Source organism: Heloderma suspectum, chromosome 5 (assembly GCF_057233095.1).
Source record: "Heloderma suspectum isolate Gila_16-S chromosome 5, 16-S_ref, whole genome shotgun sequence".
Classification (NCBI taxonomy): domain Eukaryota; kingdom Metazoa; phylum Chordata; class Lepidosauria; order Squamata; family Helodermatidae; genus Heloderma; species Heloderma suspectum.
The window spans coordinates 65,910,300-66,198,657 of record NC_139462.1 but is presented as its reverse complement, the minus strand read 5'-3'; the positions used below and the strand labels follow the sequence as shown (position 1 = coordinate 66,198,657).

General features: G+C 41.7%; 2 protein-coding genes across 7 annotated transcripts; both read left to right on the top strand.

Moving 5' to 3' along the window:
* The first annotated feature begins 4,835 nt into the window (after positions 1-4,835).
* TMEM154 (transmembrane protein 154) lies at positions 4,836-46,893 on the top strand. 2 transcript variants are annotated; one of them, XM_084856271.1, is made up of 6 exons: positions 4,836-5,034; positions 25,146-25,466; positions 37,077-37,104; positions 38,519-38,604; positions 42,316-42,373; positions 46,150-46,893. In XM_084856271.1, the coding sequence occupies exons 1-6, from the start codon at positions 4,971-4,973 to the stop codon at positions 46,163-46,165; spliced, it is 573 nt and encodes a 190-aa protein (XP_084712397.1). In that variant the 5' UTR covers positions 4,836-4,970; the 3' UTR covers positions 46,166-46,893. The 2 variants fall into 2 exon arrangements, with proteins under 2 accessions (XP_084712397.1, XP_084712399.1); XM_084856273.1 differs by lacking the exon at positions 4,836-5,034 and adding an exon at positions 5,175-5,249.
* A 29,921-nt stretch (positions 46,894-76,814) lies between these two features.
* On the top strand, positions 76,815-277,264 carry FBXW7 (F-box and WD repeat domain containing 7). Of its 5 annotated transcripts, none has more exons than XM_084856268.1 (13): positions 76,815-77,578; positions 140,693-140,850; positions 141,772-142,344; positions 210,824-210,906; positions 213,910-214,051; positions 222,267-222,401; positions 242,589-242,712; positions 245,193-245,329; positions 247,681-247,794; positions 251,328-251,509; positions 252,627-252,852; positions 265,077-265,287; positions 269,884-277,262. In XM_084856268.1, exons 3-13 carry the CDS (start codon positions 141,841-141,843, stop codon positions 270,150-270,152), a joined length of 2,127 nt encoding a protein of 708 aa, XP_084712394.1. In that variant the 5' UTR covers positions 76,815-77,578; positions 140,693-140,850; positions 141,772-141,840; the 3' UTR covers positions 270,153-277,262. The 5 variants fall into 5 exon arrangements, with proteins under 5 accessions (XP_084712394.1, XP_084712392.1, XP_084712393.1 ...); XM_084856266.1 differs by lacking the exon at positions 140,693-140,850 and adding an exon at positions 109,141-111,000; XM_084856267.1 differs by lacking the exon at positions 140,693-140,850.
* The last annotated feature ends 11,094 nt before the right edge of the window (positions 277,265-288,358 follow it).

The window sequence follows — 288,358 nt, the reverse complement described above, 5'->3', positions numbered from 1 at the left end:
AGAGATTGGGTGAGGGGATCAGGGTGGTGGTGAACGCCTCCCTTGAGGAGGGAGTGATGCCATCAGCCCTCAAGGAAGCAGTGATAAGACCACTCTTAAAGAAGCCCTCCTTGGATCCCCAAGTTCTTATCAACTTTCGCCCAGTCTCGAATCTGCCATTTTGGGGCAAAGTGATTGAGCGGGTGGTGGTGATGCAGTTGAAGGCACACTTGGAAGAAGCTGATTATCTAGACCCATTTCAGTCGGGCTTCAGGCCTGGGTATGGGACAGAAACAGCCTTGGTCGCCTTGGTGGATGATATGAGGAGGGCTCTGGATAAGGGTGAATGCTCCTTCCTTGTTCTCCTCGACCTCTCAGCAGCTTTTGATACTGTTGACCACGGTATCCTCCTGGACTGCCTGGAGGGGTTGGGCATTGGAGACACCGTATTGCGGTGGTTCCGGTCCTTCCTTTCCGGCAGGTACCAGAGGGTAGCACTGGGAGAGGAGGTTTCGGACCCATGACCGCTCACTTGTGGAGTGCCACAGGGTGTCAGGGGGCCCTAGCCGGCCTCTTTCAGTCTACTCCAGTAGCCAACTCCAGACACAGACAAAGGATTCTTTTCAAGGCTTTATTCCTTTTACAGCTTAATAACTCTATCACCAGCGACTAAGCTATGAACAGCAGAGTAACCTATGCCCCGGGTTGGAAACAGTTGGTCCCTGTTTGAACGAGAATCACTTGCAGACCCTGAACTTATGGGCTAGGGAGAGTCCCTCCCCTTTTCCCTTGGGTCCTCTGGACACGACCGTTGCTTGCACGCCAAATGGGCGCTACGCCTCCTTTACGCACCCTCCAGAGCTCATCACTCTTTGCGTCTGCGTCGAGCATCCAGCCAGCCCTCCTCTCACACTCTTTCACTCCCAGGACCGCTATCTATGTCTGGAATGCCGGCAGGAGGAGTCTCTGCCAGCTGCAGAGCCTGGGAGGGATGCGCACGCTCCTCTCCCATAGACGGCTGTTCCTCCTCAGAATCAGAACTGCTCTGAGGTTCTATGGGCTCAGTGTCCACCCTGAACAAGGGTTCCATCCTCTCCCCGATGCTATTTAACATCTATGTGAAGCCGCTGGGGGCTATCATCAGGAGGTTTGGGGTGCAGTGTCATCAATATATGGATGACACGCAGCTCTACCTCTCGTTCAAATCTTCACCAAGGTTGGCCGTAGAATCCCTGTCCAAATGTCTGAAGACGGTGAGTGGCTGTATGGGGACGAATAAGCTGAAGCTGAACCCTGAAAAGACCGAGGTACTTTTGGTAGGAAACAAGAGGAGGCTGGGGGATGGTGACCTGGTGTTGAATGGGATACGGCTACCCTTGAAAGACCAGGTCCGCAGCCTAGGGGTCATTTTGGACTCCCAGCTGTCCATGGAGGCTCAGGTGTCAGCTGTGAGCCGGACAGTGCTGTATCAACTCCATCTATATGGTGGCTGTGCCCCTACCTTCCCGACCATCTGCTCCCATCGGTAGTACATGCCCTGGTCTCCTCTCGTCTAGACTACTGTAAGGAGCTCTATGTGGGGTTACCCTTGAAGATGGTTCGGAAGCTGCAGCTGATACAGAACACTGCGGCTCGCCTGATTAAAGGCAGCCGCTGGCGAGATCACATCACTCCAGTGCTGAAGGAGTTGCACTGGTTACCAGTTGTTTTCTGGGCCAAATTCAAGGTGTTGGTTTTTACCTTTAAAACCCTATATGGTTCCGGCCCAGCCTATCTTAAGGAGCGCCTCCAGCAGCACCAGACAGGCCGCTTAACAAGATCAGCCTCGGATGGCCTTCTCTCTGTCCCATCAGCCAGGACAGCTAGACTGGTGGGGATGAGGGAGACAGCCTTTTCTGTGGTGGCCCTCACTCTGTGGAACTCCCTCCCTAGGGAACTCCTCCATGCCCCCTTTTTAATGAGCTTCCGTCGTGCATTAAAAACGTGGTTATTCAGGCAGGCATTTGGGGTGGGTTAGGGTATTTTAGAAAATGTTTTTACTGTAGAATGTTATTGCTTTAAACTGTTTTATTATATACTTTGTCCAGTGCCCAGAGTGGCTGGGTGACCAGCCAGAGGGGTGATTACTAAATATATAAATAAATACATACATACATACATACAAGAAAAGCGTCCCATCTAGGGGGAAATGGCTAGTTATGACATCCTGAGAAATATATATATATATATTTAAATGGCTGTGTGAATGGCTGTGTGTGTGTGTGTGTGTGTGTGTGACGGGGGGGGAGAGAGAGAGAGCATCTAGTAATGCAGATTATCATATAAAAGATGAGAATATGATTATCATTCTCACACATTTCAACATGCCAAATACTTTTTTTATAGGTGACCCTCTGAACGGTGTCATCTGCAGGTAAATGTATGAAAAAACAGGGGGGGGAAATCATAGTGACATTCCTTGTTAAAGTTTTCTGCTACTGGTGGTAGTCATTCATCATTAGAATTGTCTTCATTTCACTCTAGGTATTTCTGAGAAAGCAACTTGTTATATGCCAGGTGGTACCGAGCATCCTGGCCATTCTCTTGTTTTCCTCCCCTAACAGGACAGGCCTTACAATGAAGGTCTCCCTTTGCAACTGCTTCCAAGGCAGCAGTCGCATTTCTCTATCACTCTCCTCCCTCTTTTAAAAAAAACACAGTAAGCAAGGTGTGAAAATGACTGAGGGTGGCACGGGTTGTTAAATCAGTATGTATCACCACACAATTGCTCCGAAGCAGTCCCCTGGATATTATGCTGCCCTAAAGAATCACTTTTCATCACTTCTGTTTTGCTGTAGGACAACAAGTCTTCTGTTTGGCCGTATGACAAGCGTGCGGGATGTGCTAAAAACAACCCTGCCTTTTGGCACTGTGTGAAATGTCTGAAACCCTGGAAATGATGCACTTTTGTGTGTGGGCATTCTTCAAGCTTATGCACACTTAGTCCGTTCCACAAGGGTATTGGTCTGCTTTTGTAAATCCAGGCCTTACAAGACCGAGTTGGGAAGCTGCCTCGGAAAAAGGACAATAGGAAGCTGCCTTATACAGAGTCAGTGCGTTAGGGCGCAGTCCTGTCAGGATTCCCATCGGCCTCCGAACTTGGAGGCTGATGGGGTTCCTATGCAGAATGGGAGGAGCACAGAGGCCATCTATATGAGGTGCTTCACCAGTCTAGCTGAGGAGTCAGGGAAGGAGAGGGGAGGAGGCTGGGGATAACTCACATCCCCACTTCCCCAGTCCCCTCCCCTCCCCGCCCACTGGCACACCCCTTTTCTGCCTCTCCAAGGTCACCCGCATGGTTGTCTCTGCACCGACTGCGAGGGGGTGAGGGAGGGGACAGGAAGCTCAAAGTCCTGGGCCCAAGGTTGGAGCGCTGCCTCTGACCTTGGATCCAGGAATCTGAAGTATCGGATAGCCCCCCCCCCCCAACTCTGTCTAGGGGCCATAGGATTGCTCTCTTAGTCTATTTAGCTCAGCATTGCTGACACTGACTGGCAGCAGCTCTCCAGGGTTTTGGGCAGGATTCTTTCCCAGCCCTACCTGGAGATGCTGAGGACTGTGACCTTTGGCATGCAAAGCACATGCTGTACCACTGAGCAATGGCACTTTCCCACTAGTTGCGATAGACAAGTCTCACATCTGTCACAGGTTCATTGTGTTGCCTTGGACAAAACAGTAATCTGTTGGTAATCTAAAACCCTAAGGATTAGTCATGTAATAGGAATCTACTCTCAGATTAGTTATCTACTAGCAGTTGCACTATTCTCAGAAACTCATCCTTAACAGGACTAATACTGGCCTACCTCATTGGATTGTTTTGAGGGCAAATGCAATACAAATAGTAAAACATTTTGCAATTTATAAAAAAGGCCCATTTAAATGGTAAACTGGTCTGAATCTCACCTCTGCCATTTATACACCCAGTGGCCTTAAGCAAGCCACTATCACTCAGCCTCCCCCCTCCCCACGCTACTTGCAATATGGGGGAAATAATCCTGATGGTGGTTATAAGGATTCACTGAGTATGTGAAGTGCTTTGAACACTCTAATATGTTATATAAATTCTTAGTAACATTAAACTTAGTTGAAAGTAGCTGAAGTGACAGAATTTACTGATTTATGTATTTATTTAAGGAATTTATATACCACCTTTCAGGGCAAAGCCCTTTCAAGGCAGCTTACAAAAACTGGCTGAAACAACAGCAAGATATAAACAAAGAAATACACGGACTGGGAACCAATGGGGATGTACCCTCTGATGAGCTTTTCTTAGAGAAGGGGAGGGGCTTCCCAAGGTACCGCCCGCCCATGTGCTCAAGCAGCTGGAAAGGAAAATCAGCAACACACACACACACACACACACACACACACACATGGAAGGATGTTCTGCTTGTGAATGGGGCCTCTTGGATCTCTGCTTTAGTGTATTACAACCTTCCCCAACCTGGCGCCCTGCAGATGTGTTGGACTACAGCTTTCATCATCCCTATCCACTGAGCCCTCACTGGCTGGGGATGATGGAACATGTGAAGGGCACGAGGTTGGGGAAAGCTGGTGGATTATATCTGAAGTGATCCATAACTTATCTGCCACACTAAGAAACATGTGTGTGTGTGTGTGTGTGTGTGCATTAGAGGAAGATATTTGCGATATTATAATCTGGTTGAGAAAGCATTGGGTCTGAAGTCCAGGGGGGATTGCAAGATTCTCACAGGCGGCTTTGACTGGTGTTTTTCAGCTGAATCAGTGCTTTGAAAGCAACCTTTTGCAATCATTGCTCTCTTGACAGGCCCAAACAGAATTACATCACTTCCTAAAAACAATCAAATGTAGCGCATCTCCTTTAGGCATCTTACACATTTACTGCAAAGGCAGGAAACAGGAAATGTACATATTCTGTAAAGCTGAGGAAGAATGAAAGCAGTATCACACCTGGCCACAGAGACAGTAACATGCGGAAACCCAGTGTTATGTTGTCCTTATTTCTGTTGCTGAGCGAAAGGCCTGCCTGCTCTGGTAAGTAGTAACATGCCCTTGCATTGTTAGGAAGAACTATACAGACAGACACACTTTATGCTTGAGGCTATAGAACTGTTTTGAAGTGTCACGCCCAGAAAATCTGGTTCCTGTAAAGGCACTTTGTACAAACTTGCACTGTTGCTTTCAGCTTTGCTTCCCAACCGTTTGCTGGCTTTTCTTTTCATGGATCCAGTTTGAGCTACAAACTTGAGGTGTGTTAAGACGCATATGCAGCTTTTGTTTCTGACCCATTGTACTATGATTTTAAATCATTTGTTTTCTTTCTTTTTTTAAGACCTGTATTTCTAAGGTTGTAATCCTATACATCCTTACCTGGAATAAGCCCCATTGAACTCAGTGGGTCTTGTCTCTAAGTAAACATGCATAGGACTGAGTTGTAATATTAGTATTTCATGGGCAAGTGAAACAGCAGTCTAATTATCTGTTAACGTGATAGCTCGACATATCAGATGACCATAATGAACCATCGATTAAGCTCCTAGAAATATCTGACCTGTAACCTCGCCGTTGAAGATGATGTAATCCAAACAGTTTTTCTTTTCTTTTTTTCCAGAGAGGCACAGCAGAAATTGTGTTCGGGTGTCTACTTCCCATATTAAAATAATGGGGAAAATTATTATTGTAGCTTTATTTTCATGCATGTAAGACTATGTGTCTAAACATATGCATTTTATATGAGAGAGGCAGAGAGGGTGGTCATTACTTGTTTTTGCTTTAAAATATAAAACAGTTGCCTGTAAAAGTATTCTCTAAATATTCTGTAGCTAAATCCAGCAACTCCCCCCCGCAAGTGGGAGGGATATTTGGTTTCCTAATATTTACACATTGATATCTGGTTGTTATGGATATGAAATAATTTCCCACAAAGGCTTTGGTTTCCACAAAGCGCTAAAACTGGACTACTGGTTCTGTCTGTCTTCATCATATTTAGCATGGCTTTAAATGTCAAATGAGCTTACCTGGTGAGTTTGTTTCTGCTTGTATTTTACAATCCTGTAAAAAGAGTTTGTCCCTCCTCTCCTTTCAAATTTACAGCACAATCTTATGCATGTTTACTCAAAAGTAAGTCCTCTTGTATTGTGTGTGTGTGTGTGGGGGGCTTACTCCCTAGTGAGTATGTTTGGATTGCAGCCTTCAGCCGTGTGAGCTACTTTACAAGTCATTGAGTGAGTTTGCACATCAAGATAAGCCACAGTGAGAATAAGGGGATTTCTACACCAGCCTAAAATCCTGCATTTAAAACGGGGCTTTCTGCTTCCATTTTAAATGCAGGATCACTGATTCCCTTTACACGTGCTTCCTTCTCTGTAGATGGCTATTCCCATAGCATTATGTTTCCATGAAGAGGCATTACACACGCTCCTGGTTCAGCAATACTTGCTCCTCGGTTCCTGCCCCTTTCCCTCCCCTTGCACATTACTGGTGGATGGGGACTGACATGCGGACACCCCTCCACCGATCTCCCCGGGCCCCGTCTCCCTCTTCCAGGCTTTTGGCCAGTCCCTGCTGCTCAGCCCCTCTGCTGCTCCTCTGCTCTGCCGCCCCCCCCCTTGCTGCTGCTCTGCTGTTCTGCTGCTCTGCCGCTCTGTTTTGAACAGGCAGGCTGAAAATGGCGAGGAGCCAAAATGGCGCAGGAGCGGGAAGGCTGAACGCCCATCAGACCTTCGTCACCACCTTCAACATCATGACCACGCCCCCCAACAACCGCACTCAGCGGTTCATTACCGCTAGGGGAGAAATACACGGGGAGGACATGGCACTCCATTTGCGCATATCTGGAAAAATACCCATTTTTTTTCCATTTGGAAAAACACAGGATAGGTGGGAGGAAATAGTGGAATAATGACTGGACAACGACAATGTCATGTAATGGACCCGCACAATTCAGTGAACGAGCAACCATGAATGCGCAATAAACGTGAGGGGTAGAGATCCCCTAAGCCACCATGGGTTGGTTGTTCACTCACTAGGCCATGTTACTCCCAACAGACGATCAGGCGCTCTGTGGCTTGCCATGCCTTCTTTTCCCTTTAGTTCTCTTACCTGATCCCAGTATGAATCCCAGAGGCCTTTCTAGTACATCTCCTTGTTTTGTGGCTTCCACCTCTCTAGTGAAACTTTTCACTGCCCCACATTCAATAAGCATCCCCCATCCTATATTCCCCTCTCCTTATCCTGCAATTTGAAATGACACTTGAGAATTATCTCCTCCACTTTGGCGCTTCTCCTGGCAGCAACCTCCTTTTAAAATTATTATTCTTTTCTCTCAAAACATTTGCACAACTCTGCAAGTTCAAATGACCGCTTCAGTGGATATTGTCTTTTTTATGTACATGCTTGCTTAGAACAGTTGTTTTGTAAAGTGCCCCAGCAGAAATTGGCTTCACAGACTCCCACAGTAATTACACCCATCCCAAAAGCTCCCTCAGCCTCCCCTTAAAGCTCCTCCACCACCACGCCCCGCTGCTTATCAAACAGGCGGGGGGGGGGGGAGCCAAAAGCACCTGCTGAATGAGAAGGAGCTTTGGGGCTTAAATAAGCCATGGTGGCTTTTTTAAATCTCCAGTGCATGCTAGGATGCCATCTCCCTAATTATCAGACTGGGTGTGGCTTGTCATGTTGTCAGACCCAGATGGCATAGCTTGTTTGAGGGGGAAACAACCCTGAAATAACCCATTGCCTGCTGCTGAGTTATTTAAGGGTTGTTTTGTCCTCAAACAGCCATGCCGCCCAGGTTCAGACAACATGACAAGCTGTGCCCAGGTTGCTAATTAGGGAAATGGTTTCTGGCAGCTCTGGGGATTGAAAAAGCCACCATGGCTTGTTTAAGCCACAGTGGCTTGTTTGATCGTGCAAACTGATGCATTGTGGAAATTCTATGATGAGTCTGATCTAAATCTTGGTAAACCCCTGGACTGGTCTCCAGACTGAAAGAATTTAGGCACAGGGAAATTTCCCAATAAAAAATGAGATTGGTAGTGAAGGGGGGAAAGTCTGCAAACACCAAGGAGGGGTTTGTTGCTACAGGAGAATCATATTTGAACCATCAGCCATCACATAAAGGGGGATCTGGGATGAGAGAGATTTCAGTAATGGCTTAGAATCATAGAATCATAGAATAGTAGGGTTGGAAGGGGCCTACAAGGCCATCGAGTCCAACCCCCTGCTCAATGCAGGAATCCAAGTCAGAGCATCCCTGACAAATGGCTGTCCAGCCTCGTCTTGAAGGCCTCCAGTGTGGGAGAGCCCACCACCTCCCCAGGTAATTGGTTCCATTGCCGTATTGCTCTGACACTCAGGAAGTTTTTCCTGATGTTCAGTCGGAATCTGGCTTCCTGTAACTTGAGCCCATTATTCCGTGTCCTGCACTCTGGGATGATCAAGAAGAGATCCTGGCCTTCTTCTCTGTGACAACCTTTCAAGTACTTGAAGAGCGCTATCATATCTCCCCTCAGTCTTCTCTTCTCAAGGCTAAACATGCCCAGTTCTTTCAGTCTCTCTTCATAGGGCTTTGTTTCCAGTCCCCTGATCATCTTTGTTCTAATCTTAGTGGCTTTGCCACTAACAGATCATTACCTGGTAAGGCTACTGACCTCTGTAGTATTGGAGGACAAACTAGGTCGATCTACCTCTAATGTGCCTGATGGAGCTGGTTGGCTTCAGATGGCCTTTGTGGAATTTCCTGCTAACATAGTTGATGTTCCTATCAATGGCCTAGTCCAGTCTTCCCCAACATGATGCCCTCCGGATGTTTTAGACTACATCTCCCATCATCCCTGGCCAGCATGGCCATTGTTGGGGATGGTGAGAGCTGTAGTCCAAAATGTCTGGAGGGCACCATATTGGGAAAGGCTGCCCTAGTCAACCTCTGGAATTTGGAGCTGACACAGACAATTGACAGGACTATTGCAAAGCTTTTCTCCCATCAACTACGGGCTTTCTGAGTTTTCTGGGCAGCTTGGGGTTATGAATTAGTAGTGTGGATGGCTGGAATGCAAGTAGAGAAAAAGTCTGAATAAGTGTAACTGAACTCTAGCTAGAATACATTTGAAGATCTGCTCAAAAGCGATAATTTCAGCAAAGGGCCTATTTTTCTGCTAACATTGTACCTATGCAGCACTGTGCAGTAGAGCTGTTCCTCGTAGTGAGGGCGCTTCTTCACCTTGGTGAAGATTTGGCGGAGTCCCTGGTAGCCTGCTGTGACTCTTTTGCTTTGCACTGTGCAGATAAAATTGCTTACATCTGTTCCAACATAGACTCCAGCTTAGACACAGAATGCTGCTAAAGCAATGTCAGGTCAGGGTTATAAGGATGGAATGCATCCTAGTCCAAGAATGTGGACTGTGTGCTTGGAGGGATTCGGCCTACCTCTTGTCTACTGGCTCCTTGCCCATCTTGGCTGCTGATGTTGAGCTGAGAGAAAATGGCGAGGTGGATCTGGACGGTGGCTAATGCTATTTTGAAGGAGGGGATTGTCCTAGCCACCCTGAGAGAAGCAGCTGTGAGGCTCCTCCTTCCCAGGAGGACCTCATGGATTTCCTCAATGTCTGGCTGGGGAGGAGCCTCCCTTTCTTGGGAAAGGTTCAAGTGAAAGTAGTGACTATTCAGTTCCAGCCATTGCTGGATGATTCTGATTTTCTGAACCAGCTTCAGTCTGGTTTCCTGCCCAGTTTTGGGATGGGAAATGGTATGGTCACCCAGATGGATGGTCTACTCCTGGAAAGTAGCAGGGAGAGTCCATCTTTGTTGATTCTCCTGGATGTTTCAATGGCTTTCAGTGCCATTGACCATGGTGTCTTTTTGGATTGGCTGCCCAGGCTGGGGTTGGGGGCCCTGTGCTCCAGTATTTCTGCTCCTAAATGGCCAGTTCCAGAAGGTGGTGCTGAAGGATGGTACTTTAGCACCATGGAATAGGGACAGATCAAGTATCCCCACCCCACACTGTGTGCGCTCCCAGGAGTCCACGCATACACCTGTGCTATCAGACAGAGCAAATTGTGCCAGTATTAAAAGAACTTCACTGGCAACTAGGTTATTTCTAGACTCAGCTCAAAGTGCTGGTCTTAATTTGTTAAAAGGCCTCAACAACCTGGGACTTGGATATTTAAAGGATCTCATACATAAATCTATCCACCAAATGGGATCTAGTTCAGAAGACTTTTTCTGGGTGCTCCTGCAGATGGCTACTGGAAAGAGGGTCTTTTCAGTGGTGGCACCCAACGTGCGGAACTCCCTCGATAGACATGTGCACCTGTCACCCTGGAAGGTAATAAAAACTATCCTTTCTACACCAGGCAAGTTCGTCCTGTCCTCCTCTGCCTTTCATTGCTTTTTGATGCCTATTCCTGCCTATGTTATACTTGGGTTTGTTTGTTTTTTACTGTCTAATTTTATTATTTTATCTGCTACTTTTGCGTTTTTTATTGTTACTATTCACTATGGGTACTATCACACAAGAATTTCTCTCTCCTATAAGCACATTGCAATTGCAAAGTAGTCCATAGAAGATGTCATCTGTAAAGAACTATGGAGCTATAAATGTTTGTGCCGGCTCCCACCACATTCTTGCAAAAGTCGTGTTTAGCTTCTAAACTTTTAAAACTCTCCAAGGAAGTTCTTGTGAAAGAGACGTTCTAAAGCAGAACAAATGTATACAAAGGATTCTTGCTCAAACAAGTTCCAAAGAAGATAAACGTGAACATTTAAAGCATAATAACTTTGAAATATAAATTAAATTAGAGTCCATGCAAGCTTAGCCTTCTGCCCAAAATATATTAGCCTTTTAGACAGAAATAGTTTTGGGGAATTGAAAGCAGGTTTCTCATTCTGAAATAGCCAAGTGCTGGACATCCTGACAAATTGATCCCCAAGCTGGTCTGTTTACTACAATTTTGGAAAACATTCCTGATTTTTGGCAGTATTGCTTGGCTGAATCTGTATCAAATTGCCATTTATTTATTTATTTATTCATTCATTCATTCATGTTCTTTCATGTATGAGTTGCCTGATAGCCGAGGTTTCAGGACAACATATGTAATAAATGCAAATGCAATAAAAAGCAATGATAAAACCAATTATAAAATACATTAAGAGCACAATCATCTGGGATCTGCCCTGGCTACTTGTAAGCCTCCAAACTGGGAAGCTTACATGTATCTAATGCCTTGCGCCTCCTGGTCTGCAGTTCAGCTACACGGGCAATTTCACCCATCTAGCGGAGACTTCAGGGAGGGGAAGGAAAGGAGGCTGGGGCGGCCATAGGATATCTCATATGGCTGCCACCCTGGTTTCTTCCCCTCCCCCAGGAATGCCCCCTTCTCCCTGTTTCCACGCTCCATTTTCTGTGTGCGGAGGGGTAGCCGGCATGGGGGGAGGGAAGCGCAGTTTTCTGGCTCGGAGCCCTGGCTCGGAGCTTGGAGCCAGGAAACCGAAGAATCCTATGTCCCTCAGATGCTGTCTATGGGCATAGGATTGCTCCCTAAAATAATTGTTTGAAAAGCAGGAGCAATTATTAGAAGAACACTTTTGTTTGGGTCATCTCCAAGGGCTCCTTCACACTGGGCTTTTATCCTGCGATTGAGATTGCTCCTTCACGGAAGTTTGTGGGCTCTTTACATGACACTGTGACCCTGCTGTGACCCTCCTGCACTAAATGCCCTTTGTTCCGTTTTTAAATAGATCACAGCTATCAAATTACCCCGTTGTGTTCCACTTCAGTTTCCTCTGTGAAAAGAGTAAAAGCGGCAAGAAGAGGAGCGAGATCAATGAAAGATAATGGAAGACTCAGATACGGGGAGAAGGAGGGGGGAAGGGGAGAGGGGAAAGGGAGCGCGTGTAAAGGGAGTCAGTTCTGATCCTGCATTTAAAATGGAAGCAGAAAGCCCCATTTTAAATGCAGGATTTTAAATGTCCCAAGTGCCTGATCATGATGAAAGATTGAAGACACAAGACACTGCATACCTTAGAACTCTTTGAAATACCTAAGGATCAAACCAAAAGCCTATTTAGTCTTTTACCCTTTTTCATGGAAACTGCAACATGGGGTGATTTTTTTTTTTACCCCAGAATTGTTATGGTGTATTACAAAAGAACCTTATGAATGTTCAGTTCATATTTCACATAAAGTTAGCATGGTTCCCAATACACTCAAAGACCTTGTCCAAGGAAAAACACACACATCCAAATGAGATAAGTCTATGCCCTGTGCAGTATATTTGACCCCATCACACCAGAAATGCATAAAAAGTAAATACTTGCACATGAATTTTTAAGTCAACTATAACCTTTAGTAAAATATATTAGAACTTTAGTCAATTAAAACTTGAGTTGCTAGCTAAGAAAAATAAACATTTAAAACTCAACACTAATGAGGATCCAAATCTCAGCATTTCTGTTCTCAGCATTTCAATGGAACTGAATACAACGTGATGGACCTAAAGGCAAGAATCACAGGTCTAATAGCTGATGAGCGCCATTTTACAATGAGCTTCTCACAATTGTCACTTTTTTTTTTTTGGTAATCTTTCCTTGGAAAAAGGAAACAACACCCAGTTTGGGGTGCCGTGCTACATTCTGCAGTGCATGTAGGATGCTAGCCGAGGACATTCCACGCTGTTTTTCTGTGCTTGTTGATGTTCTGGACATCTGGCATTCTTTTTCTTACATTGGCATCTGTGAGTTGTTCCCCAAGACTGGAAAGGAACAAGCTTCTCCCCAACTTTGGGGACTGCTGCTTCCATTCTGCATTGTTGGACAATCCAGAGTATGAAACTGACGATGGCAGCAACATCTATCATGCTGGAAAACATTGCCAGTGGTCACATGTTGCTCTTCCATCTGCAGCTGTAAATTCTCACATGGTGGTCTAGATCAGGGGTACAAGAAGTATGGCCCACAAGCCACAGGCAGCTCCCCAAGTCCTGTCTGGTGGCTCCAGACCCTCAGCATCTGGAGATACATAAAAAAAAATGGTGGGGGGGGGGAGAGAAAAACACTTAAGGAAAAGGTTCTATGGTTCCCACTCTTTCCTAGACTGTCTCAGGAAGCAGCAGTTGAAGGATCCTGCGTACTTCCCGGGATGCTCTAGGGATGAGATTCCTGCTCTATGCCTTTTCCTAGAGCATTTTATTTTTTTTAAAGATCTTGTTATGGTGGCTTGTGTGTCTATGTGTCAATGTGCAGCCCCTGCCACCCCAGCAGTCACCTGATGCAGCCCTTGAGACCGAAAAGTTTGTGCACCCCTGGTCTAGAGAGTCAACTTCACTCTTTGTTACATAGTAATGAAATGTGTGTTTCCACCTCAACTGACTTGCATTGGCCAGGATGGAAATTACCCCAGTGCAAACATCAGTGCATTTAGGGGGAGTTTTCGACCACCAAAAGCATATTTATTCATGGAAAAACATCCCCCAAATGGCAAATCCCCTTCATGGATCACTGCCTTGTTGTGGTGAAGGGGCTTGCATAACTCAGTGAAGCCATAAGCTATGCCATGCAGGGCAACCCAAGATGGACAGGTCATGGTGGAGAGTTCTGACAAAATGTGGTCCACTGGAGAAGGAAATGGCAACCCACTCCAGGATTCTTGCCAAGAAAACCCCATGGAATGTATCACAAGGCTAAAAGATATGACGCCAGAAGATGAGCCCCTCAGGTCGGAAGGTGTCCAATATACTACTGGGGAAGAGCAGAGGGAATTTCCAAGTAGCGCCAGAAAGAGTGAAGCAGCTGGGCCAAAGCCAAAAGGACACTCAGCTGTGGATGTGTCTGGTGGTGAAAAGAAAGTCCGATGCTGTAAAGAACAATAGTGTTTAGGAACTTGGAATGTAAGACCAGTGAATCAAGGTAAGGTGGAGGTGGTCAAATATGAGATGGCAAGACTGAACATCGACATCTTGGGAATCAGCGAACTGAAATGGACAGGCATGGGCGAATTTAATTCAGGTGACCATTATATCTACTACTGTGGGCAAAAATACCTTAGAAGAAATGGAGTAGCACTCATAGTCAACAAAAAGGTGGGAAAAGCAGTACTGGGGTACAATCTCAAAAACGATAGAATGATCTCAGTATGATTCCAAGGGAAACCATTCAACATCACAGTAATTCAAGTCTATGCCCCAACCACTGAGGCCGAAGAAGCTGAGGTTGATCGGTTCTATGAAGACCTACAACACCTTCTAGAACTAACACCACAAAAAGATGTCCTCTTCATCATAGGGGATTGGAATGCTAAAGTAGGAAGTCAAGAAATCACTGGGATAACAGGCAAGCAAGGCCTTGGTGTACAAAATGAAGCAGGACAAAGGCTAATAGAGTTTTGCCAAGAGAACACGCTGATCATAGAAAACACTCTTTTCCAACAGCACAAGAGACGACACTACACATGGACATCACCAGATGGTCAATATCGAAATCAGATTGATTCTGTCCTTTGCAGCCAAAGATGGAGAAGCTCTATACAGTCAGTCAAAACAAGACCTGGAGCTGACTGTGGCTCAGATCATGAGCTTCTTGTTGCAAAATTTCGGCTTAAATTGAAGAATGTAGGGAAAACCACTAAACCATTCAGGTATGACCTAAATCATATCCCGTATGAATATACAGTGGAGGTGAGGAATAGATTTAAGGGATTAGACCTGATAGACAGAGTGCCTGAGGAACTATGGACGGAGGTCCGTAACATTGTTCAGGAGGCAGCAACTCAATCCATCCCAAAGAAAAAGAAATGCAAGAAAGCCAAGTGGCTGTCTGATGAGGCTTTACAAGTAGCTGAGGAAAGAAGGGAAGCGAAAAGCAAGGGAGAAAGGGGAAGATTTATCCACCTGAATGCAGAGTTCCAGAGAATAGCAAGGAGAGACAAGAAGGCCTTCTTAAATGAACAATGCAAAGAAATCGAGGAAAACAACAGAATGGGAAAGACTAGAGATCTCTTCAAGAAAATTGGAGATATCAAGGGAACGTTTTGTGCAAAGACGGTCATGATAAAGGACAAAGAAGGCAGGGACCTAACAGATGCAGATGAGATGAAGAAGAGGTGGAAAGAATACACAGAAGAACTATACAGGAAAGATCTGAATGTCCCTGATAGCCATGATAGTGTGGTCACTGAACTTGAGCTGGACATCCTAGAGAGTGAAGTCAAGTGGGCCTTAGGAAGCATTCCTAACAACAAAGCTAGCGGAGATGACAGTATTCCAGCTGAGCTATTTAAGATCCTAAAAGATGATGCTGTTAAAGTGCTACACTCAATATGCCAACAAATTTGGAACGCTCAACAATGGCCACAAGACTGAAAAAGGTCAGTTTACATTCCAATTCCAAAGAAGGGCAATGCCAAAGAGTATTCAAACTACCGCACAATTGCGCTCATTTCACATGCCAGCAAGGTGATGCTCAAAATCCTACAAGCTAGGCTTCAGCAGCATGTGAACCGAGAACTACCGGAAATAAAAGCTGGGTTTCGAAGAGGCAGAGGAACTAGAGATCAAATCACCAACATTCGCTGGATCATGGAGAAAGCAAGAGAATTCCAGAAAAACGTCTATTTCTGCTTCATTGACTGCGCTAAAGCCTTTGATTGTGTGGATCACAACAAACTGTGGCAAATTCTTAAAAAGATGGGAGTACCAGACCACCTTACCTGTCCCCTGAGAAACCTGTATGAGGGTCAAGAAGCAACAGTAAGAACCAGACATGGAACAACCAATTGATTCCAAATTGGGAAAGGAGTATGACAAGGCTGTATGTTGTCGCCCTACTTATTTAATTTATATGCAGAGTACATCATGAGAAATGCCGGGTTGGATGAATCACAGGTCAGAATTAAGATTGCCGGGAGAATTATCAACAACCTCACATACGCAGACGATACCGCCCTAATGGCAGAAAGCGAAGAGGATCTAAAGAACCTCTTGTTGAGGGTGAAAGTGGAGAGTGCAAAAGCTGGTTTGAAACTCACCATTAAAAAAACGAAGATCATGGCATCTGGCCCCATCACTTCCTGGCATATGGAAGGGGAAGAAATGGAAGCAGTGACAAATTTTATTTTCTTGGGCTCCAAGATCACCGCAGACGGTGACTGTAGCCATGAAATTAAAAGATGCTTGCTCCTTGGGAGGAAAGCTATGGCAAACCTAGACAGCATAGTAAGAAGCAGAGACATCACCTTGCCGACAAAGGTCCACATAATCAAAGCTATGGTTTTCCCAGTAGCAACGTATGGCTGTGAGAGCTGGACTATAAGGAAGGCTGAGCATCAAAGAATTGATGCTTTTGAATTTGGTGCTGGAGAAGACTCTTACGAGTCCCCTGGACTGCAAGGAGGTCAAATCAGTCAATCCTACAGGAAATCAACCCTGAGTGCTCCTTGGAAGGACAGATACTGAAGCTGAAGCTCCAATATTTTGGCCACCTAATGCGAAGAGAAAACCCACTGGAAAAGACCCTGATGCTGGGAAAGATTGAAGGCAAAAGGAAAAGGGGACGGCAGAGGATGAGATGGCTAAATAGCATCACCGATGCAATGAATATGGACTTGAGCACGCTCCAGGAGAGAGCGCAGGACAGGAAGGCCTGGCGTACTATGGTCCATGGGGTCACGAAGAGTCGGACACGACTGAACGACTGAACAACAAATGGCAAATGGCTATACTTTTGGATACATTGTGTACTTAGTATAGGTGACCATGTATTGGAAGGGCAAAGCTAGGAACGCAGTAATTTGTGTGGGATGGCTAACATTGTGCGGCCGGGGGAAGAATTATCCCCAAAGGCAGGCTAGCCTGGCAACTGGTTTCCCTTAATGGCAAACCAAATGCCTATGGGAAGCCCACAAGCAACCCGAGGGCAAGAGCATCTCCCATTTTTGTTCCTCAGCAACTGGGATTCAGAAACATGCTGCCTCTGATCCTAGCTCCTTAAAAAGACATTGTAGCCCAATCCCGTGAATGCTTGCTTCAGGGACAGTCCCATGAATTTAAATGGTCCTTATCTCCAGACGCGGGGGCCGCGGTGGCTTAGTGGTTAAGACGCTGAACTGCAGACTGGAAGGTCGGCAGGTGAGCAGTTCGAGACCCGAGTGCTGCATGACGGAGTGAGCTCCCGTCTTCAGTCCCAGCTCCTGCCAACCTAGCAGTTCGAAAGCAAGAAATTGCAAGTAGATAAATAGGTACCGCCTCGGTGGGAAAGGTAACAGCATTCCGTGCACCTCGGTGTTCAGTCATGCCGGCCACATGACCACGGAAGCGTCTTCGGACAGCGCTGGCTCTTCGGCTTAGAAACAGGGATGAGCACTGCACCCTAGAGTCGGACACGACTGGTTGGGGACACCTTTACCTTTTACCTTTATCTCCAGACGCATAGATTATGGATTCTAGCCCAAGATAACCTTCTAACTGGGGCTGCTTCATATGAACAGTTGCACCTCTCTCTAGAGTTTTCACACTCAAAATGTGGCAAAATAAATGTGACCATCTTCTTTGAACACAGAAGCTTGCATCCTACTTTTCCTCCTATTGATCAGGGCTGGCCCAACCACCAGGCAGAGTGCAGCAGCTGCCTTAGGCGGTTCATTTTGGGTGTCATGAAAAAGCAGCAATTTTTAAATTATTGAATGTATTAATGTTGTATTTTACTGCCAAGGAGAGGGTAATGGGGTATGAAGTGATGCATACATTTTAAATTTAATAATAATGAAAGAATCTTGATCCATTTATTCTGTGTTCAAAATCATTGTACCTCTTAGGGATGACATTTCTGGCTCCATTGATTTGGGGCTGTTTAGGCTGCAGAGTCAAATGTCAGTAGCATGTCCTAACCTGCTCTGTGGAAATAGCTGGAGTGACAATACTTCCAAGGCTGACAAAAGTCAGTCAGAAGAAAGTGGAACGTACTGAATCTACAACGGGGGAGTCGAAATGAACCTACATAAGGTGACAAAAAGAGTGGTTTACGGTGCTAGCACTTGGGAGTGGAAAGAGAGCAGAACCAACTAGAAGCAAGCAGGAAGGAAATGGGTATGGACAAAATTAGATCAGAGATATGTCTATAAAACTGCAAATAGAGTCAAGGCTTCATCTCATCCCTCCTGTTTCCTGTAGCTGCTCTATTGCAGGCATAGGTTTCTGCCATAACAGCTGCTGTTCTGTTCTTTATGGGAGTTTGGGAGTGGTTCTGCAGGCCTCATGATGGCTCTCAAGTGGCAGGCAGTGGCCCTAGCCTGCTCCACATCTCCTCCCTCCCCCTGAACACAAGCCCTCCTGCCGCATATGGGCGTCTCCCCTGTTCTGGCGTAGCAGCCCCATTGCATGGGTGTTGAGAACCTCCAAGTCCAAACCTATGTTATGTTGGCGATGCACAGCACATGGCTCAGACCCTTAGGCACATCAGACAAGGAGGCATGGTTTCAAGTTTTAGAAAATAAATGAAATAGATACGCTTAAGCCTGATTGGTTTAGTTCAAGATATAGGCAAATCTCCAGGATTAAGGCTGCAAGCCTAAATGCACTTTCCCAGGAGTAAGCCTTATTGAACACAGTGGGGCTTGCTTCTGAGTAAAAAATAACACTACGGGGGATTGCACTGTAAGTGTGTTAACAGCTAGGATCAGAGATCCATTCTTGAACACGTATATGTGATGCTTTTCCTTTAACAAAGAGGTGGACTGTTTTTCTTATCATCATAGACATTTACACATTTTCCGATCCCTGTGTTACTTTAGAAAAGGGGAGGAGGAATACTCCTCCAGGGTCCTCTTAAGACCCATGCCAATAAAAAGTAATATCGGAAGAGGCCACAAGTCTTTCTTTACTTGGGAACACTTTTATAGAGGTTTCTTTAAAAATGGAAGAACAATTCTTCTCTTTCTTAAAAGGTTATTTCTGGCATAGATACAAAGAAGGATTTGTGTGCCATTTCCTTTTAGAAGTGACTTGAATTATACATAGATTATTGCAGAGCATTCCATAGCACTACAGTTATGTCCTTTTTTGGACAACCAAAAAGGCTGAGTATTGTTTTACAAGCAACTTGGAAAAAAGAGAGACGTGTTTGCCCACCTGCCAGTAGTCAAGACTGTCATGTGGTACAGCCCTTCCTGCCTGGCTTTTACTACTGCAGGCGGGGACTTTCAGACTGGAATGGTTCCCCATGTAAATACCTCCCTGCACATAGTCTCAAAGCTCTTGTGCCAGAGGAAAGTTGTTGTTTTCTATCCATCTATCCATCCATCTATCTACAATATGATATTTATCTCATCACCATAGTCTCAAGGCCTAGACCAGGAGTGGACAACTTGTGGCCCTCCAGATGTTTCAGCCTACCACTCCCATGATCCTTCACCATTGCCTATGCTGGCTAGGTCTCATGGGAATTGTAGGCCAAAACATCTGGGGAGCCACAAGTCACCCACCCCTTGCCTAGACCCTTCCCCCAAGATGTTAGTTTTACATCTTCTCCCCAGATAGCACTTGATGTAAGTTTTTACATATATTCTCTTGTTTGTATTTAACTTTGTGAAACAATTGATTAATTAATTGGTTGCAGTTCCTCCAGGGACTTCAAGCTGGCATTCATATAGCTGGATTTTATGGACTCCTCCTCGGACAAATCCTCAAGCAAAGTGGCTATGGTGCAGTTGTGGTGAAATTACTTTTTTTCACCCATCCTAGTGACCCCGTTTGACACAATGACATCATTGGCAAACAAAGATGGAGAAAGGTACCAGTCTAGGCATGTAGATAGCAGACTTCTGAGATCTTTCACCATAACATTGGTATGCTGCAGATGCCAACTGTTGCTTATTTTTATCTCTCATCCCCATCCCTCCCTTGGAGTCTGGCAACACAACTGGGGGAGTGAAACAGCTTAGACTGAAGTTATTTTGGGAGCAATTAATTTATCAAGTGTCTGAAGTATGTGCTGCTCTTGAAGGCAGGAACAAATATTTACATCTCGCCAACCATAACATCAAGCTTTCGGAATGCCTTTCGAATTTGATACTTGGGAGAGAATGATCTATTATTGCTGCTTTTCATTGGCCAATACATGTGAACATATACAAAACGCAGAATGCAGGTGGTGTAAGGCTCAATGTGAGGCTGACCAAATACGTGTTAGAGTGCATAATCATGCCTGCTGTGTGGCACTGAGGGATGCGATGGCTTACTTCGCTGCCTCAGTTGCATCCTTGAGTAGCCATCTAGCAGAGCTTTTCCCGGTGGTACGGGGATTATTAACATCTACACTGACAACTGTGATGCTGCAGCCATCGGAGGCCTGCTGTGACAATTTTGCAAGGCATTCTGAGGACAAAATTGCTCACCTTCATAATTATGCTGCTATTGTAACAGGGCCTTCCTGTCCTGCACTCTCTCCCGGAGTGTGCTCAAGTTCATATTCATTGCATCGGTGATGCAATCTAGCCATCTCATCCACTGCCATCCCCTTCTCCTTTTGCCTTCAATCTTTCCCAGCATCAGGGTCTTTTCCAGGGAGTTTTCTCTTCGCATTAGGTGGCCAAAATATTTGAGCTTCAGCTTCAGTATCTGTCCTTCCAAGGAGCACTCAGGGTTGATTTCCTTTAGGATGGACTGATTTGACCTCCTTGCAGTCCAGGGCACTCGTAAGAGTCTTCTCCAGCACCACAGTTCGAAAGCAGCAATTCTTCGGCACTCAGCCTTCCTTATAGTCCAGCTCTCACAGCCATACATTACTACTGGGAAAACCATAGCTTGATTAGACGGAGCTTTGTCAGCAAGGTGATGTCTCTGCTTCTTACTATGCTGTCTACGTGTGCCACAGCTTTCCTCCCAAGGAGCAAGCATCTTTTAATTTCATGGCTACAGTCACCATCTGCAGTGGTCTTGGAGCCCAAGAAAGTAAAATCTGTCACTGCTTCCATTTCCTCCCCTTCCATATGCCAGGAAGTGATGGGGCCAGATGCCATGATCTTCGTTTTTTTAATGGTGAGTTTCAAACCAGCTTCTGCACTCTCCACTTTCACCCTCAACAAGAGGCTCTTTAGATCCTCTTCGCTTTCTGCCATTAGGGCGGTATCATCTGCGTATGTGAGGTTGTTGATAATTCTCCCAGCAATCTTAATTCTGACCTGTGATTCATCCAACGCGGCATTTCTCATGATGTACTCTGCATATAAATTAAATAAGCAGGGCAACAATATACAGCCTTGTCATACTCCTTTCCCAATTTTGAACCAATCGGTTGTTCCATGTCCGGTTCTTACTGTTGCTTCTTGACCCTCGTACAGGTTTCTCAGGGGACAGGTAAGGTGGTCTGGTACTCCCATCTTTTTAAGAATTTGCCACAGTTTGTTGTGATCCACACAATCAAAGGCTTTAGCGTAGTCAATGAAGCAGAAATAGACGTTTTTCTGGAATTCTCTTGCTTTCTCCATGATCCAGCGAATGTTGGTGATTTGATCTCTAGTTCCTCTGTCTCTTCGAAACCCACCTTGTACTTCCGGTAGTTCTCGGTTCACATGCTGCTGAAGCCTAGCTTGTAGGATTTTGAGCATCACCTTGCTGGCATGTGAAATGAGCGCAATTGTGTGGTAGTTTGAACACTCTTTGGCATTGCCCTTCTTTGGAATTGGAATGTAAACTGACCTTTTCCAGTCTTGTGGCCACTGTTGAGTGTTCCAAATTTGTTGGCATATTGAGTGCAGCACTCTAACAGCATAATCTTTTAGGATTTTAAATAGCTCAGCTGGAATACTGTCATCTCCGCTAGCTTTGTTGTTACTAATGCTTCCTAAGGCCCACTTGACTTCACTCTCTAGGATGTCCGGCTCAAGTTCAGTGACAGCACTATCATGGCTATCAGGGACATTCAGATCTTTCCTGTATAGTTCTTCTGTGTATTCTTGCCACCTCTTCTTAATCTCATCTGCTTCTGTGAGGTCCCTGCCTTCTTTGTTCTTTATCATGCCCGTCTTTGCACAAAACGTTCCCTTGATATCTCCAATTTTCTTGAAAAGATCTCTGGTCTTTCCCATTCTATTGTTTTCCTTGATTTCTTTGCATTGTTCATTTAAGAAGGCCTTCTTGTCTCTCCTTGCTGTTCTCTGGAACTCTGCATTCAGTTGGATATATCTCCCCTTTCTCCCTTGCTTTTCACTTCCCTTCTTTCCTCAGCTACTTGTAAAGCCTCATCAGACAAAAACTTTGCTTTCTTGCATTTCTTTTTCTTTGGGATGGATTGAGTTGCTGCCTCCTGAACAATGTTATGGACCTCTGTCCATAGTTCCTCAGGCACTCTGTCTATCAGGTCTAATCCCTTAAATCCATTCCTCATCTCCACTGTATATTCATAAGGGATATGATTTAGGTCATACCTGAATGGTATAGTGGTTTTCCCTACGTTCTTCAATTTAAGCCGAAATTTTGCAAGAAGCAGCTCATGATCTGAGCCACAGTCAGCTTCAGGTCTTGTTTTGACTGACTGTATAGAGCTTCTCCATCTTTGGCTGCAAAGTATATTATCAATCTAATTTCGATATTGACCATCTGGTGATGTCCATGTGTAGAGTCGCCTCTTGTGCTGTTGGAAAAGAGTGTTTGCTATGATCAGCGTGTTCTCTTGGCAAAACTCGATTAGCCTTTGTCCTGCTTCATTTTGTACACAAATGCCATGCTTGCCTGTTATCCCGGTGATTTCTTGACTTCCTACTTTAGCATTCCAATCCCCTTTGATGAAGAGGACATCTTTTTGTGGTGTTAGTTCTAGAAAGTGTTGTAGGTCTTCATAGAACCAATCAACCTCAGCGTCTTCGGCCTCAGTGGTTGGGGCATAGACTTGAATTACTGTGATGTTGAATGGTTTGCCTTGGATTCGTACTGAGATCATTCTATCGTTTTTGAGATTGTACCCCAGTACTATTTTTCCCACCCTTTTGTTGACTATGAGTCCTACTGCATTTCTTCTAAGGGATTCTTGCCCACAGTAGTAGATATAATGGTCACCTGAATTAAATTCGCCCATGCCTGTCCATTTTAGTTCTCTGATTCCCAAGTTGTCGATATTCAATCTTGTCATCTCATTTTTGACCACCTCCAGCTTACCTTGATTCATTGATCTTACATTCTAGGTTCCTAAACAATATTGTTCTTTACAGCATCGGACTTTCTTTTCACCACCAGACACATCCACAGCTGAGTGTCCTTTTGGCTTTGGCCCAGCCGCTTCACTCTTTCTGGCGCTACTTGGAAATTCCCTCTGCTCTTCCCCAGTAGTATTTTGGACACCTTCCAACCTGAGGGGCTCATCTTCCGGCGTCATCTCTTTTAGCCTTGTGATACGTTCCATGGTGTTTTCTTGGTAAGAATCCTGGAGTGGGTTGCCATTTCCTTCTCCAGTGGACCACATTTTGTCAGAACTCTCCACCATGACCTGTCCATCTTGGGTGTCCCTGCATGGCATAGCTTATGGCTTCACTGAGTTGTGCAAGCCCTTTCTCCACAACAAGGCAGTGATCCATGAAGGGGCTCTCCTGCATAGTTACAGCTAATTCAGAAGAGAGAGAGAGAGATTGCATTATAGTTCGCAATAGAGGTGTGCATTTGTTCATTCTTTATTGTAGGAATCAATGAATGGGAATAATAAGAATATGAATAACAATGAGAATATGTTCATTTCTATAAAGCAGGGACCCTTTGTCCACTTGGTCTGACATTTGGCAGGTCTAATGCCCTGGGGTGTGGGTTGTTGTCGCTGGAAGTAGAATCAGGGGTCTTGGCTTCCTAGCCGTGTGTGTGTGTGTGTGTGTGTGTGTGTGGTTGCCAGTCCCCATCCCTGTATTCTCTGGCATGCACAGAGGGCTTGGGAGAGAAGCTGGGTCTTCTCTATTTTGTGCAGGATATGGAGAAGGTAAGAAACAGTGGGAGTCTTTCCCACTACTCAAAAGAGAATCCTGCTGTTACTTACCTGCTTTTAAAAAAAATATTATGGGAATGAGACCTATGGAGAAGGGATCTGTGTGGTGCTGTGTGCCCTGCTTGCCAGAGGGCAGGAGCTACTTGCCTCTGGTGAGCTGGCAAGTGGATCTTTGGATGCCTGAGGAGAATGTAAGCAAATGTCATGCCATTTGAATGGAAAAATATGGCTGTTAAAGTCAGCAGAAGACCATCAATGGGAAAACAAATGATCTAATGAACAGTTGCAATTCGAATGAATGGAGAATTAGATGAATGGAATGTGAAAAACAACAAATGAAACAAGAAATGAGTATTTGCACACCTCCTTCTTAATGTGTGCTACCTTGTACTTATTTAACTGAGAATCCCCCAGCCATTCTCCTGCTAGTTGCCCAGGTATAGCTGCCTTACTGTGTTCTGGAGCTCTGTACAGTTTGCTTTGGACTTGTTAAACTGGACACTCCACTAAAGACCCCTGTTTCTAGATTATTTGCATGGAAGCTCACAACTCACTGGCCTTAAAAAAAATCTTTGTGGAAGGGGGAAGCCTGAATCTTCATATAATCAAGAGAAGGGAGATGCAAGGGAGCACCAAGAGTGGGATTTGATGTGCAACAACAGTTCTAGGAAAGACAAGTGGTTAAGGAGGGGTGGGAAAGGAAGCCAGTTTTTAAATGACATGTGTTAAAACTTAGAGCATTTCTATACCACCCTAAAATCCCACATTTAAAACAGGGCTTTCTTCCGTTTTAAATGCAGGATCACGACAGACTCCCTTTACACGCACTTCCTTTCCCCCCTTTCCCCCTTATCTGTTTCTTCTATATGTTTCATTACACAGCCGCTAGATGGCGCTGTGGTCTAGCTCCTCTTATTGCGGCTTTTCCTCTTTTCACAAGAGAACTCCACCAGAACTCAAACACTGTAATTTGATAGCTCATTATCTCTGATCTTTTAAAAAAATGGAATAAAGGTCTTTTAGTGTGGGAAATGCTCTGGAGGTTGATGACATCATCTAAAGGACCTGCAAACTTCCATGAGTCACCAATCTCAGTAGCAGGATAAAAGCTCCGTGTGGAGAAGACCTAAGTCTCAATTTCAGTTATCCAAATAAGATTGATGAGTTGTGGCTCTCGTTTTTTCCCCATTTGGCAGGCTCAGTGACTACAATGGCCGATGGAGAATCTTCGGGGGATGGCTTACTATTATCTACTAACACAGTAGCACTGGGACCCACCACATCCGTTGCATTTTGGACAACTAGTGACCAGAATCTGCAAACTACCACCACCCTAGCAGAAACGGACAGTTCTGAAATGGGAAGCCCTGCCACTACAGAAATCAGTGACACAGGCACAGCAGCAGATCTACAGCCTGCTTTGATATATGGAGTCCCTGCAGTGCTGCTGCTTGTCCTCTTGATACTGCTGGCCATCTTCATTGTAAGACGACGCAAGCAGAAACAATCCAAACAAGGTAAATATTAGCGCTCCTTACACGATGTGGCAAGGACTGTTTCGGAATAGATGGGGAGAGCAGGGTCTCGAGCTGCACAGGTAATGTTTGAATCAGGTCTAAGCTTTGCACACTCCTCTTAGCTTATCAGTGACTGCAGAAAGGGGGAGCAGGATTGCGACAGCTCTGCATTGGGCTGAAGGTGAGAATGGACCCTTTATGCATACAGCTGTGTGCAGCTGGGAACCATGGTTGTTCTAGGGTTCCTGATTATGAGTACAGGCCCTGTGCCCATACAACTGTGTGTACATAGAGCCTGTTCTAGCCTTGGTCTTTCATGCGAAGCTCATGAGAGGCATCTGAGGTTGGGGATGGGGCCAGCCAACAGTTCCCCGCCCTGCATTCAGTGAACACATGGAGGTTAAGATGAGAAGAAGATGACACCGTTAAGGATGCAATCCTATCCATGTTTATACAGAAAAAAGTCCTACAACTCCCAATGTTCCCCAGCCAGCAATGCATAGAAAAGGAGTTGAAAATAAAAGTGCCAATATCATACTGCCTGTATAGAAATCTGCGGTGTGACCACACTTGGAATACTGTGCACAGTTCTCATTACCACACCTCAAAAAGGACATTGTAGCGTTGGAAACAGTGCAGAAAAGGGAAACCAAGATGATCAAGCGGCTAGAACAACTACCCTATGAGAAAAGGTTACAATGTCTGGGATGGTTTAGCTTTAAAAAAAGGCGTATATGGCGAGGCATGGTAGAGGTGTACACAATTATGCATGGGGTGGAGAAAGTGGATAGGGAGTCATTTTTCCTTGTCTCTCATAATACTAGCACCCAGGGTCATCCCATGAAATTGAATGGTGGGAGATTCAGGACAGATAATAGGAAGTAATCCTTCATACAACACACAGTTAAACTATGGAATTCACTACCACAAAATGTAGTGATGGCCACTGTAACATCTGCCTGTTTTGTTATGTATGTTTTTATATTGTTAAATTTAACCCAGGTAAGATAGGGTTAATACTTAATAGTATGCCAGAGAGTGAGTGAAAGGTGGGAGGGGATTGTGTGTGTGTGAGGATTCTAAGGTTATAAAAGGAATGGGCCCACAGTTAGCTAGTCAGATAGGGTTTAGGGATTGAAGAAGCAACATCTAGGTAGTGGGGGTTGTGTGTGGATTTTAGGAGGGGTAGAGTAGGTAGGGAAGTTAGGAACAAGCATTGAAAGTAGTAATAATAATAATAATAATACTAACAACAACAACAACAACTTTTCATGCTTTAAATAAATCTCTGTTTTTAAAAATCCAAGTTCCCACGTGTTGATTGATTTTATGCTACCTTTATTATATCTGTTTCCTGGTTACTTCTCCTGTAATGGGTTGAGAGAACCAATTGAGCTTATTGAGTTTCCCTGGAACCCAGAGAGAGTAAAAGGGCTGAGGCTTGTGGGACAGTGGGTACAGCTGTCCCAAAGTGAAAGCAGACGTTCCTGAGGGGCTTGCTTCTCAGTTTCTGAGGAGGAGGCTGGGGAAAGGTGGAACCCTGGGCTGTAACACCACAGCCACCAACTTGGATGACTTTAAACGGGGACTAGATCAGTTCATGGAGGGGGAGGTTATCAGTGGCTACTAGTCATGATGGATACCTCGGAGGCACTATGCCTCTCTATACCATTTGCTGGGTGGGTGCTGTTGCACTCATGTCCTGCTTGTGGGCTTCCTATGGGCATCTAGTTGGCCACTGTGGAAACAGAATACTGGACTAAGTAGGCCTTTGGTCTGATTCAGCATGGCTCTTCTTATCTTCTTACATTACATGCTGAGCAATGTGGCTGAAACCAAGCACATGTCTGAATTCCCCCACATCGTTGTTTGGCTAAACATAACTCCAGCATGTATAACACATCCCACTTAACCTGGCCTGTCTGTGCTCTTAGTACCCAATGCTTCTCGCTCATGTCCAGAACAGCTATAAAGGGGTTATCTGTTTTTTCAGCTTTCTCTTAAGGATGTTTGGCCGAAGATAATTCCTCTGGTCATTTTTCCTGCTTTTTCCTCCTACGTCAAGGGTGGGGAAGCTGTTAGCCCCCCAAATGTTGTTGGACCCCAACTCCCATCAGCTCCAGCCAACATGGGCAATGGTCAGGAATGATGGGAGTTGTAGTCCATCAACATCTGAAGGGCCACAGCTGCCCCATTCCTCTTCTACTTACCAAGGATTTATTGGATGTATACAGAGCTTCTTCAGAAAAGAAAGAACAGAAAATAAGAATTAATTCAAGAATTAATTAATAAGGATTAATTTAAGAATTAATTCAAAATAAGAATTAATTAAACGCAAGAATTAATTTTATTTTAACACTTTTACACAAAAGTCCTCCAGGGTATCTGTGGGAATTTGCCATTGTCGCTTGGCGACGTCAAATCATATTACAGTGGAATCATGTGAGGGTGACATCTGTCATCTGCCACAAGAGTAATGCAGTCTAGGAAACCATGTTTCCCTTTACAAGACTTCTGTCTTGTGATGCAAGAGAAAGTGAATACAGGCAGAGCTTTTGGAAAGTATGCAGTGAGATATAAAGGGCCAATATAAACGAGTGAGATCTTTGGATGGTGACTGAACACACACAGGTTCAAATATTTAAAATGTACATGCAGGGGTTGAATAGTTTGAGGGCTAATGAGGCTTTGGCCTATTGGCTTGAAAACATATTTTCCAGCTGTCCGTATGTACATTTCCAGGCCTCCCAAGCAAAACGTATACCACCACAGATTCTTGGTATTTCTTTTCTGTTTGGTTTTTTAACTCATCGTGGTCCTCATATGGCATAACCTACTTTCAACCGGGCTGTAAACCACTGATCTATGAGGGACTGCTGAGAAGTCCCTTTCTTCACAGGGGGCTTTTATCCTGCGATTGAGATAGCTCCTTCACAGAAGTTTGCGGGATCTTTACATGACGCCGTGAACCTCCAAGGCGTCTCTTGCACTAAATGCCCTTTGTTCCATTTCTAAAGAGATTGCAGATAATGAGCTGTCAAATTACCCCCTTGTGTTCCGCTTCAGTTCCCTCCATGAAAAGAGGAAAAGTGGCAAGAAGATGAGTGATATCAATGAAAGATAATGGAAGATTCAGATACGGGGAGAAGGAGGGGGAAGGGGGAGGGGGGAAAGGAAGCATGTGAAAAAGGGAGTCGTGATCCTGCATTTAAAACAGAAGCAGAAAGCCCCGTTTTAAATGCAGGGTTTTAGGCTGGTGTAGAGATGCCCTGAGGCCACAGTCTTATGCATACTTAATGGGAGTAAATCCCACTGAACACAGTTACCTTGGCTCTGGCCTCCAGCAGCAGTTATGGCAGGAGGAGGAGGAGGAGCCAGTTGAGTCTGTGGCCACCATACCGCCACCTGAAGAACACAACCAGATTCCTGACACCGAACCCGAGGCAGAGAGTCATGAATCAGGATTGTCACAGATGGCCCCCATCGCTGACTCTAGTTCACCCAGGGAGCCAAGGACCTCTTGCTTCACAGTGCTTTGCCTAGTGGCTCAAGGGGTGCGGCAGAAAAGAATCCACTGAGCAGAGGTGTTGCTAGGCCAGGGACCAAGGGGCCCAGGCCCGGGCCCTGAATCTATTCCCAGGATTCCTGAGTGTCCATTGATGCCAGTGGAAGAGTTCTTACCTTAATAGCTATGTAGCAGGTGATTTTCACGGAGAATTGCCTCTGGGGAGGACAAGGTTAACCTTCTCTTCCCCACAGGCTAGGACACCCCAAGCCTTGCCCAGGGTAGTTAAGCTTGGAAGAAAAGTTAACATTGGCACCAATGGAAGGTCTTTTTCTAATCTTAATTGTGTGGGGTGGGGGCACTCTTCCTCCAAGAGGGAATGAGAAAGGGGGGGGCAAGGGGGAAGAGATGGCTAATTAATTGTATTTGAAGAGGAAGACTGATTTGGGATCATCTGGTGCAGGGTGCAAATTAACTGAAGAATTTATTTTATTTGATGTGACTTAGATGAGAAATGAATTGGCTTTATTTATTTATTTACAATATTTATATACCACTCCACATTGAGCTGCACTGGTTACTGGTGTGTTTCTGAGCCAGATTTAAAGTGCTGGTTTGATATTTAAAGCCTTAAGTGGTTTGGGATCAAGTTACTTAAAGGACCGCCTTCATCCATATCAGCCTGCCTGCACTTTAAGAACAGAAAGAGAGGCCCTTCTCACTTGCCACTATGAGAGCAGTTAGGTGGGTGACCACACGTGAGAGGGCCTTCTCTGCAGTGGCCCCATTCCTTTGGAGCAAGTTGCCATCAGAGGCCCGCCATGTTCCATCACTGCAGGCTTTTAAGAAGGCAATGAAAGCATATTATTTTACCTTGGCCTTCTCTTGATATGACTGCTGTTGTTGCTGGCATTGCCGTTGTTGTTGTTGTTGGTTTTATTGTTGGCTTTTAAAGCTGTTCTTCCCCTTCATGGATCACTGCCTTGTTGTGGCGAAGGGGCTTGCGTAACTCAGTGAAGCCATAAGCTATGCCGTGCAGGGCCACCCAAGACGGACAGGTCATGGCGGAGAGTTCTGACAAAATGTGGTCCGCTGGAGAAGGAAATGGCAACCCACTCCAGGATTCTTGCCAAGAAAACCCCATGGAACGTATCACAAGGCTAAAAGATATGACACCGGAAGATGAGCCCCTCAGGTCGGAAGGTGTCCAATATACTACTGGGGAAGAGCAGAGGGAATTTCCAAGTAGCGCCAGAAAGAGTGAAGCGGCTGGGCCAAAGCTGAAAGGACACTCAGCTGTGGATGTGTCTGGTGGTGAAAAGAAAATCCAATGCTGTAAAGAACAATATTGTTTAGGAACCTGGAATGTCAGATCAATGAATCAAGGTAAGCTGGAGGTGGTCAAACATGAGATGACAAGATTGAACATCAACATCTTGGGAATCAGTGAACTAAAATGGACAAGCATGGGCGAATTTAATTCAGGTGACCATCATATCTACTATTGTGGGCAAGAATCCCTTAGAAGAAATGGAGTAGCACTCATAGTCAACAAAAGGGTGGGAAAAGCAGTACTGGGGTACAATCTTAAAAATGATAGAATGATCTCAGTACGAATCCAAGGCAAACCATTCAACATCACAGTAATTCAAGTCTATGCCCCAACCACTGATGCCGAAGAAGCTGAGGTTGATCGGTTCTATGAAGACCTACACCACCTTCTAGAACTAACACCCAAAAAAGATGTCCTCTTCATCATAGGGGATTGGAATGCTAACTGTACAGACTGTATAGACTTTTGACTGACTCTATACAGTCAGTCAAAACAAGACCTGGAGCTGACTGTGGCTCAGATCATGAGCTTCTTGTTGCAAAATTTCGGCTTAAATTGAAGAACGTAGGGAAAACCACTAAACCATTCAGGTATGACCTAAATCATATCCCTTATGAATATACAGTGGAGGTGAGGAATAGATTTCAGGGATTAGACCTGATAGACAGAGTGCCTGAGGAACTATGGACGGAGGTCCGTAACAAAGAAAAAGAAATGCAAGAAAGCCAAGTGGTTGTCTGAGGAGGCTTTACAAGTAGCTGAGGAAAGAAGGGAAGTGAAAAGCAAGGGAGAAAGGGGACGATATAGCCAACTGAATGCAGAGTTCCAGAGAATAGCAAGGAGAGACAAGAAGGCCTTCTTAAATGAACAATGCAAAGAAATGGAGGAAAACAACAGAATGGGAAAGACTAGAGATCTCTTCAAGAAAATCGGAGATCTCAAGGGAACGTTTTGTGCAAAGACGGGCATGATAAAGGACAAAGAAGGCAGGGACCTAACAGAAGCAGATGAGATTAAGAAGAGGTGGAAAGAATACACAGAAGAACTATCCAGGAAAGATCTGAATGTCCCTGATAGCCATGATAGTGCGGTCACTGAACTTGAGCCGGACATCCTCGAGAGTGAAGTCCTAAAAGATGATGCTGTTAAAGTGCTGCATTCAATATGCCAACAAATTTGGAGCACTCAACAATGGCCACAAGACTGGAAAAGGTCAGTTTACATTCCAATTCCAAAGAAGGGCAACGCCAAAGAGTGTTCAAACTACCACACAATTGCGCTCATTTCACATGCCAGCAAGGTGATGCTCAAAATCCTACAAGCTAGGCTTCAGCAGTATGCGAACTGAGAACTACCGGAACTACAAGCTGGGTTTCGAAGAGGAAGAGGAACTAGAGATCAAATCACCAACATTCGCTGCATCATGGAGAAAGCAAGAGAATTCCAGAAAAATGTCTATTTCTGCTTCATTGACTACGCTAAAGCCTTTGATTGTGTGGATCACAACAAACTGTGGCAAATTCTTAAAGTGATGGGAGTACCAGACCACCTTATCTGTCTCCTGAGAAACCTGTACGAGGGTCAAGAAGCAACAGTAAGAACCAGACATGGAACAACCGATTGGTTCAAAATTGGGAAAGGAGTACGACAAGGCTGCATATTGTCAACCTGCTTATTTAACTTATATGCAGAGTACATCATGAGAATTGCCGGGTTGGATGAATCACAGGTCGGAATTAAGATTGCTGGGAGAATTATCAACAACCTCCGATATGCAGACGATACCACCCTAATGGCAGAAAGCGAAGAGGATCTAAAGAGCCTCTTGTTGAGGGTGAAAGAGGAGAGTGCAAAAGCTGGTTTGAACTCACCATTAAAAAAACGAAGATCATGGCATCTGGCCCCATCACTTCCTGGCATATGGAAGGGGAAGAAATGGAAGCAGTGACAGATTTTACTTTCTTGGGCTCCAAGATCACCGCAGACGGTGACTGTAGCCATGAAATTAAAAGACGCTTGCTCCTTGGGAGGAAAGCTATGGCAAACCTAGACAGCATAGTAAGAAGCAGAGACATCACCTTGCCGACAAAGGTCTGTCTAATCAAAGCTATGGTTTTCCCAGTAGTAATGTATGGCTGTGAGAGCTGGACTATAAGGAAGGCTGAGCGCCGAAGAATTGCTGCTTTCGAACTGTGGTGCTGGAGAAGACTCTTACGAGTGCCCTGGACTGCAAGGAGGTCAAATCAGTCCATCCTAAAGGAAATCAACCCTGAGTGCTCCTTGGAAGGACAGATACTGAAGCTGAAGCTCAAATATTTTGGCCACCTAACACCAAGAGAAAACTCTCTGGAAAAGACCCTGGTGCTGGGAAAGATTGAAGGCAAAAGGAGAAGGGGACGGCAGAGAATGAGATGGCTAGATAGCATCACCGATGCAATGAATATGAACTTGAGCACACTCCGGGAGAGAGCGCAGGACAGGAAGGCCTGGCGTGCTATGGTCCATGGGGTCACGAAGAGTCGGACACGACTGAACGACTGAACAACAACAACAAAGTTGTTCTTATTGCTATTTTACTGTGTTTATGTTTTTATCGCTTTTAATATTGTAACTGTTTTAATGTATTTTATTGCTGTAAGCCACCTTGGGTGGGCTTCTGCCCTGAAACATTGCCAAGCAATATGTTAAATAAATAAATGAATGAATGAATGGGCAGATTCCAGAGCAAAATGAACAAAAAAAGGTAAAAAAGGTAAAACTAGTAAAACACCATATTACAAAATGGTTTTTAAAACAGAGTACCAGTTAAAACCATGGCTGGTCAATCAAGGAAGGCTTCTTGAAATAAAGATGTTTTCAGGAGGCACCAAGAACAACACAGTGTTGGTGCCTGCCTGACTTCTAGGGGCAGAGAGTTCCAAAGAAAGGGGGCCACCACACAGAAGGCTCTTCTCTGGGTGGACTTCAGAAGGGCCGTAGGTCCATGTGGAACCACCAGGAGCATGCCCTCTGATGACCTCAGTGACTGGGCACGTTGGTAAGGGAGAAGGCACTTTCTCAGGTATCTTGCTCCCAAGTTGTTTAGGGCTTTATACACTAGTACCGACACCTTAAACCTGGCCAGGTAGCGATTAGGCAAACAGTGGAGTTCCCTCAGCAAAGGAGCTGCATGATGACTGTGGTTTGCCTTCTGTGAAATTCAAATACATTGTAGAAGTTATTTCTAGATTTGCACATCTAGATATGCAAATGGTATGTGCATAACATATGCAAATGTTATGTAGATTTGTGTCTTATGGGCCTGGGACCTGAACCTTTTAGTTGCCTAGCAATACCCCTGCCACTGCCTCCAGCGGTGGTTTGCCCCTTTAAGAAGCCACACTCCTAAGGCAGTGGGTAGTGCGGCCTAGGAGGGAGTTACAGGGTCTCAGTCCATCTCCACTGCTCACCCAGAGCTGTCCATGGTTCTGCAACTCCAGGCTGCCTTGCTGAGCACCATCATACCTTGTGAGCCTCTGCTTGAGGTCAGGACAGGACAACTGTTGCAGACTCTTGAAAAGCCCCAAGTGAGCAGTGGAGATCGACTGTTTTATTGGTTAATTTTATGCTCTCTTATTGTGATTTTATCTTGTGAATCACTTTGGGATTTTTTACATTATTATTTTCAAAAGATAACTGCTATAGACATTTGCTGAAACAAAAAAACAATTGGTAGGGCTTACTTTTGGATAAACAAGCATAGCCTTGTGTTATGTAAACCAAATTGGAATGATTAGATTAATAGTACAGCCTGTAAAATACCTGCTCATTCTTGGTGGAACTTTCAGCAGAGTTTGAGGCCTCATGGAGAAGATGTGTTTCAAGTCACAGCTGTTTCCACTGGGAAAAGATGGTTGTTCAGTCGTTCAGTTGTGTCCGACTCTTCGGGACCCCATGGACCATAGCACGCCAGGCCTTCCTGTCCTCCACTCTCTCCCGAATCATTTAAAACACACACACACACACACACACACACACAATCACCACCTTCTTTCCTCCTATACCCTGTTAGGTATAAAATACACATTTTCCTTCCGTTCTGAAGACAGTTGCCCTCTATAATTCCACATCCTAACCTCCAATGGATGTGGCTTTCCGTCTTTATCCCATCTGGCGTTTCATCCACCTGTGCCTCTCCTAGCAATTATTCTGTACTTGGTTTATTTTCCTTTGTCGCTTGGTGATTTCAAATGCTTTTCAATAATCTTCAGGTCTGTGGTGTTAGTGCGTGTTTTTAAAATCTTGCCCCTTATCTGTAATCTCCTACAGCCACTGTTCGTAAAACAGGTGCACTGTACAGCATTAGGCTGGGTTGAGGTAAACAATTTTTATAGCAGTTGTTGACTTCTCATTAAGTTGCTTTCACTGCTGGAACCTGCTACCCTCAAGGAATTCATCGCTTCCAGTCTTCGGTGCTCTGTGAGACTGTGTTCGGAATATTAATGCACCTCAACTGCTTCTTTAACTTCAGCGACTAATTTCTACTTGGGCTTGAATATCCTTTTTATTTGCCCCTCACTGTCTTGCTGCCTTCTAGTTCATATGTCTATTTTCTTTTCAATTACTGTGTACATAATAATCATCCATAAGGATAAGAGATATAATCCTGGTAATTGTTCAAAACCAACAGGCCCGATCCAGTTGACTATGGGTGCAGTGTTTTTGTGAGCAGAAGATGTCCCCCAGGACTGAGCAGAGCCTTGTTTCCCTGACACCACCAATGTGAATGCATTGGTGTGCACCAGGGCAGAGCACACAAGGACCTTGCAGGAAAGGGGAAGTCAATATGTGGCTCCCGTCAGGCCCTCCTCTGTGTGCAATGCAAGAAACTCATGCTCTCCATTCAAGGAACTTGCAAAGCGCAGGAAGGGAGGGCTGGACTGGGACACAGGGAGCATGCATAAACCTCCCTCACCCTGCAGTGCGCCCTCAGCAGACCTGTGTGCATGCCCATGCGCTTGTGTCTGTCTGGAGATGGGAGCAATGCCAGTCTCACTAACATTGCTTGCTGGGATGCTCCATTTGTTGTTGTTGTTGTTGTTGTTCAGTCGTTCAGTCGTGTCCGACTCTTTGTGACCCCATGGACCATAGCACACCAGGCCTTCCTGTCCTCTGCTCTCTCCCGGAGTGTGCTCAAGTCCATATTCATTGCATCGGTGATGCTATCCAGCCATCTCATCCTCTGCTGTCCCCTTCTCCTTTTGCCTTCAGTCTTTCCCAGCATCAGGGTCTTTTCCAGGGAGTTTTCTCTTCGCATTAGGTGGCCAAAATATTTGAGCTTCAGCTTCAGTAGGGATGTTCCATAGAGTTAAACAAATAATAAATCCAAGTCCACAGTCAGGCAATACCCTCATTAGGACCAACCAAAGTTTCACAAAAATGTGCAAACTTTCGAGTTCTCCAGAACACTTCATCAGGCTAGGTGGTACAAAAAGCAGGGAATGGGGGATGGAGCAGAAAAATACCTACCACTGACTAATTCATTCAGGCTGCAAATCTCCATTTTTGGACTTGTGTCTTTCTAAACCTACGTGGCTTGGGACCAGGCTACCTGAAAGACTGCCTTCTCCCATATGAGCCTGCCCAGGTCTTTGGGAGAGGCCCTTCTTTCGATACTGCCACCCACAGAGGTGTGTCTGGTGGTGACGCAAGAGAAGGCCTTTCTGGTGGCAGCTCCCAGGCTGTGGAACTCCCTGCCAAAGGACGCTAGGTTCACTCCTTCTCTGTTGTCCTTCTGCTGGCAGGCAAAAGGCTCTTTATTCAAGCAGGCCTTTGGCGTGTAAGTGGGTCTGTTGGCTTGGATGCTGTTTTTATTCTGTTACTACTGTGTTTTATCGCATTGTTTTATTGTTGTTTTAGTCAAGTTTTATTTATGATTATAAGCCAGCTTGACTGCCATTTTTCTTGGTACAAAGGCAGGGTACAAATCAAACCAATCAATCAGCTGCAGACCTCATGGCCACAACATCAGGTCACGTTTTGGGGTACTTCTGTTTCTTCCCCCAGCCTCTGCTTTTTGTTCCGCCAAACCTAGTTCTGGAGAACTCAGGAGCTTGCACATTTTTGTGGAATTTTGACTGGTCCTAGTAAAGTTACTGCCCAACTCTGGATCTTGGTTTTCTCTCTCTCCCTCTCTCATGGACCAGGGCAGCTACCTTTGTTTTGTGTGTGTAAGAATAACAAATCTTCCAAAACAGGGAGAGAGATAAGTCATGTCTCTATCGGCACAATTGCCACATCGTTTCAGTGGGGAGAAGAGGATTTTTGCCACGGCTTTCCCAAGGGGGAGGCGGGGGTGGTGGATACATGCTTCCTTGAGGCTTGTTCTGTCTGTATTTACAATCATTTCAGGGCTGAAGACAAGAAAGCTGAAGGCACATGTGGGCTATCTCATAATGTGCCCATGGCTACTGAGAGCTTCCCCCCCATCAGTGGAGTCTGGTGGCTTTGATGTCAGTGGGGCCATGAATCCACTCCAGTTTCGGTCAGAACCAGCCAGAACTCTAAAGGAGCTATCCAAGGTGCTTTGCAGAATGGGTTCAGCACTTGGATAGCTCCTTTGGAGTTCTGGCTGAAACCCAAAGCAGATTCACCACCCCATTGACATCGGAGCCACCAGCCTCCACTCCTCCCCCTCCCCATGCACACTGCTAGATAGTTGGATGAGCTATATAGCTGCATCTGTTTACATCCTATCTTACCTCTTCCTTAAATATATTTCATTTTATTTTAGATGAACTCGGAAGTGAAAACTGTAAGAGGTAAGAGATCACAGGAGATTGCTTTTTGTCATTTGATACGTGATTCACATTGACTTTAATTTGTTAAGCCATTCTCATGGCCAAGAGCCACGCAGACTCCAGTGTGGCAGGACTACAGATTGGCCCATCCTGGAGCGCGGGGTGTATGGGACGGTTGTGATCTTATATAGGCAATTCCCAGTTGTTATAACAATAGGATCTGTTGGACCACTGAAGTTGCCAGTGGCTGTCCTCTCTCTCTAGATGGCACTGTATAATGGGCATCTGTTGGTTACACTGATCCATTTCCTGGATTATTGCTTAATGTGGATTGAAGGTGCACTTCCAGCAGTCAAGAGTGTAAGGGAGGAGATTGCGGCATGGGCTAGCAGGATGCCAGGTCTTCTTTCCCCCCCAGTGCCAAGTATTTTGTGACCTTCTTGGGTGTGTGGGACGGACAGAGGCGTGTGTGCATGCGTCTGGTGTGTGTGGGGGGACAGTCAGCAGAACCAGAGAGGGAATGGGCAGGAAAAACTGCAGGTAGCTTGTCCCCCTCTCTGCTGGGAGATTTTAAAAGCAGATGGAACATCAGAAGGTTCCTTGTGCTGAGTCAGACCCTTGGTCCAGCTAGCCCAGTGGTGCCAACACTGACTGGCAACGGGTCTCCAGAATTTCTGGCCGGTGGTTTTCCAGGCTTATCTGGAATTGACAGGGATTGAAACTAGGACCTTCTGCAAGCAAAGCAAGTGCTCTACCACTGAGCTATGGCTCCTCCTCTAAACGATGAACAGCAGCAGCCTTCACTTTTTCAGGAGCGGAGGCACGAGGGTTGGGGGGGCACCTTTTAGCTGATCTTAAAGACTGGCAGAGAGACCCCGCAGCCTAAGTGATGGTGCAGTTTTGCACTGGCAAGGATCTGTAGTGTGGGTTCTCCCCACCCCCATACTCAGAGCTAGCTGGACAGAGATGTTCAACTCTTCCCTTCATGTCTTGCGTAGGATGCTGCGTTAGGTGTTAGCAGAAGCTTGCACAAGGCCATGGCTAAATCTAGGGATAGAGTTGGGCTGCCCCATTCTTTTATTTATTCCTTTATTTTTTTATTTCTATACCTCCCAATAGCTGAGGCTCTCTGAGCAGTTCACAACAATTCACAAAAAATACAACTGCAGCATTATAAACGTTATGCAACATTAAATAATGCAACATTATAATGTGAGCTTAATTACCGATCCAGTAATGCACATTGGTTCAATGGTGTTTGCATGATGGGCGATGTGCTTTTCTAAAGGTAACTCACTGACAGAAAAAGCTTTGGATACCTGCAACCTAACACGTGGCTGATTTTTTTTTTTTTTAATGGTATTGAAAATATGTGTCTGAATGCAAACAATTCTAAATCACATGGGCCAAAATATGTTTTTCTTTTCTTCTTCAGTCCTATTTTTGAAGAAGACACGCCCTCTGTAATGGAAATAGAGATGGAAGAGCTTGATAAATGGATGAACAGCTTAAAACGAAATGGTTTGTATTTATCCCATCCTACTATCAGTCCTTTTCCTTTTCTAACCTTTTCTCTGCCCCTCCTCCCCACCCCTGTCTTGGCTAAATGTTCTAAAACATCTTTTAATCAATAATCAGAAATAGCAGCAGAAGCACATACCAAGGAAAGAATTACTCTTTATATATTGTGAGAGTTCTTATATTTAAACAAGAGGTCATCAGCAATGGGAGGCCATTTTAATGAAGTTTCTATTTCGAAAATATAAATTTTTGTGATATTTTAGGGCCACAAGCCTCTACACACTTACTTGGGAGTAAGCCCCGCGGAATTCAGTGGAACTTACTTCCGAGTAGATATGGATAGGATTGCACTGTAAGTGGGCTCCTTGTGACTGGTGTGTGTTTTAATATTTGGCAGTGCTGGGGGGGATTGGCATTTATTTGTAATATACTTCACCGCTACTGACTCACAGCTGCTAGCGCTTTTTATTCAGAGCTGTCGTGTTGCTATGACCACATCATTCTCTTCCTACAGTCTCCTTAGGCTGGCTCGCTACCTCACCTGGAATTAAATCATTGTTTCCTTCTTAAGCAGATGGCTCGTGGCAATGATTGTGCAATCTGGAAGAGAACTGAGCACATCCAGTTATTCGTAGAGCCGCGTCTCCTGGCCCCTTATTCCAGACTGCCTGCTTCTTTGCCTTGATCACTGTATATTAAATCAAGATCCTTGGCACAGAGAATGTGGTATCAATCTGCTTGTCCAAGCTGGTCACAGAATGTTTGGCACTTGATTTGGGAAGAAGAAGACATTTTTAAAAATCGGAAAGGGGTTGAAATATATACAGGCACCGAGAGATCCATGTGCTGGGATTGCTTATAAAGTTAGCATGGTCTAGCACAGGGGTGGGCAGTCTTCAGGCTTGTGGGATCCAGTGGAGGCTGGTGTACCTTGGATAACTCCTTTAGAGTTCTGACTGGTTCTGACTGAAACCCAGACTGGATGCATTGCCCCACTGACATCGGAGGCAGCAGCCTCCATTTGTGATCTGCTTTGTGTTTATTAGAACCCTGAGATCCACCAACTGGAACCTGGTGCAAAATGGTGGTTCAGGCAGGTGGAGACATGCTAAGAATTGAGGAACAGGGTGCCTCTGAGCATGTGCTCAGCCCAGGAAGTTTTGATCAGTAGTAGAAGTAAGCTTACAAGTCATTTCACACAAAAATCTATTCCTGGGTTTCTCCCACTCCCCTCACTCTGGGCCAGCATTTTTTCAGCAAGTAATTTAGGGGTTTTAGCTTTTCAGTTGTTAGTGTTAGACAACTGGGAGTCAGCAATCCTTGCCAATCTACTGCAAATCACCCAGAGATTTACCAGTAGATCCTGATCTACCATCAGTCCACCCATGGTCTAGCGGGCAGAATACTGAAACTTGGATTTAATTCCTGCCTTGGGAATCACTCGCTGGATGGCTTTGGACAGGCCACTCTCTCACAGCCTCAGTTCCCTGATAATCGTGCACAACCTTGCAGGGCTGTTGTAAGGATGAATTAATGAGTGGAAGGAGGATTGTCAACACCTTTCACACCTTGCGCCTCCTTCAGAGCATCTGCAGAAAGGCGAACTGTTTAAGGGGGAAGCTGTACATGCTGGCACAGATCTTAGGCACGGCCACGCCTGTGCATCCACATCACCAAGCAGCCCCTCTTGTGCTATGTATTATTTTATTCATTTATTTAAAATATTCTTATAATTTGCTCTGGAAAAGGGCCTCCAGAATCAAATCCCACTAAGCACAATTGCATGATGTCCAAGTTGAGAGGCCCCCATGTAAGCAAAATGATAGGCATTCCCTGATCGCATCACTTTGGAAAACCATAAAATATCCACCCGATGTAGAAGAGGAACCGCAATCATGACCTGGGGTTGTAAATCACACCCTGAATATTTTTTTCAAGGATCCTGTTTTAAGAGGGCTGAGAGTTTTGCATTGGGTCCCTTTGGCTTTGCTTTCTGCTGCAGGAAGGTTTAACTGCAGGGCCAGGGCTAAATCCAGCCTATCTGGGTTCCCAATCTGGCCCCCAGGGTTTCCCAGACAGCTCTGCCCCCTTTCTCCCAACTACCAGTTGCTTGGTGGCTTCCCAGACAGCCCTGCCCCCTTTCTCCCAACCACCAATTGTTTGGTGGCTTCCCGGGCAGCCCCACCCCCTTTCTCCCAACCACCAATTTGTTTGGTGGCTTCCCATTCCAAAAGGTTGAAACGCCTCTCCTAAGGTGGCAAGGGTTTTCAGCTAAAATGCCCTGGTACTTTGGCCCCACCTCCCTTTACCTACTGCCCTGCCCACTCCTGGGATGCAGCCCCCAAGAGCTTCTCCAAAATTGAACACGGCCCTTGGGCTGGAAGAGGTTCAGCACCCCTGCTGTACTGTCACCCAGATACACAATGCTATGGAAGTCTGGTATACAAATTAATGGAGATATTGGAGTGAAGAGCCTTCATGCTTAAAGTCTGCCCAATCACCAACACCAATCACCAACAACAATGAAATGGTATTTCATTTATTTCATTTCATTTATTAGATCTCTATACCGTCCCACAGCCAAAGCGCTCTGGGCAGTTCACAGAAATTAAAAACCATTAAAATACATTATATAAAATATAAAAACCATCCTCATAATGACATAGATAACACACACAACAACATATATCTAAAACAATTTAAAAGAATCAGCCAGAGACAATCAAGAGACTCAGTATATGCTACCAAATGCCTGAGAGAAGAGGACAGTTTTAACCTGGCACAAAAAAGATGACAATGTTGGTGCCAGGTGGGTCTCGTCAGGAAGATTATTCCATAAAAGGGAGCCACCACCAAAAAGGCCCTCTCCCTTGTTGCTGCCCTGTGAGCCTCCCTTGGAGGAGGCTCCCAGAGGAGGTCCTTAGATGCAGAGTGTAGTGTACAGGTTGGTTCATGCTGGGAGAGGCATTGTGTCAGGTACTGTGGTCCCGAGCCGTGTAGGGCTTTATAGGTCAAAACCAGCACTTGGAATTGGGCTCGGAAACATATAGGCAGCCAGTGCAAGCGGGCCAGAATTGGTCTTATATGTGAACATGTCAGTTCTCCTTAGGGGCATCTATGATTACTTCATGTTTAATTTTCAGTCAGTGGGTTTGCCGCACTACCTCTCTGTCTGCTGCAGTGAGCGACAGTACGCCTGACCACCCAGTATGTGGCAAAAGACACAGAGCTGGTCTTGACGTCTGGTACCAGACATTGACCCTGCCAGTGGTTTCCAGTTTGACACTTCTGATGGGTGCTACCCAGGAACAACATTAAAAAGATAACAACACACAAATCCACCAGCTGGAATAATCCAGCAGAATAACAGATGTGATAATAAACAAACTGCATGATGGGTGGTTTATTATTATCCATTTATTTTTAGCTTCTGCCAAAGGCAAAGTGCTAGAGATGGGCACAGTGTGTGTGTGTGTGTGTGTGTGTGTGTGTATGCATTGAAATGAATAAAGCAAAGGTTACTATGGCTTCCGACACATTCACAAAGGTTCTTAAATGGGCTAATGGCTGCAGTGCAAACATAATATTAAAAATAAAAAATGATGTCCATGTCCTGCAGCAGTCCACCATGCAGTCATAGCTATTCAGATTGAACACACGTTCCAGAAATTCCCAAGGCTAATTGTTTCACTGTCTCTGATCTTTTCTTAGCTGAATGTGAATATTTGCCTCCTGTGAAAGAAGAAAAAGACTGCAATACCAACCCAAGGTACTTGTCATTCTCCAAATGTACTTTTGAAAGGCCCATTCTCAACTTCAATAGATCCAAAATTTAATCTCCTCCTTCTCTTCCTCCTCCTCAGATGACCCTGAAATCTATTTTGAATATTTTATAATAAAACAACATTGCTCTGTTGTTTGAAGCACAGAACAGATTTACTAGTAAAATTTCTGTCTCACCACAGAGATCAGGTTTTATTCATCTCTTTGGTGAGACTGATGGGGAACTTCATTTTGAGAACTAGACATCATAAATTATTATTATTATTATCATCATCATCATCATCATTTCTATACAGCCCCATAGCTGAAGCTCTCTGGGCACTTTACAAAGATTTAAAACATTAAAAATACAATATGCAAAATTTAAAAACATAAAAACACACACAAACAGACAGTATACACAAAGACAACAATCTAAAAACAACTTTGATCAGCCAAACTGTAAAACAAGTCCAGGGTTAATTAAAACTCATCACATGCTGCCAAAAGCCTGGGAAAAGAGAAAAGTCTTAACCTGGCACTGAAAAGATAACAATGTTGGTGCCAGGCGGGCCTCGTCGGGGAGATCATTCCATAATTGAGGGGCCATCACCGAGAAGGCCCTCTCCCTCGTTGCTGTCTTTCCATTCCCTTAGATGTTGAGTGTAGTGTACAGATATGTTTGAGCCGGGAGAGGTGTCCATCAGGTATTGCGGTCCTGAGCCATGTAAGGCTTTATAGGTTAAAACCAGTGCCTTGAATTGGGCTTGGAGATTCAAAATGTTATCTCAGAGAAAAACATAGTCTTCCTAAGGACTATAGGTGCTTCCAGGTGAGGATTTCATAGCACTATCTCCCTGCCTTATTCACAAATTTTACCGTGTGTGTGTATGTGTGTTTAGGACATCATCATCTTACATTCATAACTCAGCCATGGTTCCCATTGCTTCTTCATTCTTTTTTCTTCCTGAGAAAATCCCTTATGGAAACAAAGACTGAATAGCTGCACAATGCTTTCTAATTGGTAGTGCTAGGATCCCTAGGCCTGGAAGCACCCTACTTGTATTTCTGCTGAGCAAATTGGTGCTATACACAATTGACTATTATAATAAACAAATTAACAACACAATCCTATGCAAATCTACTCAGAAGTAAGTGCCATTGCGTTCAATAGGTCTTACTCTCATGTAAGTGTGTTTAGGATTCTAGTTCAAGGGTGCAATCTTGTGCATGTTTACAGAGAAAAAGTCTTACAATTCCCAGTATGCCCAAGGATGCTGTGAGTTGTAGGACTTTTTCTGTCTAAACATGCATAGAATTATGCCCTAAGTGGAGTAGGTCAGCCTTCCCCAACCTGGTGCTGCCCTGATGTTTTGGACTACAATGCCCACCAGCATGACTGATGATGATGGAAGTTGTAGTCCAAAACATCTGAAGGGCACCAGGTTGGGGATGGCAGAATCAGGCTATGCATGCTGAAGACACAAATTGCTCTCCCTTTTTAAAAAGGTGACACTTCATGTCTACTGCTATAGTTACTGTGAGTTATAGCAAAGAAAATAATCACAACATTCTGTAAAAGAACACACACACAGCCTTCCTCTGTTTTCCATTTCACCTCAAATCTGTCCCAGAATGGGCCTTTGGACTCTCCTCCCCCCACTCAATTATATACCCTTGCGAATTCTATCTGTGGCGAGCTCCTTCAGAGTTCTGACTGGTTCTGACTGAAACCCGGCGCAGATTTACCACCCCGCTGTCATCTGGTGAAAAGGTCTCTATGTCCTGGAGAAAGGGCCGATATTTGACTTCATCCTCCCTTACTACATTTTCAGCTCCAGTATTTCGAGATGTCAGGACAAAATGTTGGAGGACCACTCCTGGGTATCTTCAGCTGTGTAGATAACAGCAAAGTGGGTGGATGCAAGGGAAGGAGGGAGGAAGAATTATTGTTACCACTAGGTGGCTCCACTTTATTATGAATGCTGACAATAACGTAGCCCTTAGTCCTGTTTTATTATAGCTAATTGAAATTATGCGTGCCTTGCTAAGGAGAAAGGCATAGATAGTTTCAGATGAAAACAGCCCTCCCTGAGAAGACTGCAGCATGAGATGCAAGAGCAAAGGTCTCTAATAATGTTTCTTAGGAGGCAGTTCTCTGGCCATTTGTTCGAGCGTAATGTCACTGAAGTTCAGGAGAAGCAGTCAGTAAGTTTTCTTTCATGGTCAGGTTTAATTGTAGCGCCCAGTTAGTGCAAGTTTTGAAAGAGGGAACTGCTAGCTAAAGGGTAACTCCTGGGGCAAAGGTTTTCAAAATGTTAAGGCTTTGGTCTAATTGTTTTGGTGGTGGGAATATATTTTTGGAGTGGGGTGGTTATATTTCAGGTTTGTGGGATTGATTTTGTTTTTTTTTTTACTAGAATCCCAAGGTTCACCAGTCACAGCCAGCTCCAAAATGTGGATCAGGGGAGCAAAGCCAGAAATAAAATGATGGCTCAGGAGCTTCAAGCCCCATTAGCCATAAATTGGGATGACCTGCAATTAAAAAAAACTAGATCTGAGTTTACTACAACTCAGGGATTTGAACACAAAATTCTAAAACTGGCCAGTAGGGCTGCACAAAGTCTGGGTCAAAGGCAACCTATTAATAAATATGCATATTTTACAGGAAAGGAATACTAGGGGTGAGAGATAAGAGATTAGTGAAAGCCACCCATGAACATTTGAAAAAAAAAATGCAGTTTTTAAGGAGCCATTTTATAACTGGGGAATTCTGAGTCTGAGAGATATACATTTTGCCTATGATTTTCCCACCAAATTGTATTTGTTTCAGCAGCCTAATTTAGTGGGAGGGATTTAATTTTATTGTGGATCAGTTGGGCATCAGAAACCCTTGCCAATTTGTTGCATGTTACCCAGTGATTGGGCAGTAAATTCCAATCTATATTCTGCCTGGCCACCTCTACCAAGCAAATTGGAATACGGAGCTTAGATCCATGGTGGAATCTTGAGAACTTCCTGTAAAAAGCTGTTCTAGTTCCTAAGGTTGCAGAACAAGTTTTTCATATGTAGTACAAAAATAATACACTACCGAGTTGCTGTTGGGGGAAAGTAGCTGTGTTGAGCTGTTGGCAGAAAAGAGACAAGTATGACAGCCTAGTACAAGGGCCAAGTAGGTGGAATAGAACCAAGCGTGTGGTAAAAGAAAGCAAGGAAAGAGAGCGAAAATTCAGGAAGGAAGTTTCCAGGAGAAGACCTTCAATTACGGTTGAAATGAACACAAGATATCAGCAGCTCTCCATGTAATGCAGTCTTGAAGAACATATTGTTTCCATGACATTGCACCACAGATCCCAGAGAGACCCAGACTTATTAGTGGGTCTGCAGGTTTTGAGCTGGCCCACAATCAATTGTAATTGGCTGTGGCTGTTGACAAAACTGGAAAGGACTTAATGGGGGAAAATCAGATCAGGGCAAGGGTATTTCTTTCACTGTGCCAATGTGGGTTGGTTTTGGAGTATGTAAGTGTATCAGATTTGCCAGTTCAATCTTGCCCTAATCACAGAACTTGTTAACGTTTGCAGAACATGAACAATCTTTTCATTCAAGAGCAGGTTCTGTGTGACTCAAACATTTGTATACATTTACACCAATGGAGGTAGTCTCATAATACTCTCGCTTTCTCATTCTGTACAAGCAGTGTGGCACTGGAATGATCTAGACCAAGAACTGACCACGTGTTGCGATACAAGTTAATTATTTTATTAAATAATGTTTACACAGTGACTGCGAATCTTGAAGTTGAGATGGTGCTGTATGGATTAAAGGAAGAGAGGCACAAACCTGATAGTTCCTGAGACACTGGATATAAATCTCCTTCATCTCAAAAAGATAAGGATACAAATGCCTTTGTCCTTTCCTGCTGGTTTTGTTCTACGTAATGACAACATCAACTCTGCAAAACAAAGGTCCTGAAATTAATGTTTGCTGCTGTGAAATTCAGAAGGAGTGGGCAGGGAACAATCCTTTCCCAGCTATTTCTCAGAGCAATTCATTTTTTCCTTGATCAATCACATCTGCATGGTATATTTTGTAAGTTTGCCCACTACACTAATGTTCCTAAGTACAAAGGTCACTGTGCCCTTGAGTCTGAATGTCTTTGCTCTTGTGTATTTAAATCACAGTTCTGAAATACAATCCATGCCACTGCCATTTAATTTTTTCCCCCTGGTAATGGTGGTGATACTTCACACAGATTTGTATTGATGAGGGCAGCAGGAATTCACAATGATTCTACAAGGGAATGTAGCATGGATAGCATTTCCAATAACCAGGAGCAGCCAGAGGATATGGGATGGGTAGATAACCATGAGAGTCTGCAAAACTTGTGTTTTTGTGGATAGTGTCATTATATAGTTTAATCACTAGATGGCACTGGACTTAGTTGTATCTGGGTGGTGTCAGGAATTTCCCATTGCTGTTGTTCTGTTCTTGTTAAGAGAGACAATAAAGTTCTTGTCTAGCTTCATGACTGGTGTGTCCTTTAAGCCTTCCGTGACAGCGTTCAGCTCAAAATCAGTGTGGGCTTCATAGGGCCCAAATTCCTGAGGCAAGTCTCGGCAGCATGTCTGTCTGCCTTGCAATAACTTCCAGTGGTGCTTGCCCCAATCTCTCCTAGAGGGAATATCCCCTTGGTTTATAGAATATCCTCCTTGCTGAAAGGAGAGGTAGAGAACTGAGTGTAAATGAGGATCTGCCAGAGCACAGGGAGAAAGAAGCAGTGGAGATGCTCAGGGCGAATCAGATTCGCCTTTCTAAAAGCTTTCAGATACTCCCTTGTTGGCCCCCCATTCCTTCACCCTGAGTTAAAAAAGAAAGCCACTGACCTCATGCCTTCTAATTGCTGTGAGGATCTGGGTGAATTTTCCCATAATGCAGGGGTGTGAAACCTGTGGCCCTCCAGATGTTGTTGGACTATGACTTCCATCTTCCCTGACCATTGGCTGTGCTGGCTGGGCCTGAGGGGGGTTGCAGGCCCACAAAATCTGGAGTAGGGTGGCCATGTGTCCTACTTTACAGAGGACAGTCCTCCATTGGAAGGTGTCCACAATTTGAAGGGCTGTCCAGTCCAAGTCCAGTTTAAAGATTGAGAACTGTAAGAAGGGGGAGTTGGGAGGCATCTTGAAGTTGCTCATCAACAAATAGTACCTGGACAACAGACTGAACAGGCACACGGATCACCCGCTCAAAGTCTTCCCCACTATGGGAGATGTATTGTATTTCTATTTAAATTATAATTATTTAAATTATAGTAATAATTCTAAATTTGCATCTAGACATATAAATGAGCACATGCAAATTTTATGCAAATATATGTCTTCTTTTTGTTTGACATTTTCCTCTTTTTTGACTATGTGTCAGTGGCCACCCTACTGGAGGGCCACAGGATTCCTCCCCGTTCCCCCTGCTCTGCCCTTACTGGGCCGGTGTTGTGATTTTGTATTCACTAATAAGCTCAGGGTCCCTTTTGCAGCAGAAGCCCACAGGCAAGTGCCTGCCCCACCTGTCCTCTGTTGGACTAGTTGCCAAGAGAAGAGGAAACAAATGTCTGGGTGTGACCACATACCCGGCTAAGGGTTCTCTCGCCTTTGTCATGGCCAATTTCCAGTCAAGCCAGAAAAGTAGCAACTGAGCCAGCCATCTTTAGCCTCTTTTCCCAAGTCCACTGCTGATGCAGCCTTCATTTCCCCTTGCTCCTTGGATCCAATTTTAAGATCGCTACTGGCTCAGTATTTCCATGGCCATGATGTGACTGGACACGATTAACAACACTCTACAGGTGCGCTGTAGAGCACTCACCTGTGTCCCTATCCATGTACAACTGATTTGACTGGTTCCTTCTATCCTTACACAGGAACTCTAGCCTGATCTAGATCCATTTCAATCATGCTTCAGGTCTGGTTTTGAATGGAAACTGCCTTGGTCGCCCTATTGGATGACCTCTGCCAGGAGAGGGACAGGGGGAGTGTGACCCTGTTGATTCTCCTGGACCTCTCAGTGGCTTTCAAAACCATCAACCAAGATATCCTTTCGGATAGGTTGTCTGGGCCGGGAGTTGGAGGCACTGCACTGCAGTGGTTCTGCTCCTACTTGGATGGCCGATTCCAGAAGGTGGTGCTGGGGGATTATTGCTCTGTGCCATGGCAATTATGCCATGGGGTTCCACAGGGGTCTATTTGATCCCCCATGCTGTTTAACGTCTACATGAAACCGCTGGGGGAGGTTATACAGAGGTGTGGGCTGAGGTGCCATCAATATGCAGATGACACCCAGCTCTACCTCTCTTTTTCAACAAATGCAGGTGAGGCAGTGGCTGTTCTGAATCAGTGTCTGGGCACGGTAATGGACTGGATGACGGCCAATAAACTGAAACTCGATCCAGACAAGACGGAGGTACTGTTAATGGGTGATTTGTCTGCCCGGCTAGGTGATATTCAGCCTGTTCTGGAGGGGGTTGCACCCCCTAAAGGATCAGGTCCATAGTTTGGGGGTGCTCTTGGACCCAGAACTGTCACTTGAGGCACAGGTGAACTCAGTGGCATGGAGCACTTTTTATCAGCTGAGGCTGGTATACCAACTACACCCTTATCTGGACAGAGATAGCCTAGCTACAGTTATCCATGCTCTGATAACTTCTCGTCTGGATTACTGCAATGCGTTATATGTGGGGCTGCCTTTGAAAATGGTCCGGAAACTTCAGCTGGTCCAAAATAGGGCAGCAAGATTGTTAACAGGGACTGGCCTGCGAGCTCATATTACGCCAGTACTTTTTCAGCTGCACTGGCTGCCAGTCCATTTCCGGGCCTGATTCAAAGTGCTGGTATTAACATTCAAAGCCCTAAATGGCTTGGGACCAGGGATCACCTCCTCCCATATGTGCCTGCCTGAACCTTAAGAGCATCCTCAGCTGCCCTCCTCAGTGAGCCCCTGCCAAAGGAAGTGAGGCGGGTGGCTACTAGGAGGAGGGCTTTTTCTGCTGTGGCACCCCGGCTGTAGAATGAGCTCCCTAGTGAGGTTTGCCTGGCACCTACACTGTATTCTTTCCGGTGCCAGGTGAAGACCTTTTTATTTTCCCAGGCATTTTAGCATTTAAGCTTTCTAGGCTTTGCTGTTTTAAATCTGTATTTTAGATCTCTGCATTGCTGCTAGGTTTTACTCTGGTTGTATTGTTATATTGTAGTTTTAATGTTTTTATATTTTATATTGTTTTACTGTGTGCTTTTTGGTTTTAATTTTTGTGAACCACCCAGAGAGCTTCAGCTACTGGGCAGTATAGAAATAAATAAATAAATAAATAAATAAATAAATAAATAAATCTGATAGTGTTGCCACCTAGTCCATTTAAAACCAGTTTGCTTGTTTAGTTGGCTTGCCTCACATTTTTAAAGATCAGTTTTGATTTATGTTTGTGTGCAAAGGAACCAAGATTTCTTCTTTGTTGTCATCTTGGAAATGTAGCAATATTATATAAAGGGATGATTTGCCTGTGGCAGGATACCTTTGCATGCTCTAAATAAGTCCCTGCAGATACAATCTGGGCCAGCATGTACTAGTAGGATGCTCTGTTTTTGTACGAGCTGTGCTCCCCCCACCCCCGGGCTGCTAATATTTTGCATTTTAGTAAGGTTGCACCACTGTGATACTAGATTTGATCATGCTGATCATGAGCCTTGATAATGGTGGCCAGAGTCTAGTGTTAAGGTTCTTGCTGCTACTGTACTTGTTTAATCAAGTATCGATCAGAATTAAGGAGTTGTTAGTTCAAAAAGGGTTATCCACAGAATGAACCAAAAAAAGATATATCTGCCAATATGCCACATCTGAAGTATATTTTCCTACTCGCACAACACATTTGAGGATCAGGGCATAGGAAATATTAAAGGGTTAGTAATACAGACTCCAAATATCCTACAACAGCCTTCCCCAAACTGGTGCCTACCAGATGTTTTTCACTTCTCCTCCCATCAGTCCCAGCCAACACAGCCAATAGTCAGGAATGCTGGAAATTGTAGTCCAAAACATCTGGAGGGCACCAGGTTGGGGAAGGCTGCCCTACAAGCATGAAACTTCAGAATGCCATGTATGTATCTGTAATGACATGTAAGATTTCTTACCAATTTAATAAAACATGTCATTAACTGTGTTTTTGTAGCACTCATTCTGGTTATTTGCTTGGATTATTGCTAGCATTAGTGGAGTTTATGGATTTATTAAAGGTTTGGGGTTTGCATGCAGATATCTACACTCAGAGGACAGACAGGATTAACATTTTTAAATGTAGTCACTGACACAAAACACTGTGTTGAAACCCCCCAGGTTCAGCCATATTCTGTGTACAAAACATATCACCTCTATGCATTTTTTGTTCTACCACTAAATATGAGATTGAGATCAATGTACATTTTATAATGTGAGCTATTTACCTGTCCTTTATAACTAAAGAAATACATGCATTCTTCCCACACACACACACTGCCACCATCACCCGACAAATGTAACAATAGCAAATTTATTTTATAAATAAAAATAAGAATGTCCATCTTCCCAGAATGGCTATAGATCTTTATCTCGCAGATGTACCTTATTAACTGAAACATGAAAGAGATTACCAAAAATATCTTAATGAAATATCATGATGCTGGTACAGTATATTTGTTCTGTAAACAATGGTTTAAGTGAAAAAAATCTTTTATTTCCCTCAGTACATCTACTGTAAAGATAAATTTGTTATTGAATATTTTCCAGTGCAAGATCCAGAATACCTGTCTACACAGGGACAATGCAAAAAAGCAGCATCTAGCAAAAACGTGTTTATGGTGCTGAAAATAATAAAGATCCATGGGAAACATAGTCCTCAGTTTTGTGTTGTGTGTGTGTTTACACAAAATAAAATGTCTAGTTCAGCAAATATTTTAGTTCAGATGATCTGTAAGTGTTTTAAAGTATGAATACCTGTTTTTGTAATAAACTGTTGGTTAAAGTTTATATATATATATATATATATGCGCGCATTTTGGAATAAAGTGTTAAAAACTTGTAACATCATCTTAACTTTTTGAAAAGCTTTTTATCTCTCTAGTGTCGCTCTGTGCATATCACCATGTAGATTTCTCTGCTGGCTAAGTAGAATTAAGGATCTGTACCTTACCCGCCCGCCCCTTCAAAGGGTGGAGGGTGCCTGGAAAGCTGGTACCAATCAGAATGGATAATACTGGGTTAGATCGACCAGTTGTCTGACTTGGTATAAAGCAGAGCAATGTGTTCGGCTGATAAAGATAGCACAACCTGCCCCAAAAGTCCCATAGAGAAAGCCAGCCTGGTGCCAAGCTACACACAGCACTTTTTATTTTGATGCAGCCCACCCACCATATTTAGAGGGTGGTGGGGTTCTCTGTATTTGATTGGGGCAGTGCTGCTGGGGGAGGGGTTGTTTAAGCCCCACCCCATGGCTAGCATGGTGCCATGAGTAGAATACTGGATGTGGATCTGGGATCTAGGTTAAAATGCTCATCCATTAAACTCACTAGTTAGGTGCACTATCTCTCAACCAAATCTACTTCATAGGGTTGTTGTAAAGATAATGTAGGATAAACCCATTCAGGGTGCCTTGAGCTATTTGGGGAAAAGCTACATAATAGTGTATTAAATAAATACTAAAAGGTGTGTGTGTGTGTGTGTGTGTGTGTGTGAAACTGGATATATCTTTCATGTAGTGGAGGCTGGTGGCTCCTATTTCAGTGGGGCAGTGAATCCACTCTGGGTTTCAGTCAGAACCAGCCAGAACTCTAAATAAGTTATCCAAAGTGCTGAACCTATTTGCAGAGGATAGGCTATTTTGAGGATAGGGTTCAACACTTTAAATAGCCCCTTTAGAGTTCTGACTGGTTCTGACTAAAATCCAGAGCAGATTCACTGCCCCACTGACATCAGAGCCACCAGCCTGCACTGCTCTCATGGACATGCTGAGCTGGGGGAAAAGGTAGGCATGAACTGTCTGTGCCAGCCACTAAACTGCCGCATATTATTTAAAGGATGATGTTGCAATGGCACCTTTTAACTACTTTACTCAAATAAATAAATAACTGTGTAACATCTGCTACAACATAAAGGCAGCCTGCTTGACTACCATCTGGTAGTGATTGTAGCAGCAGTATTAATTGTAGCATATGGGATTTAATTTTTTTAATTTACATTTCATTTCTGAAATACACTGATTGACTTCAGTGGAGTTATTTTTAGTACTCTAATCATATGAAAAGACAATGTAGTTAAGATCAAAACATTTTCCCTCCCACCCAATTTTTCGCTGTTTTAATACAAAATGCTCTGTACAACGCTGTAGGAAAAACTAGGCCAAGTCTAAGTTTAAAATATTTACAGATATAAATGCAGCATTCCCAAATATCTATGGCTATTGGGAGACTCCCTTTTGTTAGGGTTGGACTGATCTCTTACTGATATGGGTGAACCCTGAATGGAAGTTGGTAGGCCTAGATAAGTCTTTCCTCTGCCTTTGGAATGTGACACCTCTCTGGACGAAGGGGAGGGGCAGAGAAACAGTTTGAATCCAGTTTTGCCATTTGACTTTGGAAAGGAGGAGACACACAAGAGAAAAGCTTGTAGTTGGCTGAAGGAGAAGCACCTTAAGCAATGCCAGAGCTAGGTAATAGGGGGCATTTGGGCAAGACGCCCTCCATAGGCCCCCTCCCTCAATGATCCTACCTTTCCACCACCGTTGTCACCATCTGCTGTTGCTCCTCATCCTCTTATCATGGCTACCACTTGTTTGCTTGACAGGCAGAGCGCCAGGGAGCAAGCAGGCAGCGGCATCTGCTGCTCCTCCTTCTCACTACCACCATTGTCCGGGCCAGAGCAAGAGGCAGGGGAACAAGCGGGGTGCCACGGTGAAGAGGAGGAGCAACTCCAGCTGGCTCGTGGGTGGGCCCCTGGGGTGTGGGCCCTCATCAAGTGCCTGGCCATGCCTACCCTTGGTGCCACCCCAGACCTTAAGGTGCGGGGACTCTCTCCATGAAGTTGATGCAAGTCGGTGAGTGAGCTGCTCACTTTAAGACTACCTGTTTGCTTCCATCAGGCTTTGATTATGTATTTGTAAATCAAATAAACCAGGTGAGTGGTTTTTGTTCCTTTTGAGGCATTACAAGAACAGGCAAGATATTGTTAAGGGTCTTTAAGGGCATCTAATAAGGTTTCGGTTTCATTGTAATTAAATGTAAAACGTTAGCTGATGTGACATATTGCAGAAAAGGCTAGGCTGGCATTAGGTACAGCTTATCTATAGAATCATAGAGCCGGGGGGCGGGTGGGGGCTTGTAGTCTATCTAGTCCAACCCCCTGCTTGATGCAGGAAATCCAGAGCTAGAGAATGAAGACCTTCAGTGAAGCAGAACCCCCCGCCCCCCCGGGTAATTAGTTCCATTGCTGAACTGTTCTTACCATCAAGATATTTCTTCTAATGTTCAACCAAAATCTACCTTTCTGTAACTTAAGCCCATTAGCTCTAGTCCTGTACTCTGGGTCAGCAGAGAAAACACCATTGCCTTCTTCTGTGTGAGAACCTTTCAGGTACTTGAAGCATGCTGTCATGCTCCCCAGTCTTCTCCAAGATAAATGTACCCAGTTCCTTCAACCTTTCCTCATAGGACTTCTGTACTGCTGAACAGAAAGGCTTCTCCTGTAGATGTATTGCATACATAAGAGGCTGAAAACTCTGCATTAAATCTGAGAGAGAGAGAGAGAGAACATGCATTGAAAAGAACTTGAAATCAGTCTAAAATGTAAAGTATCAAAAGGTCAACTACTATAAGAGGAGGATGATGCAATCAAGGGTTGATTAATTTTCTTTAACAAAAGGCAGAGCTCATTTAGTGGTACTCACAAGCTGTCGTAAGAAATCTGTAAAGCCTAACAAATTGCTGGGGTGGGAAGCGCAGAAAAAACTTGCCAAAGTCTAATATGAATGAGAAAGTGATCTTTGTAAAGAAAGAAAGGATGTAACTGCATATTTCATTAGGTGGGACTCATCCAGGAGATGAAATGGACTAACTCCCAAGCAATTTGGGGAGAAACCCCTTGTCAAGGGGCAGGGTTGCTCTTGAGACTTTAGCTTTAGTAGTTGTTGGGATGAAATTGACAAAGGGCTTCTTCAGAAGTCACTTTGAGACTAGTCAGTTTCAGCTAGTAGTTTTGTCTTTACAGCATGTGCTCTTCCCCTTCTATTTGCTGCAGTGCACAACACACAAGAAAGAAGGGGCAGGGAGACAGTAGCATGGCTATCTTTTCCTCTGTCATGCTACTGCTTTTTAATGAATCCTACTACTTCATCTCAGATTTCAGTAAGGATGGAAGCTTCACAGCAAGGTTCAAAGACCCTGTCGTAGACATATTCCATTGTAAATTGCAAAAAAAGAAAAAGGGGGGAAAAGCAGCACATTTTACAAGCATTTGTTGTAGTGGTTGCTTTGTATGCCTCTGTATCAGAGATATAGGGACTCCTGAGGAAGAATCACATGTTGGAGAGATGCTAATTGGTGCTTGAGTATTGCAGTTGCTAAGGAACCTGTGCAGTTGTTAGAGCCGTGCAGGTGCTAAGTAGCACTGTTCGGGAATTTCTGTTCTCTTAACTTTGAACATTTTAATACTTTACAGTTTTAATGTTATTTTTATCATGACAAGGTTTTATTGATGGTTATTCACCACCTTGATGGCTTTTTAAGCAAGTAAGGCACTATATAAATATTAATAATAAATAAAGTTCCTTTTGGTGCTGAGCACCTGTCTAACACAGGATGGTAACTATCTTGCACAGACATGGGGAGTGGCTGGGTGATGAGATAGATATCCTGGACCAATCATGGGATCGGACTGTTTGTGGTACATCATCAACCTAGATTCAATTGCTTGCTAATTTTGGGTATAATTATCTAACACAGGTCCCATATCAAGGTGATAAGCTTTTCAAGACTCATTAGGTCTTGGGTTTAGAAGTGCTGAGCAACCTAGTTTAGTTGCCACTCCACAGGGCTCATGGAAGAAATAACTGCGAAAATGTTACATCAGAAATCATATTTCATGTGGATTTTGCGTTATAGTACAATGTTCTTCATGACAATTCTTTACTGATATTCCTCCATGACGCCCCCCCACACACATACAATTGCAATGTTAAATCATTTGTAGTTTTCCAGTTAAATCACTGAAATTTGTCTTTCTTCAGGACCTTAAAAAACAAAGAACAATTAGAGGTGTCTCACCTTTAAAAATCTTTATAGATTTGAACTGTGCTTGAATGCTGTTTGCAGATTAGGCCCCACCAACAGTTTGAATGCCAAATCGTAATGCCTGGAGCACCGCAGAAGATTTAACAATTCAGTGCAGCCAAATGCTGTTATATCCTCTTTTTTGCATTCTGTCTTATCTGGCAGGAAGCCTCTTTTCCTTAGCAATCAAATCCTCAGCACATCCATTCTGATACACAACTATCCTGCGGTTCCATGTAGGGATAAGGAGTGAATAATAATTATTATGCCTGATAAGATTTAAATAATTAAATCAGAATCTGAGTTTAGGTTTTAAAAAAAACCCAGAGAGACTTACAATCCTATACATCTACTCAGAAGCAATGGGACTTACTTCCAGGTAAGTGTGTAGCAGGTTTACTGAGGTGTAAGCCCTCTTGGGACTTACTTTCAAGTAAATGTGCATAGTATTGCACTGCATATTATTGTTCTATCAATAGTTGTTCCCAGAAAAAACCCAGCAAGTGATAGAAAAGTTGTAGACAATGTGAGGAAAATCAAGGAAAGGTGGCTAGTAGGAGGTATGAAACCATGGCATCTTGGAGGATTTGCCTAAAAAGAACACATTGCCAAGATCTCAGATTTTGTAGGGAAAAACCCTCAAATGCTGTGATAAATGCAACACATAAATTACACAGCTTTATATGCATACTTTTATGGCTATTCTCTTTGGGTGCATTCTTTCGCTAGCAATCAAAAGGCGTTGTCTATCTTTCCCTGTGTCAAGGTTCCACTTATGAACTGGACTCCCTGAGCAATTCCTTAAGGATCTCTTGCCTCCTTAAGAGTCCTACCTTCCTTCTTTTAAACTTCCCCTTCCTGGTAATGTGGGGTTTAGGCTGTAGACTTGGGGTGACTGACACTCTAGACACAGGGCTTAACCACAACAGTTTACTGGTCAATTTAAAGCAAACAAATTACAACTAAAGGTATTTACACAATAGAGTTGACTGATACAAAAGGCCTTACAAGAAAATAAAAGTTGCAAAATGCAAGTTCCTCTCCCCCAGCTGTTCGTAGACTTTTCTAGGCTGCTTCTTCCTGCTCACTCTTCAGACTCTGCTCTCACTTCAGGCTCTGGCTGTCTCTGCTCTTACTGGTTCTTTTGCTTTCTTTATATACCCTCCTCACTCATAACCGAAAGTACTGCTTCAAACCTGAAGAAATGAAACTTAAGTGGAGAAATGAAATTGACACTTAACTAGAGAAATTAAACTACTCTACTCAGGGTTACCCCCCTCCCAGCAGAAAACTCCAGGCCTTTAAGTCTGACTCTTTTTCTCTTTACCTCTGTAGCCCCCAAACCTTCACACCCTCCTTAACACATTTTTTGTGGCAAGGAAAAAAGTTTGAAGAAGCAGTGGGAAAACATGGGAGAGCTACAAATTGAAGATGATGGTGGGGCAAAGTTCCCCTTGCTATACATTTCCATGAATGAGACAGGGCACTGGAGCGATAAAAGCCTGGTCTTGAAGCACCCAGAGTTTGCGAAGTCAGACAGATTGTGGTTTAAAATGTGAGGCCTTTGCCATTTCGGGTTTCTAATTCATCTCCCTTAAACGCTTCACTCCAGTTACAAGGTATTTGCTGATTTTCAGATACCAGGCTGCATATTGTGACATGCTGAAAGGCAATCAGTATATCAATGAGATAATGTAGCCAGCAGCTTAGATACTTGGAATTAAGTATTTGGAACTAAAATACAGATGCTTATGTTAGCAGAGACTAATATAGGTGTTGATTCAGGATTATTATCCTGGGTGTTCTTCAGCCCTCATGTACAGGTTGAGGACGACTGTTCACTTGTTTCTTGCTATGCATCCTTCCTGTTTCAGCTCATTCCCAGGCTGCTGCTGGCCTTCCGGGCATTCTGTAGGACTCTACACACCATTGAATTCCTAAGGTAATGGTTAATATCCAACTGTGTCATTCCGCTAGTGCAAATTATGTTGTGCTAGCGGAAACCAGGTTCTGGATTATGTGCAAAAGAATCCAACTAAAGTTACGTTTGTGCAAGCATGTTTGTGCAAGCAGTTTTGCATGATGCTTGTGCAACCTTTTGTGCAACCAGTTGCACATTCTGCTTGGGTTACGCAACTTCTTGTGCCCGTTGTTCAACCCACTGTGCAACTGCTTTGTATCTGTTGTGCAATCTGTTGTGAAACCGGTACCGCAACAGCTTTGCACCTGTTGTGTAACCCGTTCTGCGGCTGGTTGCGCAACTGCTTGTACATCTGGTTGCACAAGAATAATGGGCAGCCGCTTGCGCAAAAGAAAGATTTGGCAAAGCTGTGCCAGCACTATTTGAGTTTGTGGAATGTCACCACTGGATCCTGCCCGATGACCACACTGTCATTTACCAGGTCAGTTATATAACAAGATACAGAGTGCTGGCAAGAGCCTCTATTCACAGGCTCACTTCCTTCTAGCTTCAGCCTCTAAAAAAGCAAGGGGTTACTTAGAAAACATGTTTTGGGGGACTGAGGGGGTGCCAAAGGCAAGAATTTAATCAATACTATCGAGGACCTTAATTTAACTGTGATTGGAAGCGGAGGGGATTGAATCATATGGCTCCAGGAAATATTTTAGGGGAATGCCAGCCTAATACCACTTAAAGTTATCCCCAAGTGCAATAATAATAATAATCAGAGAATGAAATGCATTGAAGAATTTTATCTTTGCAAAGTAGATAATATAAACAAGCCCAGAAAGATAATGTATAGCTATTCCTTTGTGTTTAAGGTGACCTGAGTAGTTGCTATTATCCACAAAAATGTTATTGTTAAGAGATTGGGGGAAGGCAGAGAATGGCCACATGTAATGGAACCCTTCCCTACTTGTCCCAGGGGACATGACCAGTGTAAATACTGCTATGACACCTTTCAGAATCATAACTTGCAACAACATGGCAGAAGAAATGGATGCTGGTGCCTTTCTTTTTGTTGTCGCTGTTAAATTTTTAACAAGCTCGAACAATGCAAGGCCAACATCTGAAGTAACCACAGCCACAGAATAATTATGAAACCTATAAATAATTCAGCATTTCTTAGAAAACATCCAGCTACCCTTTGGGGAAAGAAAACAGCACTGTTTTCTAAAATCCATTGCTAAGGGGGCAAAAATGGGTCCCAAACCAAAATCCCTCAGTCAATTGTGTTAAAACACAAGCAAGGTCATTTGTGGCTCAGAATTTACCAACACAAACACTGTTCCTTGGAATGGAACACCTCCTGTCATCTTTGTCAGGTAACTGTAGGATAGTTGTTTATATTGACTCAGCTGTCCTAAGTGACCTGCAAGGAAAAATATGTTCCTCCATGCTCTCTTGCTGCTTTATAATTTATAAAGGATACACAACACTCTACCAACTACATTACGTTTGAAGAACTCTGGTTTATATCACCAGCTTTTCTTTCTTTCTTTCTTTCTTTCTTTCTTTCTTTCTTTCTTTCTTTCTGCTGTACAATATGGGTCGGGTCAACAAACCTACAAGTGTGCGTGTGGGGCGTACCTTGTATATCTAGGCTAATAAACTTCTGTGCTGTCATCTGCCAGGTGCTCAGGCTAAGGATGGACAGGTGGGATGGAAGCAGGCTTCAGGATGGAGACTGCAGGCCAGGCCACCAGACATCTGGGAGAAGAGGGATAGCCGAACTTTCTCACAATGAGGTGCCTGCCCAGACTGAGGGTCCTGAGAGCCCTGATATCCCTTAGTAGCACTAGGTCGGCTCTCCAACAGGGACAGGGAGATCCTGGCTGCTGTGTCAAGAGATACCACTCAATCTGTGCTGCATGGGATCACATTCCCCTCCCATTACAGATCAGACTTGCAGCTGGTGGGTGTTCAGAGTAAAGCTGTATGCCAGGGGTGCAGAACCCCTTTCAGCCTGAGGACCGAATTTAATTTTGGGGAAGCTCTCCAGGGCCACATTGCATTGGTGGGTGGGGACCGAAGGCAAAAGGGGTGGGGCATAAAATAAAAAATGCCAGCAAATTTTAGCTGAAAGCTCTTGCTGTCAGTAACGACGCCTTAGGAGAGGCATTCCAACCTTTCAGAATGGGGGGGGGGGAACCTGCACAAAAGCAAGGAAACCGCCAAACAGTTGGTGGTTGGGGGAAAGGGTGGGGCCAGGGGAAGGGAGCATGGCTCTCTGGGAAACCCTTGGAGGGCTAGATTTGGCCCCCAGGCCTAAGATTCTGTACCCCTGGTCTAAATTGAATGGCACTGACTCTCCCAGGATTCTGAAAGGGGTCTTTCCCACCCCTACTGGAGATTCTGGGGACTTATGCTCCAAATCAGTATAAGACCAATTTCTGTATCCCTACTATGTGTCCATTCCAATTTACTCTAATTATTTAGAGCCAAGCGTCCTCTGCTCTGAGAAGGCCCCCTTGCAGAACGAAACCGTCATTTTTTTTCTAAACATTGATTGCTGAGAGAAGCGCTTCTCTGAACATGCTTATCTGCCTATGAGATTCAAGGCCTTCTCTGGCTGCCCTGTGTCACTCATCCCGCCCCCTCCCCTGAAACAATCAGCACATAATGAACATGATCAGACCAAGATGTAATAAACACACCTTTTGTTCTCTGTGTGCAGTTGCAAGGAACACCACTGTACAAAATTGTATTTCAGTGGCGGAAAAATAGGAGCTTCTTTCTGTACCACAGGGGCAGAACACTCTGGTGGTCCTCCAGTCAAAGCACTCTATCTTATCCGAAGCACAGATAATAAAAAGCAGAATGTTTATTTCCATAAAAAAGAATATTTCTCTCCCCAATATATAATAATGCTTCTCAGGAATTTTAACTGATTGTAAGAACATAAAGAATTTGAGTAAACAATTTAATTTAAATAAGATAAAAATGCTTTAAAGAATTGATACGATTAAGTATGTTATCATTATTATTGCCCCCCCCAAGTCATAATTCTTGGATTCCCAGCTTTCCTTTTTTTTAAAGAAAGAGCAAATTTCTAGCCCTTGTATAACCCAAGGGATTAAGCAAAATGTGAAGGCACTATTCTGCCCAAACATTTTTGGAAAAGACGAGCCTGCCCCTGCCTTACAGTAATTTTAGCCACGAAATGAAGTCAGCACACTGATTAACAGATCAGTTGCCCAGATAATAATATTTCTGGTTCATTTAAAAGCTTTTTTCTTTTTGGTCTTCCCTGGTAGAAAAGTGATTGATGCACCATAGGAAGCAATCCAGGTATCCAGGATTTTAGTGTTGCTGTGACTGGGCAGTACTGTGTCTACCCCAAAATAAAAGGTAGTGCGTGTTTCAAAGTTGGTGGACTGCACCCCACAGACTCACACAGACTCTGTCTTCCAAACAAGCCTAAGCTTCATTTATGCTAAGCCTTTCCACTGAGCAATCTCAGGCTGTGGCCTCTCTCTCCTCAGGTGAGACACAGTGGGTGTTGCCCTCAACCACTTCCTGGTTCCTCCCAGGAACCACAGCCCACTCAAGCCGAATCCAGTACATCTTTCATACTGTTACACTGCCAGAAGGACGGAGTTCATGCTCTTTCTATCTCAGTTCTTATTCCATATTTTTAAAAACATGATTTTCTTCTCTGCATTACCCTGCCAATGCAGATAAGGTCCGTCATTGCTATGCCTCTATTCCAGCGGGAGGGCTTATGGCTGAGAAAGTGTTGGTGATGCCAGCCTGGCAAAGTAGCCCAGTGCAGTTATACCCATTTTGCTGAGGCAAGGGGGGAGGAGCGTATTATGGTCTTGCAATGTATTCCAGCGTTGTTATCCATTCTCCTGCTGTGTGTGTGTTTTAGGGAAGTGTAGTAGGGTGTGTGTGAAGTTGATTGTAGCGGCAGTGCAATTAAGCAGTGCAATTAATAGCAGTGCAATTAAGGGTTAGAGGTGGTGAACTGGGGCAGTAAAGAACTGAGGGTTTCAGCCCGGGGTGGAAAGACATCATCTAGATACCAGGGCCCCATCTATATGGGGGATTCATTCCAGTGCTAGTGTGCCTCATGCACAGTCATGGCACATGATGTGCCCCTCTCTGCAGCAACTGTGGGTTTTCATGCTGTAAAAACTGCATTTTTGCAAAGTCACTTGGTGATGGATTTTCCTGTTGCACCAGTTTCAATGAAGTTTGGGAGTTTGTATGACCTCAGCTAGCGATATTGGCTTTGGTGCTGGCTGGGGGGAGCAGCCTGATAGGAGGAAGGGAAAATTGCATCACCAAAGGGTGGACCTGAGGAGAGGAGTTGGCTTCACCCTCCGCTGATTGTGTTCGTTTTTTTTCCCAAATGAGCCTTAAAGTCAGCATGCTAAAAACAGCCCGCTCAACACATCTACTCAGAAGTAATTCCCATTGTCTCCCATTGCACTTATGCAGCACAGAAGTAGAGGGAGGGATGGGGAAGGGAATTGCTTTGCCCTTTGTTTCAAATCTTGCTCATCCAGAGAACAAACCTGTGGATAAGTTGTTTTTATTAAGGAAACTTTTTTTTAAAGGAAACTTGTTGATGTCACGAGACTCCACCCACATATGCCCAAACTAATGCCGTTTCTTGTGCAGTTTGCCATGCAAAAGCGGTTCTTCTTTCCCTTTTTTGGTATACCCCGCTTTAATTGGCTGTGTGCACCATGGGAAGAGCAAATCTAATTTGATGAAAATGTGGTTTTAAACTGAATTGTATTGGAAAGTATCTGTGTAGATGGGGCCCAGGTCTACCTGGTAATGGATGCCAGGTCTATCAATTGAGAAACAATGGAAAGGTAAACCTAGTATACAAGTTTCTCAGAGGCCAGGACTACTTACCTGGGTAGACCTGGTGCTCAGGCCTCACAGTTGCTGAATCACCAGATCTACCAGAAATGGAAGGCTTGTCCTGTGACACTGGTTATCTACGTATGTACTTTATTTCTTGCCCCGCTCCCTGGAATAAATTCCTGTAGATGCCTATTGTTATTATTTTCTTCTTATAAAATATGTACGGTGTGATTGATGTATGAGCTCTGTACACGTTTGTTTTTGATTTAGAAAAAAAATAATGTTTCTGTTGTAAGATTTTGTTTTGTTATTGAAGCTTCTGTTTTGTCCTTGTTTGTTAAATCTACCTATCTATCAATCATCTATCACATTTGTATTCTACCCTACTTCTGAGTTGTTCCAGATGGGAAGCATGGAATTATCCTATTTCAAAGAAATAGGAGCTCTTCCCCTGCTAGCGTATACATCTAATTGGATTAAATTTTATATAAAAAGAGGTGGGGAAAGAAAAAGGAAAATGCATTCACCCAGATTTCCCATCCCTGATGTCCTAAAATGAAAGGAAGAATGAAAGTTAGAGGGGGCAGGGGGGGGGGAGAAAGAGAATTCGGTCACAAATATTAAAATATTGGCAGAAACCAAAGCTGTGGGGTAGCTATTAATGCCTTCTTAATCTTTGAAACTTTTATGTCAATGCCTGTGATAATTTGTGCAAATCTGCTAAAATAGGTTGGGTATATCTCCCATAGATGTACAGGTAAGGCGGACACAGGCTTTGGCTTCGACAGGAAAATTCAGATGGTTTTAGATGTGATAACTCTGGGCTTACAGCCATGTGTAAAAGAATATAGTCCACTATCTTGCTCCTTTGATGCAAAGGTATTATCACTTCTGCAAAGGATGTTTATTTCACTTTCACAAGGAATGCTGTGAACACAGAACTCTGATTTCCTTCCTTTCCCTTACATTGTCCCCTTTTCACCTCTGCAAAACAAAATGGTCACAAACGTTTCTTTACTACTTAGCTAGGAAATAAACTTCCGGTACATTGTAATTTTCCCTGCTGAATTGTTAATAGATCAGGCAACACCTTTGAGCAAACCTTTTTAGTATGTTAATTGGACAGTAACAGGTTCAGACATTGCCAGGCAGTCTGCAAAATGAAGATAAAGTTGGAGTGTATTAGACAATACCAAGATTAAACAGCCATCAGCATAAATACATCTGGCAAAATTAGCATTGGAGTGAGGGTGCCAGTTAAGTTTATGATGTTTCCAAGTGAACATTTTTTTGTTGCATGCATATAAAATAGTACGTCTTGTTTGGTATGAAGTCAGACAATTCATTTAAAAGAGCTCTTCTGTGATTTTGCTGCAAACTGCTTCTATGTTATTGCAGAACAGGATCATCCCTTCCATACCCAATATACTGATTTGGTTCCCTGCTGCTAAATGACCGTAATCCTGCACTCACTTACTAGAAAGCAAGCAATCAGTGGAGGCTGATGGCTCCAGTTTCGGAGGGGTAGTGATTTTGGTCTGGGCCTCTAAAGGTGCTATCCAAGGTGTGGCACCCATTGCAGGGATAGGGTACAGCACCTTGGATAGCTCCTTTAGTGTTCTGGCTGGTTCTCAGTGAAACTCAGAATAGAATCACCACCCCTCTGAAATTGGAGCCATCAGCCTCCACTGAGTCCAATTGAATTCAGCAGGACTTCAGAGTCCGTCTAGATAGGATTGGGTGCATGGTATTTATTTATTTATTTATTTATTTATTGCATGGAATTTATTGATTACTGATAGAATCACAAAGTGTTCACCTACACATACCTAGATAACCTCAAAATTGGGGAAAATAACTTTGACACTAACTTACAACTTTCTTGCTATTTATTATCTGATTTCTCAAGAGCACGGCCACTGTTCTAAAACCAAATCACAGCCTTAATATATAGCTTTAGCAGATCTTTTTGTATCTTACCATATAGTTTTAGCAGATCTTTTTATCCAAATCTGGGCTGCGCTTAACATTTATTCAGGAAAGGACACTGGTTGACAAGATGTAGATTAAAATATTTAGATGCAGAGTCGAGTTTGAGTTTGAAATGCTGATCTGTGTGAAAGGATGTTTTGCACCGTGCTCAGATTTCCTGAAATCAACCCTGACTGCTCATTGGAAGGACAGATACTGAAGCTGAAGCTCAAATATTTTGGCCACCTAATGTGGAAAGAAAACTCACTGGAAAAGACCCTGATGCTGGGAAAGATTGAAGGCAAAAGGAGAAGGGGACGGCAGAGGAGACGGCTAGATAGCATCACCGATGCAATAAATATTGAGCACACTCCAGGAGAGAGCGGAGGACAGGAAGGCCTGGCGTGCTATGGTCTATGGGGTCACGAATAGTTGGACACGACTTAACGACTGAACAACAACAACAGATTTCCTGAACAATCCTATACTTAACAGCTGCTGCTATGCTGGCAGAACGGCCACGACATCCAATATGTGCTTAGTCCAGAAGAGGAAGGGAAAAACACACAACCAGAAAAAACAAAAACAGTGTTTAGATAGGCTCGCAGTATCCCTGGAAACACTGCCACAGCACACTAATCAGGAACTGTGCTGGCAATGATGCCCACATACACATAGCACCCATACATGGAGGGAGCAGATGAATTCATGAGGATGGGGACACAACACCAGCACACACCCTGCATCACCAACAGGGCCAGCATTAAGGGTAGGCATGGCCGGGTATCTGCCAAGGACCCACATCCCAAACCTCTTTTGAGAGGGAGTTCCATAGCCAGGATGCTGCCACAGAAAACACCCTTTCTTGTGCTCCTACCAATCAAACTCATTAGGTACTGGGACAAAAAGAACAGCCTCAGAAGACAATCAAAACAATATAGACAGGTTCATATGGAGGAGAGGTTGTTTTAATTATTCTGGCCCCAAACCATTTAGGGTCACCTTGAACTGGGCCCAGAATTAAAACAGAAGCCAGTGCAATTGATAAAAAACTGGTGTAATATGGCCTGGAAAAAGCATACTAGGAAGTATCATGGCTGCTACATTTTGCACCAGCTGAAGTTTCCAAACATTCTTCAAGGGCAGCCCCACACAGAGTGCATTGCAGTAATCTAATCTGGACATGAACAAGGCATGTGCCACTGTGGCTACATCCATCTATTCCATAGCTTGGAGATGGATATGAAAACCTTTTATATAGAAAAAAAAAGCAGAGTAAATTGCATGTGATACCATGATCCAGACAAGGAAGTATGTTTGTGGTAGCCTTATGGGGATATCTACAGCTTCCTATTAGGTTGGGCCTGTACACTTTGTGACTCCTCAAACCAAATGCAACCACTAGCCATCTATTGTGGCTGCCAGATGGGAGATAATCACTCCTCTTCCTGCCATCCCAGGTAGGCAGCAAAACCAAGAGGTTTATTGAGATCCTAGTGTACTACCATCACTACTGCATTGGCTGTATTCAGCTTAGTGGGCAGCAAGTATTGCAGATCTGCAGTATGTCATTCTACCTGTAAAGTTTTCAAAGTCTTGTTAGGGGTCCCATAGGAATCCTGCGTTGGGGATAGCAAAAGGAGGGAAACAATTATAAGGGTCACACAATAACATTCTAATGGGCAATAAACGAGTGTACTGAATCATAACTTTGCCAGTTAAACCATTTGGCAATACAGGCTTATGACCAAGACATTCTGAAGACCAACCAACAAGCAGCCACTGATTTTTGCCTGTTGTTGTTGTTCAGTCGTGTCCGACTCTTCTTGACCCCATGGACCATAGCACGCCAGGCCTTCCTGTCCTGCGCTCTCTCCTGGAGCGTGCTCAGGTTCATATACACTGCATCGGTGATGCTATCTAGCCATCTCATCCTCTGCCGTCCCCTTCTCCTTTTGCCTTCAGTCTTTCCCAGCATCAGGGTCTTTTCCAGAGAGTTTTCTCTTTGCATTAGGTGGCCAAAATATTTGAGTTTCAGCTTCAGTATCTGTCCTTCCAATGAGCACTCAGGGTTGATTTCCTGTAGGATTGACTGATTTGATCTCCTTGCAGTCCAGGGGACTCGTAAGAGTCTTCTCCAGCACCACAGTTCGAAAGCAGCAATTCTTTGGCACTCAGCCTTCCTTATAGTCCAGCTCTCACAGCCATACATTACTACTGGGAAAACCATAGCTTTGATTATACGAATCTTTGTCGGCAAGGTGATGTCTCTGCTTCTTACTATGCTGTCTAGGTTTGCCATAGCTTTCCTCCCAAGGAGCAAGCGTCTTTTAATTTCATGGCTACAGTCACTGTCTGCGGTGATCTTGGAGCCCAAGAAAATAAAATCTGTCACAGCTTCCATTCCTTCCCCTTCTATATGCCAGGAAGTGATGGGGCCAGATGCCATGATCTTCGTTTTTTTAATGTTGAGTTTCAAACCAGCTTTTGCACTCTCCTCTTTCACCCTCAACAAGAGGCTCTTGAGATCCTCTTCGCTTTCTGCCATTAGGGTGGTATCGTCTGCATATCGGAGGTTGTTGATAATTCTCCTGGCAATCTTAATTCCGACCTGTGATTCATCCAACCCGGCATTTCTCATGATGTACTCTGCATATAAGTTAAATAAGCAGGGTGACAATATGCAGCCTTGTCGTACTCCTTTCCCAATTTTGAACCACTCGGTTGTTCCATGTCTGGTTCTTACTGTTGCTTCTTGACCCTCATACAGGTTTCTCAGGAGACAGGTAACTGTACCAAATGAAACCTGATGCAAGATGGAATCCAACTAGAACAGTATGTGACATTCGAATGAGCGCTGGTGGAGAGTAATGGTGGGTAGACCCGGGGGGTGGGGGGAGGCTCCCCTAAGTGGGGCCAGGGAGGAACAAAGTGGTGGATCTACTACTCCATCCCAAGCCTTGCCACTTCGTGCCAGCTAAAGTAGATGTGTGTGTGTGTGTGGGGGGGGGGGTGTCAGACATTTCAGTCTAGCAAATTTTTGAAAACAGTGGTGTTTGCTATGCCAGCAATGCATCAGCGGGAATTATACAATATATGGATAAGCCACCTTGGGAAGACTGCAGTTTTGAAAGGGAGCTAAGAAATGCATTACATGAAGAAACAAACAATGAATAATTGCCATATGAGTATGAGATGGGAAGTTGCTGATTCAAATCTCATCCTGGCTGCAAACACACTAGGTAGCTTTATGCATGCTACTATTTTTTCTGCCTCATCCCCTTCTCTTGCCCTGAACACCCCCCCACATTTTTTTTGAAGTAGAGATGAAAATACTGGCCTACCTTATAACGTTGTAAGGATTACTGTAATAATGTATGTGAAACACTTTGAATTAACTATACAGATGCTAAGTGGCCTTTTAGGTCCCCTGTTCCCCAAACAGTAGGAATTTCTACATTTACACTCTTCTGGTTCAGTTTCCTTGTGAAGAGAAGATACAAGATGGGAGTATGGCATGTTTCTGAAATATCTAATTTATGCACAAATATACAAGTTGAACAGGACAACCAGACAGACACTCAGTCTAACTGCATTATGGTGCAGCAATGTAACTAGAGTAATAAGGGGTACCCGGCCAGTGGCAACTCCAGATAAATCGGCTTGGGAGAGTAAAAGGATGGCAAGGGGAGCAAGGATTTAATCCATGCTATATACAGCTTTAATATCCTGTGACTGAAAATGGGCAGAACAAATGGGGTGGCTGGAAATAATTTGGAGAGGGATCACTACCTCTTGCTTCCCTTTGGAACCATCCCTGTACTTGCCCCAGGCAAACCCAAACGGGTGCAATATAATAAAAATGCAATATAAATCCATGCCTCCGTCCATGCCTCTTGTGGTATATGCAAGCCTCCAACAGTTTGAATAATACTGTAACTAGATGCCAGTCCAATTCCTTATTTAATCTTTTCCCCATTTTCTATTTCCTTCCCCAAGCTCCCCCTTCATGTTTCATTGTATTTTTTTTAGATACACCTTCAAACTTATAAAGACTTGATCCAATCTTGCCACTTGAGCCCGAGATGACCTCGGTGGCTTGGAGCTCTGAGTGTTCCTGTATGGCAGGGATGCAGAACCTCAAGCCCTGGGGGCCAAATCTGGCCCTCAAGGGGTCCCCAGATGGCCCACCCCCTTCCCCTCACCCACCAACTGTTTGGCGGTTTCCTGGCTTTTGTGCAGTTTTTCCCCACTCTAAAAAGTTGAAATGCCTCCGCTAAGGCTTGGTTACTGGCAGTAAGAGCTTTAAACTAAAATATGCTGGCATTTTTGGAATTTTGCCCCCACTCTTTTCACCTTTGGCCTTGCCCACCACTGGAATGTGGTCTCTGAAAGCTTCTCCAAAATGGAATTCAGCCCTCAGGCTGAAAGAAGTTCTGTACCCCTGCTGTACGGGGTTAGTCTGGCCATAGTGGTTCACGCTGTGGTAACCTCCTGACTCGATTACTGTAAGGTGTTGTTCATAGGGCTGCCCTTGAAGATGATTCGGAAGTTTGAGCTAGCGCAGGATGCAGTAGCCAGAATTGCAACTTGTACAGCCAGGCGGAGTCATATCGCACCAATTCTAAAAGAGCTGCCTATTTGCTTCCAAGCCCAGTTTAACATGCTGGTGGTTACCTTTAAAGCCCTAAGTGGCTTGGGACAAAAGATTTGCAGGAATGCCTCTCCCTGTACCAGCCTACCTGTGCTTTAGGACTATCAGGGGAGGCTCTTTTCCAAGAACCAATCATACATTGTGTGGCAACCAGGGAAAGGGCCTTCTCTGTAGTGGCGCTACATTTGTGTAACACCCTCCCCATGGAAGTGTGATTGGCACCAATGTTACCTTCTTTGTGGTGCCAAGTCAAATCCTATTTGTTTGCCCAGACATTTTAAACTGGCTTATTAAGCTAGTTAATACGAGCTGTCTATTTTATGTATTTCCTGCTTTTTATTGCTGTAGTTGATGTTGTTTTATTGTTTTCACTATGTTATATTAGTATAATGTGTTATATTAGGATTTGTATCACATTTTATATACAACCATTTTATATAATATTGTGTGTTGAACAAACTGCTGGATATAATACAAATGCAGTATGCTATTATAAGAGATTCCAATCTGCATAATGTTTCCAACTCTTAGATCTTCTCTGTTAGCATTATCTTCTGTGTTGAACATAATTCAATAGTCACCCTAATTCCATCTCTCCCCCTTGCAATAACTTGATGGCCCTGAATATCCTGAAATTAGGAATTGACAGGAGAGAGAGAGAGAGAGAGAGAGAGATACACACACACACACACGCACACGCACACAAATATAATACTATATAACATTTTTAATCGTACAATTAAAATTACTGCAGTTTACAAATCCTAAAATATCAGACAATACATTTTACTGATTGTAGTTATGAATTGCTGCACCAGTAACAAAAGTGCCCAAGGCAATATACAGTATAAATGCTAAGAATACAAAATAGCACTGAGGTTCAGAAACGTTGATTGCAATAGCTCTGTTCAGTTTTATTGTTTATAACCCTAGGTCATCACAACAGAAATAAAATATTCAGAATATTACAGAAGTAAAAATGAAGAAATTAAACATAGATCATGAAAATGACTAATCATTCAGGACTAACAAACTAGATTTAGTGATAAAAATTCCCTGATACTCACTTCCAACTTTTATAGAAGTGTTTATCAACCAAACAAAATAAAAAACAAGGCTAAAATTAAACATTTTAGGGAGCAATCCTATGTCAGTGGCTAGATGGCCATAGGATATGTGGGTTTCCAGGAACTGACTTTGGAACCCGCACTCCGAGGTTGGTTCGCGGAGAACTGACCTGCCCCCCATTCAGCGCTGTTTGCAGGCAGCATGGAACAGCTCCGCACTCCACGCTTGAAAGAGGAGCACGGAACGGCCAAACCGGGGCGTTCCAGGGGGTGTTCTGGAGTGGGGAGGGTAGAAATGCCGATACGACACACTCCATATGTTGTTCAGCAGCCTCCTCCCCCACTCCCCACTCCACCTTCCCGTGACTAGACAGCCGAAATTGGCTGTCTAGCTGCAAATGTAGGGCAGGAGAAGCACGGAGGGGACAATCCATGCTTTTCCTGCCCTGCATTGGATAGGCGGGAGGCGGAGGCGGCCGCCTATCCCCATAGGATTGTGCCCTTAAAGCATCAGTTTTTCCAGTGCAACCTATTTTGGTCTGTCTTATTAAATCTGGTGTGGACTTTAGCTAATTCCATTAGGAAAGTGGTGACTCTTCTCAAGACTTTTATGTCTTTGTTGTAAAGCAAGAAGTTATTTGCAATAGCCAGCTTCCATGCTTGTCACAGGATAATTGACAGCTTAAATATACACTCTTTTCATGCTGTTCTCTTCAATCCAGTCATAGGACAAGCTGTCCTGTCTTCTATCCCCTTTCCTCAGAGCAATATGGTTCTTAAGTTGCCCTGTGGTGGTGGCAACAGCAGCGGGGTCGGGGGAGTATTTAGGAACATCGGAAGTTGCCTTATATACTATGTTAAACTATTTGTCTTGCCCAATATTGTCTGAACTGACCAGCGGGAGCTCTCTAGCATCTCAAGCAGAGGTTTTGCCCATCACCTGCTACTTGACCTTTTTAACTGGAGATGCCAGGGATGGAACTTGTGACCTTCTGTATGCAAAAGCACTGAGCTAAGTTGCTGGTAGCTCATCAGGATGTTCTGCTTTCTTTTCACAGTCTCTCTCAAGACGTTAGGAAGTTTTGCATTGTTTCATTAGATTTTGTATATCTCTACAGAGTGACTGGGTGGGGGGGGATGCCTCATTATTCAGATGGTATTAGTCTATTGCAGCAAAAACAAGCAATCTTGTGGCACCTTTAATGAATCAGTCTATCCCTTTGGAAATTGTGGCAATGGAAGGCACCAGATTTAGCCAAATGGAGTGGAAATCCATCAGCCTCACAAAGAAACTCCCCCAGATACAAGCAGATATCATCATTCTAACCAAAGGCAAACAGCAAGATACAATTCCTAAGAGACTGAAGGTGAAAAATCTGTTAAAATTACATACCGCACAGACCATGCTGAGAGATTGTGTTACACTCTGTCTGAAAAAACAACTGAACCATCTAATCAGCATCTTCTATAGCAAACAGAAAAAGATCTGCCGAAGTGGCAGAAATTCTCCAAGACAAGGCAAGTAACATATTACACAATTTGCTTCTTTAAAGAAATATTTAAAAAATCCGAAGATCTAAATTACTGCATACCTCAGTTGGTCACAACAGGAAAACCCTGAATTCACCCAACATTGTGAATTTATTCAGCCATACATTGAGTCTGTTCTTTCATGGGGCCTGTCCTTCCGCCCCATCAAATTCCCATATATGATACAATTCTGTGATGATCTAGGTGCTTTCTCCCACCATCTATGACTCAAGGAATACTTCCACCATGACACTAATCAGCACACCAACACACAACTACCATCTTCCTGGCATACCTATGGACAGTACACTTAAACACAATACACATCTTCTCAACACTACAGGAAGAAGAATTCTGCTTGGACCCCTGCAGATGGCCATGTTTTTACTTAGAGTGCTCCCAGTGCCATGCCCAAGCTGAAGTAATCAGCAAAAACCATAGTTTAGCGTATAATCTCAGCCATTCAGAATGTGATTTTATCCAAAATAATAATAACCTCATAATTAAAGAGGCCAACGAATTAAAGAGGCCACCGTTGTCATTATGAATAAGTTGGACTACATACAGGAGGCTGAGAGGCATCTCTCTTATTCCACATTTTACAGGCCCCTCTGCTCAGAACCCACTGCGGAATACCAGAAGGAGCTACATAATGTGATGAAGGAATTCCCCACTAATGTGCAAAACCAAATCTACATGGACACAACGCAGGAGCCTCAGCCAGGCATCTTCTATCTGCTACTCAAAATAGATAAACCAGGCAAAGCTGGATGCCCCATCATTTTAGACACTATCACAGTCAGGGTGTTTGGTTGCAGACTCCATTCTCAGACCTTATGCCACTAATATTTGAAGTTAAATATGGGATAGGACTGACTTCCTGAGGAAAATACAATCCATTGACAGTCTCCCAGAAAACACCATCCTGGTTACCATGGATTTTGAGGCTCTCTACATAACATTCCCCACAAAGATGGACTACAAGCCATCAGGAATATCATAACTGATAGCACTATAGCATATAGAGCCACCAAACTCTGCTACTTCATACTTACCCACAATTACTTCAGCCTTGGGATAATGTATGTCTAGATTAATGACATTGCCATGGGTACTTGCATGGCCCTGCTGTATGCCAACATCTTCATGGGTGACTTAGAACAACATTTTCTCAGCTTCTGACTCCAAAAGCCTCTTCTCTACCTGAGATTCATTGATGACATATGTATTATCGACTCATGGACAGGAGGCCCTGATGAAGTTCCATCAGGCCTTCAAAAACCTTCACTTCACCATCAATCTACACCTTGATCAGTCCACAGATTCACTGTACAACTACTTAATGGATTTATAAGCACCATTTTATCTAAGGAACCTACAGACCACTACACATACAGTCAGGGCCAGAAATATTGGAACAAGGATAACTGTTTTGGCATTTGGCCTCTGTATACCACCACACTGAAGTTGAAAGGAAATACACCCAGATGGGAGCAAAGTCAGGACTTCCAGCTGTAATTTGAGGGGGTTGACAAAAGTGGGGCACTAACCATTCAGGAAGGACAGCCAGTGGCATACACACACCCCCATCGTTGGTGGCTCATAAGTAATGGAACGAATGGCTGACAAGCAGCTGCATGGCCAGGTGTGGCCTGTTTCTTGGGTGCCCCATGACCAAGCAAGCAGATAAAAGGCCTGGAGGTGGTTCTGAGTGTTACATTTGCATTTGGTAGCTGTTCACTGGAACCCCCAACATGAGGTCCAAAGAGGTGTCCATGCGAGTGAAGGAGGACATCATTAGGCTGAGGAAACAAAATAGACCCATCAGAGAGATAGCAAAAACAGTGGGAGTGTCCAACACAACAGTTTGGAACATCCTGAAAAAGAAGGAATTAACTGGCAAGCTCAGCAACAGCAAAAGGCCTGGAAGACCACGGAAGACAACTAAAGTGGATGACCGCAGAATTCTGCTCATGGTGAAGAGGAACCCTTTCACAACATCTAGCCAGGTCAAGAACGCTCTTGTGGAGGTAGGCATGTCATTGTCAACATCTACAGTCAAGAGACAGCTTTATGGATGTAAATACAGAGGCTTCACAACAAGGTACAAACCACTGGTAACCCTCAAGAACAGACAGGCCAGATTAGCCTTTGCCAGCAAACACCTAAAAAAGCCTGCCCAGTTCTGGAATAAGATTCTTTGGACTGATGAAACCAAGATTAACTTGTACCAGAATGATGGGAAAAGTATGGAGAAGGGAAGAAACAGCTCATGATCCAAAGCATACCACATCATCTGTCAAACATGGTGGAGGCAGTGTTATGGCATGGGCATGTATGGCTGCCAATGGAACCAGGTCACTGGTGTTTATTGATGACCTGACTGCAGATCAAAGAAGCAGGATAAATTCTGAAGTGTATAGGGCTATACTTTCTGCACAGATTCAGCCGAATGCTGCCAAACTGATAGGACACCGCTTTATATTGCAGATAGATAATGACCCCAAACATACAGCAAAAGCTACACAAGAGTTTGTCAAGGCAAAGAAGTGAGATGTTCTTCAATGGCCAAGTCTGATCTCAGCCCAATAGAGCATGCTTTTCACTTACTGAAGACAACACTGAAGGCAGAAAGTCCCACAAACAAGTAGCAGCTGAAGGCAGCTGCAGTAAAGGCCTGGCAAAGCATCTCGAGGGAGGAAACTCAGCATGTGGTCATGTCCATGGGTTGCAGACTTCAGGCAGCCATTGACTGCAAAGGATTTTCATCCAGGTATTAAAGGCGATCCTTAAGTTTGACATGATGTTGGTTTGTTCCATTACTTATGAGCCGCCAACGATGGCTGTGTGTGTATGCCACTGGCTGTCCTTCCTGAATGGGTAGTGCCCCACTTTTGTGAAACCCCTTGAATTACAGCTGAAAGTCCTGACTTCGCTCCCATCTGGGTGTGTTTCCTTTCAACTTCAATGTGGTGGTGTACAGAGGCCAACTGCCAAAACAGTTATCCTTGTTCCGATATTTCTGGCCCTGACTGTATATACATGTTTCCACCTAGAACACACAGCCAAGCCGTACAGTACAACTGTATCTGTTAACACTCATGGGACAAAGACTCATTCAAGTGTATCATCAATGATCTACAGTCTATCATGGATAATGACACTTCCCTCGCACAGGCTACTCACTAGTAACAACTGGCCACATAACAAGGATACAAACGCAGGGACTAGACCTTTTAATAAGCCTAGATACCAGCCCTGTCCCCATATCTATTCAGGAAACAGTATTATAGGACCTAATCATGTCACGTCATGAGGGTTCATTAATTTGCTCGTCTTCCAATGTGATATATGCCATCTTCTTTCAGCAATTTCTATCTGCATTCTGCTTAGGGCAAACAAACGAGTCTCTCTGGAAAATAATAACTAGACACAAAATTTGACATCAGAAATGGCAATATTCAAAAACCATTTTGAATATTTTGAACATTTCGGCCTCCCAGGACATTCCATCACTGACCTTAAATTTACTTCTTTAATTTATATCTTGCCTTTCTGCCAAAAATGGTGCTCAAGGCATTAGCAATTAAAGTGGCCATTGTGGTGCAAAGGAACTTGAAAGGGAGATGGGAGTGAGAGACTGCTGTTAGAATTCATCAGCAGGTTCAAATTCTATCGCCAAGTGGCTTGAATTGGGATTTTTCACACGATGTGTGTTAATTAGCTTACCTAGTGCCAGAATATTTAGTAACTGTTTTGTGAATGGCCACTGTTAATAATATTATTCTCACTGTCAGTACTTTCTGCATTTAATTTCCTTCTGATCTGTTCTACCCTCCATATGTACAGTATATATACCTGAAGCTCTTGGTAACACTCCATGCTTCTGATGAAGTGGTCTACAGTCCACGAATGCTCACACCAGAGTAAAGTTGTTAGTCTTTAAGGTGCCACAAGACTCTGTTTTTATTCAAATGGAGTGAGCTAGTTTCCCCATAAGATTATTGAGAGATGTGGTTTCCATATGTGGCAGTACTGTTGAATCTCCTTCATCTGGATTCGGATAAAAAATAGCTGATCGTTGTGTTACAAGGTACTGTATTGTACCTCCTCCATGCCATCCAAGCTGTCACATGCACATACAATGAACCTCAGGATAACCATGGGTGAGTCCAACATAATTACATGACATGGAAGAAATTAGATGGTTTTAACAGGGCAGTGCTGACAGTGGGCAGAGAGCCCCTGCCCTGCATCCACACCATATCCATAGAAATATTTTTGAGGCGTTCACCATGGGAAGCACTCTGAATGGAGCAGGAGGGGACCCATCACTGAGTACTTTGCCTCGGTGACAAACCTCAAAGTTGGTATGCCAAAACATGAAGTGAGCAAGGCCATTATTCCTTCTTTAGCGGCTCTCAGGAGGAGGATGTGTTAATGGTTACTCCTGCCTCTCCTTCATCCCCACAACAACCCTATGAGGTAGGATGGGCTTGAAAGATGGATGGTGATTGGTACACTCCACTCAGTGAGTCTCATGACCGAGCAGGGCTTTGAACTTTAAAGGTTCAAGGGTCTGTCTATCCACTACGCCAGAGCTTAAGGACCTGCCTTGCATTAACACTACGCCAGAGCTTAAGGACCTGCCTTGCATTAACACCACACCAGCCTTCTCAAGCGTGGTGCCCTTCAGATGGGTTTGACTACAACCCCCAAGCTGGCTGGGGGATTATGGGAGTTGTAGTCCAACACATTTGGAGGGCACCGCGTTGGGGAAGGCTGTGTCAAACACTCCGTCGTATCAAGTATGTCTCTGCCCGGGCACCTAAAGGAACTACGGTCGGGATCAGCTTCGCCCAGCGGCCAACCTCCGTAGCCAAGCCTGCGACTGCGCTCGAGCTAAGAGAGCGGGAGGGCTCGCCACGCTTCTCCTTCTCCTCGATTCGCCCCAACGTCCCGGTCCACCCTATCCCGCAGCATCAGCAGCGCCTGCCCCGACGCGCCCTGCGCAGCAACCTCTTTCCGTCATCGCCTCGCGCCGGGAGAAGGAGGCGGTGGAGGGGCTGCTGTTGCCAGGCTACGGCTTGAGTCATTTTCCCGCGCCGCCGTCGACGGGCCGTCCCTTCTTCTCCTCCTCCCTCCCTCCCTCCGCTGACGGTGTGTGAGGGGCAGAAAACAAGCGGCGCCTGAGCGCGACTAGCAGTCGGACCGTCCCGTGGCTCCCCGCGTTCCTCCTTCAGAGACAGGAGCGGCGGCCCGTTCTCCCTCACCCCGCCGCACTCCCGCCTCTGCTCGGCGGAGCGACCGGACCCCGCGCGGAGACTCAGTCACCCACATGCCTGGGAGCGGGGCGGGAGCGGCGTTGAGCCTGGCTGTCCGGCTCCGCTTCCGCGCTGCCTCTGCTTGGCTGGGGCCCTAGCAGCGCCGGCGGCCGGGATTCGGAGAGTGTATGAGAGCCAGAGTCGGGCTGGGGCCGCGGGCCGACCCACTCGCCGCCTCCCCTTCCAAGGCCGGGGGTGGCCGCGCCGGCCCCGGGGGGAAGCGGCGGGCAGCGCCGTGGCGGAGGTGGCGGCGGCGGCTCCACGTGAAGCTGCCCCGGACGCCCTGCTGCTGCTGCTGCTGAGCTCCCCGGGAGGCGGTGAGAGAGCTTCGCTGACCCGGCCTGGACCGTCAAGCTGTGCGCCTCGGAGACCCCCCCTAGCCGACGCTCCTTCGTGTCGAAGTTGCTGCCAAGCCCTGCCAGTCGCACGCCGTGGGGTGAAGCAGGGGTGGCTCCGGCAACGCGCTCCTCTCAATCCCAGGTCCGCTGCGGTCTCAGCAGGAAAGCTAGCCGGCCGCCGCCTCCGCCCCTACTCTCGCTCCCGAAGTGAGTAACGCTGGTGGGGCGTGGGAGGGGATGTCGACTCTGGACCGCTGCTGCAGCATCCCCGTCCCCCGGGCCCTGCAGGTGGTGCACGTGGGCTCGGTAGCCCCCTCTGCCTCGTGGAACGGGGGGAATGGGCGGAGAGCGGGAGGGATGGCCGGGGGGGGGGGGCTTGGCTCTGCCCTGAGCGGTTCCTGGTGGGGTGTGAAGGGCAGCCGCTGCCCCTCGTTTCATATGCGCCTCACGTTGCAGGGCGCTCTGCACGGTCTGCTGCGCTAAGTGACCCTCGCTCTTAGCCGCGGCCGGGGAATCTCTCTCTCGGGGTCAGGCGGAAATGATTGGTGTATCTTGAGGGGGCTTTAAATGGCTTTGTTGGGTAGCTTAATGAGAAGAGAGGGGTCGAGAGAGCCAATCAAGAAACGAGCATGGACATCGTGCTTGTTCCAATAGTTTCTTTCTCCTTTTTTTCCTGCTTTTTCGCCCCCCCTCCCTTTTCCCAACAACAGAAAGTAGTTTAAATAGTCAAGGTCCCTGCCCCATGTGACCACCGATTTTTTTCAAAGCGACTTGAGGCAGACTATTGTGTGATGTGAGAGGTATCCATAACTTAGGATGGTCTGGAGCTAAACTGGCTAAGGGTAGGGCTCATTCAGTCACAATGGGTCTTGAATATACTGAGATGCATTTGAATACATTCTACATACCTTACTTTTAATATGCAACTATAGAAGTACCTTACATGATAGAGTTACATCTTAACTTTGTTTTAATGCAGTTTAAAGATAAGTATTATCCTAAGTATTTCCTCTAAGTTGTTTTATTTAAGAAATCTCATATTTTTGGAATCATCTTATAAATATTCAGCCTGATCCTTGGAATACTTCCTTGCATAATTTCTCTGTGTTTTTTTAAATAGTAAGACTTGTTCCAGAATACTTTTTGTGATCATTACAAAAATGTGTGCCTAAGCTTTAGCTGTATAGTTATATCAACTGGCTCCAGTGGGTATGTATGTATGTTTGAACATTTAGTTGCCCATGCCCTTTGCCATGAGACCAAAGTAATGTTGCACTAAGGAAACCAGGCCATAATTGTATACGTGATTACCTGGGAGTATTCCCCATTGAACCTAATGGGACTTACTTCTGAGTAGACATTCATAAGATTGTGCTGTTAGGCTGTGGTCCTATGCACACTTAGGAGTTATTCTAATTGTACTCAGCGGGATTTACTTTGAAGTGAACATGAATTGGATGGAAGTCCTAAACCTTGGAAAGGAAATTCCATTGAAACAAGTGTTATTCACTTATTGTTGGCTTTAAGATCAATTACTTCATGAGAAACCAAAATATTTTTGATCTGCCTATGATCTGTGAATCTGGTTAGTCCAAACTTGGTATAACTTCCTTGATGCAGACAGCAACCAACATGTAATCGGACCTACGATTCAATAGAGACTACCTTCATTGTGATAATCTCTTGACAGAGAAGGGCTTATTGGAACTGAACAGAAAATAAACTTCCAAACTTCTAGTTCAGAAAAAAATAAGTCTGTAATCTGTAATTGTTCACTCTAGAATGAATATATTAAAATTAATAGAATTGCTATGAAGTAAACTGACTGTGGCAGTCCTGAAGACACATACCAGGAAATAAATTTCAGTGGATCTAGTAGAATTTTTCTTCCGACTAAACATACTTTGGATTGCTCTGTGCATTTGCCATTCTTGCACCAGAAGAAAAATGGAAGTGGGTGTGTTTAATGTTGTGTTTTAATATGTAAATCACTTCAACAAAATTATTTGGTGTAGTTCTATGTATGTCTACTCAGATGTAAGTTCCATTTAGTTCAGTGGGATTTACTCCCCCATAAGTACAGTAAGTATAGCAGGGATGGGGAATGTGTGACCCTCCAGACATTGGACTGCAACTCCCATCATCCCTCACTATTGGCTGTGCTGGCTAGGGCTGATGAGAGTTGCACTCCACCAACCTGTGGAGGGCCACACATTCCCCATCTCTGATGTATAGGATTGCAGTCTTAATGTTAAATATAACCGTAAGGACTGGTGGACTATGACATGCAGTCATATACTTTAAAAGAATTCCAGCGGACTAGTTTCATGCATTAGTTCTTAGTTATTTGCAGCTTCCACTATTTTTCTTTCATTATATCAACAGCTGGCTTTGGGTCTTCCTTTAAACATACTCCAGCGCATTTTTCCAAGGCAGCACTGTTGCGCTTCTGCGTTTTGTCAGCTTTTGACTGGGCAAACTTTATTCCTTCTCCATATACCTGTCATCTTCTGTTGGCTGTACTCTTTACCTTGTCCTTTTCCTTTATCATTTATTTCAGTAAGGTGAAGCTAGTGGGGTTGTCACTTTTGAAATTTTCTGCCAACTCAGAATTAAATATTTGTAGGGATGCTTATGATTTGCAGAATGTCTTTCTATGTAATTGTGTTGTGCAAAGCCTTTTTTTTTTAACTAGTTATAGTTAGACATGTCCCTTACTGCCTGGGGATGTGTAATGGACAGTATAGACTTTTTGAGGTGTTATGCTGTATTGGACTTGTCTTACCAGTTGTGAATTGCATCTTATAGTCAGCTTCCCTAAAACTGATCAGACTGTCATACCGTGTATTTCATTTCATTTCATTCCATTACTTTTGTATTTTAGTAGAACTTCTGCTGATGTATACAACTTCACTCTTAGACTGCAGTGCTAAAAACACTTACTTGGAAATAAATGCTATTAAAACTAATGGCACTTCCAAGACTATTAAGTGAGTTATTGGACATATTTTGGCCCAGAATTGGTCAACTCCCAATCTGTACTGAAATATTTTCCTATCACATCTTAATTTTAGACTTTCCAGAGGGGCAGCTGTGTTAGTCTGTTGTAGAAAAAATAACAGAGACTTGTGGCACCTTAAAGGCTAACAACTTCATTATTACATAAGCTTTTGTGAACTCTAGGCACAAGGCTCTTGGTTGTTTTTAATTTAAGAATGGTATAGATCCTGTACAGTCTACATAGTCTATCTTATGCTCTCTTCTCTTTTGGCTCTTCCTATCTGTGTAACGAGAAAAGGCTGAGTGAGATAGCTGACTTTTGTTTCAAAAGGTTTTGTCATTTGTTACGTCTTATGTTCTGCCCGTGTATCGTGACCACTTGTGGTATGTGCAGTTCACAAGAAGCTATTGCTCCTAGGATGTAGCGGAGGATGGGGAGAGAATGTTTCCCTTGCTCTAAAAGATGTGGAAATATCCATTAAATCCTGTTCTTCCCAGGTCCTTCCTGTCTTGTTGCCAGCCAAATAATTTCCATCCAGCTGGGATGGATTCAGCAATTACTTTGTCATCATGTTCAAGAGTAACAGTGTTGGTCTCCTGTAGTAAAACAACAAAGAGTTCTGTGTTAACTTGAAGACTAACAAATTTATTTTAGCACAAGCTGATGAAGTAGGCTCAAATGGGGATGATGCCAACAGGACTCTCATTTTTCTTTATATAGGCAGCTTGCAGTGACAAAGCTGGAAAACCTGTGTTCTAAAGCCTCATTCTTTTGCAGTGGAACTGATGTATATGATGCATAGCATAATAATAATTGGTTGGGCAATTGTCAGTTTATTCTCAATGTAATAAGATTATTTGTGGTGAAGGACACTGGTTCGTTCTTGACTTTCTCCTTTTCGGTGATCAGTTCTCTTAGTATTTGGCATTCAAGTTTCATGAAGATCTGAAAAATGGTGATAGCAGTAGCGGAGAGGCCCAGAAACTTGTCATATTCCCAGGCACCATAGTACAGTCATTTACACAGTGGTTAAGAACATAAGAGCCCTGCTGCATCAGACTAAAGGCCTATCTAGTCCAGCATTCTGTTCCTGCATTGACCAACCAGATGCCTTTGCAAAGCCTAGAAGCAGATCATAAAAAAGATGCCTTTTCCCCGTCATGTTCCCTAGCATTTGGTATTGAGAGGCATATGGCTTCTGAGACTGGAGGTAATATATAGTTCTCATGACAAGTAGCCATTGATAGCCTTATTCTCCATGAATTTGTCTAATCCTGTCTTAAAGCCATCCAAGTTGACCTCCATCTTGTGGAAGTTTAACTATATGCTGTGTGAGAAGTACTTGTCTTTTGTCTTAAGAGCTGCTTCACAAGTTACATGTGCCACACTGAAGTTACTTGAAAGAGCTTCTGAATGATGGTAATAAAATGTGGCTTATTTCACATAGCAACATAACCAACTATGGGTGACTATTTGAAACATAACCATATGGAGACAGCTTCACATGGCAAGCAGTTTGAGTGAATGGCTCACCATGTGATTCTGGCAGCTTTAAGCATGCCACCATAAACTGCCAAAAATCTTTTGGCAAGATGAAAACTGATGGAATTACTTCAGGAATCAATTGTGCAAACTGCTTTCTGCATAGGTCTGTCCATAGCTCAGTAGCAGAGAAAATACTGTGCATAAATAAGGTCACAGGGTTTGATCTGTGCTATCAGTGGTTAAAAGAATCTAAAGAAACTGTGCTAGGAAAGACCCTTGCTTGAGGGTTTGGAAAGCCACTGCTAGTCAGGGGAGATGACATAATGAGTCAGGCCACTGGTGCAAGCCAGCTTCATATATTTACAGCACAATCTTAGGCCTGTTTAGTAAGATGTATATTTTACTGAGTTCAATAGACTTAGGATTGCAGCTTCAGCTGTGTTTCAAGTGGCCAGCTTTAGTAGCTTGCTGTGACACAGTATACACTATCAGTTAAGTGCATTGTCATCCACTGCCAGGTATGACAGTAGTCTGGTATATTTCTGTATTGTGGTCACAATTATGTACTGAGCCATCATGTGATGGCCATAAAGAGTAAAGTGTCTCTTAGGGTGTGTGAACCGCCCAGATAGCTTTGGCTATTGGGCGGTATAGAAATGAAATAAATAAATAAAATAAATAAATAAATTAGGGCACAATCATATGCATGCATATTTAGACAGAAAAAGTCCTCTAACTCCTAGCATCCTTCAGCCAGCATGGCTAGCTGGGCATGCTGGAAGTTGTAGGACTTCTTTCTGCCTAAATGTGCATAGGATTGTGCCTTTAATTCTAAATTATAGATTTAATATGCAGATTTTGATCTCATCAACCCAACCAGGATTTCAAATCATGGACAGAGATCCTGATTTGTTAATTCACTACAGTTAGAATAAACCAGTTTTCTGAGTTTGGATATAATGAGAAACTGCGGTTTATTCAAAACCAAATGTAGAAGCTTCTAGTCTCCTCCCTTCATGTTCAAAGGAGAAGGAGCAGGCAGAAGTGTGCAATCCTAAGGCTCCACTATGTATCTTTTAGGAAAATGCACAAAACGTGTTTCTGCTACTTTATTATCTCTCCTTTTCTGTTAGGTTTTTGTTCCAGGATAGTCTGGCTGCTACTGTGACATAAAACCTCACATCTACATGTTGCTTATCTAACTGCTATCAATACTTTATATATAGTCTTAAATTGAAATGACTTCAATTTTATGCTGGTCAGTATATATATGAATGTGGAAATGTGATGCACAAGTATAGAAGGAAGTGTGTTTGCAAACACACATAACATTTATTTGAAATGGTTACATGCAGTCATGGAATAAGAGGACAGGTCCTTTTATGGATCAGTAACTGGTTAAAGAACAGAAAGCAGAGAAGGAATAAATGGTAAATTCTCCCAATGCAGGGAAGTAAATAGTGGGGTCCCACAGGGATCAGTATTAGGACCAATGCTTTTCAGCCTGTTCATAACTGATCTGGAATTAGGAGTGAGCAGTGAGGTGGCCAGGTTTGCGGATGGCACCAAATTATTTAGGGTGGTTAAAATAAAAAGGGATTGTGAAGAGCTCCAAAAGGATCTCTCCAAACTGGGAGAATGGGCATCTAAATGGCAAATGTGGTTCAATGTAAGCAAGTGTAAAGTGATGCACGTTGGGGCAAAAAATCCCAACTTCAAGTATAGCTGATGGGATCTGAGCTAGCAGTGACTGACCGAGAAAGAGATCTTGGGGTTGTGGTGGACAGCTCAGTGAAGATGTCAACCCAGTGTGCGGCCACTATCAAAACAGGCTTACTCCATGTAAGGCATAATTAGAAAAGGAATTGAGAATAAAACTGCCAATATCATACTGCCCCTGTACAAATCTATGGTGCGACCACACTTGGAATACTACAAATCTATGGTGCAACCACACTTGGAATACTGTGTTCAGTTGTGGTCATCACACTTAAAAAAAATATTGTAGAGTTGGGAAAAAGCAACTAAAATGATCGATGGGCTGGTCTCCCCTATGAGAGAAGGTTACAACAGCTGGGATTGCTTAGCTTGGAAAAAAGGAGGGTAACGGGAGTCATGATAGAGGTCTACAGAATTATGGATAGGGCGACATTTTTCTCCCTCTCTCAAAATATGAGAGCCTGGGGTCATCCCATGAAGCTGATTGGTGGGAGATTCAGGACAGATAAAAGGAAGGACGTCTTCATACAGCACTTAGTTAAACTATGGAATTTGCTACCACAAGGTGTAGTGATCGCCACCAATTTGGATCACTTTAAAAGGGGGTTGGACAAATTCCTGGAGGAAAAGGCTATCAGTGGCTACTAGTCTTGAGGGCTTGGTGCTGCCTCCAGTACCAGAGGCAGTGAGCCTATGTACACCATGTGCTGGGGAACATGGGTGGGAGGGTGCTGTTATGCTCATGCCCTGCTTGTGGGTTTCCCATGCACAGCTGGTTGGCCACTGTGTGAACAGAATGCTGGACTAGATGGACCCTTGGTCTGATCCAGCATAGCTCTTCTTGTGTTCTTGTGTTCCAAGACCTTTTACATCAACTGTTTTTGTTTTTAAAAGGAAATTGCTAACTTGCATATATGAGAGATACATTTGAAAATGTAATGGCAGGTCAAGTAAAGCAACAAAAACCCAAGTGAATTTTTTTTGGAAACATGCTTGAGTCTTTTCTATGGTGATCTTTCAAGAGCTAAAACTTTTCAACTCTGTAGATAGCTAGTTCAGAGTATGAGATATAGAATAAGTGGAATAGTTCAGTAACTGGCCTTTATGTACCTGTATTTAGGTAACTCATATAGAAAACTATTTTGCCAATCACATGAAGTTAAATATGCAAATTACCTATGATCTTTTGGCTCGTGCTTTAGCCTGAACTTGGTGTTCACCGCCGCATATACAACAAATCTTTTGCAGGTTATTTTTGAGACAGACAAATAAAACCCAAAAGTGAAAAAAGTTTTCTTTCAAACATACTTAATGTATCTGTATGCTTTCTGAATCCTTGGGAAGTAGCATTCATCTGTTTTTTTCCATGAGGCTTTCCATTTTCTGCTTATTCTTTCTGAATGGCTATCAGCTTCTGCAGCAAACAAGGAAGGTGTGCTGAAAGGGCCTCACTAATGTACAGATCTGATTGTAATCATTGCCTATCCTAAATGCTGAATAATGTGGGTGTTATATAGCTAAAGTAATATGTAATTAAAGGCTGTACATATATGCACAAATGGGGCAGAACTCAGTTGTCTAGCCGACTTTCTCATTTCAGTAACTTTTAACAGAATGCTTTGCTTAGTGACATTGCTCTGCATTTTAACATGGTATTATTGAATATGTAATGGGTTCTAGAAGTTCAGGTTCTTGAAGGGGCCTCTTTTTTTAGCATATGAGCTAATAGGGCAAGCATAAGCAGTAAATATATTTTGTGGACAAGAGGCTATACGTGGATGAGATGAGAGATGCGGTTTACAACTGTTGAGATGCAGGAACCTTGCCTTCAGGCTCTGGAATGGAAGAATTTTATAGTACTTTATGTGTCCAGGTTTCACACTGATTTGCTGTTGACAAGATTCCTTTCATCATTCCTTTTGGAGGTTTTTGTTCAAGTTCTCTTTTTTGATACTTCAGGTTGCAGTGGGGCAGAAGAAGCTGGGAAGACAGGTTCTAAGTTTTGATGAACAGCAGCATAGTGGCCTTTAGAACTTGGTAGGAGTTAATGTGAAGAAAAGCCCCTTTCAGCCACATTCTTAATGCCAGCAGAATATCTGGAAACCTTAGCTGCCTTCAGAGTCACTTATGAAGCAGTGATATATATTGAACTGATATCTAGCAGGAGAGCAAAATGCTCTTCTTTGTCCTCTAGTTAAAACCCTTACTAAATTCCAAGGGCTGGCCTGCATGCATTTCTCCCATTAAAAAATACTGTTCTTTTTCTCCCCCCGGCCCCGCTCTTTAAATTTACTGAGTAACTTTGTATGTAGTAAACTCCTGAACAGACATGATACCCAAAGTAGTGCTGAACAGTAAAGTAGCAAAATACTACAGATAATTAAATCTCTAGAAAAGTGAAATTACAACAACATCTCTCATTGACCTTGATGAATAGCAAAATGATGAGAGATAATAGTTATTTCTGATAAATGGACTCTATGAAAACCTTTAAAATATTTTTATTTAAAGTTCAGATCCTAAATTAACTGTACCCACTGAGATCACATGGAAGGTTACTGAAAACAACTGCTCAACTTCTATTGATCAATAAAAGGGTGCTTGGTGTTGAAGTTTTAGACAATCCTTGTCATATTGGTTTCTGACAAGAAATTTGTAAGAGTTAAGGTGATGGCTCATATTGACCAAATCAGTTTCTTTTCTGGGGAATCTTGGGGTCCCTTGGAAGCTTATCAGAGATTCCTTAATGAGAATATCAATAATGGCAGACAAACTACTTATCTAAGGATGCAATTCTAGGCACACATACCATTGGAACTAGTAGGCCTTACTTCTGAGTAATTCTTAGGATTGTGGTGCCTGTGATCAGATATTCCAGTGGTAATTCTGTGAGGAAAGCAAAGTTGTTTTCAAAATCTTAAATGGGCTCTGATATATAACATTTTACAAAGAACTACAACTAGTTTTTTAGGGCGAAATACTCTGCCACATTACTGCTCCTCCTTAGGTTCACTTGTAAAAGAGAAACTATGGAGCTGTTTTAAGTGGCCTGATTTGTAACTCAGTGTAAAGATCACAATCTACCCAGAAAGTTAGTTGCACTTAAGTTTCTTTACTTCATTAGGTTTGTGTCTAACTATGCGCTGGATTGTGGCCGTAGTCATGTAAGTGCAGAAACCTTGGACTGAGTAGAGGGCTTTACTTCCTGTGTAATTCTGATAGTATACAACTCCACACTATTCATTGTTCTATTTTAGTCTCATCACAAAGCATTAGAGACTTCTGGCCTCCTGATGTGACCTAAAATAGGTTATTACCATTTGTTATCTTTGTATTTTGTTGATCTCTTACAAGATTGCTGTTGTATCTGTTCTGTATCTCAGGACTGACTCTAGGAGTTGTCAGCAGCATGTTCACATGTAACATGACCACATATGTGGATATGTCTGTGACATGTCCACATATTTAATATGTAAGTCTAGCTTCTTAAAAGTTCTTCAACATGTTCCAATCACTAGGTGCTACATACCAAGCTATACTTGTCTAGCTAGATATAACTGCTCTTCAGTTAAAGTTAGGACAGTTTTAAAAAACCTTATGAGTATGCCATTTTTTCCTATTCACCAGCCATTGTATTTGAAGCCTTGGGCCTTGTCCTACATTAAGGAAATTGTCTACTTCATGTGTGGGAAGCAGGATCCCTCGTACCCTGCCTTCACATCTGATATAATAGGTTGGATCCAGATTTAGGAGTGTGAAACCAGGCTGGCAGAAACTAGGCTTCCTGCCCCCTCCTCCCCACAGCAGCCCCTTTAGCCCCTTGAAAATGCTACACAGCAGGCCACACCCTGATGAAAGGGGTAGGCTGTTGTGCAGGGGAAGGGGGGTCCCTGAAAATTGGGTGGAGGCATCTTCTCTGAGTGGAGCTGATGGAAGGTGTGTCTGACTGATAGTCAGGGAATCCCCCTTTTGCTCCACCCCACAGCCTACTCTATTCAGTACAGTACCCTGACCCTCTGTGTAACATATTTTAGGGGCTGGAGGGGTTGCCATGGGGAGGAAGGGCAAGGAGGTCTGCTTCTACCAGCCCAGCTACACATACCTAAATCTGGATCCAACCCAATGTCTGATGGCAAATGTGCATAGATTCCTATGGATCTATGCCTGATAATACATACAGAGTAATATGTATGCCATTTAAAGACTGTCAAACCTGTGAAGCCCAAGGGTAGTGATCTATTGTGTATTGAGGTTTACTCTGTTTTCTGACTGTGAATCAGTCTCTCCTCTTACATCTTTAAGTTCTGCCCTGTGTGCATTTGTCATGGGCATAATGGCTCCCTTCTGTTCTTACAACAGTTCAGCACAATATGAGGCACCTGTCTTGTGCTATGCCCTTGCCTTAAGAGCTATTCTAGATGTATTTTTAGCCATGTATTTTCTTTAATGTTTTTGAGTTTCCTCATCTCAGGTTCTTATTCAAGTTTCAAAATTTGCCTTTATGGGAGGCAATACAAATTGGATTTATAGGCCACCTTTCTCTCCTCACAGAAGAGGAAAAACCAGAGCTGTTCAAGCAGTTTGCTGGAGGGAAAAGGACAGCCAAGACTGCTTTCAGAGCAAAGCTGGAAGCTTGCCAAGAACAGCATACACAGTGAGATGTGGTAGGCCTGGAAGGAAAGGTTGACTGTATGAAAGGGTGCAAGGGTAAAAAGCGTGCCTAAAAACTAATACGGACAGTGCAGCTTTGATTAAGGCTGGAGTTTTAGTTGAAGTAGATGCCAGGGGACTGTGGGAGACATAGTACCATGGCTACAAAATTTGCTATTGCTGCTGTGGGTAAATAAGAGAACTGGCACTATAATTTGCTTTGGTTTGTACTCAAACAAATTTTATTTGTTTAAATGAACTACCTGTTTTAAAAAGGAAATGTATTGTTACAGTTGTTGTTGTTCAGTCGTTCAGTCGTGTCCGACTCTTCGTGACCCCATGGACCATAGCACGCCAGGCCTTCCTGTCCTGCGCTCTCTCCCGGAGTGTGCTCAAGTTCATATTCATTGCATCCGTGATGCTATCTAGCCATCTCATCCTCTGCCGTCCCCTTCTCCTTTTGCCTTCAGTCTTTCCCAGCATCAGGGTCTTTTCCAGGGAGTTTTCTCTTCGCATTAGGTGGCCAAAATATTTGAGCTTCAGCTTCAGTATCTGTCCTTCCAATGAGCACTCAGGGTTGATTTCCTTTAGGATGGACTGATTTGACCTTCTTGCAGTCCAGGGCACTCGTAAGAGTCTTCTCCAGAACCACAGTTCGAAAGCATCAATTCTTCGGCGCTCAGCCTTCCTTATAGTCCAGCTCTCACAGCCATACATTACTACTGGGAAAACCATAGCTTTGATTAGACGGACCTTTGTCGGCAAGGTGATGTCTCTGCTTCTTACTATGCTGTCTAGGTTGGCCATAGCTTTCCTCCCAAGGAGCAAGCGTCTTTTAATTTCATGGCTACAGTCACCATCTGCGGTGATCTTGGAGCCCAAGAAAGTAAAATCTGTCACTGCTTCCATTTCTTCCCCTTCTATATGCCAGGAAGTGATAGGGCCAGATGCCATGATCTTAGTTTTTTTAATGTTGAGTTTCAAACCAGCTTTTGCACTCTCCTCTTTCACCCTCAACAAGAGGCTCTTGAGATCCTCTTCGCTTTCTGCCATTAGGGTGGTATCGTCTGCGTATCTGAGGTTGTTGATAATTCTCCCGGCAATCTTAATTCCGACCTGTGATTCATCCAACCCGGCATTTCTCATGATGTACTCTGCATATAAATTATATAAGCAGGGTGACAATATGCAGCCTTGTCGTACTCCTTTCCCAATTTTGAACCACTCGGTTTTTCCATGTCTGGTTCTTACTGTTGCTTCTTGACCCTCGTACAGGTTTCTCAGGAGACAGGTAAGGTGGTCTGGTACTCCCATCACTTTAAGAATTTGCCACAGTTTGTTGTGATCCACACAATCAAAGGCTTTAGCGTAGTCAATGAAGCAGAAATAGACATTTTTCTGGCATTCTCTTGCTTTCTCCATGATGCAGCGAATGTTGGCGATTTGATCTCTAGTTCCTCTTCGAAACCCAGCTTGTAGTTCCGGTAGTTCTCAGTTCGCATACTGCTGAAGCCTAGCTTGTAGGATTTTGAGCATCACCTTGCTGGCATGTGAAATGAGCGCAATTGTGCGGTAGTTTGAACACTCTTTGGCATTGCCCTTCTTTGGAATTGGAATGTAAACTGACCTTTTCCAGTCTTGTGGCCACTGTTGAGTGTTCCAGATTTGTTGGCATATTGAATGCAGCACTTTAACAGCATCATCTTTTAGGATTTTAAATAGCTCAGCTGGGAGACTGTAATCTCCGCTAGCTTTGTTGTTACTAATGCTTCCTAAGGCCCACTTGACTTCACTCTCAAGGATGTCCGGCTCAAGTTCAGTGACCGCACTATCATGGCTATCAGGGACATTCAGATCTTTCCTGTATAGTTCTTCTGTGTATTCTTGCCACCTCTTCTTAATCTCATCTGCTTCTGTTAGGTCCCTGCCTTCTTTGTCCTTTATCATGCCCATCTTTGCACAAAACGTTCCCTTGAGATCTCCAATTTTCTTGAAGAGATCTCTAGTCTTTCCCATTCTGTTGTTTTCCTCGATTTCTTTGCATTGTTCATTTAAGAAGGCCTTCTTGTCTCTCCTTGCTATTCTCTGGAACTCTGCATTCAGTTGGGTATATCTTCCCCTTTCTCCCTTGCTTTTCGCTTCCCTTCTTTCGTGAGCTACTAGTAAAGCCTCATCAGACAGCCACTTGGCTTTCTTGCATTTCATTTTCTTTGGGACGGATTTCGTTGCTGCCTCCTGAACAATGTTACGGACCTCCGTCCATAGTTCCTCAGGCACTCTGTCTATCAGGTCTAATCCCTGAAATCTATTCCTCACCTCCACTGTATATTCATAAGGGATATGATTTAGGTCATACCTGAACGGTTTAGTGGTTTTCCCGACGTTCTTCAATTTAAGCCGAAATTTTGCAAGAAGCAGCTCATGATCTGAGCCACAGTCAGCTCCAGGTCTTGTTTTGACTGACTGTATGGAGCTTCTCCATCTTTGGCTGCAAAGGACAGAATCAATCTGATTTCGATATTGACCATCTGGTGACGGCCATGTGTAGAGTCGCCTCTTGTGCTGTTGGAAAAGAGTGTTTGCTATGATCAGCATGTTCTCTTGGCAAAACTCTATTAGCTTTTGTCCTGCTTCATTTTGTACCCCAAGGCCATGCCTGCCTGTTATCCCAGTGATTTCTTGACTTCCTACTTTAGCATTCCAATCCCCTAGGATGAAGAGGACATCTTTTTTTGGTGTTAGTTCTAGAAGGTGTTGTAGGTCTTCATAGAACCGATCAACCTCAGCTTCTTCGGCCTCAGTGGTTGGGGCATAGACTTGAATTACTGTGATGTTGAATGGTTTGCCTTGGATTCGTACTGAGATCATTCTATCATTTTTAAGATTGTACCCCAGTACTGCTTTTCCCACCCTTTTGTTGACTATGAGTGCTACTCCATTTCTTCTAAGGGATTCTTGCCCACAATAGTAGATATGATGGTCACCTGAATTAAATTCGCCCATGCCTGTCCATTTTAGTTCGTTGATTCCCAAGATGTCGATGTTCAATCTTGCCATCTCATGTTTGACCACCTCCAGCTTACCTTGATTCATTGATCTTACATTCTAGGTTCCTAAACAATATTGTTCTTTACAGCATCGGATTTTCTTTTCACCGCCAGACACATCCACAGCTGAGTGTCCTTTCGGCTTTGGCCCAGCCGCTTCACTCTTTCTGGCGCTACTTGGAAATACCCTCTGCTCTTCCCCAGTAGCATATTGGACACCTTCCGACCTGAGGGGCTCATCTTCCGGCGTCATCTCTTTTAGCCTTGTGATACGTTCCATGGGGTTTTCTTGGCAAGAATCCTGGAGTGGGTTGCCATTTCCTTCTCCAGTGGACCACATTTTGTCAGAACTCTCTGCCATGACCTGTCCGTCTTGGGTGGCCCTGCACGGCATAGCTTATGGCTTCACTGAGTTACGCAAGCCCCTTCGCCACAACAAGGCAGTGATCCATGAAGGGGTGTTACAGTTGTACCCTTCCCTTATTTCAAGGAGCTCATCTAAATATATTTTAGTTGAATAAACTGTGGGAGGTACTATCTTAGGCTGAGATAGTGACTTTTACGAAGCCAACTACCAGACTTCATCTGTATAAAAGTATCCTTACAGGAAGCATCCCTCAGTAGAAAGTTAAGTGTGGATGTCTACTATGGCTACTACCTATATTAGCAGTGCAGCAATTGCAGCCTCTGAACATAAGAACAGCCATGTTGGATCAGACCGAGGTCCATTTAGTCCAGCATTCTATTGACCAGGAACCCACAAGCAGGACATGAGTGCAACAGCACCCTCCCACCCATGTTCTCCAGGAACTGGTGTACATAGGCTCACTACCTCTAGTACTGGAGGTAGCACATAGCCATCATGACTAATAATCACTGATAGCCTTTTCCTCCAGGAAATTGTCCAACCCCCCTTTAAAGCCATCCAAAGTGGTGGCCATTACTACTTCCTGTGGTAGTGAATTCCATAGTTTAATTATGCACTGTGTGAAGAAGTACTTCCTTTTATTTGTCCTGAATCTCCCACGAATCAGCTTCATAGGATGACCCTGGGTTCTCGTATTTGGAGAGAGGGAGAAAAATGTCTCCCTGTCAACATTCTCCACACCATGCATAATTTGGTACACTTCTATCATGTTAGGTGTGGTGACCAGAACTGTACACAGTATTCCAAATGTGGCCGTACCATAGATTTGTATAAGGGCAATATGATATTGGCAGTTTTATTCTCAATTCCTTTTCTAATTATGCCTAGCATGGAGTTCGCCTTTTTTATAGTGACTGCATGCTGGATTGACATTTTCATCGAGCTGTCCACCATAGCCCCAAGATCTCTTTCTTGGTTGGTCACTGCTAGCTCAGATCCCATGAGGTTATACTTGAAGTTGGGATTTTTTGCCCCAGTGTGCATCACTTTACACTTGCTTACACTGAACCACATTTGCCATTTAGATGCCCATTCTCCCAGTTTGAAAGTCAATAATTCACAAACAAGGCATCAGTTAAAATGGCTAATTTAATTATCATACAGATTTTGGTGCAGAAATGCATGTGATTCTCCAAAGTTTTGAATTCGTGGTCAAATCTTGTCAGTAAAATTAAGACATGTCTTAATTAAGCTAGTTTTCTAGTAGTATTACTGTTGTTGCAATAGAAATCCCAATCTATTATCTGAAGCTTTGTCATTCAAAATTCCTTATTGAAATTCAGGTTGGGTGTCCAGTGTTTGCCTCATATTATTGTAACCTGTTTATCTGAAATTCTGAATATTTTCATGTACAACAAGACTACTTTGATTAATTCCACAGCGTAGCTATGTTAGTCTGTTGCAGTAGAAACAGTGCGTTGTGACACCTTAAAGACTAATACTTTTATTGTGTCATAAGCTTTTTAGGCCCAGAGTGCACTTGATCCGATGCTTGAGGCAGTCACTCCAGTAGGTAGGTATAACATGAGAAAATGAAAAATCTTGCTCAAAGCCAGATTATGGCCGTAATGGGCCCTGGCTAGCAGGCTTTGGTGGGCCCCATACTCTGCCCCCAACTCTGAACTCACTTATATTACATTTGTGCATGCATATAGAGAGAGAGACACACACACACACACACACACACACACACAGTCAAAGAAAACCATGTTAAGTACAATAATGGTGTGAATTTTTTAATTGCATATCTTAATGTAACCTTCCCTGACCTTGTGTCCTTCAGTAGTTTTGGACTAGCACACCCAAAATTTTTGGCTATTGTTTATGCTAGTTGGGGTTGATGGGAATTGAAGGAGGGCACCAGGTTTGGGAAGGCTGACTTAGTGGAACATAATATTCTGTGCTTTCTTGGAAGCAGAAGACTCTAAAACCCCTTTCATGTGTTAATTATGTGAGTGGGGGTTCCTTGAGTACACAGGGGCCATGCTTCTGGTCATGCCCTGACAATGCCATGACTTCCCTGGCCCTCTTCCCAATGTCCACAGATTAAGTGTGGACTTCCGTATAGGCAAAGCCTTCATGTATAAAGTCTATTTTCAACATGTGGATGTTTTGGGCAGGACTGGGGAAGTCATGCAACATTGAGAGTGGACCAGCAGTACAGCCGTGTGGCCTCTTGTACACATGGCTACAATCAATGTGTGCAGGAGATTTAATATGTAATGAAATGGTACTTGTTCAACATTTCCTCTCTGGGATTCCGGTTTTCAATTTCTGTGGCACTACACACAAAGCTAGGAAGTTCCGTTCAGATGCATAGCAGGAAGTAGTTCAAAACCTTCTATACCCGAAAAAGTCAGTTTTATTTAAAAGGGATTATTTCTTTAAAAGGGTCAAGGATGCCATCCAGCCCATCTTTGACTGGAAGTGTGGACTCTCTTATGTTTTTTGTGCACATGAGCATTAAATGTGGAGAAGTGAGAGCATGTGATAAGACTGTGCTGTGCATGAGATTCTGGGCCAGTATACCCTGGGCTGTAGCTAAATTAATGCATGCCTTAACCTGGTCTTGTTCTTACATTAGACACACATCTGACATTAAAATGGGTAATACTCAGAAATGAGTGTGGGAGCATTTCAATCTCACAGGACATTCTGTAGCAGACATTTGTTGCCATACTCCAACTAAACCAGATGAAAGGAAAGCTCCAACTTGAAAACCTGTCCCTGTTTAGGTGTAGTCAGGTATATTTGACACACTGATTATCTCTTGCATTCATCTGATTCGATTTTGTATTCATTTGTATCCTACATAGTGCTGTGACACAGCTAGTACTCTTGTTTTGCATTGATTGATTTTTCATATGTTACTTTTTTGTAAGAATATACTTTTTTTCTCTGTGCATGCAAACTGACTTAGGTGACTCACTTTATACATCTGACAAAATGGTCACTGGATTCAAAAGCTTATGTCTCAAAGTTGTCCCAGGAGTCTCTGATAAATTACTAACCTTTCATTAGGTCAGCAATCCTAAGTACTAATGGTTCAATCCAGCACTTGAAAGTTCCATTAATTTGAATGGAAGACATTTAAGTACATGTTTAATTTGCCCACTGAAATCAATAAGACTTAAAACCCTTTGTGCCCATTGTGAATAGTTTTTTTAAAGCCAAGTTTAACCCAGTTATGCCAGCATTTTTCACAGTTGTCTTCCACATTATGTAGTTACAGAAAGCCTAATGTCTTTCTGGCTTTTAATAAAGTATCATGGATGTGATGGTTCATGTATTCAACTGCAAGTCATTTGGCTAGTTTAAATATTAGGCTAAACCATAAATTTACTTACATAAGTAGCCATGGCCCCAAGCTGATGTGCTCCCTCCCTCCATTCCTTTTCTCATGAGCTGCAATTAGAAGCTTCCAGTCATGGCACGTGCAAACTATAGTTTGCATTAAATGGCAAACTGGTTTTCCACAACGAGAAGCTTCTAATACTGGCATATGAAAGTATGAAGGAGTGCATGAGCTTGAGGTTTGTGGCTGTTCATGTTTGTAAAGCTCAACCATTGTTTAATGTTGTATTTGAATGCTTTTAAATGAGTATGAGTGATACACATACATATCTGAATCAGTTCGCAATCTACACCTATATCATGCTGGCTTGCAGCTCAGTTCTATGCACGCTCGTTTAGAAGTAAGTTCACTGGGACTTGGTCTCTAGTAAAAATACATAGGATTGTGGTCTTTGTAAATCTTTTAAATCTAGAGTGCAACAGATGACTCCATGACTCACACCATCTAGCTCTTCCTCTCTGCTTGTATTGTTTCCTCACATCCTATGCATGCTCTTATATCTTCCTCTCTCCCAGGCCCTTCTACATCCTGTTATTCTCCTTTACTTTTCTGTATTCTACATAGTTCATATTTCATACATCCCTTTATTTTCCTGTCCTCCCCCTCCTGCCAAATCAAGCATTGATGGTCAGTATAGTGACATTGTGACATGTGTCTACATAATGATTGATTGTGGTGTTGGGAGGGTACTTGTACCGATGTTTGGTCTGTTGCAGCAAAACCAAAAAAAAAAAGAGTCTTGTAGCACCTTGAAAGTTTTAACACATTTATTATGGCATGAACTTTTGTGGACTAGATGACATGCTTAACGTGAATCCTAGGGCCTGTTAAATGTTGCATTCTGGGGAGAGCTCTTAATAATCCTAAATTCAGTATTAGTCTCTCCCCTCTCCCTCCCCACAAGGAGAAAATAACAAATGACTGGGTTGACTGTCATATTGAAACCCCCACCCCCAGCCTATTTCATTTGTTGTATTTTTACCCCATGATAAGCAGGTAGGAGGTTTACATGCCCAGCGCTTTGTCCTCAGAGTAGAATAACAGACCCTGTATGTGGATAAGCTCACACTTACCTTCTTTTAGGTGCTGTGAGACTGATAGGAGTTATATTTGAATAGTTAACTCCTTTTCCTTTAAGTTCTACTTTTCTTGTATTGGGAATAAGAAAAATGTATATGATTTGCTCTTCAGAAATCTATCACTACTTTCTCGTGGGTTTTGGAGCTTTCATCAACTTGAGAATTGCTTGCTATGCTAGAATATCTAAACTATGTAAGGATGGAAAGTGTTTTTAACTTGGAATTGGGTATTTGTTTTTCTCCATAACTTGTTCTCTCATATATGGATTTACCGCATAGGCACTTAAAGTTCATCATGCTCAGCTTTCATACGTCCAACAAAATAAAAAATACTTGACAAAATGCACTTTGTCTTGACCATGAAGTGGGAAAATGCGTAACAAAAGAGCACATTAGTGTCCTAAGATCCAGAGTGGGTGGAATTCAAGGGGAAGTTAAAAATGCTTTAGAAAAGGGTGTATCCTTTTGGCTTGTGCTGTCAGTCAGCAAATACAGGATGGCAAAATCCACAAAACTGCTTATATTACTACTTACTGGGATGAAGACAATTGACTCTTGGCCCAGTAAATGGACACCCACAACTTGGTCAAGCGGCATCATAATGCCATTAAGTGGTTCCCTTACCAAAATACCTGTCCTTCTTTAGAGGCCAGTGTTGTAATTTTATGTTCTCTGCTTTAACAGTTAAAATATAATAAGATGCTACTGTGTGGTAGTTGTATTAACAGGTTTTGCATTTTAGTTGTACATTAACTGGCTTTCTGTAGCAGAAACGTGGGATTATTAAGTGTAACTAGTGTATTCAACCTATATGAGGCTACTTAGTATAAATACTAAGGCTTGAACTTGTTTTAAGAGACATTTCTAGAGTTTGTGGGAAAGCCAGAAATATTGCAGTTAGATGCATTCTCTGAGGCTTCTGATGTTTCATAGACTAACAAAAGGTTGCTTTATTAGTAGCTTTAATGAACAAATCGCTTTATTGGCTTAGACATACTGGTAGCTTTGTCGGTCCAAACAGCTATGAGTTCTTGTTTCAATTCACCATTGTGCTCAAGTAGTGAAGTGATAGCCATTGACCTTCTACTAAAGCACAATAAAAAGTTTTTTGTGAAGAAGAAAAGTGTGCAAGGAAAACTGCAGTGTAATTCTTGGACTTCAGCTCAGCAACTTAAAAATGTCTTCATAGATCCTGTGTTCAGACAAGCCCTTGTTTAGTTCCCAGCATGTTTCTCTAAAAACACATTAACTCTTGAAAAACTGACTTTCAGTGGACCTACTTGAAAGGTAGTGAAGCCTTTATTTGGATATTTCGTCTACGGAGTGTTGTACTCTTGGATTTGGAGTGCTTACTTTACAAAACAAAATGAAGTGGACTGCTGATAATAAAAGTTGTTGTGCTAAATGAGTGTCTTGATCCTTTCGTTAGTCCAGGGTGATTAATTGAATAAATTATAGTGTGAAATTAAAGTGAAACTTCATTGAAACTTTCTAGCCATTACAAAAAAAGATGGCTGTATTATTACCACCAGAATAATACAGTATGGCCAGAAGATACTTTAAGGATTAATGCAGGTGCGCTTTTTCAGAAACCTGTATCATTTTGTGTATCATGCGACATACAACTCTCTCTGTGCTTGGGAAAGCATGCTGAATACTAAAACTAAGAGGTTAGAATTAGACTTAGTTTTTAAAAAACTGTTTGGATTCATGCAGATATGTGTAGTCCATCTTGGTACAGAGGTTAGCACAATCCTAATTGGGTATATATGCTTTGTCTGTTTGGATGAGGAATGTGGCAAATTGGGGGGGGGGGGGTTGTGGGGCAGAAGGACTTGGCCATGGTAGAGATCCTGCTTCTCTGCTTGAAAAATGCAGGTGTGGATATGTTTATCAAAACAGCTCTCCAAATCCTTGAACTGCAGCAGTAAAAGGGCGGTGCATGTGCTTACATCTCAAGCTGCTTAATATCAGCCAGAATTGTACCACAGAGACTCGGTAGTCTTACTCTGTGGGTAGAGAGTGGCCTGCTTTTTGATGTCCTGTTGATTGTCTCTGGGCCAGGTCTCAGCTGAGCAATGCTTCTGAAGTGAGTAGTGGTGGAAGCACAATCATGCTCCTTTTCCTTGCCAGACTCTCAAAGTTTCCTTTAAGGCTCAGTGTTCAGCCAATCTCTTATTCTGAAATAAATTGCAGAGCTTGACCTGAGAGAACAGCAGAGAAATAAGGAGAGGGGTTTCCCCTTCCTTCCGGCTTATTCCTCTCACCTATAGGAATGTTTGCGCTGTTCAACGGTATAGAATGTCATGTCAGTCATTATATACAAAGTTCATGAATTGGATTTGTGTGTGTGATAAGCATTTCAGTGAGCCTATTCTGTAATATTTCTGAAAAAGGGGGAACTAGTTTCTGGATTAGGACCTATATCTTTTGTCTAGTCTATGGATTAGGACCTATATCTTTTGTATCCTTTTGGTTTTACCAAGATAGCTGGCCAATTGTGTTAATGTACAAAGAGAACGTAAACTGTCTGCTCTGCAGTAATTGTAATATCCATTAGTTCTAGATCAACTATCATGGGCTGAATCCAGAGACACCCATTTGTCAGTGGAAGGGCTCCTGTTGACAGAGGGAACTGGATCCAGCAGAGACTCCATGCTGGGGGAAGGGGCTGGGGCAGCAGTTTTTGTCGGTTCCTCCTTCTCTTTACAGTTCCCAGCGCCACTTCACACGTTGTTCTGGAGGATCTCCCAACTCTCTAAAGCAGATTTTTGTGGGGTATAGGGTGCAGCAGGACTGAGGGGGAATCAGCAGAAATCTGATTTAAATTTAAATCAAACAAGGAGGGGTTGTCCGGCTGGGTCCAGGAGGTTGTAAATTCCTCCTTGAGAGAGGGAGTGGTGCCTGCCGCTTTAAAAGAGGCAGTAATTAGACCACTCCTGAAAAAGCCTAACCTGGACCCAGAGGATGTTAACAATTATAGGCCAGTGGCCAACATCCCCTTCCTGGGCAAGGTGCTTGAGCGGGTGGTTGTAGGACAGCTCCAGGCACTGTTGAATTAAACAGATTATCTAGATCCATTTCAATCGGGCTTCAGGCCTGGTTTTGGAACGGAAACTGCCTTGGTCGCCCTGTGGGATGACCTCTGCTGGGAGAGGGACAGGGGGAGTGCGACCCTGTTGATTCTCCTGGACCTCTCTCAGCGGCTTTTGATACCATCGACCATGGTATCCTTCTGGATAGGTTGTCTGGGTTAGGAGTTGGAGGCACTGCACTACAGTGGTTCCGCTCCTACTTGGATGGCTGATTCCAGAAGGTGGTGCTGGGGGATTATTGCTCTGTGCCATGGCAATTGTGCCATGGGGTTCCACAGGGCTCTATTTTATCCCCCATGCTGTTTAACCTCGACATGAAAGCGCTGGGGGAGGTTATCCGGAGGTATGGGCTGAGGTGCCATCAATATGCAGATGACACCCAGCTCTACCTCTCTTTCTCATCAAACCCAGGTGAGGCAGTGGCTGTTCTGAATCAGTGCCTAGGCACGGTAATGGACTGGATGAGGGCTAATAAACTGAAACTCAATCCAGACAAGACGGAGGTACTGTTAGAGGGTGGTTCGTCTGCCCGGCTAGGTGATATTCAACCTGTTCTGGAGGGGGTTGCACTCCCCCTAAAGGATCAGGTTCGTAGTTTGGGGGTGCTCTGGGATCCAGAACTGTCACTTGAGGCACAGGTGAACTCAGTGGCACGGAGCACTTTTTATCAGCTTAGGCTGGTATACCAACTACGCCCTTATCTGGACAGAGATAGCCTAGCTACAGTTATCCATTTTCTGATAACTTTTCATCTGGATTACTGCAATGCGTTATACGTGGGGCTGCCTTTGAAAATGGTCCGGAAACTTCAGCTGGTCCAAAATAGGGCAGCAAGATTGTTAACAGGGACTGGCCTGCGAGCTCATATTACGCCAGTACTTTTCCAGCTGCACTGGCTGCCAGTCCATTTCCGGGCCCGATTCAAAGTGCTGGTGTTAACATTCAAAGCCCATAATGGCTTGGGGCCAGGTTACCTGAAGGATCGCTTCCTCCCATATGTGCCTGCCCGGACCTTAAGATCATCATCAGCGGCCCTTCTCCGTGAGCCCCTGCCAAAGGAAGTGAGGCAGGTGGCTACTAGGAGGAGGGCTTTTTCTGCTGTGGCACCCCGGCTGTGGAATGAGCTCCCTAGTGAGGTTTGCCTGGCGCCTACATTGTATTCCTTTTGGCGCCAGGTGAAGACCTTTTTATTTTCCCAGGCATTTTAGCATTTTAGCTTTCTAAATTTTTATCTTTGCTGTTTTAAATCTGTATTTTAAACTCCTGCACTGCTGCTAGGTTTTATTGTGGTTGTATTGTTATATTGTGGTTTTAATGTTCTATATATTTTAAATTGTTTTATTGTGTGTTGTTTGGTTTTAATTTTGTGAACCGCCCAGAGAGCTTCGGCTATTGGGCGGTATAGAAATAAAATAAATAAATAAATAAATAAATAAATAAATCACCTCTCTCATTCAGTTTGTGGAGTTTCTGTTCCAAGCAAGGCTTGATCCAGCCCACATTCTTACTCTTAGCTGATGCATTGTAGCCAAATAAGACTGGAGTGACTAGAAGATGGCTCTGAATATATGTGGCTCAAGACTGTGCTATCTCTAGGTTAATGGAAAAAAGTTATCTCAGCTTGGTTAATGGGAGTCCCCATTACCAGGTGGGGAGAAATATTATATGAGTTTGCATCATGCCCAAAGCTAGGGGGACGTACCTAATGAGAAGCTGTTGTCATGTTTACCTTTATTCACTTTTTCCTTATCATGAAGCAAATGGAAACGTGGTGCTGCTGACACTGTCTCTGAAGGCGGCCTACTGCCATCACATGTCAGAGCGCAGAGACTAAATTTCATAGGGCCAGGAATAGAAACCACAAACAAGAGATTGAACAGTACCTCACCTGGTTTGGCCTGAATTGTTTTGGCCACAAAAGTTTGATGAGTGAAATTGAAAAAGTGAATTTCTTGGTAAAAGGTAGTGTTGAAATGCTGCCTCCAAGATTTCTGTAGATATCTCTGTACAGGATGCAAACTTACAAATCTTTGTGATTAGGTTAGATTGTGTTGACAAGGTTAAACTCAACTTCAGCACTCTGTCGTCTTGAAAATGTAATGTTTGTAAACTTATTGGTAATGATACCTTTAATTAAAACTTTTAAATGTTTATTTTCACTTCTTTAGTTCGCATTTTTCTTCATCTCAGGACCTGTATTTAAACTGACAGTCTGATGAACTCATGCTTTAAGGTGAACAGAAAAAAAATTTGTATCTTGATGTGTTGTAAATATGTACTACAGCCGTAACTCACTTTTGATTAATCCTTTTTTCATGAGAAATAATTTATGCAAAAGAAAATATTAGGATTTACAAGATGAAGAAAACTGCTTAACTAGAGATGTCAGAAAACTGTGCAATAGATTCAAATTAGTTCAGAGTTCTATGAATTTGACCTTTGAATTCCCCAGCAGACCAGCTTTTTCTGAGTTGCGTGGATTCCATGGACTTGTGGACCATGTTTTAATGGGTTTTTTTTGTGCAAATGCACATTTGTACAAGTGTGTATTAGAACTCATGTGCACTTTCACAAGTGTGGATTAGTGCAAATGCACATTTGGGAAGAAGAACAAAATTCTTGTACATTCCTAAAAAAAATCTAATTCTGTCAAAGAGCGGAAGACAGCACACGAAAGATGCTTGACAATCAGTGAAATGGAGATGGAACAGATTTAACAAAATCCATACACCTTTATGCTAAACCATTTCTTTTAAAAAAAGGAAAGATTGTAATGTCCTGAATCCTGACACTACAGTGTTAGAAGTATGATTTATTTTCTTAGCTTAAAACCTTACATGCTGAGAAGGGTTGTTGTTGTTCAGTCGTTCAGTCGTGTCCGACTCTTCGTGACCCCATGGACCATAGCACGCCAGGCCTTCCTGTCCTGAGCACTCTCCCGGAGTGTGCTCAGGTTCATATTCATTGCATCAGTGATGCTATCTAGCCATCTCATCCTCTGCCGTCCCCTTCTCCTTTTGCCTTCAGTCTTTCCCAGCATCAGGGTCTTTTCGAGAGAGTTTTCTCTTCGCATTAGGTGGCCAAAATATTTGAGCTTCAGCTTCAGTATCTGTCCTTCCAATGAGCACTCAGGGTTGATTTCCTTTAGGATTGACTGATTTGACCTCCTTGCAGTCCAGGGGACTCGTAAGAGTCTTCTCCAGCACCACAGTTCGAAAGCATCAATTCTTCGGCGCTCAGCCTTCCTTATAGTCCAGCTCTCACAGCCATACATTACTACTGGGAAAACCATAGCTTTGATTAGACGGACCTTTGTTGGCAAGCTGATGTCTCTGCTTCTTACTATGCTGTCTAGGTTGGCCATAGCTTTCCTCCCAAGGAGCAAGCGTCTTTTAATTTCATGGCTACAGTCACCGTCTGTGGTGATCTTGGAGCCCAAGACAGTAAAATCTGTCACTGCTTCCATTTCTTCCCCTTCTATATGCCAGGAAGTGATAGGGCCAGATGCCATGATCTTAGTTTTTTTAATGTTGAGTTTCAAACCAGCTTTTGCACTCTCCTCTTTCACCCTCAACAAGAGGCTCTTGAGATCCTCTTCGCTTTCTGCCATTAGGGTGGTATCGTCTGCATATCGGAGGTTGTTGATAATTCTCCCGGCAATCTTAATTCCGACCTCTGATTCATCCAACGCGGCATTTCTCATGATGTACTCTGCATATAAGTTAAAAAAGCAGGGATTTTTTCTTTTAAAAATGTTCATTTTTCTCTAGAAAGCAATTCTTAGTCACCTGGAATTCTTTCTTTCTTTTCTGAAATGTGCTCATACACAGCTGAAATTAAGGCTGAAAGTTCCAATTTGGCCACACACCTCAAAACAAGCAGCAGCCAGGGTGCTTGTTCTGTGACTTCACAACTGCTAATCTTTCTTTAAGGCTTGGTTGGTGAACATGGAGAGTGAGGTTTCCTGAAATAACATTTTGCAAAATCTGGAAGGCACAAATAGTATATAGTGCCATTGTGCAAGAACACAACAAAAAGAACACCAGACAAAATATTTATGCATGTTTCTATGGAAAAGAAGCTATGGAAAGTATGGGTGGTTGCTGTGAGAGGAGAAGTTGTTCAGTGAGAAATCTGTGGTGTTTGTGTGTCACGACCATTTGAGTGTTAGTACATATAACATATAAAATGTTTAGTATCCTCCAATATTGTTATTTTTATGAACATTTTTATTTTATCTCTCCTTTTTTAAAAAAGGAGTGACTGCATGGAAAAGGGCTCAAACTCTTTGGCCAGTGCCCCTCCCTGCCCCTTTTGTCTTTAGCCTTGGAAATAGCTGAGAAGGGCTTTTGTCAAGGCTGGTGAAATCTCCTCCTCCCTCATAAGGGTATGAGAAATGTCTTTAAAATAAAGGGGAACCATTATACTTGAATGGTGTAACTCAACCAATGGGGAGAGGGTTTTGCTGTGTCAGGGAAATTTGAATCTTTAAATGTGTTTTAAGATCAAATACTTCACATAGGTGCCAAAAAATCACAATGCTAACTAATGTTGAACTGCTTAATGGAGTAATACTACTGAAAGTGTAATATGAGATTTAGGAGGAATCCTTATTGGTGGTTTTTGAAAAGTGGACCACTTTCTCAAGCGAATTTAATTACTAATCTAAATATGTGATTTCAGGAGTCAAATTAATAATTCCTCTCGAGTTTGAAGGCATAAATATGGAAATGACTGACTAGGAGCAGTAATACATAAACAGATTGGCAGTACAATCCAATATATGTTTACTCAGAAGTAAGTCCAACTGAGTTCAGTGGGGATTACATCTGCGAACTACTGCAGGTTAAGAATAGTTGAAGAAATCATTCTGACCTAAAGTTACTTCATAGAAAGTTCACTGAAGAGGGTTAAAAATAAACAAAAATAATAGTAAATTCCTCTCATTTATATTTTTATATAATAATGTATTCTTGCACTAAACAATGCCGAATATAAGGGGAAAAAGTGAGGTAACTGTAGGACTAGGAGGCAATCTATGCTGCAACTTTTAAAATAATAAAACAATTGCATCTTGTGCACAGTTTGCAGAGTGTGAGGATATTTGTACCTAAAGTGAGTTGTCCTTACGTTGCAGAGAAATGTGACAGTGATTGGTCAGTGTCTGGAGAGGAGAGGGGAGATATGGGTACCTGCAGGGAAGCTTTAGCGCCCCACACAGCTCTGTTCTTGTGGCTGCTGTTCCCTACCCCTTTATCTGGAATTATCTCCTTGGCTCTGCCATGCCTTTGAATGCTTTCCTGAGACCACTTGAGCTTCCCTGCTGTCCTTGGCACCAGCCTCCCATCTTCCAGCAGACGTTAGGGAAGGAAGCAGGAACAAGTTGCTGACATGCTAGTCAAAAGCTGCTGTCCCTCAGACCTGGTTTCTGATTTTCTGTGTTTTTTTTGCCTTGGTTTGTCCCGGCTCTCTCTGAATCCTGCCTTGTTTGTTTCCTTGCTTTTCCTTCATCCAACTATGCTGTCCATGTCCCAGCTTGCCCCTGTTTTTCTCAGAACTTGCTAGTTGCTTAACCTTAATCTCCAGCCCCATCTATTCACCAGCTCCCCTTTCCCTTGCAAAAGAACTTCAAATTCTTTGAGAATCTGAATCTTGAAAGCAGAATATATTTGACTGTAATAAATGTGTGTCCTCCATATCAGTGAGTGCACCATTCTCATATCAAACACTGTTTTTAAAATTGTCTTTTTTGGTGCATGCATGCTATTCAGTTACTGCATTTCCTTTTTTAGTAGTTGCTGGACAAAAACAGTGCTTTTTAGAATTGTGCATAGATCGCAACCATGCTCCTGGGTCCCATTACACAAATGTTGGATGAATGAACAAGTGAAGCTTCATCTGTATTGTGTTAGGTCCTACATAAGGATGTGTTGCTTCACACACACGGAGAAATTGCCTTGTATTTTCACCTGTTCATGTTCATATTGTCATTTGCTATCTCTGTGTTAAACTTCCTCTAGAGATTATTTTTCGTCTCGATCTTCCTGGCTCATACTCCTAAAGTGAGGTGCTTCTCTTTAAGGCAGACACAACAGACTTGTCAAAATCATGAAAGGTTTGGGCTAAGGACAAGTCCCTTCCTGTTATTCCCACTTGATCTTCTATAAGGGCTGGAGTCAGGATCCTAGTGTTCTGTATGGAACAAGGTTTCTGTGAATGTCTATGGGTATTTCTTAGCCGTTTGTTAAAGGAGGCGTATAAAATGGATCTCATGCTGTATTTCTTGTGACTCTAAATGGGAGCTAGAGTTAGGACTAGCCTTATCATTAGGCAGGGTAATTTCAGGAGGAAACAATTTGGGGAACCCTTAAAGGGGAGCAAATTGTCCATTATTTAGTTTATTAATCTTTACCCTCATGGAGGGTGCCATTTTCATCTTCAGGCAGAATCCCTGACTGCAGTCTACTCTGCTACCACTTGGCATGATGCCATACATCTAGTATCCCTAATTCTGTTAACAAAAACAATAAGGCCTCCTTATTTTATGTAACAGATATTTCATATTGCAGGTACAAAGATTATATTGATGTTGCTCTTCTCCCATCCGATCTCATATTAACCTAACTTTCTTCTTGACATGCTAGTTTATCACTGTAATAATGCTAGTTTATTATATGTGGATGGGAAGGCATTCAGATGTACAGCCCCTCATCAACAATTTGAATAGGTACAGCCCTGCAAAAGCTGCACCAGTTCGTTCTCTCAAACATGTGTTGCCTAAGAATTACCTTATCACCTTTGGAATAGTGTTTTATTTTTGGAAGCAAATATGTGTACACTAGAAAAAATAATAATAAAAATGAGTTATATTAGGATGATTACTTGCACAAAATGTGTATATTAGGCAAAAATGCATAAAAATGCAGGTATAAGAAATATGCACAGAAATTCTTATGAATTTTCTTGTGAATGTAAAAAAAAACTTGTGATGAACTAAACTTAAGACTGGAGAAATTCTCAAGGTTTGAGGTCAACCAGATTTAAGATTAGAAAACTGAAAAACTGAGAGAAACCAAAATTGACAGATTTATCCATTCGTAGCCTAGAATAACTAAATTGAAATGGTATTGTGTGATCTTTGGTTGGCAAAGTGATTTTTTGGGCAGTTGGTTTCATCAGCAGGTAGCTTTTATTAGGATTTTAAAAAAAGTAGTTGCACTGTAATTTATGCAAATTGTCACTATCTTTTTACAGTCTTTTTATAAGATACAGAATGTTACCCAAGTCTCAAACCAGATTGGTGAAGATAGATTATTCCATATTTTTAATTGTAACTTTTGTAGACATGACAGTCATTCAGATTTGTACAAATTTAGATTGTCTGTCTTCTATTTGTTATTGCGCATATGGATTTTAGTCAATTGTGATCAGCTATTCTTGATGATGTAAGATATTATTGAACACTGTGTCTGATTTATATACAGCACTGCAGAACAATAATATGTTTTTATTAAAGGGAGACAACACATCTTTCTGGTTTTAAAAATACAAGCATATGTTTAAAAAATAAAATCCATTTCTACATCTTAAATACTTAAGAGTAATGTAGCAGTGTCGTTACTCTTTAGCAATAGTTCTTAATAATACTTCCACCATTCATAATATTATAGAATCTGATAGTACATCATTTATCAACTCAGAAGTAAGTTCCAAGAGATTCTCCCAACTAAGTGGATATAGGATTACAGCCATACAGTGCAATTGTATGCATGTCTATTCAGAAGTAAGTATTATCAAATTCAATGAGTCTTACTCCCAGGTAAGTATAGGATTGTGGCCTAAATCACATAAATTGAGTAAGGGAAAAATGAAAGACATCTAAATTTGTAGCATCAAATTCTTACTTTGCGTGCAGATGGCACTAATGGATAAGTAGCTGTTAAGATAACTATGAAATAAGGCTGCTTTCTTTTTAAACAGAATATTGTAGTTGTTTCAGACACAAAATGTACTTTGAATATGCATTTACTTTGTCTAAGGGTGCAACCCCATTGATTGCGCCCTCGATGATCATACGCCCCTGAACTTGGAGGCTTACAATCATCCTATGCAGGGCAGGTAGAATAGGAGAGGGGATCTCTGCCTCCCTGTCCTCCCATCCTGCATTTTTTTGCTGGACGGGCTTTTTTGGCCATTTAGTGATTGCATTTCGGAGGGGGAGGAAAGGAAGCTGGCAGAGGCTCAGGATAGCTCGTATCCTCGCCTCTCCAGTCTCCTCCCCTCCCTGCCCTCCAAATCACCCCCTTTTCCCCTCTCCAAGGTTGAGTTCCTGACCTAGAAAGCCAACCGATACGGTTCTTTCCGTACCAGCTGCGAGTGGGAGGGGAGTTGGATCTCCGACTCACCTTTCTGGGGGGGGGGAACTCCGAACAATCCTATGGCCCCTCATTCGCTGTCAGGGGGCCATAGGATTACTCCCTTCATGGCTTTATGAAAATCTGAAGGATTGCTTAGAACTTTGTGCAAAGTAAGAGTTTTTCTTGTAAGATCTATCTATTACAGGATTAAAATGCATACATGTCATGGCAGTTTTTCTGTACACTGAAATTCTTCAGTGATAATATCTTCCTAAAGAGTCACTTTGTTTTCTTTACTGGATGATTTGCCCTATACATGGTCTGTCACTGGCTCCATCTTAATACATTCTGAGAATCAATAGTACATTAAGGAAACTGACATGAGGTGAGGGGGGAAGCACATAAATAATGAATAACAACCTTTACTGCTAGTGTTTCATTCTGTTAAGGGCAATAATAATTTCATTGAAATATCTATGCATTTTCTTTCAAATTTAATTCAAAAAATATATACCTATACTAATTATCATCAAAAGCTGCTTCTTTGTTAGATTAAATAGGCGATTCGATATAGTCAAAGAAAAATAAAGCTTAAATTAGACCTATTGTGCATGAAATGAGAGCATTGTTCTGTGCTCCTCATTTCTTTGAGTAGTGGAAAGTTCTAGGTCAGTTTTCGTTGGAAGGAAAATAACAAATAGGCAGATTGATTAAGTAGGCACAGAAGCAAGACTGTGCTAATCTCAAAGTAATATCACTCCCCAAGCAACAGCAGCACTCCGCAACAATCCTGAGCTCCAAAAACGTAGAGCTGCTTTAGCCTTCTCTATCTAAAAGCAAATTGGCTGTTCAGTCCTCACTCAACCTGTAGGCAGCTATAGCTTCAAGTATCTTCCATTGTTTTTCTTCCTTAATAATCACAATCCTGATGGGGCATTAGTGGTTATTGACTAAAATCCAACACAAGTCCTACTTCAAATAGACCCACTGAAATGAATGGGACTTAAATTAATCATGACCAATGTAAGTTCCATTCATTTCCATGGGTTTACTGAAAGTAGGACTGATGTTTGATTTTGCCCATTGTGATGAACAACAGATATTTCCTTAAACTATTCACAAATCTAAAAAAAGGGGACTATGTGTATTTGCTTAGCAATAGTATGACATGGCTGTAATAGTATTTGTTAGGATTCTATATCTTGAGATTCTCTGAAGGGATAGTGGAGCAGGATAAATCTCACTTGGTTGAATGAGATCATAAGATAAATCTTTATGCTAAGAAAAATATTGGGAAGTTATCAGGATAAAGATGATCAGTGCACTTTAAGTCTGTATATTAATTTTTTTATTAGCTTCCTGTGAATTCCTGTCCTGCATATCGGTGGCAAGCCTACATCAGCAATAACACTTCCTTTATGAGCTCACAAATGGACTAGGCAAGACGGCAGCTGATTTTTAGAAGTTGGCTCATTTCAGAACATCTGAGTGATTCCACCTGATATTATTTTACATTTTCCCTGTAATGTCTCCCCCCCCCCCCCGGATGAATAGCTGTGTAGAATCAGCACAGGAAGAGCAAAGTCCTTGGCAATACCAGCTCAATTGCATCTGCAGATGAGGATTTAAAATTCTATGCAGCAGACAGTACCTCCAGCAGGCGAGTAAAAGGTTACTGCATTATTTGCTTGTTTGCATGCAGAGTCTTTCCCTACAAAAGGCTTTTTATTCAATTTGCATTGGTTGCTTGAATTTAAATATTACTGGAAAATGATTTAATAGCAATGTGAATATCAAAAGGGCAGAGCAAGGTTGAAGGAAGAGGCTATGCTGGCTCAGTATAGCTGTAAACCAGGGCTGGAGGAGAGGGAGGAGACAGAGCAAATATAGCTTTTGATGCAGAGTGAAAACAAGAAGTTTTGCTTAAATATGTGTGCTTATGCTGCTGTTATGCTACTTGCTTTTTCTTAACTATCTGATAAAAGGGATTCTTTAGACAACTACTGATAGCTTTATCAATGTAAGAGACAATTATTTCAAGGCAGATTATCCTGTAATCAGGTTGAGCATCTGTGTTAACATGAGTGTGCTTTCCCTCTTCAAATGCTGTAGTGCATGCTGCAATAGGACAGAAATGCACTGCTTTTAATAGCTGAAAGACAAGCATGTCATCTTCTGATATATAGCTCTTTCACTTAATACTGCTTTGGAAGCACCTGCAAGCTTTTTTGTGTTGTGTTGTGTTATTTACATTGAGAATCAAACAAGTGAAACCTTTTATTTCAGTATCACAACACAGTAGCTATGGTAGACAAAGAACAGGCAGATAATTTTATTTAGTTCCTTTCTGTTTACTTCTCACCCTCCTTTCCTTCACCTCCACTTGTATGAAACAGTTTGCAAACTTTTATTTCTAGGCTAGCTTTCCATAGGAGTTAATTTCATGTTTCCTTTACAATAATACTTTGCCATGTATGTTTTCCATTGATTTGTCCCTCCTTTAGTTGAAATTTGTCTCTTTATTAGTTAATGTTCTGGCTTGTATAAGTTTGTAGTAGTGTTATCCCTTTCCCCAAAGTTTTATATTCATAAGACAGCTTGTGACTCCTTGCCTTTAAGTTTGTTAAGCTTCAGTGGTGTTATAACAGAGGCAACATGGCAAAGTTTAGCAGTAAGAAAAACATGTCAGTCTAAGTGCAGTTGGCAGCTACCCTGTACATTAAAGTCTTAAAGGGTCAGCAGCTCTAGCAAGTCAGATGCCAGCCCGTAATCTGTTTGCTGTTGTAACTTTCAGCAATGCAGTAACAGTACTTCTTCAGATATTGAGCTGATCTTGAATAGTGTGCTTGGGAACACAGAGGGGTGTGGCTATTTTCTGTTGGCTGTTGGAAGACTGTGCTTTCAAAGCGGGAACAGGTTGGATAGAGGATATCCTAGCAGACCTGAAGTGCTACAGAAGATCAAACTGTAGTCAGTGTGTAGTATCTGTTACTTTTAAGTTGATGGCTCTCTTACAAAACAGTGGAGATAATCAAAACAGCTTGTCTTGTGAAAATATAGCTAGAAAGAGGCACTTCAAAACTGCGAGCTTTGCTTGGCGATAACGACAGTGGCTAGCATCAGCTTTGGAGAAACACCATTGTTTTATTTTTATCAGTGTTGATTTTTGCCAGGGAGCTGCAGAATGAGGCAGTCGGCCAATTTTGATTGTGTGTGGGCCAGTACCAGTACTGATTTCTTAAAGAATAAACTCATCTGATGAGCAAGTCAATGTGTGGCTGTGGCTGCAGCATTATTTCTTCTTTAATGAAGAGGCTGGGCCGTTCGACCTGCTGCTCCGATCTCCTATCTTGCAGCCATACATCAGACCGGTTGCAAAGACTATCCATCGAATGCCCCAATCAGCCAAAGAAGGTAACTATACACATTTATTTTAAAAATTTCCTTAAGGTAAATACAATGTGGAGCTGAAAATAAGACACATTTTTAAAGTGTGTTTTAGGTTTCTTGACCTTGCAGCAGCTATCTAATATCATTTTGCCATCATCAGGTTGTGTAGCAATAGAAATGTGCTGCAGTAATTGATTTTGTAATAGGATCAGGTGATTTACTGGCTGCACTGACAACCACTTGCTTGCTCTGAATTGTGGAACACTTTAATGGATGTTTCTGACTGCAGCCTGGAGTTGCTCTGAAAGTGCTGGACGTTCAGAAATGCAGTCACTTACTTGAATTAGAACCGCTTAACTTTTTCCCACTCTGGTAGTCCTATATCTATACAACAGTTATGATAATGTTTCTATTAAAATTCAGGTGGCATTCTAATTTTAAAAGTGTATATGTTGCCTTTAATGAATTAAATGTGATGAGGTTTCTTTCACGTTAAATAATCCTTCCTTTATTGTACACATTTTAAAAAAACTTTTAGACAACAAGAAAGCAAGAACTGCTGTTTTCTAATGATCGATTGTTATAATATGGATCAAAGACTTTGTTTCAATTTAAAGCATACATTCTAAACTTTAATATGATTCAGTTATCATATTAGGTTGTACTCTATTGCTTGGATTAACCTTTTGTCAAGCTTTATGACCTGTGATGATTTAATTTAGCATACAGTTGTCAAGTAAATTTAAAGAATGTTATTGATAAAACCAAAGAAGCAAACATATTTATTTTGCTTCTAGAACTTTGTTTCTATTCCCTTTCTATAAGGGAAATGATGGAATGAAATTAATCTCTCTACACATACATTTGGTAGATTTGAAGGCAATCAGCATGAGCTGCAGAAGTAACAGACGCCCAGGCCCATTCTGCTGCACTTGTAGATAAAGGCTGGGATCTAAAGAGCTACTTTAGGCACACCCAAAGGCTTGGATAGGGCCAATGGACTGTCTTGCTACTTTTCTTTGAATACCTGATCCCTATGCCATATTATAAACTCTCCTCAGTTCTGAAAGAAGTTTGCCATGCTCCATGATGACAATGCTGCTTGAGAAATAAAGGTCCAGTTCTCCTTGAATGTGCAGAGCTAGTTGAGTGGTTGTTAGGATCTAGGCCACAGTATACAACCTGCCATATGGAGAGGAATGGGGGAAATGTTTTGAGGATGTGTCAGTCCATCAGTGCAACTCACCTTTGTCTTTTCTTGCGTGGCAGAGTGACAATGATTGCAGTTATTGGATTGATGGTTTTACATCCATATACTCCAATGAACAGTCAGTGTTCTGGTAGCACCTCGTCGTATTTTTTAAAAAGTTTTGCTGAAGTTTCCAAGTCTCTGCATGATCAGACCAGCATGTGTAGATAGTTCTATGTGTATTGTGTAATTACTTTAGTAATGATAAAGTAAGGTAGAAACTGAGGCTATGATCCCAAAAGTTCCTTTAGGCGTGCAGAGAGCTGAATGTGCACACTGTGATTTTCCTGTGTGTTTATTATTTCAGCAGTTTTGTCCTGTTGGAGAGAAATTATGCTTTAATGCTCTGGAGTGTACTTGTTTGGCAGTACTGGCTTCTTTGGAAAGGGAAGGCTCAAAAACCTTGCACTTTTGAGCCTTTTGGGCTAGGGCCTAAGTCACATGGTTATATGTTGTGATGAGTGTACACATATTTAAGGCTGAATCCCACAGACATACATACATAGATGTGCTTAGGTCCCATATATTTCTAACTGTGTACTAATTTGTGGCCTCAGAATTTATAGTACTTAACATAATGACTGCTATGTATTTTTGAAAATAATAGAACTCTGAAACATAGATGCTACTACTATAGCCAAGGAAGCAATCTATGTTACTACTATAGTTAAGAAGGGTCTTTTGAGGACTACCTTTCAGACAGGGGTGTTGCTAGGGTATTTAAAGGTCTGGGGCACAGGCCCATAACACAAATTTGCATATACACACACACGAGTCTAAGCGCACATCTCGTGTGTGTGTGTGTGTGTGTGTGTGTGGTGCGTGCATGCAGTGTGCTTGCATGTGTGTATAGATTACATACATACATACATAAGAAGTGTGCACTGACCCCCTACCCCACTTCAACTCAGACCCTGATTCAGCATTTTGGAAAACATGCCACTTCTGCTCTGACCAATTTGTAGTGGGACCACATCAGCTCAGCACCAAACCTGAGTCAAGGTTTGGAAAAACGAGTCTTTATGCTTCCTGTTGACTACCATGGGAAATTAGAAAAAAAAACCTGTAACTTTTTTCTCTTGGTCAGAACTGGATAATTTTAGGCATAGTAGCCCTCTAGAAGGGGATTACACCTGCCCAATGTCGGAGAAAAAGGTGCAGGGTTTATATTTTCTTTTAAAGGGAACTGCCAATAACATTTTAATTCCTTGGAAGAATTGGATAAAAATTTCAGGATTCATTGCCCCATCAGAGGAGATCATGTCTGCCAAATTTCAGAATGCTAGCCACAAGGGTGCAAGGGTGGCCTTGACATTTTGAGGTCTCCAAAAGAGGACATACTTATCTCCCTTTGTTCCTTGTGGACCATTGTTCTGAAAGTTACAGACAACCTACAGTTGTCCCTAAGTAAGAAACCAGCAAAGTTTCAGAAGGATAGGTGCAGCAGTTCATGTGGAAGGGGAGTTGTCCATTTTTGGGGAGGGAGTGATATGCTTTCTCTTCCATTCACCCCTTCCCCAATAGTTTTTGGGTAAATTTGTATGAAAATGCACAGGTCATTAGAGGTGTCCCCAGGCAAGAAACCTGCAAAGTTTCTGAAGGATATACATGCATTCTAATTTAGAATTACTAGAATTTATTTACATTTCACCAATGTTAGCAGCAGGAGAACATGGGTGGGAAGGTGCTATTGCACTCAGGTCCTGCTTGTGGGTTTCCAATGGGCATCTGGTTGGCCACTGTGTGAACAGAATGCTGGACTAGATGGAGCTTGGTCTGATGCAGCATAGCTCTTCTTATGTTCTTAAATAGAGATTGCCTCTGAACATGTGCAGAATGTTCTTCTTTCACCACTGAGCAGTTGCATTCTCCCCCTACCAATCCTATTCTCGTCCATGCAACCATCCCTCCTCATCCTACCATCTTCCAGCAACTCTTCATAAAAACAGATGTCTTGTTTTGTGCAACTCCTCTCTATGCACAAGCTCTCATTGTATCTTCCTCCCCATAACTTCATTTGTGCCAAGACTTCACCAGGATTCAGCCAGTGAATCTGTTTTCAAAACTAGGGCTAAGTTATGGAGAAACTCTGAGCATGCATTAAGTGCCTTTCCATCACCACTGAACCAAGAGTTAACCTAACTGCCTGAAATTTGGCAGTTTTAATCAGTTCCATGGAGGATACCAAGCCTCTAAATTTCATGAATTTATCATGCAAACTAAAAAAGTTATGTCTGTTTTTGTTTTCCGAAGCAAGTCAATAGGAAAATGTTTAAAAAATGGCAATTAGGTCAGCTCAAAAGATCTGAGGCCTGTGCCCAGGTGGACCCCTTACCTAACGATTCCCCTCCTTTCAGATGTAAAAAAATGATACTTCAGTTTAAACTTCTCACTCAGTGAGAAATATTGAAATCATGGTAACATAAATTTGTATTCTATCAATTGTTAGAGAACTTCAGAAGTCTCTAATTTTGGAAGCAGAATTGCATCATATCTTAACACATAACTTGATTATCAGATACTTATAAATTTGCTTATTTCTGGAGTTTCCTGGTGATCAAATGTTTAGTTGATTATTCACCTCATTTTTAATAGATGGAATTTATTTGACAGGCTACAATCCTATACACTAAAGGTAGGCCACCTGTGGCCTTCCACATGTGTTGACCTACAGTTCTCATAATCCCTAGTTAGCATAGCCAGTGGTAAGGGATGATGAGAATTTTAGGCCAGAACATCTGAAGGACTACAAGTCACACACACCTGCCACACTTGGCTAGGAGTAAGTCCCTCTAAACACAGTTGGGCTTAATTTTATAGGAGTGTACTGTAAATGAAAAACATGCACATTATTAAAGTATTGATATAGATGTCTTTTTGGACTATTGAAAGAAGGCATATTTATTATGTTTAATAAATGTAAGCTGTCTTTATTAGAAGTGCTCTGTCTAATATTTCACTTTCATTTTTACAGTAATACAGAAATCTAAAACACCTTCAAAAATATATTGGTGCTCTTCATTCTCGGCCCATGATAAAATTATTTAAGATGATTTGCCCAAATACATGTCCAAGACAGCTGTTTTTAGCTTTGTGTTTGTATGACCAGAGGTGAATTTTGGTTTGTTAAGTGAGCTCAGTGTGAAGAAAAAGATTCCAAGATCTCTTTTGTTATCCTCGTCTAATGTTTGGATGACTGGTGTGTGTAAACAATACTATTATTAGGCCTTGGGAAGCAGATGTAGGTGGCATTTATAACCCAAGCAGTGCATCCTAGCTAGTATACAAGGATGTGTGCGAGGATATGCAACTAAAATGCACCTTAAGATTACCAGGTCTGATTGAGTAGTTATTGCTTCATGCCTGGACAAAATTTTGACATTTGTTCCTGAGGCAATTTTACAGATATTTGACAGATATTTCATGTAAAGAGAGGTTTATTGGTGATTTCCTCTTGGTTATGGAATTCCTTGGACTAGAGTTGGATCCAGACTTAGATTAGGGCATGATCCTATGGCTGCTAGACAATAGCTAGATGGCCATAGGATTGTTTGGTTTCCAGAATTGACTTCGGAGCCTGAACTTCAATGTTGGTTCCTGGAAAACCACCTTCCTGCTCCCCCCCCCCGTTGCCTCATAGGTGGCATGGATTGTCCCCGGGCTCTGGGCCCAGATGAGCAGTGCAGAGCGAGGCAAAAAGGGGTGTTCCCGTGGCGGGGATTGTGGAAGTGCCAGTATGACACTTCCTATCCATCATCTGGCCTCCCCCACTGCTCCGAGGTCCAGCAGCTAGACAGCCAAAATCTGCTGTCTAGCCACAAATGCAGGGTGGCCAAAATGTGGAGGAGAAGATCCCATCCGCGTTCCGCCCGCCCTGCGTTGAATAGGCGGTCACGTCTGAGTTTGGAAGTGGCTTCCTATCCTGATAGGATTGCTCCCTTAGTTGCTTTAGTTCCCAATTAAAATCAATTGTATCTAAGTGCAACTAAATTAGTCTGGATTCATCCTATTCAGTCCAAGCTTGTGTGCCTTTCAGAAGCATTATAAGCTGCTCTAAGGGCTGGCTGGCAGGCTTGGGATATTTTTGTGTTTGTTAGGTACTCTGTCCCTTTGATATGGGGTGGGTTATAAATTTAGAGTACTCTCATTTTATTAGTCTCCTAGTCAGGTTAATGGAGCAGAAAAGTAAAAATTCTGTTAGTCTGTCCTAAAAGTGAAAAACCCAAAAGGTGATTGATTAATTTCAAACGTATTTAAATTACATGGTTTTCCTCATCTCATCACTTAGGGAAAACAGTTCAATGTTTTGAGAATGTTTACAGTAGCAGTAATTTCCAGATTCTGTGCAGTGAGATCTGTTAGTATGTTGTGAGCCTAAACTACCCACCCACAGAAGAGTCTGTCTGGTGTGTGTCTGCATGAGTTGCAGTTCTTCCAGCCTTTCATTCTTTCATCTGTGGAGAACAGGTAATTTTGCCACATATCCACATTGGGTGTGACAGGGCCATTCAATTATTCCTGATGCAGACACACAATAAAATTGCCTAGTCTCAGGGAAAGCATGCCCAGAACTCTCATAGCAACATAGAGCAGGGATGGCTTCTGTGGGGTGGATAGGTCTTACATTCCTACTGGAAAATAAATTCTCAGGGTGCAAGATAAATGTGCTTCTAGTTCTAACTAAAAAAAGTGTGCTTTACTTATCAAAGGCTTAGGCAATCAGTATTGTTCAACCCAGGTAGCTGGAAAGCTTTGCTGGTGAAAGAGAATTTGCCGATGTGTGATTATATCTATATCTATATATCTATATCTATATCTATATTTATATATCTGAAAAGCAAAATCCTTCACAAGGCAAAAGGTCAAGTATATTCCATTTCTTTGGAGAAGTTGCAGTACAGTCTGAGGATGGAATGCTGTTCTTAATTTAAAGAAGGTAACATGCTAACGGACATTTGCTTATCCCATTTGTTGATATTTCAATTGACTATAATCTCCAAAACTTACTACAAACTGCCATTCTAGTCTCAGTATGCTGAATTCTAGACTCAGTGTGCTGAATAAATGCTATGTGGCACAGCGGCGCCACATGTTCGTTAACTGTGGTCTGACATCTACAGTCTCTACGCTATAACACAGAATGTATGAAGCATGTATTGCACAAGATACGTAAATAACATTGGCACATATTGGCCGTAGTCCTTCAGTTCATGTAATCAGAAGGTTGCTCTCTGACCTAAGTTGATCCCTCATTCCTGATATAAGTTGTCTTTTACAGCTTCTGTTTTGTCTCATTTATGTTTTCCAGATCCGTTTAATAGATATGGACATCACTGATGGTCTTGTAAATGTTTGGGATCCTAAATTGTTGACTATTGATCAGTCTTTTCTCAGATTTGCTCTGCTGTTTGCGAAATATCTGATCAGAGGAATATTAAATTGGTTTCATTTAATATTGTGGTGATGTACTTTTAGATGGTGTACGAATAGCTGGCTCTGTTCTGCAACTGTGGATACAGTGTTTCAACTCTGAACTCAGTGGCCACAGATCTTTGATTTCATTGTGTGTAGTTTTGATATTTCATAGCCTACTCTGTTCTGTTTATGTCTTATTTACAGTCCAACCTAATTTATCTAAATTTGTCTGTGAATGACTAAACATTTAAATAATCAGACATGTGTTAAATGGAAATATTGTCTATGTACAGCCCTTGTGGGGAATGTGAGGAGATACGGTTAATTTAGAAAACATACCATTGCAAATACTGTGTTCCAAGTCCATGGTGGTACTTGGCATTCATTTTATGTAGTGCATTTCAAGTGTTCAGAGTGCTTCCCATAGATTATATTAGTAATCCTTACAACAGGCCTCCAAGTTAGGTTAGTAGCATTATCCCTCTATTGTAGGTAGGGGTTGGAGTTGAGGCGGAGAGAATTGTGGATTGTCTTGGTGACTTAGTGAATTCATGGTTGAAGTGAGATCTGAATGGGGTGCTCAAGCTCATGGTCTTGGCTGCTATGCTACAAAATATCACTCCTTGTAATTGTTGCCCCTATTCAAAGCATAGCACCATGTTTTGCTGTTCATGTGAGCCCCCACCACACGTAAGGATGGGTTAATGCATTGTAACATTCATATGCCTACCTACCAGAAAGCATAATTTTGTTTTGCTGGAAGTGCCCTTTGGACATATCTATGTGTGTGCATACTTTCTTTCTCTCACTCAGTCGCACACATGTACACACAGACATTTACAACAGCAGCAATAAGCATTTATATACTGCCTTAGAGAATTTAAAGCACTTTACATGTATTACTTTGTAATCTTTACAACCCTCTTGTAAGGTAGGTCAGTATTGTCTCCGTATTGTAGAACGTTTTGAGTTTGTGACAGGATTCTACCAAAAATGGAATAGGGCATACATTTTTCAGTTGATTCCTGTTCTCTCTAACTCTAATTATGTCAGACATGTTTTCTGTTTGCTACTGTTCTGGTCACTTTAAAGTATTTTAATTTCTTTGTTAGTGTAGAGGTGATACTCAAATGTCTGTAAATAGTCTGTTTCTACTCAAATGCAGAGATATAGTACAACCTTCACCACAATCCAATTCCCTTGTGTAATAGTGGATTTTAATGAGATTGTGTATTGTTGCTAGCAGCATGGCTTCTTCCTAATGTTTCTCCAAAATTCCCAAATTGTGTGCTTGGGTATTATGTTTTATTGTAGGGTTTTAATTATTTTTTCCTTGCTCCTTTTGGTTCTATAAAATACATCATTGCTTCTACTTCCTACTCATTATCAGAGAAAAGAAGGACAGCAATTTACCTGGAACCAGTACATTTCTCAAAGCGAGAAACACTAAGAAACATCTCTGGTGAGAGCAGAGGGAAAAGAGAACAAAAAGCCTGACTAGTAGTGGTAGAGAATAGTTGTTTTTCCTTCGGAATTAAGGTTTTCATTGTATATTGTTGGAGTTCTCAAAATGTGATTTGGGCTTCCCTAAAGAGTGACTGGCAGTTTCTCTGAAAGTCATAAATAGCCTTTGTCCATTAGTGTGTATATGCCCTGATGGGACTACAAGTGGTGTAACACAGCATGGGCATCATAATTGAACTCTTGAGAATCTTTGTTTTAATGAATAGTATTTGTATAAGTCGTCACTGCTGTAGTTGCAGTATAGAGAGAACAGTCCAAAAACCAGAATATTGTTTAATCATTTTCTACATTCTTGTTCCAAGGATTTCACTTGTTCTGAATGTTGGGAGTTTTAATATCCAACCCACCAGATTACATACTCAAATAGACAAGCACTGGAAAAAGGATCACTAGGTTGGAACACAGGACAGTTGGAGTGTAGCTAGCTGGTTTGGAGGAATATGTAAAAAGGCAGATGACCCAAGTAACAGAATGGCAGGACATCAAGAGCTAGAAGAAACCTAATGAGCCTGTTGTTGGATTGTTTTCTGGAACTTCAAGCAAGAAGCATGGCTTACAGAACTTTGCCACTGTATTTGTTGATCTTGTCACTTTTAGATTTCAAATTGCTAATTCAAGATCAGAAAGTGAATTATATTATAGGTAGGGACCAAATGACCACCATTCCAAACCCTTCTGTGAGGGAACACTATCACTTCACCAGACTCCACAGAACAATCTACACGCAGGATAAATGTATTAAATAGGAAAATGGCTTAGAATATTTTCGTGTTTTTGTTGCTGAGATCAAATTGCTCATCCTTCTTTGTATTAAGCATTTTAAAGGAGTTGCTATAATAAATTAGAACTTGGCTACCTGCTTGAGTTTTGGAACAATATCTTGCTTGCTTTGCCATATTTTATTGTCCTGGTTGTATTTCTGTGTAATGGGAGGTACAATATAATAACAGGACTCCATCCCTTGAGTGGTGATATGTGCAAGGGGCATGTATAAATGTGTAGTAATTGGGCTTGAATTCAGGATGACCATTACTTTTTGTAGATTGCCCATGTGCTTGTTTCTGCCTTACTTCCTTTAAATTTTCATTGTTGTTCTCTGATATGCCACTGCTTTCCCCCCGCTTTCTTCCCACCATTTCTTTACCTCTCTACTTTTCCCCCATCATAACTTTGATGCTGAAAGATAAGTTAAAGTGCATTCTTGACAATATCATAATGTATACAAAATCATATTCTATTTGGATATTGCATTTTGGCTAGAACCACTATTATTCTTTAATATCTTGTCATAGCAAAATATTGTCCAGGGGACAGCCTATGGTTAGGTGTTGTAAACTGATGCATCAGCCAAGTGGCTAAATGTGATGGGCTGAAAGCAAGCTCCTTCATCTCTGACAACCTGTAATCTTGTATGCTAGTTGAATGATGCATGATGGGTCACAAGTTCAGGTGCTTTATACAAAGGAACACACTGCACTTCACTGGCAATTCCCAGTTTTCACATGTAATGGGAAGATCATGCTGCCAAGTCAATGTAAGATGAAAGACGCAAGTGCAGCTCTTATTGTGGTGCAAAAATATGTATGTGACCATGAGATGGGGTGAGGTAAAATGGTGTGAGAAATGAAACCATTTGTATCTTGGGCGGGGGGTATGTGTGTGAGGAAGTAGAGGTTGAGATTTAGGGGACAAACTGACCTTTTCTCAAGGAAATAAGCCCCTTTGGCTATTTTGGTTAATCTGATGAGAAGGGGTTGGAGTTGGAGGGAAGGATTTCATGATACTTTTCCCTAGGAGAGCACAAAGGAGGAGGTAGTGCTCATGCTGTTCTTGTTGCTGCCCTCACTAGCTCACTCAGTGCTGTCCTGCTTTCCCCTCAATCATAGCCTCTGCTTTCTGTCAGGAAAGCCTCTGCTCCTTCCTTTGAATGCTCCCCTCCCCAACCATCTCTTTCCCTTAGCATCCATTTTGTCTCACGCCTCCTTCTCTGAGTGGTGCACTTAGCATTATTGCCCCCTAATTCTGAGGCTTTCCCATTGCAGTGTAGTGTGGAAATGATGTTTGTCTCATGGCTATATTTGTTCATGTCTCATGTTCATGTTGTTCTAGTTTCTCTTTCCCTGTTGACATGTGAGGCTGCAGCCACTGTGAAGATGTTAGGGCTGTTCTATTAAGAGATTAAATTTAAATTTAAAAGTCAGCTGATGCTTTGTTCCCCCTGCCGTGGACCAGAACGGATGGCCATGGCTTTTATAGTTGCCTAATCACAGTCTCTCTGCACCTTTGGTGCCAGACCCTATATAGGTAACTGGTTTTGATTACCAACCTACTGCTACACAACTAGCAATAGGTTGTTGGGTGGTGGTGGTGGGCATTCATTCATTCATTTATTTATTTATAGTATTTATGCTCAGTTCTTCTGGTGGAAAGGCTCCCAGAATGGCTTAGAAGATCAATAAAAACAAGACAGCCCCTGCCCTCAGGTGTGCAATCTAAAAAGACATGACACGGGAGGAAAAATGAATGCAGAGGGAAAAGGAAAACAAGAAAACTCACACATCAGTTCTTGATGCTATGTAGTTCTTATAATGACCAACTGTGATGGAAATGGGCTGCTCACAATAATAAAAAAAAGAGGCTTGGCAGGTCTCCAGAAAATAGCCTAATGACCTGACCTTTATCAGAAGGGCTGTAATGTAAGACTAACATCTTCTGGCTACAACGGGGGTGGGGATACTTTTTCAGTCCAAGGGTCAAATTCTGATCTCGCAAAGTCTCAGGGGCTCACAGAGGCAAAGTGGGCAGGGCCAACTATTCTTACCAATCTTAAGCTTTCTCAAAAATAAGTAGGACAATCCTCTGTGTGTGTACTCACAAGTAACCAGGACTGAATCGCTCAGCAGCACTTTCAAATAGCATCCCAAATACTAAGCCTCTGTATGTCTCCTCAGAAGTAAGCATGAGCAGCATATCTACTTACAGGTAAGCAGGGCAAACCTCTGCATGTCTGTTCAGTAGTAAGCAGGACAAGCTTCGCAAGTAAGGAGGATTGAATCACTCAACAGCTTCCTCCCCTAGTCTTACATTCTTTACCCACAGAGAAAAACTCTTATCTTTGATCAGCTGCTAATTGGAAATACGAGCTTTTCCAGGAGAGGGGCTGGGGCCTGCTGAAGAAGTTAGGGGATCAGATGGGGAACCCCCATGGGCTGTATCTGGCCTATGGGCCAGAGGTTCCCCATGCCTGTCTTGCAGTTGCCTAGTTGGAATTTGCCACCATTCAGTCATTCCTAACACTCCAGGTAGGGTTAGTGAAAGTAGTAGCAAGTGGAGATTGCAGTTCTTCACTGCCCACTTCTTCTGTTTCTCACAGGGCAGTTGGAGCTGATGGCCACTGTGGCAGGGAGGAAAGGGCCCAGCTCAGTGGCAGGAAGTGGAAATGGAAGTAGTAACTGCCATAATGTTACAGTGATGTCATTAGGTGCAGGCTGTGAATAAATTTCACAGAGAAATATCATGATGATAAATATCAGAGAATTATCATGATGATAAAATTTATTGTGCCTAAAATTTCATACCAGGTTTGCTTGTTTGGATGGGAAGAGGAACACAGGAAGCTGTCTCATGCTGAGTCAGACTACTGGTCCATCTAGGCCAGTATTGTTGACACTAATTGGCTGTGGTTCTCCATTGTTTCATTGAAGAGTTTTTCCAGCCTTAGCTGGAGATGCCAGGGATCAAACCTGGGACCTTCTTCATGCAAAGTATATGCTGTACCAGTGAGTTACAAACCATTCCCTAAGGGCCACAATATGTGAGATAAGGTGTAGAATGTTGGGAGAAACTCCATGCTGGAAAGTATCCACAGACTTCATAGGAAGCTGCCCAAAACTGAGTTAGACCATTGGTTCAACCCAGTACTGTCTACACCGGCTGGCAGTGGATGGATGTAATCTTTATTGTATGTATCTAAAGGCTGTTATAGAATAGAAGTATATAAACGAAACCCAATATACAAGTATTCAGCAATAAAACAGAAAATATTAATTAGTCCAGGGATTGAACTGGGTCCATCTGCATGCAAAACATGTGCTCTACATCTGCGCTATGGTTCTTTGCCTGAAGAAGATGATAATTGAGCTGTTGCCATGTGAAAATCCTCAAAATACCTATCCTATAGTATTTTCTATATAAGTTTTAATATTTATAATTTATTTGACTAGCACATGATGGGATATTGAAGCAGCTTACAACAAAAAATCAAAACAAATTTACAATAAAACCAAGGGCTCCTTCCAGTGTCATGCAACCGGACTTTCTCTACTCCTCCTGTGCCCCCCCCAATCTGCTCCAGGGGGTTCCCCAACCATGTAGAGCAGGATTAAGGTGTGTTCTGGGAGTGCAGTGAGGAGGGAGACTGCCTTCTGTCAGCGATGTCTGTTCTGCTGGTGGATGGAGACCCCTGGATACCATCTCCACAGTAATACAGAAATACCTGATTTTCACAAAGAGGCAACAGTGTGGAGACTGTTTATAGAGTACACCCCAATAGAGGTTGTTCCATGCAACAAATAGTCGTTCTCTTGAAGTGGTTCTCATGTTGTATCTACTCTGTAGATTTCATTTTGTGGTTCCCATTTTGTATGCTTATTGCTTACTGATACTATTGATCTTGAAAGTTCACAATGCAGCTTTCTTTTTGCTATAGAACTTGCTTGTAGAAAAATAAGGTTGATGCTAAGGAAAAGCCAAATGCAAAACTCCCAAGTCTTGTTCTTATAAAGTAGAATGCAGTTTTGGGTCAGCAGAATGGATTGCCGCTACTTTTTCTATATCACATCTAAACGGTAGCCCTTTTCAACAGCTAAAATACGCAAAGCATCTCTTATTAGTATTATAGAATGATGGGTTGTAAAATTATAGGGTAGTCATCCTAAATCAGCAGGGCAGACAACCAAAAGAATGTTTCAAATATGAGGTAAAAGCCTAATTCACACGCTCCATTGCTGACTATGGAGATGAAGCTCTAGGACAGAAAAGGTCTTCCATACCAGGCAAAGTGAGGCAGTGCTTGTGCATTCCTGGGCTGCTCTTTTAGAACTTGCCATAAACATGCACACACAATATATGTTATAAATAAAACTGTGTTGTGGAAATTATCAGAGAACTATATGGTGGCTAAAAGTCTTATGTTTGTAAGAACTGATGTTGCTCTTAGTCATGATAATGACTGAGGATATTGTTCTTGGACTCATTTCATCTCACTCATTTGGAAAGTTTAAATCTCATTACATTAATAAATTAAATTGGTGACATTTATGTTAGTGTTCCTTTCCTTTGAGTGCAGAGACCAATTTACCTTGAAACAGAAAGTAATCTAGTTAATTCTATGAAGCATCTATTCTTGCTGTTTCAGCTGTTACTAAATATAAGGATGATATACAGTCCAAAAGAACATTTATTCCTAAGCTTTCACTTCCAAAAATCTATAGTGATGCTGTTCTAGCTATGAACTTTCCCTGTTTCTGCCTGACAGTCTGCTCTATATACCCAATCACTTGCCTCATCTTAATTTTCTGACTAAAATAATTTTGTCTCCCATTTGTGTCCTTTATTTTTATTATCTCTGAACCATCATTCAGTGACTTGGCCCTCACATTTTAAATATGGCTTGCTTGCACAGAGCGAAGATCTCCTTTATCTTACGTGAGAATTGCAAAATATTAAAAGTATAGAAAACTAACTTGATAAGAGCAAATATTAATTCAGTTATCCTAAAACGTGCCAGACCAAAGTTTCGGCTATCTCATGTTGGCTCAAGCTCCCCAAAGCCAGGAAATTAGATGCTAAGGCTGATGCCTTAACTGAAGTGCCACATCATCAGCAATGATGTTGTGCAATGTCATAAATTGTACGAAGAGTCGGACACGACTGAACGACTGAACAACAACAACAACAACTTAACTCCATGCACCCACACTTTCCCTTAGTCTTTATGTACGTGCGTTCATTCAACCCAGGTTCATCTATAGGCATGATCTGAGCCTGGATTAAATAGGATTCTTGAACCTGTGTACAAATCAGATGTGGAAATCATGTAGACAATAGCCCTATTTCAGGTGTTCAAAAATCATATGTGGAGGAGAGTTGGGCACGAGTGCACCAGCTCTGCTCCCAACCTCCCTGTGTTCTCAGGGAATGTCAGAAGGGAAAGGTTCTGTGAGGCCCTGATCTTTCTACTTCCCCCAACCTGTGCATTCCATGTGCTCCCACCCCATTTGATGAGGGTCAAAACGCATTACTTTAAAGAAATGCGTAGCACCTATGTCTGCTTCTTTTAACTCAAAAGTAAGTGCAGGGAACCCCATATGGATTGGAAACTCTAGCATGGGAATAGGTGGCTTTAACCCTTTGCCCCCACTGTGGTCACTGTCTGGACCAGGGGCCCTACACCTGCCATTTATATTACAACTGGATCATATTTTGGCAGTGTTAATTGCAGGAGTGGGGTGGGGATCAATCCAGACTGGGCCACAGTGGGGTCTTAGTCTGTATAGTAGCATGGGGTTTGATCCTGAGAGGTCACATTCCATAATTTGAGGGAATATTGCACACAAAGCCCACTAGATTCCCCCTGCAGCTTAGAATCCCTCTGGAGTACTGGCAGCATTCTAGCTTCAGAATGAAACTGAACCTGCACTGCATAACTTTGCTGGCATTTGCTGCCATATGTTTTAATGGGGCAGAAAAACCTTAATTACTCTTGAACCACTGCTCAGAACTTTGCCAAATCAATGAAGGATTGTCTTCTTCAACAAGCCTAAATAAAGTACATCAGTAGTTCCATTAGACTTTGACAGAAATCTGTGAAAGGCCTGTCTAAAAACCTTGAGTGAAAGTAGTAAATGTGTGGATTTTAGCACTTCTTAACTTGCTTTACCTGTAACAATTTCTATTGGATTGATTTGAAATTTGGCACAATTGTAGACCTCATCTGTTAGATCATGGATGCCAAGGTACTAGCTCAACGGGTATCATTTTCATAAGCAATAAAAATGTGAGACTCATATTGTCAGGACCTTTTGTTGTTGCTACTCCTGTGCCCCTTTAATCAAATAACATTTGTTTTTTGTAGTCTATTTACTTGTTTGGTGCTCTCCTACCTTGTAATTTTAAAAGTGTATAAGACTATACATAGGGTAAAATCCAGTATAAGTCCTACTTAGTGTAGACCCATTGAAGTGAATGGGACTGAAGTTAAGTCTTGACTAACAAGTCCCATTCATTTTAACGGGTCTGCTCTAAGTAGGACTTACTTTGGATTTTACCCATAAGCTATAGAATATGAGTAAAATATGTATCCAAGTATGTATGCTTATGTACCCAGAATGGCACCAGCCACACACAAGAGGGAGGTATCTGCAGGCTTGCAGGAATGCCTAGCTTGCACTAGTCTGGAAAAAAATATTTAGTGGAAAAACCCTAAAGGGAGGGTCCTGCAAACAGTCCAGTGAGGACTGAGCAAGCTCAATAGGCATGAATTGAACTGTCAGGGGGACAGAAGGTGACAGAATGGAATGGAGTATCCTGGATGAGGGAATATTGGATGGCTGGAATCCTGAATAGGACCCCCCCCCCCAGCAACAATTTGTTGCAGAGTTCACTTGTTGACAACATAATGTCCTGATTCACACAATGTAGTAGCTCATAATGCTTAAGATAATCAAATATTTTGATAACATAATATTACATAAACTATTTTTCATTTGATCTATCAGTAGATAAATAGAACAGATATTAAAATGAAAATGCTGCTGTGACTATTTAGGCTGGGATCCAAACAGCCTCATGATCAAAAAGAAGGTTCTTCTGTTTGCTGAGGAGGATCTGTGATTTTATTTTCTGGCTGTACCGCCTTTGTGTTCTGTGGTCCCTTAGCCTTCAGGAGTAGTTTTTGTGGGAGTGGGAAGGCAGGCTGGAAAAGCCCTGATGTGTGCGCCAACTATCTGATGTGGCACTTTGGATCTTCTCATAGAGTTTAAAGTTCATACTATATTCTATACTCTCCAACAAAGGTGAAAGTCACTGATTAGCAGAAGAATTTTCTCTAGGAAGTTTTGTACAGTAAGGATAAACTTTTTATTTTTAAAAGAACCAAAATGATAATTGAAACAGAGTTCAATTCTTATTGTAAAAGACTGTACTGAATTCATATTTCTCATAAATGTTTATAGCTTATAAGTTTGTTCATAAGCATAATATCCCCAGTTCATCAAGTTTCTATAGATGGAAGTTGAACAGTTCTCCGTGCTTTTGCCAGTAAAATCCAACCTGTTAACTTATGAGTCATGCCTCCTGTGGAGGATTTTTCTTGAAAGGATGATCTGGAGTCCCCTGAGCCGAACATTGCGGAGGAGATGCTTGTATCAAGTGACCCTGAGGCAGATGAGGGGATCCCTGGCCCTTACAGGAGACAACCACCTATCTATCTATCTATCTATCTATCTATCTATCTATCTATCTATCTATCTATCTATCTATCATCTGATTTCTTAATTGCCCTTCTGGCCGGTCACCCGGCCACTCTGGGCGATGTACAATAATACAAACAGTTTAAAAACAGTAAAATTACTCATTAAAACATCATTTTCTAAAATTTCCCTAGCCTACCCCATATGCCTGCCTGAACAACCAAGTTTTCAGTGCGTGACAGAAGCTCATTAAAGAGGGGGCATGGCGGAGTTCCCTAGGGAGGGAGTTCCACAGAGTGGGGGCCACCACAGAGAATGCCCTCTCCCTCATCCTCACCAGCCTAGCTGTCCTGGCTGGTGGGACACAGAGAAGGCCATCCGAGGCTGATTAAGTGGCCTGTCTGGTGTTGCTGGAGGCGCTCCTTAAGATAGGCTGGGCCGGAACCATATAGGGTTTTAAAGGTCAAAACCAACACCTTGAATTTGGCCCGGAAAACAACTGGCGACCAGTGCAACTCTTTCAGCACTGGAGTGATGTGATCATGCCTGCGGCTGCCTTTAATCAGGTGAGCTGCTGCGTTCTGTACCAGCTGCAGCTTCTGGACCGTCTTCAAGGGTAACCCTACGTACAGCGCGTTACAGTAGTCTAGACGAGAGGAGACCAGGGCATGTACTACCGATGGGAGCAGATGGTCGGGAAAGTAGGGGCACAGCTGCCATATCAGATGGAGTTGGTATAGTGCTGTCTGGCTCACAGCTGACACCTGAGCCTCCATGGACAGCTGGGAGTCTAAAATGACTCCCAGGCTGTGGACCTGGTCTTTCAAGGGTCAACACCAGGTCAGCATCCCCCAACCTCCTCTTGTCTCCCACCAAAAGTACCTCAGTTTTGTCAGGGTTCAGCTTCAGCTTATTCTTCCCCATCCAGCCACACACCGTCCCCAGACATTTGGACAGGGATTCTATGGCCAACCCTGGTGAAGATTTAAATGAGAGGTAGAGCTGCATGTCATCCACATATTGATGACACTGCACCCCAAACCTCCTGATGATAGCCCCCAGCGGCTTCACATAGATGTTAAATAGCATTGGGGAGAGGATGGAACCCTGTGGCACTCCACAAGTGAGCGGCCACGAGTCCGAAACCTCCTCTCCCAGTGCTACCCTCTGGTACCTGCCAGAGAGGAAGGACCGGAAATACCGTAATACAGTGTTTCCAGTGCCCAACCCCTCCAGGTGGTCCAGGAGGATACCATGGTCAATAGTATCAGAAGCCGCTGAGAGGTTGAGGAGAACAAGGAAGGAGCATTCGCCCCTATCCTCATATCATCCACCAAGGCGACCAAGGCGGTTTCTGTCCCATGCCCAGGCCTGAAGCCCGATTGAAATGGAACTAGATAATCAGCTTCTTCCAAGTGTGCCTTCAACTTCATCACCACCACCTGCTCCATCACCTTGCCCTAAACTGGCAGATTCAAAACTGGGCGAAAGTTGTTCAGAACCTGGGGATACAAGGAGGGCTTTTAAAAAAGCGGTCTTATCACTGCCTCCTTGAGAGCTGATGGCATCACTCCCTCCTCAAGTGAGGCATTCACCACCACCCTGATCCCCTCACCCCATTGGCTTTCCCCTCAAAACACAGTCCCCTCTTGGACCTGGAGGCAGACGCCAAACAGCCACCTAACCATAAGGATAACCTAGCTTTTCTCTGAAACTCTCTGTGTTCAGACTTTGGACTGCCTACTGGCCTTTCCATTGGTACTGACCTGACTAATTTCCTGAAGCTCTGTCCTCGCACCACCGTGACCAGGACAGTAACCATATGTATATGTTCTTTTATTAGCTGTCCTTTTACACATGGCAAAGAACAGTTGAAGGATCTAAATGAGCCACCTATGAACATCTGATGGTCACGTGGGGTCTCTTCATGTTGGCACAATAATCCATGTTGTAAAGTGTTCTAGATGTTTTAGCAACTCAACCTTCCCCAACATAGTGTGCTCTAGATGTGTTGGACTGCAACTGCCATCCTCCCCAGCCAATATGGCCATTGTCTGTGCTGGTTGTGATTGGTGGGAGTTGCCCACACATCTAGAGGACAGCAGATTGGCTTTTATAGCTTCAGGATTGTTAGGGAAGTTAGTTTCGATGTCCTCCCCAATTAACTATATAACATGTACATATCAAGTGTAAGTTACATATCAAGGAAGCAATCTGGATTGTGTTGTGATGCGAATTTTGATAATGATAAGGGAGGCAGACATTTGCTCCCAGTCTCTTAAATGTTCAAATACTTTTCTTCCTAAAGGTTCAAAATCATATTAAATATTTATATTTATTCACTATATTTATTAGTTGCCCAATAACCAATGTTCTGTGGGCAACATACAAATGATAGTCTGTGATAGTTCTTGATCCCTTGTGTGGAAGGCATGGTACAAAAAGGCCTGTGTGTTCATGGCCCACAGGGATCTGGTATGCAGTGCCAACAGTCACTATTTCTAGCTTCCAGGATAGTGCATTCATGGAGCTTTTCACATACAGCCTTCTGGCAATCCTAGGTACACACACTAGTAGATTGTGGTGCAGCAGTGGCATCCTACCTCCTGCTCCTGTATATCTCAGTAGGATGCCCAGCTATCCAAACTGGTCATGTGTTTATTATTCCTGCCCAGTCCATGTGAAAGTCCAGGTGGAGCTAAGGCAAAGCTGAGAGATGTCCATGGAGAGGACATACTTTGCCTGCTAAGGAATGTAATCCTCTTCCTCTCTTAGCATCAAAACGTCTATTTTCAATAGCAAGAAGTAAAGCATTTTGGTCCTAAGCTCCTGTACTATGCTAATGGTGATGGCCATATTTATGAAACATGTATGACCACGGGTTATGAAACTATGGATGAGTGCTGTGGTTGCACACTTTTCCTGTGTTCCTGCTGTTGTGTGCCAACTTTGGTGCTATGATTCTGGCTTGTACTAAGTTGGACTTCTCTGTTACATCTGAATTGGGGAACCCTGGCTTAATGTGTCCTATACAAACCAGCAAAATAAGCTAGGATGTGATGTATGTGTTCAATATGTGTTCATGAGTTGATTGGGTATTTTAATATGTGGAAGAGTGGATGTCTGAGGGAGTGTATATATAAAAGGGGGGCTTTTCCAAAAATGTGTGTGTGTATTGAAGTGGGAAGAAGAATCCAAATAAGGATGATGACTGAAGAGGAAGATGTTTGAAGCCATTGAAAAGGAAGTGTCCTTTACAAATGAGAGTGGAAATACATAGATGCTTTTAATTGCATACTTGCATAGACAGATTTAAGGGTTTCAGACAGCTTCATTGTGTGTTATTTTTATGTAAGGTGCTTGGAGGTCCTGATCCTTCTGGATTAAAAGGTGGGGTAGAAATTATTGTGGAATCATCTGGCTGGAATGTGTTACACAAAAATATTACTTCGCTTAAGTTGAAACAGAATTCCAGTATGTTTTTTCTTTCTCCTCCTGCTTATTTGTGAGGACTATTTTTTTCACTTGCAAATCTGCACAGATTTCACTTCATTTAAGGACCTCAATAAGCTCAGTGTAACCCTAGTAACTCCCCTACATCATATCTGCGTGGGGAAGGTGGTGAATTTTATAGATAGGCCACTAATTGAAAGGGCTACATTCATAGCTAGTGTAATATGAGAGAGAGAGGGAAAGATTATATTTAGGAGATTTAGTTTTTTTGCTGGACATAAAGTAAAAAATCCTATATAACGTATTTCCTCATTTTTTAGAATTTTATGCCCATCTCTCTTCCTTTGATCAATGAACCTGAAACATACCCATATTTTAATGGTCTGTGAGAAGGATACCTGACATAGTTTTAATAATTATCTGCTAAGAATTTTTTCCACTGTGATTTCTTTTGAGTTTTTTCATAAATGTTCTGTTTGCTGTACTATATCTGGGACTTTCTCAATTCATTTAAAAAACTCCTTACCTGAAACTCTGACTAGAGTGGAAAGCTCCATAAGGCTTCCTGGGCAAACATTTCAGTTAAGGAAATAAAATCACCTTTATGCGACAATTTACTATGGTAACTAAAATCAGCTTCTATTGTCCTTTCTAACAAAAGCCATGCCTCTTCCCAACATGTCTCCAAATGGCATGAGCCTTTGGAGACATGTTGAGAAGAGGAATGGCTGGAGATACAGAGTTAATATTCAAGAAGATGTTTATTTTTTCTTCCGAGTTTAGTAGCACATTCTGAACACAGTGGAAATTAATTGATGAGAAACCGTATTGAGAAAGGTATGTTACAGTCCAAAATACAGTACTTAGGCATCTCGCATTTTGTCCCTAGCATTTTGTCTTAAAAAGGAGAGTATTCCTTTTTGTAGTATAATACAGAACAGTTTAAAAATAGAAGTTCAATTTCCTCTTATTTGTTGAACATAACACAGGCCTCAAGTTATTTAAGATAAAATATTAGTCCCACGATTACTAAAAATCTAGGACAGACTTAGAGTTTAGAGAAGTCCAGGTATGCGACCATGAATCTTTGTCCTCTGTTTTTGAATATAAGGAGAGTAACTGGCTTCTTATTTTGGGGGCAACATAACTTCTTCAAAACTATATAATCCCCCACCCTCCGCTGATAGAAACATACTGCTAAAAAGATTTTATTAATTCATTATACTTTGAGTCTGCCCAGTAAGCCACCATGGCTTATTTTGATCGTGCAAACTGGCCCTATATGTCTAGCATAGAAACAGGGTGGGCTCGTGACAAAGGGACAGGAAGATGTTCTTGGGCGTCAGGATCCTAAGAGGAGCCTCTCCCAGGGATTTGGTGTGAAAGTTAGCTGTGACCCTTGGGACTACGTTGAGGTCCAAGTAGGAAATCAGAGTGTCATAACCTGGCTAGGGATGCTGGTCTGAGGAATCTTTTGATGAGTGGGTGTGATCCCAGTTGCTCTTCCCCGGTGTTTCCCAGGATACTAAACAGTGCCCAAACCTGTCTCCTCAACAGACTTAAGAACGTAAGAAGAGCCATGCTGGATCAGACCAAGGGTCCATCTAGTCCAGCATTCTGTTCACACAGTGGCCAACCAGCTGTTGACCAGGGACCCACAATCAGCGCATGAGCATAACAGCACCCTCCCACCCATGTTCCCCAGCAACTGGTGTACATAGGTTCACTGCCTCTGGTACTGGAGGCAGCACCTAGCCATCAAGACTAGTAGCCACTGATAGCCTTTTCCTCCAGGAATTTGTCTAACCCCCTTTTAAAGCCACCCAAAGTGGTGGCCAGCAATATGTCCTGTGGTAGCGAATTCCATAGTTTAACTATGTGCTGTGTGAAGAAGTACTTCCTTTTTCTGTCCTGTATCTCCCACCAGTCATCTTCATAGGATGACTCCGCCCAGGTTCTCGTATTTTGAGAGAGGGAGAAAAATGTCTCCCTATCCACACTCTCCACACCATGCATAATTTTGTACACCTCTATCATGTCTCCCCATACTGTCCTTTTTCCAAGCTAAACAATCCCAGCTGTTGAAACCTTCTCTCATAGGGGAGTTGCTGCAGTTCCTTGATGGTTTTAGTTGCCCTTTTCTGCACTTTTTCCAGCTCTACAATAGCTTTTTTGAGGTGTGGTGACCAGAACTGGACACAGTATTCCAAGTGTGGTCGCATCATAGATTTGTATAAGGGCAATATGATATTGGCAGTTTTATTCTCAATTCCTTTCCTAATTATGCCTAACATGAAGTTTTCCTTTTTTATAGCGGCTGCACGCTGGATTGACATTTTCATTGAGCTGTCCACCACAACCCCAGGATCTCTTTCTTGGTCATTCACCACTAGCTCAGATCCCATCAGGCTATACTTGAAGTTGGGATTATTTGCCCCAGTGTGCATCACCTTACACTTACTTACACTGAACTACATTTGCCATTTAGATGCCCATTCTCCCAGTTTGGAGAGATCCTTTTGGAGCTCTTCACAGTCCCTTTTTGTTTTAACCACCCTAAATAATTTGGTGCCATCCACAAACTTGGCCACTTCATTGCTCACTCCTAATTCCAAATCATTTATGAACAGGTTGAAAAGCCTTGGTCCTAATACTGATCCCTGTGGGACCCCACTATTTACTTCCCTCCATTGGGAGAATTTACCATTTATTCCTACTCTCTGCTGTCTGTTCTTTAGCCAGTTACTGATCCATAAGAGGACCTGTCCTCTTATTCCATAACTGCTAAGTTTGCTCAGGAGTCTTTGGTGAGGGACTTTGTTTACTTGGATTTCCAAAAGGCTTTTGACAATGTCTACCGGATCACCCCGTCTACATGTTTATTGACACTCTGAAAGAACTCTAAAAGCTTAGTGAGACAGGACTTACCTTTGCAGAAGCTGTGGTGATTCTTTTTCAGCAGGGCTTGTCCTTCTAGATGCTTACTAATTTTATCTTCAATAATGCCTTCAACCAATTTCCCCGGATCAGACGTTAAGCTAATTGGCTTGTAATTTCCCAGATCCCCTCTGGATCCCTTTTTGAAAATTGGTGTTACATTGGCCATCTTCCAGTCCTCTGGTATAGAGGCTGATCTTAGGGACATGTTGCATATTTTGGTTAGAAGATCAGCAATGTCATATTTGAGTTCTTTGAGAACTCTAGGATGGATACCATCTGGGCCCGATGATTTATTTGCTTTCAATTTATCAATAAGGTTGAGAACTTCATCTTTTGTCACCACTATTTGCTTCAGTTCCTCAGACTCCCTTCCTGAAAACATCAGTTCAGGCACAGGTATCTATCTGTCTTATATCTTCTGTAGTGAAGACGGATGAAAAGAATTCATTCAGCTTTTCTGCAATCTCCTTGTCCTCCTTCAGTACTCCTTTAACTCCATTGTCATCCAGTGGTCCAACTGCCTCCCTAGCTGGTTTTCTGCTTCTGATATATTTAAAGAATTTTTTATTGTTGGCCTTGATGTTGTTAGCAATATGCTCTTCAAAATGCTTTTTTGCATCTCTTATTGTCTGCTTGCATCATCTTTGTGCAAGGTTGTGCTCCCTTTTGTTTCCTGTGGGAAGTCTGATAAGGTTCATAGACACATAAGAGTTGGAAGGGGCCATATAGACCATCGAGTCCAACCGCCTGCTCAGTGCAGGAATCCAGTTTAAAGAATTCCTGACAGATGACTGCCCAGTCTCTGCTTGAATATCTAAAGTGAAGGAGAGCCCACCACCTCCCCAGGCAGTTGGTTCCATTGTCTGGCTACTGTGACAGTTAGAAAGTTTTTTCCTGATGTTCATCTGAAATCTGCCTTTGGTTGGGAAGGCAGATCTGGTTGGGAATTTCACCTGCTCTCAGATCTCTTCCGGTGTGCTGGCCCCAGGACTGGAAGGCTCGCCAGGCCTGCTTATAGGATATATTGGTTGAATTCCTCCTGCATTTCAGCAGGATGGCTACCAGTCTGGGAGAATAGCCTTGGTGGGTCAGCAGTCTCTACTCAACCTCAAGGTGGGCAGCTTTAGGATCCCTGGGTTTGCTGCAGGATGGGTCCCTGGTGAAGCAGGGATAGGAGCAGAAGTGTTTGAGCCATTGAGAGGTGGTGGTGGTGGTTGTTGTCATTTCTGTACTGTCCCATAGCCAGAGCTCTCTGGGTGGTTTACAACCATGTTCATAATGTTGGCATATCATGGATGTCTTGGCAGGTAATAAAGTTAATGTATGTGTCCAGTATTTGACCAGTAAAATGACCAACCCTTAATTAATTTACAATTTCCTCCTGCCTCCCCTCCCCTTCTCCTTTGCACACATGAGGAGATTGAAAGTTTCTACTCTGGAGTTTGAAATAACCACAGCACCATGTTGCACTCAAACTTGAGGAACTGTGGCGTATTCTGTGTTGGTTAAAACAAACAATTTCTGTAGATTTCAACAAACAATTACTAGCTCAAGATTATCTTCTGGAACTGTATCTACAAAATTTTGAATTGGTATTTTGTAAGGGGAATATAATACCCTAAATTTCTTTGCAAATGTTGTCCACAAACATACAAGTCCGGGTTATATATAGCAAGTTAGGACTTGGTAAATGACCTCTGTACAACAGCAGATAAATGGTAAGTTTTAAAATAAGTTTTAGTTGGAGGGGTCTTAAGTAGAAACAAAACATGAACTAGATTTTTTATAAAATAAAATTCAGCTAATAGTAATCATATTCCTATATCCTCTTTTGAAATCCTGTCCTTCTATTTTTCCCCAAATATCAGGTCCCCATTTATAGTGATAATTGATACCAGGCAAATATTTTCAGAAAATCAGCGCTTTGTTTCATTATTTTTTTTGGGGGGGTGTCTTTCCACCATGATTACCTTTGAAAAGGATGCAACTTCCAGTTAAAGAAGGTGGATTCGGTTTTCGGGATCATGCTCTGAATCATTGAGCTTATCTGTTGACTTGTACTGAATTTTGTTATTACCTGTTTACATTGGATCTTCTGCTTTGGCCAGTTTCAGAATCTTCTTGTTTGGTTCCTCGCTAAATGGAAGGCATTAGGTTCTAGGCATACAATAAGAGATAGGGTTTCTCCCATAGTTTTATTGCTAGAGATGTGTAGTGTATAATGTCATGTCAGTTTCACTTCGATTCATTTTCTCATGCTAAATTGACTTTATGGGGCAATCCAGATCTAAAAACTGGTAAGAAAATGTTTTTGTGGAGGACATGGACAGATAAGGCAATTTTTACTTTGGATCAACTGGTGGGTGCTGACGATAAGTTCTTGTAGTTTTCTATCCTGCATGCCAAATGCGATTTTCCAGCTATGGCTGAATGGCAATACTTGCAATTGCAGCATTTGTTAGCATCTAGGTTTAGCCCGGTAGCTTTTACAGCTTCAGAGTCTCCGTCGTCATTGAAAGTACTTATTGAGGCTGGTCAAGGAAAGAGACCCACAATCCATGTCTATAAAAAACTGTTATTGGCAAATAAATATGATATACAAGGCGCTAAGCAGAAATGGAATAGGGAACTGCATTGTCCCATTTTGCTTAATCAGTGGATTGACGCTTTGATGCCCATACCTGTTGCATCTGTGGATCTTATACAGTGAAAATATTTGTTTTGTGTCTATTGAATGCTGCAACATCTCTTTAATAAGGGTTTGTCTAATTCATTTAATTGCTGGCATTGCAATATAGCTAATGCTTTTAAACATGTTTTGGCAAAAAGTAGTAGCTGCTTCTTTTTGAGAGGAGGTTATTATACAGATACATTTTGTACCGGAATGGTCTTTAATATTTACTGATGTGTACATGCCCTTTTAAATTATCTGTTTGCTTCTTGGAAGTTAACGAATGGTCAGCGTAAATGGATTTCCTGTGCCCCTTTGACAGCTGATATTACAACATTGGAAGGATAAATGCTTACCTCCTATAATGATTGAGGACCTTGCAACACTTTCAATATTTGAACGGGTGGCATATAGATGCCTCCTTCGAATGGATACCTGTTTGGATATCTGGTCCGCTTTTGTTGAAGCTTATGTATAATTACTAGAAGTTTTATTTTCATATATATTGATTTCATATGTATTGATATGAATATATACAAATCTGTGTATGTACATAATTTTCCCTTTCCATTTTTATATTTTTTGTTAAAATTTCACAATAAAAACTGAATTAAAATATATATTGATAATTTAAGGATCTTGTGTTCAATTTCAGTTAGTTAATGAGTTTTACCTATAAGGCTTTGAAATAAACAGAACTGGTAAATCTTGGGTTGAATCCAGACATGCACTTCTATGAATGGAAGGGACTCTGATCCAGCAGTGGCTCTTGCTGGAGAAAGACAAGGGAAGTGATTTTTGCTAATTTCCCCTTCGCCTTGTGTCCCCCCCCCCCCAACAAAGATGTTATTGGGACCAGTACCATCTCCCATATTGTTCCAAAGGAGAAGGAGAAGGAAAAATCATCAGACATTCTCCAGTCGTCCAGCGAAGTATCCAGTGATCACACCCATTGAAACTCTCCCCCCAGCCCCATGAATACATAATTGTTGTTGTTGTTCAGTCGTTCAGTCGTGTCCGACTCTTCGTGACCCCATGGACCATAGCACGCCAGGCCTTCCTGTCCTGCGCTCTCTCCCGGAGCGTACTCACGTTCATATTCATTGCATCGGTGATGCTATCTAGCCATCTCATCCTCTGCCGTCCCCTTCTCCTTTTGCCTTCAGTCTTTCCCAGCATCAGGGTCTTTTCCAGGGAGTTTTCTCTTCGCATTAGGTGGCCAAAATATTGGAGCTTCAGCTTCATTATCTGTCCTTCCAATGAGCACTCAGGGTTGATTTCCTTTAGGATGGACTGATTTGACCTCCTTGCAGTCCAGGGGACTCGTAAGAGTCTTCTCCAGCACCACAGTTCGAAAGCATCAATTCTTCGGCGCTCAGCCTTCCTTATAGTCCAGCTCTCACAGCCATACATTACTACTGGGAAAACCATAGCTTTGATTAGACGGACCTTTGTCGGCAAGGTGATGTCTCTGCTTCTTATTATGCTGTCTAGGTTGGCCATAGCTTTCCTCCCAAGGAGCAAGCGTCTTTTAATTTCATGGCTACAGTCACCGTCTGCGGTGATCTTGGAGCCCAAGAAAGTAAAATCTGTCACTGCTTCCATTTCTTCCCCTTCTATATGCCAGGAAGTGATAGGGCCAGATGCCATGATCTTCGTTTTTTTAATGTTGGGTTTCAAACCAGCTTTTGCACTCTCCTCTTTCACCCTCAACAAGAGGCTCTTGAGATCCTCTTCGCTTTCTGCCATTAGGGTGGTATCGTCTGCATATCGGAGGTTGTTGATAATTCTCCCGGCAATCTTAATTCCGACCTCTGATTCATCCAACCCGGCATTTCTCATGATGTACTCTGCATATAAGTTAAATAAGCAGGGTGACAATATGCAGCCTTGTCGTACTCCTTTCCCAATTTTGAACCAATCGGTTGTTCCATGTCTGGTTCTTACTGTTGCTTCTTGACCCTCGTACAGGTTTCTCAGGAGACGGGTAAGGTGGTCTGGTACTCCCATCACTTTCAGAATTTGCCACAGTTTGTTGTGATCCACACAATCAAAGGCTTTAGCGTAGTCAATGAAGCAGAAATAGACATTTTTCTGGAATTCTCTTGCTTTCTCCATGATGCAGCGAATGTTGGCGATTTGATCTCTAGTTCCTCTGCCTCTTCGAAACCCAGCTTGTACTTCCGGTAGTTCTCGGTTCGCATACTGCTGAAGCCTAGCTTGTAGGATTTTGAGCATCACCTTGCTGGCATGTGAAATGAGCGCAATTGTGCGGTAGTTTGAACACTAGTTTACATAATAAAAGGACAAACAAAATCCCTAACCCTGAAAATACTGAAACGAATTGTCTATACTGGCCCACCCTGTTGACCATTCCTTGAAATGATTTGGTAGTATTGTTAGAGATCAAATGTGAAAGTATAAATAGATTATAATTATGGCAGTGAGAAACATCTAATAAATCTAGGGAAGACAGTTTTTGTTATTAGAACCAAAAGGGAAACCATTGGGGACAGATATGATCTCAGCCTATATTTTAATTTATACCAAAATTTCTAAAATGTTAGGTATTGAGGTGATATTGTATATCTCTCCTTATACCATAGCAGAGTAGTAAGAGAGAGCCTAGTACTACTTGTTCTGTGTATGTTGTTTACTCCATAATAAACTGATCAAAAACTGCCACTAATTTTATAGGATAGCTAATATATTGTAATAATTAGGTAGTCCAGTTTCCCCCATTGCATATGTAAAGTGTTTTGTACCCAGATTCCTTAGTGCCTCTTAATAATTAAAAACCTGTTATAAAATGATAAAATAAATTAAGGACCTAACGATGGTAATTCATAGCTGATGATGCTTGTTGAAAATTTTGTTATTGCCTAAGACCTTTTGCTAGCTTTTCTCCATTAACTTGATATGCAGAAGAGACTGCCCTCTAGTGGAGTAATATGAAAAATCACCTAACATTTCCTCCCCGTTTTTAGCCTCCAGCACAACCTTAGCTGACAATACTTTTAATCAGTGTGTTAACTTGTGATGGGAAGATATTTTTATGTCTAAGCTGCACAATTTCAATAACTCTGCGTGCAAAGGTGCTTGCATACCACTGGTGGGAGGATACCTAACGAGATAATGATAATAATGTACATGTAGTACTTTAAGATGTTCAAAGCACTTCTCACAGATTCATATATTTTGTGTGCAATCCTTATATCAGCTCTCCAAATTTAAGGCTTTTCTAGAGCAAATATGTATGTGTATCTGCTTAAAGTGTAGCTAGTGTATAAAACTAAAACCATATGCTTTTGAGAAATACGTATTGGTGTTTTTTATATGCAGAATTATGTTTAGTGTGATACTGTGCATTGTGTTTTATTATGATATAATAAAATCTGTTTGAAATAGGATAGTGTGCCACCAAATCATGGGTTATAAATACCATTGGAAATTTTGGTTTGAAATCTGTCTCTTCCAAAGTAAGTTTCTTAGGGTGCAATCCTATGCATGCTAGACAGAAAAAAAGTCCTACAACTCCCAGCATGCCCCAGCCAGCCTTGCTAGCTGGGGCATTCCGGGAGTTGTAGGACTATTTTTCTGTCTAAACATTCATGGATTGTGCCCTTGGTCACTGAAGATTTTTGAAAAAATAAGGTACAGCTTAGTCACAAATAAGATACTTTTCTATAGGCATCACTATGAAACAATGGCCTGTGAATGGTCCCTTCAGTATCATAATGGTCCAGAAGACTTTTACAGCAAACCTGTTAGAGTTTTAATTTATGAGGCAGAGTAATTTTATAACTTAAGAAGCCTTTTAAGTCATGGTGTATTAAGTTTTTTTTTTTTTAAAATCACAGGATTTAAGTAAAAAGGCAATTCATATGCTAATTCCATTACACAGTACTCCGGAAATGGCTTTATATTTGTGTTCAGCTAAAAATTTTGCATTTCTGCTACAAGGGGCAATCTGTATTCTCATTTTCTTGACAGACATTGGCCTTGATCTGGGGAACTATAAGCACAGAACTCTTCAGCGTCTCTGTTGTTCTGGTCATCAGAGTCCCATCCCCCCTCGTCCCGGCCTGGTCCATCTGTTGACCCAAGACCAGTAGTATGAAAGTAGACAGAGCTGATCACCTATTAGACAGGCAGGAGAATAGAAAACACAGATGTTGATGTAGTTCAGCATATATGTCTCGTACCATACACTGAACAGGTGTTTGTTGTTACAGCTGACACTGCTGATCCTTTTTTAAATGGGTACGTGCCCAGAACAAGAGAACTGCTCCCATAACCATGGGTGATTTGTGTGGGTATTTTCCCTCCACTCTAACAGCAGTCTTTTGTTCTAGGAATGCAGTTAAGCTGTGCTTGAAAGGCTGTTTCTGCAAGTAGATTGGCTTCTTTGGGTTAGGATGAGAGCATCTAATATATTTTAAAAGTTAGAAATCTTATAAGCAGCCCTAGAATGATGTTTAAATTTGTAAGTCTTTTTTTGCAAACCTTTGCATTCAGCAGAATAGCCAATTATTTGTTGGCTGTGTTCAAGAGCTTTTCCAAGCTTTCAGGCTGTCACCAGCCATGCTTATGTCTATGTTCCTTAAGGTGCATTGCCATATGAAATCATTATATAACTGTGGAAAGTACATTCTCTGTAACCAGTTGTGAAGGAAATAAATTTAGAAGTAGCTTTGCAAAACAATAGTTTTCATTATTTATATTACTTTAATCATAATTAATGCTGCCCAGGGTGCCAAATTTAGTTTTTATGGACCACAAAAGCTTTATTATATTAAGGGGGCATTTAGTGTTCAGTATTCATATTCTCATTTCTGTCTTATATTTACTCGAAAGGTATAAAATTAGTTACTTATTAAAATGCATAAGAACAGGGCTTAATTTGATATTGGAATGGCTGTATTACATCTCCAAATTTAAAATAAAGCTGCTGTACTGGGCTTAGAACGGTTCTGGGTCAGAGAGATATTTTAAGGCTAGGTCTGTATGAATAACTGACATGTTAGTGAAGTGTATAATCCTTGTAACAATTCTATTCTTTTCCTTCTCAGAATGTGAAAACATTTGCATCTTCAGATAGTCTAGCAAAGGTCCAAGAAGTAGCAAGCTGGCTTTTGGAAATGAATCAAGAACTGCTGTCTGTTGGCAGTAAGAGACGACGAACTGGTGGGTCTATTCGAGGTAATGCTTCCTCAAGCCAAGTGGATGAAGAGCAGATGAATCGAGTTGTAGAGGAGGAGCAGCAGCAGCAGCAACAGTTACGGCAACAAGAGGAGGTGCATGTTGCAAGGAATGGGGAAATAGGTGGAGGGGAACCTGGACTCTGTCACAGAAATGAGTCCCAACATGAGCAGTTAGAGGAAAACAACAATAGATTTATCGCAGTGGATGAAGAATACTCTGGCAACCAAGACGAGGAGGAAGAAGATGAACATGCTGGTGAACAGGAGGAGGAGGAGATGGAGGAAGAGGAAGAAATGGACCAGGATAGTGATGATTTTGATCAATCTGATGAAAGCAGCAGAGATGATGAACACACTCATAGTAATAGTGTCACAAATTCAAATAGCATCATGGACTTAGCAATACATCAGCAGTCATCTCCATTCTATATAAAATCAAAGGTGAGTAACTTTAAATTCTTTTAAGCAAACCACTGAAGAATGGTGAGTAATAACTTAAATTCTTTACATAGAATGAATATATAATACTGGAATGTACTTCTGTGAAAGTATTGATTGTATCGGTATTCAGATACTTTTCTTATTTACTTCAAAAGAATAATGGTATTACTCTAACACTGAGTACAACAGCAGTACTGCCTTTTCCCTGTGCTCTGATCTTATAATTGTGCTAAGAAACACTTCAGAAGACTTTGCTATTTTTTCCCTTGAAAGTGTGTGAAATGAAATCAGTATGGCTGTGCTTAATTTTTTGTACATATTAGCAGGTTTTGTGATTTAAAAAACCCTTTCAACTCTTCAAAATCTGTACCTGAAGCTGCTAATGAAAAATGAATAGGTAATCAAGAAAGTGCATTTTTTGTTCTTTTTGTCTTCAGTGTGCCTGTCATCTTTCCAGGGTAAGGAATGTTTGTCATCTTACAAGTTCTCATACTTCTGTCTTATTTGTAAACCTGGCTCAGTTTTCTATCTGACTAAATTGACTTTTTAGACTTCACTCCTAGAAAGTGTAAGCAAGGTAAGAAGTCAGATAGACAGTCTGGGTGCATTGGATACTATTCATGGGATAAAAGTAGTAGTACTGTTTTAAATGATGCTGAGGGTGAGGGGGGAGGTCAAGGTGAAGCAGATAGGATTTATGATGAAAACGTGACCAGAGACTTCCTTTCTGTTGCCATCAAAGGTGTGAGTTTCAGAAAAATCTCCTGTAGGGATTAGCAGGGATTGCATGACCACCTCTAGCCAATCAAATGTTTTAGTACAGAAGAGTCTGGTCTCATCTTATAAATAGGGCTTCACCTATTGGGGGCAGTATAGAAATGTAATAAATAAATAAGGGTTAATTGTAGCCTATTTTCAGTACCTTTAAGAGGTGGGGTTAGAGGTAGTTACTGAGAGTTGGGGAAATATATTTTTCTTGTGTTTATGGTTGCAGAATCAGTGTTGGTCCAAGAAAAGTGCTTGTTAACAGTTACCTGCATAAGAGATAGGAGTCGCATGAGCTAGATGATGATGTGCATCCCATAATTTTAGTGAAGTAATAGCACTTGCAAATAAATTCAAAATAATAAGGGCACTGTGTATTCTCTGTACATCTGTAGATATCCTAAACTTTTCATTTAACAAAATTTATTAAATTTTTATTATTAATTTTTTTAGTTATGTGAGCACTAGGGGTGTAGTTAGACACTTCAATACAATGTTGTATGCTGCTTCTTGTTTGGCAGATATTCTTGAAAAGGCACTTTTAAGACATTGACTTGGTTCTCACAATCACCGCAGGTTAAACAAGCCGTGGGGGCTTGTTCAAGCCACAGCGCACGCTGGGTACCATTTGTCTGATTATCTGCCCGGGTGCGGCTTGTCATCCAAACCTGGGCAGCATGGCTTGTTTGTGGGGGAAACAACCCTCAAATAACTCAACAACAAGCCACGGTTATCATGTGAACTGGACCATTGAATCATTGCTTCCCATACATATGTAAGTATTTTATAGAATGGGTAATTTTTCACACCTCCTAGATTATAATATTAATGTAACTAGAGTAATAGAACAGAGTAACAGTTCAAATGTAAATATTTTTCCTGAAGATTAAAAAAAAAAAAATCTCTGAAGACTGTCGTTGAACAGACTTGTTACATTTTCCTTGAAATTCATTTAGTACCTGAACTACTAATAAAAAAGCTTTTGGATAAATTCTACTTAGATGGTAAGCTTCTTGGAGTAAGAACTTGTCTGTTTTGCTTATGTTACTCTATGAAGATTCAAAGTACAAGTAATGCTGTTGTACAGGTTGTCACTTCACTTTGTAGCGGTGTTCTGTGCTTAATTTAATGGGAATTTTGTGTGTGTACTTCTGTGGTCCTTAAAATGTTAAGGAATGCTTCATCATCCCAAGTGAGTATTTTGTTTGTTTTTGAAAGCTGAAACTGGTAACAAACCCACCTGAAGTATAAATCACTAAAATTAGATTGGGAGTACCCTGAATATTTTATACCTTGCATATTTAAAGTATGCTTAAGAACTCATATAACACATGTTTACAAATAATGTCCTATTTAATATGCCATTTGTTCCTTCCATTGTTCTTATCTATATGGAAGGTGCTCTGGCCTGAAAATCAGGTATTCTGGCGTGATTTTTAGCTTTGGTTTTTAATACTTGCAGCTTAGGCTGATACTGGATACTTTGATTTTCTGGAAGCAAATATTCACATTTCTTTAGTTTGACTTAAATGTTTTGAAGTTTGAACTAAAAATGGCAAAGCAGCATGGCAGAAACATGAAGACTTCAACTGGTAAATGTTGCTTGGTTTTTGCTTTACCCAGGAAAATTGAATATCTCTTACGTATACTTTTAATTCAAGTCTATGCCCTAACCACTGATGCCGAAGGCGCTGAAGTTGATCGCTTCTATGAAGACCTACAACACCTTGTAGAACTAACACCACAAAAAAGATGTCCTCTTCATCATAGGGGATTGGAATGCTAAAGTAGGAAGTCAAGAAATCACCGGGATAACAGGCAAGCATGGCCTTGGTGTACAAAATGAAGCAGGACAAAGGCTAATCGAGTTTTGCCAAGAGAACACCCTGATCATAGCAAACACTCTTTTCCAACAGCACAAGAGGCGACTCTACACATGGACATCACCAGATGATCAATATCGAAATCAGATTGATCATGTACTTTGCAGCCAAAGATGGAGAAGCTCCATACAGTCAGTCAAAACAAGACCTGGAGCTGACTGTGGCTCAGATCATGAGCTGCTTCTTGCAAAATTTCGGCTTAAATTGAAGAGCCTAGGGAAAACCACTAAACCATTCAGGTATGACCTAAATCATATCCCTTATGAATATACAGTGGAGGTGAGGAATAGATTTCAGGGATTAGACCTGATAGGCAGAGCACCTGAGGAACTATGGACGGAGGTCCGTAACATTGTTCAGGAGGCAGCAACTCAATCCATCCCAAAGAAAAAGAAATGCAAGAAAGCCAAGTGGCTGTCTGATGAGGCTTTACAAGTAGCTGAGGAAAGAAGGGAAGCGAAGAGCAAGGGAGAAAGGGGAAGATATATCCAACTGAATGCAGAGTTCCAGAGAATAGCAAGGAGAGACAAGAAGGCCTTCTTAAATGAACAATGCAAAGAAATCAAGGAAAACAACAGAATGGGAAAGACTAGCGATCTCTTCAAGAAAATCGGAGATCTCAAGGGACGTTTTGTGCAAAGACGGGCATGATCAAGGACAAAGAAGGCAGGGACCTAACAGAAGCAGATGAGATTAAGAAGAGGTGGAAAGAATACACAGAAGAACTATCCAGGAAAGTGTCAGGGTGGACACTGAGCCCATAGAATCCCAGAGTAGTTCTGATTCTGAGGAAGAGGAGCCGCTCCTGGGAGAGGAGCGCGCTCATCTTTCCCAGGGCCGACAGCTGACAGAGATTCCTCCCACTGGCATTCCTAGCTTAGATAGCAGTCCTGGGAGTGACAGAGCGCGGGAAGCAGACTTGATGGACGCGCGACGCTGACGCAGGGAGCGGCGCCAAATGGAGGGCGCGGAAAGGAGGCATAGTGCCTGGTTGGCGCGCAAACAATGGTTGCGCCCAGAGTATCCAAGGGAAAAGGGGAGGGACTCTCCCTAGCCCATAAGTTCAGGGTCTGCCAGTAATTCCCTTTCAAACGGGGACCAACTGTTCCAACTTAGGGTATAGGTACTCTGCTGCTCATATCTAGTTGCTAACAGTAGAGTTGTTAAGTTGTTAAAGAGGAATAAAGCTTTGAAAAGAATCCCTTTGTCTGTGTCTGGACTTGGCTACTGGATTAGACTGAGAGAGGCCTCCAAGGAGCCCTTGACAGAAAGATCTTAATGTCCCTGATAGCCATGATAGTGCGGTCACTGAACTGGAGCCGGACATCCTAGAGAGTGAAGTCAAGTGGGCCTTAGGAAGCATAACTAACAACAAAGCTAGCGGAGATGACAGCATTCCAGCTGAGCTATTTAAAATCCTAAAAGATGATGCTGTTAAAGTGTTGCACTCAATATGCCAGCAAATTTGGAACACTCAACAGTGGCCACAAGACTGGAAAAGGTCAGTTTACATTCCAATTCCAAAGAAGGGCAACACCAAAGAGTGTTCAAACGACTGTACAATTGCACTCATTTCACATGCCAGCAAGGTGATGCTCCAAATCCTACAAGCTAGGCTTCAGCAGCATGTGAACCAAGAACTACTGGAAGTACAAGCGGGGTTTCGAAGAGGCAGAGGAACTAGAGATCAAATCGCCAACATTCGCTGGATCATGGAGAAAGCAGGAGAATTCCAGAAAAACGTCTATTTCTGCTTCATTGACTACGCTAAAGCCTTTGATTGTGTGGATCACAAGAGACTGTGGCAAATTCTTAAAGAGATGGGAGTACCAGACCACCTTACCTGTCTCTTGAGAAACCTGTACGAGGGTCAAGAAGCAACAGTAAGAACTGGACATGGAACAACCGATTGGTTCAAAATTGGGAAAGGAGTACGACAAGGCTGTATATTGTTGCCCTGCTTATTTAACTTATATGCAGAGTACATCATGAGAAATGCCGGGTTGGATGAATCACAGGTCAGAATTAAGATTGCCGGGAGAATTATCAACAACCTCAGATATGCAGACGATTCCACCCTAATGGCAGAAAGTGAAGAGGATCTAAAGAGCCTCTTGTTGAGGGTGAAAGTGGAGAGTGCCAAAGCTGGTCTGAAACTCAACATTAAAAAAGCTAAGATCATGGCATCTGGCCCCATCACTTCCTGGCATATAGGAGGGGAAGAAATGGAAGCTGTGACAGATTTTATTTTCTTGGGCTCCAAGATCACCACAGACGGTGACTGCAGCCATGAAATTAAAAGACGCTTGCTCCTTGGGAGGAAAGCTATGGCAAACCCCAACGCCTGGCGTGCTATGGTCCACGGGGTCACGAAGAGTCGGACACGACTTAACGACTGAACAACAAATGCTTTTATTTGGGCTACACCTGTTAGTTTACTTATCTCTTTGTAAGTTGCTTGGTAATTTCAAATATGATTATGGAATGTCAGGCTTGCAAGCCTATTATATTTTTAAATAGGTGTCAATGGGAGGTAATGAATGTATAACTAGTTCATTAGGAAATAAATTTTACACAGGAGATCAGTACTGTGCCATTAAAATGATTTATAAAACATAGAAAAAACTTCACAGCAAAGGTACAAGCATAGGTAAATTGGTAAACAAGAAATGAACCAACTTCAGAATTCACAATAAGATACAAAAAATGTTGAAGGACAGATAAAACATAACCCGGTTACAAATTTTCCAGTCTTTTAAAGTTAATATTGTTGTTTGTCAAATGCGTTTCGAATGGATAAAACTAGGGGCTCTGAGGTTAGGATGGGAAAAATCAGAGTGGATTTGAGGAAGAAAGAAGGATTGAGGAAGAAAGAAGTTTTGGCTATAGGGGACCAGTGAAATTATACCAAGAGAAGGGAAGGATGTACTGTTCGTTCAAGATGTACAGGTGGAGTAGGGATGGGAGGGGGAAGGCCTTAAAGGGCATCGATATAGCACTTATTTACTACAGGTGCTTTATAAATTTGCCATTCATCCTGCAATAGAACAGCAAACATAGACACTTCTTGTGTGTATTGAGTCTATAACAATGCTGTAATTTGTTCAATTGTTAAATAATCTTTCATTTTTAATTTAAATTCATTCTTGCTTTATCCTGTAGTGATTGCTTGGAATAATAATAATCCTACTTACAATGGCCTTAATGTATTTGAAACTATTAAAAATCTCTCTTCTACCTTTATTTTGTTCAACGTATTTTCAAATCATACAAATTATTCATGAGATTCTAATATCTGCAAAATGTGAAGCTGAATCCATTTGGGAAATGTAAAGCAGACCTCAATTTTCCATCATATACCCAGACAATTGGCCTGGCTTTCCTTTAGGCTGTGGCAAAACAGACCAATGATTCATAGTGGCACTTGCACTCTTTCTCACATATTTTTGACATTAAGGGATGTGACACAGTGGCCTGGTACAGCTGATAGCTGAGTGCCACATATACGACTGTCTATCTGCTGGATGGAAACTGTGGGTGTGTTCTTGGAGTAATGATCTCCTGGCTCTCAGAGAACAAGTTCGTTCCCTTGAGGCCAAGGTTGCTGACCTGGAGGAGCTAAGAGAGGCAGAGAGGTTGGTGGATGAGCCCTTCAGGGACCTATTAGCTGTGTCCAACTCCCAGAGTGACAGCTCCTTGGCTGTCATGGAGAATGCGGGTCTCGGGGAACAAATATCCTCTCGTACCAAGGATGTGCCTCCATGGAGAGTGGGGCTTGTGGCAGTGGGAGATTCAAACATCTCTCTGGGTCTAGAGCTGGGTTTGTGATGGGCGTGTAGACCGCATGGTGAATTGCCTGCCTGGTGCAAAGGTTGTGGGTATCACACACTGTCCAGATAGCCTGGCAGATAGTGCTGGGGGGGAGTCAGTGGTCGTGGTCCATGTTGGTACCAGCGATATGGGGAAATGTAGTCATGAGATCCTGGAAGCCAAATTTAGGTTGCTAGGTGGGAGGTTGAAATCCAGGACCACCAGGGTGGCTTTCTCTGAAATGCTACCTGTTCCATGTGCAGAGCCAGCTAGACAGGAGAAGCTGAGGAGTCTCAATGCATGGATGAGACGGTGGTTCAGGGAGGAGTTCAGATTTGCACTGGGGAATGGTTTGGGACAAGCTGGGCTTGTACAAGAGGGATGGACTTCACCAGAACCAAAATGGAACCAGACTGCTCGCGCTAAACATAAAAAGGGTGGCAGAACAGCTTTTAAACTAAACCCTGGGGGAAAGCTGACAGGAGCTGGGAAGCACCCAGTTTGGGTTAAATCATCCCAGAGGGATGAAGATGAAAATGTTTTTGATTGCCCAAATGTAGAACGGGAGGAAATAGGCCAGGAGTACATAGTAGAACATAATAGTGAATCAAAGGGGCCAACATCCCAAGGCAAAAGATGCACATGCCAGAGGCATCTGGGGAGGGATACCATGTATAGGTGTTTTTATGCAAATGCTAGAAGCCTCGGAGCCAAAATGGGAGAGTTGGAGTGCTAGGTTTTAAAGGAGAACCTGGATATAGTGGGCATTACAGAAACCTGGTGGAGTGGAGAGAACCAGTGTGATATGGTCATCTCTGGATATAACCTCTATAGGAAGGACAGGGAAGGGCGTACTGGGGGAGGTGTTGTCCTTTACATCAAAGAGGGCATAGTGTCGAGCCGACTAGAACATCTAAAAGGGGTAGGCTCTTCCACAGAAGCACTGTGGGTCACAATACCAGGCTCCAAAACTAATTTAGTACTAGGAACATGCTATTGTCCCCCAGACCAGAATGCTCAGAGTGACCTTGAGATGGAAAACGAAATCATAGAGGCCTCCAAAAAAGGAAGTGTTATAATAATGGGCGGCTTCAATTCCCCCCACATTGATTGGATAAATGCACGTTCCAGCCACGACAAAGAGGTTAAATTTCTTGATGCCCTAAACCAGTGGTCTCCAAAGAGGGATGCGCGACACCATCCATGGGGGTGCGTGAGCTGCCTGATCATTGAGCAGCCTCCTGCTGCTCCTACGAGGTAGGTGGTGACGGCGGCAGGATGGGACAGGAGCCAAGAGGGAAGTTCTCTCTTGGATCCCATTCTATCCTGCTTCTGCTGCAAAGCATGACGGAGATTAACCCTTCCCACTCTCCTTTTGCAGACTGAAGCCTAGAAGGAAGGGCACTGTCCTCTTAGCTTCCATCTTGCCAAAGGATAGCGGGAAGGTTAACAGTCCAGGCCAAACCACCAGTCAGCCAAGGAGTAGGGACTCTGTTCAGGGTGCGGGGCTGGCGACCAGGACTCTCTGCTCCGGCGCAGGCAGGACCCTGGCCAAGCATGCCTTTCCCGTCCTTGCAAGGAGACCTTTCCCCTCCTTGCAAGTTGATAGTGGTGCCCTCATAGATTTACAGACTATCTAGTTTTAACTAAACTAACCCTCACGAAATGGATAGGTGGCTTTAAAAGATTCCTGCAAAGAAACCACGGATTGAATATAATGTGACCACAAGCAAGCAACAAGAAAATGGCAGAGCTGACACTTCTACCACCACTAGTATGCGCTCTTCGTCGGCTACATTATGAGGTAAAAACAATGATGATCTAATCAGGTCTGACAAGTCGGCCAAAAAAATTCAAAATTATCAAGAAGGCTATTTGAAATATGGATTTACATCTACTGTCATTAACGATGAACTTCATCCTAAGTGTATATTGCACCTTGAGATATTAGCTAATGATAGTTTGAAGCCATCACGATTAACAAGACATTTAAAAACTAAGCATCTAGACCATGAAGACAAACCTCTACAATCTTTTCAGCAATGTCATGTGATACTCAGTCCAGTACTTTACAGAATTTCATTAAACTTAATGATAAATGTTTAGAAGCCTCTTTTGAGGTTTCTTAATAGCGAAAGACAAAAAGCCACTTACCATTGGGGAAACACTTATCTTTCCTGCTGCAGTAAAGATAGCTGAAATAATACATGGAAAGCAATATGGCGACAAACTAAAATGCATTCCTTTGTCAGCAAATACTGTTGGAAGACACATAGAAAATATTGCTGAAGATTTGAAGAACCTAGTATTAAAACAAATTACACAGTGTTAGTGGTTTGCTATGCAGTTGGATGAAAGTACAGATGTTTCTAACATGTCTCAGCTTATGGCATTTGCTAGATTCTGTTTCAATAATGAAATACACGAAGAACTACTTTTTTTTGAGCCACTGAAGGAAAGATGTACCGGAGAAGACATACTCTCAATAGTAAATGAGCTTTTTAATAAAAACAATGTTTATGGAAAAACTGTGTAAGTGAAACCTGTGGTGGAGTGGCTGCTTTGACTGGAATAAAAAAAAAAGGATTCCAGGGTAAGGTTACAGCACCACACATGAAATACAATCATTGCATCATTCATAGGCAAGCTATTGCAGCAAAGAAGTTGGAGCCGGAAGTGCACATAATGCTACAGGATGTCATAAATGTAGTTAATTTTATAAAAGCAAGACCTTTAAAAGCAACTTGGGACCAGGATACCTGAGAGAGCGCCTCCTTCCCTACCAACCCGCCCAGTCACTGAGGTCATCAGAGGGCATGTTCCTGGTGGTTCCACATGGACCTATGGCCCGGTTGGAGTCCACCAGGAGAAGAGCTTTCAGTGTGGTGGCCCCCTTCCTATGGAATTCCCTGCCTTTAGAGGTCAGACAGGCGCCAATATTGTGTTCTTTCCGGCGCCTCCTGAAGACGTTCTTTCAAGAGGCCTTCTTGCATGACCAGCCGTGGGTTGTTGAATTCCAATTCGTTGGGATTTGTCTTTTTAAAAATGTTTTAACTTTTCAAACTCTTTTAACCATTGTTTTATTCTTACGTTGTTCACCGCTCCGAAATATTCTGATGAGGAGTGGTATATAAATATTGTAAATAAATAAATAAAATAAATGAATAGAATCTTTACAATACTTTGTAATGAGATGGGGAGTGACCGTGAAAATCTTTTGTTCCACAGAGCAGAATTTTCTAACCTGTTTAAAAATCTTCCAAATGTAGAGTTTCAGTGGGTTTTGAACCCAGTTGTTGAAGATATAACAATGCAACACCTTCCAATTAGTTTGCAAGAACAACCGATTAACATCAGGGAAGATGGAAATTTACTAGCTGAATTTCAACAAAAACCTTTGCATACTTGGTGGATGGGATTGCAAAATGAGTATCCTGATTTAGTAAGTGCAGCCAATGATGCATTTCTTCCATTTGGATCTACTTATCTTTGTGAGGTGTCTTTTTCACCTATGGCAGCCATTAAAACCAAGTATCGAAATAAACTGAACTTAGAACCAGACCTTTGAATCACTGTATCACAAAGTGCTAAACCAAGATTTTCAAAAATAATGGAGCATATTCAGTCACATTTCTGTCACTAAAAATATTATTAATATCTTTGTTAGTGAGAGCAAAAAGGGGTTTTGTACCGTTAATAATAAACAATATTTTAAATAGGTTTTTTATTTTATTTCATCTTTATCTCATCCTGTTTAATTTTATTTTTTGTGTATGTTTTGTAATGTACATAATTTTGTGTATGTTTTGTAATATACATTAGTACAGTAGTACATGTATATAATTTATAAATATACATATTGGGGGGGTGCTCATTTTTTTTCACTGATAGGGGTGCACGATCAAAAAAGTTCAGAGACCACTGCCCTAAACGATTGTGACCTAGAACAGTTGGTCATGGAACTGACCAGAAGGGAGGCTTGTTTGGAGCGCCACCGGAGCCTTGCAAAGCAGAGGAGTTATCAGATGAAGAATTAAAAGAAACTGTTAGTAGTCAGGAATGTCCATTTTTCACAGGTTTGTTTCTGATACTGAATTCTAAGTCCTGTTGCAACTTGCAATTTTCTGAGGGATAGGGCATGGCTGCTCCCTTCCCCAAGGAAGCAAAAGAGGCTTTCCTCCCAGTTTTACAACCATCAGTCAGTGCCTCAGGCAGGATGGTAAAAGGCAAGCTCTACTCACTGCCTGAATCTGTTATGGAGAAAATCCAAGTTCCCAAGATAGATACTCCAGTGGTGGGCCTCACCTCTATCTCAGTGATCCTGGCAGATGGAGAAGTGGGACCAAGGGTTCCCTGTGATAATAGGGTCAAGGCCGTTTTGTGTTTGCCAGAGCACTGTACCTGTGGGCAGAGGAATGAGCCAACATGGGGTAATCACACAAGCAGCTGACGATGGGGCTTAAAAAAGATGGCCCACTCCTCTATGCTTTTGGTGAATTCATCATTGGACGCTGTGCAGCTGGAATCCTGAGCAATGGCCACCACCATGGTGGCCAGGTGAAATATTTGGCTCATTTTTATTAATGGATGAGGAGGTGCAGGGAATCCTTATCAGATTTGCAGATGTCACAAAATTGGGTGGGATAGCTAACACCCTGGAAGACAGAAACAAAATTCAAATTGATCTTAATAGGTGGGAGCTCTGGACAGAAAACAACAGAATGGAATTTAATAGGGATACATGCCAAGTTCTGCACCTAGGAAAAAGAAACCAAATGCACAGTTACAAGATGGGGGATACTTGGCTCAACAATACTACAAGTGAGAAGGATCTTGGAATTGTGGTAGATCGCAAGCTGAATATGAGCCAACAATGTGATGTGGCTGCAAAAAAGGCCAGTGCTATTTTGGGCTGCATTAATAGAAGCATCGCTTCCAAATCCCAGGAAGTACTAGTTCCCTTCTACTCAGCACTGGTTAGGCCTCATCTGGAGTACTGTGTCCAGTTCTAGGCACCACACTTGAAGAAGGATGCAGACAAACTGGAGAGGGTTCAGAGGAGGGCAACAAAGATGATGAAGGGACTGGAAACAAAGCCCTATGAAGAGAGACTGAAAGAACTGGGCATGTTTAGCCTTGAGAAGAGAAGACTGAGGGGAGATATGATAGCACTCTTCAAGTACTTGAAAGGTTGTCACAGAGAGGAAGGCCAGGATCTCTTCTCAATCATTCCAGAGTACAGGACACGGAATAATGGGCTCAAGTTACAGGAAGCCAGATTCCGGCTGAACATCAGGAAAAACTTCCCGACTGTCAGAGCAATACTACAATGGAACCAATTCCCTAGGGAGGTGGTGGGCTCTCCCACACTGGAGGCATTCAAGACAAGGCTAGACAGCCATCTGTCAGGGGTGCTTTGACTTGGATCTCTGCATTGAGCAGGGGGTTGGACTCAGTGGTCTTATAGGCCCCTTCCAACCCTACTATTCTATGATTTTGTGAAACGGGCAGGTAGTCCCTGGCACCCAGTCTTGCCTAGCAGCTACTTCCTTTATAGCAGGGATGGGTAACATGTGGCCCTCCAGATGTTTTGGCCTACAACTTCCATAAGCCCAAGCCAGCATAGCTGGTGGTGAGGCATGATAGGACTTGTAGACCAAAAACATCTGAAGGGCCTCATGTTTCCCATTCCTGCTTTACAGGAGATAAGGTTTTTGGAAAACCACTTTAGGTTGTTATTTATTATTAACATTTATATACCACCCCATCTCCTAAAAAGCCATCAAGGTGGTGTACAACAACTTAAAATAATAATATCCTGCAACAATAAAAACAAAGTGAAAAACTAAAAACATTAAAAACTGCACATTTTAAAAGGCTAAATTAAAAAAGGTATCTCTTTACATCTTTTCTAAAGGCCAAGAGAGTGGGAGCAAATTATAATTCTTGAGGGAGCGCATTCCATAGTTTGGGGGCAACACAAGAGAAAGCCATTTGATGTGTGCCAAACTAATGGGCCTCTGCAGGTAATGGTGCCTTCAAAAGAGCCTCTTCTGCAGATCTTAATACTTGGGCAGGTTTATAGCAAGATAGGTAGTTCCTTAGATAGCCAGCTCCTAAGCTGTTTAGGGCTTTAAAGGTTAGGACCAATACCTTGAATTGAACCCAGAAAGCAATTGGCAACTGGTTTGGGTCTTTCAGGACAGGTGTAATATGTTCCTCATACCGTGCACCAGTTAACAGCCTAGCTGCTGCATTTTGCAGCAGTTGAAGCTTCTGGAACTCTTCGGGGTAGCCCCATGTAGAGCGCATTGCAATAGTTTAAATGTGGCTATCGGGCTTGAAACCAATTAAAGAAGAAGGCACTGCTTGTACCTAAAGAAGGGATTGCAAACAAAAGGTGCAACATTCCTAGTTCTGAAATCTGGTCAACTTTCAATCCAGGACTATTGGAGGCTGCTCAGGTGTAGCAGTTTGCTCCTGCAGCCTTCTGTGAAAAGTGGAAACTAATGTAAAGCCCATGTCACCATGGGTGCTAGTAGTATGAGAATGATTGGATGAAAGTATGTTTGGCTGTTACCCTTGCGAGTGAAACAACTTTCAGGGGGCATTTCCTTTTTTCCCTCCCTCTTCCTCTCTCAACTTCTGAATTTTGTCCCACATCAGCTTCCTTTCAGTGAGCACCCCAATAATACAACCTTTTCCCACTACATTAAAGCAAGCCCCTGCCCCCCACCATAGCAAACAGGGTCTTCCAACATACCTTCCTCTCATTCGCCCACACAGTTAGCCTCCCTCCTTCTAATAAGAACCCCCTCCCATTACATGAGAGTATAGACAGACTGACTTCTCCTCTCTTGCAGGGAAAGGGGGTGTTCCAAGCCCCCACCCAGGAAGCCCCACCTTCACCTGGGTCTGAAAAACAAAAGGTGAGCTGGGGGGGGGGAGAGGCCACCTTTCTCTCACCTGCCCTGAGCCCTCCAGGGGAGGGAGCATGGCCATTGGCCCTAGCAGTCACCTTCATGGGGAGCCTAGCAGCTCCCCATTAAGCCTGCCTGTTAAGCCAAATGAATAAAAACAAACCCAAACAGAAACTGAAAAACGGAAAGTGGGAGGATGCAGGTAATGGAGGTCAAAAACACGTGTTGCCAGATCAGGTGCTGTTTTCCGTGGTCTTTTTAAAAAGATCATTTGTTGTTGTTGTTCAGTCGTTCAGTCGTGTCCGACTCTTCGTGACCCCATGGACCATAGCACGCCAGGCCTTCCTGTCCTGCGCTCTCTCCCGGAGCGTACTCAAGTTCATATTCATTGCATCCGTGATGCTATCTAGCCATCTCATCCTCTGCCGTCCCCTTCTCCTTTTGCCTTCAGTCTTTCCCAGCATCAGGGTCTTTTCCAGGGAGTTTTCTCTTCGCATTAGGTGGCCAAAATATTGGAGCTTCAGCTTCATTATCTGTCCTTCCAATGAGCACTCAGGGTTGATTTCCTTTAGGATGGACTGATTTGACCTCCTTGCAGTCCAGGGGACTCGTAAGAGTCTTCTCCAGCACCACAGTTCGAAAGCATCAATTCTTCGGCGCTCAGCCTTCCTTATAGTCCAGCTCTCACAGCCATACATTACTACTGGGAAAACCATAGCTTTGATTAGACGGACCTTTGTCGGCAAGGTGATGTCTCTGCTTCTTACTATGCTGTCTAGGTTGGCCATAGCTTTCCTCCCAAGGAGCAAGCGTCTTTTAATTTCATGGCTACAGTCACCGTCTGCAGTGATCTTGGAGCCCAAGAAAGTAAAATCTGTCACTGCTTCCATTTCTTCCCCTTCTATATGCCAGGAAGTGATAGGGCCAGATGACATGATCTTAGTTTTTTTAATGTTGAGTTTCAAACCAGCTTTTGCACTCTCCTCTTTCACCCTCAACAAGAGGCTCTTGAGATCCTCTTCGCTTTCTGCCATTAGGGTGGTATCGTCTGCATATCGGAGGTTGTTGATAATTCTCCCGGCAATCTTAATTCCGACCTCTGATTCATCCAACCCGGCATTTCTCATGATGTACTCTGCATATAAGTTAAATAAGCAGGGTGACAATATGCAGCCTTGTCGTACTCCTTTCCCAATTTTGAACCACTCGGTTGTTCCATGTCTGGTTCTTACTGTTGCTTCTTGACCCTCGTACAGGTTTCTCAGCAGACAGGTAAGGTGGTCTGGTACTCCCATCACTTTAAGAATTTGCCACAGTTTGTTGTGATCCACACAATCAAAGGCTTTAGCGTAGTCAATGAAGCAGAAATAGACATTTTTCTGGAATTCTCTTGCTTTCTCCATGATGCAGCGAATGTTGGCGATTTGATCTCTAGTTCCTCTGCCTCTTCGAAACCCAGCTTGTACTTCCGGTAGTTCTCGGTTCGCATACTGCTGAAGCCTAGCTTGTAGGATTTTGAGCATCACCTTGCTGGCATGTGAAATGAGCGCAATTGTGCGGTAGTTTGAACACTCTTTGGCGTTGCCCTTCTTTGGAATTGGAATGTAAACTGACCTTTTCCAGTCTTGTGGCCACTGTTGAGTGTTCCAGATTTGTTGGCATATTGAATGCAGCACTTTAACAGCATCATCTTTTAGGATTTTAAATAGCTCAGCTGGAATACTGTCATCTCCGCTAGCTTTGTTGTTACTAATGCTTCCTAAGGCCCACTTGACTTCACTCTCGAGGATGTCCGGCTCAAGTTCAGTGACCGCACTATCATGGCTATCAGGGACATTCAGATCTTTCCTGTATAGTTCTTCTGTGTATTCTTGCCACCTCTTCTTAATCTCATCTGCTTCTGTTAGGTCCCTGCCTTCTTTGTCCTTTATCATGCCCGTCTTTGCACAAAACGTTCCCTTGAGATCTCCAATTTTCTTGAAGAGATCTCTAGTCTTTCCCATTCTGTTGTTTTCCTCCATTTCTTTGCATTGTTCATTTAAGAAGGCCTTCTTGTCTCTCCTTGCTATTCTCTGGAACTCTGCATTCAGTTGGGTATATCTTCCCCTTTCTCCCTTGCTTTTCGCTTCCCTTCTTTCCTCAGCTACTTGTAAAGCCTCATCAGACAGCCACTTGGCTTTCTTGCATTTCTTTTTCTTTGGGACGGATTTCGTTGCTGCCTCCTGAACAATGTTACGGACCTCCGTCCATAGTTCCTCAGGCACTCTGTCTATCAGGTCTAATCTCTGAAATCTATTCCTCACCTCCACTGTATATTCATCAGGGATATGATTTAGGTCATACCTGAACGGTTTAGTGGTTTTCCCTAGGCTCTTCAATTTAAGCCGAAATTTTGCAAGAAGCAGCTCATGATCTGAGCCACAGTCAGCTCCAGGTCTTGTTTTTACTGACTGTATGGAGCTTCTCCATCTTTGGCTGCAAAGGACATAATCAATCTGATTTCGATATTGACCATCTGGTGACGTCCATGTGTAGAGTCGCCTCTTGTGCTGTTGGAAAAGAGTGTTTGCTATGATCAGCATGTTCTCTTGGCAAAACTCTATTAGCTTTTGTCCTGCTTCATTTTGTACACCAAGGCCATGCTTGCCTGTTATCCCGGTGATTTCTTGACTTCCTACTTTAGCATTCCAATCCCCTATGATGAAGAGGACATCTTGTTTTGGTGTTAGTTCTAGAAGGTGTTGTAGGTCTTCATAGAACCGATCAACCTCAGCTTCTTCGGCCTCAGTGGTTGGGGCATAGACTTGAATTACTGTGATGTTGAATGGTTTGCCTTGGATTCGTACTGAGATCATTCTATCATTTTTAAGATTGTACCCCAGTACTGCTTTTCCCACCCTTTTGTTGACTATGAGCGCTACTCCATTTCTTCTAAGGGATTCTTGCCCACAATAGTAGATATGATGGTCACCTGAATTAAATTCGCCCATGCCTGTCCATTTTAGTTCGCTGATTCCCAAGATGTCGATGTTCAATCTTGCCATCTCATGTTTGACCACCTCCAGCTTACCTTGATTCATTGATCTGACATTCCAGGTTCCTAAACAATATTGTTCTTTACAGCATCGGATTTTCTTTTCACCACCAGACACATCCACAGCTGAGTGTCCTTTCGGCTTTGGCCCAGCCGCTTCACTCTTTCTGGCGCTACTTGGAAATACCCTCTGCTCTTCCCCAGTAGCATATTGGACACCTTCCGACCTGAGGGGCTCATCTTCCGGCGTCATCTCTTTTAGCCTTGTGATACGTTCCATGGGGTTTTCTTGGCAAGAATCCTGGAGTGGGTTGCCATTTCCTTCTCCAGTGGACCACATTTTGTCAGAACTCTCTGCCATGACCTGTCCGTCTTGAGTGGCCCTGCACGGCATAGCTTATGGCTTCACTGAGTTACGCAAGCCCCTTCGCCACAACAAGGCAGTGATCCATGAAGGGGAAAAAAGATCATTTAGCATTTCTTTAAGTTTCAGGTTGAAAACACGCGATGTCAGATCATGCGCTGTTTGCGTGGAGCAAATAAAACAGCGCTGACATGTAGAGCAATAGGAGACTGTTTGGTGCAGAGCAAATAATCATACTGTTTTGCTATTAAAGCTCAAGCTTTGAACTTTTTTGAAGTTTCAAAATGTCCACACTGCTCAAAATTCAGGTTAAAAAATGAGGAAAATCTGTTTGGTAGATTTTTAGTAATAAGTATTACACTGATATATGCTTATGTAGATACATTTCAACAAACTGCTTTGAGGCTAAAAGGAAGGCCTTCGAGCAAATGGATTGCTCATGGCACATTTCAGAAGTCTTGCTGTCCTCAAGGATATACTGCACCAACAACATATACCACAGCCTGTGGTGGGCTTATCTAAAATGGACAACAGAAGGGGACAGGCCTCAGTTTCAGTAAAGAAATTCAGGACATCTTGGATTTCTTGTAGGCTGGGCTCACCAAAGTATTGAATGCCAATATGCTGAAGAGACAAGTAGCATCCCTTAACAGTGTGTTAGACTACAAAGGGGAGGGTCTGTAACTAGCTACCCACACATCCAGATGGTTCCTAAAAGGAAAAGCCCACAGCGCTGATGGGTCCTCCCTTTGACCTCAGGGGAACTGCCCCATTAGTGATCTGACCTTAAGGACTGCATTCCTAGTAGCGGTCACGTAATCAAGAAAGGTCTCAGAGCTGGAGATCTTCTCTTCTAAATCCCGTTTTTGTGATTTGCACACCTACAAAGTGGTGCTACAAACTGACTAGAATGTGAAAGCCTGGAAAAAGAACAGAAACATTTGGAAAAACCTCCAGGTTTTTTGTGGGTTTTGTGGTTTTTTCAAGGACAATTTTTGTTTTTGTTTTTTTGAAAAATTGGAAAAATTGAGCAGCTTTAGGTTATGAAATGTTTTATAAGATGTATAAATGTTTTATAAATGTTAGTTTATGAAATTCATTTCTTTTAGAATTTAAGACATGGTGTTTATATATTGTTACCCAGCCTTTACTCCCCCTCAAAATGATTTCTATAAACTATGTAATAACACTTTTATAGAACGATTAGAGATGTAAAATGTCTGGAAATAATGAAGCCATAGGGATTTTTTTTTTAATCTTCTCTGTAAGATTCTCTGCATTGTTATTCCTTCTATACCTTATTTCCATTTCAAAACTAAACATCATTTTTTCCTAAAATTTCTGGTTTTTTTCCAACACCCCCCCTTTTCCAAAGAATTTTGGAATGCACTGCAGTCGGGAGAGAAAAGGAAACTGCTTACTGTGTATTCCTTTTCTCCATGACTCACAGAGGACTTTCCGTCCACCATTATTTCCCAAAGAACCAGCAATTATTAGGGCTTCCATCACTACCTTACACATGGGGGAAGTAGGTAGGGCTTCCTGGGTGATAGTCCTATCCCCGTGCAGTCTACTTTCTTACTACTATTATACTTTGTTTTTCCCTAAGGCCTGGACTAAGAAGGCTGAAAAAACCAAGGCAAATAGATTGGGATCCATTAGTGGGTCACTGGAACCTAGTGAGTAAGATGCCTGTTTGACAACAGTCAGTGTTGAGGGCACTACAGTACAGCTGGATCAACTAGTGCATCATACAAGGACTGCTTAAACCAGTGGCACCATTCATTGGGTCCATTCAGCAAAGTTGGCATGAACTGTTGAATATTCATTTATTTATAAGTAATGCCATTTACATAAGGATGTGTGTCATACCTATTTGGACTACTGAAGCACATTAGAACACACAAGACAACTCAGGAATTTCAGCATGTCTCAGACTACCTGCTTCTTTTCTTTCCTTTTTTGCAGCTCAAGCATTCTTTACTTTGCATATCTTGAGTTATTATTAATAACCCCACACTCTCTTTCAGTATGCTGTTTGCCAGCTGAACAGGATTATGCAGCTTAAACTTTCACTACTGTGTGAATGCCATTTAACAATTGGTTTGTTTTCCATTTGCTAGGTTATATGTGTTGTATGGAATATTTCTAATATGTCATGTGTGTTCTCAAGATGCATTAAATGCTGCCGCTATAACATTGGTGAACTTGCCTTTTTTGTCTTTTAAATTGTGTAATGCATAATGATGCCCTTTGTTAGTGTCATAGCTTACATCCATGATGTAAGCATGACTATGGAAGCAAGTTACCACAAAAGATAGTATATTTCCAAAAATGAATTGGACAGCTTGCGGGGAATATTCTGCCTTTAAAGTTTTCTATATAATTTTTTTTAGTAAGGGAAAAGTATGGTAGTCATACTTCATTATGTTAACTGTTCAGTCCTGTAGTCTGACCTCTCAAGTGTTGTATGCAAGTAATCCCGTACCGGTATTTTAAGTTGCAAGTTTATATGGCTGGCTTATCAGAGGTGCATAAAGCTTTTAAATATGGCATTTTATTAGGAAAAATACAAAACAAACCTAGTCCAGTGGAAAGAAGACTGGACTTGGACTTGTATTCATATCGCAGCTGAGCCATGGTTTATGAGGGAAGTGGTCTTGGGAAAGTCACATTCTCTGAACCTCAACTGTTAATGTCTTAAGTGAGAATCACATGGTGATAGCTGAGAAAAAATAATGAGATAAAGATTGAAAAGCAGAGTTTGTTACAATGCTATATTAATAATTTTTCTTTGCCTTCATATGGAGAGTTATGAGAAAGTGTGTGTGTCTGCCAGTTTTCCAGTATATTATATTAAAAGGTGTACCAGGGCACAATGAAGCAATCATCAACCAAATTCTTCAAGAGCAACTGTAGTAGTTCTTTTAACAGCTGGTACTATCCTGAGACGACCAAAGAGTTAAGCTTAATCATCAGATAAATCATGTTATAGCCGATAAGGATTGGCCTGACATTTCTAGAATGTTTGAAGAATGCAAGATGATGCAGCTGGGTTTGTGTTACATATCTGAAATACTTTCTGAAGTATTTAGTGTAGGAGAGAAGACACATATTCTTGAAATGTTAATTTAAAAACAGGTAGGATCTTCTGTGTACAACACGTACTCATGAAGTATCTGGCTAATGCATTTCTTGAACATGTATTTGCCCTTTGCATGTAGAAGTGTCTGAATTATTCCCCACATATGTATAACAGATTGTGTGTGTGTGTGTGTGTGTGTGTGTTGTGCGTATGTGCTGTTTCTCCTTGGATGATACTGTAACTTTCCCCTGGCACCCTTTGCATTGCTGTGCCAGGTGAACTGTAGCAGTTCCACACCCTTCCTGAGGCTGTCAACTAATATCACTTGCCACCACACCAGATGGGCATGTAATGATTACTTTTATGCCTTTTTAAGTGTGCCCCAGTTTCTCATGGATAAAAAAGTTATTTTCTTCTACTGTATAACACAGGTAAGGATTTAAACTAATATAGAAGGTTCAAATCTAAAGGCAAATGAATATAATTGATAAAAACAGATTTCTAAATCAGAACCAGATAATTTAGTGGTTAAAACATAAGAAACTCTCTCTCTTGTAGGGAGAGGATCCATAACTGCTTGAGTTGCAGAGTTCTAAAAATCAAAGTCTATTTTCAAAGCCAAGAGCATAGGGAGCAGATTGTCGGCTGCCTTGAGCACTAAGAGCGAAGAAACAAATAACTATCTCCATAAGATTGTGCCCTTAGTCTATGAACGACTGAATTTGTCATCTTCATCTCCCTGAAACCATGATCTCAAAACACTATGCACCCACTATATTAATATATTATACTTAATATAAAGTGTATGCATTTCTCCTGAATCTGACACATTTATTCTAAAAAGCAGCCTTCTCTGTATATTAATTACTCCTAACTCTTTTATTCTCAGGTGTGGGCAAGTATGTGTTAGTTGTATTACAGTGACTTCTAAATTGCTTTGCTGTCTAGTGACTTACTTTCTCTGGAATCATGATAAAAGTAAAAAATGTAGGGTCAGACTAGACATGATGTTAATCATGTGGCTGGTCCTTGTGTACTTGTTTTTTCTTTACTAAATAGCCACGTGGGGAGGGGATTTAACTCTTTTGCCCCTGCCAGGCGATCCCATGTAGTATAGCGGTTAGAGTGTTGGATTAGGACTGGGGAGACCCAGGCTGAAAACCCCTTTCAACCATAAAGCTCACTGGGTGATGTTGAGCCACACCCTCTTGATCTCTTTGGAGGAGACATGGGAGATACATGAAAAATAAACAATGGTATTGATCTGGATTTCCCCTCCCCCTGGCTAGTTACTCTGGGAAGGAAGTTGCCATTGGCTTTAGTGGTGACTTCCATCCCAGTGCAAATAGCAGTTGTGTGGATGGGTGGCTCTATCCAGACCTTGGGCAGGACAAAGGATTAAAGCTGTCCCCCATTCTCTCAATTCAGTTCCCCTTTCCCCGTGGCTTTTTAGTTAAAAAAAACTCATACAAGGATCAGTATGTATATCAGGAACGTGTTCACATTTGTATGGTAACATGAGACATTTTGCAGACTTCTCCTGTTAACATGTTCTGACTGTGGTGGGGTGCAACTTATGAACATGCAGTTCTAATACTCTTTTCTTGAAGAATCCACATCTCATTTTAAAAAGTAATTTGCTACCCTTATTTCAAAGAGTAGTTGAACATGAGATGGCTTAAACATCTTACCATTGCACTGAGAAGTTGTTAATCCATAAATTAATTTTGTATCATAGTAACTATATCATAAACTTCAAGAAGTAGATGAATAAGAAATCAATATAAATATTGCCAAATGCTGCAGTACTCTCTCTTATCCATTTGAGGGCAGATGCTCACTAGTTCAGAATACTGAAAAGATCTGCTAACTTCTTTGATTGTCCTCTGCTTGCAAGCTCTATGTTGAATAGTACTGTTCTTTTTTGTGAACATCTATTTATTATATTCAGTGAAAATGTCAAGTTAATTGCTTCTACAGAGCTATTTCAGTAATGGTCACTCAGTCCTGTACCACCTCTATTTTTATACAGTCCAAATAAATTGTGTGATCTGTTTATCATTGGGAAACGCATCATGAGAGGGAATAGATTTTTTCTTTCCCGTTAAAAACCTCTACTGTACATAATATCTGAGAATTCATAGTGATCCAGACTTTGCAGCTTTGCAAATTAGCAACTTTGTGTCATTGTAAACTGACACAAGGATGCTTACAGTTCCTAGGCTGTCCCCAAAACAGATGGAAAATGGTCCATCAATCTCTGTACCTCAGACAATTTTCCCTTGGATTTCTATGGTTGCACCAAAGCTTTGTCCATAAATTCTATATTCTCAAATCCTATGGTTTGTAGTGTTCTTACTTGCTTATCTCCTCTTCCCCAAATGGCTGCAGCTTGGTTTTCTTTCTGTCTAATCTCTTAAACCCATGCTTACGTGTATTTTAAGCAGACGTTTCTTCATTTTAAAGTGTTACAGAGCAGGACATTTCTTGTCTTCGAAGCATAGCAGTTTTGGGAACCTAATAGCTCAGCCTTCCCCAACCTGGTGCCCTCCAGATGTGTGTGTGTGCTTGCTTATTTATTTATTTATTTATGGTATTTATATACTGCTAAATATAATAAAATACCTGAGAGAGCAATCCTATGGCCGCTAGACAGCGGCTAGACAGCCATAGGATATGCTGTTTTCTGTGAACCGACCTTGGAGCCCGCGCTTCGAGGTTGGTTCCAGGAAAACTGCCTTCCCCCCACTTCTGTGCTGCCTTGGAGGCAGCACGGAACAGCCCCATCTTCCGCGCTCACAAGATGAGTGCAGGGCGGCCAAAAAGGGGCGTGGTTGAGGGCGTTCCGGGGTGGGGAGGGCATAGCTGTGTGTACGACACATCCAATGTGTCGTTCAGCAGCCTCCTCCCCTGCTTCGTGCTCCTGCGGCAGAAAAAGCAAGGCAGGAGAAGCGCGGAAGGAATGATTCCCTCCATGCTTCTCCTGCCGTGCTTAGGATAGGTGGTCGCCTCCGAGTTCGGAGGCGGCAGCCTATCTCGATAGGATTGTGCCCTAAGTGGTTCACATATAAATATTAAAATCACATTTAAAATACAATCTTAAAAATACAACATTAAAACAGTTCTAGTTATATTAAAAGCAATATAAGGAGCAGTAAAATGGAGCAGCATGATTAATTACAACCTGGGGAAAGCCTGGCTGAATAAGTGCATTTTCAGGAGGCATTTGAAAGATGCCACATGTTCTCCATCCCGAACTGCACAGGGGAAGGTTTTCCAAAGGGTGGGCACCACTACTGAGAAAGCCCGCCATCAAGGTATTGCGTGGAGACATTCCGTTAATTTCGGACTGACCTGCAGGGCCTCCTCTGACGATCAGCTGGGTATAAGGCAATGTGGTCTGCTAGATATCCTGGTCAAAAGTTGTTTAGGGCTTTGTATGACAATAATACAATTTTGTCCATGGCTTGGTAGCTAATAGGCAGCCAGTGCAGTTCTTTTATCCGAGGTGTAATGTGAGAATGGCTGGGTGTCCCACTGCGCCCCTTAGCTGCTGCATTCTGCACTAGCTGCAGCTTGTGAACCATGCGCAAGGGCAGCCCTACTTAGAATGCATTGCAGTAGTCTAATCATGAGGTTACCAGTGCATGGATCACTGTGGCTAGGCTATCACTATCCAGGAACGGGTGTAGTGTTGGACTGCAATTCCTGTAATCCCAGCCAGCATGTGCTGGGGATGCTTGCAATTGTACTTGAACACATTTGGAGGCCACCAGATTGGAATAGGCTATAGTAGCTGTTAGAACCTAATCTTACTCTTGGCAATTTAGGCATAACATTGAGCACAAAGAAGGATACACCTTCTTTAACTATGGTAACTTGAAGAGTAGAAATCCTTATAATATACATAGGGCCAATTCCTGCAGTCATGTGGCTGGCCACATGAGACTTGACAAGGTAGTGTGCCACAGTTCCTTGTATGGTTCAGAGCAGTTACCATGCTGATATAGACTACAATTGCTGTGGATGAAATTGCTTAATGGGGTGCCATACTAATGGTTGTGTCAAGGTGTATGGCTGCTGAAATGTGGCTCTAGAAAGAGGTGAATACTTGTGGTCTTAGTATTCTTAATTAACAGTTATGCATATTTATATATCAGGGCCTGAAAAGGAGTTAACCCCTTTCAGCAGTGAGAATGGAGTGCATGCAGACTGATTATCATTCTCCATGCTAAGATTTTAGGAGCAATTGAGACACAAAGTTCAACAAAACACAAAGAAAAATACACAGAGTTATAAAGTTTATGGAAGTAGATCCATATCTAAGTATGGGTCAGTTCCTTATCTCTTTTTTCAAAAAAACTTTTTCCTGGATCGTTAATCTCTCCTTTGCTGTGTTAAATCTCCTCTGTTGTTTTTAATATCCAGTACTATCCCTTTTCTGCTTTTTACTCCCATCTCTTTTAATATCCAGTACTATCTCTTCTCTGCTTTTTACTCCCATCTCTTTCCAGATTAAGTCATGTGAACATGTACCATTTCAGGCTATGCATTTAGCACTCTGTTGATGGAAAAACCTGGAAAGTGAATGCTGTCAAAGTTTAAGGCTGTTCGTGGAACTGCATCAATGACTTATGCGCATTGATGTTACCTATACAATCATTTGTTGCCTTTGCCATCCTTTTGAACTAGCCAGGCTTTTGTATGCCTTGAGTTCAATTTGATCTCACCAGAATCAAAATGATTGTGTCTTGTTCAGACAGGGCCAGTGTTTTTAGTATCTCTAACATATTGTATCAGTATTGTTTTGAAAATGAAAGTACAGTACTTTCATAACTCAAAAGATAAAGATCTCTTTACTTCCGTAGAAACAAGTCTTCACATGAATGCCATCATTGCAGGAGACTAACTAAGGCCTCCCTAAAACAGGAGATCCACCTCTCCACCCCTCTAATCATTAATCCAAATGGCTGCCTCTGTCAGTGTTCTGCAAGCAAGAGATAGGGCCCATGTCGGCATAGTTGTGACCATATCTTGATCATACTGAACGTGAGCAAGACGCTTTAGGCATATATATATGTCTCTTCATGGTTTACATGATTAAAATGTTACGTTCTATTTTAGTTGTAAGTCAGTCAGTTGATTTTATTGCATATAACCGTAAGTTCTTACAGTTCTGCCTAAAAAAGAGACATAGTCATCAAAAGAAAAAGGTGGAACAAGCCAGTCAGATCAGCTCATTATGTACGCAACCTACAGCAACAGTTTTTAGGACCTTTGCTCTGATCCTTTTAGCAGCCACTGTGAATAAAGCTACTTGATTAGTTACATAAGAATATATAATAATATCCTCCATGTGTGGAGCCCCAAATATATAAAGATGTTTAAATATGGGAACATTTGCACCTCCCATCCAGATATACAGAAGGGATGGTTTGGAAACGGAATTCCATAAATGCATTCCTTAGCTTTGAGAGAGTCAAGGAATTAAGATAATGAGAGGGAGAACGCTCACCTATTTTATTTCACACTGTTGTAACTAACAGTGTTAAGAGTTCTCTCCCTCTCTTTAAAAAAAATCCTATCAAAACAATTTATTAAGTTGATTGATTTTAAGGACTACTTTAGCTCCAAGCAATTGATTTATTTTTTTAATGTCACCTATTTTGACAGTGTACGTGTTAGTGATACTGCATGGGTGGGCCAGTAGCTATTTGATTGGCAGGGACAGTCTGTCGGCATAGTCATTTATAATTCTGGTCTATACTAGGATAGCTTGCACTTCACTAAGCAGCAGAACGGTCAAGACACTTGGTAGGAGAGATTGATAAGACTGAAACAAAGGCAAAGCAGGCCTTGGAAAGCTAAATCCCTGGTTTAAAATTCTCAGTTATACCAGATACCATTTTTATTACATTTTTAAAGTAATGCTCTTTTGTTGCAAATAATTCTGGACCAAGTGAGAACTGTACTATGTCAAAACCAGGGAAAGCGTCCATAAATCATGGCTTGGTTTCTGTTGATCTTCCAAGTACGAAAGAGCCTTTACCACATCAAACTGTGATGAAGATATTTAGCATCAGCATCATTGCCCAAGGCCTTCCTTTCTGCCGTAGACGGGTAAGTGTTAATATTTTTGTCTCCTTGTGTATGGAGGCCTGCAGTTGTATACTTCAGCTTTAAGTATCATAACTTTGTTATGGTGGTTTCAATCCATGGAGAATCATATAATATTTTTCTTTGGGACTATCTTATTGAACCCACATAATTTTGAAATATGAAATACCAATTTATATATACATGATTTAAGAACAGGTTTGAGACGTGTTTATATGGCACCCTTGTTTGTACTTGTCAAAGATTGTCATCTAATTCAGTGGAAGAACATAGGAAAATGTATTAGATTGTGAAAAAATAATTATAGTATTTACAGGAAATCTTAATCAGTGCTGCTGTGAGAATACTTCCTTTGTAACTTATATTAATTGGAAATATATGTTTCTCAGATGATACAAATGTTGTTTTGTATTGGTCAACAGTTAAAAATAAAACTGTTAAGAAAACTAAGCACACTATGAGAGTTTGTGTATTACAACAAAGCCATGGCTCTCAGTTAGTAGAGTTGGGCATATGCTCTGGAATCAGTAGCTTTTTTATGATTTCATTTTTATGGTGATGTTAAACACTATTATGAAAGTAAGTTCAGATGTTTCCTTCCTTCTACATTTTTTCTTTGTCTTTATCCATCCTTTACGCGTAGGATTATTACCTGATCCTAACATACTTATTTAAGTATGTTCTATTAAGTTCAGTAGAATTTTCTTCTTAGAAAATGTGCATAGGGTAGTAAATAATTTCTGCTTTAGTAAAATAGTACATTGATTTGGTAAGGATAAGTGCTTAATTGATGTATGGTTTTACTCATACTCCTCAAATGCTTTGTTATGTCATACTTTAAAATATCATTTAAATTTGCCTGAATCATGATTAGATGGCAAATCAGGAGAAAGGATGTGAGGTTTTCTAAGGAATTTGCAAGATGAAATAATTTAAACTTGTTAGGTTTGAATTATGTATATTTAAATATTTGTATTTAATGCCATAATAGGGGTCAGAATGAAATCCCCACTCTCGCTGTAGGTCAGATTGGTTACTGACTTTAGCCACTTGTGTATCTGATACATAATTCTAAAGTTTACTTTAAAAGAGAAGCTGATGGTTAGGCCCAGCGAACTTTTGGAAAACATAAGATCTATTTCTCTTAAGTTTTTCTGTAGTAAAACTTAATTTCTCTTGGATAAAGGCCACCTGATAAACAACTTGGAAGCAAATCTTAGTTCTAGAAATGACTGATATTCTGAACCCCTAATTATTTAAACCTCAACTTGATTGATAGCAACTTGATTGATACCAACTTTCTCCTTGCTTGAACTGAATTATTATTTACCAGTCAAATGTGTACAGTAGCCCTTGCGAGTAAAAATACTTTTGTTATGAGATCTGACAGTTCATGTCTTATGTGTCTCTAGCACTAGTTATATTCAGCTTCAGTTGAGCACATTACTATAAATGGTCATAGAACACAACAGTTAGCCATCTGTAATTTTTATTCAAAACACAAAGTGGGGTTCAACACTAGTTACCAGTTTCTTTATATTAAAAATGATGGATGTGTTACAGAAATAATATTGTAATGTATTAAGAATGTATTTAGCTTGTAAATGCTTCCCAAGGCTCATTCTTCAAACATCCATGGATATGCATTCTCAGTTAAATGAAATCCAGTTTCCAGGCTATGAAATGTTTATAAAGAAATGTGTACAACTGTGTACCTTCGCACTGCTGAATAAAGATAGTATTAATTGCAATAAATGTCAACATTCTTCTTGCATATAAACTTTAAATTACACAATGTATACTTTAGAAATCAATTTATTTCCACTTTAATTTTTACAGTAATGTATGAATTATTAGTTACATTGCTTTTTCTTGAGCATGGCATGAACTTCCAATTAGGCCTGCACATTTCACTACAAGGAAACTTTCAAAACAGCTTTCTTCTGTTGGTTCATGTTCCTTTGAGCTGTTACAATACAAAATAGCTGTTACTATTCTTTAGGCAGCTGCAGCTTGTGTATGTCTGTGGGCTCTAGCCCATCTCACTTAGTGGGATAGACCTATTTCTCATATCACTACACTATTTTTCCTAATATACAACATGCTTCACACAAAATATCACGTTCATTCTCTCTGCTATCTGCACTACTAGATAATTAATGCAGCTGGAATCTCCCGCAAATGAAAACTGCATTTCTTCAGCGGTTTTTGTAAAAGCATAAGGGTAAATAATATGAAAGCAGCTAATTCTCTTTGCTCTGCTCAGCAAAGTAACCGTATGCAGGAAAATAGCATTTGGCATCCCAGCTTCACCAATATCTTGTAGAAAACCTAATTGTATAGGTTCATTGGAATACAGGACAGGGATTGCCTGTTCATTATATTTGTGCTCAGGAAGGAATCATTCTCCTGGGTTAGATGAACTGAAGACCTTGGAATGTGTAAGATGGGTTGCTTTTCTGTATGACATGTTGCTAGAGTTATTCAGATCTTATTTCCCTTTGTGGGTACGTTTTCTGCGGTGAACCTATTCTCTGTGTTTGGCACACTTTGCCCCAAGATTGAGTTTAGTGATATGTGGGGAAGCAATGGATCTGTCTTTGGACAGGTTGGGACTAGGTATCATTTTGGTCCTTCCAGTGCAGATTCTATAAATGGAGAAAATACATGCACGTTTAGCACTTAGCAGCCTAAAACAATGCAGTGCTAAGATTATGAAATGAAGTTTCAAGGATTTTAAATTTGTTGTGCCTAACGGAAGAGTCAGTCTCCTGATTCAACCCTCGTAAATTAAGGAAACATTGGCCCATTGGTCATGTTGGCTGGGGATGGCGGGAGTTATATCTGGAGGGCACCTTGTTGGGGAAGGCTGATGTAGTGCATCCTGGCTCAGCTTGAAGCGTACTAAGGCTACAAAGTTTCAAAATCTATTTCGTAATGTCTTGTACTGAGATGCAGAAAATGATAAAAATAGACTTTACAGTGTAGTCACTTTACATTTGAGAAGTCTGTTCACTGCTACAGGCATTTGTTTTGCTGTCTTGATTCCTGTGTTGTGAAAACATTGAGACTAGAGAGATTCATGAGAAAATTATGATTCGTAAATGTACTCTACTAGTTGCATATTGCAGGATAATTTTGAAAGTGTCATGGTACATTTTGATCACTTACATGCAGTGTTATTGTTCATAAAATTTTGGGATCTAGACTTGAATTACCCAGCCACCTGATCAACACCATATGAGCTTTACTGCCTTTCTGTGTGAAGATGTTAATCTTACCTATCCAGTATTTAACAACAATACAGTCTGGTTAAGCTTCCATTTTATTTGTAAGCTGTATTCTCTAAATGTTTTTTTTAAAAACCTCTCTGACTTTTAAAACTGGCTTCTAATATGACTTATTTTTTCTTTGAAGCCCAGTTAAATGCGTGGAGTTAGTTCTGTGGTTCTCTTAATTTGTGCCAATGGTTGGAAACTGCTCGGGCCATTAGATATTCTCAAATATGAAACGCTCACCTCTATGTCTATTATTTTGTCCAGCCTACATAAGCATCGATTGGTTTGTGACATCCTGTATACTAATAGAAAACTCGTTCTCTCAGTGTGGAGGAGAGGTATTAGCAAGCTGGCAATGGACAGCAGGGGCGGATCAGAGGGGAACCACAAAGTTTGCAGAAGTACAAAACTCTTTAGGGAAAAAAAGGTCTAAGCCTCCCTGACAGCTCAATAAGAATTGGGCATACTCAGTGGGCACAGAATGCTGACTGACAGTTGGGTGTGGAACAGAAATCAGTGAGGAAGATGGAATGGAGTATCCTGGAAAAGAGCATACCTGACTGGTTGGAACCCGGAATAGGACTACTCAGCAATGCAACAGGTAAAATATTTGCTGATACTCACGTATGGTATGTGGCTTTGTGTTTGATATTGCTGTGTGTGATGAGGGCAGAAGCTGAAATGTTTAGCTTAAATATTTTTGAATACTCTGTTGTTAGTGTGTATTTTGGTGTGTGTGTGTGTGTGTGTATATATATTTGGTGGAATAACAACAGAGTATTCAAAAATATATTTAAGCTAAACACTTCAGCTTCCGCCCTCATCAGCAGCTGTGCTGTATATATATGAAAGTATGCAGACACTCAGTTCTTAATCTGCAGAATCATAAGCTAGATGGGCACTGATATCCCCAAACACAAAGAACCCATTTCTCTGAAGCCTATCAGTAATCCCTTACTGCTCTGCTTGTGAGGCTGACCAGTTCTTGTTTCCTATGACTGCCATCAAGTGATACGCTTATCCAGTTGGAGGAGGAGCTTTCAGGTGATCTGGCAGGGAGAAAGCTCACATGGTACTGAAACAGAAGAAGCCATGCCTTATTAAACAAGGTGGTTGTCTGTCTGACAATATTTACCTGCAAACTATCACAACTAAGGAAACTGTCAGTTTTGAATTTGGTGACCAGGTTGTGTCTCATGAAGGATCATGTTGTTATAATCTTTATTAATACTCTCAAATATAACCGTTCCATTAAGGGTCGCCTGTGGGCTGCAGTGTTAGTGTTTCAGCATTGCTTAAATGAATCTGCACTTCTGATTGTTCTTAGACTACAAATGACAGACATTCCCCAAAGGCAAGTGGCTATAAATAACACTGCCATACGTTTTCTTCTCATGAAAACGGCAACAGCTGATTAGAATGTAGGCAGTCTTGGCTATTTGCTTTAGCATGACTGCATTCCATCCATATTTTTCTCACAGCACATTGTTCTTCAGCAACCCATTTTGAGAGGTTCCCTCATTCCCAAGATGTGTAGTACTTTCTCATAATATTGGTAAAGTCTCTTGCACTAGGGAAGGAAGTAGTTGTCTCCCACGCAGACTGTGACACTAACAGTACTCTTGTTGCAATTAATTTCATTTCAGATTTTAATTCTTTGCTGGTCCCATGTAATCTTGATGTTTTCCTGTATAATTGTTACCCTGTATTTGAATTAAATGCTTAGAATAATTTTTATACACTGAATGATCAAAATTGCACCCAAATATTTATATAGCTTCCAGTTTTATCATGTATGTGGAACAAGGGAGAGCTTGGGGGCCTTGAGATGGGAGCGGTAGCCAACCTCTGGGAGGATGCAGTATTCAGGTACTGAGCTAGGTTTTCAGGTTCTGCTTGCAAGCATGCATCACAAATAACTGACGTGCACATTTTAAGTAAACATTTATTAAATACTTATTAAATACTTATTAAAACATTTATATCCCACCCTTTTCCTTCTCTACTAGTTTGATTAAATCTTTTTTTAAAGATAAGAAAAACCTCACCTAACTGAAATGTATTTGCTCATTGGAAAATCTAACTCTGGTGCCAATATAACTACTTTGCCAATTCTCTTCTGCTGTTAAATTCAATTTGTATTTGTCAAAATTATACTTCAGACAGCTCTTATGTACTTATCCTGTTTAAATTGGTGCAAAGCTTTCTTCATTGGTGTGATTTCTCTTCATCTATATATAACTGGTGCCAATAACTGACAAGCTAGATTTTCATGGAAGTAGGGGATTTATTCCAAATTGTAATAATCTTCTAGGTTTTATTTATTTAGACCTGTAAATTTGCTATTAACACATTTGCAATTCCATCTTTTTCTATGCCAGGAATTAAATCAGATATAAATTGCACAAGGCAAAAAAGTGCTGAATAACAAAGTTAAATGACTTGAAGTATAAAATATAAATTACAGGTATTAGCATTAAAAGCACATAAATCCTTATATTTGGAGATCACTTACAATGAGAAAATATGTTGTTGCATTGACCATTGCTTTCTTCTTTGTAGGTGGAATTAAAATTATATGAGCAAGTTAAATATTACTTTGCTGTGTTTTAGCATATAATACAAACAGTATTTTAGCAAGCAGTATAGATATGCATTGAAGTTAGAGTTTATTTTTATAAAAGATGTCAAGCTTGCGAGTACAGCCTGCTGATTTTTACAGATCCTCAGAAAACTAGCAGCATGTGGTTTGGTTTCTATGAGGGACTGTAAAATTGTCAGTTTGGTTGAGATTAAAAATTGAACAGGATATGAACATGCTGCAGCTAGGAAGAAGTCTCCCAATGATGGGTTCACAAATCTGCTCCTCACGGGTGCCATGGTGAATGGCCCTCTCTCCTCTGGAAAGCATAATGCTGAGTAGGATGGTGACAAAGCTTTATATATTCATATTTCTTTAAACAATTTTTGCTCTTTAGCCAAAAAGGCTCCTAGGACAGCTTACAAGATCAGTAGTAATTCACTTCCTCCTCTTGGAGCTTTGGAGGGTGGGATATCCATTCCGCAGTGGTGCTGTGCTTCAGAAGTTCTTGATAATATTAAATGCTCACAGGATGCCAGAGACAAGACTCTACTGCTCAAGAGAGGTAGGATTGGTGGCCAGCATAAATTTTAGTTGCATCCCTAGGTCAGCAAAAATTTGTGGACCCCTGCTGCTGATACTTGAGACCTATTGAGCAATAGACCAAGACATAGAAACCTGAAGAAAGAGTTGGTGGAGAATGAGGCTTGAGAAAAAGGATGAAGAAGGTACGAAACTGAGGCAAGAATATGCTAATTGGGGGCTCTGAAGAAGCTTGATTTTCTTAAGATCAAGAGGGGCTATATGCTGTTGGATGAGGAAGAGCACTAGGGATGCTGGCCAAGAGACAAGTAGCCAAACAAAGTGGGCAAGCCAGAAATCTGAAATTAATGAGTAGTTGAAAGTTGGGGTGAAGAAAGGAGAGCCTAGAAAAAATGAGGATGGGGCAAACTGAGGTCTGTGGGCCAGGGAGCCAAGAAGACGTAGGGTTCCTAGGTAAACATTTTGGCTTGTATTGCTTCTGTAGTGTTATGACTTGGGGTGCAGGCAACTAAGGCCGATAAGCAGGAGTGGATCCATAAGTGTAAAAGTCACTCCCCTCACTACTATGTCCACTGTTTGAAAGTTTTATTTCTATGTTGTTATAAAACCATGTTAAATATATTTTAAAAGGCCTACACTTGTTGAATTCTTGTTAGTTGCCCTAGTATTCTTTTGTAGAAGAAGAGCCCTATTATATTATAGTTCTTGATATTGAAGCAAGTATCCCTTCAATACTAAACTCTGGTGGAGCCAGCCTGGATGGGTTTGTAGCCAAAATGTAAACACCCATGAACAAAAAGGAGGTAACTGCAAGCTTAAGTGAACCCTGAGTTTTGCAAAAGTATTTTAAAGAAAATCCAAAACTGCCCCCAAAGGAAAAACTAAACAAAACTGTGTATGCATGCACTTGTACAGGGGAGGGGGAAGGAGTTTGGGGTGAATGAGGAAGTGAGAGAGTTGATGTCCCAACATGCCCTCTCACAGCACAAGCCACGTTCCAGACAAGAACATGATAGTGCAGGGTTTGGAGGAGGAGAAGGAAGCAAGTGGCAGGAGGAGAAAGAGAGGATATACGGAGAAGACCAGGGGAGGGGAAAGAGGAAATTAAGAACATGAGCACAGCAGCACACAGGAGACACAGCTCAATGTGTTGCTGTGGGTCCCACCTATTTAGCTGTACTTTAATTGCACTGATACACTGCATTATTAATAGTTCAGAAAGCTTCTATGTTTACGGTTGGTTTCCTTGTCCCATTTACACAATAGGTAATATTACAGGGATGATGCCTGAAGTTACTTACTCCATGATTGTACGTTGGAGTATACATGGAGTAGTAGATTGAAGGCAATATATTTTGAGCTTTCATAGTGTCAGCTTGCTTTGTGTGCTGGAAAATAAGATGAACATGCATTATACAAAATGCTGGTGGAAAAACGCCTCAAATGTGGTGTATCTTGTCAGAAGACAAAACTTGAAAGGAAAGAGGAAATGAGGACATTAGTCATGAGAACATGTTATGTGGAACGAATAGCCACAAAAAACAGTTGTTCGTATGTGAAGAAAATACAGTAAATTAAAATTTGCTAAAAAGATCATAGTATTCATTAGTTGTGATCATTTTACAGTCAGAATGAAAAATATGTATGTGTCAGACATATATGCACCCTTTGAGAATAAAAATCTCCAATACCGGGTGTGGTAGTCTACAGTACACAGTGGTGCAGATTACAAAGGAAAGATTCTATTAATCTCTGTGATGGACCCCTCAGGAATCATTAGGGTTCCCTCTCTCTCTGCATGTAATTCCCCCCCCCCCGCATTGCAAACTGGAAAAATTGAGAGGAGGCAGAACTGCTGCTTGGTTTTCTATATTTATAGTAGGTTAAGGAATTGGCTCCATCGTCACAGTATCATTGTGGTTTTGTTTCTAACATGAATGCAGTAATGCAGGAAACCTCTTGTTTTGGGGTCTTGTGTTCCTGGATTAATCTGTGCTTGAATACAGTGCTGCAAGACATACTTTTTTTAACATGCCAGCATGGGTAAAATGGAATCTCAGGGTAAAATGGTTCCCCTCTCCAGTTCCTGGGATGTATCTCCTCCCATTCTGTTCCAAATATATATTGCCATAATTCTCTAGTCAAGTGAATCAATATGTGCTTTCTGTTGGGCAAGAGAGGATTTTTGAGCCTGTCCTTCCTCAAGGAAGATTTCTGTAATATCAGTGGTCATACTTAGCATTAGATTTGATATGTGCTATTTGGCCATATTTTTTATTTTAGCAAAACTTTAGTCTGTTTTTGAAAGATTAAACATTTCACTATTTACCAAAAAGGTGCTAAAACTGAAATGAAAGGATGACTTTATCCCAAAATAGATTCCAGCAAAGGAGCTGACATCTCCACTGGCAACTGTTGCCCTCCTACCCTGTTTGGTAAGGCAGGCCTCCTTCAGACATGGAGAATTACTGGCCTTTTGCTTGTAAAATACATCAGTTCTGTGACATGGTGTTAAATTAGGGATGGCAAACCATCTGAGGCTTCTCCTGGATTGGCTTAGGGAAGGACCATGCTCCCCTACCCCCTTGCCCCCTTCTCTTTAACTGGTTGGTTGGTGGGGTGCAGGACTGTGGTGATGGCACAGGTGAAAGGAAGACTTTTTTCTCTTCCTCCATTGTCCCGTCTAAGTGATGCAACGAGGTGTACTATTGGATGGTAATTCCTTTGGGGCTGTTGCAGTTGCAAGAACCCCTGAAAGAACTATGCTTCTCGTATTAGATAGGACAATAGAGGGGAGTGAGGAAGAAAAGTCTCCCTTTCACCTCTGCCATTGCTCCTGCCCCTATACCCTACCAATTGATCAAGTAAGGAGGAAGGAAGGGGGAGTGTTTTGGGGGTGGTAGGGATGGTTTTGGCAGGGGGCAGGAGGGTGGTGAAGATAGACAGGGGCTGTGGGACTTCCTCTTCCAACCAATCTGATTCTTATCTGAATGGGGAGGGGAAGTTCCATGGTTGGAAGATTCACTTCATGTTTTGAAGAGGATCTTGTGCACCATAGTGGTTCATTTCTGAGCCAGGGTCGCATGAATTTCTGCAACACCCCTAGTTAAAAATCTCTCACTTTTCACTAGAGATACCACAAACTTTGGTACACTGAGTTTTGACTCTGTTGCAGTTACAAGCCCTCTGATATTTTACTGGCCAGCTAACCATACATTACCTCCTCCCATCTATCTTGGGGATGTTTGGAGTTACTTTGATGGGGGAAAGAGTTCCTGTGTAGTTAGATGTATATTTGTGGCACACAGAGAAAACATTTGAAGTTCAGAAGTTCAGAAAAATTACTTTACAAAACAAAAGTACCAGCTTTCTCAAACTTAAGTCTGACCACCCAGGGTGGAGAAAAAGCACTTGAATAGATTACACACAAAGTTAACTTTTTGCCATAGAAAGCTGCTTTATACCAGGTGAACCTGTTTGTCCATCTAGCCCAGTATTGTCTACTTTGGCACCAACTTTCCAGGTTCTCAGGCATAGGGTCTTTCCCATCACCTGCTACTTGATGGTTTTAACTAGAGATGCTAGTGATTTAAAGCTGAAATTATATATATGCAAAACATGTGCTTTATTTCTGAACTATGGTCCCTTCATTTTAAAAGTTATCTTCTACTGTCAGGAGGCCATTCATTGGGATGTAGGTACTTATTAATGTGTGACTTAAGCCCTCTCCACATATTATATTCACATGATTACTGGGTTTGGGCCATGCTGCTGGCCCCACCCCTGAGGTTATGTGGTTTCCTCCAGCCACATGTGTAGATTTCCCCCAGGAGCTAGATCTCTGATCACACAGGGTTCCAGTTATGCGGAAGCCTACACATGTAGAGGGTCTACGCACATAGGCTTTCCCCCTGCAGGTGACCATGCTCTGCATGTGGATATGGGAGTGGTAGTGAAGAAGCTGGATGACTCAGGGATGAGACAGCAGTGCAGCTCTGCTCCTCACTAATCACGTGAAGAAGGCGTTAAAGTTTCTGACATCTAGTCTAAAGTGTCTTGTATTACAATAAAACTATATTGCATCATAAGCGTGTTTATAAGCAAACATAGTTTTTTAAAAGAATGCATGAATTATTCCAGTGTGTATTGCAATTGTATGTTTGATTAACCAGTAATGCTTCCTGTGTAATTGCAGTAGTTTTTCCTTTTATCCAAATGCTTGATGGAGATAGCATTTTGCATCTCCTACCACTCTGACAGATGTTTCACATTAAAATAATAGTGATGGTGAAAAATGTTAAGTATTGCTGTTACAATTAGGGATTTGTGTCATAGATAGAACACAGCATGGGTAGAATAAGAATACCATATGATGCCGTCATAAAAAATAACAAAATGGGATGGTGGTGAAGATGAGCCAGGAGGCTGAAGTACTCAACAAAAGTTGCATTGACAGTACAGTCCTATGTATGTCTAGTCAGAAGTGAGTCCCACTGAGTTCATTTATATGGATCAACACAACTGCCTGCATTTTTCACTCTCCTTGAGGGCATGGCTATAGCGACTATCATGATGAGTGCCAGCACGTCAAAATTTACTACTACACTACTAGCTAAGGGGCTTTCTTCCAGTCTCCAGGCTTAGTCTGGGAGTTGAGGGGAAGCCCTCCAATTGATGGTGTTCTGTCTGGAGGTGGGCGTAAGAGCAATTAATAAGGAATTTAAATAGATGTTATAAGCCCTCAACTCAGGTGGATACTAAAGAGGTGCATGGGTTTCTGCTCAGTGAGAGAGGGAAGTAGAGCATGATTGTATTAACTGCCCAAGTCATCTGTGTATTCTACAGAGTAGCCAGGCCTTCAAGAGGAACACCAGCCGTACCAGCTGGGAAATCCCCCAGAGCCCTTAGGGATCCCGCTGGGGATGGACCATTTTCATAGATCCTCACTCTTGCAGATGGATAAGGCTGCCAAGAACCTAAACTTCAAAAGTGATCTGACTATGGCAAGGGAGTTGGCATAAGATCTCCCATTATCAGACCACCATCTTTTTGCTTGATTGAGAAAACCAAATCAAGGGTGTGTCCTGCTACATGTGTTGGGTCAGTGACATTTTGGAACAGTCCCATGATTGTCATGAAGGCTGTGAAATCCTGAGGCATAACAGACAGGGCAGCTTGATATAGTTGTTGAGATCCACCTCCACTCTCACCTTCCAGAACAATCATTCTGGTCCTCAACACCATATCTGAGACCATCTCCATGAGATCATGCAGGGAGACTGCAACAGCGTAGGTGGTATACCGTCAGAATCCCCAATCTGCCCCAAAAGTCCAACACAGGATACAAACACTCAGTTCGGCACTCAGGAATACAGGAAGCCTAGTGAGGGAGATTGATTTCCTAAAGACCACAACACCCCACCCCACCCCCTGCACACATCCACAACTCTCATGTCTGTGTTGATGCTGCTGATGAGGACACATATGGGATAGACTAACTCTTCCTGGCTCCCCAACCCAGGACTTGACAATACATACCAAATCTTAAAAGGAAACAGCATTAAAAAGGGTGCTTGGGAACAGACAAGGTTATTGATTTCTGTAGATTAATGTAACTTAATAATAGCTTAAGACATCTTGAGTTATTAAAAAGAATCTGTAAATTTTTACTGCTTGTGCCTTATTTTAGGTGGGAAATTCTGTCACTAATTACCACCCTATGTAATATATTTGTCTTAAATGACCCCACTTTCTGAAAGATTTGCTGAACAAGAAGTTATGTGAATATGGACATTTCAGTGCTCCTATACTGTCAGAGGCTGGTTCCACATCTTTTTGTGTCTTCCTTGTACATGTTTACTCAGGATCTCAGAAATGTTTCTATCATTTCAACTAGGCTTTAACTTCAACAGGTTGTGTTATTTATCAACACTTTGCTGCTGACCACTTCCCCCTTGAGAGATCAAAATGTTTATAAACATTCAGTCATGATATAGCCTTTTCCTAGACTGTTGGGGCTTATAGATATCAATCAATTGAGAGTTGGGTTCTCACTCACTCACAAACCAGAGTCTTGTGGGATAAGCTTTTGTGGATTACAGTTCACTTCATCAGATTGTCAGGGTTGAGCCCAGGCCCCTTGAGATTTCTGGGGACTCCGATTCTGAATCCAAATTGGAACACCTAGATCAGAGAACAGGGGAGGAACCTCCCCCAGAGCCCCCAGGTATTGGGAGAGAACCTTCCCAAGGCCTTGAGAAACAGTTACTGCCTCCCCCCTCCATTGTGAGAACCTGAGTTTCTGAGGAGGAGGAAGAGGGGTGCGATTTGAAAGACCCCAGAATGCATCACAAGTCAAAGTGGGCAGAGTTAGGGATGGGGCTAAGACCCTCTGCCAGGATAGCCACTTTTAGAAGCCAGCATAGAAGGGAGCTGCCCCAAGGGAGGGCCATCACTGTTAGGCAGGTTTGACTGTCTGAGCCCAAAGCCAGACTGCTGGTAACTCCACTACCCTGCAGAGTGTCTTCCCTAATAGAGACCTTAGAATAGTTGTTTAGAGCCTGGAGGAGTTGCCTTGAATTTGCATTGTGGAAAGGCTTGCCTTTAGCATAGTAAAGCCGAGTCTTTGTTTTGTTGATTGCGAGGTAGGAGGATGATCAAACATGACACAAATGCATAGTACACAAACTTTTATGCCATAATAATTTTTTAGGTTCCAGAAGACTCTTAGGCTGTGTTCACACAACATGACAATCCACCCTGCAAATAAATTGCAGTGTGTGGGTTATTTTTGGAACAACGCATGGTATGCCTGACAGACAATTGGGCTTACTGTGGGTTGTTTTCCCTCCTTCCCCCTTGACTCTCCACCTGGTATCCCAGTGTCCTGCAGAGCAAACCTGTCTTGTCTGCCCATCCTGTTCCCCTTACTGTTCCAATTGTGACCCCTTTTTGTTCCCCGCCGTTAAAAAAAGAATTGGCCCCAGACATTTGTGCAAATGGGGTCATAATTTTTTAAATTATTTTTTTGGCCCCAGGAATGTGCACAAATGTGTTTGCAATTTATTTTTTAAAAAATTGTTGGTTTTTCACAATTGCACAAGTGTGCACTTGCAGCTGTCAAGTAGCCTTGTCTTGGCATTATCCTTGTATGTTTCAGCTGTCAAAGGCAACCAAGTGCTGTATGAAACATACAAGGAAATTGTCAAGATGAGATTGCTTGTAGGCTAATTTGCTCATAGTTTGACAATGACAGGTTGGGAAAAGGAGGCAAGATCGCCCACTTAATAAGGTGATCCTCGGGGTTTTAAGTGTTGAACTGACACTTGTGGGTGCCCTGCTTCCATTTCACACTTCCCCGAATCTCCAGCAACTCCTTTTAGGAGAGGTCTAGGCTTCCCCCACCCCTTTTTACAGCTCCCATTTGGAACAGTTAGTACCCACGGTTACTGAAAATGGGAGCTGCAAAAAGTGGCTTGTTAACCACTTTGAACAATCCAAAAACAAACCATGGGTTCTCAAGGAGGCTTGTTCAAGAAAAATAACCCATTCTGCATGATTAACAAGCCACCTTATGGAAAATGTCCTGGGTTCAAACAACATGCTAACCCACAATTAAATGAACAACTCATGGTTCAACAACAACCCACACTGAACCTCTGATTATGGTCAGCATGTTGTGCGAACACAGGCTTAGTCTGTGTTGCAGCAAATACAACAAATATGGCTGTTCCTTTTGAAATATATATTTGTGTATGTGTAACGTATTTGTTATATTTGTGTGTTCTTTACTGCAAGGAGTTGATTGTATATATGGAGTTTCCAGTCAGTCTTTTCTTCAGGTACTGCCAAGACCTTCAGGCATTCTCTGGAAGTCTGCATAGAGGAGATTAGCATCCAGAACATACTTCCATATATAAATATTTCAGGTTTTCTATTTACATAAATAAAATATTGGCATGTGCTTTTAGAGTGTTCCTTACTAGGTGGTTTCACTTCACAGTGTGGGAAACTATATGTTGAGTTGTTCTTCCATGAATGAACGTACAGGGGCACTGTAGCACTGTTTTTACATTCCCAACATTTTCAGCTTAATACTATGCCAATTGAAAGCTTGGTATTACTCAGAAAATACTGCAGGAATTGTGGCTATTCTATAGAAGTAAATTTTATCTCCGCAAAACAGAATGTGCCCCTTGTAAAGTTTAAGTATTATCTGTGGCTGTGGCATTGGGAACTGATCCTAACTTCTGTTAATAGAAATTGAACTAATACTAATTTCTTTCCTTTTTCCTTCTCATTGTATTCTACTTGAACTAAATTGGTTTAATGGCAGCGGAGAAGCATGCCAATTAAAAATGACTAATGTGTTGTACAATTCATATTTGAAATTAAGAATGCTGGTATCAACATTGGCTATAAACAGTATTTGTATGTAATTACCATTTAGTATAAAATTCCAAATCTTGCATGATTCTGATTAGTTTTACATCTTATAGTATCATAGTGAGTAGAACATACAGGAATAGGCTTACAATATGCTTAATTCAGGTGGTATTACATGTGTGTATGATTCCTATGTTGACAACTCCCACATGTATTTCTGAAAAGCCATAAGAATGTAATAGGTATAAATAATGTAGCATTCATAAATATGCCTGATGTGTGTAGTATGAGTTCCTCCATATCTCTTTTACTATTTCCTCCCCAGATGAATTGGGAAAAACAAAATTGGCAGTGATTAGTCAAAGGTTATAATGTTTCATAAAGTACTGACTACCATATACTAAGCATCCTGTGAGATAGCCAAAGCAGTCATCTTACATCCATTAAAATACTGTCATATCCTTAGGATAGGAAAAATACCTTCTCAGAACAATTAAATGCAATTGCATTATTGCCTTGTCTGATGTCTTCAGTAGGAAGCACATTGTTTGAGCGAAGCAATGAGAGATAAATATTATGTATAAATTGTGTGAACTTCCAAGACTCCTGACATAATCAGGACTGTGTGTTTTCCATAATTTTGTGATTGCTCCATGCAAGCACTGAAACTGGTTACGTTGCTAGCATCTAGATCAGCATCTAGCTGATCTAGCATCTAGTCTAGCATTCTGTAACACTAGTCAGCTAGATGCATCTGGAAAACCTGCAAGCAGGGCATGATGGTGATGGCTGTCCTATGTACAAGGGGGTAACCCTTCAGTCACTTGAATAGTTCTTTGCCACTCCGTGATGGACAGTATAAATTATGCAAGTACATGTAATATTGGCTTAATTTATATAACTTATACAGGCTGTAGGATTCCGTTTTAGCTGCATAAAGTTTGAGCTCCTGTGGCACAAAGTGTCTGGTTTTTTATCTAACCAAACAAATAAACAAGACCAGAATTCCTGCAATCATAAAAAAAATTGAAAATCCAGCCTAAATGTTTCTTAAAGCCTGAATGCAAATTGGAATGCTTTGTTGAACATGTTGCTATACAAAGAACCCTTCAAACTATGAACAAAGTTAACACAGAAGACTGTAATTGTTGGTCCATCACCAGTGGAAGTGGCAAATTTTAAATAAGAGAAATAATTTGTGTTAATTCATATGTATTGCCTTCCTCATATCCCCTATAGCTCATGGAGAGGTTCATTAGTGGATAGAAAACTTTTATTAACAAGTTGCTGTCTTTGGAAACAGACTGAACTTGCAAATGATCAGAATGGCGCTTGGCATATCATTAGTACATCAGGAATAAGCTGTAGAAAATGTGAAGAATTGGTTCATGCAGTTTTAACAAAAGTACTTTAGAATTTAGGCTTTTCATTAGATGCTTGTGCCCCTTCTTGAATCTCTCCCCACTTCTCCCCCCCCCCTTCATTCTCTCACTATCTGTACAGGCCCTTCTTTTCTGTTTTACAAACCTCCCCCACCTCTGTTCAATGGCTAATCTGCAAAGTTCATGCTGCAACTGCTTCTTTGAGTGGGAGCGTTGTTCTGCCCATTTCGTACCAGCTTTGTTACTGTGCAGTATTTTTCAGCTGTTTGCGCTCATTATCATACAGCTGGTATTTAGAGGAGAGAGGGAAGCAGGCAGAAGCTGCACTGTCTGCAAGTATAAGAAGTTCTTTTGCAAATGGGGTACTGGCAGATGGGGCATGTGTTTTAAACGGGTTTTGCTGATAACAGAGTGCATTAAAAATCATTCTGAGAAAGTCTAAGGTCAGCCCTATGAATTCAGAGCTTGAGAGTTATTCAGCTTTTGGAAACCCTTTTTAGAATATTAATTAACCCAGCACATGAAAGTGACAAATGGCCTGTCTGCATAACTGTTAGATATTCCTCTTGCCTTTACTTTTATGTTTAATGGTTTTACTCTTTTGTCATCTAGTAATTTTTGTAAAGCCACAGAGAGCCAAGGTATAAATATTAAAACAAGTAAATGATAGTGATAAATTTGGGAAGGGATTAGGTGAGTAGAGTTACAGGCCGCTGCGCACAAAAAGGCCTAGATTCAATCCCCAGCATCTCTACTTTAAGGATTTCAGATAGTAGGGCTAGAGAGCAACTAAATCAGAGTAGACAATTTTGGGTTAAATATTTTACTCATATTTGTGATGCACAAATATTTGGAGTCCTTGTTTCTGGTGGATAATTTATCTTAATAAATTGATAATTTATCTTAATTTATCTTAATAAATTAAGATATTTATTTTATCTTAATAAATATTTATGTAAACTACTTGTGTAAACTATTTCAAACAATAGCATATTTGCAACTAATGCTATTGATAGTTTCTTGCCCTCCCCCCCACAAATATTATTTGTATATACCATCCCATACCCATATATTCAGATGGTTTATAACAATTTCAATTTTTCTCTATCTCTGTCCGCAAAGACCTCACAATCTGTGTTTTTATATCCATTTCAGAATGTCTTAATAATTCAGATAAAATATCACTTTACCCATTCACAATCAGCAGACATGCTTTAGAACCCCCACCCCCCGGAAAATTTCCAGATTCATATCAGTGCAGGATTTATTTGGATTAATAACTTAATAAGAACTTCCCTACATCATGGCTAAAATCCAATGCAAAGTTAAGTATGCTTAAACTTGCATATTGTATTAAATATGATCCATTCCCTATGACATCTTAGTAATCATGACTGACCATGAGTAATAGAATAATGGAAGATAGAAGGTAAACAGGTTTAAACATTGACTCAGCACTACATGTAGCATTGTGTTCCCTATGTTTTTGGCATTTACAAAGGGAAACGTTACATGTGTTAACTGAATCCATTATAATCTTGGAAACGTTGTCTTTTAATATATTGGCTCTGTTTGTGATGGACTTGTGCATCACAAACAGGGCAGGGACAGGGTAAGGCTGGCTATTGTTAATGTATATACTATCCAAAAAGCACTTCAGTCATGTCAGCACAAATGTATTGATTTGTAGTGGTATTGCATCCAATATATATCATAAGATGCAATTTCACCACTTGCCAAAGCTTTTGCAGCTTTGGCAAGCCATTTTATGCACCCTTGCAGCTATGGCCGCTTTCAGATAGAATGCTAAAATACAGTAAGCATTAAGTAAATGAGCCTTGAGCTCATGCACTCCTCTTCTGACACAGAATCAGAAGCATTCAGTTCCATTTTTACCTAACCATGGTCTATCAACCTGGACAAACTGTGGTTAGCCTTCACTATAGTTAGGGAAGTATGGTTTACAATCTTGACCTAAACCATAGTTAAGACCATTAACCACAGTTTCTTTTAGGACATAATGTTAATCCACAGTAAATTGAAACTCCTTATGCCAGGAGAGAGAGACATGGAGAGTATGACCCTCTTGATACATACGGACCTCTGAGTGACTTTTGTTACCATTGACCATGGAAAGATTGTCTGAACTAAGAGTGGGTGGGATAGCGTTTTGCTCATATTTGGGCAACCCTTTATGTTTAGAGACATAAGTGTCCTCTGTGGCCCAGATCACCTTTTATCAGCTTGGGCTGTTTACACAAACTGTGACTCTACCTTAGTGTTGATACTTTGGCTTCAGTGATCTTGCCAAGATAGCCTCCTGTTTATATTGCCTTTGGAGATAATCCGGAAATTTCCGTTAATAAAAAATATGGCAGCAAGTGTACTGACTGGAACCAGTCATTAGGATCATATTATCCCAGTGTTGTATTGGCTTCCAGTTTGTTTCTGGGCTCAGTTCAAAGTGCTGGTTTTAATCACCAAAGCCCTTCATGGCTTGGGGCCATAGTATCTGAAGGATTACCTCTTCCTATATTTGCCCATTCATTCATTCATTCATTCATTCACATTTATATACTGCCTTATCTGCTAAAAAGCCATCAAGGTGTACAACAATTTAGAACAATAAAACCCTGAAAAAATGAAAAGAACAGTAAAAAAAACAACAGTAAAAACATTAAAAACTACACATTTTGAAAGGGTAAATGTAGTCTACCCATGCATTGAAGTCATAATCAGAGGCTCCTGCATACTAGATTTGGTGGGTGGGCAGTTGTGAGTGGGCCTTTTCAGTGGTAGCCCCTCAATTCTGAAATGCACTCTCTAGAAAAGTTTACCTGGTGCCTTCCTTGATGATTTTTCAGCACCAGGCAAAACTCTTTTCATTCTCTCAGGCATTTTAACTCACTTTATCTTTTTCTTGGCCAGTTATATTTTGCATTTTATACTCTTATGTTGTGTTCTGGGCTGTTTAATCTCTGATGGTTTTTGATTTTTTCTAATTTTTTGTCTTGCAAAGACACAATTAAAAATGTCAAAGTAGAGTTTTAGGGTGCAATCCTATTCATGTTTAGACAGAAAAAAGTCCTACAGACCATGGGTTATTTGAGGGTTGTTTAATCCTCACACAACCCCTGCTGCTAGGTTCAGACAACATGCCAAACCATGGCAATCCCCTGCCAGGAGCTGAATATTCAAAATGGCCCCTGGCACATGCTGCAACCCACCGTGGCTTTAGTAAGTCATGGTGGGCTGTGGTGATTGTGCAAACTGGCCCAGTGAATGCTTCAGCTTAACTAAGTGTTGAGGCGCAATTCAGAGAAAGAAGCTCAAGTCCATCATACCATTAAACTACGGTGCGAATGGCAATGAGTTTTTCAACTTAATAGGGTTTTTTTTTAATCAGCTTCAAATTCATCATCTCTTAACTTTGATTATCTTTTGGTAGGGGGTGTTAAAAAAGAGTACAGTAGATGTATTTTTTAAATATGAGAATTTCTACCTAGTTAGTTCCATCACCTTTCTCGGTATTGCCAGTTCTGCAAAGCTATTCCATATTCCTCCTTCAGCTAAAAGTGTGAATTGCAATCCACTGTGAACAATTGCCTTTATTATTATCAACGTTGTATGACTATGGTAAAACAGAGGTTAGCATTTTTAAACTTGATTTTATTTTCATGCTAGTTTTTATAACTTTTCATGACGCTACACGCTTGCTAGACAAAATGGTATTCATGTTTCCTCCAGAGCATTTTTTAAAAATATAGGAATCAGTTGCTGGCAGGCATAAAAGAAACCTATACCTGCTGACTTACAAATTGCCACACCCTTCATATGCAACTGAAGCTCTCAGTAAACACCTGCAGCTTCACATAATCATATTTTTTTCCAGTAGATTCATTAGCACATCATTTTGTGCAATTAACCAATATTGCTTTATAATGCATAAAGCATTATGTTTCCTTTTATATATAGTTGTCAGGTGTGGGAGTTAGTCAGGAAGTTTTCAGTTTGTCCACATTGGGACTGTACAGTCTTTTCATTCACACAGGATGTGAATTTGCATATATACACGTGTAGCTAATGAACCAGAAATGTTGGGTTCTTTTGCAGAGGTGTGGTGTGCACATGCTAGGCTGTACACCAGGGGCCCACGGCCTTTTGGGACCCATGGGCATATTTGGGAATTTGAGAAACTACTGTGGATCACATAATGGCTGCTGTTGGGGGTTGGCTAGTCAAAAGTGAGTGAAAGAATTGTGGGAGGAAAGAAATAGTGACACTAGAAGCTGGGAGGGGGGAGAAAATAGCAAGGTAGAGGGAAGAGAAAGAGCAAGGTTAGGGGCTAGGAAGGCGAGAGAAAGAAGAACGCTAGGGAAGGGAGAGAAATGGCAAGGAAAGGGGATGTGGGGAGAGAAATAGCAAGGCCAGAGAGTGGGAGTGAGGGGAGAGAGAAAGAGAAAAGCAGAACGGTCTGAGGAAGATTGGACAGGGTCAGAAAGCAACTCATTCCTTTTCTGCCTGCCCGCTAGGAAGGAGACCTGGCACCCTACCGTTTTTCAAGGTTTTTATTAAAAAATAATTTTTTGAAGGGGGCAGGGAGTTGAGAGTTTATGGGTGCTGTAGGAGGTCCCCACGGGTGCCACATTGGGGGCCCCTGCTGTTTACAGCACTAGGTAGGCTAAAGTGGGAAAATTGGCTCACTAGAAAAGAGTAGGAGTGAACAATACACATTTTATTTTATCACTTCTTTTTGACATCAAAGAATAATAATTTATTAGTATGCCAACCCCCTAGTATTGGATCAGCAGGATATTCCCAATAACCAGGACAGAGCAAGAGAAGAAGGAGGCAGGAAGTTATGGTTTGTTAAATAAGAAATGCGGAGGGTGCTGTGGAAATGGTGAGGTGGGCTTTGGAAGGCCTACGCACAACAGGATAACTTTGCATTTCAATGGCATGCGAAGGGCAGAATGGATAGATTTAGAGCTATGTGGTGTGAAAGAGAGAGAAATAAAGCCAGAGTGAGTATATTTGCTTTGTTTCAGGGAAAGAGGAACACATACTTCTTGGCTGGTTATGATTACTTAAAATCTTACAAAGGGCACAGGCTACAGTGGTGTTGTTCAGCCTTTGGGTCACACAGTGGAGTAATCAACTCAGACTATACCACATTGTGGTCTTTTCAGTCCCATTCAGACTCTGCTGATATAGATGATGAGGGGCAGACTGATGGCTGCCAGGGCTGTTATTAGGGACACCAGAGCCCCACACAAATGTGAAATGCAGTTCAAAACTTGAATTTGGTGTGGAGAGAACTGGCATACAGTCTCTCTTTGAGCCCTGACTCACCCAAAGATAATAACAGACATGGAGAGAGACAAGGGAACTTAGGGAACAGAGGCAAGGAAGGGAAGCTAGCCAAGTGTTGGAAGGCCTGGTCCCAGTTTCTGTGAAAACCTAGCACCTCGCCCATGACTTTAAGCACAGTGATTTATTCCACCTGTAGCCAAGCTAAGGATCAGCAACTCATAGCAGTTACACCACTTCCTCTCACTGCAAAGCCTGACTCTGAGATTCTGAGGGACCCTCAGAAGGTCAGCATCCGTAATATTGTGATCACATATCCAAAGTGGGAAGGCCTTCAGGAGTCCCAGGTAGATAGTTGATTTTACAATGTGATTTGACTGGCGCAGTGAAATGGAAGTGGTTTGTTTGTTTGTTTATTATTAAATTTTATATACTGCTTTCCACAAAGAGATCAGAGCAGTGAACATTAAATACAATAAAATCAACAATAAATATAACAGTGAAAACAACACAATACAAATTAATGAGCAATAAAACTGCACGCTCTACTGTCTGCTACCAACCATAGCTGGCTGGGTCACACGTTAGGGAAGAACACAGCTTGAAAGCAACAGTGGGTGCTTCATGGGGTGAAGCTCTATCTGTATATACAAACAGCACAGCCTCTGTCTTGGGTATAAAAGAAGAAGTCAAAAGCTCTGGCCCTGGAAATGGGGTTTCAGCACTCGGTGTGTGTGTGTGTGTTAGGAATGGATCATGAGGAATGGGCAGTACACCAGATGAAACTAGGAGTATGCTGGTCCCACAGCCAAGAAGTAAACAGGATGACTGGACCCAGTTAGAGATTTCAGTTTGGGAGCACAAAAGAGGGATGGGGTTGAACAAAATCTACAGTAGCTTGGCTCTGGGGATGAATAGGACCTTCCTTTGGACTCATGGCTTCTTTACTTTACTGGCATTACAAAAGCCATTCCCCCAAGAGACAATTCGGTGGAGGTTCTTATAACAAAGGGATGACACAGGATACCCAGGTGGTTCTTTAACCCACTGCTCTATCTTGAAGTGTGAGGACACTTCAGGATTGGACCTTTTTTACCACCAAGGGTTTAGATTAGCCAGTTTAAAGGTACCCTTGCGGGTTGCTTGACCTGGATGCTAGTTAGGAAGGCATTTGCATTTATCCAGAGTTTCCACACTTTGCACACTGCAGAACAGCATCACCTTTGATTCGGTTACAGTAGAGGACTCGCATAATTTACAGAGAAATACCCATTTCACTTCAGCACATGCGTTCAGATGAGAAGTTCTTGGGTGGAAGTTTCAACCATAAAGCTGATCCTATTTATGGCATCAAAATTAACTGTTTATATCATGGTAAACCACTGAAGGAGCTTCCACCCTTGCTTCTGAAGCAGTGAAAATTTCCATTTAGTGCCATTATGCACTGGGTCATTCAGTCCCAAAATATATGCATAAGTATGATTCGGCTCAAGGAGAAGCTTCATAAATGTTTTGTGGCACATATTTCTGGTTACACAAGGAATAGAACAGTAAATGAGGAAGCAACCAAAATATGTTGTAGTCTGTAATTTGCTTGTGTATCTGGAAGGGGAAAAAACAAGTTTTCAAAAAACAGTAATTTGTCTTCCTGTTTGTCACACAATAAATGAGACATCCATTTTATAGCTTTCATCAGACGACCTATCAAAGGTACTGATAAGATGGTTAAACACACAAAAGCAGAAACATGCATTTTGTTAATGAGAAAGTGACTTTTATTTACTTTATGCTGTTTGTTTTAATTTGGATAAAAGAGTATCCATTTTTATTGAAGTATCCACTTGTTACTGTAATAGGGAGGAAACTGGTGGCATGGATTTTTTTCTTCAGTGCTTCTAAGTCATTACTCTTCATTTTCCTGAACGTAGACCACCTTGTTGTAATCCTTTCATGCCATTAATTTATTCTGAGAAGGAAAGGAATAGACTAGTTCTAAGATGACTAGTTGTCATCTCAGTTTCTGTCAAATTCATTAATTTGCATACATGCTAGACTGAAACACACACAATAATGAACAATTCTGTCCATGTGAACGTATTTGCAGAATTGGCTTTGTACGTTACGAATTCCTGCTATAGAACAGTTTTTAATTTGAGTTGGACAAACTTACATGTTTGCCAACTTCAGCTGTAGTTTCTGTCCATGTTAAATTATATAGCAGACACTGAATGACAAGAGGTTAGGGAAACTCGAAAGATGTGACCTCCAGCATTCTAGAGATTCCTTTTTGATGTTTGCAGATCTGGTGATGTCTCCGGGAGACCATAGTTTGGATAAGGTAACAAACTTCAGGGTAGGCTTCTTCATTTTTATAGCAAAAAGTTGTCATGACAATAAAACTAGACGATGGGCATATGAAAGAGAACAGAATTGTCTCTTCATTTTCAATTGTTTGTGTGTATTTTCTGAGTAGAGAGGGAGCTACTGTAATTAGACATAGCACAGATGCAGCACATGTTGACATTCACAAGCTATATAGAGTAAGAGCAGGAAAATCACCATTTTATAGAAAGTGGCTTTTGAATGAATGCTTTGGTGTTCTGTCCTGTCCTAACATATATCAAAATACTTTTAAGTTTTACACTGTGCAACAATGACGCATTAAAGTATCATGTACGCTTTGCTTAGTTCTGAATTCTAGTATCAGTTTGTATTTTCAGTAAACAGATGCAGATTTTGTGGTGCAGCTGAGTAATTTGTGAACTATCAATTTCCATTTGAATTCCACACGGGGGATAAATATATTTAGGTACAACAGTCTTTGCCAGAAATGTATGGCATTCCTTTCTTTGCCTCATCTTTGTTTTTGTGTATTGATTCACAGTTTTTGAGCTTTTTAAGTTACAAGGAAAAAAACAGTATTAGCTGTGTAATAAAACAAACAAACACCAGTATCTCAAAGGAATTGCTGTTTCACAAATAAATTAGTTAGATTTTCTCACCCTATGGGTAAGATGCAAAACTACAGTTTAGTGTTATGTAAACAAGCCTTGGGCTTGCACCTCCTCCTCCGACATAGTGGCAAAAAGGACCTCAGAAACACCTGCTTCCTATTTTTAACCTGAGTTCTGTTGTCTCAATTCCCAGGGAGCTGTAGTTAGTTTAAACATAAAACTGTGGTTAGTTTCAAGTAAGCCAACATCAAATCATGGTTTATGATTCTGGCTTGTTTGAACTAACCATATAAAGTAACGAGAGTTTCTCCCAAGTTTGGCTGTAACAGGAAACTCCATTTAGTTTGGAAGTATTTGCTTCTGATTTTAATCTCCTTGCAGCCACATCAGTGGAGGAGAGGAAAGGAAGAGCAAGCAAGTCTGAAGCTCATTCATGCAATGCTAAATTGTAGTTAAGTATTACTTCAAAAAGTCCCATTGTATTCTACCTCATCTTCTCCAATATATTTCCCAGACTCTTGCTAAGTGAAGGCAGTATAACTATCCAAACAGATTATAGAAGTAGTCAATTAGGACAGAATGGTAAGCCAGGATTTTGGAGTATCTTGGTTTATTATGAATGGATTGCATGTACTAGCATGCAGCTCATTCACAATAAGCCACGATTCTCCAGAATTCTGGCTTATTGTTCTGTGGAAACACTTGCCTACCTCTGTAATATAAGTAGTTAACTTGCTTTAATTTAATAAGTAAATGGGAAATATTTACTTATTTACAAAATGTGTATACTGCTCCATATGTAAAACAGATTGCGGAGTGGTGAAACAAAAGAAAAGTAAAAGAATTAAAAACAGTAAAAAAACAGTAAAAGAATAAAAAGATTAAAACACCACCTTCAAATCATGCTTTTTGAAAAACAGAATGTCAATAGAAAACGTGACTGGTCAATTAAGGAATGCCCCCTGAAACATTGCTGTTTTCAGGAGGTGCCGGAAACAACACAGTGTTGGTGCTTGACCTCCAGGGGCAGGGAGTTCCAAAGGAAGGCGGCTACCACACTGAAGGCTCTTCTTCTGGTGGACTCCAGTCGGGCCATAGGTCCATGTGGAATCACCAGGAGCAAGTCCTCCGATGTCTTCAGTGACCAGGAAGGTTGGTAAGGGAGAAGGTGCTCTCAGGTATCCTGGTCCCAAGTTGTTTAGGGCTTTGTGCACTAGTACTAAAACCTTAAACCTGGCCTGGCAGTGGATAGGCAGCCAGTGCATTTCCCTCAGCAAAGGAGTTACATGCTGAAAATGGCACCTCCCGACAACAGCCAAGCTGCTGTATTCTGCGCTAGCTCCAGCTTCCAGAGCAGCCTTAAGGGCAGCCCCACATAGAATGCATTGCAGTAATCCAGTCTTGAGGTTACTAGTGCCTGCATCACTGTGGCCAAGCTATCCCTGTCCAGGAGAAGCCATAGTTGGCGAACCAGCTAAAGCTGGTAAAAGGCACTTGAGCCGCCATGGCCGCTTGGGCCTCCAGTGACAATGATGGATCTAGGAGTACCCCAAAACTAGGGGCCTGATCTTTCAGAGGGAGTGCAACCCCATCCAGAACAGGCAATGAGCCTATCTCCCAGACATGGGAACCACTCACCCACAGGGCTTCTGTCTTGCCAGGATTCAGTTTCAGTTTATTGGCCCTCATCCAGCCCATTACTGAGTTCAGGCACTGATTCAAGGATTTGCACAGCCTCTCCTGATTCAGATGTCACAGGATAATAGAGCCAAATCCCCCAATGGCTGCTCCCAGTGACTTCATATAGATGTTAAATAATACTGGGGACAAGATAGTACCCTGCGGAACCCCATAGCTCTATTGCCCAGGGGCCAAGGAATGGTCCCTCTGAATACTCTTGGAAATCGGCCCCATGGGTAGGACTGAAATCACTCTAGCACAGTGCCTCTGATACCCATCCCACGGACTCCATCCAGGAGGATACCATGGCCAATGATATCAAAAGCTGAAGAGAGATGGAGCAGAAAAAACAGGGTTGCACTCCCTCTACCCCTCTCTCAATAAAGGTAATCCATCAGGGTGGCCGAGGCTGATTCAGTCCCGTAACCAGGACAAAACCCAGATTGGAATGGGTCTAGATAATCAGTATCTTCCAAGAATGCCTGAAGTTGTTCTGCCACTACCCTTTCCAGAACCTTCCCTAAGAAAGGGGTATGTGCAATAAGGGATATGACAGAAGATTGAATATAATAGGTGAGAAGATCCAGTTGCCCTACTTTTTGTGAACCAATAATTAGTGAGGATGGAGTTCAGAACTTTTTAGGAATTAAATATACTTTTTTGCCTATGCAGTTGGTAGTGTGGTATTCCCCCCCCCCCCGCTAGATCTCTTGTTGATGCTTCCAATGTGGTTAAGTTCTCCAGTATAAAAGTTTCAACTGTTTCATGTAAAACAGAGGATTAACAGAAAGAATAAAACAATAGTGAAAAAGGTAGCTCACAGCTTAATCTCATTGTTCTACATTGTCATCTACAATGTCCGCAACTCAGCCAAAACCAAGAACTACTCAAAGCTTTTAAACAGAAGGATACTAATCTCTACAAAGAATATGCTAATCCCTGGACTATCCCCTTGATTGTGCACTTTAAATGAGTGACACATTTTAGGTGCATTTGTAAATAAGTTTACCTTTTATATTAGGTTTAATGATACATTAAATTAAATAAGTTAAAGTGACATTCAATAGATCTTCAGTTAAGTTAATTTTGTAGATAATGACATAATGTAGTGTACTCATGTAGTGTATTCAACTGGTAAAGTATGCGCCAGTTGTATCTAGTTCCTTCGCCATTTAAAATCGCATTCTGCAAAGGAGATGGTGTTATGTAAAAATATAAGTAAATGTGAGAATTGCTGCATCAGAATCATGCTGTTTTAGGATATAATCGCTATCCTGAATGTTTGTGTAACCTGCCTAGTCATGTCAGCGTTAATACAAGTGCAGCCTACTGTAACAGGGAGCTTTTAAAAAAAAAAAAAAGTTCACATAGAATTAGAAGCCCCATTCAGAATTTTCATGTACAAGTGAGATCTAGGTGGGGCACAACTCCTACATAGTCCTTTATTTCTGTCCAGTTTGGGTGGAAGTTCCAGTGCATGAAACTGCAGAAGTCTTCAAGAACTATTTGGTATTCTGGTCACTAGCGTGTGTGTGTGTGTGTGCGCGCGCGCGGGCACGGGGGGGCGGGGGGGAATGGGAGTTGACCTGACTTCCTTCCTTCAGGCATTCCTTACTGTCATTGGAATTTCCAAGGCCTCATCAGTGTTACCGAAAGTCACTACTAGAGAGATTTAAAACATGAAACAGAACAGGTTTTTCAACTTGGATATCACGTCTGATGCTGAATTCTACACCTTCAAGTGTAACTCGGAGTCCACCTGTCCATGATATTGGACAAAGTATCACAATATTTGCACACCACCTGAATATAAATTGCTGAAAGTGCCCGCCTGCCCATTTATTCATTTATTTGTTTGTTTGTTTGTTTATTTCTGGCATTGTTATGTTGCCATTCCTCCAAAGTGCTCAGGACAGTGTACATGCCTGCTTTTGAGACTGAGACCCGATCAAGAAAAGATGGAAATATGACTATCTTACAAGGGGTAGAATGGGTGTTGGTTTGTGCCTTCTCCAGATTCTGCTAGATAAAGGCTTAAATCCAGTGCTTCATGAGTGGACTTTGCCTTGCTTTCCTCCCTCTTGCAGCCCACAAATTGCAGGTTCCCCCAATCCTCCAAAGCAGATTTGAGGGGTATGCAGGGGGCTGCATGGGGAGGGCAAAATTGTTCCGCTAGCGGTTTCCATTCTGCTGACAAGACACTCAGGGTTGGATGCAACCCTGAGTTTGCAGTCTGGAAGTAATCTTAGATCCAGCACTGTTTAGAATCTCAGACTGCAGCTCTAGTCAGGAGTGCTTTGTGCTAACTTTGTTTGTTTGTTTGTTTGTTTATTCATTTATTTATTTTATTAAACACCTCATAAAATAAATGTTTCTAGGCTTTTTACAATATTGATAAAAGTACAAATAAAATCACAATAAAATCAACAATATAAAACTAATTAAGTTGCCAACACAACATAAAATGCAATATCACATTGCAGTTACCAGGATAATAAACAACACTGCAGGACCTAAGATAATAGAACACAAAAATATTAAAATATTTTAAAATGCTTTAAAATACTTTGAAATTTTTTTTAAAGGGCTGAGAGAATAGGAAAGTCTTAGCCTGGTCATGGCAGAAAGACAGCAATGTGGGCTCCCTTGGGAGAGTATTCCAGAGCTGGTGGGCCATTACCAAAAAAGCCCTCTCTCTTGTTGCCACCCTCTGAGCCTCAGAATGAGGAGGCACTTGGAGAATGACCTTAAAGTAGGGGCAGGTACATATGGGAAGAGGCATTCCATCAGGTACTGAGGTTCCAAGTCATGTAGAGCTTTATAAATCAAAACCAACATTTTGAACTGGGCCTGGAAATTAATTGGGAGCCAGTGAAGGCAAGAGTGCATATTACTGGTGTAACATGATCATAGTGTCTGGTCCCAGTTAGAAACCTGAAGTTTCTGGACCATCTTCAAAGGCAGCCCCACATACAACGCATTACAGTAATCCAGATGGGAGGTTACCAGACCATGAATCACTGCAGCTAGGTTTTCCTCTGTTCTCTCCATCAACTGTTCAGACCCTTTCATTTCTTGGAGTGTTGGGATCTGGCAGCCACCATCTACACTCAGGTAATTTCCAGGATTAATTTCCATACTGTATATAGTGCTGCCTTTGCTAACAGTTTGGAGACTTCAGCTAGTGTAAAACATGGCAGCTCACTTCTTGATGGAAATAGAGAAATGGGAGCATATTCATACAATTCTCCGCCAACTGCACTGCCTGCCAGGTAGCTTGCAATCCCACTTCAAGGTGAAGGTGTTGGCCCATGAAACCGTATATGGTTTGAGCCTAGCATATTGCAGAGTGCCTCTTCATCTGATGGCCTTTGAGATAATTACATCTTCCAGCAAATATCAGTGTTGTTGCTTGCGAAATGCAGTCCTTTTCTCAGCTGGCACAGTCATTGCTATTGTGAATGAAGTGTGGAATGTGGCTATGATGTCACTGGCTCTTATTGGATAGTTTCTGTGACAATGTCAACTCCAGTGATGTGTGACACAACTCCCCCATCCCCCAACATGCATGCATGTACACATCTGGTGGCCTTTTAAATTACTCACTTCGATACAAAACAGTTTACTGTTATACCACTCCAGTGCATAAGCACTTCCCCTTCTAAAAATGCCCTGTCCTTTTTCCTTAAGCTGGAAAATTCCTTTAGGGTGTTCATAATTAAACAAGTGGGGAGGAAACAGAGTGCCCATTTCAGCATTAAACAAATATCTGTAATATCTTTCAGGAGTTACTTGTTTTCAGTTAAGTAGAAACAGCCTGAAAAGAGAGTTAAGTGTAAGTAGGTTTAAAAATGGTCTGTTTTCCTAAAGCATGGAATAGTTGTAATTGGTTCAGAGACCACAGTTTTTCAGGGCATAGCTAGAAATTCATTAATTTTGAGGGTGGTAGTAGTTCTCCTTGCATTGGCAAAAATAGTGCAATATTGAAGGAGACTGAAATGTAAATTGCTCCATGGAGTTTCACTGCTGTGTGTTCTAATCTAGTTGTATTGCTAGCTGCTGTTTGGTCCTCTGATCCCACATACACAATAAAATACTGTCAGCAGCAAAGGAATACCACTTTTGTTATTCTTTGGTTTGGTAAACACAGAGTTTCAGCTCATATTTGCTTCTTGTGCTGGCAGTGTAATGCCAGCATGGTGGTTATGTGGCACTGGCACAATGGTAACACTGTGCTAATGGAAATCCACCATATCACCCCATCTTTAAAGTCTCCTAGAAAGGCAAGTGTAACCCAAAGATAGGATCCTCCCAAGTACAGTTGTGTTCCTGTCTAACTAGTAAGTATTACCATCTGTGGCAAGAGAATAATACCATATCCTATTAATAAAATGTAATTATCTATCTCAGATATTGTGCCAAAAGCCATGTTAATTCTTACATGTGCAGAATATTTGTCAGCACAGAACCTGGCTGACTATTGGGATGGCAGTCCTCTGCCTTGCCCAATGGGTTGTTGTTTGTAGGCTGTTACTACTTGGTCTGCCTGGGGAATTGAAACTTTTCCTAAGGAAAGCCCAAGCACTTGTGACTGCAGGCATCAGTTGCTATGTTGGCATTAGCTGTGATTATGCCAGTGTGTGGGAGAGGGGTGTGGACTGGGTTCCTTGATATTATCGTGACAAATTTGTCATCACATTCAGTGCATTCCATGCGTGGCTAATATGGGGTATCATTGGGAGTGACATGATTGGTGGGTGGCGACGGCATTGCTAGGAACTCTGGAAGTGGTTTTTGTTGTTGCTGTGTTGTGTCTTTATACAGCTGCTATTGTGCTTTTGATGTTTCTGTTGGGAGAGTATAGGATACCAACTAGTTACATCATTGTAAGCTCTAGCATAGCCTTAGAAACTTAGCTGGACCATAGAATTGCCCTGCCTAAACTATTCTTAGGTTATCTTATGATAGGTTGGGCTAGTATAAATTTCACTGCCAAAAATATTAATACTATATATTTGGACAATGTAAATGCCAAAACAAGGTAACAAATTTGAACTTACATGTGTAGGTAGTGCAGAACTCTCAACTCTGCATTGTGACATGAGGTAGTAAAAGGAATTCCAGTAGTCCCCATCTGTGGGTTATAATGATTAAATAAAATTTATGCGAATGTGTAGTTTTCTCCCACTGCAGATAATATCAGTTGCTATGAATGCTAAGCTTATTTTCACATGTTCATGTTTTGTATTGTTGATAACGAGAGACTTCTAAGAAATAGTAGTGTTATTGGAATGGAGCTGTGTCCTGCTACTTCAGCAATTATAGAACAAATGTTTTCATTTTTTGCATATATTTGTTAAAAACGTAAGAAATAGCTTTGGGGTCTGTACTGCATCAGAACAGATATTCTTCTGCAGAATGTTTTGTAGCTATTTGGATTGGACTGGTACCTTATTAAGGCTTCAAGATTTAGAGACCCAGTGATGTTGATATAACTTATGTCCTCTTCAGGCATTCAATTTTTATAAGAGTGGAGGGCAACATGTGTGCACACTCTGGACTTGTCCCATCCACCCGCAACCTTGCCATGTTGACAGGGAAAGTCTGCAATGGTGCTGTAGCTGATTGTGGTTACAACACCATTGGAGACCTTCCCTGTCAACAGATGGAGGTCGCAGGTGGATGGGGTGGAGTGCGCAACCCTGATAATAAAAATTGAATGCCTGAAGAGGGCTCTAGAGTCTGCCTTTTGCTTTTATAATAACAAATGGAATATGCCATATAGTTTTATTGAAAAAATATTAAAATTGTTCGTAATAAAAAATCTGAAACAGGTTTTGCAGTCTTCCATTAAATGAAACAGTTGTGATAATACAAAGTGACTGAAGAGATGCATGTGTTAAACTAAGATTAATTAGTGTGGCTTGGGTTACTTGTTACCTTGGTCATAGCACTGCCTGAAACAATGTGATGTCTTCTCCATATTAATGCATTTATTTGTATCATTTATATGCTGCCTTTTAACAATGAGTTCTCAGGGCAGTTCACAAAATGAAATAGTCGCTGTAGTGATTACCATTACTTTCCATCTGTTTCTGACATATTGCACCAAGAGTTACCACATCAGCACTAGCAACCAGGAGTCAAATCAAATGGATAAATAATGCAGCGTATTATGAATATTATGGAAGAGATATGGTATGGAGGCTGTTTTCAAGCTCCACTAGTATAATAAAGCTAGATTGTGTAGACTGGTCCTTAGTTATACCAGGGTGGGAACATCTAGGTTTCACCTAGTAAATACCATGCCTGTTATTTCATTAGACTATGTATAGTCAAAGCATTAAATGTTGCAGCTTTCATAGTAGAATGTACCTCTATTGTCACTTCTAATTCTAGTCCTAATCTTAAATATTAAAACATAATTAAGTGAGACTTGAAAACAAAGCCCAGTCATTGAATTTCTATCATTCTCAAATTCAGGCTAGGGGTTAGATTGCTAGACAGATGATGGGCACCTTTAAAAAGTGCTTCCAAATGCATGTTTTCTGTATCTAGAAATAGGAATAATTACATCAAATTTAGAAATTATGAGATGTCCCTGTTTTCATAGTGTATTAATCACAGACATGTGTTGATGTCTAAATTTAAGAGAGCTGGTGTGGGGTAGTGAGTTACAGACTGAGCTATGAATCGGGGAAATCCCTGGCTTGAATCTCACTTCTGTTCTCCCATGAAGTCATTGGGAGTCCTTAGGCAAACCAGTCTTACTCTCCCCCCCCCCCAATCTGAGCAGTGGGATTTGCAACAAACGATTGCAGAGGGGCTCTTGTTCTACTTCCAGGATACGCCATTTCATTCTCCAGAACCCTCTGGTTTTCAGGTTTTTTCCCTGCCCTCCTAACAGTGAGCACTAATCTCAGTCCCAATTAGGCTATTTTTGAGGGTTTTTTTTTTCTTAAACTGGTTTTGTAGTTCTGCAAACTCTGGAATTTCCACAAGCCTGCTGATATCTTCCTTTTGTGTATGGACGTTTTTGGGGCTCCATAAGGATCCACACTCACAGTGAGTTTACTATTAGTATATAGCAAGGGTAGGCAACCTGGTCTCCTCCAGATGTTTTGGACTACAAATTCCATAATCCTTGTCCGTTGGCCATGCTGGCTGGGGCTTTTGAGAATAGTAGTCCCATAGAACTGTACATGTAGCTGTATGTACAAAGGCCTCCCCCCACAGACATTCACACTGTACAAGTGACTACCTTGGGGCAGAGCTACTTGATGCATGTGATGTCGGGGAGGGGAGTATACTCAGCACAGCCCCATCCCTGCTTGCATGTTGGCTAAATTACTTTAAATTACTCCTGAATAGGGTTACATTTGGCTGCAGTTCTGAATCTTTTGCTGCTGCAGCCTCTGTTCGGCTCTGTGTTCCTCCCACAAACTCAATACTTGTACTTCACTTCTGTTAATCAGTTTGTCCCTTTTCCTCCTTGACCTCCCTCAGCCTCCATCCTGGGGTTTCCCTTTCCTGTACTTCCTTTCCTGAAGTGCCCTGCTGCTGCTGCCACTTCCCTCTGGCAACTTTGACTGTGTGTTTTCTTTCTGCTTCTCCAAAGCTCTTCAATACCCCTCTAAAGTATAAGGAAACTGATCAATGGCTATGTTTTGAGACTGTTTGAGGAACATAATTTTGGAAAACAATTTGTTCTCAACTTTTCAACTACAGTGGTTAACATAGCATAGCTGGGATGGATTATTGCTATCGCCAGTTACTCCTATTGTGCATGGTTACTGTCCTTAACTTGTATACATTTAAGCTTTGCATAGAATTGTTACAGACGCGCCTCTTGCATTTCATGGCCATTTGGTTTCACTGTTTACATGTTTTTTCTCTACACACACACACACACACACACACACACTTGAGCTATCTGGAAGAAAAGGAAGATATAAATGTAATGAATGAATGAATTCATATACCTGCCAGCTGAGGATAACACTTCATGCAACTGATGGAGTGGACTCTGTATACACAGGCGTGCACGCACGCACACATGCATGCACACATGTGCACACATGATCTTAGCTGATAGGCCGAGATGTGGACTCTAGTGTACAAATGCTTCTGTCTTAATCAATATCTTAGTATTTAAGGTACAACAAGACTGTTGTGGTTGCTGCAGCAGGTTAACACTGCTACCTTGCTGGAATATTTTCTCTGACATTTTCAAGGCTGAGAATCTTTTAAGAATGAAATAAAAATGAAGTGTGTGATACTTTTGATTATTTAATATTCTTCCTGACCAAGTAAAAAGTGTAATTGATCATGCAACTAGGATTTGTATACTCACCCCAAATATGTGATTTCTGATAGCTTAAAGTTGCCATATAGTGGAAAGCGTTTCCATTTTCATAGAACTTCAGGACTTATCCTTCTGCTTTTATATATTCATTGCTTTATCAGTGGTGCAGTAGCGTCCTTGGTTTGTCTTAAACATGATAGTTTAGGTGACAAATTACTTTCTATATCTGCTTGTCCTTTTACCATAGATATTAAATACTGTACGTTAAGCTGTGAATGTGTTATCTTTTCCCTTCATGAGTCCTTTTATAAAGGAAGGATAAAAAGAAGAAACAACGCTGGTCATGATTTCAGCTGTGGCCTGCTTTCTGCTGTGAAATGTAAAAGGTTTGGAGCTTAATACATAAGTATAAATATGGTTAAGAAGTTTCACTGTGATGCAGTTAGGAGTGATATTGCATAATGAAGAACAGAAGAAAATTATACTATACTGAATTGAAGGAAATTTGGTATTTTTGCTGAGGAAAACATGGTTTCAGTCCTAAGATTTATTGCACTAGCAAATAAGGGATTAGTAAAGAAGACACAACTACTGCAGTAGTACAATCTCAAGAGCTATGCCATGTTACCAAATGTGCTTCTCTAGAGATGTGTACAAATTTGTGCATATTCTCAAGATGTACATTCGTCTAAGAGACCTTTTAATTTTGGCATTAGGCATCTGGCAGGAGGAACCCAACAACACACACGCACCAAGCAGCCTGCTAACAGCCATTGGGTAGTATCCAACAGCGGCCCAGCTCTGCCAACCCTTATCCCCATGCATCCAGCTGTGCCAGCCCAGATCCATGTACGGCCACGATGTAGCGCTTCCTGGAGCAAGCCCTGATGCGAATGAAAACTCTGGTTTCTGGAAGGGGCAGATCGCATCTTTCCTTTTGCTTGGGGGTTGGGCAACAAAACAACAGATGAGGTGACAACTGTATGCAGCTAAGGCTTCATTTTGGGGACTGATAATACACCATCCGCATCTTGAAGTACAATCAGTAGACATGTAAGTTAACTACCACCGGGTCCTTTTCTTCCAAAAAAAGAAAACCAGTTGAACTTCACTGCCACTGTAAGAAATTCACAGGGCAGTCTCCGTTCTCTCAGATATCTCCATTTGGTCAATACTAGTGGCAACAATTACTTTACCATAAAGTACCAATAATGAAGACATTATGCACAAAAATAAAGGTTAGAACAGATGCCTTAGTTGTGGTATTGGCCTTTGATCCTATGCTTTCCTAAAAAATGATGCCTTTACAGTGATGAAAGCTTCAGATTTTAGGAATCTTAGTTATACTTTAGTTTGGTTTAGAAAACTTAAGCCTTAAAACCTAGTAATTTAACCATTATAATTTGCTGAGAAACTCTACTGTTGAAGTTTAATAAGCTATTTTGCAGTGCTTAAAAGGAAGGAATTGTACAGGCATACATCATCTGCAGTTACTCAGGCTGCAGCTTGGGGGAGCTTATTGTCTTCTCTAACAGCTCACAGTATTCTCCTGCTTGAATCTCTTTAGCCTCCCGCCTTCCTGCTCATACTTAATTTACTGTTTTTTTTTAATGTGTGATAAGAGGAGCATTCTTTTAAAAATGTGTTATTTTAGATAAGTTATTTAATCTAGGGACCTCAGTTCCCTCAATAAAATGGGGATAATAACCTCCTCTCCTTATGCTGGATGTAGCAGATTAGTCTCGTTCTTTGAGTATCTATATATATCCTTAATTTTTCTCTGACTACTATCACCTATTTCTGAGAGTTTGTCATAGAAGAAAATGATACAGAGGAACCTGTTTAATAGCATATAATGTAACCAGCCTGAAGAGGGATTCAGACAGTGTGTGTTTGTGTGTTGTGTCTAAGGGCAGAACTTATTTATTTATTTATTTAATCACCCACCCATCTGGCTAGCCACCTAGCCACTCTGGGCAATGTACAAAGCATACAACAAAACAGTCTAAAACAATAAAATTCTACAATAAAAACATTTTCTAAAATACCCTAACCCCCCTCCCCAATGTCTGCCTAAACAACCACGTTTTTAATGCACGGCGGAAGCTCATTAAAGAGGGGGCATGGTGGAGTTCCCTAAGGAGGGAATTCCACAGAGTGGGGGCCACCACAGAAAAGGCCCTCTCCCTCGTCCCCACCAGTCTAGCTGTCCTGGCTGATGGGACAGAGAGAAGGCCATCTGAGGCTGATCTTGTTAAGTGGCCTGTATGGTGTTGTTGGAGGTGCTCCTTAAGATAGGCTGGGCCAGAACCATATAGGGTTTTAAAGGTCAAAACCAACACCTTGAATTTGGCCCGGAAAGCAACTGGTAACTAGACATTATGATAAAAATGGCATCCCTTTGTAGGCCACTCCCACCATGGCCAGCCTAAGACATTTTGATGCCTGAGGCAAAGGACAAGATGGCCCCACCCCCGCAACATACAGAAGCCAACTGGGCCAGCAGTTGAATTTTGCTTCAATACTGGCAAAGGAATACATCACAGTACCTGAGTACATCAGGCTAACTTAGGGATCCAGGGCAGGACGTGTGACACACTGAGCACGGTCTGCTCCCCATCTGTCAGCATTGCTGCTTGTGGTGACTGCCTTATACTCTGCCTACTGATAGTGCCAGCCCTGTATACATTGCAGGCGCACTAGACTGCAGGGACAGGATGCTAACAACACAGGGCTACTATTTCATATGGCATTCCCATGCTTATCCTAATGTTTAATTCAGTCCTAAGATTTTAACTTCATAGGTCTAATGCTTGCGAACTGCAGATGAGGTAGTAAATTTCTGTCTGGACTGCACTAGTTCAGACTTCAGCTAGACCTTTACCCTTGAACACATGGAAGGAGATGAGAACAGGGACGTGACAGAGGAGGGAGGGCTAGCTCCTCCCTCACGTAATTGTAATCGTGTCAGTGGGAATATGTGAGTAGGGCTTATTGTATCCTGCACTTCTAAAATGTATGTGTGATTTCTGCCTTATGTGTGCATGCCATATCCATTACTGAATATAAAAGTTTACGCAGAACTAATGTTAGTAAATACAACAAACCCTTTGGAACATGTGAAGAAAGCTTGTTTACAAGCTGGCATCACCTATGTAAGATTGTCAACCTGCCTACGAAAGCTCATACCATAACAGTGTTTTTTGGTAGTTCTACATATTATGATTGTTGTGATACACCTGTGTTGCCCATAGCAACCGCACAAAGTGTGAGCATCATATGTATCTTTATACATGTTTTGGAACCCTGATAGTGCTAGAGTTCCCAGATGCAGGTACGTGTGTATTTAAACACTTGTATGACCACCAAATAAGAGAGTGTGTGTGGCCTTTTTCTTGGATTGTACTGTTCTAGAGCAGTTTCAGTTATTTTTGTGCGCGGTAACAAATGCTCAAAGCAAAGTTACAGGTACGTAGTATTATTTATGATAAATAATGCTATGTAACTGTAATTTATGACACTTTGGGGGTTTATCTTGTGTAGAAAGCTTCAATTTACATATATCTGTGCCTTTCATATATGGCGCCATGTACATATTTCTTTTAATCAAGAACCAGTGCTGAGAACAAAAAAAAGTATCAGTCAGACTTCAGTCAAGGCTGAAAGAGTAGGCATTAGACTGTAGGGCAAAAGAAGCAATATTTTAAAATTTGGAAGCTTTTCCTTAATGTTTCATATTATAATACAAGGGGGGAAAGGAACACTGTGTTAATGGCAAGAATGCCATCTGGGAAAAAATATGAGCATACTTCCACACAAATGCCATACTGCAGTGTATTAACAGTAGCAGAAGTATCATGTTCAAGACATGTGATAGTTCCACTTGACTTAACAGGCTGTGGCTGATATTTTATGTTCATATATTTAGAAACTGCATTATAACGTTGTGCTGCTTTTCTCCCACCGTGACATGAATATTTTTTTGTTTTCCTTTTAGAGAGATTCAGGTGGATCTGGATCTTCTGAAAGTGTTCACTTAATACATGGTTCCTCATGCATTTGGTAAACCTGATTGTTGATTGCATGTTAAACCTTTTCCAAGGCTGTACTTTAGGAGTCTCCCCAAGAAAGGGATGGTGGGAAAAAACTACGTAATGGTGGAAGAAGAGCCATGTGAATTTACCCCAAGAAACAGATAAATCTAACATGACAGTAGTTTTCAAATATGTATTTCTTTGCAGTTTCATACTTTTAATTTGAGGAGAGGACCACAGGTATTTAAATAGTAGAAATTTAGATGTAAAAGAAAAACACTTTGAGAGGTGCAGTAGAGTCAAGGTACCATGGGAGGTGATGGAATTTGGGGTTTTTGTTTTAACTGAACAATAATCAGGAAACAGTTTAGTAAATCCTGCTCCAGTTTGTGGTGGACTAGATATTCTCATGAGTTTCCTTTTCAGTACTGGAACTGCAACTTTAAAAATGGTTATTCTAGCAAAGAATTCATATTTAAATCCTACTGTTGGATGTTACATATTATTATGATTGGGTTAACATTCCAGTGAAATTAATTTTTTTCTCCAAGGAGAAATGTAGGCTGTTTGTCAAAGTAAATGCTTATTTCAAATTATTTTAATATTCACTGCATTTTATGCTGTAGTTTTCATACCCTATTTGATGCACTGACATAAAGGTCCAGTTAGCTTGTTGGAGGGCCACAATATAGTTGTAATTAGTGCAAATGATCTTGTTTGCTTCAGCTGGTAATTTTGAATTATCCAGTACTATCCCGTTTGTTTAAAATGGGGGAGATAAATTACTCAGGCTTGAAAAGATAGTTAGATATTCAGTGTTTTCCCTAACCCAGTGGCCAGTGTGAGGATGGCGTGGGGATGGTTTAATTTCCTGTCGAAGTCCTTCCCATGCTGTGTGCTCACAGGCTCCTTGGAGCTGAGCACCATATAATTGATGTGCAGCCTGCATTGCTGAAGCTTGGACTGCACCATTCTCAGCGTGAGGGAAGATGTAATCTGATCTCCGTGCCGCTAAGGGAGGAATCTGTTCACTCAAGGCTTTGACAGGGCAAAGTCTCCTCCAATAATCTCCCCCCCTCGCTCATTATTCCCTTAAGTTCTTCTCAGACAAGCTATACGTATGTATGTGTGCCGGGAGAAGCTGTTTGATACTGAGCTTCGTTCTCGTTCGCAGTGGAGTTTGGTTGCTGGTTCTGCTGCCTAATCTTTCTTTTCTGACGTGCCCGAGCATGTCCACATTAGAGTCTGTGACATACCTACCTGAAAAAGGTTTATATTGTCAGAGACTAGCAAGCAGCCGGACACACGGGGGCACAGAACCTCTGAAGGGGAAAAATACCGAAAACATGGGTTTCTACGGCACTTTAAAAATGATTTTTTACAAAGTAAGTAACCTGTATGTTTTTCCCTATATATACGTGTGTGTGTGTGTACGCGCGCGCGTGTGTATGTATGAGGAAGGAAAAATCTGTATCGTCAGAGATGGCTGCAGTATCTCTCTCTGCCTCCCCCCCCCCCCCGGTGTGTGGCTGGATGCTTAACCTTCTATACGCTGAATAAAGGCAAATAATGAAAAGGCTCAATGAGATGCAAAATCCTTTTATTTTAGGAATCTGTGTGAGAAACCAAAGAAAGACCAGACTATTTACCTTTGGCTCTTCACATTCAGCTCAGCACTTTAAGCTTGTTTTTAATAAGAGAGCCCTTCTGTATGTTTATAGTGTTGCCTGGGATATTTTATTTTCATTTTGTTAGCTCAGGTGGCCTTGGATGCAAATAGTACCGATGTTTACATGTAATGCTTATATAAAAGAGGCATTTTAAAGATGCTGTGAAAGATTTCAGTGGTATTTTCAGTAGCAAAGCAGAATACAGGCTTGAGTATCTGTAATTAAAAAAACTAAAAACACCCCCCTCCCTTTCCTATAGGATTCTAGTGTTTCCTCAGTTATTATGAAACACATTTCCTATTTTCACGGAAATCCCTATGCTAGATCATTCTGATGGGAATAAACTTCTGTTTAGCATGATAAAAGTGGTATTTTTATTAGGGTATTTGATACAGTATGAAGTGCTGAGCTTCTGCATATTTCGCAATCCAGATCTAAAAGGGATGGAAAAAGTTTCCTACAAATATTGAGAAAACAGGAGTTTGGTTGCATCCTTAGGCTGGTATAGGAACTGTCTGTTGTTTAGAATCTATCCTATGCTTCTGAGAAAATGAAGTTCTGCTTAAAGTAGAAGTTAGTGTTACCATTGTAATTCCTACAATTTGTCTTTTGAAGAAAAGTAAGTCACTTCATAGCTAGAAGCAGAAAAATTACTATTGGCATATCATGATATCCCCTAGTGGAAAATCAGTTTAATTTTTAATAGAGCTTAAAAGCTTCAAGTATATGCTTCCTTCTTCTAAACAGGCAAGTTTTTGTTTTTGTTTTTATAACAACGGGGTGCTCTACAGTAAATTAATATGTCTTTTTCTTAACATGGGGAATGCTTTCCAGTGGGTTTTCTAGCAGTCTCCTGTACATGGATAAAAAAGATGGTCTCCATTATTCTCAGCTTTTTTTTAAAGAGAGGTTGCTGGTAGAGAAGGTTGTTTCTTGCTTTGGGCTTTTTGGTTCTGTATGGTAACATGCTGTGTGTTGTCCCATGTGAGGCACAGGCACACAAATAAGGTTGACTACATCAGGAGCTTCTTCCTTACTTCGAAAACGAAATAGATAAGCATAACAATTTAAACAGGGCATTGTTGAAAATAAAACATAAAGCATTAACATAAAAATATGAATAAGTGCAGAATTGGGTGAATGTTCATTTCATTAATATAAAAGCATCTTAGAAGATTCTAGGTCATCTTTGCTATTAGTAGGCTTCCACAATATATAGTAAATATCCAATTTGAAAGAATAAATGAAGGAAACCTGCATTTGAAGGGCAGTAATCTTTGATATCAATTGCCAACTATTGGTATGAAACCAACCCATTTTAAATAGTCATATTAAGAAAAACCTAAAATAATCATAATAAAACATACCAACTTGATATGCAAATTTGGGCTGAAACACATGTATATCCCATATTGCTTAGCCAATGTAGCTGTTGAACTGCTGCTGCTACATCTTGTCAAACCTAAAAAGTTTGCATTTCATGTATTTGTTGTTTAGAAATATTAGATAAGCATAGACTTCTTACAGTTTCTAGTCTTACAATTTGTAGTTGGAGGTATATATATTGAGTTAAAAGTCAATATAGAAGCTTTAATCGCTCTTACCAGATTTGGTTGATTCACTGCGCTTTACTGGGTGCCCTTCTCTCTTAGTAAATTTGCAAGTCTTGTTTTCAAGTCCTATTTTCTTTAAAAACAACAACACAACCCATCATATATATTATTAAACCCTTCTGCCATTGACAGTGCAACACCCACAGACACACACACACACACACACGTGTGTGCGCGTGTGTGTGAGGTTTATTTATTTATTTATTTATTTATAAAAACACATTTTTACTATTGCCATATTACAAAAATACTTGTTGCCCTAAAGCCATCCTAATTAATTCTGTTGTTAAAAATATAAGGAACTGCACACAGAAAAGTAGCTTTATTTGCTTCTTCATAAAATGTTTCTGATCTACAGTTGTAAGTGATTATCAAGGAGTGTCCCATCCTGTTGTATATTTTTAGCATTCATACCTGACATTCCAGAGAACATGCAAATTTAATTTTTGTACACCTATCTAACAACGTTCTAGAATAGCTAATTGAAATGAATAAATGTGTGGATAGAAATCATAATGCAGCAGGAGATGTTCTAGCTGCCATGTAATTAGGGTGCAAAGGATTGCACAAAAGGTTGCTATGTTATTAGAAGAATTTTTGTTATGTTAATTTAAAATGCAAAGTAGAAACTTACATTGAAATAGGTTATTCAGAGTGATATTAACAAAATATGGAGGTTCAGGCAAAACATTATCACCCTATTTGTTATAGGCCTAACTTATGGTGACAAGCTAACATACCTTTTGTTCCTTGTCCCATTTTACAGATGAAGAGAAAGTTGGACCATGGCTCCGAGGTCCGTTCTTTCTCACTGGGAAAGAAACCCTGCAAAGTCTCAGAATATACAAGGTAATGTAATGTGATGGTGAATCATCTGTTTAAGATACATCACTACATCTTCTATTTCACCTCTTGCATGTTTATACCACAGAACAAAATTGATTGAAGTATCTACACTAACATACCTCGCTTGAAATGACTAAAATTCCAAATTTAAAAACATTTTAAGAGGTGCAAAAGCCTTTTACGTCTGAATTGTAAATGTTTTTTACTGGTTTCACAGGCTTTAATAGCAATGCCACTGTAAGAAGAAACTTGTAGAACAGAATATTTATCCATTTACCGTAGTAGTTGGAATATAGGAACAACATTTCTTGAGTCCTGCACACGACAGCATGATACTTTCTGACTCATTGAATAATAACTTCTCCACAACATGGAGCACCATTTATAAATTAAAGAGATGTACATTCATCATGAGGCAGGCTTGTAAGTTTAGCAACCCTTTCATTTCTTTCAGTTAGGAATTTCGGTATCAGGGGTGCATACAATTCAACTTCACTACTTGGTAGTTGCCATAACAACTAAATGCAGTTCTCCTGCATTTTGTCATGTACAAATCTGCATCACTGTAAAAGTTTCTCGCTGTAACAGATTGCTTTCCATAGGTCATTTATCTACTGTTTAGATTTTAATAACCTTTTAAATTCCTTATTAAATAGATTGAATTTAAATATATTCATTTATATAAATTATACTCAAATGCATAGGTTTAGCATTGTATAACAGTAAGAACCCCCCAGGAAACATGCTATGTAGATAATTGATTAACTGTAGTATTTCACATTAAAGAAATAAGGGACACTTGTTAATGCGTTTCAAGCTAACACAACTTTCTAATCTCTGTCTTTTTTTAAAGTTTACTGCCAAAAAGCCTTCATAGGAACTCCTATAAAACACTAACGTTTTTGAAGACATTGCCAATCAATGCACCCTTTCATATCTTCTTGGATTTGAATTTGTAGGAAGGATATTTGGAGTTCATCTGACATAGGTAGCCTATGATTGTGAACTCAGAAATGCCTGCAACACTGTCCTTTCATTTAAACTAAGTGTGTGGGGGATGGGTGGTAGGGTGGAGCTGTGTCCCTCAGACAGTGAACACTGGTTCTACGTTAGGATCGTTTTGAAGATATTCATCGTTATGTTTTTGAATTGTGTGAATTTAAAAGGATTTAATTTTCCCTAATGTTTCATCTCTGTTCTTAAAAGGTGTTGTAAGCTGACAGATTTCCTGAACCTGATTTTGCCTATAAAATAATGATAAAATAGTGATTTTTCTCTAAAATGATAAAGTGATGCTGTTGACCTAAAAAGCTGCCTGATACTGAATCAGACCATTAGTCCATCCAGACCAGTTTTGTCTGCCATTCTGGCTGAAGGAGAGGTTTTTCTTAGCCAAGTTTCCTGAAATCCTCCTAACTGAAGATGCTAAGGACTGGACCTGGGACCTAGAAAACCATCCATATTACTCTTTAATATTCGAAAGTTTGATATACACACACCAACAGTCTGCACATTTGCAGTCCTGCAGTAATTTGCGATGTTAGCAGAAGTGGGGAACAAAAAAAAGCAACCAAGCATCTGTAGTTGATTTATAATTACATTAAAGCTAATGTTATTTACAAATTAGAGACACATAGTAATCTGAGGTGTCCAGTGAAATGTGTAATAAAAGCAAATATGTCTCAGTTGGCTAGATTTATTCATCTCTAAAATGTTCTATCTCCTATTATGCATGCTTATTGTCAAATACCCTATACAGACATGCTATAAATGAAAGACCCAAAATTTGTAACCAAAGTCTGGTCAGGCATTTTCTTAACTTAAGCATTTTAGATCTTGTAAGATGACAGGTACAAAAATTAGAAGACAAGGTCATACAGTATTGCTTAGTTTGTGTACTCAGCAATCTACCACAGAGGTTGAAATTATTAAAACTTTAGTATCTTCCCATCTCTAGTATGTAACTTTAAAAATGCTTTTTTGTGTAGAAAGTGATGAAAACAGTAATGTTGAGGTGTATAATTTAATGTATGTTGAAATGAATTTAAAATATTATTAAAAAATAAACTATACAGAAATAACTTGTAGACTACCAGAACTTCTATAGACCTACTACTACCAACAGAAACCAAGATGCAGCTTTGAAGGGTTGGAGAAGCACTTGCATATTAATAATTCACAAATGGAATGTGCAACAAAACACTGATATATCATCATCTCCTAACAGGAGTGCTCCTGCTCTGGGTTCCAGCCAGCCATACCTTCCCCCAGGATACTATAAGGCTGTAAGGAGCTCAAGCAGGGCATTTCACTCCCTACCCCTTCAGTGTTTTACTTTCCAGCTGACACTCAACATTCCGTGATGACTGAGCATGCTCAATTCTCATTGTACTGTCTGGGGTTTTGGGGGCCTTTAAAAAACAAGTTTTTGTGGACTTCTGCAAACCTCAGTGTTCCCCTGAACATTCTGCTAGCTCCCTCTTCTTTCTCAGTGGCCCTGTTTTGGTTCTGTCTCTGTTGATACTACCTGAGTTTGCAATTGGAAAGATACTGTGTGCCAAAATAACTATAGACTTGTGTTTCTTAAAAACAACTTTGTATGACCCTTGGTACAATCTCTGTTAAACATGGCTGTGTGTTTTTTTCAAAAATAGTTTGTCCTGTGACATGAGGTTCTGAACTTCAAAGAAACAAGGTCAAAAATACTACTGAGTGACTACAAGCCCTCTTATGCACCTAAAATAGTTCCTTGGATCCCAGGCTATAGCACCCCTGCTCGTTAGTGAAGCTAAACTTGATGACCCCTAGGTATTGTTATCTTGCATTTTGTTTAAGTTATTCTAACCTCTATGCAGCTACTACAGATAAGCCTAAAATAGCAGCAAAGTAATGAATTTGTAAGACTGGGCAAATAATAATGAAATTTGCTTGAATAGTGATGAGTTTGTTAATATTGTACTATACTTAATATTTCTGAGAACTGCATTGGCCTCTTTTCTGCTCTAGCACTACTGGGCTTGTGCCTTGCTCAGCAACACCTACTACTTTTGGAGACTTGAGAGCAGCCAATGGTCAAGGACAGCAACGGCGCAGAATTACATCTATCCAGCCACCAACAGGGCTTCAAGAATGGCTGAAAATGTTTCAGGTAGACAGCATTTTGAGTTTGACTAGCTAACTGTCTGGAGTAGTTTTGAATAGCTTGTCATGAATTAAGAGAGAATCTTGTTAGAATAAATGTAGCTAGTAACAGTATAGTCACACCATTTTGCTTTCCTCCCCTCCCCTTGTAATAATGAACTGTATGCAACTTGTTTTATATATCTTGCTGTTTTAAATGTTAATACAAAGACTTTTACAAGAAGTATGTAAGGGTAGGGATTACCTGGATTTATTAGGATAATTAAATGTTTTTAGAAGCAAAATATTGAGAAGACTATTTTAAAATGTTTTAGAGATCTTAATTATGAATGAAAATGAATATTATTATTCTTTGCCTCTTTGAAATATGTCAAAGATTAAAAAGAGAAATGGAATGAGATCTCTCTATATAGGAACCCTTAAATGCAGCTCTGGTTAAAAACTGTAAAATGAAATGGTATTCACCAATAGAAATAAATGCTGTGTAACTGTAGTAACTTAACTCTCTCTCTGTCGTTTCTAGTACTGCACCACAGTTATAAACAAAGTTAATGTATCTTTGCAGAGCTAAATTAAATAACCAGCAATTCAGTGTGTTTATAGGAATCTATAAACTGAAGATTACTTCTAAAACATTATAAAAAGGAGAAATGAGCCAGCATTAGAAATTACTGCCATTATGATCAGCAATCAGTTTCTCAGATTTAATGCAAATGCTGTATCTCTAGTAGTAACCTTTCTTCCAATAGTTTGGATAGAAAGAATTCTTTAATAAAAGCGTTCATAGTCAACATTGTCCAGTTAACAAATAAAATAATTGACAAAATAAATTAAGTCACTTCTTGCCTCAGAAAGAAGAAAATTTTGAAATAGTTTTTGTTTCCCCCCAATTATACATTTCCCTAATAAAATAGAGTTTACCCTTCAGTTTAATAAGTGGGTTGTATCCAGTGCTATGTGAGCATTTGCACAATTCAGAAGTCTGCTTACACAAGCGGGCTTTCCCCCTCCCCCTCCTTTTACTGCATTCCTTGTACTCTCTGAAAAGCCTTTCCTGGGGGGGGGGGGGGGCTCAAGGAAGGCCTAGAATGTGGTGTGTGAAGCTGCAGGGGGACTGGGGAATCACCCCAAATCAAGTGGAGACCATTTGCAATAGCAGCTTCCCATTCACACAAGCTACCTCAGCCCAGTTTTTCGCAATTTCCCCTCTCCTACTGCAACTCTCCATCCCAGACCTTTCCTGAGGGTCCTCCAACCTTCAGGGGAGATTTTCAGTGGACATAGGGGCCTACTCTGTGGATGAAGAGTAAGAAAGTCCCCTTGCACAAGTGTAAGCTTACCTTGTAAGCTCCAGAGGTTACTTAAGACAGATTTGATGCTCAAATTGTTGTGCTTGGAAGTGGAGTGAACATTTTAGATACCAGGGATCTAAAATTGGTGGCCTAAATCTTGAAACTGTTGATTCTTCACTAGTCATTCAACTGTATTTTCTAAGCCTCAAAGATCCTACCCTCTGTGAGTGAAAGAGCCGACCACTGATCATTTCAGATAATGGAAGAATAACACTGGTATTAAAACCAAATTGTAGTGCACCACAAACATGGAAGCAAATGAAATTAAAGTGTACCAGTTCTAAAGGTGCCAGAAGGGCAGGGTGTACATCTGCCTTGGTTATTGTATGTTGAATAAATTCAAAAGAACATCTCTTTCAAATTTCTAATATGGCAGAGCTGTTGAGTATACAAGAGCTGCCAATTGTACAATATACAATGTTAGCACCAGTTCACACATAGCACGAAGCTTCGGAAGGAAATGACTCTCTGATTATAAGCATTATTGGGCTATAAGATGACCTTGAATTTATATGTCTAACGCATGGTACTAGGAGCAGTAAAGCTTGCTTGAGTAAGCTTAATTACACACTTTATAAAAGTAAATTGAAACTTTAAAAGTAAATCAAAACTATTGTTCACCCTTTCATGAATCTTATTTGGTATGCACAGAAACTGTGAAAAGACACAGATACATTCATGAGTAAAAATAAATTGGCTGCTATTAGAGCTGTGTGCACATCTTGATTCCACAAGTACGCAGAATGTAGTAGATAGAAATTCAGCTTCATGAGAATTTCTGCTGTGATGTGTGTGTGTGTGTGTGTGTGTGTGTGTATAAATATATATATATATATATATATATATATATATAGAGAGAGAGAGAGAGAGAGAGAGAGAGAATATATAGTTGAAGGATTGTGGGAAATGCATCCTGAAATTCTAGAAGCTAGAGAAATATCTGGAGTATAATTTCTAGTGGCTGCAGACAAGGCCCTGTATAGCTCCTTGCCCTTCCACATGACTAGCAACACTGAAAACAAATATAGAAGCAGTAAAAAATGTGAGCAAAGTTGAATAATTTCTCTAATTTTCTATATTCTGCAGTTTGCTTAATATATTTGGTTTGCACCATGCAGTTTTCCTTAGTCCATATTTATGACTTCCTAGGTGCTGAGTTCTAATTAGTCTTTTATCACAGAGTTCAAAATACACAGTCCTGGGAGTAATGCATTACTTCTTCCACTTAAGAATCAATTTGTTGTGAATTTTGTGTGAAGAGGTTAATAATTCAATCTTCTTTTTACTATTACTGAATAGTAATAGTAAAATTGAACATTGTTTGTTCTTCAGGGTGTATATAAAATATACACCTTCAGATTGCAATGGAAGATGCCATCCTTATAGTCCTGAAGGCAAAAATCTAAGGTGTAATAGCACAGATTAAATTTTTGAATGGTCAACAAGATTATCTGTTCACATCACCTCTGATTATACTCTGAACAGCACAGATATAATATTGCTAAAATTAAACTGGATTAAGTATTCCTTGTGCTTTTTAATTCTTAACCTGAACTTGGATGTTACCATATTAAGCCCCTTAAATTTTTTGGAAATAGATTTGGGGCAAGGAAGCTGGACAAAGTCACAGTTATCAGGTAGCATAGTAAGACTAATAGTTGGCAAAAATAAGGTGTACATTGGTTTTCAAAGTTAGAAGGAAGCTCTGAATCAGGATAGGGAACCTAGTCCTGGTGTCACATAAGAAAACAATAAATGGGAGGTCCGGAAAAGAAAGAGCATTGGCCTTAACTGTACAAGCACATACATCCAATGGCTGTAAACTTTATCCATGGATAATATTTCACATAAGGTTTATTGATGTTAGTATTAAGGGCCTGGCAGTTGGAGATCCCTAAATTCTTTCCTTTTAACGTTACAACATTAGTTTTATTTGCAAAACAGTTATTCATCCCAGTAAGTTCACATTATAGAGACTTTCTCTAATTATAGATAAAGTACTGCCCTTTTTAAAAAACAACAAGGCATACAATCTTATATTATCATGTCGAGTATGCATAGATCACTGTGCTTTCATCTCATGCATGGCAAGTGCAAATATGGATTGTATCAGAATTTCGAACATGCACCTCATCATTTAGAGTAGGTCACTGTCTCAAGTTCCAAACTTTTTTCTATATGTTGCTCAGTCATCTTTTCCCACAAAACTTCTAAACATAAGCAGTGTGGATCCCTGAATTCATTGAATATTTCCCTTCCCTTCCCTTCCCTTCCCTTCCCTTCCCTTCCCTTCCCTTCCCTTCCCTTCCCTTCCCTTCCCTCCTACATGGTTTGGGGAGGAGGAATTAGATGCTTCACAGAGCTTAGAAAGGAACAATACGTAGTACGAACACAAACTACCAGCATAATTATCTTCTAAGTGACACTTCTCTGAGCATCAAACTAAGCAAATACTTGTGCATGCATTGTGGATGAGATCAAAGACTCACGTAATGTAGGTTCATGAACAAATGCATGTGTCAGGAAAGGAATTCACTGATTTTAGTTTAATACTTTTTGTCTTCCCCTATTCTGGGCTTTGGGAAAAACGTAAGAAAAGCTCAGTGATGGGGGTCCTTGCTGACACTGGGGCTGTTTGCGTGATATGACAACCCACCATGGGTTATTTAGTCCACAGTTAGCCTGCAGAACATGCGCAGCCACCATTTGGAATATGTAACCCCCACTTGGGTGTTATCATGTCATGTGAACCCAGCTTGGGTGGGTTATATAAGGGTTAAACTTGTGATGGTCTGTTTTAGGGTTATGTGAGGGTTGTTTAACCCACAGTTCTCACAACACAATCCCTGAGTGGGCGTTGCATATGCAAAGTGGTACCCACGTGTGCTGCAGCTCATTGTGGGTTAAATAACACATTTTGTTCGAACCTGGTCACTCCTTGTTACAGAGATGAATTATATAGTTTACTCCTTCTCAGTGATGTAGTGATGAGTGACCCTGCAGTTGTCTGTATGTAAAAACATAGTGTATGTAAATATAATTAATGCACTGATGTTGAATATTATGACCATGTGTAAGCAGGGAGATGGAGTCCTGGTTGAATATAAGTACTCGATATTTTGCACCACCTGAACAATTGTATTTGTTTCATATACTATTTGTTTTAAAGACCATAGGCTTATTCATAACTGCATCTGATGTAGCCTCGACCATTTTGGGGATGTGAAATCATTCAAAGGAGCACATAGATACTTAGCCATTGCAAAAAATGAACTATTTTACATGAACTGAAGTAGTGTTTATAGGAAGATGGCATGCTGCAACAGGAATAACTATATTTGGCAGCAAACACTTTTCTTCTTTAGCTCCTAATTGATTATCAGTTAATTTTACTTAAATTCAGAGGCAAACGGAGCAAGGTCCCAGGACTATTACCTTGCCTTTGTTGGTAATAGTTTGAAATTATCTTATACGAATTCTTCTTACTCCACTTAGAAAGCTGAAGCAATAGACATTCCTGCCTGAGAATTTGAAGGCATAACTCAAAGTTTGAGTTATGAGGGTATAATGTGTTTTTTCCAGTAGTGTGTCTCATCATTTTTTCTTTGGCATTGTAGTTTGCAGAAGAGAGGATAGTTATAGTATCTTATTTTGCCTTTATTATTTGTTTGTTTGTTTATTTATTTGAATATTTCTAGACTGCTTTTCAAAATATTTTTCCTCAGGAAAACATACAAATGCAATAAAATCATTTTAAAACAAACATCAGTAACAACATTTAAAATAATAAAACAAAGAGCAATATATACTATTTCAGGCAGCAATACCATCATAAGTTCTAAAACCATTACACACAGTCATTTTAAAACAACAGTGAGCAGCAGAAAGATTAACTTACCCTCTTTAACTAAAAGCAGACTAAAATAAAATATTTTCAAGGCCTACCTAAAAGAAAATTAAGAGGTAACTAAACATACTGCTAGGGAGAGGGAGTTCTATAAAAATGGGGCCACCACTGAAAAGGTCCTGCCCCTTGTGTCTCCCAATTTAACTATTCCTACTAGCAGGCATAGAAGCAGGACCTCTGTAGCTGATCTTAATGCTTGGACAGGTTCATGTGGTTTTAGGCAGTCCTTTAAGTAACTTCGTTCCAAACAGTTTAGGGCTTTAAAGGTGAATACCAGCACTTTGAATTGATCTCAGAAGTGAACAGCCAGCCAGTGCATCCTGATGCAAGACTGATGTAACATGGTCCAATTGCTTAGCCCCCACTAGCATCCAGCCTAATGCATTCTGCCCTAGCTGAAGCTTCCAGATCTCCTTTAGCTAGCATAGTGAGAATTATAGTGACATCACTAACAGATTATTATGGATATTTTGCAGATTTAGTTTTGTCATTTTCAGATGTGTGAATTTAAACATTATTTGAAAAGGAATATGAGGCAGTAATTTGAAACAAATGAAATTTGCCTGTTTTTGTGTCTGAATTATCCACCTTATCAATCCCATCCCTCATTGACTACATCTGTACATGCCCAGATCTGTGCCATATTAACGGCAAACCGTTTTGCCCTACAGCAAACTACGGAAATCACTGGGGTTAGGGAATAATACACATCTTAATTCTAAAGTAAATGTAGAAATTGCATTTATGCCTTACTTTCATGTTGTGTTTTGGAGTTTGACAGCTAGGTTAATTGCCAGCTGAATATTTTGTCATGTGCCAGTTTTGATCATATGAATACTTATCAGGGATTTAAATAATAGCCACATTCTTTCCTCTTGCACTGTGTCCTTGTAAGAAAGACCTCCTGTTCAGTTAGTATTCAAAACCTACTTTTAAATCTCACATACATCTTCAGACTCTTGACCATTGAAACAAGGCATTCCTGTGAAACTGCATTATATTACTAACTTAGACAGTACATGCCTGTAGCCATCAAAATAATTAGAAACTGAGATGATACATACTACATGGAATGCAGTGTTCAAGGAACTGCTACATAAACATAACTGAATGTGTGGTCTTTTTCATTTACTATCTTAAGAGATGGGCTATGTGGTATTAACGAAATAAGCCAGATAATTACACACTGATCTGGTTCAGACAACATGATAGCCCATCATGGATTAATTAACTCTCAGGGTGCTGCACCGCTTGCCGTCTGCCATTATGAATATGCAAGCCCTGGGCTTGTCATGTCATCTGAACCCAAGTGGAAGGGGTTATTTGAGGGTTAAACAAACCTCACAGAATCCATGATCTGTTTTAGGGTTATGCAAGGATTCAAATGACATAACAATCCATGGCTATCCCGGCTGGGGCTTACATATTCATAATGGCAGTTGGCATGCATTGCAGCTCCTCAAGAGTAAATTAACCCACGATGGGCTGTTGTGTCATGCAGACTGGCTCAATGACAGCATTTGCACATAATGCTAAACCATAATTTAGCACTACATGCATGAGCAGAAAGGAACCTTCACAAAGGGCTGGGCTGGCATGCTCCTCCCTCCCCTTTTTCCATGGAACCGGAAAGATGTATAAACCAGAATTCTTCTTTGCTGTATTAGATTCCTGGTTTGTTATTATGTGTGAACCAAGTGTTGTCCTTTAAAATAAACTCTAGTTTTTTAAACAAGCCAGCAAAACAAGGGTTTGTTGTTGGCTTGTGTAGCAATTGACTAGAATTTCTTTTATGCTACAGTTCCTGATTTGCAGGTAACGGCGAACCACAAATCTGCTAAAGGTAAACTTCTGGTTTATTCCTCCTCCTCCTGGAGACATAGAAGGGGAAAGGGGAGGGGAAGCGCATGAGCCAGTGGCTTTGCACAGGCTCCTTTTGCTCATACGAATAGCACTAAACCATCCTTCCTAAACCTGGTGCCCTCTAGATGTTTTGGACCATAATTCCCAGCATTCCTGACCATTGGCCATTCTGGCTAAGGATAATGGGAATTGAAGTACAAAAAATATGGAAGGCACCAGGTTGGGGAAGGCTGCAGTAAGCTACGGTTTGCATTACTTTTGAATGTTCCCAATGTTATCACAACATTAAATTTCCCCTGATTAGATTGCTATAAGATAATATTTCTAGGCAGAACATGTATGCCATTACTTTTTGGTTCCCCTATGTTCAAAAGCATAACCAATTGCTTCGAAAACATGTGGTCTTTCTGTTTTCCAATGTCTTGTGGAGGTGCTGTAAATGCTGTTCCAGAATAGCTTCTCTTTCTATATTGTTTCTTTCAAAATTGTTTTTCTTCATAAATGGCATTGGAGTAGCAAATCAAAACTCTTTCAGCCCAGATGAGTTTGAGAGAAGACGTGCTTGTCTGATGTGCTATATATTCAGTTATTAATTTTTCTGCAAATGGTTTTCCTAATCTGCTGTGTTCACAGATGAGTGCCTTATTAAAACCATCAAATTTTATGGTGCCCATTAGTAAGAATATGAAGTAAGAAAATTACCAGTCAAAATTCCCTTTTTCCTTCCTAATGTAAAATGATGTTTACAAAATATTGGTTTAGAGCCAGGAATCAGGAAGATTATACTGTGGCAGATGTACATATGGCTATAAAATCCCTTTTGTAAGAAGCAAAACCAAATGAACCTTAGATGAAGTTACTATTATAAACTTTGCATTTTTACTTCTCTTTTTTTATTTAAAGTTTATGATTTTCTAAGGAACATTTGGATGACTGTACACCCGCTTCTCATTTGAATTCCCACAAAGACTGGGTGGTATTGCAATAATTTTTCATCCCAGTGTTTTTTATAGCAATTTTCATATATTGAAAAACTTTCAGTGTTCATAGTTCTATTAAAACAGTACTATGGAAGCTAAACAAACTTTTGTCTCTCTCAGAGCTGGAGTGGACCAGAGAAGTTACTTGCCTTAGATGAATTGATTGATAGCTGTGAACCAACACAAGTGAAGCATATGATGCAAGTGATAGAGCCCCAATTTCAACGAGACTTCATTTCCTTGCTCCCCAAAGAGGTGAGGATTTTCAGATAATACTGGGCTCTGGGTACTGTTTGACTATGCAATGCATCATCTGCCACCTTTAAACATTTCCTTGCTAATTACAGTATTCAGTATTGTCAGTGTAACACTTAATTGGTGTTAAAGAGGGCTGCAAGTTGACAAACTGCCATGACTTAATAATGTAATTCTTCGATTAATGTATGCTTGCAAGACCAGTGACTTCGTTTCAGTGACTTGGATATGTCCCATGCTGGTTTGTTACAATTGAGTCTTATATTTTAGTTTTCTTGAAACCTTTTAGGAAATGATTTCTAGTCCATTGTTTCGTTATGATTTTAGTCTTAAATATTTACTATGTTACTGGCATTTTAGCTTTTCATCTTGTCTCTACTACATTTTATGGAGGGAGTAAACAGCCATATGGCTTGTTACACAATTATCTTTAGTTATATAGAATATATAGGCTTGTCATTCAGAATTTATTTATATATAGTTCCATCGAGGTTAATTGGATTCTGGAAAGTGTGATTTCAGGATTGTGACTGTATCAGTAGTTTGTAACTCCTGCGTTCTGCCTTGTCTGAGGATGGCAGCTGGAAGGTTGCAGTCAACTTTCATTACAACTCTCTCTGTGCCCTTACTCAGCCTTTGTCTGGACTTAGAAGACTACAGCTATTGTGAACTGCCTAGAGAGCCTCTGCTATTGGGTGGTATAGAAATAATAAAAAAAATAAAACGGCTACTTTACAATACAGAAGATACGTTGTTGTTCAGTTGTTAAGTCGTGTCCGACTCTTCGTGACCCCATGGACCATAGCACGCCAGGCCTTCCTGTCCTCTGCTCTCTCCTGGAGTGTGCTCAAGTTCATATTCATTGCATCAGTGATGCTATCTAGCCATCTCATCCTCTGACGTCCCCTTCTCCTTTTGTCTTCAGTCTTTCCCAGAATCAGGGTCTTTTCCAGTGAGTTTTCTCTTTGCATTAGGTGGCCAAAATATTTGAGCTTCAGCTTCAGTATCTGTCCTTCCAATGAGCAGTCAGGGTTGATTTCCTTTAGGATGGACTGATTTGACCTCCTTGCAGTCCAGGGGACTCGTAAGAGTCTTCTCCAGCACCACAGTTCGAAAGCATCAATTCTTCGGCGCTCAGCCTTCCTTACAGTCCAGTTCTCACAGCCATACATTACTACTGGGAAAACCATTGCTCTGATTATACGGACCTTTGTCAGCAAGGTGATGTCTCTGCTTCTTACTATGCTGTCTAGGTTTGCCATAGCTTTCCTCCCAAGGATCAAGCGTCTTTTAATTTCATGGCTACAGTCACCGTCATCTTGGAGCCCAAGAAAATAAAATCTGTCACTGCTTCCATATCTACCCCTTCTATATGCCAGGAAGTGATGGGGCCAGATGCCATGATCTTCGTTTGTTTAATGTTGAGTTTCAAACCAGCTTTGGCACTCTCCACATTCACCTCAACAAGAGGCTCTTTAGATCCTCTTCACTTTCTGCCATTAGGGTGGTATCGTCTGCGTATGTGAGGTTGTTGATAATTCTCCCGGCAATCTTAATTCCGACCTGTGATTCATCCAACCCGGCATTTCTCATGATGTACTCTGCATATAAGTTAAATAAGCAGGGTGACAATATACAGCCTTGTTATACTCCTTTCCCAATTTTGAACCACTCGGTTGTTCCATGTCTGGTTCTTACTGTTGCTTCTTGACCCTCGTACAGGTTTCTCAGGAGACAGATAAGGTGGTCTGGTACTCCCATCTCTTTAAGAATTTGCCACAGTTTGTTATGATCCACACAATCAAAGGCTTTCGCATAGTCAATGAAGCAGAAATAAGACGTTTTTCTGGAATTCTCTTGCTTTCTCCATGATCCAGCGAATGTTGGCGATTTGATCTCTAGTTCCTCTGCCTCTTCGAAACCCAGCTTGTACTTCCGGTAGTTCTCGGTTCACAAGCTGCTGAAGCCTAGCTTGTAGGATTTTGAGCATCACCTTGCTGGCATGTGAAATGAGCGCAATTGTACGGTAGTTTGAACACTCTTTGACATTGCCCTTCTTTGGAATTGGAATGTAAACTGACCTTTTCCACTCTTGTGACCACTGTTGAGTGTTCCAAATTTGTTGGCATATTGAGTGCAGCACTTTTAACAGCACCATCTTTTAGGATTTCAAATAGCTCAGCTGGAATACTGTCATCTCCGCTAGCTTTGTTGTTAGGAATGCTTCCTAAGGCCCACTTGACTTCACTCTCGAGGATGTCCGGCTCCAGTTCAGTGACCGCACTATCATGGCTATCAGGGACATTCAGATCTTTCCTGTATAGTTCTTCTGTGTATTCTTTCCACCTCTTCTTAATCTCATCTGCTTCTGTTAGGTCCCTGCCTTCTTTGTCCTTTATCATGCCCGTATTTGCATAAAAGGTTCCCTTGAGATCTCCAATTTTCTTGAAGAGATCTCTAGTCTTTCCCATTCTATTGTTTTCCTCCATTTCTTTGTATTGTTCATTTAAGAAGGCCTTCTTGTCTCTCCTTGCTATTCTCTGGAACTCTGCATTCAGTTGGATATATCTTCCCCTTTCTCCCTTGCTTTTCGCTTCCCTTCTTTCGTGAGCTACTAGTAAAGCCTCATCAGACAGCCACTTTGCTTTCTTGCATTTCTTTTTCTTTGGGATGGATTTCGTTGCTGTCTCCTGAACAATGTTACGGACCTCCATCCATAGTTCCTCAGGCACTCTGTCTATCAGGTCTAATCCCTGAAATCTATTCCTCACCTCCACTGTATATTCATAAGGGATATGATTTAGGTCATACCTGAAAATGGTTTAGTGGTTTTCCCTACGTTCTTCAATTTAAGCCGAAATTTTGCAACAAGCAGCAGCTCATGATCTGAGCCACAGTCAGCTCCAGGTCTTGTTTTTACTGACTGTATAGAGCTTCTCCATCTTTGGCTGCAAAGGACAGAATCAATCTGATTTCGATATTGACCATCTGGTGATGTCCATGTGTAGAGTTGTCTCTTGTGCTGTTGGAAAAGACTGTTTGCTATGATCAGTGTGTTGTCTTGGCAAAACTCTATTAGCCTTTGTCCTGCTTCATTTTGTACACCAAGGCCATGCTTGCCTGTTATCCCGGTGATTTCTTGACTTCCTACTTTAGCATTCCAATCCCCTATGATGAAGAGGACATCTTTTTGTGGTGTTAGTTCTAGAAGGTGTTGTAGGTCTTCATAGAACCGATCCACCTCAGCGTCTTCTGCCTCAGTGGTTGGGGCATAGACTTGAATTACTGTGATGTTGAATGGTTTGCCTTGGATTCGTACTGAGATCATTCTATCATTTTTGAGATTATGCCCCAGTACTGCTTTTCCAACCCTTTTGTTGACTATGAGTCCTACTGCATTTCTTCTAAGGGATTCTTGCCCACAGTAGTAGATATAATGGTCACCTGAATTAAATTTGCCCATGCCTGTCCATTTTAGTTTGCTGACTCCCAAGATGTCGATGTTCAATCTTGCCATCTCATGTTTGACCACCTCCAGCTTACCTTGATTCATTGATCTGACATTCCAGGTTCCTAAACAATATTGCTCTTTACAGCATCGGATTTTCTTTTCACCACCAGACACATCCACAGCTGAGTGTCCTTTCGGCTTTGGCCCAGCCGCTTCACTCTTTCTGGCGCTACTTGGAAATTCCCTCTGCTCTTCCCCAGTAGTATATTGGACACCTTCCGACCTGAGGGGCTCATCTTCCGGCGTCATCTCTTTTAGCCTTGTGATACGTTCCATGGGGTTTTCTTGGCAAGAATACTGGAGTGGGTTGCCATTTCCTTCTCCAGTGGACCACATTTTGTCAGAACTCTCTGCCATGACCTGTTCGTCTTGGGTGGCCCTGCGCAGCATAGCTTATGGCTTCACTGAGTTACGCAAGCCCCTTCGCCACAACAAGGCAGTGATGTATGAAGGGGACAGAAGATACAGACATTATTAATACATGTCTCCCTTGCTTGGAAAATATCTTCCATAATGTGAGAGCATCATAAAAGATTTTTTTTTTAATAAATTGCCTATCCCTGTTCAAAGATTGCCTGGAGCTAGAATCATGGATAATAAAAATAGGAGAACAGATTATCTCTAGGAGAACATAACAACTAAGACTCCTTATTCTGATCCTTAGGCAAAAGTGTGAATGGGCATTATGCAACACAGTACAGTTCAACAAATCAGATTAGGTCAATGGGAAAGTAAATTCTTGACTCAAGTACTCTCCATTGGGAACCCACAAGCTAGTGAATGATTTGGTGGGACTAAGGATCTGTTTTTCATCAGTTCTTTTAACAACACCTGTTATAGTTGGTGGAATGGATAGGATTAGTATCTTTCTCATTGACTGGTACATATTACATTGTCCCTGGTAGAGTTTGTCTTCAATTTTAGCTGTACCTGTAGTATTACATTATGTTAGTCAACCATTTTCCCTATTTATGCTTTTATTTGATGTTAGTTGGCCAAAGCATCTAGTTGTTTGGAATATGCAAATCTTTATTGTGATCTATGGTACATGGATTTCTCACTCTTAATAGATGCTATTACTGTAAAACAATTTTGCCTAAAAACAAGTTTTGGTTACTCATTTCCTTGAACAAGTTGCTTAAAAAGTAAATGACATTGGCTTTAATGAAAGCCTTTCTCATAGAAGCACTTCTGTTCTGTCTAGTGAAACTTGAACAATGTATTATATTCATCTCTACACTAATAATGTTGTCACAGGCAATACAGAGTGAACTCTTGAAATAGTCAGTACTCAGAATGGTTTATGAAAGAATACTTTTCAGGAAAATTGCTAAAAAAGAAAGGCTAAGTGTACAACTAGCTTTCACTTCCTTTTTACAGTTGAAAATTTCCTGTAAAGAATAACTGACATAAACAATAGTGCCTGTGCTATTCTAAGTTGATTTCTCATGGAAAACACCTCTTAAAAGATCTATAGGCCATTGTAATGGAAAATAATAGTTCAGAGGTTTCCATATCCAGATACGCTAAATTAATAAGTGAAACGTGTATATGTGCAATTCCGTTATTGATTGTCATTAATGTTCTGTGTGTATCAGAATATCAGCAGTACTTTAGGCAACCACTGCCAACTTTTAGCTTCAGCTAATTGTTCCTTTGCACTAGATTAAAAAATAGGAGTGAGAAAAGGGTATTTCAGCAGCATTCTACATCATACCGAGGAAATTATTAGCCTGTGATAGGCAGTCTCTCTTTGTGTACTCCCCCCACCCCGCCCTCACATCTCTTGGCAAGTCTTAATGAGCACTATTTTTAAGAGTATATTGTTAATGCTCTGGGTGGGGCAGACACATTTTTTTTATGTGTTAGCAAGCTTTGCCCAATCCAGCCCTTCACCCTTTGTGGATTGTTGTCATTTGGTTGCCTGGCTCCCACTAGCAAGATCGGTGCTGTCAGCTATAGCATACGTAAGTCACTGGAACACTAAACTGGTTTGAAGGCTTGGTGCGGATTGAGGATTGTTATTGTGTGTAGGAGTGGAGGCATGCGGGGCTGCTGTAAGTATAGTGCAAGGCAGAAGATGTTATGGCAGTGGGAGGCGATGACATCAACTGAGGGGAAGGCTACTGAGATAGCTTTGTGCTGTTTCTCCTTCTGATCTGCCCCCAGCCTCAGTAACTCTCATGGCTGGCCTACAGTCCCCTCTACTCTGTGTGTGCTATTGATGAATGGCAGGTCAGCTAATGAGAAAGGATGTATCATTTGTAATTAATCCAGGAAGAGCATACCGATCTAGCCTGTGTCACTAAGTCCTGGTTGGACAAAGTGGGAGGTGCTAACCAGTCCCAACTCTGTCCATTGGGGTTTCAGGTGCAGCACGAAGTTCAATTAGAGGAGTGGATCAGTAGTATTGCTTACTCTATAGGGATTCCATCTTGCTGGTCATTTACCCCATCCAGCAGTAAGCTAGTTTTGAATCTCTGTACCTGGTGTTGAGAAGCCCAGAGAAGATTGGGATTCCGTTGAGCAGTGCGCTAACAGTCTCACTTCCTTAGCTGATGGAGGTGGTTTTAAGTGTGGTATTGAGGGTCCCAAAGCTGGTGGTTTTGGGGGACTTCAATATTCACATCAAGGCTATATTGTCAAGAATGGCTCAGGATTTCATGGCTGCCATGTCAGCCATGGGCCAATCTCAGTTAACATCTGGCCCAATGATTGTTAACAAGGCATACTTTGTACTGTGACAATCGTTTTCACTATGGGGAAATGGTCTGAGTTGGGGAGCCAGTAGTGGCTGCATTGACATTAATAATCAGATCATTATCTGATCAGTTTTGGTCTTCAGGCTACCCATAACCTCTGCAGGGCTAAAGGACCAGATCTAATGGTCCATCCCTGGAGGCTGATGGATCCAGATGGTTAACTGAAGTCTCTTACGGATTTTCCTTCAGGTTTAGCCAGCAGTTCTGCCAAGGCTCTAGTTTCTACTTGGAATGAAGGATGACCCAGACTATCAATAAGATCACTCCTAAATGCCCTTGAACCGACCGTAGAGTTAGTGCTTGTTGGTATTCCAAGAATCTGGAAACCATGAAACGCAAGAAGAAACAACTAAAACACAAATGTCAGAAGTTGCAAGGCAAATAAGATTTAAGAATCCACTTCTTATCTTATTCTGTGGTGGTGATGGAGGCAAAAGGATCTTATTTCTCTGCCACCATTGCATCCTCTCACTGTCATCCAGTGGAGCTTTTTCAGGTGGTGAAGGGCCTCCTTGGAGTCAGTTCTAGAGTGCAACAGCTTGACTTCTCAAAGGCCCACTGTAAACAGTTTGCTGGACACCTTGCGATAAAGTTGCTCATATCCATGCTGACCTGCATGCTATTGTTTTGACAAGGTACAAGAGGGGCAAGGCTAGTGTACCATCTAGTCATGTTATTATGGTTTCATTTTGGCTTATGCAACCTGAGGACATGGACAACCTGCTTGGAGGTTTGAAATGGACCACTTGCTCCTTGGATCCTTGGCTATCCTGGCTTATGAGATCAGCTGGAGCTGGGCTGGGTATTTGGACCTCAAAGGTGGTTAACACCTCCTTGAGGGATGGCATGATCCTTACTTCATTGAAAGAAGCAGTGGTGAGGCCACTCTTGAAGAAGCAAAGTTTAGATCAATAGGTGATGCTGGGAGACTTCTGTTCCACTCCATTAGCTATTGGCCTATGATGTGCCGCAAGTTTCTAGTCTGTGCCTCATGATTTTTAACATCTACATAAAACCAACCCATTGTTTGGGTTGAAATGTCATCAGTATACGGGTGATGCTTTCTACCTCAAGAGCTCCAACTCTTCATTTCCATCCACTTCTTCCAGGGAAGCTGTGGAATTGAATCAGTATCTGGGGGCAGTTTGGGGGTAGATGAGGGTAAACAGGCTGAAATGTAATCCAGACAAGACAGGGTGCTGTTCATAGGGAAGTCTCTTACTCTAGATGGAGGTTTGCATCAAGTCGTAGATGGGGTTACAGTCTCCTTGAAGGATCAAGTACGCAGTTTTACTGTTTTCCTATACTATGTGCTAACTGGGGACACTCAGGTGGTGGTCATGGCCAGTAGTGTAGGGTTGTTGTTTTTTACCAGCTTAGGCTTGTCTACTACCTGAAGCCCTGTCTGGAGTGAGTGGATCTTGGCTTAGTTATTCATGCTCTAGTGACATCCAGGCTAAACTGGTCTAATGCATCTCCCTATTAAGATACTGTGGAAACTTCCACTGGTGTAGAATGCAGCCACCTGAGTACTGTTGTGGGCTGGTTAGTCAGATCCTGTGACATCCATACTGCACCAGCTGTGTTGGTTCCCAGTTCATTTTCAAGTCCAATTAAAAGTGCTGGTTTCCTCCCTGCCCAATATTTTTATTGATTTTCTTGATACAGTTACATATTCAGTTGTTCATTCATTATAAATGTACAAACTATCAAGAATAATCAATCATTGGGTGAACTGCATACAAGTGATGTTTTACAATTAATTCAGGGTTCTGATGTGCATACAAAAATTAGTTGTGTCAATACTTCTAAGTGATAACCATTTTAGTTACGTTCTTCCATTTATCCCAAAAAGTCTTTCCAGCAAGACCCATTTGAGTGTGGAGGGTCTACGTTGGTTTTCTTATTGTCAAAATGTATAAAAGCTTCCCAGTTTTCGTAAAAACAGTTTTTTATAATTTTCAGACCTGAAAATGACCTGACATGTTAATTTCTCCATTAATGAAATAGACCAGAGTGCTGTTTTTGACCTCTAAAGCCTTGAGTGTTTTGAGAGCAAGATACTTGAAGGACTGCCATCACTCATATCAGCCTGCATGCACTTTAAGGTCAACAACTGAGGCCTTCTAAAATGCCCACCAGTAAGAACAATCACGTGGGCAGGCATGGGGGAAGGGACTTTTTCAGCAGTGGCTCCATGGATGTGTAATGCACTTCCAATCAGTGTTCAGCAGGCCCCTCATTACATGCTTTTAGTAGTGCTTTAAAGTTCTTATAAAAGTGGTTTTATTGGACTGCTGTTGGTTGTTCTATCTGTATTTCTTCATTTGTTTTAGTATTTTTCTGGTCTATTTTTCTGGTATTTTTCTTTAATAACGAACCTGATTAATGTTTTATTGTGCTGAAGTTTGTTGTTTGTATTTTTTGGATGCCCTCTTAGTTTTTACACTTAAAGGAAGCATATAAACCTTATAATAAATAATGACTAAACTAAGCTGGATTCCTGAATTTTTTGAAAATGACAAAGCAGGTCCACTGAATTCAGAATCAGGATTCAGAATGTTCTTATTCGTGTCTAGAACGTGTTTGCAAGGCTTTAAAAATAATTTTTTGACAAATTCAAACAACAACAAACAACTCAACATTGTATATGTTCAAGTTTGTTTTCTAACAGCCATTGTTGCATAATATAGTGTTACTTCTGTTAAGGAGGAATCATTATAGGATATAGTGCACTGCTTTACAATTTTCTGCCATTTTCTGCCAAAAAAAAGAAAGAAAAAAAAGAATTCTGGGCCTAGTCTTGAGTTCATTGCTGATTACCACTCCTTGAAGCCTCCACCATCAAAGATACTCTTGTATATTAATTAGATTAGCTGCTACTATTGGTTGTTGTTTTTAATGTATTGCTTGTTTTATTCATTTAATTTTGTAGTTTTTTTCTGATTTATTTTAATGTAAAGTCTTGTGGGACTCCTGGAGATCAATTTTGTGGCTTAAAGGCAGGCTAACAATAAAATCAGTCTGCCAAGGTGCCAGCACAGTGTCATCATATTAGAAAAAATTTGCTTCAGGTGTGAAAATTGATTTCTTTATACCGGAAACAGGCATCCTGGTGCCCTACAGATGTTTTAGCGTGACTTCCATATGTCCCAGCCAACATGGTCAATGGCTAGGGATTATGGGAGTTATAGTCCAAAATATCTGGAAGGCACCAGGTTGCCTACCCTTGCTCAATATTTGAACAAAGAAGTCGTCCCCTTAAGATGCCTTGAGCAGTTGAAACATAGCAACAACAAATCCAGAAGACAGTTTTAGCTAGCAGATGTGTAGGACTCTTAATAGTGACTATTATGGTATCTTGCCCATTCTTTCTACTACCACTGCCAGTGGCTGCTGAGGCATGATGCCTGTGACAGAGACCAGGTTCTCACAATCACCACAGCTTAAACAAGCCACAGTGGCTTTTTAAACCCATGGCACATGCCAGGGCATGCTGGGCACCATTTACCTAATTACCACCTGCGTGCAGCTTATTTTGTCTTCCGAACCTGGGCGGCATGGTTCAGAGGGAAACAATGCTCAAGTAACCCAACAACAGGCCATGAGTTATTGACCCAAATTGTGCAAACTAGTTCAGTGAAGAGCTTGTTAGACCCACTTTTTCCTATATTTTAATAAATAGTTGAAGGTAACTTTAATGGATGTAATGTGTGTCCTTGCAAACAGTGGTTTTCTAATAAAGCTTTATTGAATATACCTTTTTGTAAAGTATTAGACTGGAAATGCTTAAATCCATCAGCTGAGTGGCTGGTTAAAGTAGTCTTTCCAGTGCATTAATATGGCTATAGGAAAGAGAACGGGGAAAATTATTCTATTTTGTGTCATGTAATCAAGGAATATGTAATCAGAGGGAAGATTGAAAAGATTCTTTTCTGTGCAGCAATGCATTGGTTTCAACATGCTATGCTGGAGGATTAGGAATATTTGAGAAATAGCATTATTTTGTGATAGTAAAGAGCCAGACTCATGGCATGTGGTGAGAGAGAGCGAGGGGGATCTGAACATTCTCTTCAACTAGTTTGATTTGCCTAGTTGGTTACATCATTGGACCAATTTTAACACATGACTGGAGTTACAGGTAATCTCTTGACTTCTCCGCAGCGTTTACTGGTGACTCGAGTCACTCTATATACTGCATCGTTATATAACTCGGTTTTTTCCCCATATGGTTCTGTACACCATTTTATTCAGGCAAGAAATCTACAAGCTTGTTCTTCTCGACCTAAGAAAAACTCCAGAGGCCATGTGCTGCTTAAGGCTTGGCATGGCTATTGATGTCTGAGCAAACATTTGTTTGTGCAGAAGTGCCAAACATAAAATGCTAATGCAGTTCTGTGCACAAGGGACTCTTAAACAAGGAACAGGCTTCCTGATCACATGCTATATGACTGGAAGGGAGTGCAGAAGAATCAGTTAGGGTTCTTTCCTGGCACAACTGGCATGTTCTTATGCTTATATTCATTAAATCTACTGCATCTTGAGTAGCTTCTCATGGCAGAACTAAATTCTGGTTTCATTTGGTGGTCTCCTTTTATTACAGCCCCCATAATATTTTTTTTTAATATTGTATATTTCCTTAAAAGACTCATATTGCAAAACACTATTTTTCCTGTTCCATTTTTTTCCCCATGGGCAAGGTTTCTGCTGTAGCTTCTTACCTTGTACATTGATTACAAGAGCCTGGAAATCTTTGTCTCCCTTTCCTTTGTTTTATTACTGTGTCCCAATTAATGATAAATGTGCTTCTCCACCCTCTCAGCTCACCTTGTAATTATCTTGTTTTTTTCCAGACCTTTTGAGAGAAAGCTCTAAGTCTTTCTCTTAGTCCAGGGGTGGGCAGCTTGTTCCCCTACAGATGTTTTGGCAAAACTCCCAGTTTCCCCAAACTTCCCTGAGTTTCCCCAAACTCCCATCAGTCCTAGCCAGCATAGCCAGTGGTGAAGAATGATGGATGAGCTGAATACCAAAAAATCTGGAGGGCCACAAGTTGCCTATGCATATTTACTCAAGTAAGTCCCACTGTGTTTAATAGTGCTTAGTCCCAGGTAATAGTGCATGGGATTGCAGACTACACAAGTTTCAGAAGGTTAAGCCTGGGGAGTGTACCCCCAGCATTCCCTGGCAGTCCCCCCCCCCTTTCCTAAACAACCTTAGTATTGTGAATAGTGAAAAATCGGTAGGGGAACAGGCCCAGTGCCAGGGTTGAGGGGGTCTTGGGCAAACTGCCCATCGTGTGTGTGTGTGGGAGGGGCAGGGTGTTTCCCTGCCAGGCTTACTGGTTGATGGAGCAAGTGGGAACCAGGTGTAGGGAGACTATTGCAGGGCCACCTGGTCCACCAGACTTTTCAGCATGGGTCCTTGAAACAAAAAGAGGGGGGGAAAAACCTGTCAGCCCAGGTAGATCCTGCCTGAGTTGGCATAACTTGCTTGCTTTCAAGGGTTCATGCTGAAAGACATGCCACACTGGGTGTGGCATGCAAGGGATGCCATCTTGTTCCCCACATAGTATTCCTATCGAAGGGCAAGCTCAGAGGCCTTTGAGATGAAGGTGGTGGCCACTGCAGAGCCATGTGGCCTGGCACTGAAAGCACCAGGTCCTATAAACTTTTTTTTAAAATTAGAAACAATACATCCTGGTGGGCCTGTGGAGCCTATGGACTTTGGCATTTGCCTGACTGTGATGGGTGCTGACACTAGACCTGGGTGCGAATAAGTAGGAGACGCCTTGTTAGACCTTAAGGCTAGATTTTTGTAAATATGCTCAAAAATGCCCTTTATAATTCCCCTGGATCCCAGTGACAGTTTCCAGTATCCCCTGGCCCAATTTCTTGAACATGGAGGCATTGGAAGCCACTGTCCTATGCAATGGATACTCTTGAGCATGATCAAAAGTATTCAGGCCTTAGGGAAGAGGCCAGGAGTCTTAACAGCCAGCCTCTTCATTTCTGGTTCTCTCAGTTTGGACATGTACATTTCCTTGGTGAAAGGGAGAGGGGGCTGTTTGGCAAAAATTCACCCTCAAATTTGAGAGTGTTCCCATATGTTTGTAATGGTTTCTGATTTCCCCCCCCCTTCTGAAATTTACTACTATTACTAGTCTTAATACCTGGCTGTTTGGTTTTTAAAATTGGATTGCTGTCCTTTTTAATTATTTACTTCCTTTTTAACTGGGGGAAAATATGCATAGGAACTACATGTTTCTTGCTATGTCAAAATATTTTCTTTCACAGTAGTCTGCCTCAGTTGTTGTTGTTTTAGTTATTGTTGTTGTTGTTGTTCAGTCGCTCAGTCGTGTCTGACTCTTCATGACCCCATGGACCATAGCACGCCAGGCCTTCCTGTCCTGCGCTCTCTCCCGGAGCGTGCGCAAGTTCATATTCATTGCATCGGTGATGCTATCTAGCCATCTCATCCTCTGCCGTCCCCTTCTCCTTTTGCCTTCAGTCTTTCCCAGCATCAGGGTCTTTTCCAGAGAGTTTTCTCTTCGCAGTTTTAGTTATTACCCATTATTTAAGTGTAAGCCTTTGTTCCTATGATGAAGAAGAGCATCTTTAAAATCTTGAGAGGAGTAGCTGTCATCTCTTTAAACCTGCAAAGCTGTTTTCATTAACTACAAGGCAAAGATAGATAATAGCATAAGAGCCATGCTTGTTCAGACAAAAAGCCTATCTAGTTCAGCAGTCTGTTTACATAGCAGCTAACCAGATGCTTGTGGGAAGCCTACAAGCAGGACCTGACCACAGTTATAGCACCCTTCTGCTAGTCTTCCCCAGCAATTGGTACTCAGAGGCATAATGCCTCTGATAATGGAGCCATCATGACTAGCAGTGATGATATAGGCTCTTCCTCCATTTGCCATGTGACCTTGTATATAAGCAGCCTCAGGACACAAATAGGCATTTCATTTAAACCAAGGGGAAGTCTTGGTTTAAAGACTGAGGAGCAGTATCAGCCACTGCAACACCTCTGTCATCCCAAAAGCTGGGAAGAGCATGACTCCTGTCACAGCTATCCCAAATTTTCTTGAATTTAAAAAAAATTATCCTAAAATTAATCTGTTTCCCCAGACCTTTACACCCTAATTAATCCTTCTCTGTTTTCCTTCTAGTTTGTCCCTTTCTACTGTAGCATCTTTTAATTATAAGTCTTGAGGCAGAGCCTTGCTTTGACTTTATCTAATGTACATCACTCATAAGCGGGGACTTGTACAACAGTTTGTGGTTCACATAATTTGGTACTTATTTTGTTTTTGTTACTCTCCTCCAACTTTTTAACTGTAAATTAAACACATTATCCCCTTCATGGATCACTGCCTTGTTGTGGTGAAGGGGCTTGCGTAACTCAGTGAAGCCATAAGCTATGCCGTGCAGGGCCACCCAAGACGGACAGGTCATGGCAGAGAGTTCTGACAAAATGTGGTCCACTGGAGAAGGAAATGGCAACCCACTCCGGTATTCTTGCCAAGAAAACCCCATGGAACGTATCACAAGGCTAAAAGAGATGACGCCGGAAGATGAGCCCCTCAGGTCGGAAGGTGTCCAATATACTACTGGGGAAGAGCAGAGGGTATTTCCAAGTAGCGCCAGAAAGAGTGAAGCGGCTGGGCCAAAGCCGAAAGGACACTCAGCTGTGGATGTGTCTGGTGGTGAAAAGAAAATCCGATGCTGTAAAGAACAATACTGTTTAGGAACCTGGAATGTAAGATCAGTGAATCAAGGTAAGCTGGAGGTGGTCAAACATGAGATAGCAAGATTGAACATCGACATCTTGGGAATCAGCGAACTAAAATGGACAGGCATGGGCGAATTTAATTCAGGTGACCATCGTATCTACTACTGTGGGCAAGAATCCCTTAGAAGAAATGGAGTAGCACTCATAGTCAACAAAAGGGTTGGAAAAGCAGTACTGGGGCATAATCTCAAAAATGATAGAATGATCACAGTACGAATCCAAAGCAAACCATTCAAGATCACAGTAATTCAAGTCTATGCCCCAACCACTGAGGCAGAAGACGCTGAGGTGGATCGGTTCTATGAAGACCTACAACACCTTCTAGAACTAACACCAAAACAAGATGTCCTCTTCATCATAGGGGATTGGAATGCTAAAGTAGGAAATCAAGAAATCACCGGGATAACAGGCAAGCATGGTCTTGGTGTACAAAATGAAGCAGGACAAAAGCTAATAGAGTTTTGCCAAGAGAACACGCTGATCATAGCAAACAGTCTTTTCCAACAGCACAAGAGACAACTCTACACATGGACATCACCAGATGGTCAATATCGAAATCAGATTGATTCTGTCCTTTGCAGCCAAAGATGGAGAAGCTCTATACAGTCAGTAAAAACAAGACCTGGAGCTGACTGTGGCTCAGATCATGAGCTGCTGCTTGTTGCAAAATTTCGGCTTAAATTGAAGAATGTAGGGAAAACCACTAAACCATTCAGGTATGACCTAAATCATATCCCTTATGAATATACAGTGGAGGTGAGGAATAGACTTCAGGGATTAGACCTGATAGACAGAGTGCCTGAGGAACTATGGACGGAGGTCCGTAACGTTGTTCAGGAGGCAGCAACGAAATCCATCCCAAAGAAAAAGAAATGCAAGAAAGCCAAGTTGCTGTCTGATGAGGCTTTACAAGTAGCTGAGGAAAGAAGGGAAGCGAAAAGCAAGGGAGAAAGGGGAAGATATATCCAACTGAATGCAGAGTTCCAGAGAATAGCAAGGAGAGACAAGAAGGCCTTCTTAAATGAACAATGCAAAGAAATCGAGGAAAACAACAAATGGGAAAGACTAGAGATCTCTTCAAGAAAATTGGAGATCTCAAGGGAACGTTTTGTGCAAAGACGGGCATGATCAAGGACAAAGAAGGCAGGGACCTAACAGAAGCAGATGAGATTAAGAAGAGGTGGCAAGAATACACAGAAGAACTATACAGGAAAGATCTGAATGTCCCTGATAGCCATTAGAGTGCGGTTACTGAACTTGAGCCGGACATCCTCGAGAGCGAAGTCAAGTGGGCCTTAGGAAGCATTAGTAACAACAAAGCTAGCGGAGATGACAGTATTCCAGCTGAGCTATTTAAAATCCTAAAAGATGATGCTGTTAAAGTGCTGCATTCAATATGCCAACAAATTTGGAACACTCAACAATGGCCGCAAGACTGGAAAAGGTCAGTTTACATTCCAATTCCAAAGAAGGGCAACGCCAAAGAGTGTTCAAACTACCGCACAATTGCGCTCATTTCACATGCCAGCAAGGTTATGCTCAAAATCCTACAAGCTAGGCTTCAGCAGTATGCGAACCGAGAACTACTGGAAGTACAAGCGGGGTTTCGAAGAGGCAGAGGAACTAGAGATCAAATTGCCAACTTTTGCTGGATCATGGAGGAAGCAAGAGAATTCCAGAAAAACGTCTATTTCTGCTCCATTGACCACGCGAAAGCCTTTGATTGTGTGGATCACAACAAACTGTGGCAAATTCTGAAAGAGATGGGAGTACCAGACCACCTTACCTGTCTCCTGAGAAACCTGTATAATTGTCAAGAAGCAACAGTAAGAACCGGACATGGAACAACCGATTGGTTCAAAATTGGGAAAGGAGTACGACAAGGCTGTATATTGTCGCCCTGCTTATTTAACTTACATGCAGAGTACATCATGAGAAACGCCGGGTTGGATGAATCACAGGTCGGAATTAAGATTGCCGGGAGAATTATCAACAACCTCAGATACGCAGACGATACCACCCTAATGGCAGAAAGTGAAGAGGATCTCAAGAGCCTCTTGTTGAGGGTGAAAGTGAAGAGTGCCAAAGCTGGTTTGAAACTCAACATTAAAAAAACGAAGATCATGGCATCTGGCCCCATCACTTCCTGGCATATAGAAGGGGAAGAAATGGAAGCAGTGACAGATGTTATTTTCTTGGGCTCCAAGATCACCGCAGATGGTGACTGTAGCCATGAAATTAAAAGACGCTTGTTCCTTGGGAGGAAAGCTATGGCAAACCTAGACAGCATAGTAAGAAGCAGAGACATCACCTTGCCAACAAAGGTCCGTCTAATCAAAGCTATGGTTTTCCCAGTAGTAATGTATGGCTGTGAGAGCTGGACTATAAGGAAGGCTGAGCGCCGAAGAATTGCTGCTTTCGAACTATGGTGCTGGAGAAGACTCTTACGAGTCCCCTGGACTGCAAGGAAGTCAAATCAGTCAATCCTAAAGGAAATCAACCCTGACTGCTCATTGGAAGGACAGATACTGAAGCTGAAGCTCAAATATTTTGGCCACCTAATGCGAAGAGAAAACTCTCTGGAAAAGACCCTGATGCTGGGAAAGACTGAAGGCAAAAGGAGAAGGGGATGGCAGAGAATGAGATGGCTAGATAGTATCACCGATGCAATGAATATGAACTTGAGCACACTCCGGGAGAGAGCGCAGGACAGGAAGGCCTGGCGTGCTATGGTCCATGGGGTCACGAAGAGTCGGACACGACTGAACGACTGAACAACAACAAACACATTATGCTTTGACTTCAAACATTGCTTTTAAACTTATTTTGTATTTTGACTACACTATGCAAAAGTGTTCGCCCTGTTCAAAAACAATATACGCCGTGTATTGGTGGAGTTATTAAATTATATTCCATGGGAACAAAAGAATGTACACGCTTATAATGGTGATGTTTTCCTAGGAAATGCTGTGAAAGGGAATGCTGGCTAATTAACAGATTTTGTAGAATTCTTTGACATTCCATCAATGGGATAGTAACCATTTCATTATGTAATGATCACATCTTCTTACCCATTTAAAAGTTGTACTATATCTACCCAAGCCACCTTAACTCCCTTACGGGGAAATCTTATGCATGTTTAGAAAAATGTCCTATAACTCCCAGCATCACCCAGCCAGCCATGCTGTCTGAGGGATGCTGGGCGTTGTATGATTTATTTTTGTCTAAACACACATAGGATTATGCCCTTAGTTACCTTCAGTCTTTAGTACATAGTTCTGTGTTTTATCTATTTTTTCTTTGACAACATAGTTTCAAACACTTCCTTTGTGTATATTAGAAACATTCGTGTGTTTTCTTTCTTTCTGATTGCTTTTTCCCACACAACTATATATCAAGGTTGTTTGAACTGTAATTAACTCTTGGTGACCTAATTTGAACTGACTAAAATTATTTTTCTTACCACTGCCTGTCCTGGATGTTTCCACCTGTCGGGATGGGCAGAGGGGATGTGTAAATATCTTCACTTTATGTTTAGCTGCTTGTGGTTTTATGCATGGTGTGAAGAAAGTGGATAGGGAGACATTTTTCTTCCGCTGTTATAATACTAAAACCTGGGGTCATCCCATGAAGCTGATTGGCGGGAGATTCAGGACAGATAAAAGGAAGTACTTCTTCACACAGAGCATAGTTAAACTATGGAAGTCACTTTCACAGGACATAATGATGATGGCCAATTTGGATGGCTTTAAAAGGGGGTTAGACAAATTTCTGGAGGAAAAGGCTATCGGTGGCTACTAGTCTTGATGGCTGTGTGCTTCCTCCAGTATCAGAGGAAGTGAGCCTATGTACACCAGTTGCTGGGGAACATGGGTGGGAGGGTACTGTTATGCTCATGCCCTGCTTGTGGGTTTCTCATGGACAGCTGGTTTGTCACTGTGTGAACAGAATGCTGGAACAGATGGACCTTTGGTCTGATCCAGTATACCTCTTCTTATGTTCTTACCAGGCTTTTTTAAAAATACAGCTCTTTCTTTTACTGAATTTATTCAGTTAACTTTCTAAATTTCTAGCGGTTCCTTTTCTGCAAGGTATTTTTTTGTCTCAGGGGCTCTCACCAGGATCATGCTTAAGTGGATCATAATACTCTCCAAGAAGAAGAGAGCATTTCAACCCCCACCCCTATTTCTTTTCTGACTGCAAGGTTTACCCCACTCATACCAGTCAGCGCTAAACGACCAAACTGAAAGTTTGGCATGGCCAGGAAAAACCCTTCTGGACGGGCAAAGTTGTCAAAGATTAGAGAGGTTTGCCAAAGATTAGAGAGGTGCTGTCAAGAGCAGCGATGGATTAGAGAGGCTTGCAAGTCTCCTGAGATCCTTGCTGGCTTAGACAGCTGCACCTGTGGGGTAGAGGCCTACTCCCACAGAGGACCCTTGAGAGAAGAGCTTCCTCTGCAGGGTGTGAACTCCCCCCCCCCCGCCCCCGCCCCACCAACTGTTTTTGTAGGTGTACCTGTTTACTTCAAATATTTGTGGCTCTGCAAAGCTGCTGTTCAACTGCCAGGAATCTGGAGGCTTGCAAGCAATCCCTGACTGTCAAATAGGGAGGGGATTGAATTATGATTGGCTGAGAAATGAGCGTACCATTTCCCAATTTGGGGCAGGGAGAATGGCTCAGGTATTTTCTGACCCATTTGCCCAGTCTACACATCCTCCTAATTTGCACTCACCTTACATTTTTTTTGCAGTTTCTCTATCCATCAGCTGCTTTGAAATATAAAAAAAACATAAGAAATGCTCAGATTCCCTTGTCTGTCCCAACATCACCAACTTTATTTATCCCTCTGTTCATGTTTTGTTAAACATTTTCATATTTCCCTTTAAAAATAAATAAATTTACAACTCTTCAGGTTGTGTTAAATTATAGCCTAATTTGGACGGGCTATAATTTCTGGGGCTTGGCTGAGCAGAATATGAGTAGAAGCCTGAGGGATATGTTCACTTACTTTCCCTTCTCCAACTCAGACACATATTGAGGCTGTGAAGAATCCAAACAGATTCCCATCCTCCACTAGCCATGTTCCCCTTTCTTCATCCACATAATTCTCCAAATGCAGATGTGTTGCTCAACTATTTTTCCCCACATATGATTTTTTTTTTAAAAAGATTTATGTAGGACTCCCCACCCACCCAAGCTTTGATTTTCCTGTATACCTCCAGGCTCTTCCCACCCACTTTCAGCAGGGCCCAATTTATGCCTTCTCCCTAAGTATGTTTTGGCACACAGTGCATCCTCACCATGGTGGCACCCACTTTACTAATAGAAAGGTGGTGGTGGCTGTTAGAGAAACAATTTCTTCAGTTTTTGGCATCAGTTCCAGTGCAAACTTCAGGCTAGATATTAAAATGATTAGTCATAGGCATTAGGTCTTTCTCTTTCTGCAAGTTCATGTTTGAAAGTGGTGAGGTCCCAAAACATCGCTAACTGATTCACTTGACTGCCTTTGGAGCAAGTTTGCAGCTTGTAGAAAGTGGCCCTTTCTTCCATAAAACTGTAAACTTCAACATATCTCAGTTTTTCTCTTAATTTTAGCAACAAGCTTTTTAAAGGGCTTGCTGCACTTTAGGTTCTCCTTTGCTGAAGTAGGGATAGTGCTCCCTGTCATGCCATTTTGTTGACATCCTCTCATTTTTCCTTGTCTGTCTTTCTGCAACTGAACCATGCAGTAATGGTTTCATTAGTGGCATCATTGCAAAGGCAGCATAAGACAAAGAGCCTCTTACTATCCTGTCTAGAAGGCCCTTGGAACACAGGTTAAATAGATATGGTACAGTTACTCAGAAAATATTCTTATCCATATCTATTGTTTTAATTATCAACTCTGTCTAGTATTTCTGCCGTATTTTATGATCCCACTGGTATGTCTAACAGATCGTAAGTACTTGTCGGCCCCACTAATTTTAACAGTCTATCATATGATACATGCATTGTGTTTAGCTTAAACTTAATTTTTGGTTATGTGAATATATAAGATCCAATAAATTGCCTAAAATACAATTATCTCAGTGAGTTTAAACTCCCACTTTTAATTGTTTTTGTTCGTTTGTTTTGTTTTAGTTGGCTCTATATGTGCTTTCATTCCTGGATCCCAAGGACCTGTTGCAGGCAGCACAGACATGTCGATACTGGAGAATTTTGGCAGAAGACAATCTTCTGTGGAGAGAGAAATGCAGAGAGGAGGGTAAGGCTCAGAGAAGTATGGATTTAGTCATAAAAGCAGACACCCCCCCCCCCATAAGTTATACATCTTCATTTGTGTATTCGGAGATTCAGATTGAATATACATTTTCTGTGTATAATGTTTGGCCTTGTTTGAATGTGGTATGTGGTCTTTTCACCAGCAATTTAAATCCCTATATATGTGCTTCATATAGTTTTTAAAGCCACTATTTCAGAAGTACAGGGAGCCACACTGAGCTGCTTGTGTCAGGCAGCCAGTTGGGAGTGGTGGCCAAACAAGCATTCACCCCCTGCCTGCCCAGGACTCCACCCTGCTGCCTGAGCTCCTGCCTGGCTGCACTGCTAGAACCAGTGTGTCGCCATGCAACGAGCAGCACTCCACAGCATGTCAGGGAGCCCCCTCTGCCTGCTCGAGCCCCCAGTGCACCGCATTACCAGTGGTGTTCCATGCCTGGCAGAGTGGTGGCCTGGTCTTGTAGCACCTGGCAGCTGATGCCCAAGATCCTGCCACCAGCAGCTGTCTAGCCAGGCACTTCACTGTTAGGCTGCCACCCTGCTAGGCCATGGAACACCACTTTTTTCTCTTTTGACAGAAATGCAGCATCCACTGCAATTTAAACAAAGGAGAAAAACAGGCAGTAACTCCCTGGTAAGGCATTTCATGGCTGGCATCCAGCTGAGCTGGCTGGCATCTGGAGTACCAGACAGGGTAGCAGCTGCCCACAGACTGAGCCCAGGCTGTATGGGGAGAGGCCTTATATAGGCTTCCCGCAAGTCTCATGATATGTCACCAAACTCTCGCAAGACTTTGCAAGGTCCTGTGAGATTTTGGCCAAGCATTGTGAGATCAGGGAAATCTTGCAAGGCTTGTATTCAGTATTGCAGCACCTGAACAGGTAACAGTGTGTGACAAGGAGGGTGGGAGCAGCAATAGTGACTGCAAAATGGGCTGGGGCTCAGGGAGCAAAATGGCTTTGGTTCTGCCTATACTATGCATGATATAGATGTTACAAGAATAGTGAGCCTAATATTATCAACAGCTTACTATAGCTGTATTTACAGTTAAAGAACAGACAGCAGGAAATGCCATATATATTATGGGTATTATAATTCTTCACAAAATGTGAAAACAAAGTGAGACCAAAAGAAGATAGTGTATGGTTGGTAGATACGCAAGTAAGAGGTATTTTAAGGGCTAGAAATATCAAGCAGAGAGCAGCATGGTACTGTAATGAGGAAAGATAGGCCAATGTCTGTACCAGCTGTAGGCTAAATTAACTGTATTTTCAAGGTTAAGAAGCAAAATTATTTACTATCCAATAGCAATAGGGGGTACCAAAAATTCAAGATGTTGAAGCCTATCCAAGTGCAAGAAGAACTTCTGTTTGTTAACAGTTTTTGTGCTCTCAGCCAGCCATTCCCTGAAGGAAAACAAGAAGCGATTTATTTCAGTGGCTTCTTATCAGTTGTATAATCTGGTTAGGTGAGAATTTTCAAAGGTGCCTAGGCAAAACAGAGAGCCAGTGTTAATTAAATTCAGTAAGTTAGGTGCCTAGTTACCATACACTTCTATGAAAAACAATATATGGAAATGTACTTTCTTTTCTGGAGAAAACATATGTTCAAGAATGACTCTCCAGATTGTCAGCTTGGAACCTGGATATTATGTTAAAGACTGACCAAATGGCTGAAGTTGAGCAGCTCTTTGTCATAAACATAAGTGCTATACTTGTCTTATGGTCTGTTCAACTTTGAAAGATCAAATGGGTAGGGAAACAAACAGTCCTTTCGAGATGGGTGTTGATCCACATGTACTGGCAACAACAATTTCAAGCTAGTAATTAGATGCACCAGAGGGTAAAGATAGAGAGGATAGCACAGAATCTTAAGATCCTCCTTGTAATAAAAATGAAAGGAAAGATTAGCAAAGCCTTTGGCAGTTACAGTGAATAAAGGCAATTTAAGTAAAAGTGTCAGTGGCATACTCTCAGTACAGATGTTCAAGGGAGAGAATTAAATGAGAAGTAGTTTGAGATGCTATACTAAAATCTGGATTAGCTCAGTGGAGATGTATGCATTCACAACAAGAAACAAATAACTGATCTCAGGAGAGCAAATCCTAGAAGTATATATGGTCTCACTGAAAATGAGACCATACGTGATTAATCATATTTGAAGAATAAGGAGATTGGCGGTGGGGCAGCAGATAGTACAGAAGAACTACAGTCCGAAATGTAGGTCTTGAAACAGTCAGGACAAATGAGTAGAGACTCCAGCATAGTACTTTGTGTTAGGGACTAAAGGGCAATGTATAGTATAGAGGCTGAAGGATAGAATATATTTGAATAGTGTGATATCAGGTGGGAAATGGTGTGAGAATGTAACAAAGTTATTAATAGATTTATGCTCTTGGAAAGAAAAAAGAAACTGACATTTGTGTCTGTTTCTGATTTTTGGTTTTGCTAAAAAAAAAAATTATAGGGATTGATGAACCATTACATATCAAGAGGAGGAAAGTAATAAAACCGGGCTTCATTCATAGTCCATGGAAAAGTGCTTACATCAGACAGCACAGAATTGATACTAACTGGCGGCGAGGAGAGCTTAAATCTCCTAAGGTAACCATCTTTGAACTAAGAATATTATATAATGAATGAAGTAGGATCAGGTCTTATTGTTGGTCCATACCAACCAAATCATTCCTGACATTTCAAAATGTTCTAAGATTCTTCAAATGATTGGAGAAAGGACTTGTTCCAACCCTTCAGGTTTTAGTATTTTCTACATTTCACCACTATCTTTTGACACTGTCATATACTTTAGCATATCAAAACATGGGTTTTGTATTTTTGCTGACACTTTGTGGTAGGCTGGCAGCTATGAGATCCAAATTCCTTGAATGATGCAATTCATATGCAGTAATATATAAAAAAACTAGCCCCTTGGTTCCATCTCTTTGTTACTTTATAGAGTGAATCATCAAGAAATGGAACCCACTGTTGGGATATGAATGTGGAAGTTCAATTCTCAATGCTTTCCATTGAGTTGAAGAGGAAAAAAGTAGGCTGGAAGACAAGGAAAACTTGCACAGGGCATCACCAGTGTCTGAGTTGTGGGCAGGTTCAAGCTGTCCTCAAGCTGTCATGTCCTCCAAATTAAATGAACCATTGAACCTATCAGAAATGGCAGTCACTATACTTGGGAACACCATTGCGGTATGAGCAAAACCTAGTGCCCATGCTATTTAGTAATATGGTGTTAACTAAATTACTAACCAAATCCTATGGGAGCCCCATAGGAGGTGCAACACTCTACACACTGGGACTCAGTGTGCCCTCACAGGATCCCAGCAATAAGCAGGCTCCCGCCATTCTGCCCTGCACATCATGAGGGCAGTTATTCGACTAGCTATAAAATGAAGCTTTTAACATGCAAAATCTAAGATCTGATTCATAAATTCTGATGAGTAGTTGATGTGTATCCTTTCATATTGTGCAAAGGGTTACAACTCCTTCCCCCTAGTCAAAGTAAGTGCCAAAACATTAAAGTAAGTTATTACAATTCAGCATGGGTTAATATACTTGGGTGTGACCATACATTAATGATACTTACCAGTAGTATTATGGTTAGTCATAGCTTGTGGAAAATAGCTTTTGGTTTTAATGTCATATAGTTTAAGCACTAAATAATTCAAGCCATGAGAATATTTAACAAAGCTAGATTGAAAAGCAGCACCTTTCATTGTTTTCAAACCACAAGAGGTTGCTGCAAGCGTGTTCTAGGAAGAAGAAAGATCTGCACCTGCTGTCTTACTGCTTCATAAAAATGAAGTGAACTTGATGCAGTATATAATTTAATATCACCAGGCTGTACTAATGGAATAACCATACTATCAAGCCTTCTACAAGCGTACTTTTTTTGCCTTTTCAACCCAATGAATAAATTTGATTTTTAAAAGTTAAAATAGCTCATACTTGAATGACATAATGAAATTGATATTTCTATACCACAGTGCAAAACGCTACAGTTACTCTGTTTTGACTTGGTTAGGTAATGTTTTAGTAGTATATACATTATCTAAGAAATTAAGAACACGTTAATGTAATAAATGGATACATTTGCTTTCAGTTAAACATTTTGATTAGAGAAAACCGAAAATACATTAACTAAATAAAATAACTCTGTATATTGCAAAACGTACACTGAAGGGATCTGGGACCTATCCAAAGGGAAATAACATCCAATACACTTGTACCAGGCCAGAGCATTGTCTGTAGGCACATGATACAGCAGCCTTGCATAAGCTAAGCAGGTCTAAGTTTAGTCAGTGCCTGGAAGGGAAGACTATCTAAGAACTATATTTATGCGACATGGAAGTAAAGCAGGATATAAATAAAATTATTCCATTTTGTGCCCAATCCCAATAGAAATTTGTCAGCCTTTCATGGAGGCTTAGGGCCACTAAAAACCATGAACGGTGGTTCAGCTAGATACCTGTTGCTGCCTATTGGAAAGGGGCTGTGTATCAAAGAGAAAGAGCTGTGATAAAAAATGAAGAGAGGCATCTCTTTGAGGGTTTTTTTGGAAGCATTTAATCACTAATAGGTGAGAAACGACACTACAGTTCAAAGTACAGGCAGTATTAGTATAGTAGGATGAGGCTGGTGGGGTGGATGTTAAGGTATACCATGGTGTTGTTTGCCATTCAGCTGTTCACTAAGGGTTCATTGCTACTTGTCCATACAAGTAAACAAATAGTAAATTGCATGGTTGGAACAGACCAAAAAAATCATAAGGCTGATCTGTAGTAAGATAAAAATGAGGTATTAAGGCAACATTCCCAATTGGTCCTTAATTATAAATTAGCCATAAGCATGACAAGCAATATCACTTATTTCAATCGTCCAATCCATTATTTCTGTTCTTGGCTGGTAGTAAATGATATAGGAATGTTTTTCTATATTGTCAGGTGCTCAAAGGTCATGATGATCATGTGATCACATGTCTACAGTTCTGTGGTAACCGAATAGTCAGTGGCTCTGATGATAATACATTAAAGGTTTGGTCAGCAGTTACAGGAAAGGTAAGGAAATATATTTACTGCCTTCTAATAAAATTCATCCTAAAGATGTTGATGGAACATTGACCTGATTCAAACAGACATTCCTGACTTCATAAACCATGGTTTCCAAAACTGGAATGAATATTAGGGCTTCACACTTCTACCTCACCCCACCGTTCCCCTCCCATCTTCATGTGCTGTCTTCAGCAAGTAGTTGGTGGTTTGTTTTACACTAGGGTTCCCCATTAACTTCTGGAATGGGAAGTGGTTTTAAAACAAACAGAATCTTCGCACCAAAGCCCATATGGAAGGGGACCATGGTTTATGAAGCTGGGAATTTATGCCTAAACTGGGCCATTGAGAGTTAACTAATACTTCTTGAACTTTATTTTTCAAACTTTATCAGAAAAAGGCAAAACATCTAGTAATATTCCGTCATGTTTTCCTCCAGACACGTCAGTCATCTTTATGTAAAATTATGGGTTAGATCCAAAGGTGCGATTCTGCATGTAGAAGGCATCTTCTGTTCATAGAAGGTCTCTTATACACTTCATGCTAGTGAAAAAAAAAAATGAGAAAAGTGAAACTGAAAGACAATCTTTCACTAGTGCAAGAGTTTGTGCAACTTCTTGCAAAAGCATGAGTAAAGCTATAGAACTATCGGCATTGGATAAACTCTTGTGCAGCCATTTGCAGAACAGCAATACCGATTATTTCCCTTCTGCTCACAGTTCCCTGGATCCAACCCATGATTATTACACGTCTCTATGTTTTCATAATATTCTTACCCCATCTATGTTATTGATTTATTTTTGCTTTTGTTTCCATTGAGGTTTAACACTGTGGAAAATGTTATCTAATTTTTAATTTTATATTGTGGTGTTGTTAGTCACCTTGCTTTGGCAGAGAGATGACTTATAAATATTAGAAATAAATGCTGCTGCTAATAATCCTACTGGTGGTTTTTTGGCAGTTATTTTACTGTGGAATTATTTGTCACATGTATTCCAGTTAATATGAATATATGTTTATCATCTCTGTCTCAAATGCATAATTTCCCAGCATATATCATGTTTCTAAATGTTTGTCAGTTTGTACTTTTTTTTATATGAATCCAGTGTTACTATTAGTAATACTTTAGCGATTCTCTCTCTTTCTGTTGTTATCTCACATGGCTGGCTTAAACATACCTTTTATTTTTAAATCATTTTAACATGAGGTATCCATTTCAGTAACAGGGGTAGGCTTTCATTAAACATTGTCACTGAATTAGACTTAAAATAAAACTAGAAACAGGAGTCACTATTTTTGGTCTGCCTTGATAACCAAGCCAAATTAGAGCCTGCAATATTATGTACATTTACTTGGAAGTAAGTGGGACTTACTTCCAGGTAAACATACTGTTGGTCCCTTATCTTTTGCTCCTTCTCTGTATGTTTGGTGCAGGAGAGGGGGTTGAGCAACATCTGCACAGTTATGCTGGAGGGCCTTGGAAACCCAGTGCAATTGCCAGGATAATCTGTCTCCAGCTACAAACATGAAGCTTATAATCAAAACTGAGGGCCCTTGAAGCACCAAAAAGTAATTTCCCACCTCCTCACCCACCCCTAGCCAGATGGAACGGCTGGGGCTTGGTTTGGTGATGGGAGGCAAAGGTGTTTCAAGCACCAAAACTTCAAGCTGTAGCCACCTTTTGGAGCTTTAGAAGGGGGAGCAAGGATCGTCCATTGTTGTGATGCATCTTCTGAAGTTTAATTGAACGAAAGGGGATTGTCCTTTCACAACACCAAGTGGCAGTTCTCCTTTGTGATTTCTATGCAGTCCAGTAGCCTGTCTAGAAGTTTCCAAACTATGCTGTGCACAGGCGTAGGGCCTTATGCATGTGACTGCACAGATGAACATTTGAAGAGTTACTGTTATAAATAAACAACTTGTCTTTCCTCTGAAAACCTTCTGCAGAGGCTAATGAGCTACTTGTTGAGGTGACTGTGGCAGGCAGAATTGTGGACTGCTTATTAGGAGCATATACTGTTTGAGTGCCACTGACATATATGTGCTTGTGTCTCTCTGTTTGCTCTTCACCTGAAAAAGGTCCCCAGAGCAACTTATAAAATCAGTAATAAGCCAGTCCATACCCTCAGGTTTACAGTCTAAAGGACACAACACAAAAATAAAAAGAATTGGGCGGGAGGAGGAAAAAAGCAAACTCAGATGCTTAATTATAAAGTTCTCATAACAACCAGCTGCAGTGGAAACAGTTCAAAGTGAGGAGGAACCAAACATTGCTAGTCTCTCAGCTGAGCTGATGGAGTGGCTCTGCTTTCCATCTTTCACTCAGACAGAAGCCTGAGGGAGCTGGATTTGCAGCAGCACTAATGTAGTGGCTTGCTAACCTTCTCTCCCTCTACTGCAGCCTGATGGAATGGTTGCTGCCCAGTGACCCATATATTTGATTTATTTAAATGAGGCTTGTGCTGTTTCTCATAGATAGTGCACATTCAGCGAGATCCACTGTGTCATGTGCACAAGCAGAAAGCAATTCTGCTTACACACTGCGGGAAGGACAATACATTTATTTCTGACAGCAACTCACGCTTTTGGGTTGCTACTCCGGAGAGCCCCCAACCTTGGGAGGGGGCTGGTGTTTGAAGGAAAGAGCCCCAAAGTTCTCTGATTTGAACCTGAGATATTATGTACAGTCATTTTTACTATTAGTAGTAGTATTATTTATACTGCCATTTATGTACTTGGTGCCTTAGAGTTTAACAGACAGAACAGACAGACTCCAGTCCCAAGGAGCTTACAATTGAAAATAGACAAAGAGGGAGAGAAGGGGAGATAAAGGGGGTAAGACAGTTTGGACAGTTGTAATGAAGAACTGTATGATATTGTTGACCTGAACTATTTCAGATTGTGCTATAATCATGTATCTCTGTGGGCTTGACACTGCTGTCAGTGTCCCACAACATCTGGCAAAGCTGTTTTACTTATTTGTAAGAGTGTTACATCTCTATCCTCAGGGCTGCCCATAGTTCACTTTCAAAAGAGAGAGGAGATTTGAGGGAAATGAATTACTAGTGCATAGTATATTAACTTCTTGTCTCCCTAGTATTGTCTGCTCTTCAGACCTGACATTTCTTAACTTGAAATGTATGATATGCATATTATCATATTAGTCATAGGTTTATTTTGAGTGTTGGGCTGTTTTTTGCATGATTGCACTAGATTGTAACTGCTGCCCTGGGAAAGCTGATTAAAACTTGACTGTGGCATTTATACACATTCACATCTGCTTCTTGCTTTCTCTGAAATCCCGACATGAAAGGTCAAAACAAAAACATCAGCTAAGCTTGCATTTTTTTCAATGCAGTGCATGGTGAGGGCAGTCAAAGTGTAATATTCTGGCAATATCTAATCTGGCAAGGATAACTTTCCAGATTAGTAGCTTCTTTAGAGTTTAGAGAATATCACTATGTGAAATTTGAGTTTGGTAAGTTAATCTGTCTTTTATCACCTTTGTCTAAATGCTAACCAAACAAAATGCTTGCTTTCAGTGTTTAAGAACACTTGTTGGACATACAGGTGGAGTTTGGTCATCACAAATGAGGGACAATATAATCATCAGTGGGTCTACAGACCGAACCCTTAAAGTGTGGAATGCAGAGACTGGGGAGTGTATACATACGCTATATGGGCATACCTCAACTGTGCGTTGCATGCATCTTCATGAAAAAAGGTAAATATTTATCTACATAATTGTAAGGTTACTTATTCAGCTTTCCTATGCTTCATATGAAAGCATGTTTTATTAAGATTCAGTTGTAACAAACAAATGGGTCTTTGATACTGAGATTTAAAATATTAATTCAGTGTACAAATCTTACTTTTATCTTACTGTTTTTATTGATGTACAAATTCAGAAAAAAAATAACATAGAAAATGTTGCAAAGGAAAAAGGGGGAAGCAAGCCTGAGAGGTGCAAAAGAACAGTACCATAAGATGCAATTAAATAGTATTTATACTAATACACTATCCTATACTAATACAGATGGTCAAAAAGCTAAAAAGAAGCTATCCTTCATGTTAATGTGATGAAATAAACTCATTTAATAGAAAGGAAGGACCTTTCCTTCTCTGATTTTTCTTTATTTTCTATAAGCTTTCACATTTTAATAATTGTTTTACACATCTTCTTTCATCAGGAGTAGACAGAGTTGTGGCATATAAATCCAGATCTCAAGGCAAAACTTCTTAGAGGAAAATTGCATCTGAAATGTTACCATTATTTCTCTTTCCCCCTTTTTTTCTCTTAAAAGAATATTAAAGCATCACCCTCAAATCCATTTTTAAAGGAAAATGTGACACTAGTTTAGAATTGGGGTGGTTTGAACGACTGAACAACAACAATGTACCTGTAATCTTAATATTTAATTACTTTGTTATTACTTTGTTAGTGTACCAGTTAGGCAAAATTATGTAGCATTAAAGAGGAAAAAAATCTCTAAAGCGTTAACCCACTAATATTAACAGTTACAATTTGATTCTAATATACTTAGATGGCAAATGTAAATTTCTCAGTCTGAATCTTTACTATTATGCTGCTGGAGTTCAGAGCTGCTGGTAAGAACAATTTCTGCTGAAGTCTAGAGCTGCTGTCAAATATATGAAGAAACCAAGTTTCCTTGTATTTTTCAGCCTTTAAATCCGAAGATGGGATTTCAGAAACCACCGTATCTGTCAATAGGGATAATTGAATTACCTGTTTTTATACATACAATGTACTAGCAGCCTGAACTAAATAGTTAAAATGGCCACATAGAACTAATTGCAGTTTTTGTTTTTGTCCCCGCTAGAGTTGTCAGTGGGTCACGAGATGCCACCCTGAGAGTTTGGGACATAGAAACAGGCCAGTGTTTACATGTTCTGATGGGTCATGTAGCTGCAGTTCGCTGTGTACAATACGATGGCAGGAGAGTTGTTAGTGGAGCATATGACTTCATGGTCAAAGTATGGGATCCCGAAACTGAAACCTGTCTACACACCTTGCAGGGGCATACTAATAGAGTCTATTCGTTACAGGTAAGCATTTTTAAACTGGTGCAATAAATGACCTTCAGTATCCTGCTAGAGTACTTACAGATGCCTAACTGAATATTTGCTGGACATCTAGTGTAGTACTAGCAAACAAGAAGAGCTGAACCATGTTACATGCATCCTAGTTTTCCTTTCTCTTCCTTCTCCTGTTCCTCTAGTCTAGGGATAGGCAACTTGTGGCTTTTCAGATGTTTTGACCTACAGCTTCCATTGTCCTTCAGTGTTGGCTATGCTGACTAGGACTGATGGGAGTTGTAGGCCAAAATGTCTGAAGGCCTCACCCCTGCTGTAGTCCTTTTAATTATACATTTTAAAGAAAGAGAGCATGGCAACATGTTTCTACAATGCCAAGATAGGATTTTTTCTAGCTATCTTAGTTACTTATCAAGAAATAGTAAAAATTTGGCTGCATTTATCTTACTTAATTCATTTATAGCCTACCTTTCTGCCTAGAGAGGTGCGCAAGATGACTTGCAGTCATAACATCCATAGTCAAAAACTGTCCAATATAATACAAGATTAAAAGATTGCAGATTGAGAGAGAGAGAGAGAGAGAGAGAGAGAGATGTTATTCTGTCAGGCCTTTGGAGAGTAGCAACATTTTACTACGTTTCTCAAAGGCCAATAGGAGGAAGCCACATAGGCCTCAGAGGTGAGAACACTCCACAACTGAGGTGCCATTGCTGAGAAGGTCCTACCCCTTGTAGAGACCAGTCTCACAGAACATGACCCCACCAGATTATTTTAATGCATGTTGAAGTTTATCTGAGGATGAATTCTATAGGGCATTGTAAGCCCTAGCCATTTAGGGATTTAGGCTGCAACTCTATACACACTAACCTGGGAATAAGTCCCATTGAACCCAGTGGTACTTACTTCTGTGTAGCTATGCATAGGATTGTGCCGTAAAAGGTTGATCCCAGCACCTTCAGTTTAAATCACAGAAATAGCATTCAATGAAAATATTTTAACCCTGGTGTAATGCATTCCATGCAACTAATATTGGTTAATAACTATGGGGTGGGCAAAGCTAGCTCCAGTCTCTTGTGCGTTACCATAGTGTTATCTTCAGTTTGTTCAGGAAGATTAGGCAGCAGAACTAGTAAAGGGTCTTTTTCTACTTGCTCACCTTTGGAACATTTGGAGATTAAGCCTTTGGATAACATCCTCTAAAATGGTACATTTTATTGAAAGGAGATATATAAATCTATTAATATGAATGACCTGTATTTTAAGTTGACCAAGTAGCTGTCTTTGCTATTATAGCTTGGTATGATATGGTACAGAACACTGAATTTATATAGTATTAGAGCCAGTGTGGGGAATATAGGCAACTATTTTTGTTGCTACAGAAAAATGCTGTTACAATCATGAAAATGTGTCCCCCCTACACACTAAATTGTGCTTTTGGGTTTTAAACAAACTGGAGCTCAATATTTCTATTGAAAACTTGACACAAAGCATTTGAGAGAGTTCATCTGGTAATTATAGACATTTGGATTATAGCAGCTTTATGTTAATTGGTTTCCTCCTTTGCACACACACACTTAAAATAAAATTTATTCTACAAATATTTAATGTAAGCATAACTTTGTTAATTCCCATGATGCGTTCAAATTGAAACTTGTGGGGCATTGATTATGTTGGCTTAAAAAATGATTGCAAAAAGAGTTGATTGGTGCTCTATACAGTCAGGGCCAGAAATATTGGAACAAGGATAACTGTTTTGGCAGTTGGCCTCTGTACACCACCACATTGAAGTTGAAAGGAAACACACCCAGATGGGAGCGAAGTCAGGACTTTCAGCTGTAATTCAAGGGATATGACAAAAGTGGGGCACTAACCATTCAGGAAGGACAGCCGGTGGCTTACACACACCCCCATCATTGGTGGCTCATAAGTAATGGAACGAATGGCTGACAAGCAGCTGCATGGCCAGGTGTGGCCTGTTTCCTGGGTACCTCATGACCAATCAAGCAGATAAAAGGCCTGGAGGTGGTTCTGAGTGTTACATTTGCATTTGGTAGCTGTTCACTGGAACTCCCAACATGAGGTCCAAAGAGGTGTCCGTGCGAGTGAAGGAGGCCATCATCAGGCTGAGGAAACAAAATAGACCCATCAGAGAGAAAGCAAAAACATTGGGAGTGGCCAACACAACAGTTTGGAACATCCTGAAAAAGAAGGAATTTACTGGCAAGCTCAGCAACAGCAGAAGGCCTGGAAGACCACGGAAGACAACTAAAGTGGATGACCGCAGAATTCTGCTCATGCTGAAGAGGAACCCTTTCACAACATCTAGCCAGATCAAGAATGCTCTTGAGGAGATAGGCATGTCATTGTCAACATCTACAGTCAAGAGACGGCTTTATGAATGTAAATACAGAGGCTTCACAACAAGGTGCAATCCACTGGTAACGCTCAAGAACAGACAGGCCAAATTAGCCTTTGCCAGCAAACAACTAAAAAAGCTGGCCCAGTTCTGGAATAAGATTCTTTGGAGTGATGAAACCAAGATTAACTTGTACCAGAATGATGGAAGAGAAAAGTATGGAGAAGGAAAGGAACAGCTCATGATCTAAAGCATAGCACATCATCTGTCAAACATGGTGGAGGCAGTGTGATGGCATAGGCATATATGGCTGCCAATGGAACTGGGTCACTGGTTTTATTGATGACCTGACTGCTGATAAAAGCAGCAGGATGAATTCTGAAGTGTATAGGGCTATACTTTCTGCTCAGATTCAGCCGAATGCTGCCAAACTGATAGGACGCCACTTCATATTGCAGATGGATCATGACCCAGAACATACAGCAAAAGCTACCCAAGAGTTTCTCCAAGCAAAGAAGTGGGATGTTCTTCAATGGCCAAGTCAGTCACCTGATCTCAACCCAATAGAGCATACTTTTCACTTACTGAAGACAAGACTGAAGGCAGAAAGACCCACAAACAAGCAGCAGCTGAAGGCAGCTGCAGCAAAGGCCTGGCAAAGCATCTCGAGGGAGGAAACTCAGCATTTGGTCACGTCCATGGGTTCCAGACTTCAGGCAGTCATTGACTGCAAAGGATTTTCATCCAGGTATTAAAGGCGATCCTTCAGTTTGAAATGATGTTTGTTTGTTCCATTACTTACGAGTACCAACGATGGGTGTGTATGTATGCCACTGGCTGTCCTTCCTGAATGGTTAGTGCCCCACTTTTGTCCAACCCCTTGAATTACAGCTGAAAGTCCTGACTTCACTCCCATCTGGGTGTGTTTCCTTTCAACTTCAATGTGGTGGTGTACAGAGGCCAACTGCCAAAACAGTTATCCTTGTTCCAATATTTTTGGCCCTGACTGTATATAGGTTTTGAGGGCTGCTGAATATGTTACACAAAATAGGAAAACAGGAAGGCTGGATTAGCTGTGTTCCACTTTCTCTGCTCATCATCACCATTACCATCACCATTACCACCAATAAGAACAACTTAATTATACTAGCCATTGGTCTTGACAATTTCCAGGCAGAGTTGTGGAGAGTGGGACTTGGTGGATCTCTCTTGGAGTTGTGTTGGCCAGTCTTACAACCGTTTTTTAAATGAACTGTGTCAAATTAGGTACTTCCTTTAATAATAATAAAAAAAAGACTTGATGCTGATCTCACAGAGCTTTATAAGAGCATGCTGTCTAGATAAATGCCCCACTCATCAAGCTTACTTTTTGGCCAATCACTGGCCCAGTTTGCACGTAACAACAACCCATGAGTTGTCGGGAGCAAGTACAAGTGAGCAAGTGTGCTGCGTCTTGCCTGCCCACAACTTCTGCATTGCATCCACTTTCCAAAACAATCCAGGAGATCCTGTGTTGTTAGTCTGACGTCCGAACCCAGCAGTCTAGGTTGAAGCCATGGCTTGTTGTTGGGTTAAAACTCTGGGTTGTTTAACCCTCAACAACCCAGAGTGCCAAGTTGTTTTAGAAAACAGATGCAAAGCGGAAGTGGCTGCAGCATGGTCTTGCCTATTTATGGGTTGTTTAACCTGTGAGTTGGTGTTATGTGCGAACCAGGTCACTGTCTGTCAGCCTAACCTACCTCACAGGTTGTGAGGACAAAATGAAGGAAAGGATGAAAGACACCAGGTATACCACTCTGTGCCCCTTAGAGGAAGAGTGGGATAAAAATGTAATAAATGAGAAACAAAATGAATGGGTAAAAGTGTTAATCAGTTTGGGTTAGAAACAGTAGCCAGCATTAGGTTTTGGGTCCCAGTCGATTCTGTTAATGAAATAAAAATCATATTTGCCACGTATAATAATTAATATTAATAGAAATTAGAATCATAAGTGATATTAATGATTACTGTATAGTTTTGATTACTGCATCTATTACTGAGAGTGTCAAGTCAACAAATTATTTTAAAAAGTGGGTCCCCCCCCTTTTGGCAATGTTCTGCCAGGAATAAAGTACTTCATTTTAATTGGTAAATTATATAAAGCATACTTGATATAGGTAAATACGTTTCCACCGGTAAATTCCTTGGCCCAGTCTGTCATCAATCTTAAATTTAAGAGGCCTTGTTTTAACTCATCCATTGGTAGAGTAGCCTTATCTCATGCAGGTATAAAACACTTAAGCAGAAAAATAAAGAGCAATTATTAGAAGTTAAGATATGCTAGTACTCCTCGACTATACTTGCATGAATGTCAAACTTTGTCACTATATAAATTCCCAGGACTGAAGTAAAAAGCGAGTACGCCACCCCACTCTCTCTCATGTGCAGCCACATCCACACAGGCGTGCATATTCCCATTCATTCTCTCTCTCTCTCTCTCTCTCTCTCTCTCTCTCTCTCATATATATATAGATATTGGCCCGGTTCATATGGTCATCATGGCTTAAACAAGCCACCATGGCTTATTTAAACCACAGCACATGCTGGGCACCATTTGCCTAATTACCCACCTGGGTGCAGCTTGTCATGTCATCCGAACCCAGTTGGCATGGCTTGTTTGAAGGGGAAACAACCCTCAACCCATGGTCTGTTGTTCAGTTATTTTAGGGTTGTTTCCCCCTCAAGCAAGCCGTGCCGCTTAGGTTCAGATGACATGAGAAGCTGCACCACGTGGGTAATTAGGTATGTACATGCTGGTATGCACCACAGCTTAAACAAGCTGTTCGATCGTGTGAACCAGGTCATTCATTCCTACACATCCACAAATAACACATATGCACATCCATTCTCACATATAAGACACGTACATTCATTCTCTCTCTCTCCCCCTCTCTCACTGACACACGTGTGCGCACGCACGCACACACCATCCCCATCTCCATGCAGTCGTTATACTTGAAAAAAGCTTCCCACTGAAGCCAGTGGAAGGGTGCTTTTTCAACCCTAGTTGACGTGCAGGGGCAATATTTTCCCTCCCTAGCTGTGACCCCTGATGCACATCCCCCACACACAGTGATTAATCTTTTTAAAGATTATCTTTAAAAAGATTAACTTTAAATCTTTTGCAACCAATGGAAGCTTTAAAAAAACCCAGCGTATTTGCTGTGCAAGGAGTGGAGGCCCCATGGACTGCATTTCCCAGCCCCAGCTAAGTAAGTGCAGGATGAGTTTCACTCCTCTCTGCTACTGGCTTGTGCAAGGGAGGCTGGTGTGTGCAAGAATAAATTTTTAAAATTAATCTAGGGTTTAATACATTCAATGGGTTGGATCCAGATTTAGCCATGCTTAGAGCAGACCTGATAGCCATGATAGTGCAGTCACTGAACTGGAGCCAGACATCCTAGACAGTGAAGTCAAGTGGGCCTTAGGAAGCATTCCTAACAACAAAGCTAGCGGAGATGACAGTATTCCAGCTGAGCTGTTTAAGATCCTAAAAGATGATGCTGTTAAAAGTGCTGCAGTCAATATGCCAACAAATATGGAACACTCAACAATGGCCGCAAGAATGGAAAAGGTCAGTTTACATTCCAATTCCAAAGAAGGGCAATGCCAAAGAGTGTTCAAACTACCGTACAATTGCGCTCATTTCACATGCCAGCAAGGTGATGCTCAAAATCCTACAAGCTAGGCTTCAGCAGTATGTGAACCGAGAACTATCGGAAGTACAAGCTGGGTTTCGAAGAGGCAGAGGAACTAGAGATCAAATCGCCAACATTTGCTGGATCATGGAAAAAGCAAGAGAATTCCAGAAAAACGTCTATTTCTGCTCCATTGACTACGCTAAAGCCTTTGATTGTGTGGATCACAACAAACTCTGGCAAATTCTGAAAGAGATTGGAGTACCAGACCACCTTACCTGTCTCCTGAGAAACCTGTATAAAGGTCAAGAAGCAACAGTAAGAACCGGACATGGAACAACCGATTGGTTCAAAATTGGGAAAGGAGTACGACAAGGCTGTATATTGTCACCCTGCTTATTTAACTTATATGCAGAGTACATCATGAGAAACGCTGGGTTGGATGAATCACAGGTCGGAATTAAGATTGCCGGGAGAATTATCAACAACCTCAGATACGCAGACGATACCACCCTAATGGCAGAAAGTGAAGAGGATCTCAAGAGCCTCTTGTTGAGGGTGAAAGTGAAGAGTGCCAAAGCTGGTTTGAAACTCAACATTAAAAAAACGAAGATCATGGCATCTGGCCCCATCACTTCCTGGCATATAGAAGGGGAAGAAATGGAAGCAGTGACAGATGTTATTTTCTTGGGCTCCAAGATCACCGCAGATGGTGACTGTAGCCATGAAATTAAAAGACGCTTGTTCCTTGGGAGGAAAGCTATGGCAAACCTAGACAGCATAGTAAGAAACAGAGACATCACCTTGCCAACAAAGGTCCATCTAATCAAAGCTATGGTTTTCCCAGTAGTAACGTATGGCTGTGAGAGCTGGACTATAAGGAAGGCTGAGCGCCGAAGAATTGCTGCTTTCGAACTGTGGTGCTGGAGAAGACTCTTACGAGTGCCCTGGACTGCAAGGAAGTCAAATCAGTCAATCCTAAAGGAAATCAACCCTGAGTGCTCATTAGAAGGACAGATACTGAAGCTGAAGCTCAAGTATTTTGGCCACCTAATGCGAAGAGAAAAGTCACTGGAAAAGACCCTGATGCTTGGAAAGATCGAAGGCAAAAGGAGAAGGGGACGGCAGAGGATGAGATGGCTAGATAGCATCACCGATGCAATAAATATGGACTTGAGCACACTCCAGGAGAGAGTGGAGGACGGGAAGGCCTGGCGTGCTATGGTCCATGGGGTCACGAAGAGTCGGACACGACTGAACGACGACTAGAGTAGACCCATGGTAATCAACGTTGGCCATGACTAATTTGTCCTATTGATTTCAATGGGTCTACTCTAAGCATGGCTAAATATGGATCCTACCCAGTGGGTTTAATCTAGTCTCCCTTCTCTGACAGAAGGAGCTGTCCTCTGATGGAGGAAGGGATCCTTTGGGTACAACCCAATGTAAATGAATTTGCGTTTTGTTAAAAAAAAATCCACATAATTGCCACTTCATGGATTTTGAAAGAAGGGTGTAGTTTCCATAAATGTGACATAACATAAGAATTTAATATACAAAGCTGCCATTACTAGAATGGAAGGCCATATTCAGTAATTCCTTCTGTTTGGGAGTCAGGGATATAGAATGTGCCTTATTGCAGTAAGCAATAGAGCCAAAATGGCCTAAAAATGAATATGTTCAAATTCCATCAATATAGCAGGGTATATGCATTTTAAAGATGTGTTGACATTTATTTTAACTTATCACTGTCAGGTTAAGTTCCTTGTGGTTTTTAATAGTCTGTATTTTGGGGTGAAACATGCATGTACCTACAAGCTTTGGATACAAACAGGTCAAGCCTGCCAAGTTTAGGTTTGTGTGGGTTTTTTCCTATCAAATATGGCATGGGGAGGAGAGAACTTGGGCATCAGTGTGGGCTGTGTTGCAGCATGCCTTTCAGTCTTAGTTTATAAATGAGAAAAGGCAGATTTTAATATGTGATTAGTATAGATTATTAAACCAGTTGAAGTTTACATACCTATTACAATCATAATCTTTGTTTCTGCATAATATTAAAATAATATATGAGGATGTTTTCATACAACATAAACTTGTTCCAAGTTAATCTCTTCTTGTCAAAAAGCATATGCTGCTGTGGGTCATAGAATCATAGAATAGTAGGGTTAGAAGGGGCCTAAGACCATTGAGTCCAACCCTCTGCTCAATGCAGGGATCCAAGTCAAAGCATCCCTGACAGGTGTTGTTCAGCCTCATCTTGAGTCCCTCCAGTGTGGGAGAGCCCACTACCTCCCTAGGTAATTGGTTCCATTGTCATATTGCTCTTAACAGTCGGGAAAACTGTAACTTGAGCCCATTATTTTGTGTCCTGCACTCTGGGATGATCGAGAAGAGATTCTGGTCTTCCTCTCTGTGACAACCTCTCAAGTACTTGAAGAGTGCTATCATATCTCCCCTCAGTCTTCTCTTCTCAAGGCTAAACATGCCCAGTTCTTTCAGTCTCTCCTCATAGGGCTTTGTTTCCAGTCCCCTGATCATCTTTGTTGCCTTCCTCTGAACCCTCTCCAGTTTGTCTGCATCCTTCTTAAAGTGCAGTGCCCAGAATTGGACACAGTACTCCAGATGAGGCCTAACCAGTGCTGAATAGAGGGGAACTAGAACTTCACATGATTTGGAACCTATACTTCTATTAATACAGCCCAAAATAGCATTTGTCTTTTCTGCAGCCACATCACATTGTTGGCTCATATTCAGCTTGTGATCGACAACAATTCCAAGATTCTTCTCGCTTGTAGTATTGTTGAGCCACGTATCCCCCATCTTGTAACTGTGCATTTGGTTTGTTTTTCCTAGGTGCAGAACTTGGCATTTATCCCTATTACATTTCATTCTGTTTTCTGCCCAGCCCTCCAGCCTATTAAGATCACTTTTTTTTCCCTGTCTTCCAGGGTATTAGCTATCTCGCCCAATTTTTTGTCATCTGCAAATTTGCTAAGCATTCCCTGCACCTCTCTATCCAAGTCATTAATAAAAATGTTGAAGAGCACTGGGCCCAGGACTGAGCCCCACGGTACCCTGCTTGTTACCTTTCCCCAGTTTGAGAAGATCCCATTGATAAGCACTCTTTGAGTCCAATTCTGTAGCCAACTGTGGATCCACCTGATAGGTGTTTCATTAAGCCCACTTTTAGCTAGTTTGCCAATCAGGATATCATGGGGCACTTTGTCAAAAGCTGTGCTGAAGTCAAGGTATATTATATCCACAGCATTCCCACAGTCTGCAAGGGAGGTTACCTGATCAAAGAATGAGATCAGATTAGTCTGGCAGGTTTGTTCTTGACAAATCCATGTTGGCTTCAAGTAATCACTGCATTGTTTTCAAGGTGCTTCCAGATGGATTGCTTTATCATCTGCTCCAGAATTTTCCCAGGGATTGATGTCAGACTGACTGGTCTGTAATTCCCAGGTTCCTCCTTTTTGCCCTTTTTGAAGACAGGGACATTAGCCCTCCTCCAGTCATTTGGCACTTCCCCCGTCCTCCATGATTTCTCAAAGAGAATAGACAGCGGTTCTGAGAGTTCTTCTGCCAGTTCCTTTATTACTCTAGGATGCAGTTCATCTGGCCCTGGAGATCTGAACTCATTCAAAGTCATTAGGTGTTCCTTGACCATATGCCTATCGATCTCAAGCTGCAATCCTGCCCCTTCAGCCTGTACTTTGCCTTTGCCAGGGGGCTCATAGACCCTCTTTTGGGAGAAGACTGAGCCAAAGTAGGAATTGAGCACCTCTGCCTTTTCTTTGTCATCTGTTATCATTTTGCCATCCTTATTTAATAGTTGAACCACCATTTCTTTCCTGTCTTTTACTATGCATGTATCTGAAGAAAGCCTGTTGCTTTTAGCATCACTTGCTAAGCTCAGCTTGTTCTCAGCTTTCGCCTTCCTGACGCCATCCCTGCAGTTCTGTGCTACCTGCCTGTACTCTTTCTTTGTAGTTTGACCTACCTCCCACTTCCTATATGTGTTCTTTTTCTTTTTCAGGTCATCTCTCAGGTTTTTGTGAAGCCACATTGGCTTCTTCTGTTGTCTTCCACCTTTTTTTTCTTGTTGGAATTGTTTGTAATTGTGCCTTTAGAATTTCCTTTTTTAAAAACTCCCACCCATCTTGGACTCCTTTTCTCATTGGAGTTGCTTGCCGTGGGACCTTACTTATCATTGTTCTGAGTTTATTAAAATTGGCTTTCCAAAAAAATCCAGGGTAAGCATTTGGCTACACTTGGCTTCTGCTTCCTTTAGCAAAAAGGGAGTTGGACTCAGTGGTCTTATAGGCCCCTTCCAACCTTACTATTCTGTGATATGATTCTAGAACCAAGAACTCAAGTATAGCATGGTCACTTTCCCTAAGAGTTCTGTAACTGCTACTTTATCCACTAAGTCATCTCTGTTGGTTAGGATCAAGTCAAGGATAGCCAATCCTCCAGTTCCTTCCTCCACTTTCTGTAGGAGGAAGTTATCAGCAACACAAGTCGGGAATTTCTTGGAGGGGCCATGTTTTGCAGAATTTGTCTCCCAACAAATATTGGGAAATTGAAGTCCGTCGTTACTACTACATCATGCTTCCTTGAAACGTTGGCATACTCTTCTCCTTGATTGGGTGGCCGGTAGTAGACTCCAACCACCATGCTCTTTTTATTCTTTGCTCCATTTATTTTAACCCAGATGCTCTCAATGGGGCTACCAAGCTCATCCTCCTGTATTTCTGTGCAGAGATAACGTATTTTTAACATAGAGTGCAGTCCAACTCCCTTTCTGTTCCTCCTGTTCTTTTTGAACAAGTTATATCCTTCAGTTGCTGTATTCCAGTCATGGGAGTCATCCCACCAAGTTTCAGTTACACCTATCAAGCCATAATTTCCCTCCCATACTAAGAGTTCAAGTTCATTCTGTTTGTTTCCCATACTCTAGGCGTTCGTATATAGACATCGAAGACCATGTGCTTTATAGTCTGGCTTTCTTCCTACATGTTTTGAAGCCTATTATTGGGCGCTATTAGAGCTGTTCTTTGCCTTGTGGTGCATGAGCCTTCATCCATTGTTACCCCCAACTTTGTCTCCCTCCCCCGTAGGATTCAGTTGAAAGCCCTCCTGATGAAGTTCTTCATGCTGTGACCAAACACGTTCTTCCCAGCCCTTGGGAGGTGCAACCCATCCCTTGCCAACAGTCCATCTCCCAGGAAGTATAACCTGTGGTCCCAGAATCCAAATCTCTTGCATTAGCACCACCTTCGTAGAAATAGTTCACCGGGACTATTTTTCTTTGTCTTCCTATCCCTCTTCTAACTAGTGGAAGGATGGATGAGAAAACTATCTGGGCCCCAAAGTTCTTGACTTTTCTTCCCAAAGCTTCAGAGTCTGACTTGATTTCTTCATAGCTCCACTTGGCAGTATCATTTGTTCCCACATGGATTAGAAGAAAGAGATACCTGTCAGTGGGCTTTTTGAGTGTAGGCAACCCTTCAGTCACACCTCTAATCCATCCTCCTGGGAGACAGCATACTTGGTGTCCCTGGGTCTTCGCGACATACTTGGGTTTCAAACCGCTCAGAGAGCTTCGGAACCGCCCAGAGAGCTTCGGCTATTGGGCGGTATAGAAATGAAATAAACAAATAAATAAATAAAATCCCACGCAGCAAGGAGTCTCACACAACTCCTACTCTTCTTTTCTTGTTGTTGTAGGCCTTGGTTTCATTGCCTCTGCATGACTGACCTTCAGCCTCTTGCTCGCTCTCATGTGCGGTCCCCTGTAATATTTATGATTTAAGCAAACCCTTGCGCATTAATAAGTATGGCATAGCTACTAGGTTGGCTGTGGCCACTTGTTCCAGATGAATGTGAAGTAGCTACCTCAAGCTGATAAAGTTATGGAGGGAAGTATTTATGGAGAGCAAGCAATTGGACCAGCTGTGTTTAGGCTGTGGTGATTTGAGTTGATCTTACTCTACCTGAAAGTACTCTTAACATGTAAAAGTATCCTTCGTAATGTCAAACTGTTCAAAAATCTGTAAAAATTAGGTTTTGGAAGTACCAAGCTGTGAATGGAATTGTAGACGCATGAATAATCACTAGCTTAACATTTTTGTTTAGAAAAAAATAACAATAAATTTATGTATGTTAATATAGTTTATTTCTCCCCCCCCCCCCCCCAGTTTGATGGTATCCATGTGGTGAGTGGGTCTCTTGACACTTCAATCCGAGTCTGGGATGTGGAGACAGGAAACTGCATTCACACATTAACGGGCCACCAGTCATTAACTAGCGGAATGGAACTCAAGGACAATATTCTTGTCTCTGGGAATGCAGATTCCACAGTCAAAATCTGGGATATCAAAACAGGACAGTGTTTACAGACATTGCAAGGTAAGCTTCTCATAGCCTTTTGTAACTAATGTCAACATACCCATAGGACAGTATTAATGACTATATGCACATATGGTTATAAACGAACACATACTTAAGACTGGAGTACAACAAAGAAGCCTGGTTCATTAACAAAGGCCTGTCAGTCTGGTGGGCAAGGAGCTTAGTTAAAGTTGTCACATTTTCTTTCTCCATCTCTGCTTCTCTGGTCTTAATGCCATTGGTTGATCGGTTCTGTTGTGATAGTGGCCCTATGCTGGGAGGGAAGTTATAGCAAATGGTGGCCAGACAGGCTATGATGCCACAAAGGAACTGGCCAACTTGCCCTTAGCAGCTAAATACTTAACTATCAGGCATCTGAATTCTGAGGAACCTATCTGAATTGAAACCCCATAATCTGTGACAGTATTTTAATGCCCTCTGGAGAGCTTTCTGACCCACCCATCCCCACCCCCGCACCAAGGGTGGGGAGCAGCTGTGGTGGCATTGGGATTTGACAGCAGGTCACTTAAATCATATCCCTGATGAATATACAGTGGAGGTGAGGAATAGATTTCAGGGATTAGACCTGATAGACAGAGTGCCTGAGGAACTATGGACGGAGGTCCGTAACATTGTTCAGGAGGCAGCAACTCAATCCATCCCAAAGAAAAAGAAATGGAAGAAAGCCAAGTGGCTATCTGATGAGGCTTTACAAGTAGCTGAGGAAAGAAGGGAAGCGAAGAGCAAGGGAGAAAGGGGAAGACATACCCAACTGAATGCAGAGTTCCAGAGAATAGCAAGGAGAGACAAGAAGGCCTTCTTAAATGAACAATGCAAAGAAATCGAGGAAAACAACAGAATGGGAAAGACTAGAGATCTCTTCAAGAAAATTGGAGATCTCAAGGGAACGTTTTGTGCAAAGACGGGCATGATAAAGGACAAAGAAGGCAGAGACCTAACAGAAGCAGATGAGATTAAGAAGAGGTGGCAAGAATACACAGAAGAACTATACAGGAAAGATCTGAATGTCCCTGATAGCCATGATAGTGTGGTCACTGAACTTGAGCCGGACATCCTCGAGAGTGAAGTCAAGTGGGCCTTAGGAAGCATTCCTAACAACAAAGCTAGCGGAGATGACAGTATTCCAGCCGAGCTATTTAAAATCCTAAAAGATGATGCTGTTAAAGTGCTGCATTCAATATGCCAACAAATCTGGAACACTCAACAGTGGCCACAAGACTGGAAAAGGTCAGTTTACATTCCAATTCCAAAGAAGGGCAACGCCAAAGAGTGTTCAAACTACCGCACCATTGCGCTCATTTCACATGCCAGCAAGGTGATGCTCAAAATCCTACAAGCTAGGCTTCAACAGTATGCGAACCGAGAACTACCAGAAGTACAAGCTGGGTTTAGAAGAGGCAGAGGAACTAGAGATCAAATCGCCATCATTCGCTGCATCATGGAGAAAGCAAGAGAATTCCAGAAAAACGTCTATTTCTGCTTCATTGACTACGCTAAAGACTTTGATTGTGTGGATCACAACAAACTGTGGCAAATTCTTAAAGTGATGGGAGTACCAGACCACCTTACCTGTCTCCTGAGAAACCTGTACGAGGGTCAAGAAGCAACAGTAAGAACCAGACATGGAACAACCGATTGGTTCAAAATTGGGAAAGGAGTACGACAAGGCTGCATATTGTCACCCTGCTTATTTAACTTATATGCAGAGTACATCATGAGAAATGCCGGGTTGGATGAATCACAGGTCGGAATTAAGATTGCTGGGAGAATTATCAACAACCTCAGATACGCAGACGATACCACCCTAATGGCAGAAAGCGAAGAGGATCTAAAGAGCCTCTTGTTGAGGGTGAAAGAGGAGAGTGCAAAAGCTGGTTTGAAACTCAACATTAAAAAAACGAAGATCATGGCATCTGGCCCCATCACTTCCTGGCATATAGAAGGGGAAGAAATGGAAGCAGTGACAGATTTTACTTTCTTGGGCTCCAAGATCACCACAGACGGTGACTGTAGCCATGAAATTAAAAGACGCTTGCTCCTTGGGAGGAAAGCTATGGCCAACCTAGACAGCATAGTAAGAAGCAGAGACATCACCTTGCCGACAAAGGTCCGTCTAATCAAAGCTATGGTTTTCCCAGTAGTAATGTATGGCTGTGAGAGCTGGACTATAAGGAAGGCTGAGCGCCGAAGAATTGATGCTTTCGAACTGTGGTGCTGGAGAAGACTCTTACGAGTGCCCTGGACTGCAAGGAGGTCAAATCAGTCCATCCTAAAGGAAATCAACCCTGAGTGCTCATTGGAAGGACAGATAATGAAGCTGAAGCTCCAATATTTTGGCCACCTAATGCGAAGAGAAAACTCCCTGGAAAAGACCCTGATGCTGGGAAAGACTGAAGGCAAAAGGAGAAGGGGACGGCAGAGGATGAGATGGCTAGATAGCATCACGGATGCAATGAATATGAACTTGAGCACGCTCCGGGAGAGAGCGGAGGACAGGAAGGCCTGGCGTGCTATGGTCCATGGGGTCACGAAGAGTCGGACACGACTGAACGACTGAACAACAACAACACTTGGACTCCACAGCTCCCTCAGTTCTTTCCAAAAGCAGCTTTCCAGAAAAATTAGTTGTTGACCAGGACAGTTTGCCATGGAATTTGAAATGAGACTTTGCAAGTACAGATTGGTTGAGAGTCTTGGAACCTTTCTCTGAAGAGAGAGAAACGCATGCTGCTTCTAAGGTTAACTGCTTCTAAGTTATCAGATAAAACTGGAGTTTTTTCATTTTCTACAGGATAAAGTTAACACTAGAGAGATGGTTTCTGTTGTAGATTATGTCAAGCTGTGTTCTGAATGTGTGGCCTTGTTTACTTAGCACTTCAAAGAACAGAGAGGAATGGGAATTTTAACATATAAAGGAAAGCAAGAGAAGTACAGCAAAAAAAGGTGTACAATTCCAAAATCAACCCTGTTTTGACACTTGTTGCATTTCTTTGTTCTTGGGCACCATACTTCAGTGTACTGAGTATCAGTATTGAGCCATTAGAAATGTTTTATAGAAAACAGCCTGATACAGCTAGAAACTTGTTCAGGGTTATTTAATCTAGTAAACCACAATAATATGAAGGTAGTTATAATAATTAAAATAGCAAGTCAGTATCTTTATTCAGGAGTTATGGATACATTTTAAAACCTAGAGGTTAATTGGGCAGGAAGAAAATACATAAGAACTGTCTGTTCCTATAAATCAAAAAGAATTATTTCAAAGCATATGTGGCACTTAAAGATGTGAAAAGTAAGGAAAGAGAAGAAATATGTAGTGTTCCTTTTGATAGTTATTGCAGACCTGTCTTCATGTTCCTTTCCAAAGCAGCATTTAAAAATAAATGGGTATTTCCTTATTTACCATATTGTCAAATTTGAAGTATATTCTTCACTGGACGGGTTTGGATGATCAACGGATGATTGTGGTGGCTTCTTTTCCCCATCCCTGTCATTTCCCTAATTAACCTTGCCACAGCACAGGTTGCCACATTGGCCAAGCCCATTGAGGCACACCCTTGCCATGTTGTCCAAACCCAGGAGAGGTGGGCTTCCAAACCACCCCAGAATCCATGGCTTGTTGTGGGAGTTATGGGATGGTTTGGAAGCCCACATTTCTGGGTTCAGATGACACAGGAATCTGTGCCATGGCAAGGGTAATTAGGGAAATGGTGGGCATGCGAGTGGCACGTGTGGGATAAGGAAAAGAAGCCATGGTGGCTTATTTTCATCCACCTGTTATCCAAACCCAGTCACAGACTTTTATTCACAAGCTCTTATGGAAAGTCCACAGCACAGTTAAGCAGAATCTGCTTATTTGCAGACTTGAATCCCTTTGTTAAAGTTCAATTATTTATTAGCTTGAAGTAAAAAGGGGAGAAAATGTCATTAGAAAGTAGCCTTGCAAACAAGAATCAAGGGTGCTTTGCATGCTTTGTTTAGCCATGCTGCTTCATCCTTCTCTTTTCCTTGCCACTGTTACATGCCGTTTTTCCTCTCAGCTGAATGAAAGAACACACAGCTGCCAAAGTGATGCATTGTTTTTTCCCTAGCTGGGGAAGCACTAAGGCTGACTTTTGACGTGACAAAAGAAGCGCAGCCTGCCCTGTGAACAGTCTTCTCCAGCCTGCACAGCTTTCTAGTGCAAGGTCCTCTTCAGATTAGACAACAGGCTGGCAGTGCTTGTTCATCTTAACAAACCATTCCATTTTGACTGCCAGCCTCTGTTTTCCCTTCTTGCCCAGGAAAGAGAAATCATACTGGCAGCCACAATACATCACATTTTTCCCAGGTGTGAAAACAGTGCAGCACTATGACAGCTGTCAGTCCTCATATTGGTTTCTCTCTTCTTTCCTCTTGGATGGGGTGTTTTGAGTTGAGAGGTACTTCTTCATTTACTTCATTAGCCATTGGCAAATCTGATTGTTTTTCTCTTTGACTAAGCTAAAAAAGAAATTAGATGTTAAGATATGTTTTTTTAAAAAAAATCCTTGAAGTACAGTAGCCACTTATGTCCCTTATTTGCTGTTTTGCTGCTGTTTTCATTTGCTCCAGGTCCCAACAAGCATCAGAGTGCTGTGACCTGTTTACAGTTCAACAAGAACTTTGTAATTACCAGCTCAGATGATGGGACTGTAAAGCTATGGGACTTGAAAACGGGTGAATTTATCCGAAATCTAGTTACATTGGAAAGCGGGGGGAGTGGAGGCGTTGTATGGCGGATCAGAGCCTCCAACACGAAGCTAGTGTGTGCAGTTGGAAGCCGGAATGGGACTGAGGAAACCAAGCTGCTGGTATTGGACTTTGATGTGGATATAAAGTGAAGCTTGAAAAGATTATTTTGTCCAGAAATGCAAATGATGTTCTATCCTCCCTCCCTCCCTCTGCAAAAAGGAAAAAAAATCCCTTGTCCTTGGTGGTGCAGGATGTTGGCTTGGGGCAACAAATCTTAAAGACCTACAGACTAGGAAGGAGAAGACACAAAGTTGACAAACTATAACTGACAAGAGAGGCATTTGCTGTCTCATTACATCAAAGGCTTCACTTTTGAATGGGGCAGCTTTGCAAAATATGACTTTCTAAATCGAGCCAGGTGCAATTATTTCTTTTGTGTTTTCCTCTCAGTGCTCATTGAGCATTGTGGAGACTTAAAAGTTGTTACAATTCTTGTTAACCCTTGTTCTTTTACCACAGAAATCTAGAAAGGAGCTTCATACCTCCGTTATCAGTTACTGAGTATTTCAAACAAGACAGCATCTGTGACAGCAAAGAGTCCTTTCCATGTGTGGAAAAGCTAAAAACTTACTGTGAATTGTTTTTGTACAGCTTTACAGCATTTGTTTTTTATTTTGCCAACCATTGCCAATGTCAATCACAGTATTAGTCTCTGTTGATCTATTTACTGTTGCTTCCATCTACGCTCTTCAATGCATAAGTTGCTCTGAGGTGGCTAGTTGTCCAGGATTCGAAGATTCCTCAGATGGATTTAATACATGATGCTGGTGCTAGAAGTAGGTCTTCAACTATGGGATTGTTGTCCCACCCCTGTACTGTATTCCCAGTGGCCAAACTTATTTATGCTGCTAAATGAAAGGAAAAAAAGCAAATTATTTTTATTTTTTTTTCTGCTGTGACGTTTTAGTCCCAGACTGAATTCCAAATTTGCTCTAGTTTGGTTACGGAAAAAAGACTTCTGCCACTGAAGCTTGAGCCAACTGTGCCTCTAAGAGGCTGAGAGTGGAAGAGTTTCAGACTATTTAGAGTGAAGTTTGCTTGCAAGTAAAGAATTGAGAGTGTGTGCAAAGCTTATTTTCTTTTTTCTTTTTTTCTGGGCAGAAATTAAAACGCATTCCTTAGAACAAAGCTCTTGCAGCCTGTTCTGTGGGGAAACTTTCTTTGTGAGGGCTGTGGTGAATGGAATAAACAGACATAATGAAACTGACAAGATATTTTTAAAAAACAACATGCAACAAATGAAAATAAAATTGCTGGTCAGTCTTAGTGTTTTATTGAGAAGAATAACTGTTACAGTTTTACAGTGGTGAGGAAGTGACAAAGCAAAAATGCTTTGGTTTTTGTGATGAAGTTGTCACATCAAAAAAGAAATTGTCAATTAGTTTGCCTCATTCTCCAAGAGCCACAACTCAAGCTGAACTGTGAAAGTGGTTTAACACTGTATCCTAGTCGATCTTGTGTTTTTTTCCTCCTTTTTTTGGTTTATTTATAGTCTGATTTTTTAAAAAAGAAATCGGATTTCAGTTTGTTAATTTTAGTTATGTAACAATCTGACAGAATGGAGGAAAACAACCTTTAAAGGGATTGTGTCTATGATTTGATTCACTTAGAAATTTTATTTTCTTATAACTTAAGTGCAATAAAATGTGTTTTTTCATGTTAATATGTCTTTCTTTTAATAACTTCATCCATTGTCATGCTAGAATATTCTGAAATTTGAAACGAGAATTGCAGCAAACATAAAATTTGACAAATGCATACAGACTGAAAACAGTCAAATTTATCATTTTACTGAACAGATATTAATACACAAACACTAAAAATCTTTCAAGAGCTGTTTTTCACAACTGAATTGTAAGGACATTTTCTTTTTTTAATTTAAGAACCTGTGATGAAAACTCTCTCAGAGCAGCTATTCTTTCACTTGTTTTCCTGGGGGTTGATTTACCATCTCACCAAATGTATCATGTTTTCAATACATGAAGCAGCTACAGATATGAAGATAATCTCTGAAGATTTTATTCTGGAGAATATTGGTAAAAACAATTGGTAAAAAAAAAAAGAATATTGGCAAAACAAATCAAATTTGCACTGTATATAAACATATTTCTTCAAGTTCTGACAGTTGCTTCTTAGAGAATTTTGAGATGGAGACAGAATATTGGAATTCACTCTTAAACCTGCAATGTATTGTAATCAATTCATTTAAAAACAGGATTAAAAATAAACAAAGGAAAGGTAATAGCTTTAGAGAAAGTTGAACAAAATACAGAAGAGAAATAAATAAATAAATATTTTAATAAATATTTATTAAAATAAATAAATAAAAAAGAAAGAAAGAAAGAAAGAACTGAATAATGGACATCCATCAGCTTGCCATCATTTGTACTTAAAGGAAGCCTAGCAGGTGTTAGGATTTTCCAGTTCAATACGTAGGAGTCCACCATAAGTTCTACCCAGGGAGGGGTTCATAGCTTACTGACTGACAGGTACAAGACCTGGAAAAGATCTGTCTTAACCTTGAGGACTAACGGCCAAAAAATGCAAACTTTCACCAATTTCTAGGGCTTAAAACCAATGTGATTTTTAAAAAACAAAATACTAATGATAAGGAGACAGAGAGGGAGTGGCAGTCTTCCCTGGAATTATGCAACAGAAATCTGAAAAATTAAGGAAACATTTATTGTAATGTGTGCTTGCAAGTTTCAGATATTTGTTTACATCTATCCCCTGTTTCCTAAAATGTATTTCCATTATCATCTGTTTTTTGTTTGATTTGTAATAAGGTCATGGCACAAAGCTGTGTTTGGTAATGTGGCTGGGACGAACTGATCATGAGTGCTGGAGTCAGAATTTTGGCTTCAGAATATACTCTTCACTGCCAGGCTAGATGAGATACAGGAGATCTGTGATTGAATCTCCCAACATTTCCGTTTTTGAAGCTAAGCTATGGGTCAGGGCTGCAGCCTGGGCAAGGGGAGTTTAATGCTTCCCCCCGCTCTGTTTCCATGATCTAAATTTCTCCACCCCCGGCTATGATTTGTCCGACGTGGAAAAACATAACAGTATACATTTTCCCTAGCAAGCCAAATAACAGCTGGCAAGCGCAATATGGATTAGGAAAACTGAGAGAGCTTAAAACAAAATACAGTTCCCCAGCTTTGCAACTCTGGTTCAACATTTCTCACCCACCACTGTAGGAAACTGAAGAGGTCCACAGATCTTCTCGGGCAGTTCGCATGTCAAGATAAGCCACCCTGAAAATAAGTCACAGTGGGTTGTTTGTTTGCTCTCTAACCCACATTCCTCCCAACAGATGATCAGCCACTCTTAAGGCTTGCTGTGTGGCTTGTTTTCCCATTAGTCCTCCTGGCACTTATTCCATGGGCCTTTGTGGCACAACCTCTCTCATATTTTTGTCCCTACGGAGGGAAAGTTTTCTGATTTCCCCCTGCTCCAGTTTTACTCTGCTCCAATTTCTGCGCAGTTTTTCCATTTGCAAGCTTTTCTTTTTTTCCAGTGCTTAGGAATTATGCAAATGGGTTCATTTTTTAAAAAATATATTTTTAATTTTTTGTTTGCAATTGCACACATTCATCTGTCTGTTATGTACTTTCTTCAGCAGTACAGATCAATATCTCATCTGTAGGTGTTGAAATCCCACTTGTCAATTTCATTCTCTCATTGTATTATATCTTGAACAGATACTTCTTGGTCTCTCCCCCCGCCCAACTCCATCTTCAGCACTTCCCCTGACTCCAAACTCTGAAAGTGGTGGCTGAACAAGATGGAGCTATTGGGGCAGGTGGGTGTAATTACTGTGGGAGTAATTACATCTATACTTTTGCAGTAATTACACCCACCAACCCCAATAGCTCCATCCCATTCAGCCTCTGCTTTTGGAGTTAAGAGTCAAGGGAAGCATGGAGGGGAAGAAATGATAAGTGGATTGGGCAGGAGGGTGCTGTTGCGCTCATGTCCTGCTCGTGGGTTCCTGGTCAACAGCTGGTTGGCCACTGTGTGAACAGAATGCTGGTCTAGATGGACTCTTGGTCTGGTCCAGCATGGCTCTTATATTCTTAAGTGTCAGTTCAAGACATGCTAGAGGATAAAATTGGCAGGTGGGAATGTATTGGCTCCCCCCCCATCGCACCCCCTTTTCAGAGCAATTACTTTGTTCACAAGCTGGGTTTTTTGGTGTGTGTGGCGGGGGTGCTTCTCAAGTGCTCAAATGGGTTCATTATGTTTTTATTATTTTTCCTGGTCCTTCATAAGTGCGCTGGTGTGCATATTTGCCTGTCTGTTAATTTCCTTGTACATTGCCTATTCAACTTCTGTGCTTCCCTTGAGTTTGCTGCTTCCCTTGACAGTGAAGTGGAGTAAGCAATTGACAAGGCGACTGTACTGTTACAGACTGTACATAGTGGACAGGCAAATCACATTTGTGAAGGACAGGAATTTTTTTTTAAAAAATAAACCCATTTGCGCACTTGAGAAGCAGCAAAAAAGAAAAGAAAACATATGAACCCATTCACATACTTCCAAAGCACCAAAAAATTTTTTTTCAGGTTGAGAACAAGTTATAAACATTCCCAAGGGCCATGTTGGTATCAGGGTGGACATCACTGAAGAGGGAGGCTCGAGGTGGCATAGTGAGGTCACAAGGAGCAGCCAGGCTTTTCGCTGCTCACAAGCCACGCTGCCAGGTTTGCACATCACATCAAGCCACACTGAGAAAAAGCCACCCCCAACAACAAGCCATGGGTTCTCAGGGTGGCTTGTGCGTGGTTAACAAACCACACTGAAGCCTCTGCACCAGGTTCGGACATCCCATCAGGCTGACACAAACAAGGCTCACAACCCACCGTGCCTCACTATGTTGTTTGAACCAGTGGCTGGGTTTGCATGATCGGTGGGGAAAACTATGCAGTATGGGTTGTTTCCCCTGTCCCCGTGCTTGCCACCAATGGCTTTATTGACACAGGTTGCCATGTCGTCCGAAACCCGGTGCGGCGGGGTGGCTTCTAACCCACCCCACAGCCCACAGCTTGTTGTAGGGTGGGTTAAAAGTTATTCCCGTAAAGTTGCATGCTGCTAGGTTTGATGACACAGCAACCCACGACGCAGCATGGGTAACTAAGGAAATGCTGGGTGTGCAAGCGGGGAAACAGCCCATACTGCGTAGTTTCTCCCGCTGATCAGACGAACTTGGTTAGTCTCTTATCACATCTAGTTTGGCACTTGTTCACAAGTTATTTGGTAACAGTTTATCAAAGAAAAGATATTAAATTGTTTCTATCTAGGTTTATAGCTCAGTCTTGAGAATTAATGAGAATGGTGACTGTGCCTTAAGCAGTGTCCAAGGTATGGACAATATGTTCCTTTGTACCAAGGGGAGTTCTGTGTAAATATATAAAAAAGGAATGCCTTTGCCAAATATAGGATGCTAGTTTAATACTACACATGATTGTTCTTACATGCCTAGCTGTAGATAGACTATCAGATCAGGCAGCCAATTAACAAAGGGAAGAGAAATCAATGTAAATGTTCACAAAATTTAGCAAAGAATGTCTCTTGTGGGTTGTGCAGGTATTTTAAATATGCACATTAAAACACATTTAAAAAATACTACAAATACTTACTAAATTTAAGCAGCCTTAGTACAACAAAGAATAGGAGCTTTTTCCTATTCGTTTGATGGTATCTATGTACATACCAGCCAACATGAATAGAACCAAGTGGTTTAGAAATCAAGTTTGTATAGCCTGCAGGGGGAAATTACTCTAAAACAGTATGAGTAGAGTGTGCCTGACATCCGCTATTATTCCAATCCCTAGCCTCATCTCAGATCTATTTCCAGCCAGTTGCAGAGTGTTCTATACTGGTAAGTCAAAATGCTGCTTAGCAGCCAACTCACTAACCTTACATCAAAACAGTCAAAGACTTCCATGCAAGGACTGCCTGGTAAGAGAGTCAAGAGTGAACACAAGAGCATATGGCTATAAGGTGGTGGTGTTTTATGCTCTTCTTTTGTGTCATTAGAAGAATCCTGTTACACTCTGCCTCCTTTTCATTCTTCAGTTTTGTCTTTAAAATGACATTTGTAATTTAATGAATGAAAGGGCAGAAAAAGTCAAATATGAACTTCCATTGGACAATAGTGCTTCTATTTGTATTAAAGCCCTGCCCAAAATTCTGCAACTTCATATATTTCTATGTCAATAAGCAAGAATGGGTATGAAAGTTCTGCATGGTGAAGAAAGGATGTGGTCATAAGTCAGCACAGCACATACTTTGCGAACAGAAGATGTAAGACCCAGTCCCTGGTGTCCACTTAAAAAGATCTTGTGTAGCAGGACTGAGAGAGACCACAACCTAAATCCCAAGAGAGCTGCTGCCGTTTAGTAGGCAGTACTGGGCTAGATGGAGCAATTGTATGATTCTCAACATAAGGTAACTCCATACGTTCCTAAGAATACACAGTTTTCTCTTTATCCTACTACAACTGAGGAATCTCTCTAGGCTGGACACACCTCACTATTCCAGCAGTTATCCTCAAATATTCATACCATGTTTAGCTTTCCATGATATGTCAGCTCTTTAATGCTTAAATGAGCTATAAGCTATTGTCCAGTCTAAAGGGACATACAACCGATGAATAGTTAAACCTATTGTCTTGATGCAAGAAGCACGCGTGCTACTTGATCAAACTTAGACCAGGGATCCGCAGTGTGGCACTCGCAGGCACCTCCAGTGGTGCTCACAAAGCTCTTCACTCCTTGCCCCCTTCCAAAAAATACTTTTAATATAACATTGTGAAACATTAGGGTGTCAGGTTCTCCTTCCTGTTCCTGAACCTACCAGTGATTAAGCTGTTCCACGACAGGAGAGTAAGACAAAGGGGTAGAGGGGAGAGAAAGAGTGAGGCTTGGAGTGGAGAGAAACAGCAAGATAAAGGGTTGAGTGGGAGGGGAGGAAAGGCTAGCAGCTAAAGGGAAAGAAAGAAGGTGGCTAGTGATGGAGAAGAGAGAGAAATAGTGAGGAAAGGGGTTGGGGGAGAAAACCAAGCTCTCGGAGTGCAAGGAACCCCAGTGACAAGGCATCAGCAAACAAGCAAGTTAAGCAACTATGCGAGGGAAAGGTAAGTGAAATTATTGAATTATCTATTAAAAGTACCTCAGGTAATCATTTAAAACTGATAAATAGCAGCTGAAGCCAAAGCAAGGGCACAGCTAAATCCCAGAGGGATAACCCCTTGCAATCTTACAAGAGTAAGCAAAATATGGGGGGGGGGGAAGAGGGGGGCAGAGATTCAGCAAGAACTTATAGGCCTTGCAGCCTTGCATTAACAAAGAGCCCTGAGTGGTTGAAAAGAACCTCAGCTGCATATTTTAAGCTAACCCCAAGCTTAGAAAGGGAGAACAAGAGTCTGCTTAAAGCAGGAAAAAGTGGGCTCAGGCTTTAGGCCTTAAAAAGTTTACTAAATAAAGCAAGTTTAAGAGTTCTGCATATCATTTAAGTTTTTAAAAACATACACAAAAAGGATCCAGACCTTTCAAGCCACAGCCTTCCCAAGCCACCTACCCTTTGTCCGCTGTCCCTTCCAACTAGCAATCGAATAGCTCTCCCCTCACTGTCTCCCATTCACTGTGAACAGTCTCCCATTCACTGTTTTAATAGTCCTCCTTCCTAAATAGGAATCACCATTCCCTGGGGGACTAACAGACCTACATTCTCAGTCACTGAAAGCCACGCTGATCAGGAGTTCGCACACAGCCTCCCTTGCTTTTCAAATGAGGCCCTCCAATCAGATTTGCAGCAGCAGTTGGGCCTATCTATATAAGGAAGCACACTGGCAAAGGAGCTAGTTCTCCAAGCGTGAGGAGCCCCACTGACAAAGCATCAGCAAACAAGCGAGTTAACAGGGCAAGGAAGCCAAGACAGTTGACTCTTTCCTCCCTGTTCTATACTTGCAGTAAGTAACGGTAAATAAATATAAATTCTCCACCTTCTCATAGTAAACAACTTAAGTTTTCTAGGGAAAACACACCCAAATAAAAAACTAGTTATGAAGGTAGAAAGGTTGACCTGGTGTTGAATGGGGTATGGCTACCCTTGAAGGACCAGGTCTGCAGCCTGGGGGTCATTTTAGACTCCCAGCTGTCCATGGAGGCTTGGGTGTCAGCTGTGAGCTGGACAGCGCTATTCCAACTCCATCTGATAAGGTGGCTGCGCCCCTTCCTTCCCGACAATCTGCTCCCATCGGTAGTACATGCCCTGGTCTCCTGTCCTTTAGACTACTGTAATGCGCTCTATGTGGGGTTACCCTTGAAGACGGTTTGGAAGCTGCAGCTGGTACAAAATGCAGCAGCTCGCCTAATTAAAGGCAGCCACCGGCGAGATCACATCATTCCAGTGCTAAAGGAGTTGCACTGGTTACCAGTTGTTTTCCGGGCCAAATTCAAGGTGTTGGTTTTGACCTTTAAAACCCTATATACAGTAGTTCCAGCCCAGCCTGTCTTAAGGAGTGCCTCCAGCAACACCAGACAGGTGGCTTAACAAGATCAGCCTCGGATGGCCTTCTCTCTGGCCCGTCAGCCAGGACAGCTAGACTGGTGGGGACAGGGGAGAGGGCCTTCTCTGTGGTGGCCCCCACGCTGTGGAACTCCCTCCCTAGGGAACTCCGCCATGCCCCCTCTTTAATGAGCTTCCACCATGCATTAAAAACGTGGTTATTGAGGCAGGCATTTGGGGTGGGTTAGGGTATTTTTAGGAATACGATGTTTTTAATGTAGAATTTTATTGTTTTAAACTGTTTCTAATATTGTATATCGCCCAGAGTGGCTGGGTGACCAGCCAGATGGGTGGTCAATCAATCAATCAATAAATAAGCCAGCCAGCCAGCCAGAGCGGGATGAGGGCTATCCAGTGCACCAAGAGCCACTTGTACGGCTATCTACCCGCTGGACAGAAGTCATGGGTGTGTGCTCGGTGTAACGAGCTTCTGGCTCTCAGGCGACAAGTTTGTTCCCTTGAGGCCAAGGGTGCTGACCTGGAGAACCTAGGTGAGGCAGAGAGGTTGGTGGATGAGCCCTTCAGGGACCAATTAGCTGTGTCTCACACCCAGGGTGACAGCTGTCATGGAGAAGGTGGGTCTCGGGGAAGAAGGGTGTCATTCTGAGGAAGAGTGAAATGATCCCTTAGAAGGGACCCATTCCTCAGAAGACAAATATCCTCCTGTACTGAGGATGTGCCTCTGGGGGAGGGGGGCTTGTGGTAGTGGGAGATTCGATCATTAGACACATAGCTGGGTTTGGGATGGGCATGTAGTCCGCATGGTGAATTGCCTGCCTGGTGCAAAGGTTGAGGATATCACACACGGTCTAGATAGCCTAGTAGATAGTGCCGGGGGTGGAGTCGGTGGTCGTGGTCCATGTTGGTACCAACGATGTGGGAAAATGTAGTCGTGAGGTCCTGGAAGCCAAATTAGGTTGCTAGTGGGAGGTTGAAATCCAGGACCACCAAGGTGGCTTTTTCTGAAATGCTACCTGTTCCATGCGCAGGGCCAGCTAGACAGGCGAGCTGAGAAGTCTCAATGCATGGATGAGATGGTGGTGCAGGGAAGAGAGGTTCAGATTTGTTAGACACTGGGGAACATTTTGGGACAAGCTGGGCCTGTACAAGAGGGACAGACTCCACTTGAATCAAAATGGAACTAGGCTGCTGGCGCTAAACATAAAAAGGGTGGCAGAGCAGCTTTTAAATTAAATGACAGGAGCTGGGAAGCATCCGGTTTGGGTTAAATCATCCCAAAGGGATAAAGATGAAAATGTTTTTGATTGCCCAAATGTAGAAGGGAAGGAAATAGGCCAGGAGTACATAGCCAATCAAAGGGGCCAACATCCCAAAGCAGAAGATGCACATGCCAGAGGCATCTGGGAAGGGATACCATGTATAGGTGTTTTTATGCAAATACTAGAAGCCTCTGAGCCAAAATGGGAGAGTTGGAGTGCTTGGTTTTAAAGGAGAACCTGGATATAGTGGTGGGCATTACAGAAACCTGGTGGAGTGGAGAGAACTAGTGGGATACAGTCATCTCTGGATATAAACTCTATAGGACGGACAGGGAAGGGCGTACTGTACCTGTACATCAAAGAGAGACTAGTGTCAAGCAGACTAGAACACCTAAAAGGGGCAGGCTTCTCCACAGAAGCGCTGTGAGTGACAATACCAGTCTTCAAAGCTAATTTAATGCTGGGAACGTGCTATCATCCCCCAGACCAGAATGCTCAGAGTGACCCTGAGATGGAAAATGAAATCAGGGAGGCCTCCAAAAAAGGGAGTGCTATAATTTTGGACGATTTCAGTTACCCCCACATTAACTGGATAACTCCATGTTCCAGCCACGACAAAGAGGTTAAATTTCTTGATGCCCTAAACAATTGTGCCCTGGTTGGTCATGGAACCGACCAGAGGGAAGGTGACCTTTGATTTAATCCTAAATAGTGTCGCCCAGGACCTAGTACAAGATGTAAATGCTATAGAACTAATTGGAAACAGTGATCACAGTGCTATCAGATTTAATATATATTTAGGTGGAAAATTGCCCATGAAGTCCAACACAGTCACATCTGACTTCAAAAGAGGAAACTTGTCTAAAATGAGGGAACTGGTGAAAAGGAAGTTAAAAGGGGGAGTCAAGAGGATTAAATCCCTTCAAAATGCTTGGAGTTTACTCAAAACCACAACAATAGAAGCCCAGCTAAAATGTATACCACAGGTTAGGAAAGGTAGCACCAAGTCCAAGAGGTCGCTGGCATGGTTAACGAGCAGTGTCAAGGGAGCTATTAGAGAAAAGAGAGCTGCCTTCAGAAAATTGATGTCTTGCCCAAGTGAGGAAGACAAAATGCAGCACAAGCTTGCACAAAGGCGATGCAAGCAGGCAATAAGATGCCAAAAAAACAGTTTGAAGAGCATATCGCTAACAACATCAAGGCCAACAATAAAGAATTCTTTAAATATATCAGAAACAGGAAACCAGCTAGGGAGGCAGTTGGACCATTGGATGACAATGGAGTTAAAGGAGTCCTGAAGGAGGACAAGGAGACTGCAGAGAAGCTGAATGAATTCCTTTCATCCGTCTTCACTGCAGAAGATATAGGACAGATACCTGTGCCTGAACTGATATTTCAGGAAGGGAGTCTGAGGAACTGATGCAAACAGTGGTGACAAAAGATGAAGTTCTCAACCATATTGATAAATTAAAAGCAAATAAATCACCAAGCCCAGATGGTATCCATCCTCAAAGAACCAAATATGAAATTGCTGATCTTCTAACCAAAATATGCAACATGTCCCTAAGATCAGCCTCTGTAAAAAAAAAGAAAAGAAAAAGGCAAGCTCCATGTTAGGCATAATTAGAAAAGTAATTGAGAATAAAACTGCCAATATCATACTGCCCCTATACAAATCTATGGTTCGACCACACTTGGAGTACTGTGTCCAGTTCTGGTCACCAAACCTAAAAAAAGATTTTGTGGAACTGGAAAAAGTGCAGAAAAGGGCAACTAAAATGATCAAGGGGCTGGAGTGTCTCCCCTATGAGAGAAGGTTACAACAGCTGGCATTGTTTAGCTTGGAAAAAAGGAGGGTAAGGGTCTGCAGAATTATGCATGGTGTGGAGAATGTAGATGGGGAGACATTTTTCTCCCCCTCTCAGAATACTAGAACCTGGGGTCATCCTATGGAGCTGATTGGTGGGAAATTCAGGACAGATAAAAGGAAATACTTCACACAGTGCATAGTTAAACTATGGAGCTATGGACAGCTGTTTGGCCACTGTATGAACAGAATGCTGGACTAGTTGGACCCTTGGTTTGATCCAGCATGGCTCTTCTTATTTTTGGATGTTCTTATGCCAGAGGCTTGGAATGGGGAGATTGGATGGGCCAGGAAGCAACTCTTTCTATCTCCCCCTCCCAGCCTCTTTCCCTTCTATTTCCCCAGCCCCCACCTCTTGACTAACCAGTCCCCCATGGCAGCCATTATGTGACTAGCTACATCCTTCATGGGAGCCATTTTGTGGTGGTGCCCACAGCAGTTTCTCAAATTACCAAATGCGCCCATGGGTCTAAAACAGTTGGTGACTCCTGAACCAGACTATCCATCCAGCCTCTTTCCTGTTTTCCAACAAGTACGGGTACCAGTGTTCCTTAACACAAAATGGGCCTCTCAAAAAACTTGAGCTGCTGTCTCATGACTGATTTTAATGTGGGGGCTGGGATTTCAGCATCTCCTTGTTTTGCTGAATTTGAAGTTCACTGTGTTTCCATACATATACATCCATGGAAGTCTCCACAAGCCACCATGTGATGCAAAACACTACATACAAAGTGCTAATATGTTTCCGAAAGGTTTATTTGAAAGACTTTTGTTAGTACATTGTTTTGCTGGCTAAGTATGTATAGAAAATTCTCGTTGACTAAGCACAACATCTGTCCAACCAAATGTCTAATATTATGGGAAGGAGCTAGACATCTTCAAGGGGATTTCAATGTTGTTTTGACTTTCTTCCCAGCAAATTTCAGGTCACTGAAATGTGATGTGTGTGTTTTTTTAAATCTTGAATGTGGGTGTCTGCATTCATACTGTCATTTTGTCATTTGTTGGCTTGGCATTTCAGTAACCATGGTACATGCATGGAATATGTTGACAGTTTGGAGGAAGGAGAACAGCTGAAGTGTAGCAATGCCTCCAGAATATGGCTCTTATCAGTTTTCTGTTATCTGTCTGGGATATTTATTTCACTGGTGCGCTGGGATGCAAATTTCATATTTATAGGTAACTACTGAAGAATCTGGATGGTTTTATCATGATACCTTAAGGCTGCTGACTTCATGAAGCTGTTACTTAGCGCACACCCCTTTTCCACGTACATTTTAAATATCTATTAAACCACATATTCTCTGTTAAGTTTGCTCATTTTAAAACTGTGCTTTAATGGACTGCTAGCTATGTAATATGTAAAAAAATATGTCTTGGACTGATGATCGATGACATACCCTTGCTATTCTGCCTGGTTTAAACTTGTAGGAGCTGATCATTTCTCTCGGAAGGAAAGGGTTTGTTATCTAGTTTATGCATGAAAGATTGGTTTTCAGGGCTATGATGTAGTTATATCTCATTCATGGATTTTCATTCCGAATAGGTGTAGCACTGCAGACCCCTATTCAAGAACCGCCCAGACAGCTTCGAATATTGTGAACTGCCCAGACAGCTTCAGCTATTGGGTGGTATAGAAATGTAATAAATAAACCCCTATCCAAGTACCAATAAAGTATTGTGATTCCCAAGTTTGAGGTATTTGTGGTATTCATCTAAGTTGGATGAATACTAAATGTTAGTGAACTAAATCAGTTATTGTTCTGGTCTACATCAAACCAATGTCCCTTTTCTCATTTTTCTTCCTTCTCATTTTTTCTCTGCAAGACTTCCTTCATCACTATTTTTGCCTTCTGCTGTTACTCAACAGTCCTCTTGCTCCAAGATGGCCTGGTTTGCATGTGACAAGAAGCCACCATGGGTAAACTTCCTCATGGGGCTTGTTGCAGCAATGGCTGCCATTTTGAATATTCGGGGTGTGCCATTGGCACACCTGTTTCTCATTACTTGCAAACCCGGCAAGGGTGAGCTGTTGGGATGGTTGACAAGCCACCTGCAACCTTAAAACAGCCCATGGGTTCTGGGTGGCTTGTCAACCATCCCAACGACCCACCCTTGCAAAGTTCACATGTAATGAGAAGCCGCCGCAGCAGGGGCTTGGATTGGCACCCATGGGTCCTGCAACCCACCATGGCTAATAAGCCAAGGTGGGCTTCACTGATCATGCGAACCAGGTCTAAGTCTTCTCATGTTTCTCCCTCTTCCCATTTTCTCTTGCTCACAATTCTAAGTAGAGAATTGGACCACAAATAGGGTTGCATGTGTGCTGTGATTCCATGAGCACCCAGAAATGCTGCACAACATACCACTGGCTTCAGTATTCAGCTTCTGAAGAATGTCAGTTTTCATTTTTAAATTAAAAAAACTTAGAAGAGCAATCCTACTAGACAGTGTCTAGATGGCCATAGGATATACCGTTTTCTGGGAACCGACCTCGGAGCCTGCGCTCCGAGGTCAGTTCTCGGAAAACTGCCCTCCCCCCACTTCTGTGCTGTCTCCAAGGGCAAGACGAGTGTGGCTGGGGGCGTTCCGGGGCGGGGAGGGTGTGGCTGCATGTATGACACATCCAACATGTCGTACTACAGCCTCCTTCCCCACTCCGTGCTCCTGTGGCTAGACAGCCGCAACTGGCTATCTAGCCAAAAAAGCAGGGCAGGAGAAGTGAGGCAGGAAAAATCCCCTCTGTGCTTCTCCTGCCCTGCTTAGGATAGGTGGTCACCTCCGAGTCTGGAGGCGGCCGCCTATTTCAAAAGGATTGCGCCCTTAATGGTTGTAAAGATTTGATTTGAAGTGAATGGGCAATGCCTGGTGAAATAAGATTAGTCAAGAGGTCAAGGTTTTAGTGCCCTGTTCCTTCCCATTAATAGCAGGCACAAAATAAAGTAAGTAAAATAGTAAACATTTAAGAACAAGTTAGGTAAGATCATGCACACTTTTATAATATGAACATGTTGCAGAATTTGGCTTTTCTTTGTGCCAAATGTTGTGTTCTATTTTTTAAACCACAGAATACAAATAACTCTGCCCATTAACATATCAACTGTCTCTTTCCAGGAGTGTGATGGGTCGCAGAAGGAAGGTGATTCTTTTCCCACCCCCAATAAACCTCACATATCTAGCTATCAGCTTATATAAAAAATAGAAGGTTCTTTCCACTAAGAGGAATAGAAGCAGGGACATAACGTACTGAAGGACTCTGAACTCCAATCCATTGCCAGTTATAAATTAATTTGGCAGTAATACATCACATTTGTGCAGGTTTTTAAGAATTAGCCTCCTACGCCCATCCCACGTTGTTCAACACCCCTCCCCCCGCTGCCAGAGAGGTTGTTCGGGGGGGGGGGGACATTTTCCATGAACTTAAGTTGACTTATCTTAAGATCCAAGACAATTTCATAAAACAATCAGAAACAATGGTAAAACAGCAAATTCAAGTAGCATTTAAACAAATTATTTAACAGGCCTGGGAGTATTAAAAGGTTTCCTCATGATGCTAGAAGGATAACAATGGGTGCCAGGTGTGATTTTCTGGGACGGGTTTCCAAAGGAGAGGTGCCAAACTGAGAAGGTTCTCCCTGGAAGCCTCCTACCCACCTCACTTGAGATGGTGGAAGCCTTGGAGGAGAGCCTCTCTAGATGACCTCAGTATATGAACAACTTGCTCTGGGACGATTTCCTTCAGGTGCTGTGGTCCCACATGCTGTAAAGCTTTAAAGGTAAGCACCAGCACTCTGGATTGTGCTTAGAAATGGGCTAGGAGCCAGTGAAGCTCTTTAAGGCGCTGGAGTAATCTTGCTTGTGCTTTAGGCTGACAGACTATTTTGCTGGGTTCAGGAAAGTAGGTGGAGAAAAGTGTGTTCTTCAAACGGTGTTGCCGATCACCAATAGCACACTATTTGTGGGGAATGTTGTCTGGGAGGACAGGAACTATGATGGAGGACTACCTTCAGCCTATGAAACTATGAAACTCACAGAGCTGCCAGAACCAATACATAGAGGCAATCTATGAGCAAAATGGAAGTTAGCCTTCTGGGCCCTGAAATAGAGACTGAACATGGACTTTATGTGACTGCAATCATATACACACTTACCTTGGAGTGTGTATATGACAACATACACACACACATATATATATACACAATATATAACCCACTGTGGCTTCTAAGTAGACATGCATGGAATTCTTTGAATTGTGAAAGTTGAGCAAGTATCTATCCCAACTTCCCCCACCCCACCGCCACCAAGATGAGGTAGAGAACTTGTCAGAAATACATTATTTTATTTTGTGTTGAATTCCAGGTGATCTGGTTTCTTAATAATAAACCTATTATCTATTACATTACTTTTCCTCTGGATAGGAGCCTATTTCTTAAATGCTCTGTTGTGCTCTATGTGACTGGTAAACAGATATTTGTTTCAGAGGAGAAACTGAGGTACACCCAAATACAGCTGATACATACAATTTTTGTGAACTTTATTATCTTTATGATTCAAGATTAAGATGGTAGTAAAAACCCTGCTTGGCTGCAGCCTACCAAAAGCACACTAGTGGTGGGTTCACTCATCTGTGTGATTGTAGCGCAAAGCCAGGTTGTGTGCTGCGCTTTGCCTAATCGATGTCCAACCATCGTAGGTTGTTGTGTGACATATGAACCAAGAAGCTATGGGTTATTTGTGAGATAAACAACCTACAGTTAGCCTATGATTAGTTCTTAGGTTAACTTGTGGTTGTTTAACCCATGAATAATGCATGGTGTCCAGGTCCACATGTCATGCAACCACACCCATTGGGGCCAGTTGGAGGTTGATTATGCACAGTGGCAGCGGCTTGCGTGTGGCACACAACCCAGCTAATTAACCCACAATTTGCTGCTGTTACTAGGCTGACAGGGCCATTTTCAAAATGCGTTTCAGCCATACCCTGCTCCCCCACCCCCTTGACTTCTGATTTCTTCCAGAAAGAAAACGACCGCTTCCCTAGACAATGTAGAAGGCAGCAGACACAAAATATTGAGCAGGAAATTTGTTCTGTTTATGTAAAACTCCTTTCTGCTACTCAAGGAAGGAATAAATGCTCATATTTCCATACCACTGTGCAAACAATAAATCAGAGATAAATAAATGCTATTAAATATGAAGGGTGTGTCACTGGGCCAAGGGCACACAGTATCAACACTTCAAAAGTAAAAGCATGGCTTGGAAGTCAGTTCTATTGACATTGCTAAGACGTATCCAAGAAATAAAAGTGTGTAAAGTGGAAGGCAAGTGAATGAAGTGGGTAGTTCTTAGGGCTAAAATGTTTATTCTTGACATTCTTGGGCAACATTTACTTGGCCTCTATTGCACTTTGGCCTCTACTATATCTTTTGATGCAATAAAGATAATGATATGGATCAATTAAAGTTCAATAGGAAGATGGTAGGAAATATGCCTTGCATAAAGAAGGTCCCAGGTTCAATCCCTGGCATCTCTAGTTACAATGATCAGGTAGAAAGTAATGGGAAAGACCTTTGCCCGAGACTGAAGGACAGCTCCCAGTCAGAATAGACAGTACCAGGCTAGATGGACAGACTGACCCAGTATAGGGCAGCTTCCTATGTTCCTAAAAGTGATTACGATATCATCTGGACACATAGCTCTCACACCTTTGCTCTCAACCCAGGATTTGATTTTTGACACACTACTGAAAGTGTTGGGTTGGCGCAATTGCCAGTATACACCAAAAGTTGAAATCCTCGGTTGCACACAGCTAGTTTACTATGGACTGTCATCAAATTTATGCAGACTTCTTATCAGTTTTCAGGAGACCAAATTGTGAGAACTGGTCCACAGTGACTGGCCTAACTTTTCTTAGCTAGTGCAGCAGATAATAATGATTAAGCGTATGGATGCCATAAATTGCATATAGAGAATAAGTTCTGCCATACCCTCTAGAATGTGAGAAGACAACATGCTTGGTTATTTTGGATGGAACCTAGGACACAAAGCTTCACTGTTAGTGGTTAAGGGCAGGAACTATGAACTGGCAGTCCTTGGTTCAAACTCAGCCCTGCCATGCATTTTCTGCCCTACTCTGTACATCACTGCAAACTGCATCACTGGGGATGAGCAAAGCCTGCGAGTTGCACCCTCATCATTTCCACTTTTGATAAACCCGGGAATGCCCCGTTCCTGGGTGGTTTCATGATGGGCAAGCCCAGAAACTCTGGGTTGGTTATGAGTTAAACAACCCAGAGTTAACCCAACAACCAGGGGCAAATGTTGGGTTAATTCTGGGTTGTTTAGCCCACAAACAACGCAGAGTTCTGGGTTCACATTTATTTATTACATCTTTATACCGCCCAATAGCTGAACTTCTCTGGGCAGTTCACAACAATTAAAATGATAAAATATCATAAAATATATAAAATGAAAATATAAGAAATTTAAAATACAGCATCAGATAGAAACAACCCACAAAAACGAAAATGACTGGGAGAATAAAAAGATCTTCACCTGGTGCTGAAACTAGCACATCATAGGCACCAGGTGAACCTCTCTGGGAAGCTTGTTCCACAACTAGGTGCCACTGCAG

Coding starts and splice junctions, on each gene's coding strand:
- TMEM154 (XM_084856271.1), top strand. CDS start 4,971: ATGCGGAAACCCAGTGTTATGTTGTCCTTATTTCTGTTGCTGAGCGAA. Junction 5,035..25,145: donor CGAAAGGCCTGCCTGCTCTG/GTAAGTAGTAAC, acceptor CCCATTTGGCAG/GCTCAGTGACTACAATGGCC. Junction 38,605..42,315: donor GAACAGCTTAAAACGAAATG/GTTTGTATTTAT, acceptor ATCTTTTCTTAG/CTGAATGTGAATATTTGCCT.
- FBXW7 (XM_084856266.1), top strand. CDS start 110,845: ATGAGCAAGTCAATGTGTGGCTGTGGCTGCAGCATTATTTCTTCTTTA. Junction 245,330..247,680: donor GAGAGCTTAAATCTCCTAAG/GTAACCATCTTT, acceptor CTATATTGTCAG/GTGCTCAAAGGTCATGATGA. Junction 265,288..269,883: donor GTGTTTACAGACATTGCAAG/GTAAGCTTCTCA, acceptor CATTTGCTCCAG/GTCCCAACAAGCATCAGAGT.